Genomic DNA, 231,022 nt, shown 5'->3' on the forward strand with positions numbered 1-231,022 from the left:
GTCCACACACACAATTTCTTATTTACTCTTAAAGAATAATTTGTTAGGAAGTTTCTTTATTTGTAGTAATGAAATATGTCTAATCACCTCAAAAGCAGAATAATTGTTATAAGTGACAGTTATCTGACAAAAAGGATTAGGCCTTGAGAGAGAAAAAAGCTGAACTTAAATAGTTCATGACGGCCTGTTTTGCAAAGGAACACTGAATATATTGAAATATTTATGTGTATATGTGTGCACGTGTGTATGTGTACACATACCTACACATACATATATATGTATTATTGCTACTGTCTGCCGTCATTTCTGGCCACAATATCTGTGATTATGGTTTTGATATCACAGGCATGTATAAACATACTATGATAGTATTTTGTCATTTTTTCCATTGTGTAGAAGGGGTGTAACAAGGACGCCCTATGCAGCTAATAACTTCCAAGTATCTTAAGAAAACCATCACAACACTGAATTGCTCTTTCATTTTCTGTTTAAAGAGAGAGGAGAAAGAAGAAAGGACACATGAAATCTATCATCATGCCCTCTACGATTTACGTGAAACAGCTCAATACTGTTGTCACCTGAATAATGTATGACCCTCTATACCACTCTTAAAATAAGTCCATTTCTTGTACAGTTATTTCTATTCTGTGGTAACTTACCTATCATTCTTGAAAGAGTAGCAACAAGGATAAGTTTGGTTTTTAAGGCAACTCACATCTCTTTTTCTTTAAGTATGTTATTGAAGATGTTACTTACTAGATCAAACAGAATCCCCCTTATGAAAACATCTTAGAAAAATGTCTTTCAAGTCCTGTGCCAGTAAGAACAGCTTCTTATCAATAACTTATTTTCATCTCAAGAACCATGGTTGTATTGTAAATAAATGATTGTATTGCTCTTTGCCTTGTCTCGACACCAAATTCATGACCCACCTCTGACAAACTCTATTAGACCACACCTCACAGCTACTGTGAACAAAACATACATATGAATTCACTTTATTTTTCCTTTCTTTACTCTTATTTCCTTTTTAAAATTTTACTGAAAAAAATTGTAAGGTCTCAAATCCTTCATGACAATGCAGGATAGACATAAGTGGAACAGAACCAGTGAATACGTTACTAATATATTTCACTTGTGTATCTATATTGATTGAACATCTGTCTTTCCCAAATAACTATGAGAGATATGAAGATGAAATGAATATGACTCATGCCTCAGTTTTGTAAGGGACACATTTACATGAATAAGAAGAATATTAATGTGTAATAAGAATATAAGAATAGTAATACCTTGTTATAAAATTAAATGGGATAGTATACTTGGCATAGAATCTAGCATAAATGCTCAATATATTTTAGCTGAATTCAATAGAAATTAGAAATTGACTTTTTAAAAATTTTATTGAAGTATAGTTGATTTACCATGTTGTGTTAATTTCTGATGTACAACAAAGTGACTCAGTTATACATATATATATTCTTTTACATCTGGTTTATCACAGGATATTGAATATAATTCCCTGTACTATACAGTAGGACCTTGTTGTTTATCCATCCTATGTATACTAACTTTCATCTGCTAATCCCAAGCTCCCAACCCTTCCCTCTCCCAGCCCCCACCCCCTTGGCAACCACAAGTCTGTTCTCCGTGAGTCTGTTTCTGTTTCATAGATATGTTCATTTGTGTCATATATTAGATTCCACATATAAATGATATCATATGTTATTTGTTTTTCTCTTTCTGACTCACTTTGCTTAGTATGTTAATCTCTGGGTCCATCCATGTTGCTACAAATAGCATTATTTCCTTCTTTTTATGGCTAAGTAATATTCCATTGTGTGTATATATATATATATATATATATATATATATATATATATACACACACACCACATCTTCTTTATCCATTCATCTGTCTATGGACATTTAGGTTGTTTCCATGTCTTGGCTATTCATATTGCTGCTATGAACATAGGGGTGCATGTTTCTTTTTGAATTATAGTTTTGTCTGTGTATGTGCCCAAGAGTGGGATTGCTGGATCATATGGCATCTCTATTTTTAGTTTTTTAAGGAACCTCCATACTGTTTTCCATAGTGGCTGCACCAATTTACATTCCCACCAACAGGGTGAAAGGGTTCCCTTTTCTTCACACCCTCTCCAACATTTATTATTAGACTTTTTAATGATGGCCATTCTGACTGGTGTGAGGTGGTACCTCATTGTAGTTTTGATTTGTAAGAAATTGACTTTTATGGATAAGTATAATTTGGATATTTTGATATGGGAAGAAAAAATATCGAGCACTACAAAAAGTACACAGAGAAAAGGAACAGGGGAGGAAATCATTGTAATGCACAGGGAAGGATGTGTAGAAGAGTTTGACTAGATCCTATGGCACCCAAAGAAAGTCAGTTGGAAATAGATTTGGAGTGGTATGTCTTGATGAAAGAGTCGGATGACCAATAATGTCTTCAGGCCTTATTCAAAAACCATGGGGAATATTTTAAGGTAAAACCTTAAAACCTTGTTTAAAAAACAAGGACATGTAACCAAATTAATTGGTGGACAAATAAATTTTTAAACGAAAGTAAATAAAAGATGCCAAGTGAGATGACTAGTACAGTGTTCCAAGTAAGAGGTAATGAGATCTAAACTACAGTAGTTACAGAAGAAATAGACAGGAAAGAGCGACTGCAACATATTCACAGACTGTAGATACCTGAGAACTTGGCAACCTTTTAGCTTCGGTGGAAAAATAATGGGAGAGTCAAAGTCTGTGGCTTTGAATGTAGTTGATAATCAGCATTCAGTGTCATCAAAGGAGACAGATAGGAAATTAAGGAAAAAGAAAAGAGATGAAGGTGAATTGATCAATTCAGATTGGACTAGTGGTGTATGAGATACCAATAGGATATGAAAGCTGAGGTGCCAATGAAGTTGGAAATGGAAGCACTTAGAGGAGGGCTTAAAGTGCAGGTAAAGAATTGGTTGTCATTTGCATGGTTAAGCCATTAGATTAGGTGAGATTTATCATAGAGCAAATAATGAGAGATAAGAAAGGTAAGGATAGACCCTTCTGGCTGAAGGGCAGAACAGCACCATAAAGAGAGCAAAAGAGCACCAAAAAGGAGCAGTTGAAGTAGGAGGAAAACCAAAGGAATTTGGTGCAGCCCAAAAGATGAGAGCGCTCCATTCAAATGATACAATTTTCATTAATCTTTGGTTAGTTTTATTTTAATTAGAGCTTGATGTAATTGGGGTAAATTGATCTTCCAGAAATAATGTCATTGGAATTTTCCCTGAATATAATAATTATTATGTCCTGAGGTCGTTTGTTTTTCTCTCTTTTTTTTTTTCCAGCATGGAAAGTTCAACCGAAAGTATCTGACTCTCTAAAGTATGTTTCCGTTTCAGTAGTCATAAATAGTACTGCAATGGTGAATTAAATTTTTTTCAAGAGAAACTAAATTAAATCATGGCATATACAGTGTAACTTTTAAAAAACACAAGTTTTATGATATTATTTCCAAATATTATGATATTTATTACTCTCCCTCCACTAATTCATTCTCTAGATCATTTGTGACAAATAAATACATTTTACATTTTATCTGACTATTTTTGCTTTAGTTTGTACATTTTGGCTTCAGATCTTCTTCACTTCCGAAAATCTATTCTTATTGTTTAGCATTAGGTGAATCATTTTTATCAGTATCTTCCCTTTAAAAGTCTGTTTTTTCTTTCTTCGTATTTAACTTGTAGCAGACAGTTAAAAGAAAATTAAAAGGAGCATTGGTAGTAAATGATTAGTTATTACAGTAAGCTAAAATCTTTAGAATACACCAGCTAATGGGGACCAAGAAGTTCATGTAAATATTAAAACTGATTTCACTATCTACCTCTCCCAACCAAGTTCCCCACTGTTATTTTTGTTACTCTTTGTATACACTTGGGCTCATAAACAGCCCTCTCAAGTCCTTTCCCCCACTCTCTTCCATTGGCTGTAACTCTACTTTAGGGTCACACCTTTCTGTTGCCACTCTGTGAATGCCCTTCACTATATCAGAGCCTTCTGGTGCATGAATCTCAAGTTGTCAAAACAGGGGCATATTCCTTTCACTCATCAATGCACCAAAAATCAAATTATGTTCCACAGAAATGAGGAGAATGCCTATTGGGCTCACACGTAGTCCATTACACCCAGCTTGAGAATGGACAATATGTTCTCCCCATTTTTCACTTGAAGTGCTCTTTCCAAAATTCCTCATTATAACCTCTCTTCCTTCTAATTAAAATCAATCATCCAAATGTATGCTTATAATAACATCTTAAAGCTTATGATAAACATACCTTAAAGTCATAGTAATCAGATCAGAGGGAATTGACACAAAGAGATCAGTGAAAGAGAATAGAGTCCAAAAACAGACTCATTTGCATATGTAAATTACAGTAAATATGGTGTATCGATTCTCTAGAGAAGAGATTGGATTTGTTACTGTTTGAGGGGTTTTGTGTGTTTCGGGGATTTGGTGGGGGGGGGTGTGCTAGCATATATTAAGAAAGTCTTATAATAATCCAGGCATTATTCTAAGTGTTTTTCATGGAATAATTTATTTCATCTGTCTCGCAATCCTATGAAGTAGTCAAATTGTTATCCACATTTTGTGATGATGAAACAGGCACAGAGAGTCTAGTAATTTAGAACTACAAGCAAATAGCAGAGCTGGAAAATGAACCCACACATTTTTACTCCATATACCACCTAGGAAGATAGATCACATTCCTACCTACACCACAGCAAATAATAAGAGTTCAGATTCTGAGCCAAGCCAAAGTCAAACTATAAAGTATGAAAATAAAATAGAAAATATTCATACAATCATGGGGATAAGGAAAACCTTCATTAAAAGACACAAAACCCAGAAGCTAAAAGGAAAATGTTTTTACAGTCATTACATAAAAATAAAATCTCTTACCAAAAAGACACCAAAATAGATTAAATGATAAGCTGCAGACAGAGAAAAAATGTTTACAACTTATTTGTTTGTAACAAAGGATTAATGTCCATACCATAAAAGGGGCCCCAACAAGTCAGCAAGGAAATGATAAAGATAAATGATACATAGAACAAGAATTCCTGAAAGCCCATAAACACATAGAAAGTTCTTCAACATCAGTAGCAATCAAAGAAATGCAAATTAAAACAACAGTGGATTACAAGTGCTAAAAACTGAAGAATGACTCTAGGTTGGTGAGGATAAGGGAAATAAATACTTTCATAGATTATTTGTGGTAATCGAAATTGGAGAAGGATGTTTTGGAGCCTGGCCATATCTCCCAAATGTTAAATGTTAAGCTTTAGACCCAGTAGTTTTACTTGCTATGGGAAAAAAAGCAATTTGTAGAATATCATATACATTATATGTGTATAATGTAATGTAATATAATATAATATATACACAGACACATTTATATAAACATATATAAAAGAAAACTAAAATTTATGAGTATGATATTTGGTATCTCTACAGTATCAGTTGTTATTTCTCCTCTTTCACTTCTTATTTTATTTGGGTCCTCTGTCTTTTCTTCTTGGTGAGCCTGGTTAAAGATTTATCAATTTTGTTTACCTTTCCAAAAAACTAGTTCTTGGTTTCATTGTTATTTTCTATTTTTTATCTCTATTGTATTTATTTATCTCCTTTCTGATCTTTATTATCCTTCCTTCTGCTGACTTTGGGCTTTCTTCTTCTTTTTCAAATTTTTAGGTGGTAGGTTAGGTTGTTTATTTGCGATTTTTTTCTTGTTTCTTGAGGAAGGTGTGTATCACTATGGACTTCCCTCTTAGACCTGCTTTTGTTGCATTCCATAGGTTTTGGAAAGTTGTGTTTCCATTTTCATTTGTCTCGAGATATTTTCTGATTTCCTATTTGATTTAATCATTTACTCACTGGATTTTTAGTAGCATGTTGTTTAATCTCCACGTGTTTGTTCTGTTCCTGTTTTTCCTTCTGTAGTTGATTTCTGGTTTTATACCATTGTGGTCAGAAAAAAATGCTTGATATAACTTCTATCCTCTTTAATCTGTTGAAGCTTTTCTTGTGACCTAGTACATGATCGAGAACATTCCATGTGCACTTGAAAAGAATATGTATTCTCCTGTTTGGGGATGTAATGTCCTGTAGATATCAATCAAGTACAACAGGTCTATGTTTCATTTAAAGCCACTGTTGCTGTATTTATTTTCTGTCTGGATGACCTGTCCATTGATGTCTATAGGATGTTAAAGTCTCCTGCTATTAATGTATTATTGTCAATTTCTGCCTTTATGTCTCTTAGTGTTTCCTTTATATATTTAGGTGTGCCTCTCTTGGGTGCGTATATGTTAAAGTATGTAATATCTTCTTCTTGTATTGATCCCTTTATCATTACATAATATCATTACATAATTAATGTAATATAATTAATATCATTACATAATTTCTTTGTCTTTTGTTATAGCCTTTGTTTTAAAATCTATTTTGTCTGACATGAGTATTGCTATCTCCACTTTCTTGTTTCCATTTGCATGAAATATCTTTTTCCATCCCCTCACTTTCAATCTGCATGTGTCTTTAGCCCCGAAGTGAGTTTCTTGTAGGCAGCATATTGACCAATCAGTCACCCTATGTCTTTTGAATGGAACATTTAGTCCACTGACATTTAAAGTGACTTTTAATAAGTATGTACTCATTGACATTTTATTACTTGTTTTCCGGTTGTTTTTGTAGTTCTTCTCTGTTTATTTCTTTTTCTTTTTGTTTCTCCCATTGTGGTTTGATGATTTTCTTTTGTAATGTGCTTGAGTTCCTTTTTTATGTTTGGTTGTGTATCTAATGCAGGTTTTTGATTTGTGGTTACCATGGGATTCATATATGTTGACCCCTAATAATATCAACTTGATTTAAACTGACAGTTGTTTAAGTTCTAACACATTCTAAAAGATCTACATTTTTTACTCCCCTCCCCCACATTTTGTTTTTGATGTCATATATTACATCGTCATGCTTATCCCTTTACTGTTTATTGTAGTTATAGTTACTTTTAAATTTTTTGTCTTTTAATCTAAGTGATCTTAATTAAGTTATCTTCAATCCTTACTATATATTTGCTTTTCCTGTTGGGATTTTCCCTTTCCTGTATATTCTTACTTCTTTTCCATTTAGAGAAGATCCTTTAACATTTCTTATAGGGTAGGTTTAGTATTGATGAATTATTTTAGTTTTTGCTTGTCTGAGAAATTCTTTCTCTCTCCTTCTATTCTAAATGATTATCTTGCTGGGTAGAGTATCCTAGGTTGCAGATTTTCCCCTTTCAGAACTTTGAATAGATCATACCACTCTCTTATGGCCTGCAAAGTTTCTGCAAACAAATCAGCTGATAACCTTATGGAGATTCCCTTGTATAAGACTCTGTTTTTCTCTTGCTGTCTTTAGAATTTTCTCTTTATTTTTAACTTTTGCCATTTTAATTATGATATGTCTTGGTGTGGGATCGTTTGGGTTCATCTTGTTTGGAACCCTCTGTGCTCCTGTACCTGGATATCTGTTTCCCTCTTTAGGTCTGGGAAGTTTTTAGCCATAGTTTCTTAAAATACGTTTGTGATACCCTTCTCTCTCTTCTCCTTCCAGAACCCCTATAAAGTGAATGGTGGCATGTTTGATGTTATCCAAGAGATCTTGTACGTTGCATTCATATATACATTTTTTTTTCTTTAGTCTTTCTGTCTGCTGTTCTGATTGGGTGATTTCCATTATACTATCTTCCAGGTCACGTATGCATTCTTCTGTGTCACAGTCTGCTGTTCATTGCTTCTAGAGTGATTTTTATCTCAGATATTGAATTATGTATTTTTGATTCGATCTTCTTTATATTTTCTAGTTCCTTGTTAAACTGATTTGTGTTTGGATCAATTCTCTTCCCTAATTCGGTTAGCATTTTTATTACCAATGTTTTGAACTCTTTATCTGGTAGATTGGTGTTTCTGTTTCATTATTTATTTTCTCAGGGGTTTTCTTTTGCTCTTTCAATTGAGAGTAGTTCCTCTGCCTTTTTATTTCACTTAACTTTCTCTGTCTCTATGAATTTGGTTGAAACGGTTATCTACTGTGGTCTTGAAGGAGTGTTCTTATGTGGGAGCATCACTATGCAGACTGTGCATGCCCAGTGCCTTCAATGGGAGAGCCGGATTTGATATGGATGCCAGACACATCCTTCTTCAAGGTGTGCTGGCAGCTATCACCCTGGTAAGTGGTGTGGCTCGTAATGGAAGAGCTAAAGCCTGCACAGGGTGTGAGGCGTGACTTCCTCTCTGCTCAGTGGCCGTCACCACCCTCTCAGGCTCCAGGGATGGGCTCAAGCTGGGTCTGTTCTCTTTAAGTGTGTGTTTTTCCTCCTCCCTGCTCTGGGATCTTTGCCTCAAAGGAGGGGAGTGCTGAAGCAAGCGGGACTCCTGCACTTACACAGATCTGATGCTTCGCCTATGTAGGTGTCTGTGGCTCCACTCAGAAGCAGCCCATGGTTGCATCTTAACCCAGATCTAGTGCTAGGCTGTGGCATGGAGTAGGCAGGGCTGGAGTGTTCAATTAGCTGGGCCTGGGGAGCACAGCGAGGGAGTTTTGGGAATTCCAGCAGCTGTGCTACCATCAGAAGTCTGGGCTGCTTCTGTGATGCTGTTTGAGTCAGCGCCAACAATGGTTGCCACTGCTCCACCTGGGCTACACCCTGGGCCCCTGGGTTGCCTCTGTCCCTAGATTAAGTCTTTTCTCAGGTGCTGGCTGCCCCATGTCCAGTGCCAGGCTGTGGCATAGAGTGAGCAGGGCCAGCGTGTTTGCTCGGCTAGGGATGGGGAACACAACAAGGCAGCAGCCATTAGGGCAGGACTCTCTCTGCCCTGCCTGGTGGCAAGCCAGCACCCGAGTACACCTCATGAGTGGAGTCTAGGCTTCTCTAGCTTTTCTGTCTGTCCCAGCAGTTCTCCAAGCAGCCAAGGGTGCTTATCCCCTACACCTAGGACCCCAGGACTGGGATGCCCACTCTGTGGCTCAACCCACTTACTGCCCAGGTCGAGTGCTCACTTGTGTGATTTCTCTTTTCCTCTGATTCCCGTCCCGGGGCACAGGTCCCAACCTGATCGCTTTTCTTCCCTTCCTCCTCGATTACGTATGTAACTTTCTTACAGCCTTGGTTGTACAGGAATCCTTCTGCCAGTTTCCAGTTGGTTTTCCATGAGAATTGTTCCATACGTAGATGTATTTTTGATGTGTTCATGGGAGAGGTGAGCACCACGTCCTCTTACTGTGCCATCTTGATCTCACGTCTAAAATTTATGAGTATAAATGTAAAGTGAAGTGTTTTCTAATAAATGCACTAATATTTTAACAGTGGTTCCTGCTGGTGAAAGGAGAGGATTGTGGAGGAAGGGAAAGGGGGTTGTAATTTTTACCCTCTACACTTTAAATTATTTGAATTTTTCATAATGCATATGTGTTTATGTATCACTTGTGTTATTTAGATTTTTAAAGAATAAATCTTGGTTATTTAAGAAAATGTCAAAACTAGGTTCTCATGTTTGCAAATATAACTGTATTTCACAGTTTTGCCATTTGCTCTCTCAGTTTGCTTTCTCTGAGACTATTTACATAATCCAGACAGAGTTAATTTAATTTTTTCAGCCATATTTACAGTGGTCCACTTGGGTAGTACACTGTGGAGGAAGGTCAAGTCTAGCCCAACTTGTGAATAGTCAGAGGTTTTATTTTCACTCCTTTTCTCTTCAACCCTGTCTATAATTCTGGTATCTCTAGTGCTGTGCCTTTGGTTGCCAAGGCCTAGCTGTGAGTGCCAGGCCAGCTCCTAGCAACACCAAGGCCCATTGATAGCGCCAGGCCAGTTCCTCCCTGCCAAGGGCCCCTTTTCTCTCTCTCAGAGAGGACAGTGGGCTGGCATGCACCTTTTGCCCTCTTCTTTCCACTTGTTCCTGATGTAATGTAGGAGGTAGAAAAAATATCTTGAGGTCCCCAGGGAAAAAGCATGAGGACAAAAACTATATAGTATCCTATAATTCCTGGGAACGGATAAAAGACACCTATGTTCCTGATGGAATCATGGAGACACTGTACTGGCTGGCTTACCTCTGGCATTCTTATAATGTGAAACAAACAAAGACAAAAAAAACCCCTCCCTATTTAATTCATCCACAGTTAATGGTCTTTCTGTGATTTACAAACACCATCCTTACTTATATAGAGTTCCAAGTGGAAATTCAGGGAAATGAGGTGGAATTGGACCAGGCTGTGACAGCTACTCTCTGTCCACAAGGGTGGCTCCCCTATAAATCATGTGGCAGCCGCAGTTGGTTCAGGAGTTCTTCCTCCTCTCAGGGGAGAGCAAATGGAAATACCTGAGATTGTTTTACTGTCCTTCTGTTCTGCATTGTCCCTTAGAAAGGGCTACAAAAGGAGTCCCTACAGGAACGTATAATATACATATGCTTGTGCTATTTTGCCTGCCAAACCCAGTTTTCATTTGGTGAAATTCTCCTCCCACATAATTCCAGTGGTAATTCCACAATTCCTTCACCCCCTTGAAGTTCTACAAGGACCTACTCCAGACCCACATCACTGATTCAAGGTTGGGAACATGATGCAAGCCAAGCCGGCTGGTGTCAGATCTGGGACTTTTGCTAAACTGTTAGAAGAGATACTCTATTTGCATTGAGTTCGCTCAGGTGGTAGAACATAGGCAAGAATATCTGTTGACTATCTTTACCACCTCCTGGGTACCTGAAAAGGAAGTTAACACATAATAAGGCAGATTTGAAAGATGGAAATGATATTATGTGAGGTCCTAAACCCAACTGTACTCATTCTGGCCATAAGCTACTAAATTCTGTTTTTCTCAAACTAGTGCTATTTTCTTGAGTGTTTGAGTGATACTTACAACCCACAGAATCCTGATCACGCTGATATACCACAGAATAGCCTTTCCTTGACAATTAGAATTTCAGTAAACCATGAACAGGGAGGAATGGGTGAGAGGAGTTGTGTCAAGAAACAGAGTAAGACTCATCATAATTGAATATCGGGAGCTTTCACATCCAGCATACCTTGGAGATACTGCAGGTTCAGTTCCTGACCACTGCAATAAAGTGAATATTGTGATCAAGTGAGTCACATGAAGTTTTTGGTTTCCCAATGCATATAAAACTTACATTTATACTTTTCTGTAGTCTACATGTGCAATAGCATTATGTCTAGGAAAAAATGTATATACCTTAATTTAAAAATACTTTATTGCTAAAAAATGCAGACCATCGTCTGAGCCTTCAGCACATCATAATAATCTTTTTGCTGGTGGTGGGTCTTGCCTCGATGTTGATGCCTGCTGACTGATCGGGGTGGTGGTTGCTGAAGGTTGGAGTGGCTGTGGACATTTCTTCAAATTCTCAAAGTAAAATGGTCAGTGGTTGCCATGGATTCAGAGTGGGGGGAAAGGGAGAGAGAAATGAATAGGTGGTGCCCAGGGGATTTTTAGGATAATGAAACTATTCTGTATGATTTTTAGGATAGTGCAACTGTTCTGTAATAATGAATACATGTAATTACACATTTGTTAAAACGCATAGAGTGTACAACACAAAGAGGAACCCTAATGTAAACTATGGATTTTAGCTCATAATAATGTATTAATATTGGTTCATTAGTTGTAGAAAAAATTACCACACAAATGCAAGATATTATTAAAAGGAGAAACTGTTATGAGAATGGGGGAAGAGAGACATATGAGAACTCTGTACTATCTGCTCATTTTTCTGTAAACCTAAAACTGCTCTAAAAGATAGTCTGTTAAAAATAATAATTTTAATGTGGTTCATGAAATCATCTTTTCAGTAAATTCAAGTTTTGTTTTTTATTTAGTTGGCTTAATTTTTTGATTTTAAAGTATTTTTGTAATATTCTTATAAATTTAAAAGCAAAATTATATAGAGCAATGATTTTGCAGGCTTATGTATATCTTAGAATATTTTATAGAAACATTCCTAGTTAAGTAAACATTTGAATTTTAGCAATTTTTATTGTCTTTGTAATAGAATTTACTCAAGGTTTGATCTCTGTTGAAATACATTGGTGAATGAAATGGCAGATTTTACTTAAATCTATATTCATTGAATTTTTAAATGAATGAAAAAACCTGTAAATATAGTAATGGCTTCATAATGTCTGCTTTTTTTTTTGCCGTACTCGGGCCTCTCATTGTTGTGGCCTCTCCCGTTGCGGAGCACAGGCTCCGGACGCGCAGGCTCAGCGGCCATAGCTCACTGGCCCAGCCGCTCCGCGGCATGTGGGATCCTCCCGGACCGGGGCACGAACCCGTGTCCCCTGCATTGGCAGGCGGACTCTCAACCACTGCGCCACCAGGGAAGCCCATAATGTCTGCTTTTTAAAAATAATTCCTTTTTTCCTCCCTAGAGTTTCATCTCATTCATTTGTGACTACATGATCCACATTTTTCTATCAAGTCCAGAATCCTTACAGGCACTGAGATTGCCCACTCATCAAAGTCCACAGGATCAAAACCTTTTTGCCTTTTCCTTAGGTATCTTAATGTTTCCATTTACTATCCTTTTGTCATTGCCAAGTTCTTTAGTCCTTTAGGGGAAAAAAAATCTTCTTTGGAGACTGTAGATCTTTCTGAGAGCTAATGTAAGGATCTATTATTGCCCACAAGAGGTAGCCTAGCAAGACAAAAATATCAATGTGCAGGCAGGTTGCTAAAGATCTAGCTATTGCAGCATTTAAAGGAAACAAACATAGAATGAATCAGGGAAAAAAAAAATTGACTCTAGAGACAGGTAACATGTGAGAAATATGAGATATAAGGTTATAAACTACCCTTGATTGAAGGCAACTATGAAGAATTAATAGCTTATTGATATTTCCCTGATAGCTCTTCATTCATACATGCTCTACTTTAATTTTAAAAATTAATTAAATAACAACTGTTAAGGCAGATGAGTATGGTTGGTTTTGTATAGTTAATTTTGAGCTCAGTGGGCTTGAAGTTAAAATATTTATTTGGTGGTCTGCAGTTAGCTCCCTAGGTAAGGGAAGGTGCTGGCACCTTTTAAATATTATCATCACCGCAGTGTAGTCAGATTCTCTGGCTCCATCTAACCAGTAGGTTTAAGGTGGTTGCTAAACCAGGTCCAGCCCTCCTGACTCCAGCACTGCACCCTCTGCTGGACACTTGTTCTTCCATTTCTAAATCTGTTGGGACAGGAAATGAATGCAACCCACTCCTTGGAGTGGGGAGAAGAACACATAGCTTGTTGCCCTGAACCCCTCCACTTACCATTTCATTTATATCCTTCCAGTATACCCAGAAACAAAAATAGCAGATACAAGAGTTCTAAGCAAATACCTACAACTGTTTATCAACTTACCTTGAGTTTAAATACATGAAATCATCCTAGCCTTCTCTGGGGACACACCTGCACATGTGTTAAAATATGACATAACCAATTATGTTCAATGCCATACTTTTTTGCTCTACCTTGATTACATAGAGCTTTGAGACTTGTGACCAGCAAAAATTAATTCTTCTAAAAAACAACTTTTTTTTTCTATTTCTACTACACTCTGAGCGGTAACAAACCTGTCAAATGAAAAAAAAAAAAGTTTCACTTGAATGTTTCATAAGTTCTGTAAACTCACTGGTGTTTGAAATTTTTTTTGTCTTTTTTTAAGATAGTAGCTGTCTCATAGTACTAATTTTATTATTAAGTTTAAGTAATTTCCAAATGAACAATATTAACTTTATCAAAACCTAAAAAAAAGCTCATAAAACAACTTAATTAATGGCTATGTTTTAGTTTGCAGTAAAGAAAAACAAAGTCCTTTGTGGAACTTTTTTTGGGGGATTGTGAACATTGCCCTGTAATATTAGTTTCATATTTACATGTTGCATATAAACGTAAGCAGAAAAGCCCATCACTCCCTTTTCCCATGGTAGATCAAAGTGGTCAAAGATAGGGACTGGTAACTTAGGGGTTCCATTGCGAGGAAATTTTTGGTACTGAATTGCCAAAATACAAACAAACAAACAAAAACCCAGGTACTACTCCTCAGGAAACCAGGCAATCAACTCCAGTCCTAAGTAATCAGTTTCCCTTCACAGAAGCTAATAAGCACAGCCAAACAAACAATGAAAGTTTCCACTGCCCTTGCCCTCCTCCCATTCTTTCCTCCCTTCTTCTTCCTTTTCTGTTCTCCATCTTTATTCCAGCCCAACTTTTCCTTATTTTTCACAGACTGACTAATCTGAAATATGTCCCACTAAATACAGAATAACTATTAGTTATCACTTTATTAAAGACACATGTATACCTTCCCCCATTCTCTCAAAACTTTTTTATCACTGAATTCTCATTTCTTTTCTCACACTTTATTTTCACCTTCTATCTCACACTCATATATTTTTCTCTCTCTCTTCTCTAAGTCCTGGCTGTTGATGTGAACAAAATTTACATTCAAATAAAACAGAAAGATTTTTTTTCCAGATTTTCATACCAGCTGACTGAGGTTGTAAGCGTACCGCTTGGGAATTAAGATATACTTTCCTCGAGTTTTTAAAAAGCATATTGATTTCATGCCTTTACTCCCAGTATCCCTCCAGAGAGGAGGATGGACTTTTCGAAAATTGGTTTGGATTGATAAAGTACTTTGCCCTTATTTAAAGAGCTCATCTTAAATCAGCCTCTCTTTTCATTCACTAAACAGATTCTGCAGCCCTCCTAATCTGAGAGAATTAGGCCTCCCTTGTCTGCTTTGATCCAGAAAATCATGCTTTCATTAACACAAACATCTCCTGATCTCTGCCATGCACTTTAGATTTTCAAATTATGTATGTGCATCATTTATCAGAATGCTGTCAGGCCACAGGTCTGCCAGACATTCAAACTGGGAGATCCCATGGCATGTATGTGGATTCATTTTAAGGGAGGGGCGTGGTGATTGTAATCTTGGTCCCTAAAGTAGCTGTAGTTAGCTGCATATTCTTTATTTCAAGGAAAGAAATGTGGTAGTAAGTACCAAGGATGAGATCTCACATCTTAAAAAGCAAAATGCAGATTCCCGTCTACTCCTTTGAGCAATAGAAGAGATTAAAAACAGCATTTTGTATTGAGAAATGGTATGACTTTGGTGAGTAAGTTGTAAACAGAGTAGTGTTTTTAGTGATATTGTAAACATGCAGCAATATATCAGTAACAATTTTGATATTTGGGAAGTGGAAACACACAGGAAGTTCTTTAATCTTAATGGAAAATGCCCTGAGTCATTTGATCTGTGTACATGCCTTTCGACAAAATTTTTTTTCAAACTCAAGTCTTCAAAATTATCATCACTTCTGTTTTCTTTGTCCATTCTAACCTTTTCTGAAACAGAGAAAGATAAATACCACCATAAAAAGTAGCATTTAGACTGCCCAGAAACTGTATAATTACAGACTGTGTCCAGAATTTCAATTTTAAAATTCTGGAGAGTAAATAACAATATATAAAGCTAACAGATGACCCAGATACTGGAATTATCAGACATGGACTTTAAAGTAACTATATATTCATATTTCAGGAAAACAGATGACAGGAACCTATAAAAAAGAACCAAATAGAAACTCAAGGACTGAAAAAAATACAATTACTGAAACAAAGAACTCAGTAGATAGGTTTAACAACAAACGTGAAGACCATATATAGCTGAGGAAAGAATTAGTGAACTAGAAGTTAGGTAAGTATAAAATACTCTAATGGAAGCCTGAAGGGCAAAAAGAATAGAAAAATACATTTAAGAGTGAAAAGGACATATGGGATGCAACAAAAAGTTCTAACAAATGTATAGCATCATCTCCCTTCAGAAGGAGGCAAGAACAATATTTAAGAATAAATGTCAAAAAATTTCCAGTTGATGAAAGATATCAAGCCATAGATTCAGGAGATGCTGCAAACTCCAGTTGGGGTATTGAAAAGAAAACCACACCTACATACATCACAGTAAAAAAGCTGAAAACCAAAGACAGAGAAAATCACAAAAGTATCCAAAAAGAAGGGTACATTGTTTTTCAAGGAATAACCATGTGATTGAGAACTAACTCTTCAACAGAAAAGATGTAAGACAGAAGACAATGGAATGATATGAATATGGTGTGAAAAAAAATTTGGCAACCAATGAAAATATCTTTCAAATGTGAAGCAACATAGAAATTTCTGGATCATCAAAGACTAAGCACATTCATCAAGCAGCCTACATGAAAGGGAATGCTAAAAGTAGTTCTTCAGGCAGAAGGAAAATTATCCCAAAGGGAAACACAGCAATGCAGGAAAAAATTATGTATGCTAAATTTGGGGCAAATCTGAAAGGATACTGACTATACAAAATAACAATAGTATTTTAAGAGTATTAAAATATATGTAGAATTAAAATACATGACAATAATAACTAATGGCACCTGGAGGGTTGAGGACAGTTAATAGAGTTCAGTGTCCAAAAGTCTCAGCATTGACTGGAGTGTGGTAAGAGAACTAACTTATATTCATTCTAATGATACAAGAACACATGTTTACACTTTGTGGGAGTTACTAAAAGAATAGTGAAAGGATGTGTAACAAGCATGCCAATAGAGGAAAAATAAATGAAATGTTCCAGAATTTATTAATTCAAAATAAGGAAGGAGGAAAAAAAGGTATCATAAAGCAGTTGGGAAGTATCAAATTGAAAATAACAAATAATGTGGTAAATATTAAATTAGTTTATATTTTGTGCATTCATTGATTGTTCAGAAATAGCTGGGAAGTGTTATGGGCAAACAAAATCTAATTGACCTGAACTGAAAAATATACTGTTGCTAATTCACAAAATAATTTTTCTACAAGGAAAATTTTTTTTAAAAGTATCAATAGTTGATGATTTTTGCATGATTATGATGTGAGAAGCATTATGTTAATATATCCCATTTTATTCTTTTGAGTTTGTTTATAGGCCTATTATATATTTTTTTTCAAGTGAGTTTCAGGCAGGTTAAATACCAACTCACACTGAAAACAGCAGATCTGGGAACAGAAAACAATTTTTGTTTATTTTTATTGTTGTTTTATTTTACTCCAGAATTGATAACCCTTAATCATCACTATATATGTCAATTTTCTTGAAAAGAAAAACTTAATATTCCATGCATTTTTAAAATGCAGCCATAATGCAACATGGAGGCATCACAGCAAATGTGTGAAACAAACAAGTTTTCAAAGAGAAAAAGAAAAAGTATTATTTACATTGCTGGGGAGTTGGTCCTTTTTAAATTTCTTTTTCCAGGGGGAAGGAGGAGAGGAAGGAGGGAAATCAAAGATTCTGTCCCAGAGAGGGGGAAAGGTGAGATCTGAGAAGGGGCAGAAACAGGGAAGGAAAAGGTTGTACCTTCATAAGGTGGGGTGGTTTGGGGTCAGGCCCTAAACATCATCCTGCTTGAGAATCTGTCAGAGGAAAACAAGTCAAAGGGAGCAAAAGAAGGAGCCACTAGGGCCAGAGGCAGGACAAGAGATGGTATCTTAGGAGGCCACGGTAAATGGGGGAGATTCAGGAACTAGACATGCTTCCTAGGGGTCGGGGGAATGCAGCCACAGTGTCTCCCCCTTCCCTCTTCCACCCCAGCTCCAGCCCTGGCCTTTTCTTTTCATCCCTACCCCCACGACAGAAGTTGTGGCCCTGGCCATGTCATCGTGTTCCTGTGTCCCTGCATGTTCCCCACCCTTCACTCCCTCCTTTTGCACAGACCGCATTATAATAAATTTTAAATTAAAACCTGAAAAAAAAATCCCAATAATTAGTCTAAGGATCGGTTCATTGAACAAATGTTTAAGCATGTGCTAAGTGTCAGGCACATGCTAGGCCCTGATGACCTAATACAAAAACAGCAGAGATTTAGTCCCTGCTTCATGGGGCTAATAATAATATTAAATATAAATTAATGTACTTCCTTCATTAGATAATAATAAGAGAAGAAAAGGAAATAATCATAAATTTGCTATGTGCTATGAAGACCACAAAGAGATGCTCTGATAAAGAATTATCAGTGAGGGCTCTTTTAAGTGATACGATGAAGGAGGATTTCTCTGAGAATGTAACCTTTAAGCCAGCAGAGCTTTATAATTAGGGTAACTATATTTTATATTGCTCAGACTGGAACACTTTTGAGAATGAAAGGGGGCACTTCTGATAATTATGCAGGATGCCATGGCAAACCAGAATATGTATGTATGCACCCTCTTTCTAAACCAAAGAAAGAAGTATGGGTTATTTCCTAAATGCAACTGGAAGACACTAAAATGTCTTACCAAGGGAATATTGATTGTTTGAGTTACATTTTTAAAAGTCCTCTCTAGATGCCAGATGGAAAATTGATGGATTAAGGGGCACAAATGGAGGTAAAGAGACAAATTCTGAGAACATGGTACCCATCTAGGTAGGAGAGGGACAGTGGCTTGGATTGATAAAGCAGGAATATAGAGAGTAGTAGCAAATTGAAGATGAATTTTGCAGTGCATCAGCAGCTAAGGTGAAGTTATATAACATATTATATTTGCATTTTAATTCATATTTTAATAAACACAAGACATTTTAAATATGGTCAAGTGATGTGGAAACAGACTTTCTAACAGCACTGAGATATAAACATGAAAGAGAAATTGTTCACCTGTAGCAAAGAAAATCAAGTTTAAAAAAATCCGCTAAGCAGCTTCCCTTTATTCTCTATCAACTCCAGTTTTGAGTTTTTTGTGTAATTCATATCCATTTGTAAGTTTCTATACATTTGTTTATAAAGACTATTAATCATTTGTGCAGCAATATTTTTTCCAGCCTATTGTATGTATTTTCACTTTGTTTTGGGGGTCTTTTGTCATTTAAATTACTCATTTTCTTAATTTGTGTATAGGAAAAAACATCTAATTTTTTCCTTATAAAAGCTGAGTTTCCTAATTTAGAAAAGTTTGCCCCATACAAAACATTATATAAGTATATACAAAAATATAATTCTGTTATTTTATGTATTTGCTTATATATGTCATTTAAATCTTTAATTCATTTGAAATGTATTTTTGTATATGGTCTGAGAAATCTGGCATTATCCATCACATTAAAATGCATCATATTTTTCAATCTGAACTGAAATTCTACCTTGGTTTCTATATAAAGTCCTCATAGTCTTAAATCAATTTCTGCATGCTCTGATAACGCTCCATTATGTATCTGTTTCTGTGCCAAAATATTCTGCTTTCATTGGAATGACTTTAGAGCAAGTTTGGTAAAGGAAGTTCCGTGTACTCATCTTTTTCCCCCCTCTGGTCCTCTTGAAAAAACTTCTTCATTACACACAAACACACACACACACACACACACACACACACACACACAATTACCTGCTTCTTGTAAATAAATCACAGTACAAAATGTATGACACAAAATGTTATAATCCCCATTCTCTCTCAAATTCCTGCAGTTAACCACTATTAAAATGTTAGAGTAGGGCTTCCCTGGTGGCGCAGTGGTTGAGAGTCCATCTGCCAATGCTGGGGACGCGGGTTCATGCCCCGGTCCGGGAAGATCCCACATGCCGCGGAGCGGCTGGGCCCGTGAGCTATGGCCGCTGAGCCTGCGCGTCCGGAGCCTGAGCTCCGCAACGGGAGAGGCCACAACGGTGAGAGGCCCGCGTACAAAAAAAAAAAAAAAAAAAAAAAGAAATTAGATAGCCTGATAGATCATGAGACTCATCCAAAAATATTAGCTTTTTTTCCTGACCTGTATATTGGTCCCTTTTTAAACTTACCTCTTACTCCACGTATTGGGGTTCATTTTGTTTTGTTCCTTAACACTTTTTCCAATTTATTGTGAAAAGAACCAGCTAAACATTTTTAATATTTGCTCTTTTTTTTTCATTCTGAAAACTTGTTGAATTTGCATCCATACTTAAAAATGAAGCAAAATTTAAAGTACTGAAAGATTATGAAGACTCTCCATCTAGGAATAAAATTGAAAATAGTAATAAGTATGAAAATAACTAGATTTTGTTTGCTTTTATGATTATGTAACCAAACTCAAACATCGTTTTTTTTTTCTTCCCCAAATTAGGAGAATTTAAAATGAAAAAAAAAAATCTCTCCCCTTTCCCCTCTCTCCCTCTTCTCTCTCTCCTATTCACTAGAGACTGAGAAAGAAGAGATCTTATTCAGGTCTTTGCTACATTTCTGGTTCACATCCAGTGGACAAAGAGTAGAAAGGATTCATTCAACCAGTAATTACCAAGCGCCTATAAAATACCAGGAGCGCTTCCAAACCTTAGGGAAATTCTGGCCCCTGCTCTCAAGGAGCCTACCTTTCAGTGGGAAGCATAACTCTGCTGCAGCTACTGGGGCAGAGGTTGCTGCCTACCTGTGAATACACTTAGAGTTACAGAACAAACTGGAGGTAATCAGGACAACTTTCAGCCTAGTAGAAAAGTCTGTATACTTGAGCATCTTTACCAGTCTTTCATTCAGTCTTTTCTCAGATTCCTTCAGCAACAGGGAACTCAGTACTTCAACTTTTCCATTTTTAATAGGTTCAAACGTTAAAAATTCTTATATTTTTCTGGCTTTTCCAACATTTAAAGGCAGCTTTATACCTCTCTTTCAACTTTCACAGCCACACAGCTTCCCTAAACTGGGCTAAAAACACCCAATCTTTAAGTCATTCTAAATGTAATATCAGTGTTGCCAATATCCCCCCAAGATTCAGAGTTATTTAAAAGAGTTTTGGAACTTCCCTGGTGGTCCAGTGGTAAAGAATCCGCTTTACAATGCAGGGGATGCGGCTTCTATCCCTTGTCAGAGAACTAAAATCCCACATGCCGCGGGGGAACTAAGCCTTCACGCCACAATTCCTGAGCTCACGCCTCAACTAGAGAGCCCACGCGCCCTGGAGCCCGCGTGCCACAACTAGAGAAGAGAAAACCTGCACGGCACAACTAGAGAGAAGCCTGCATGCCACAGCTAAGACCCGATGCAGCCAAAAATAAATAAATAATAAACCTTTAAAAAAACAAAAGTAAAATAGTCTCTATATATAGACTGACCAGCTCAGAGTATAATGAACCATTCCTTCCTATTTTGTTCCAAGCATTTTAGGATTGAAATAGTGTAATCCTAAATGCCACGGTCACCCTAAGTGGTTGGCTCATATTAAACCTTTGGGTCTGTCAGGATATTTCTCGTCATTGTTACTCCATGGGCATACAGCCTAACCTTAGGGGTAGTGATATGTGGGGAAAGCAGGTAAGCAGGCAAGCCTGAGTGAAACTATATCAATTCTTGAGACTGAATACAGTCTATGTGACTTACTGATTATCATTTAAACTTATCAAAATTTAGCTGTCAACTAAGAACATCCTTCAGGCCCAGAGCCAAAAGCAGAGTTTCAAGCTTATAGGAAACCAGACAGTTCCGTAATTATTCAAATAAAATTACTGACACTGAGCTTCACGTGATCAAGGATATTATATTAATATATTATTATTATGCCACTTGAAATATGGATATTTGCTGGCAGATGGGTTACAGAAACATAAGATTATAGATAAGTATTTCGTGACTTCTTGAAAAATGCTGATTTCTTTAATTTAAATCCTGAATATTTATTTTACATAAATAGGTTCCATTCAGTTGAAATAATTTGAAAGTTAATAGAAACACTCAAGACTAGGTTTTTTAATTTTTAGGAAGATCCAAAATGTCCCAGATCACCACATTATAACCGATGATCAACATTTATTCCATTCTAAAATAGATACTTTGCACGACCATATATGTAATATACATACAGTTTTGAAAAAATAATGTAACATAATTGTCTTTATTTCAAATTAACAGTTTTTTCAAAAGTGTTCAGGAGAGATTAATAAATATGTGATATAGTTCTAAGCAAAAGTATGCTTGGTTAAACCCACAAAGCAAAGGATATATAAAAATATGTAGAAGGAGAAAAAAGTACTTTTAATATATATTTTGACTATCTTTTAAAATAATTACAGATATAATAGCAGTAAAAGGAAATTTCAGTGTTCAGTAAATGTTTAGAAATTTAGGACTTGATGAAAGAGTTAAAATTCTTGAACTTTGAAATTCCTCTTTAATGAGACATAGAAATCTAAAATAATGACAGCAATAATAATTATAATGTTTACAAAGGCTTTGGAATTTTCAATATTCCTGTGTCTCTGCTTGAAACACATAAAATTAAAATGATGTAGTCACAATTTGTTTCTTGACTATTTTATATTCAGTTATTTTTAATGAAGCAACTAAATTAGGCATAACTTAGTTCAGCTTTAATGTAGTTATGAATATATTTTACTTGATTAAAATGATAAAACTAGGGAGGCTTAAATATTATCTTAAAAGGTTAACTACTGTGTCAATTACAAAATCTAGGGGAAAGATATTTATAAGGGAATAACTATTCTGAAAAGTAACTTCCTTTTGTTCATTTCATTTCATTAAAGACTCAATCAACTTTCACTCTTAATACTAAAATTTTCCTAAATTACACATTGGCTTGCAAATGGAAGTGCATACAGCAAGGCTAAGTCAATTTAACACTAGTGAAGATTCAGAAAGTAATCCATTTTTATTTAATCGGGGTTGGGGGGGACTACTTGGCAGCGTAGGGTGATCTAATTAAATAATTGCCAATTCTACATTGCACTTTGTGTTACATGACGTAATATAAATAAATACCAGTAAAAATCAAATTATTCAGGTATCTAAACAATGATGAGGCCTGCTCTGCCAACAGGTATGCTATAGAGTAGAAGCCTCAATGCCTTAAGACTGAGTAGATTAGGCAAAATTTTTCACCTCTCTGTCTGTTAGGGTGACCAGTTAAAGTATTTACAAAGTTCCCTATGGGAAGTAAATGTGATCATCTATGTAGTATGTCCAATGAGAGGAGGAAACTTGAAAAGGAACAGTTTTGATGTATGCATTAGATTTTTAATCACAATACAAATAAACGGTCATAGATGACAGTTTTCACCTCAGGAACACAATAACTACCTACGTTTAAGTGCCAGACCCCTCTAAATAGACAAATGTCTTCTAGTAGCAACCAGAATAAACAGTTCCTCCCCGCTAAAGCCCTGAAACTTACTTCATCAATAGCACCACACAATCATACCTTGTAGCCTCAGCCAGCCCTTTACCTTGCATCACTAAGGTAGCCACACTGCCATTGGGGCTGTTATCACTGGGTCGTATGGCCCAACGCCAGTTTATTAGCAACTCCAAATGTTGATAAAATCAATTTCTTCGATAAAAGAAAGCATTAAAACTTTGTAAAATAATTTTTAAAAGCAAAAGAGATCTCATTGTTTTGTTTATTTTGTTTTTAGGACTGGGGCAGGAAGCATCTAAAAGATGGTTTTAAAGGAAGAGGACGGCTACTCGCATGGGACGGCATTTTAGTTGTGCTCAAAGTGATGAAAGTTGATTTGCATTATTCTGCCACTAAAACTGAAGCGTCCCGCCCGGGGAAAGCCCCGCCAGCCGCGCGAAGTTCTCCGAAAATGGACTCTGCGGAGAGCTGACATAAATTCACAACTAACTATTCGGGGCCCGCAGGTTTTGCGAGAGAGGGAAGCAACCAGGGACCCGGAGAGCCCCGCGTCCCTCCCTTCCAAGGACTCGTCAGTGCCCCCTCCCTCCTCCTGGAATGGGAAGTGAATGTCACCTGCAGATCTGCCCGACTCTATCGGTCCCTCTCCTCCTCCTCCGCCCAGTTCGGACAGTCTCTAATGCCCAGTTCCAGCCCCGGCCGCCTTCGGCTCCAGTGTCCTAATCCCCCGCCCTTCGCCTTCAAGCCTGTCCCCCGTGGTCCCAGCCCCTCCAAGAACTGCCAGGCGCTGATTGGCGGCGGCGCTGACAGGAGGCGGGGCCTGGAAGTCCCAGCCAAACCCGCCCTCACGTATAAGCCCCTTCTCGGCTCTCTCTCTCCATCTCTCTCCTCTCTCTTTCTCCCTCGCTCCCTTCCTCCCTGTAACTGAACAGTGAAAATTCACATTGTGGAGCCGCTAACAGGCACAGATGTCATGTGAAAACGCACATGCTCTGCCATCCACACCGCCTTTCTTCCTCTTCTTTCTGTTTCCTTTTTTTCCCCTTGCTCCTTCTCCCTCTTCTTTGTAACTAACAAAACCACCACCAACTCCTCCTCCTGCTGCTGCCCTTCCTCCTCCTCCTCAGTCCAAGTGATCACAAAAGAAACCTTCTGAGCCGGAGGCGGTGGCATTTTTAAAAAGCAAGTACATTGGAGAGAAAGAAAAACAAAAGCAAAACAAAACCCAGGCACCAGCCAGCCAGCACATTTTTTTCACCCCTCCTGAAAACAAACAAACAACCAAACAACCATCAAAACAGTCACCACCACCATCATCAAAACTGTTAACATAGCAGCGGCGGCAGCAAACATCACCCTCCGGCCACGGCGTCCACCTAAAGGGATGGTTTTCTCGGCAGAGCAGCTCTTCGCCGACTACCTTCCTCACTCGTGCTGAGCGGGATTTTTGGGCTCTCCGGGGTTCGGGCTGGGAGCAGCTTCATGACTACGCGGAGCGGGAGAGCGGCTACACCATGCGAGGTAAGCGAGCCCGCAGGCACCGTGTCTCCCCGGTCCGGCCAACTCCAGCCAGATGGGCGATGGGGGAGGGGAGCGCACCCAGCCGAAGAGGAAAGAGGTTGGCGGGGCGCAGTTACTGAGTTCGTGTTCGCAGTTGGGCTGCAAATGGCCTGGGCGTAGAAAGTTGTGGGAAGGTGTTGATGCCTCTCAGGAGTTCTGGAGGGACACGGGAGGGCGCTTTTTGGAGAGGGGGACGACGCTAGTTGCTTCTTCCCAGTCCTTGAGTTGTACTGTACCATTTTGGGGTGTCACTCTCGGGTGCGGATGCGAACGCCGGTTGGAGGGAGAGCCGGGAGAAGTATGCCTCTGGCTAGAAGCGCAGGGCGCGCGGCGGTCGCCAGCCCGGGTTAGGCGCGCGGGGCTCACGGGCAGGCGGCCAGGCGGGTACACACACTCTTCAGGTTACGAGGCCCACCGGCGTCCAGGTCAGCGGACAGTGTCCCTTCGTGGGAGTGGTAGGCAGAGGGGACGGTGTCGTGGGACTAGACACAGATTCCGGGTTCGTCCCCTGCGCGCGTACCTCGCGCCGGAGCTGCGCCCTGGCCAGGTCCGCGTGCCCGAGCCCGCGCGGCCCAGGGACGAGCGCCACCCTGAAAAAGTTGTGCGGAGAAAGTTCCAGAGGATAAAAGCCCGCGCTACCCGCGGCGGGGAAGGCTCCTTTGTCAAAGGGCCGCTGCGGGAGGTAGTACTGGGTGAACCTTCGGGCCAGGACCCCCAGCGGCGACTGCGGTGGCAGGTCTCCTGGGCTAACTGGCGGCGGTGGGGTGACGCGCCGGGGACAGGGGCAACACACTTGTTCCGGCTGCACTTTGGGTTGCCCGGGCGGATGGCCTGGCCCGCTTTAGGGAATCACTTGATCCGTCTCCTCCCCTGCGGTGCCAGGACCTTCACATTTCCTGCGCGCTGTGCCCAGAGCCGCTTTCCTCCACTGTCTGCTTGGCCACAACTTCACTCTTCTCTCGGAGAGCGGGCCGGGTGCCCGCGTGCCATGGGGATAAGTGCGAGCCTCGGAGCACCCGCCGCCTCACACTCCCCAGTGTTTCTTTCTAGCCATTCTGCGTTTCTTGCGGTGGAGCGGGGGCGGGGGCTCTCCTCTCCTCCTCCTCTGTCCCTCTGGGTCCTGGCAACAGAAAGGTGGAAACGGCCAGCTCCGGACCTTCCTACATCCCCGAGCCCGCGTGACAGGTGGACTGGCCAAGAAGAACTTGGGAGAGTTGGGCTGCAAACACTCATCGCCTTCCACTCGGCTGTGTTCACCTCCCATCCACATTCCCAGTACCTCTTGAGGAGCGTCGGGATGGGGTATCGGGCATGTTCCCCCTGCTCCGCTCGAAGTGAATCCCGAGCCTGGACGCTAGAGCAGAGACTGGGTTAGCCAGCTAGGCGCTGGGACGTGGCAAGAAAGGGAAGGGGGAAGAGGAACAGAGAGGCCGTCCATGGAGGTGGGTGGGAGGGAGGTAGCTGAAGCTAAGGGACAGAGACGTCCTGGTGAAATGGTCTTGATTGACCCGCATACTGGTAGTGGGGGCCCCGTGAGTGCGAGCTGGTTCCAGTTTAGTGTCCCGATTGGGGGATTGGTCACATGCTCCACTGCCCAGATTCTTTCAGGAAACTATACTTGGGTAATTGGCGAGTGCAGAACCTTTAAGTTAAGGACGCCCTAGTCTTTGTTTTTGTTTTTCTGTCCCGTCTCACCACCATCCTCTCTCCTTTCAGTTTCCCTTGCTCCTCTCTGGGGTAGCCAGTTCGTCCAACTCCTACTTCTCCCTTTCCAATCAATATTCCTCCCGTGGCTGAGTTCTTATGTTCTGAAGGTCTGAAACCATGCGCCACGTCAGTTCCAACCCGGCACTAGGGCCTGGGGCCAAAAGCCACTCACTCTCCCCTTAAATTGTAGAAAACAGACGAGTGTGGGACAAGAGTGGGTTGTAGCTTGATCGCACTGCTCCTGAAGGAGCAGTTTGCCAGCGACAGTCCAGATTCGCCAAGGCGCCCACTTCGGGGACTCGAGAAGCTTGACGCCAGGTGCTGCCTCTTACCTTGAGAAAGAAATGGAAGCTTACTTCCCCCCCCCCGCCCCCGCCCCGCCAACTCACCCCACAGCCCCAGAGGGTTCTAACTTAAGACAGCCTTCAGGGGGCCCGGGGGAACGCTCTGGAGAAAAATCAACCTTAAAAGGTGGTGGAGTCCTCTCTACCTCCTGGGCTCTCCGTTCTTGACCCTTTACTGTCCCTCCTCTGCCATCTCTGCGCGTTTCCTACAGACCGTGCCCTTCCGCGTCATCAGAGGTGATTGTATAAGGATGGAGAAAAGGTCCAGGCTACTCAGACGTCTTATGAGAGTCAGGGGTTGAACTTGAGTGTGAACTTGAGAAGTGAGAGCGGAAACGAATCAACTTTCTCTTGTGCCTGGGCTACTAAGCAGTCTATATCGGGGGAGGGGGCAGTTTTTGAACTCAGCTTTACAGTGCGCCCACTCCCTTTCCCCCTACACCACACACGCGCGCACGCACACACGCGCGCGCACACAAACACGTCCCCCATCCCCGGGTGGTCCCAGTCTGTTATTCAGCCTCGGCTCCACGGTTTGCATTTGGCAACTCTACTGGGTCAGGGCACTTGGCACAATGCAAAGTTGGTCCAGGATCGAGTGGTCGCCCTGGGGACCAACACAGTAAACCCACCCCCGACCGCCGGCCTCCACCCCGCCCCCGCCAGGTCTGGGATAGTTATGAGACTTTATCCCGAGGGAAGCTCTGGGGTGAGAAAGGGGTTAAGAGGCTCTGATCCTTAGGTCATTGTCCTACCCCACGGCTGCACTGAGTCGGTCCCCAGCGCTACGGCTTAGTCGGGGCTGGCCTGGGGCGGAGAAGGGTGTATTTGGTGGCGCACAAAGCCTTTCACCCTTTGTCTGCTACAGAGTACCTACCACATGAGGTCTAGAGATGCTACTTCGTAGATTGCATTATTGAAAAGGATAACTTATGAATGCGGGAGGACTTTTAATTGGATCCGTCCATAGGTGAGAAACAAGTGAGCCGAGGTGTGGATTTCATGACTCCTTCCTGGGAAGCCTGCTAGCTGTTTATTACACAGGAGCACCGAAATGGTCGGATTTTTCACCCTGCCTCCGCAGAAAACCCTGCTTCCAAAAACAGGGGCACAGATGTCGTCGCAATCAATAGGTGATTGTGGCTCCGGCGGATTAGAAATCTGGTTTTATCCTTGCTGTAAACAAGGAGGGGCTTGGCTTTTCTAAAGTCCGGTTTTCATCTATTATTTTCAGGTAGTTAATTTTTATGAACTGCTAACTTTAGAAAAGAAGCGGCTTGCTCTCAGAGGTATGGCAACCCTTGGGAAGTCTGGAGCTCTGAACGTCCTGATGGCCAGGCCTTTAAATTTCCTGAACCTGTTCTCAATCTTAATTTCTTCCAAAAATTCCAATTAAATATTTCTAACCAACATTCCACCTCCCACAACTAAAAAACATTTGTGGAAGGACCTCTCTGTCAGTAGTCATTAGTAATTGTTCATTAAGTAAGTATCAGTAAGCTGTCTTTATAATCCAAGAAAAGTAAACATTCAAACAATTCAAAGAAAAATCCTAAAGCTATATTTCAAGTATTGTTGAAAAAATATATAGCCAGAAAATTGTTTTTCTTAGGTGGTTACATCTTGGGACTCTCTCCTCCCCCATGCTCAACATCTTGAGTGAATTTGTAACAAGTATTTTAACACAGAAGGGCGTGACATCCTGGACTTCCGGTATACATATTAGTACCATTAAGGCTTTTAACTTTTCTATATTTTCAGATCATCAGGAATTGGGAAACCAGGATGGAAATAGAAAGGGAGAACTTTGAGCAGCAGGCTTCATAAACATGGGGGATACAAGATTAAAACTCCTTTGTAGCGTTCATTTAAAACTCACAAGTCCTGGATTTTCCATCAGCAGCAGTATAATTTGCTGTACTGTTTAGAAAAATCTTAAAGGATTTCTTGCATCATTATTAAAGAGGTTTATGTGAAGTTTAACTTTAACATAACTAACACATTTATTTTATATTCAATCAAAAGAAATGTCCACATTTAGTTAATTTGGTAACAATTTGTTAGACACTAAACTATTTACAACCATAAAAGCAACTATTCATGTGTGTATGCAATACAAATACACTGTATTTTAAATGTACATGTTTCATACTCATGAAGCCTAATTTTACAGCAGCAAAAATTTTCCAGCATGAAGAAAATATTAAGTTTCAGGGTTGGTCTTCGTGAACATGGCATTCCAGCTGTGTAACAATTCCTACTTTTTGTTCCCCCCTAAAAGTAGCATATGCAGAATTGTCACTAGGATTTTTAAATGATTCAATACAGGCAGTTTTCCTAGATAAAAAGACAAGTAAAACTTTTTTTCAGCTTTATGTAGTTTTTATACTTTTTGATACAATAGTGTTAAGAAGTAAAAGTGTGAATCACAAGGCATTAACTAGATTTTTTTCACTGCTATGAATAACATACCTCTTATTTAAAGTACATATTATAGCATTCAATTAATAGAGTTAAAAATATTCTAGTAAATTATTAAATTTTAAAATTCTTTATATGAGGGTCTGCCGGTGTTCTGCAAATTTGTAAATAAAGTGAGGTTTTAAACTGTGAACAGTAATATTAGTGCCACTGTACCTTGGAGAAATCTAAGCCTTACAGGTATATGAAGATATAGGAAAATTAATGCCAAAGTTAAAACCATCAAATTTTAGCCCGATTAAAACATATCAAAAATTATGAACACATACGTTATTAGTGCAAATTTATTAGTGATTGAGATGACTTAAATTATATATATTTTTATCATTCTAGTATTATGATGAGAATTTCTTAAGACTAAATCGTTTCTGTGTCTCTTCCATAAAGACAAAAACAGGCCTTAAATTATATTGCCATTAATTTTATGTAATTGACATTAACAAAGTATTTTATTGTGATGTTAAAATATACAGAAAAGTAAATATTAGGAATGGAAATTTTGCTTAATAATTAATATAAGGTTTTTAAAATTCTAGATATAGTTTTATTATTCCAACCATTCTTACATAAAGAACAGAAATTAAGTAGACAAATGAAATAAATCTTTTGTAATGTAATGCATAATGACCTTTGATAAAATGAGCACTCTACACATAAAGTATTATTTCTGTAACGTTGTAATCATCTTCCAATTACAGCTTCGTGCAAATATTTATCTTACTTTGACTAGAATCTGTGACTTAACAGAATCCCTAGCAGATAATAGCAGTCTTTGGAGGCGTCTGTTGATACACACTGATACACAATATGTATATGTATGTGCCTATAACCACCCACTCAGAGAAGAAGAATGAATATGTGAGAGAGAAAATCATTCTTATCTTTGCTTTCTCAATCCACACTTCCAAATTCAAACATATATAGAGAAACAGAAGCAACTTTCCAGAGCCTTCAAAAAGAATAAATGAATACATGTGGTACGTTAGTCACATTAAAACAAACAAACAAAAAACTCTTAATATTTATAAATAATCTACACAAAACTCCATTATACTACCTAATGATAATTAGAGGGAAAAGGAATCAAAGAATTTAGGACTGCCAAGTAAATAAAATATTCCCTCTCAAATTAGGCAACAAATTCATAGATAACAAGGCTTATGCCATGAATTTGAAGGATGTCTCCTTTGTAGCAAAAGACAAAGGGAGCATAGAGGAATAAATATTGATTGAACTAATCATCTGATGAATAGAAATGAGATTTACCAGTGCGCCAATATAATAGGCTATGTTAACTAGTTCTTTCATAGCGCATATGCTGCCCTTTCAACCCCTGACCCCATCCATTTCAGTTCTTAATGAGGGAAACCACAGGTGTTATAACGGCATTTATAGAGAATCAAGCTAAATATAATAACCATGTGGTTAACTAATGGCAGTGGGGAGTGGGTTCTTATGAAAGGAAATATTGAGATCGTAGCGTCACAAACAAAATTATTATGCATTGCAAAGCACTTAGAATTTTGGCTTCCTCTCTTCACCTTTAAAATTATGTGGCCATCAATATTTCAAGTCCTAGATTTGTTGTCTGCAACAAATAATAAGTGCGATTTCATTAATGGTTATCTGGGGAGTTAAAAATAATATTCAAAGTATATTTTATCTACATTGTGTAATATCTTGCATAGCAAGCATTTAAAACATTTAAAAATAACTCTTTAAAGGCATAGTGTTTTCTACTAAATGTAATATGCATTTTTCTTGGTTAGTCCTTATTTTATAACTATTAGAAATAGAATTTACTTTATGATAATTATTACAACGTTATGGTAAACTTTGTTTTAAAATTCAATTGGGATGTTCTTGGCTTAGGCATGTTCCTACAGAGGTCAAAATAAACATGTTACCTTTGCCAAAACATGAACCTAAAAACTCGTTCAAAAACCTGTTCTTATAAAAGAACATAGGTAATTTGCTTTGACTTAAGCGTGTTCACCTCTGCATGTGAAATTTTATTAACTGGGTGGGTATGCTGACTTTGTAAATGACTTAACTAAAAAGGGTATTTATTGGTGTCATTTTTTGTGTGTGATTAGTTTTCATATCATGTGGCCCTGGGTTATATTTCTCAAATTCAGAGGAATTACAGACATCAGCAAAAAAAAAAAAAAAAAAGACAGAGGTGGGGACAAATAATCTGGTTGATTACCGAATTATGTTTTTTGTTACTAGCCTGCTTATTGCTTTGTACTCATGTAAACCCAATATCCTGGTACCGTGGGACATATGAAAGATTTGGAATGCTTAAAGAAAACTTACATAGATTTTTATTTCATAGTAAAGCTTTTTTCCCAGTGAATGTTGTGACAAGTCAATTTTAAATTATATTTTTAAAAATTTTCATATGACTGTCCAATAAACCGTCCTTCTTTAAAGACTGTTACACCATTACCTGCATTTTATTAGGATTATATTGTAATCATGGGACAGTAGCAGATATACAGTATTTTAATATTGACTTAGAAGTACAGAAGGTCCTCGCTGAATTTGGGCACCAAGTTATCCTTTAAAAAAGAAACAGCAAAAGCTTTTTTAAAAGGCCTTGGCATTTTTAATCATTACTTAGCATGGAATAAATGAGTATTACTGGCTGCAATAAAAAGTAGAATATTATTTTATTTTAATCTTCTGACTAGTTTTTTTAAATATCATTTTTAAATACAAATTTCTCTCCCTATTTGGAACCAGCCAAGCTTGATTCTCCCCTGTTCTGAAAACTTTGTCAACCTCATTGATCATCTCATTTCTAGGAGTCCAAATTAAGATATCCTCTCAAGAATGGGAACAAGACCATCTTCCTGAATATTTCAATTTTCAGTTTTAATTTTAAAAGGGACAGACACAAAGATATACTAAGTATATACTAAGTATATATCTAGTATATACAGCCACGTATATACTAATAGAAATGTATGTGACTCACATTCATTTATCCATGATTTATTGAGCATCTAGTCAAAGTGAGGCGCAAAACTGAGCCCTAAGGATGCCCAAGTTGATAAAACATTAGACAACTGGTGAGGTCAAAGCTATGATCAAAGTGAGAGCAGAACAGAATACAGTAGGGATGCTATCAGAACATCAGAGTAGCTCTCACAGGGGAAGTGATGTTTGAGATGGGCCTCTAAGGATGCATAGAAATCTGTCTTTTGGTTAATTTATTCATCATAAATGAGATTTATTAAATTATTGTTTCTTGTATTTCACACTTGCCTTTTATAGTAGGTGCTAGGTGAAATTTAGTTTATGGAAGTAGAACTGTTCCAAAAAGATCATATCCTGATGTAGAATAACTAGTAGCATTGTTCCCAAATCAAACTTTACTAGTAAAATAATTTACAAGTGACAATTTAAAAAAGAAAACTCTAAAGTAACTCTTAAATTACAAAAAGAAAATGTACAGAATTAGACAAATATCAGAGTGGGGAAGAATGTAACTTGCAAAAAATGAATCACTAGGAAAAAAATACAATGTTCTTATACATTTGTTTTTATAAGAGAAATTCTTATCTTTGTAAAATAAGGAATAAGGACATGGCTGATATATATTGAGCTTCATTTTCTTTAACATTTAAGGCATTACCTGAAAATAGTGATATCTACTCTAGAGAGTATCTTAGATTACTAGATATCAGGAAGAATAAAATCCATTGAAGTAATAGGGCATGTCGGCAGTATCTGAGGGCAATAGTGATATTCCTCAAACTTTTCCATTTCAAGAACTTGGATGTAAGATTGAACTCTGAAAATTAAACTATAAAATCAACAGATAATAGTCTTGCTGACTTTTGAGTTATTCTCTCCCTTAAGCATATTTAAAGATGGAGAAATCCTGGACTCCTAGGCAGTAACAGAAATGTGAGTGTGAGAAACAACTATTGGCCATGTCCGTCCTAGCACTGTCTATCTATAGGTAGATCGCTGATGAAGCTTAAAAAAGTATCTACTGCAATTCACAAGTAGGCTCTTCACTTTGAAGTGATAATTTGACTTTCTGGTCTTATACATTAGCTCTTGTGAGCTTAGTTAACTTGAATCCTCGTACTAAGGTCTAATCTACTCTGAAACTCTGGTGAGATCAAGTTTCTGAGCCTACAAAACTGAAAACCGGACCCTAGACTGGGGAGAATTCACAAAGGTGAATGTCACCATTTGAGACTTCCAGGCAGCCAAATTGCCACTCTTGATCATAACCCTCCGCATTAGCATAAACCTCATCGTCAAATTTCTACACAGTGGGCAAGACCACATAGTCATACATTTTCAGTCTTGAAAAATAGATACTTTTTTAAAGTACAGATTATCAATTGGAATTTATTAGACTAAGGAATGGTACTTTTTTGTTGTTGCAACATATCCTGACAACATAATGGCTACTGTACTTAATCTATTTACTTCATGGAACTGGAAGAATTCAAGAAGTGGCTGACTGACCCCATTTTTTGAGGCTTTTCCAAAAAGGTGAAAGGTTGGAAGAGAGGGCACAGAACGGCCCCTCTAACTTTTAGGAGCTTTGACTGAACAGTTATTAAATAAGGCAAGTGGTTTTCTGGATACTCCCTCCCTCGCTTCTTTTTTTTTTTATATTTAAAATATTTTAATTTATCTGTACCGTTATATTTAGACATCACAATACAGTACTCAGCTTCAGACCGAGTTAGGTTATCAGGTTAAACTGAAAAGTATACTTGTTGACAGTGCTTTCTATTTCAAAAGGTGAATATAATACAAAACAAAAGAAAAACAAAACTAAGATTAGTATCAAGTAGAAGTATGAAATGGGAGTAATTTTTCTGAAAAATGGCATTGAAATGATATTACAATCTGTGATTCCATTCCTAACTCTGGAATAAAATCTGGCCTGTCATGTGATGGGTCACACCGTTTATCTGAGCTTAAAAACAAATTTCTGTAAGTTTAGGTGGTAATAAAAGGACAGTTGTGTAAAAGGACAGTGATATGATCAGATTGGTCAGAAACTGCAGTTAGTTAAAACACAAAAATCAACATCAAGAAAAAGCAGCCTTTAGAGAACTCTGAAAACCAAGAACATTTTAGCTTATATCTGCCTCCCTCACTTCTTACTGTGGTTCCTCTGGTGCTCATCTCTGGCATCGTATGTTATATGACAGTGGACACATATACCCACTTCATGTTATGCCTGGGCCAGTGTGCTTTTCTTGGTGGTAAATATAGATTGAACCTTTGGAGAACAGTAGTTTACTTGAATGCCATATGTAATATGAATCTAGATTTTTTTACTCTGGCTTTTATGGAAATATGTTTATTAAGTAAACACTAAACCACTATTTGATCTTTCCCTTAAAAAGGCTATTTAAAGACTGTCTTGTTAAATAGGATCAGAATGTGTTCTTGCCTATAATTGATTCTGAGGATATGAAATTCAAACAGTAGCACTATTTTTATTTGCCTGAATAGTGAAATGAAAATAATTGAAACTATTTATCAAACCACATTTAAAATATGTTTAATTTCACGTGTCCAAGGAATGGATCGCACAAGTGCTTCATATGGGTTCCGTAACACTGGATTAGCATAAAAACCCATATTCCAAGTTGCCCAAGTAAAAGTTTCATTATAGAGCTTGAGCCAGAATGAACACTCCAGTCATAGTTTACCATCCAGCAGCTGCTGGCTGCTAGATTCCAGAATCAAACAGTAATGTGCAAGCTTAAAGAACTCAGGCATGTTCAGTTTCTAATGAGTGATTGGCTATCCTTATCATTGTTGGGTCAAATAATAAAATTATTACATACAGCATTTCCTGTTAACTTGTACATAAGTTGTTCCTGGCACAAAGCAAAGGGATTAGACTTTTTTTCTTTTTAAGAAGAAACCTTGTTCCAAATTTCCACAGTTGTTGAATATGAGCAAATGCCACACAGTCTGATTTGAAAAGAGGAACATTTGTTCAGGAAAAATACATCGTATCATTAAGGTGCAGTGCTTCTTGATAATAATTGTTTTAATATTTTGGATAAATTCATTTAGAAATTTTTAGGGTCCTATACTATTCATCAGTTTGCTCTAAAATTAAATTTAAAACAAATGGCCCAATATTCTGGTTTTTTTCTTTTAAATCCTGACTACTTTTAAAAGGCAATCCTAAGCACTTTCACCCTTGCATGTATATTTTCATTCCTGTTATCTGAAAAAAAAAAAAAAAAGCTAAGTACCAAAGGAACAGGGCTTTTGGAGTATCTTTCCAAAGACAGCTCAGAAATATCAATAATAAGAATGCTAATAAGGTAGCCTTAATACCCTTCCAATTGTGTTTTTGTTTTATTTTGTTCTGTTAACTTAATATCACTAAAAGTCATTTCTGGTTGCCACCCGTGTCACAATAAATTAAAGTTTATTTGATTGGTTTTAGAAAGTGTTGTTTTGTATTGAAATAAATTAATTCTGAAATTTTTTCCACCGAAATTTCATTAATGATTTCTGAAAGGTTACCTAACATGGTTGACATGAGTGTTGATTTAGAGTCAGAGATAGACTTTCTTTTATCATAATACAATGACCAAAAAGTAAAAGAAAATATGACAGAGTTTTGGTGACACTCCCAATAGTGGATCAGGTTTAAATGTGATTCAACAAATCCTGATTATTGAGTACTTACAATGTATAAGAAGCAATGCCCTCTGAGATAACAGTCTCAGGCACAACAAAAGTGGTTTTCTTACAAAATTCCTAAAGAATTCCTTAGATAATCTTTGTTTCATTTGAATTTCTGAAATGTCCAGTGTTGCTTATACCCCTTTTTCTAAATGTGAAAATATATGATTTGTCCATAATTATTTGTTAAAAGAAGTTGAGACCAGAGTTTGACTTCAATCAAGGGCTTTTGACTCTGAGTCCAGTTCTATTTTCATTACTCTGTGCTTTCTCTCTTAGGCTGTGCTGTACTATTTTTTACCATCCCTGTACGCACAGCAGACATCACTCATCAATTATGGCATTAATACTTGCTAAGTCCAGATGCAACTTGTACTACCATTTGACCAGTATTGGCCCTCAAGATAAAACTTGGTACCCAAACTCTCATGAGTGTTTTGGCCATATAAAGAATACATATTAATATAGTAAAACTATATATTTCATCCAATCACAGGATCCTCTTGGACAAGCCGTAGTTCTCCACAGTTTTCACTCCTAAAATAATGATCATGACATTTACCAATCTCAGGAAAAATTAAAATAAGTATTATGGAAACATCTACAGATTCTGAATGGAAACTGTCCAGTAAAAATAATAGCAAAGTCAAAGTATATATAGTAAAAATTTTTGTGAACATAATTACTGCCTTGAAGATTCTGAAATTTAATTTCATAAATTTAAATTTATGAAATTTAAATTTCATAAATTGACAGAGATTTCATATTTTTAGTGAAATTACATATTTATAGATGTTTCCTCCACTAAGATCCTAACCTAGCTGCCTCTAATTTAATGAAAGAAACAACTTTATGGGTAGCTCTAAAGACTGTTTATGTCTAAATATGAAATTCCTCTTTATTCAGTAATCAAAATGCACTTGCCTAATAGTTTGTTAATTCACTCATTTGTCCCTCAGCTTGTCAGTTCTCTCCTCTGGTTTTTATGTTTGTTAAGAGGAGGGTTATTGGGCTTCCCTGGGGCGCAGTGGTTGAGAGTCCGCCTGCCGATGCAGGGGACACGGGTTCGTGCCCCCATCCTGGAGGATCCCACATGCCCCGGCTCTGCAACGGGAGAGGCCACAACAGTGAGAGGCCCACATACCGCAAAAAAAAAAAAAAGAGGAGGGTTATCTATCTTTGGCCATAAGCATTTCAAACACAGTAATGGGTTGAATAGCCAAGCATACCACTATTTATCTGAGTTTAATTAATTTTGTCTGATTGATTGGCTGGAATTGAAAGTCTCAGCAGCACACCATTTATATCAAAGCCCTGTTATCATCCTATCCAACTCTGTCTTGTACAAGCATAAAATATTTTCTTAAGGAAAAAACCTTGACAACATTAAGAGAGTGCCATGTGTAATTGTGCCCAGCAATATAAAGAAAAAAAAAATTAAATTTGACATTCATTCTGAATAAATGTAGAGTTCTGCTCCTCTGCAACAATATTGCAATTTAATGTGTTTTGCATTTTGGCTGAAACATAGTATCCCTTACATTGAGCTATCATTTATATGATTAATTTTTATGCTTTCACATTAAGCTCATTCACATTTCTTTAAAAGCATATTTATTAGTCCACTGTTACTGATTTTTCAGACCTCTTTTGTGTAAGCTGTGCTGTACAAACATAGCTTGAAACATCAACCCTACCCTGCCGTTTATTCTCCGGGACTCAAATTGATCTTATTATATAATGGTCCTGATTCCCACAACTCGACTAAATTTGACCACAGATACTATTAGAAAGAAAATGGACTGCATCAGAGTCTGCGCTGGGTTGTCTTCATCTTGCATCTAGTATCTAGTATGTTTGATAACATCACACTGGAAAAAACTGTAGGCTTATCTCAAGTGATTCTCTTTGTTTTACCTCATGTAAAATACTTTCTGTGCTTGCTCTTTTAGAAATAGTGGAATATTTCTCTATACTCATTAGTTCTGTCAGTCTTTGCACTGTAACTGCTCTTAAGGAATATTCTGAAAACATTTTTAAAGGGAATTCTGTAAACCTGGGAGGAGCTGACAGATGCAGTCTCATCTCTTTATAAATGTAATCGCAGGTAAAATTTATAATACTGTCTTGCCTGTGTTGAGTGCGCTATAGTTCTCAGCGAGTTTCTGTAGATACCGTCTGGGTGATGCACAAAGCATCTTGTGAGATAATGCAGGACAGGTATAAATAAGAATGTGCCCTGGTAGCTAAGCCAAAGAAAATCCAAAACAGAGTGCTTTTTTAACAGTTTAAAAATGCAGTTTCAACATCTTAAAAACAGCCCCACAAAACATAAACAATTGTTTTATAAAAAGAAGAAATATAAGTGGCTAACAAACAATTGGAAAGAAAGAGCTCAACTTCACTTATTAAAGAATTAAAACAATATTAGTGGCATCTTCACCTGTCAAATTGTAGAGGGTGTGATGAATTGGACACCCTCTTATTCTATAGTGGGTGTTTATATTGGTACAGTCATTGAGCCTAAACCCTTAAAATGATCATACTCTTTGGCCCAGTAATTCACTTTCTGGGAATTTTCCCAAAGGAAATAAAGTGTCAAAATAATTTATTCCTAAAGTCTTGTACCTAAAGATTTGTTATAGCCTCATTATGATATTTTCAACAATATAGGGAAACTTCTGTTGTAATGCTCTTTACCAGCACACTTTCATTTAGTATGTACTTATTCTTATACTAGTATGTAGTCACCGTGTTTAATATACTTCACTAGTATTAAATGTTTGTATGTATTCGACAATGTGTTTTAGGTTCTAGGGATAAAATGGTGAGCAAGAAAGACATCATCCCTGATATCACTGAACCTAAATACAAATAAAAAGTTAAAATGCAAAATTGTATATACTATGTGATCCAAATCATATAAAATGCACAAAAAAGAAATTAAAGCAAGTGTATAAAAATGTCCAAAGTTACCTTTCGATATTAAGTTATCAGGTAATTATTTTCTTATTGCTTTTTCTGGACTTTCAAAAACTTCCACACATTCTCTGTAGATTAGTCTGTAGATAAGTGTCACAGTGAATGCTCAATTACTCTGGCATAGCAGTAAGGCTGTCCTTTATCTACGAGTCATTGTATTTTAGCTCATGCATTTGCCTGAGGTCAGCTCGTATGATAATAGGGTTAAGGTTGAAAGTTTAATGGCTCACTGAGAAAATTAGCTTATTTAATACTTGTACAACTATTCACTCATTCATCACCAGACATTTATCAAGGGCCTATTATGCACCAGGCACTCTCCTAAGTGTTGAAGATACAAGGGTGATTAGAATTCAGTCCCTTCATCTGAAGAGCTTAGAGTCTAGTCTTCTTGAAAGCCATATGCTGTAATTTACAATAAGTACTGGAAATAATAATATGCAGTTAAAAACCTTTCTCCATCATTGGGAAACAAAGGGTTCTGCCTTATTAAATTCTTAAAAAGAATAGTATAACATTGCTTTTTTTGTCTCTGAAGGCTCATATTAATGTGAGAGATATATTACTTTAAATGTTGAAGGAAAGATCAGGATACTCATATTGAAAAATTAATCAACTTGCCTTATTTTACCTTCATTAAACTAACCCATATTTATCTCCTGACAACACTGGTGAGCTTTGTAATCCCTAGAGATGTTAAAGAACACCAACATAAATATACTCAAGTCTCAAAATATAAGCGCTGGAGGATGAATTCATACCTACTGGTGGGGCTGTGGGAAGATTTTTAAAATATTCCTATGTTCTGAGATAGACGAAGAATCTCCATTTGCCTTTAAGACTGTTGGGAACTCATTGGTACTTGTAGGGCAGAATTCAAGTATGATATACCCTGCTAAGGTAGTCTCATTTCATGTGTACTCATCCCCCTGGGTCAGTGGTTCAAAACAGGTGGAAATTTTGCCCCCAGGAGATATTTGGCTGTTTTTCGTTGTCACAATTGAAGAGGTGCTACTGGCCTCCAGTAGGTAAAGGTCAGGAACGCTGCTAAACATTCTACAATGTACTGGACAGCTCCCCAAAACAAAGAATTATTCTGCCAAAATGTCCATAGAGCTGATTGAGAAACACATGAAGGCTTTCTAACTGGAATCACTTTACAGATCCTCAGTTTTCCTACTGTATCCTCTGAGAAAGCTGGCTCTTCTTTTCCTCCTCTGCTTTCACAGTGATCTCACTTCCATTCCACAAAAGGAAGACTGAGCTCTCACTCATTTCAAATTGTATTATGTGCATGGTTCCCAAGATGGCAAAACTTGCATTGCACTACAACAAAGGAACAATTCGAAAGTTTGATTTTGATGCTGAGAAAATGAATAATTCTAATGAAAGGGCAAAACATCTTTTTACAAGTCAGGTAGTTTCTACTTCTTTACTTCCAACAAAATTGAAGGAAGACTTAACTAAATTGTCAGTTATAGATCATTAAAGATAGTTTTTGATGATAGAATGCTATGTGATTTGAGGCATAGATTTCAGGAGTTTAAATAAGTGATTAAACTGCTTTGGCAATATTTTTTCCACTTCCACCTACATATTTATGTGAATACGTTTTCAACACCTATTTCTAGAAACAAAAATAGGAATAGAAGTGATTCTAAACCCCATTACATTCTAGTAGTAAATAATAGACAAGCATAATTACCAGAAATAATTGGAAGGGAAAAAAAGCCTCATCTGGCTTATTAAGAGATGAATTTCCTTTAAATATTTAATTTTATGTTTAGTAAATATAAAATTTGTAATATAATTGTGTAATTTTTATTGACTGTGATTTAGCGACAATGATAACAATAAATCAATCCAGAAGGAAAGTTAAAACTCAGAACTTGTGTTCATAGAGGAAAAATGTGAAATTTAAACATATATATATTTTGTGTGTGTGTGTGTTGTTGTTGTTACAGAGGAGTATTATCAGGTGATTAATAAAACACTTTCAAGTATGAAAATTTTGACATTAGAATAAAATTCTATGGGGAGAGTGAAATGAAAGTGTGAATTTAAGAAGAAAAATATATATTGAAAAATTTCTAGGAAGAGCTTATTTATGATTTTCTTTTCAAATGTATGATACAGATATCAAAACATTTTGAGATTTATTAGATTCCATTAATATATTTAAAGAGCAATTCATCAGTTTCATTTTAAAATATAAAATCTAAAATGACTCAGAAATTACATCCCTTGCAGTGATATAGTATGTACTATATAGTCTACTTTTATAGTAATTCTAGGGTGAAGGGGAATGCTCCAGACCCTATGATTCCTAGTCTATGGTGCTCTGCCATGCTTTTTTTCAGGTCCATATTAACCTGGTATCATAATTGCTTAGGAACTTCATTAGATTGAGTACCTAGGCAACAACTATTTCAAACTCTAAGACGAACCAAGAACAATAACCTGTTCTCCATTAACTTTTTCTTAAATAACTAGGCACAATCATATCTGAGAGTCTTTGGACAGTAACCAACTATTTATTCCACCCAAGTTTCTGAAGTGCCAGTTTTCTGTAGAAGTTCTGGATGACCACTAACCTCAAAATCAATGACCATGAGATAGAAAGAATACCCTATTCAAAAAAGAGGTACTTCAGTGCATTCTACTAGACCAGGGGTCTGAAAAGTTTTTCTTTAAAGCCCCAGATAGTAAATATTTTAGACTTTATGGCCCACACAATCTCTGTCACAACTATTCATCTTTGACATTGAGGCACAAAAGCAGCCATAGTCAGTATATAAATGGATGATCGTGGCTGTGTTCCAATGAAGCTTTATTTACAAAAACAGGTGGTGGGCTAGATTTTCGTGGACAGTTGTTTTGCTGACCCCAACTCTGGACTCAAGTCCCTGAGGACAGGATCCATGTCTTATTGAACTTAGTATTCCCATCACCCAGCACAAAATCTGACATCCAATAAATGTTGATTAAATGAGTGAAAGTATTCAAGCCTTAAGGAGATAATAGTATATTAAAAATATGCTGAAATACAATGCAGTACCAGGCAGCTTGGCCACATTTTAATAGAATGAGTCTGTAGTACATTATTTATACACATTGCCAAATTGAATCATCAATTAATATTTAAGTATAACACCTTATATATTTATTTTCTCTATATTTTAACCCCTTGATGTCAGGCATCTTTGAATCCCCAACTCCAAACTCAATAATTTATCCATGAATAACAGGTAATTGAAACTTCAAATTAATTATGGATGAGGAAAGGTAACTCAAAAAATGACCAATTAACTAACTGATAAACCAATATGTTGCATATCTAGTATATTCTGAGAATTATGTAATTGTTGGAGGCAATCCAATGAAGAAAGTGTATTTATTTAAAAAATAAATACTATGTAGCACTTATTATGTGTCATGTTCCTGTCTAATTCCTAACAAATATTAACTTAGTTAATCCTCACAGCAACTTTATAATAAAATAGTGTTTATTATTTGGTTCTTTTGATAGGTGAGGAAACTGAGCTATAGAAAGGCTAAGTATTTGCCCAAGTCACACATCTAGTAAATGGCAAAACTGAGATTCAGACCCAAGCGGGCTACCTCCTGAGCCTGTGTTCTTAACCACTGCAAAATGCTGTCTCTTTTCTTGAGAAGTGAACCCCTGAGGTTTCAAAAGGGCAGATGTGAGTTGTTAACTAAGAATACAACAGTATGGCATTGCCAAAGGACCCCTGTAACAGGTGAAAGCCAGATGAGTTCAGAAGTGAGGTCAGTGTTACAGTGATTAGGATGAACTTTATGGGAAGTCACTGAACAGAACCTTCAAATTGCATAGAATTTTATCAGTAAGTAATCACAAGAAGCTTTTCCAGTATAAGGACAGAGTAGACTAAAGCTTGGGGATAGACTTGTAAGGCACAAATTGTGTGTGTCTACCACCCCAAATGAAACAGTGTAAGAGAAGAAACTAACATTTACTCTACTCTCACTATGTGTCAGATGCTGCCTTAGGTCCTTGACCTCACAGGGTGCAATTTACAATCCCAGGCATTAAAGTGGGACAATCAGGTTCCAGTCCAACCTCTACTACTTACTGTGTGGCCTTGGGCAAGTTACTTAACTTCTCTGAGCCTCACATTATTTTGTAAGATGAAGATGAATACCTACCTCTTGGGGTTATTGTAAGGGTTGAATTACATAAGTTAACATCATAAAGTACTTAGCATAGTGCCTTGGTATTTAGTCCTCATTGAGTGGTTTATTATTATCTTGAATTTTTATTGTCACCAAAATAGTGAAGTGCTGTTATGTCTATTTTGCAAATGAGAAAGCTGAGGCTCAGAGAATCTCAGATCAACATCTATAGAATATGTATAATTTTTCAAGTACAGCAGGCTTCCCAGAGAGTTTCCATTAGGAAGTAGAGATTTGGTTAGATAGAGGAAAGAATTGAGAGATGCTGAAATACCAAGTGAAGAGTTTTGTTGTACTAAGATGAGTTGAGAATGTTGCGGATCCATGTTTAAACATTTGGAAAACCCAAGTCTGTGACGAATCCTTGTTTCAAATGTATCTTTTGATGATTCAGGGGTCACTGGAGAAAAAGAGAAGTCAAGCAAAAAGCAGAGAGGCTGTCTGGAGACTTGGTCTGGCATATGCCAGGGTCAGCAGGCTTAGCTAACATCTCAGTTTCCCCCCTAAAACCTGCCTTATAGTCAGTTTCCTCACTCTCACCTAAGAGGTCCTAATACACCTGGTGAACATGATTTCAAAACATTAACTGAGCACAGCATTGCATCCAGTTGCAGAGAAGAAACTCAAAGATTGTTATGATGGTTTGATGGGGTTTTTTCCTTATGTTTATCTATATTTGTTTAGCACGATCTCATTGAAAAACTTAGACACAACAATTACCAGATACAAACTGCAATGTTTCCCCACATACCATCTTACTGAATGTTATTATATCTATGGTGCTTTTTTCATAGCTGTGGAGGGTTGATCTGTTCTTGGGGGGCTTTATGAAGGAGCTCACCACTTTTTAAATGGGAGCAGTCCAATATTTTGTTATATTTAACACGCAACCTTTAAAGATCCCACCAAGTATCTAAAATTGTTGGATCTTTCCTCTTCTTCCCAGTAAAAATTGTGCTTTCCATTAGAAAAAAACTCCTGAAAAATTGCATCTGAATCTACTTTCAAATACATGCCTGCAAAATGTATGTACAATCTTAAAAAAATAAAAAACTCAAATTCTCCATTATTTCATCTTAAAACAAATGAATGCTTGTACTCATCATTTCGTTTTTAAGATTCCCATTAGGGGAGTCATAATTTCAGTGATGTTTTCTGCCATACTGGAAGTTACTGACATCAAGAGATCTAAATTGTGAAACTTATGTAACTTGTACTATACTCAGCCCAACATCTTATGGTCTAATTAAATACAAACTGAGTCAGTTGGCAGAAAAGTACCGTGTTATGGTACAGATATTAGCACCTTGTTAGCAGTCCAAAACCTGCTTTTTCAGGCAGAACTTATTTCTGAATGCAAGGTTTTATACATACATATATAGATATAGATATAAGCTGTAATGTTTGAAAGGCATTTGATGAACTTACATTTGAATCCGGAAAAAAAGTATTTTCTTTCTGGACATTTTTAATTGCAAAAAAAAGCTAGCCTAGTACTCATAAAAACAGTGGGCAGTTTCCAAACCATTATTTTAAGATACGTGATTGTGTAACATGTATTATAAGTATGTTATAAGGCTCATGTTCCCCTGGCATTTATCTATATTTCTTCTTCATCGTCATCATCATAGCTAATTCTTATTGATCCTTTACTATGTGCCAGGAACTGTTGTGAGCACTTTATACTAATTACCTCACTTGCTCATCAGAATAAGTCCTTGAAATTAGTAGTAGTTTTTAATCCTCATTTCACAGATGAAGAAAATAGAGCATAGAAAGGTTAAATAACAAGGTCACCCAGTTAGCACCTGGAAGAGTGGGATTTGAATCCAGGTTTTAACAGCTGTGCTCTCCCTTCTCCCCCTCCCTCACTTATGGCCACAGGATGCTGCAAGCTGATTTCCTTCTCTTTGTCTGTCTTGTCTGTCTCAGAGGCCCTTCCTAGGGTGCACAACCTTCAGATGCCCCCCTGACCCTAGCCAACCCAAAGCGAGGTGAATGGTCTGGGGAAGTGATCTGGTTCATCTTCCTCTTACACAGTATCAAAACGTCTCTCCTCAGCACCATTACCAGAACATTGGGAATGAGAGGATGATCGTTCAAAATCACTTGAAAACATGTCTTTCTACTGTAAACATGCATTTTTTAAATGGCCACCAATAATCATACACCGCACCTAGCCGTGAAGCAACCTGTCTTAATTTGAGAACGTATGGCTCACACCCACGTGCAAGCAGTATCCAACACAATGACAATTTGCTCTTTCACAAAAGACAGCCTATCTTCTGGGGATTCAGTGCAAAGAGTTCTAGAATTTATCCAGGAGGCAGTTTGCTGCCCCTGACTGTGCACCCTTGGTAAGTCACTTCTTGGGCCCTGCCTCCTCATGTCTAAATAAGAGTGTCTCCAGGGTCCCTCCAGCTTTTAAAATCCATGGATAATACCTTGTTACATTGTTATCATTGTTGGTTCTCAGTTGTTTTATTTCTTGAGGGATCAGGGGCTTTTATAGATTAAGTAACCTTCCCTAAACCAAACACATATGAGGTATGCATGCTGGGATTCCACTTCAGGACCATGTGATCCAGAATCCTGAATTGGGATGTTCTTTGTGATTCTGAAATCCAACAGATCTGTCTCCTACCCTATGCCTGGTCTCCAGCTAATTAGAATTATAGTGAATTTTTACATGGTCCCATATCTTACACTGTACCAGTAATAACAATATTCAGCATGGTAAGGGTCACAAATAACAAAAGAAGAGTCTGATTGCTCTTGAAGTCTATTATAAGGTGTATACCACTGAGAAATTTAGCCTCAAGAACACTGGTATCCTGGTAAATGAGTTTACCAAATCCTTTTCTAAGAATAGGTTTTCATAGGGATTTAAGGAAAGACCTCAAGGGCCTGAAAACTTGAATGATCTCTCCATCCCCTCTAGATGGAGTCAAGATGGGGTGAGCACAGAAAAGTTGTGCTGAATTAAGATAAATATCCTACCTACTGCACAGTTTTGCTGAGGGCTAGTTGGAGTGTGTGCATGTGCGTGTGTGTGTGTGTGTGCACGCATGCGGGAAGTATTTAGAGAAGTCAGGGTGGGTAGCTTGTGTGGGAGACGGGGGAATTCAATGAAGGGAGATACTTTAGCCTTTCCTTCAAGTACATCTCCCTCCTGAGTACATTTACTTCCATCACAATGGACTAGAAGAGATCCTTGCTTAGTGGTGCAGAACCCTTGAGACCTAATTTAGCTTTTATAGAAAATTCAAAAAGAGAGAGACGGCACAAGAGCAAGAGAACAGAACAAAGATATGAGTTTGTACAGGGAATATTGATACTTCTGGACTGCCTCTGTAACTCTTTTAAAAGAAATTTTCTAAGTAAATGCTGACTTAGACTTTTCTGTTCGTGGAAAGCCTGAGAGCCTCCCGTGGAACAGTGTGCTGCCCGAATCATCTTTACGATTCCCCACAGTCCGCCGTCTCGGAAGCTCGGCTTCATTGGTTTCTGTGCTGTGAAGGTCAGCAAACATTTTGGAAAAGTAAATTTTCCTTTTTAATTTTTTAAATGTGTCCTCACAGGGATGCCCAGAAATAGGAAAGTTACATAAATGCAAATTAAAAACATGCCCGACAAGCTGTGCCTGTTTGTCCCGTTGATCATTTTTTGATTCACGTTTCTCAGAAATTTCCAAAAGCATCATCACATCCTTTGTTAACTACATATCAATTAAAATACCTCTGAGACGCAGGTACAATAGCACCCTACTTATTATCCTTCAACAGCGAAAGGCCTACTTATTATTAACTGCCACACATAGCACACAGAGACTTAGAAAGAGGGAGAGAGGGGAAAAAAAGCCTGCCCTTAAGCATTTCACAGAAGATGAAGAAAGACATTTTTTCCAATGCTGTAGAAAAAAAAAAGTCAGCCGCTTAACCAGGCAATCAGTGGGAGGATCAGACCAGAACCTAGACATTGTTATTCCTTCTCATCCACTACAGCCACAGCGTCTAATAAATTGTCGTTCACAAGCACTTTTGCTGCATAAACATAAAGTTATTAGTGCAAAGAGCCCAAATTACTTTTGTGGATGGCTGTAGCAGTGTAGTACTGGAAGGCAGACTGATTTTAAAAAGAAAAAGAAAAATTGTAAACATTGAGCTTTGAAATTAAGAGTCTTTCTGCCCTACTTATTTTCCCAGTCAACTGGGATTATTTTTCTGCCCCTCTGAGTCTCAATTTCCTCACCTGTCCAATAGAAGACTGAGACCTACTCAGTCTTCTATTGGATTGGATTAGGAACAAGAATTAAATGAGTCAATAAATATCAAATCTAGCAGGTACTTAATTAGCAGTATTATTATTATCTGACAGACAGCAATCATACACAATATTTGCACTTTAAAAAGTTGGTCCTAACTAGCTACATTCCATTTAATACGTTGCTCATATTTCTAGGGCTGGCTTGCTTTTCTGCATACTATGAACCTCTCTGTTCTGTTGATCTTGCGTCTTGTCTGATGACAAGCTAAAGCATGATCACTGACCCTAGAGTCTTTCACATTCTTTAGTCTATATACTAACTATAGCACCACACCATTTAGGCTTGTTGTATATGAATACAAAATATATGGTAAATTCTGTGTTTTAACAGCTTAATTAACCAGGTTGAGGTGTTAAATGAAAGCAATGACCTGTATGTGACCAACATATATTTAGTTTACTGGGCAACTGCATATGAAGTGGCATTTCCTACCAGCTAGAAAAATACATCAACATAAAAACTTCCCAGCTTCTAAATTCTGCCATTAACAAAAACTTGATTGTACCACTGCATTAATCACCAAGGTTGAGCTGAAACTCCTATTTTTATTCTGGGAAGATGATTTATTCAAAATAATGTTTCATTTAGGGGTCTGATCATAAGCCCAAGATGATTCAGATGGTAAAGTCCAGCTGTAACAGCAACAGTATCATCCAGAAAAATAACCACATGTATATTGAATCCCTTGAAAGTTTTCCATAACAGATCTAGGGATGATAAATCATGCAAACTCATTCTATAATTAACTAAAGTGTTCCTTTTCCTTTACTGTAATCCAAAAGGATTAGCCCATGGCCTTCTGTTGGATAAATCAGGGGGTCATAATTTACTCTGCTGTGCAAAATTAAATTCAGATTTTAAAATTTACTCCAAAAAAAATGCCAAACACACACAAAAGTGAGCCTTTTCAGAAACTTTAAAAGAAATCTTCACAGCAAATTGAAGTTTCACTAATGGACAATATTGTCATACTAAATAGCACAGGTTTCAATAGTCTATTTTAGAAATTTTTCATAGGAATCTCCTGAAACCTCATGATCATGTCATCCAATTATTGAGTCAGTAACATGGGTAAGCCAAGAGAGCCAGGTTTCTACAGTTTATCCCTAATCTTGGATTGTCACAAGGCTGATTTTTCACCGTTTTATCCCTATTGCAGAATATAGTATCTGACACAAATGTTGAATAAGTGCACCTAGGAAATGGAACCGTACCTCGTTTCCCTATCTGTAATAGTATTAAAGTACAGTTAACCCCCTTTGGATGGTTTACCATGAAATTATAAGGATGTTAAAGCGACATTGCTGCAATGCTCCAATCTTTCATAAATATGCTTCTTGTGTATTACCTCCTATATCTCCCAATTCCTGCTCCTGGCTGCAACAGACCTTGATTCTATTCCTGTCTGGCTTTTGTTTTCTGTTGTCACACCACTGATACATTCAATAAAAATTTATTGAGCAGTCACTTAAGACCATTTTGCCACAAAGCAGAAGATGGGAAAATGGGTAGATGGATGGATGGATGGATGGACAGATAACTTTCTTTTCAGAGAACATTTATAGTTGCTGAATTTTAGCAGCTTGCCTTCAATTTCAATTTTACATTTTCAGCTCTCTAAAAAATGGATAATCTTTCGAGAATTACATTGTGCTGAACTTATTGATTTCCACTGGGCATGTTGATTTCAACTGAGCCTGTTACTTGATACATCATTAATATAATAATTGAGATGAAGTATTTTTAGGTCCAAAGTAAATGACATCAAAATTTTACAAGCATTAAAGAATAGAACTTAGAATTCACATTCTCTCTAGGAAATACTGAGCAAACTGATTCTGTACAGTGATTTTATTGCATTATTTTCTGAGTTATCTGTACATAGGCCAAATAAAGGCTGAGGAATTTATTTCACATTATTAACTCAAGGGCTGATCACAAGCTGGTAATACAGCAGTGGACAGGTGTTTGCCTCAGTAAGGAGAAAGCCTAATTCTTTGATTTTGCTAAGATAAATCATTTAATGCAGTGCATTGTCTGTGACTTGCTTCCCTAGAGGATGGTGCTGATATTCAGTTCTTTAAACTGGTTACCAAAAAGAGAAGCGACATAAATCAGAATCTGTGTAGGCTATTCTTCACAAGGAACAACCTGTAAGCTGAAGTCATTGTTTGGCTTTCCACTGTACCCAGATAATAAACGAAAGAATGGAGGGAAATGTTTTGATGAATAGGGGCTTCACTGAAAATCACTATTAACCTAAAAAAAAGGGAGAATGCAAAATTCATGTGATACCTCTTTTCTGGCTTTCAGCTCTATCTCTAATCCTTATTAACCTAGCACATCATGCTGATTTATAGGGTAGGGATGATACCATTTAAGTTCAGGTGTTTAACAAGCAGTAAGCATTTGGTAGATACTTCTTGAGGTTTGACTCAGGTTGTTAGCTTTGATTCTCTCAAATTTTCTTCTCTATAATAATCTTTTAATTTGCTAAAGTCTTACGTTTTCCCTTTGCATTCTCTTACATATTTATATCTTTTTGCTCCCTGTCATTTCTCGGTTTTTTCATCATCTCATAGCTTGCGCCCTTGGGATTGATACCTTTTCTCTCTTTTGTCGTCGTTTTCGTCTTTTCTACCTCTACCTTTGGCAAAAGTTTATCACAAGTGCTATTGGACTAAGGGAGAAACGATCTCAATATCTCCCTCTCATACTTTAATAAACTGGGTCAGATGCAAAGTATGTTTGTCACACATCTGTGTTGTTTTACATATATAAACCTTGCACAACTAGAAAACTCTAGCCAGAGTGTTCAAAATAAAATCTTCAGCCTTATTGTTAGTGCCCCATAATCAAAAGTTAAAACAAAAAAATCACCTGTGATGTTTTCCAAACTAGCTTTCCAACTGGACTCTTTCTAGGAGACTGTTAAACCAAACACTTTTTAAACTTAGTTCTTTTAATAATAATAAGTAATCTTTTGTTTCCTGTTGAATCTTCCTTCTACAATCAGTATTAGTGTGGCAGAAAATTTTGATGAGTTGATTATGTAACTGAGGCTGCTTGGGTTTATACTCAGTCTTTAATTCCTGAGCTAAGAAAAACTCTTGAGAATAACTCAATGGTACTACACACCAGAGTTTTCAATTGACAGCATGGAAATTATTGTCATGATATCATTCATTGGGTCGACCACAAATTTTTTAGCAAATATTACATGCCAAGACCTGTGCTAGATTCTCAGGGAGAAAGAGGAATAAAGTAAAGATCATGTTATATGCAGAGAGTCAGAGATACGGCCAGCCAGTAATTACACTGCAGTGGGTATGCCATGGTGAGGTTTTACACATGGGGCTAAGAGGTCATAGGGGAAGGAACTTAATCTGCCTTGAGTCTGGAAAGGCCTGAAGAAAGATGGGATTCCTTCAGAGGGAGGAAGAGTTAAGACTCACCCCAAGCAAGAGCAATGTCTGAAAAGGGATTGAGTTTGACTAGATGTGGTGGATAACGAAATTGGGGAAACACTTGCTAGAAATAATTGATACCACAACTATATCATTATCATCTCCTAGATACTAAGTCTTAAGAGATCTTGAAGGAAATTTAAAGGTCTTGACTTCTGATGAAAAACAAATTAACTTTGTTTTTTGCTGACCTTTTTATTTCCTTCCCATAAGATCAGCTGGTGATTTGAATACATGCATGAAAACGTTCAACTAATTTATAGGAGAAGATGTTTCAATATTTATTCTACTGTTTGCTCAAACAACTCCTGTGGTCTCATCTCTACTTGCATAATGGAAATACTTTCTTTTAACCACTACTGATTCTTCCCTTGTCTGGTAATCGAAGCTTGGATCAACCATCATAGCTCAAATATGGAAAGCCAAATTCAAAAAATTATAATATTTGTCTTTATCTTACATTCAAACAATGGAAAAGAAAAAAATAGTATTATATATCCTGCAAAGATCACATCTAGAAACCTAATGATCTCTCAAAAATATTTTTTCTCGGAAAATATATCTTTGGTCCTGATTACATATAATAAAGAAGACTTTTAGAAAGAGAAATTATTACTTTTTACCTTGGATTTGCTGTAGTACAAAGCTAAAGGTATACAAGGTTTTCAAAAATTACTCACTAAGTTATATTTAATTTCACTTGAAGCTGAGTGTACTTAGTGATCTACATCCCAAATGCTGGTAAATAAACACAAAAGATAAACTCCTGATTTTCAGAAAACAAGCAATATTTCATTTTTGTCCACTGAGTGGAGAAAAAAGAGTGTACATATGTGCCATAATCCCTGCTGTGACTGATTAAATCCTTTGTAAGTAAAATGTAGAAGTTATCAAGAGTTGGAGGTTATATTGATTTTTTCATTACTAGCTAAAAGCTTGCATGCCATATGAAAGGAATTTTAACATCAAGGCAGGGAGAAGTCGTGTTTCTGAGATCCCTTTTTAGAAATCAGTAGGAAACCAAACAGCTGTATACTCTAGTTAATAAAGTCGGCTAATAGGGTGATAGAATTTTATTTTTATTCTTTCTTAGAGAAAGCTAGAGATTTATCTTTATAATTGGTCAAATAATCTTTAGTTTCCCATCTTGCATTTCACATCTTATTAAACCAGCCAGGATTTTCTTCCTGGGTCCCTCTTAAAAGGAAAAGAGGATACCATACCCACACATTAGAATGTTCACTCTCAACACAGCAAGTGAGCAGGTATGTGGGAACCCTGATTTCAGTTCGTATGTTCCCATGGCAAGATGAGCAAATTTGAAGAATACTTGTTTTCAGCTTTTATAATAAATATAGAATTCTACTGTTTTGCTTTCCATCCCCATTCTAGCAGCTTCCTGATGAATGATCACCTATGCTTCTTGAAATCTGCAACGAAATTAGAATCTCTTACTAAAAGTATCCCAGGTGATTCCAGTACAGACCTAGGGCTGAGAGACATTGAGAAAATAACTGCAAACAAATTGTAGTTGATCACTGAATTTTCAAAAGTAAAAGAAAAATATTTGCAAAAGAGCTAGTAAGAAAATACAAGATGTGGTACAGTGACTTTAAGAAAAAGTAGAGTTTGCTCCTATCTAATTTACAACTTCACACCTACTCATTTTCACAATAAGAAAACTAAAATGGACTATCATAGACTTGCCTAATTCTTGGACTCACTCCAGTTGTGTTCAGCTCCTAGCTTGCATCAGAACTACCAGGGAATTCATTTAAAGTGCAGATTACTGAATCAGAATCTCTAACTTAGGGGCCCAATATCTTGACAACAATCCACTTTACCAAAGATCCCAAATGATTCTTCACTATGGCTTGCAACTCATTACTTTAGTTAACTCACACACTTTCTCCTTAGGAAAACAAAGACCTTACTTTTAATTTCTCAGTTCAAGCAACCAAAGAGAAAAAGCATAAAGACTTATTCAGACTCAGTTGGACAGTCTGCCATGGTGATCCCTGCAGGGATCTCCAGTTTCTTCTGCATGGTGCATCTGCTTTCTCACCTCTGCAGACCAAGGCTGCCACAATTCCATGGGTCCTTTTCTTCCAACACTTGTTTCTCAGGATTTCTCATGACTTTTTCATACAGCTGAGGATGTACATGTGAGACATCCAATACATGTTTCCTGATGATTATCAAAAATTAAAGTCTGTGCCAGAAATTTGGGGAAGGTATATTTTCTTAGATGTGCAATGAGGTGGCAGCTATGATCTGTGGTCTTGCTGCCATGATTTCTGTTTTTTAAATTATGTAATTATAATTAATTTCAGAATTGCTATAATAAAAAAGAGACACTTAGGACGAAGATGGGAGATTCATGACTGATCAGAAGAAAAAGCAGGCAAATATATATATTTCAAAATATTTATTTCAGAAATGTATGCTTTAAAACCCCAAAATCAAACTGGACAGTAAACAACAACAAATACCAATCAACCCCCACCCTCAAATAAAAGACAAAGACAGTAAAGATTAAATGTTAGAGAGGAGACATTCTGTGACACTCTGGTAGAACCAGGGCTGATCAGCTGAAGTGCGTAGAAAGCAAATTTCCATTCGTAATAAGGAATAATGGTCTAAGAGAGTTGTGTTGGGCTCGTTCATTGACACGCTCAAGCAGAGCTTGGAATGGTTGACTTTCCGGGCAGTTTAAAAACGTAAGCCTCACTGAATGGAAGACTGGGATTAAAGATCTAAATTCCATTTCCATGTTGACATATTTACAGCTATTCACAAAACACAATTTGGAAAAGACACTCTAATTAATTAAAGCTAACCATAAAACTCAGGAGAGTTTGGACCTAGAAACCGTAAGCATAGCAGTTGACCATTATTTGTTGCTAGTAATACAGTATGAAAGGACTTTGAGTATTATTCAAATTTTAAATTAGAAATTTATTCTCAAGCATTTTTTAGATAGAAGGCAAGGAGTAACTTTGATTACAGTATGCTACTATGAAAAACAAGGTGCTAAATTATGAACAGTCATAAGGCTCATTCATTTCATAAGTATTTACTAAGCATCTATTATGTGCCAGTCATTGTTCCAAGATCTGGGAATACAGCAGTGAACAAAAGAGAGCAAAAATCCCTGCCCTAATGAAACCTACATTCCAGAAGAGAGAGACAGACAATTTTTTAAAGTAAAATCTATAGTATTTGTGATGGTAGTAATTTCTACAAAGAAAAATAAAGCAAGGAAGAGAGATAGAGGTGCTAGCATAAGAAATTGCAGAGAATCACTATTTTTCTGTCTATATAATGAAAGTATAGCCACATTTATTATTTCCAAGAATGATTTTAGAATTCACAAACTCAGTCATTTAGTTCAACCCCCTCCCCCCTGGTTTTGCAGAAGAGAGAACAGAGCCCGCAGAATCTCAAGCTTTGTCTAAGATTTCCAAGGCCTGAGTTCAAGTCTACTCATACAAATGCACAACGTATCATGTGCATTTTTTACGAGTTTAGAAATTGTCCTTCAAATCCATTTTGTCACTGCAAACGAGGCCAGACTTTGACTAAGAATATTTTCACTCTTCCAAAATATTTCTCTGTGTGTATATCTCCCCAGCAGCATGTTTATAGGGTAACTGGTCGACTTCATGCACTTGAAGATAGATAGCTGTTAACACCATGTTGTGAGTGATGACGTAATTTCACATGATTTCCAAATGGAGTTTCAGAGCTACTCTTCCAAGACTGAGATCTATGTAGACTATCAACAGATGACCATAAATATAGTTTGCTATAATATATTTTTAAACTATCTATCTGCTTTTAAAAGACACTCCAAATCTGTCACTTCCTTTTCCCTAAACTTCAGTGACATAAAACAAGAGATCATTTTTCTGTTGGGGCAAGTAACAGAGAGACCTTGAAGGAAAAGGTGAGCAGGAAATTACCCTGCTTGAGTAAAACTGTAATCTACATAAAGGGAGTGGGCTCTGTCCCTTATTGTCCAAGTGTTGAGAACACTTTTAAAGCACAGTTATTACTAGAAGTAACTGTGAAAATCCTATTCTCCTAGTGCAGCTGCTCCCTTCATATTTGTTTTACTGAAAAAAGAAAAATGTTTATTATGGTTAGTAATGCAGGCCTCAGGCATCAATGTCTCAAGTGTCTCCTAATCTCACCTTGCACAGATGTGTGTCTGGTAGTGGGGAAGCCGCAGCCCTAGATGTTTCAGTGCAGGATTTAGTGTGCCAGGCCAATGTCTTGTTACTCTTTCCACCTGTAAACTGTGAACAAATGAGAGAGCAAGACAGGGATTGGCTGTGGATACACCTGAAGCAGTTTTATACTCTGAGGGTATAATTAGGCTTTCAATACCTTTTAGGGACAAACTGAAAATTATTTCTTCTGAATGTAATATGTTCTTCTTATGTAGTATCACTAAAATTATTTTCTTCTTCATAGGTAATGCTGCATTCACATTGATCTAAGAGCTACTAGGTACTAGTTCTGTGTGCTTTGTTCTAGGTTTTGTTGCACTGGTGAGAATACTAACATTTGTTGTGTGCCTACTCTATCCCAGGCATTCTGCTAGGAGATTTACATTTATCTCCTTTCATCCTCACAACAGTCAGATGAAGTGGATACAGTTATTACTGCCATGTTTTAGGTGAGGCTATGAGTCTAAGAGAAGTTAAATAACATTCCCAAGGTTACCTACTTAGTGTGTTGGAGCTAGGATTTAGATCAGCAGTATTCAAATTCATGAAGCTTCTTTCATCAAAGTGTTGACTGAATTCTCTTTACGTGACTACTTTTTCCAGGGGAATTGCCATGTTTTCTATCCATGAAGATGGTTAAGAAACGGAGGAAGTATTTTTGCAAGTATCATATATTTAATAATTAAGAAAAAATTCTTCATGCTGTCATAGAATTTGAAATCATGGACTTTTACATGATAATATTTATTTTCTTCATAAAAGGAAGAAATATTGTAACCCAAGGACTTCTGAAAGTTGAGTTTTCTTATTGGAAAAATGAGGAAAAAAGGAAAGAAGGGTAGTTTGTAGTGGCAAGAGGATTGAACAGAAGAATAAAGAGATAAATAAGGAATAAATAAGCTGAGAATAGGTAATACAAAGCTAGAAAAAAATATAACACTAAGATCACATTTAACAGTTTAGTGGTTAACCATAAAAAACAAAAACCTCTCTTTTGTCTCTGCTCCTTGTAGAATCCCTGCATATTTCTCCAATATTTAAATCCTTGACGGTTAAGCCTTTCTTTGCCTCAACTTCTCATCTTTAAAATGGGCATAATAATATCACCTGGCTCAGTGCCTTATTGTGAGAATTAAAGTAGTAAACGCATTTAAAAGAGCTAATACGAAGTATTTTTTTAGTGTTTTGAATAGTGCCTAGTACATAGTGAGCACTCAATGTTGGATACTGTAAGTTTTATTATTACATTTCAGTATGTAGAAGAGCATGATTACCTAGAGGAATGAAAGCTAATTCCCTAGTTTCTATTTTAAATATGAGGATTTATTATTAAACTAGTATATCTTAATTTAGTAACACTTCAGAGCTGTATCAAATGAAAGTGTATGAGACTCATGGCATGCTTAGGCAACAGTTTAGTGTAAATATTCTGTCTCTCACCCCAAACTTACAGGCACTCCATGTTTCTTCTGAAAACTGATCTTCCCTTTCTGTTTCTACAAATCTCTAAGATATATCCAAATTCCAGCCCAAGTATGATGAAAGGTCATACACATAACCAAAATATTTTCCAAATAGAAGTAAAATCTTATCTTCATTAGATTTTAGTAGTTGGGGAAAAAAACATGATTCTATTCACTCCTTTTGAGAGTTGACTGTAAATTCTCCATCTTTACTTTGGGTTTAGCAAAATCAAAACTGTCACACTAGATATAGCCTGAATTTGAAGCCAACTAAAGCCCCAACAATTAAAGTGAACCCCATATCTTTAAAGGTAACACCAACCAAGTTGTGGATGCTGCTATGAAATCTCATAGCTTTCTGCAGGTAAAATTGGCCATATGGCCACCTGAAGAGGAAATTTGTTCTTTCTTATCATGTAGATCCAGGGACGCTGGACCAAGCAGAGGAGAAATTGTCAAACCATGCTATTTATGCTGGCAATCACAGTCAGACAGAAACACCGATGGCTTGTGGCCTGAAATCATTCATTTTCCTTTATCTCACTCCTCCCTGTAGGAAGACGTTAAGGCCGTCAGCCCTTCTTCCTGGTCTCAAGATGGCTTTATTTCTAATATGGACTAATTGTTCATTTCCCAGTGAATACTTGAGACATTTTTAAATGACACCTTCCTTCTTATCATCCCCATTTATTAAATGTGATTCTTAACCCAGAAGTCAATTTATTTATAACCTTTCCTTTTTCTTTGTTGTTTCTTAAGGTGCTAGATTATTCTACTGTTAATCTCAACATTTCTCCTGCAATATAAAAATAGTGCTCCCTTAAAGACACTATTTATCTCATGAAGAGACTCCCAGTACATGGGAACACTTTGCTGGGCAGGACGTTTACTTTGAATCAGAGTTGTCAGTCATCGTAAATGAGCTCACACTTTGTTGAAGGTATAAACTGACAGCCTAAACACTGGGATTTCACCGATTACTTAAATGACAATGACTGATCAAGGTTAAATGCTAGTTTCAAGCTTTCTGCTTTTTGAGATGTAGCCATAACCCTGAATCTGCCAGTTCTAATAGGTGCAGGACTCCACCTTCAGACTAGGGCCATATGCACAGTCAAATCAAAAATGTCCCCAAAGCTACCAGTTGTCTACGTATTACATCCAAATATAAAGTGAAGATCTGAAGGTACTGGGGAGACTGAATGTCTCTCCCTGAGTGAATGGTGTTCCCATTTCAGAAATACCAAGATTGTAGTTTTATGCCATTTTTATCCTCCTGTGAAATGCAGTTCTGTCATGAGATCAGTATATAGGGCTCAGACATCTTAGGTTGAGACATCCGAGCTACAGATATGTATAACCACTGCATAATTGCCTTCTTTAAATAGAATGACGATCAAGTTTCATTGTTATTTGGCTTCTTTAATATACAAAAGAAATAACAAGCCCTACATCTTTTATGGTATCTTTTTTTGAAAGATAAATAAATATAACTCAGAAATGCTTTTCTCTCTCCACCCTTCCCCACTAAAATTTGAATGTAAACATGATAAACCTTGCATGGGAATTTTTTATAAAAACTGCTAAGTCTTCTTGCACATGGGGTGCAGTTTATATGGAAGGGGTGATGAATTCGTCTTGAAATTCACGGTGTCAAAATTATTGCCATTTAAAGTCATGTCTTGAAAGTTTTTCATCGGAATTAATGCTATGTGATGTTTGAAGCCCATGAAAAACCTTCAGTGTTCCTTTTCATCTAAGCTGACACACTGTCACACTGAATAAAAATAAAAGAACATATAATGCTGCAGAATTGTTTGCAATCAGAAATTTTCTTTCAGCCTTACCTATCCTTGATCAGCTATCCATGACCTCTACAGTCAATATTAGTTTCTAAGAATCAAAACCTGAATATTTCTGTAATTCTTTCCTGTGCTTTTCTGCACATAAGGGAAATGAACAAATGTAAATGCAATCCTATTTCAACAGCAGTCACATTAGCTAGAAATGTATATCTGTGAAGATCACTCAAAAATCTAACCAGTTCTTCTCCCTCCCCCATTTTTTCCCTTTTTTTCGGTGATCATGTCTGATATTCTGCCCAAAACATCACTCTGAGCTTAGTTTTTATTTTCTCTCTCCAGTCTCATTCACTCCTCTCTGTCTTTACTCCTCAAAAAGTCTAATGAACTCATTATTACTAATTAGAAGGAAGAGTGCAATGTTATACTGTACTTTTCTGGGACTGTTGGAGGGCTGCTTTCATTACTTGGTTCCCCAGGTACACATCATACTCTTTAAGAGTAAAATTCTTGCCTTCAAGATATACAGTGTCCTTCAGAGCATCAATACCAAACTTTATATTCAGGAGACTCTCAATAAACATGGATAGCATGATAACAAACTCCATAAATACAAATGGCAGCTGGTGTGATGAATCTCACTGGGTGTTTGTTGTTGTTGTTAGTTTATGGTTTGGGCGCATTTTGAATAAACTGTCCTTATTTTAAAAACAGGAAACTTCTGAAAAATCCAGGTGTCCAGTTTCTCTTTTAAAAAGTCAGGAGCTCTGGGCCACCATTCTCACAGGGTGACCACTGGAACGGAGGAGTGGCTTCCCTCCTTAGATGGACGTTCACTCTCTATTCCTGGGGCCCTCTGCACTTGCCTCACTTATTGCACTACCTGCCTAGCCATTTGAGTTTGGTACCTCTGCTCTGCACACATGTTGTTCAGAGTCTTTCTAATCAACTTTATAGAATTATCTCACAAATGCAATTTCCCCGTGAGGCAAAATGATAGATGCTTTCCTCTGATAGGATCCAGTCGTTGTCAAAATCTTGTTCTTGTGGTTTTCCTCATATTTATGCAAAATTTTGCAGGACTCTTCTTTATCGTTCTACAGGAGTCCTTATTCAGCTGTTCACACTCTGGGAATATGATGAGATCTGCACTTTTGAAATGTTCTGTAAAATGTCCTGAAAAATTACTAACAGTGACTGTGACAGCAACATCTCCACCTGGAATAGTGCTAATGGCAATAAGATGTTAGTGGAGTCCTTTCAGCATCCCTGTTTTCATCACAGCACAGTTCTCCAAGGGTTAACAAGCTCTGATCCTTATTATTGTGTTGTTTTATTTTTTTAAAAAAATCCACCCCCTAACTTTCAAACAATTCATTTAATCTGCATGGGCCTGTCAAGCTTATTTAAATTGATTGCAGGGCTGAATGTCAGTCGGGAAGGTAATGGCACCAGCTCTTACAAGATTGGCTTTGTTATTATATCCATGAGCTACAGTGGTTATGATTCTTCAATTAGGAGGAACTTGGAGAAATGTTTTAAAAAATTTTAATGTGTGCATTGCGGCCAAAATATCAGACTTTTAAGAATACTGATTTTTGTTTTCTTACTAAAAAAATTAGAAGGTGATAACATTCTTGAAAAAAAATGTTGCCCAATGAGTTTGGCAGAGTGCCCATTAAAGATGGATGCTTTGCCATTGACTCATTGTTTTGTCCTGTAGTGGATAGAACACCAATCCATCCAAAAAGTCAGTGGCAACTATGGCACCCTCATTACTGATCTGTTGACAAAATTATTCATTTCTCCTCTGGGTGTTCTCCTGCAGACTGAATTTAAATGTGACTTTCCTGTTGAAGTTCCTCCTTCTATTTCATAAGTATTCCTTTCCTGCGTTTGCTGTTTTCTTCCTGTTGTTAAAATGGCCAGGTTCATAAAGGGATAAAGAATAAACAACATGCCTTTGAGCGCTCTCTTAGGGAGTGAAGAGCATTCTAAGAAAGAAGTTTCCCTCAGATTTGGAATGCTGAATAGAGGTTGATTGTCAAAGGGCACCAGTTAAATATGATTGAGAATGGCTTGATATTATTTCTTTGATCTTATTTCTTTTTCCTCTCTTTAATCCACATGAATAGTAATGAACACAGCTGAGTGAATGAACACAAAGGCAGATAAGCTACTGTGCACATTTTATACCCTCCAATCTAATGAGCACATTGTCTTTAACATCATTAATGAGTTTTGCAAAATCTGTCATATTTTCATAGCATACTATTACAGCTTGTGTAAGGGTCATTTGACCATATTTTGCCCTTGGCACCAGAGTGCTGGCTTAATTTTTAATTACAAATGCTGATTCTAATTAGCAGGCCTGGAAAAAGTCAGAATGAGTTCTGTGTGGCCCTGTCCACCCACTTCTACCCCAGATGCTAACTTGAACCCCAAAGCCCCAATATATGAACTCTCCCTGTGGTGCCTGAGAAAAAATGCTGAAGTAGCTGCTGCACCCCCTGGGGTGAATATGGAGTCAGAGAAGATTTTGATGTAATGATGACAATAATATTTTCACTCTGCTGTTACTGTACCCCATGGTGGCTATGTCAGGACATCATTTCTTCTTTTTCGGTTTTTTCAACCACAGAACCAGGCTCACAATTGGATTTGGCAGCTGCCGAGCTACCCTAATATAGCAGCAGACGAATCCAGGCAAAGAACAGATCTATCACTGTATCTGACTGATCTTTCTGCTTATACACGGTGACAAATTCTCACCTCTCCATATAGATCAGCAGGCTCTGTAACCAGTCAGTCACGCATAAGTTGCGACAGTGCATCACAAGATTGGCAATTCGGAGCCCTGGAGAACAAGGTGAAACATGCAGTTATTTTACACAAAAACGGCAGTCTTTCCCAAAGCAACATAGAAGTATGTGTGCGTGTGTGTACATCTTACAAAAACAGACATATTGTTCTCTTCACTTTATTAAAATACATAGAGAAAGGAGATGAAAAAACAAATCTTTGTGCTGCAGAAGAGGGATTTACATTGTCCGTTGGCTGAAGACTACCCAGATTTCTTTTCCCACCTGTTTCTAAGTTACTCAGAGTGGCTAAATCAAGGGAGCCTCTGGCTAATGAGGATCTGTGTTCACGTTGCTGGGATTCCAGTGCTGTGGTTAGGATGACGATGAAAAAATCTTGGGATAAAATTTCCAGTCTTTGCCCTCCTATTTCCAGTGAAATGTACTCTCCAGAGGCTTCTGTTTACTCTCATGAAATCAAAACCTCCTACTTTTATCTCTCCACTAATGAACTTTGAAAAGTGGCTTTCGTATTTACATGGATTTTAGAGAAATGCCCTTTGTTGTTTTATGGTAAACATATTCACAAAATTAAATGCCTGGCTGTGTCAGAAATGTTTCAGAGGATGAGGTGGAAATCATTCTCCTGAGCTGTCCAAATTCAGAAGGCAGTAACTTGCTAATAAAAGAAATCTATTAATAATGTGTGTATGTTGGAATTTATAGATAGGAGGTGCACGGATTAAATGTATTTTAACATTAGTCATTTATAAGCAACTAAATCTAAAAACAAATGACTTGATAAATAAATACTGTAAGATTTTAGGATTGTTGTTGATTATCTCAAAAGGAAGCAAAAAAGAAAACTATATCTAAAAAATAAATTTACTGCACCGTCTCATAAAATATAACACATTTCTCTGCTTACATAAAGTATTAAATTCTTCCATTAAATTTACTTCCACTATGAGAAGACAAGACCTTATTCAGGTTTATTCCAGTTTAGATGGTTAAAATAACACCTTGTCTTTAGGTTTAGAAAAAGGGGGGAGTCAGCTGTTACAGTTACTGTGCTTAAAAGGAACTAAGACACTACATTGAAACTGAGTAGGAATTCAGTATTTGATGACGGTGATGATGATGATGATGAAGGAGGAGGGGGAGAAAAGTAAGAGGAGGTAAAAGAGGAAGAGGCGATTAGGGAAATTATTTTAACTCTGACATATTTCTATAGGATAATATACAGAGAGGACACTATGTTAGCAGACTAATTCTTTGAGTTCATCTAAGTTCTTGAAAATACATAACCTGAAATCCTTCACCTCTTTGGGGTACATTAAAATACGATTTGTTCAAATGTTTGGTCAGTTAAGATTATAAACAACTCAAAATCTCCCTTTCTCTCACTTTCTGTAGCAAATCCAGTTGACTATCATTTCAATCCAGTTGCTCACTCTGATCATCCTGCAGTAGTAATAAGACTACATCAGTAACTTCAAGATTCCAAAAACGGATTGTGTAGCTGGAGTCATTTATAAAATTGTTCCCATAGCATGAAAAAGAAAAAAACCCTGAAATTCTTAAGATGTAAAAACTACAAAGACGAAATATCAGCTGACTAGCTAGCCCAAGGTCACCTGGTAAGACAGTGATAAAGATGGCAGTTTAATATCTGCCATTCAAAAAGCTTTTAACTTGCATAGAAAAAGAAGAATTTTTAAGTTTTCCTAAAATGTGTGAACATCCCCATGACCCACATAAGGAAGAATTCTCTGTTATATTGATATTGAACTTCTATCCTTTGTACATACAGTTTACTTATTTGAATTGATTCCCAGAAGCATTGGGAGATACAAGACAGGTAAAAGACCCATTTTACAAATAAGGAAACTGAGCCCCAGGAGGTTAAATGACTTAAGCTATAGAACCAGTTAGGAACAGAGGTGAAAGAAGAATGCAGATCTTTATTCTCCTAATCTATTCTATTGTTTTCTAGAACACCGCAATGCCTCCTTCATCATTACCTCTTCCGCATGCTTCCTGGCACAAAAATCTGTTTTTGCTTAGGGGATATGAAGAATAAAGACTTATGTAGTAAACAGAGGCGAATGAAGCATTAATGTTTTAAGCCTCTGAAATCACAGACTTTTTTCTGCACATGGCTTTCTAGTTCTTAAAGGGTTTATTTTTTTTCCTCTTACTTTTGTCTACGCAAAAGAATGTCCCCATAGAGTCTCCTAAAACTTGAAAAGGCTAATTTGTTTCCTCCACATGAAACCCTTGACTCTGGTTAAATATAAGAAACCTTCAAGCAGGTGTTTGTTTTCTTAAAAACAAGAATGACATTTTAACTTTATTCATCCTTCTTCAAAAGTAAGCATTTTATTCATTAGCTCAAAATGAAACATTTTCAAAGACCTTCACTGCTGACTAGTTTCATGCCATTTGAAGTTTTAAAAGTCATTTGATGAGTTTTAGCAGTACAGACATGGAAATAATAAGATTTTTGTTAACTAGTGAAACACACAATATTCTTGTTCTCAAGAAGAACACTTGGATAATTTTAATTAATGAAAAGAAATGTTATCACTGGAGAAATTTATCTGCATTTGCCCAGTGTTCACCCTCTCAATTAAAAAATTAAAGGTGAATAAAAGAAAACAAAACTCTAGGATTTGGAAAGCAGGGAAAACACTTTCAAGAGACCATCTATTTGGTATAATTTATTGTGAAAGTGCTTCCTCTGTTAGTGTTTGGCTTCAGCAATACTATTATAAATACTGTGTACTTCAATTATTTATTATTAATTATTCAATTAGTATGCAAATAAAATAGGACTTTCGGAGGCACTTATAAATGTATGTATGTATTTATTATGTGCAATGTACTTAATAAAATAATTTTTGAGTAGCTTACAATAGAAGACAAGGATGCAAACATAAAAAATAAACAGGGTTAAAAGGAAAAGTTAAATAGTAAAAGGGAAGTAATCCAGTCGTGATTAAGAGTATGGACTTTGGAGTCAGTCAAACTGCGTTTGAATCCCAGCTTGACTGATGACCTTGGACAATTTACCCAACCCTGATCCCCAACTCCTTAATCTATAAAGCAGAGATAATAATAACCACCTCAACGAAGATGATGGTGGCTGCTATTGTTTTTATTCCTGAACTGTCTTTACTAATGGATTGTATTGCAATAAAACACAAAAATAAAATTCTGAGCTACACTCTCATCCCCAACTCATGATTATATAGAAATATAAAAATAAATACTGAACTAAAATTACTTTTCCTGTGAGATGAGAAAGATCAAGTCAAATTGTACAACAAATTCTGTAGAATGGTATCCAGGAATACGTTTCATATGTTGTCAGTATCTATGAAAGTACGCAATCAATTAAGACCTACAGCAGAAAAATTTAAGCAAACATCACAGATAACCACATACATTTATTCTTTTTTTTTTTTTTTTTTTTTTTTTTTTTTTTGCGGTACGCGGGCCTCTCACTACTGTGGGCTCTCCCGTTGCGGACCACAGGCTCCGGACGCGCAGGCTCAGTGGCCATGGCTCACGGGCCCAGCCGCTCCGCGGCATGTGGGATCTTGCCGGACCGGGGCACAACCCCGTGTCCCCTGCATCGGGAGGCGGACTCTCAACCACTGCGCCACCAGGGAAGCCCACATCCATTGATTCTTAAAGTCCTAGTTTTGCATTAGATTTCATTTAGAGGTTGCTGGTTTCTCTTTGTAACACCCCTTGAAATGCAATGTCCTTAGAGAAACTAACTCCATAATGCCATGAAAACGAATGCGCAGCATTCCAAGATTGATTGTGTTTTGGATGAGAATAAAATAAACAGAAAACAATGTAAAAACAAAAAACAAAACAAAACCCTGCTTACTTTGAATGTATATATTTATATAGAGAGCTTAAACTGGGACTTTCTATTAATAACTTCAATAAATATTTATTGAAAGGGAGCCACTGTTTCTAAGTGTACTGGGCTACAGCATCAATAAGCCAGTCAAGGTCCTCACCCTCACAAAGCATGTTATTCATTAGTTCAGTAAGGGAGACAGACCGTGAACAAATAAACATGACAACCAAAATAATACAAATGGCGTTTATTGATAAATGCAATGAACTAAAATAAAGCAGGGTAAAGGAATAAAATAAAGCAGGGTAAAGGAAACCAGGGGTAGTGGGATGGAGCCACCTTTTACCATGAATTCCATGTGTGGGTTAAAATAATATACCATTTCAAGCACAATGCCAGAAAAATCTTAAGTTTTCTGGTTAAATAATCAGATCATCTATCCACCCAACCCCTCAAAAAAAAAAAAGTTTTTAACAAAAACAAAGTAACTTTGCTTCTTGTTTCAGCCCTTATATCATCTCCCAGACACAAAAGCAATCATCGTTTTCTAATTTAAAACGGTAAAGGAGGGACTTCCCTGGTGGTCCAGTGGTTAAGACTTCCCCTTCCAATGCAGGGGATGCAGGTTCGATCCCTGGTCAGGGATCTAAGATCCCACGTGCCTCTCGGCCAAAAAAACAAAACATAAAACAGAGGCAATATTGTAACAAATTCAATAAAGACTTTAAAAAAGATCCACATCAAAAAAAAGAAAAATCTTAAAAAAAATAAGATGGTAAAGGAAAGAGTGTTTTATTTAAATAAGAAGATTTTTTTCATCTGGGTGTCAGAAAGGGAAGGCTGGAATAAAAAGGATTTACAAACTACCCTTGGAACTTCTTCTTCCAGCAATATGGCAACTAAATACCTTCCACTGTAAACAACTAAAAATGTTGGATACTTTTAAAAATTATATCATTGTTTGTTTGAATATATAATTCGTCAACACAGTTTGAAAAAAATGTAAGAGGATACCCACTGAGACCTCTTTCTCCTGCCTCTGCCACATCTGCTCCCACTGTGCCCCATCCTGCCTCCTCCAGCTTATCATCTGCAGCTATTGTGTATCCTTCTATTTCCTAGCTATGTGATATTGGGCATGTTATTTAACCTCTCTATGTTTCAATTTCTTCATCTGCAAAAGTGGGGTTAGTAGTATCTGTCTAAAGGGTCTTAAATGAGGATGAATTGGTTTGATATTCTTAAAAATACCTAGAAGAGTTCCTGACAAATGAAAGTGTTAGGTGCATGTTTGTTAAGTAAATAAGTCAATACATACAGCAAATAAGAAAATATATTAGTAATTTCCTCCTTTACTGTACAAAAGGTAGAATGTAATATACACTATTTTGTAACTTAGCTTTTTTTCACTTAATATATCTTAAGGTATTTTGTGATTAGTACAGAGAACTTTCTCTATACTACCAGATCACTTATCTGTTCATTTTTACAGCTGCATAGTATTCCATTGAATAGATGTACCATACTTGGTTCAGTTATTCCTTCATTGATCATTTGAGATGCTTCCAGTCTTTTGCTTTTACAAACAATGCTCAATGAACAACCTCACAAATATATCATTTTGGAGGTGTTCTAGGAAAGGGGTTGTTATAATTTTGGAGTGTGTTTAAATTGTCAGAGAGATTTTCAAAGTTTAAATATAAAGTGTTGTGTGGAAAAATATGCTTTCCCTTCAGTAAACTTACAAACATACCTAATCAAGAACAAGAGAGGGAAGGAAGCATGTAAGTTGTCTTTCATCCGCAAGCCATCTGCCACCCTTCATAGGCTTCCATTTTGATGCCTATAAGGGGGTAGGTAGGTGGGGAGTTCAAAAGACAGTATCATGATCTTAGGACCTTCCCCAAATGGGGAGTCTAATGAGACCCCCACGTAAAATTAGGAAGAGCCAGGAATGCCTCAACCTTGACATTAGAGGCAAAAATATCTTTCTTGAGAATTAATAACCATAAAATAGTCCTCGTGTGGATTTGCAGCCCAAATTTATACTGCTTACATGGGGGTTGAAGGGAAGCCCAATCTAATCCAAAAATGTATTTTAAATAATTAGTAGTACCCTCAGGTACCTAATAGAAGCAAATGAAATCCTCTCTGGAAAATGAAACTTCAGTCCAGACCTCAAAGAATTCACACAAAGTTCTAAGGAATGTAAGTTAAAAATAAAAAATAACCAAAACGCTGAAGGAAATAAGATACTCTGACAGAAACCCTAGACAGAAAAACTATATTCACGGAGACTTCAGATATTGGAATTATAAGATCCAAAATATAAAATCAGTGTGTTAACTATATTTCAGAAAATAAAAAGTGATATATAATATGTGAGTAATCAATGAGAGACAATAAATAAGACTGAGCATATTTGAAAAAAAAACTTGTAGAGATAAAAAATATATTGATTCAGAAGTCCAAGGAATTTTAATTAAAAAATAAAAATCTTACATTGATGGAAGAGCAAGCCAAAGGAGTTGGAACTGTTGAAATAATGTATATATGTTCAAATAAAAACAAATCGAGTCTGTAGATAGTATCTCCCTAATCGCTTGTAAAGCAATTATACTTCAATAAAGATGTTAAAAAAATTAATTAATTAATTTTTTAAAAAGCTAATATAATCCTCTATCAATGATCTTTAAAAGAGAGTTGGGAGATGTTTTCCTTTGTAGTAATGCAAAGAAAATTAATATCACTTCATCAGAGCATGAAAGGAAATTACTGAGAAACACAGTCTCAGCTAAATGCCTATAATATGAAGCCTAGTTTCATCTATATGTATAAACTAGGATGTGATGTGAGCTTGCAATTGAATAGAGCACCTTGAAGCTAGACTCAAACTGCTAGAGGATTTTGTTGCCAATCCCTTGACCTAGGGCTTAAATTGGATGGAATCTTTAAGGATATTGTGCTAGTGTCTCTCTTTGGTGGAGAAGAGCCAGTGAAATGTACTGTCAGCGGACACAATACCTTTTCACTTTTCTTATTTTGTCTTCATTACTAGGCCGCTGCCCCCGCCTCCTCCAAACACTCTCAGGCTTGCCATTTACCTCGGTGCCTCTATTTGCTCCATTCTCTATCATTATCCTTCTGATTTGAGGACACAGCTATTGATGTTGATTGCTATCTGGTCACGTGAGGGAGGCTGAAAAGGCCCATACCTGTACAGCAAGCCCTTTTTTCTTCACACATACACACACAGACACACATAAAGACTGTTCTTCAGTTTCAGTCCTGTAAATTGTTAAAGCGAAAGATGGGGGAAGAGATGTGCTCCCTTGATTGCATTATAATTTTCTAATTTGCATACTGTGGGTCTAAATAAGTAAATAAATACAGACACTGTGGGAGTGGTCCTGACTTTGAGGCCTAGTTCTGGGGTAAATTACCACTCATCTTCAGGGCCCAAGCCTCTTCTCCCACCTCCCTCCGTGCTTACTCTGCTCCCTCCAGCCTCTGCCTCAACAAGCTCTCATGCAATACAGTAGCTCATGGAAGTCCTTGACTTGGGGCCATATCACCATCAGCCCTCCCCTGGGTTTTTTTTACCATACACATCTTGGCAGGAACAGGTACAGAGATGCCTCTCTCTTCAATGTGCACAGGGGTCCCAAGGGTGGAAGGCTCCCCCCACCCAGCCAGCTCCATCAGCTGAGTCCACCCCAGTCTGCAGAAGGATGGCAGACGGCACAGCGAGTTCCCCATCATTCAGAGGAATAAATATAAACTTTGAAAACAGATCTTTAGAAGTTGCATTCAGCATGGCCACTAACTAGTTGTATGCAATGGAGAGAGTGGAGGGTGGGCAGCATTTCACCCCTCAGAAACTTATTCACTTCATCTTGAAACTGGGATTAGCCGTACAGGAGATTGTGACACTTAAATGTGGAAATGTACTAAAAATTCTTTGGAAATTATGATGTACTCCACAAAATGTGAATTCTCCTCTTCTCCTTCTACTAGGAGTAATACTGTAGTGACTTTTGCACCCATCCAATCTCTCCATTATTTTACACAAAAAGGGAATCTAGCCCAGTGGACTCTTTGAAACAACCCAAGTCAATGTTCACAGTCAATATATCTAACATGATCATGACTAAGTCATTCTCTGTTCCAATAGATAGACAAATCCAATTCTCCAATTTAGGTGATCAGGAGAGGTTTTGTAAAATGATAATGTCTGAGAAAACCCTTTGAAAATCAGAGAAAGAGGTAAAGTACCCTTAAGAAGAGGAACAAGCTAGGGTAAAGGCAGAGAGATGAGAAGGTGGATGAGAAGTTGTAGAAAAATAGTCTGGTTAAGCTGGGCAGTTCCTCTAAAGAGAAGAAAGTTCCCAGCTCAAGTGTTTTGAAACACTTCATACATCCTTTTTGGAGAGTTACAATGAACATGAGAATAAACAACCTGCAATATGGAAATTAGAGTTTAGTTACTTGTATTTTACCTGAAAATCATTTTTTTTCAGGGGTTATATGTATATTATCATTAGCATGAACCAATGATAAATAGATTATCGGCAGAGCTTTAAATCAGGGAGATGGCAGATTCAATATTTTGTTTCAGACATATTCACCTAAGAGAATGTAAAGACATTAAAAAAAAGAGAGAGGAACTAGGAACAGAAAGATATTTACAGGTTGTTGTATTAATCTAGGAGAATGGTAGTAATGAGAATTTTCCTACTTATAGGAAAAACAAAGACATGGCAGAAGGAGAAAATGTGGCCTTTGGCCTCTGATTATTGGAGACGACCTGGATAGAGTAGTTTAAAAATGACTTATAAGTTTCAAACTGGGACTATGGAGAACAACAATGGGTTTGATTTTAGATATGGTAGATTTGATGTTACAGTGAGAAAATGGTAGAAAGTTGGGTTTACACCTAGAAGGCGAGATATGTGAGTCTGAGGAATCATATTCAGGGCAGTCATTGTTGAAATTGCTGAAGCAGCTGCTATTTCTGATAAAGGATACAGTGAGATAGGAGATGAAGGCCGAGGTAGGAACCGTGCAGGATTGTCTTCATTTAGGAGGCAGGAGGAAGAGGTGCTAACAAAGGATGCAGCAAGAAAGAAAAGAAATAGTGTAGTAGTCTGTCACAGAAGCAAGTGAAAAAAAAAGTGGGGGAGGGGTTAGAAAGAGGGCATAATCAGTGGCATCAAAAATTGATGCAAGTTTCAGGGAAGAAGAGAGCTGAGAAAAAACTACTGCCTTTAGTGATTAGAAGGTTAATCACTGACAAGCCTGGAGGGAAAGTATTCTGAGACACAACAGACAAACCGCTAGGAGCTGAGACAGTGGTTCTCAGCCCAGCTGTGCATTTGAATCACCTGTGGATTTGTTGATGGTGGTTGTTGTTTTCGTTTAATGCATGTAATCAGAACACACACCTAGAGATTCAGATTCAGATTCAGATGGTTTAGGATTGGACCTAAATCTCTTATGAGTGAATTAGTGGTGATAAAAATAGAGGAAAAGGCTATGTTCTGAGAATTTTGACAATGAGAGTAAGCAAAGAAGAATATCAGGATTAAAATTTGTTGGATAGTCTTGGTTTATTTTAAGAGGAGAGATCTATGTATGTGTGTATGTTGGTAGAAAGGATGAAAACCATAAGAAAATACGTATGAGAGGAGATCCCTGTGAGACATGGCCCAGAGGAAGGGAGGAAGAGATGGAATTTGAGCATGGGCATAGAGCATGCCTTTAAATAAGAAGTTTTTATCTTCCTTGGAAGAAAGAATAGAAAGAAGAAGAGTAGGTGAGGCATATTAAGATTTAGAGGTAACAGAGGCAAGAAGATAGGTTAGCTAAGCTTTAATAATTACAAATGTTGAAATAAATTTCTAGACCCAAGATGGAGCCGCTCATGCCAGGGGTACCAGGTCAGCAATCCAAAACCCTGATAACTTTCATGACCCTGTAAATGTTCCCCTTAACCAGAAACTCAGTATATCCAGTCAGCTAATCCCAAACACTCTGGGCTCTATACTTAGTTCCTTGTTCCTTCTCACCCCAAACGAGGTTGACTCTGAGGCCTCAGCCAATCAGATATTTTCTATTTTTCTCTTCCTTGTTCTTTATCCTATAAAAGCCTCCTGCCTTCTGCCCCATCTTGTAAATGGAGACCAAATGGAGACCATCCGCTTCATGAAGTATTAAGTAAAGTTTGTTTGTATCACCTAAATTGTCTTCTTTAATCATTTTTTAAACACAAACCTGTCAGTTAACAAAGGACAAAAGATCCTCTGCTGACAGTGAAGGAGATAAGATTAGGAGGGAAGAACCAAGTTTAGAAAAGGTTTGTCACAGCTGATGTGGGAAATTCTCATAGTAGACCCTAGAGGCTTGTGATTTTAAATAGGATGGTCAGGGAGGCCTCACTGAAATGGTGAAATTTGTGCCAAGATCTCCAGTTGGTGAGGGAGCGAGGGATGTGGATATCTGCTGAAAAACATCCCAGCAGAAAGAATAGCAAAAGCCCTGAGGTGAGAGAACACCTGATGTGTTAAATGAACAGCAGTGAGCAAGGAGATAAGGTCGCAGAATTAATAGGGGGAGGAGAGGCAGTGATTCCTATAATCCAGGATTACATAGGACTTTGTACACCATTGTACAGGACTTAGTTTTATCTTGTGTAAAATGGGAATCCATTCCAGGGTGGTGCAGAGAGTTGATATGATCTGACCTACATTTTAAAAGCATCCCTCTGGATGCTGAGAATAGGCTGAAAGAAGGCAAGTAAGGAAGCAGGGGGACCAGCTAGCAGGCTAGTTTAATAATCCAGGTTACAAAGTAGAGTGATTTGGACCAAAAATGTAGCTTTGAAAATGGCTTAATTTTTTTTTTAATGTTGAGTGTCCAATATACTTTTTAAAGAAAGAACCAAGAGAATTGCTGGTGAATTGCATGTAGGCTGTGAGAGATCAGGCAAGGATGACTCCTTATTTACTTAGCATGAACACCCAGGGCAATAGCATTACCAATAATGGGATGACCATGGTAGAGAGGGTTGGAGGAGGGGGCAATCAGCTGTTGTGTATGAGTTAGCTGTTGTTATTGTGACTTTTCTTGCCATCACCTCCTCGACTCCCAGACGTTACTTTTTGCACTAAATGGTATTACCTTTATGAAGATAACAGGTTAGTTTTGTCTTTTTGTATCTAGAAAGTATTTTCACAACTTCAACTTCACTGAAACAGCAATTTCTGTTGGCTGAGAAGTGTAAAAAATATGTAATTCCAGGATAACACAGGGAAACCATATACTGGAAATGAGCTTCCTGGTTAGAAAAGATTTTCCCACGGAATTCAGCATTTTTTGTCCAGATTAATTCTTTTTAGTGTTTCCTATTTTGCACTTTATTTTTTTTAGAATAAGTGGATTTACAACATAATCTGAGCTGCTGCTTACAGCTACACAAACGGTGCACTGCACCACTCTGGAGCTGCCATTGACACTGTGGCCCCCTGCTCCCTGGAGCGGCACATGGCAGCTACCCTGAAAGTAATGTCAACTTTAAAAGTAATAACTAGTCATTGCAGAGAATGTGGACAATGCAGAAACGTTCGAAGAAAAAATTAACAAAAATTAATGAACACCTTGGTGAATTTTATATTGGTGCAATTTCTTCCAGCCTTCTTTTCTATGCATATGTTATATACTTTGTTTTTTTAAACTTGAGATTATACTGTAAACAAATTTAGTATCCTATTCACTATCCTACTTTTCCATTTAAAATATTCTAAGGATTTTTTCCATGATCTTAGTTATTTTTCGTAAACTTGCATCATAGCCCATACTATGGATAATAGAGACATCATATTTGTTTAATAATTGTACCATTATTAAATATTCATGTTCTTTCAAATAAAATCTGTTGTTTATAGTGCTACACCAGTCCTTTATTTAAATCTCAAATTCTTTAAGTCTCTGACTACACCAAAATGGGAATACTGGACTAAATGGCTTCAGTATTTAAAGACTTTTGAAGTTGTGCATGTTCACATTCTCATCCGCATCCTTTAAGACTGTTTGTCTGATCCTCCACTGTAAGAGCATGTGCTGTTTCTAATTCCCTTCCCTTCTGGCCACACTAAGTAATTTCACCGATTTGTTATATAACCGCCAATTCAAAAAACACAGTTATCAATATTTTCTTAAGTATTTTGAAATATTTTATATCTTCCCACTGTTAATTCCTTTGATGTTTTAAAGGTAGAATTTGTTTTTGATCTTGAGTATTTTTTCCAAGTAGAAAAAAAATATATGCTTTTAAAACATGATAAAAAGAAAAGTACTCAGAATGACCCATCTAGATGGCAGTAAAGAACAGAACTCACTTTTGAGAAATATACCCTTTTCCAGCCCTAACCACTCCAGATCAGGGGTAGGGCTTGGGTAACTGTACATTTTGAAAGCTCCACCAGTGGTCTTTTTGCCTAGCCAGGGTTGAGAACTACTTTTCTACTAGTTTCTAATGGAAGAGAAGTAGTTTTTATTTCTGGCTCTCTGCAATTTCCTCTTAATTGGGCAATGCTAACTTTGGTCCCTTCCACCTTTCAATTACCACTTGATAGTGCATTTGATAGAAAAGGCTGTCACTTCAAATTGTTTTCTCTTCTCTTCTTATATAACTACTCTGGAAGAAAGCATTTGTCAGGGCAATCCCATATGCTGGTCATAAACAGCAAAATCTAAAGGGCAGCCTAAAGAATAAATACCTGTTAGACGTTATCTCTTCTATGAACATTTAGAGCTGCACTGTCCAACATGGCAGCCACCCCCACATGTGGCTGTTGAGCACTTAAATGTGGCTGGTACAAATTGACATGTTCTACACGTCTAAGATGCACATGGATTTTGAAGACTACCCCAAAAATGTAAATTATCTCATAAATAAATTCATTAATAAATTTCACGTTGCTTGCATGTTAAAATGATGCTATTTTGGCTATGTTGGGTGAAATTAAATATATTATTCAAATTTCACCTGTTTCCTTCTCCTTTTTTTTAAATGTGACTACTAGAAAATTTTGAATTACATGCGTGGCTTGTATACAATTCTGTTGTACAATGCTGATCTAGAGATAAAGCATGCCCACTGAGGCAAATTAAATTTATTTTCACATTGTTGAAACTTTCCACATCTAAAAGTATACAATGTAATTAGAGACTTAGAGTAGATAATTTAGTTTGGTTTACTCTTAGGAGTATCCATGGTGTATATAAATATCTCTCAGAGGAATTGCAACACAAAAAGTTTGTCCTGAAAAAAAGTGTTAGTGGTTACCTGTTGTTTGATTTTCAAAAGTTTACTGTGGAGTGCTTTTCACAACATGAATATTTTTTAATTGATTTGATAGAACTACCGAAGAGTTTTTCGTGCGCAGAACTTGGCTGTTTTTTTTTTTTTTGTTTCTTGAAGTACAGACTGGCCACGGGGGTGGCCCAGTTGTAGCCTAGGAAGATAGAATACTGTTAAAGGCATATTAAAGTACTGTTTTCCAGAATGGAATCTCTGGGAAGCCAGAGCAGGCAAACAAGCCAGCCTGGATGCAGTAAACCTGACAGGGTTGTTACAAAACAAACTTTGGATGAAGCACAAGCCTGACAATTGGAGTTAGCAGCAGACTCTGCGAGCAGCGACAGCATGGCAGTGTGGGCAGGCTGTCTGTTGGACGCTCCAGGGCACACAGCAACAATCATCATCAGTTTGATGTCCCCAAGCCCTGATTACTGTCTCAATCCACAGGATAATCCATGGTGCAACTCTGGAAGAAAGCAATTGTCTCTTTGAGGTATAAATCTCACAACCAAGTTCAGGGCTATGCAGTTTGTTTTCTTCACAGGTATCTTTCTCCAATGAAAGCAATGCCTTTCCTGTATAAGAACATTAACTTTTCAGTATCACATAAGGTTAGGCGACAGAATTATGTAGAACATTAGAACCGGAAGGGGCTTTACTAGATAACCCAAGGACATTGATTAGTGTCATGGAAAAAAAAAAAAAGTCCTGAGAAAAAAACAGGTTTAAATATTAAAAGAATAGGATTCTGTTCTTTGTGGGTCTTCTTAAATGGTAATATGCATTATGAATCTTCAAGTTGAGGGAATGGTATATGGCATTTTCCAAACCTTTATACTACACCCAGTGGAGCCATTGTTCTGAGCATCACAATTTGGAAAACTTGAGCTAGTTCCACCCACTTATTTTCCAGATGAGGTAACTAATGTGCAACAATTTGTCCACAATTACAAAGCAAGTGAACAGCAGAGTCCAGGGCTCATTCCTGCAAGATAAGCATGTGTAAGAACTATGCTCAGTAAGAGATTTTAGCATATTGGTAAATAATGTTGCTACATATCTAGAGCTGCCTTTTTAAACTTTTTTGACCAGGACCAACTGTTAAAAAATTTTTCCTCATGACCCAGTATACACACACACACACACACACACACACACACACACACACACCTATGCAAACAGATGAAACTGAAGTGTCATAAAATAGTGCTTACCTTTACTATGTGTGCTGTACTCTGATATTTTATTTTCAATTTTTTAAATGTTGGTTGTACAGAGAATATATTTGTGAGAACATTGGAAATTTGACTAATGACTGTGATGACACTGAGGCATTTATTTTTAGATTTGATAATAACTTTGTAGTTGTATAAATAAAGAGTGCTTATATTTTCTTATTTTTAGATGAAATTATATGATGCATGGAATTTGTTTCACAGTAATTCAGGAGGAGAGAGATTAGGTGAGGTATAAAATGAGATGAGATTGGCCATAAAATGATAATTGTTGAAGCTGGGTGGTATGCACATGTTGGTTCATTATGTTATTTTTGTCCACTATTCTATATTTTTGACATTCCTCATAATAAGTTTTTAACTTGAGACAAAACATATGATCCACTGAGAAGATTTTACAACCCTCTGATAGAATAGTGACCCATAGTTTGAGGCAACACTATTTTAGAAGAGGAAATCTTGTCATGTGAACCACTGTTCAATGACTAACTTGCTTGAGAAATTAATTTTACTTAAAAACTAAAGGATAGTCTTAACACAAAGTTATACAATAAAGAAAAGAGAATTTGCCACATTACAAAATAGAAATTTCAAGTGAATTAAAATTTTCAAATAAAAGTTGGAATCACTAAGTGTTTTGGCTATCAATGAAATTATTTTTTCTGTTAATCTCCATTTATAAATTCTGTTAATAACATTCATTAATGGAAGTATTAATAATGATGGAGAAACTTCGTTCACTCTTTTATGTTGACCAGACCATAAGGAAAATAGTGTATTCAATGCTGGGACCAAATTTTTAGAGGATATAAACTAGAAGAGCAACCAGTGTAGTAAAAGGGCCAAAGTCCCACTATGCAGGAGGCCATTGAAAGAACAAGGGATGGTCAGATTAGCAAAAAAAAGATTTGTGGAGGCAATGCTAAGTAGCTTCCAAAACTTGAAGGATTGCCATGTGGAAGAGAGATTAAACTTGCTCTATAGGCCTCAAGCAGTAGGACTGGGACCAAGGGCTGGAGGAAACATTGGGAGAAATTTGGGATCACAGAATAAGGCAGAAATCAGTGCTTTCAGTATGGGCTGATTCTGAAGTAGTGAGAATCTCATCAGTGGAAGTGATTAAGCATAAATGGGTTAGTCATTTGGCATGGATTTGAGGGGGCGTGGTGAGGGAGGAACTTATCTTAAGAGCCTCATCTTACTACCCATATCATAATGGTTAAGAGCACTTATTCTGAAAACAGACAACCTGGGTCTGAATCCTGACCACGTACTTACTGGCTTTCTGACTTTAAGCAAGTCGGTTAACTTCTCTCTGCTTCAATTTCCTCATTTGTAAAATGTGAAATATGATGATGTATTAATAAATAAGGCACTTAGAAAAGTGCCTAGTATGTAGTATATTCAATACACATGTTTAGCTAGGTTAATGTAGGCTCACGTTTCTATACAGAGCAAAAGAATTTCTCCTATATCATGTTTCTAATATCATTTATCCATGAATATATTGAGCATCTGTCATGCACCATGCACCCTGCTAGGCACTAAGGAGAGGGTGACCATTATAGAGAGAGGATTCCCACCATCACAGAACTTACATTTTCCAGAGGAGATGGTTACAGACACAGATAATGAAGATATAAATATCCAACAAGAAAAATAGCCAGTAACAAGTGCTGTACAGTTGATGTGAGATGATATGATTGTGCAGTCATGGACAGTCTCTCCAAAGATCTGAATCAAAGGAAGGACTCAACCCAGAGAGCATTTCGGACAGAAGGTGCTGTTGGTACAAAGGCCCTGAGGAGGAAACCAACTTGGCAAGTTCAAGGATCAGAAAGAAGGTCACCGTAGAGTTTAGGAAGCCATGGGAACACGATCTAAAGCAGATGGAGTTGGTGAAGGGTAGGAACCTATGGAATTTGGACTTTATTCTGAGAGAAGCAAGAAGCTGTTGGAGGATTTTACAGAGGGGTAGGGAGCAGAAGCAGAAGCAATTCTGGGTAGTCCTGGTGAGAGAAAATGGCTTAAACAATTATTTTTTTATCCCTGAATCTACAGCTACCAGATGGAACTTACGTAGTTTGTCTCTTTTTTCATTTATATTTCGGTTCTGAAACAGATATACATTTCATGTACTTACATATGTGGAAATCCAGAATCATAAACAAATATTGTTCATTCTAGGCAAGAATGTTCTTATTTGACAGATGAGAATTTTGAGACCCAGAGTAGTGAAATGACTTCTCTATGGTCACATTTTGTCAATAAGAGATCTAGAACCAGAATTAACGTCATATGATTTACCAGCAACTACACAGACCAGCACTTATTTACCAAGAACTAGAGTCCCATTCAACAGTGATTATCAAATTTATGTACCGAACATGATTTTATTTTATTATTATTTTATTATCTTTATCTTTTCCAGCTTTATTGAGATATAATTGACACTGGGCAAGTTTGTGCACAATTGTGCAACATCAGACAAATCAGCATGTTGATCTGATACACTTCTGTATCGTAAAATGATTACCACTATAGCACTAGCTAGCACCTGCATCACATCACTTAATCACTATTTTTCCATGGTGAGAATATTTAAGATCTACTCTCTTAGCAACTTCTTAGTATATAATGCAGTATTATTAACTATAATCACTATGTTGAAATGTCTGTAACAGACATGATTTTAAATGCAAGAAATAGATAAAAAGAGAGAGCACAGAGTCTATCAACATGAATTTATCAACAAATGAGTTTCCAGCTGTGTCTTTGCAAGTCAATTTGTACAGCTATGATAGATACATTGCCAATTTTTTTAAAACATTCATCTTGCACTTTCAAGGGGACACTTGTCATCACCTTCTGTTTTAATTATCAAGCAAATGATTTCAATGAAAACTGGAATCTTGTGATTTTCTACTAAAAGCACAGGAGGCTGAGTTATGACCACTCCTTAGTTCTCTTGACCCAGGCACAAACAACATGCAACTGCTTGGAGCTACCGTAAAATGATGTGTAGCCCTTCAGAACTTGCAGATCCTTTGGAATCATCTAGTTCAGTAGTTCTCAAGAGTGGTTCTCTGTCCCAAAACATTGGCATCACCTGGGAAATTGTTAGAAATGCAAATTCCCAGGCACACCCCCCCCAGCCCGAGACTTGCTGAATCAGAAACCTTGGAGATAAGGCCCAGCAATTTGTGCTTAATGTAAGACCTGTAGGTTATCCATCTTGACCTGTGCTTAAGTTTGAGAACTGCTGATCTGGATCAAGTTCTTTATTGCAAAAATGAGGCAAGTGAGAACCAGAGAAGTTAAGTGATTTGCTCGAGATGACCCAGCTTGTTAGCATCTAAACCAGCACTAGAACCTGGGCCTCCTGACGCCTCGTGCGGTGCATTTGCATTTTGAACTGGACTTCCTTCCTTTCTCTACAGTTGCAACCCAAGAAGCTCAGGTTGGGCCCAATCGTCATTGCTTTTTGTGTGTGTCCTCCTATCCTACATCAGGGAAAGGTATGTTTCACTGAAGCACCTGGGCTCTTTCATTTCTTTTTGGACAGTTGCAGGCATTTGTTGTTTGGAAGCTGCATAAATAATGAGCAGGCACAGCCAGCCCTGTTTAGCCTCGGCTAAACCTTAGAAGGGAGTGTAGAGCTACCTGAAGTCCAGCCTCTTCCAGATGCAATTTGAATAACTTTGAAAAAAAAAAAAAAAAAAAAAGAATAGTAATCCACTCTCTGTTTTCACAAGCATTTATCTGATCATAGCTTCAATACAAGCTTTCTGTTTGTTTGTTTGTTGAGGAATGAATTAATACAAAGGTCCCAGTAGAAGTGGAAAGATAGTTGAAATACTAGCCTGAAAATTCAGATGACCAGTGACTATTTGGTAGCACAAGGCCATAGCAGTGTACCCCCTGCTTTCTTTGCTAGTAAGATGGTATTACGAATTCAGTCCCCACTAAAAAGAGATCTTGTCATCCTAGAACTTTACCTGGCATCTCCTTTCTATAGTCGTTAATATAGCCAAATACGATACAGTTACCCCAGTGGTCGGGTGGTGTTTGTGGCAGGTGTGATAGCGAGTGTGTCTGTGTGCAAAAGAGGTGAGCAAAGACGGAGTTTGACAGAAAAATGGGCAAAGGAGCAAATTGACATTGGGAATTGGCTATCTGAGGAAATCAGTCATTAAAACTAGGCACATGCTAATTGTACAGCTTGGTCCCCACTCGTCCTCCCTCATGGCCTCTTCCCAATCCAGTTTATTCTCCTAAGCACTGAGGCTACAGCCTCGCTGGCCTCTTATGTAAGTTTGAAATCAGATCTGGCGTGTGGTTTGTTTTAGCCTGTCACAGACGCAGGGCACTGTGTTGCCCTGACAAGGCTGTTCAGCATAGCATATGACTGTAAATCTTCTTTTTTATACACCACAGTGGGGACCTTTGTCCTAGCAGTGATTTAGCGGCTTTTATTAGCCTGAGAAGCAGCCAGTAATCAGGAAACGTTTAAAGTGGGAGCTTGCTCATGGAGACGAATCCAGAAACCAACGGCTTTTTAAAAATTACTTTTGATCGAAGAGAAATAAAACCTTAATAAATACAAGTATATTATACGTTTCCATTTTAAATCTGTTATTGCTTAAAAAGATCCACACATGATTTAGCAAAGACGAACTCACAACTGTTAAAATTTCTTTAAAACTCTGTGTGTCAAGTCATGAAGCAGGGGGTTGTTATTTAACTTTGAGTTTCTAGAAGTATGTATTTTGAAAGAATTTGGGTCTTGGATGGCAGCTCTGTGTATGTTATTCAGGTCCTGGAGTGGACACAGCTTTCAAATTCACTGTAATTCCAATTAGAGCTTGGGCTCAGGGGTTGGCAGCAACTGCAAATAAGAACTAATAATGTTTCATTCCACTACTTATGTATTCTGCAAATGTGTTCTTGACATGGTAGTTTGCATATGATGTCAGCGTGGGAAAATAAGAAGGTATTAGCATCTGTAAGCCCAGCAGAAATTTCTCAAGAGAAGTCACCACACAAGCTCTTACACCTGATTCCACAATTTAGGCATTGTGTGTTTGCATTTTTTTAATGTATTCGGTGATTTTTTTTTTATTAGTTGAGTCATAAAATGTCAATGGCTCTCTATTTGTGTGTATTTGCAAGTTTTTAATTCACTTTCATTGAGATCAGGTTTTCCATTACAAATTGGTGGTCTTATTACTTTCTGCCCTTGTAATTTTTATACAGATAAAAACTAATTATTCTTAGAAATTTAAACATATATGTAGAGTCATCAATGTGAAGGCTTTTGTTGAAATGATTTCTGTAAGTTCCTGAAACTATTTGTGGGAAGACAGAAACATTATATGAATTCAATTCACTTATATCTTATACTTATTTTATTGGTATATGCTATTGTAGAAACACAAGGGCCTCTGCTGTAGGTCTTAGGACCCTCTGGGTTATTAAAAGAGTGTCATATAGCACTAAAAGAGTAAAATGAGCCTTTCAAAAGGAACTCTTGCTTTTAAAATGTGGCATAAATGATCTTATCTCCACAGCAAGGAGTTTGATCCTGATTCACAAAGAGCTGGAGTTACGTAGCCTAAGAAAAGTGGAGGCCTGTCCATTTATTTGAGGATTTGGGGAACATCACGGTGACCAGGCAGGTTGTTCAGGAAACAAAGCCCACCCTTCCCTGCATTATCTGATGGCATAGATGGTCTTATATTTCCCAGATAATTGCACCACACACTGTTTTGCTTTGCTGGGTCATAGCAATTGGCTGATCTGCCATGAGATAAATGGGAAAAAAATCACCAGGAAAGTCATTCCGTTAAAAGTATTTACCTATATGCTGTAGTGGGTGCTTTGTGTGGTGGAGAGCATGCGGCCAGGATGGGGGAAGGGAGGGAATCAGAATGAGTAACAATCTGATAATGGAGCTGAATGGGGCCGTAGAAATATTTTTGCAACAGATTGCTATTGCTACAATAGCTGAAACCCAGAAATTCTGTGACTTTCTTCCAGTCAGATGGTTTGTTAATGCCAAAACCTGGAATGGATTTTAGGGAGCTCTGACTCATATCTTGATTTTTTTTTTCTACCATGACTATACTACCATGTAGTAGATACTGTTCCTTGCCTACCCATTGCCCCCTTTTCTTCTGTCTGCTAGAACCCCGGCCTACTCTCCTTTTTTCCCCCCCCTAGGGACAAACTCTTACCCCATTAGTACAGAAGACTCAAGCATAGTTGATCTTATTCGCATCCAGAGTCTAAATCAATCAAACAAACCCCTCCCCTTTGCCCGAGTTTGGCCCCAGAAACTAGGCTTAAGCAATCATCACAGGGCACTCTCTAACATCATTACTGGCCCAAATAAACTGATAGGAAGGACTTTTATCCCATACATGGGGGAGAGGTTCTCTTGTCCTTCCCCAGACATGAGTAAGGAGGCAGGTGGCCCCAGTTGCTGCTGGCAGCCATCTTGAAACCATTCGGATCACCAACTTGAGAAACAAGCCTTCCACACAGAGGAGGCCAATGCCAAGAGAACAGCCTCAATCCTCATGGTATTGTGCCTTGCACTTGGCTTGCCTTTGGATGTTTTAAGTGACTTAGTTAAATTTTTAACTGTTTCAGCCAATTTAAGACAAGGTTTCTGTAACTTGCCGTTGAAAACATCCCATCTAATATACACTAATGTTTTCAGATATATGAATACACCCGATATACGTGATTTGTACTAAGGAAAGGATTGTGCTTTGACAGAAGGTCCCACTATCATTGTTAAGACAGCCTTCTAGAACTTTGTCCTTAATTGTGGTAATGCAAGAGAACTCTTTGTGACATCCCTCACGACTCAAGTAGCTTTAGTGTACAAATTGCAACACAGACGCATAGAGACCAGAATTCGCTCTTGCTTCGTATTTTTAGTTTTGGTGTTGATTTATCAGCAAGAAGAAAACACCATGCTTGATATCTTTCAGATTACTCATATTAGGGACATTTATTGGTGCATGTTATACTTTCCTATAAACTTTAAGTTTCTAGAACTTAATATGTGATAACCATTATACAAAGTTTTAAAAATATTAAAACTCAAACAAAATAAAAATGATCTATCTTCACCTCGTTTCACCCTCCAGAGCAAACCATTGTTGGCAGATGATCAGACATGCTTCTACTCTTTTATCAAGGGGTACATATTTTTCTTAATATTTACATAATTGCTATTTTTAACTAGTTTATTTTTCATATAATGTGGACATCTTGATTAATGTTATATTCCCTTTGAGTTATAACATCCCACAAAGCTACCTTTTCTTTTGTGGCCGCTCCTCAGGTAGCTGCATCCAGTTTGTGTGCCTACATACAGATTCAAAGGATATCCAGTTGAGCCTAAGCAGGAGCAGGTGACTGTGAGAGCTGGGAAGTGCTATTCAGCATTGATAAGAAGATTCACTTTTTATCATAAGCTGCCTTCATCCCTCACTCAGTACGCCCTCGTATGGAGTAAATGGATAGGCATACATGACCTCCAGGGTTCCCAGTCTACGGAGGGAGATAGACTGTGAAAATACCATGGCAATACAATTGAAGTAGGTAAGAACGTAGTGCTGAAAAGTAATAGAAGGGCAAACAACTAGAATCTGCAAGCCACACTTCTCTTCAGGAGCTGTGCAAGTTTGAGTTGTAATGTAGTTTTACGTAAGGCTTAAGACTGGTACTTGCCAGTTATCCAGGGAGTTGAGCTCTAGAAAGATAGAGACAGACAAATACCATATGATCTCACTTGTATGTGGAATCTAAAGCAAAATGAAACAAACAGACAAAAAAACAAACTCATAGGTACAGCGGACAGAGTGATGGTGGCCAGAGGTAGGGTGTGGAGGCAGGCAAAATGGGTGAAGGGGGTCAAAAGGTACAAACTTCCAGTTATGTTATGCATTGTGTTATGCACCTGAAACTAATATAATGCTATGTGTCAACTGTACTCCACCAGAAAACAAAGACTTGTTACTTGCCAGTTATTCTGAGACTTTAGCTCTAGAAAGGATCTGAGCACTTGTCTGCTGTCCCCTTGGAGGAAGTTCACTAAAAGCAGACACATGTAAGTGGTCATTATTAGTAACAATTATTAAAAGAAAATTTGGGGGAGAGTGTGACTGACCCATTTAATTAAGACTTCACCTTCTTGAATTGGACCATGGTTGTCAACTTTAAAATGTAATATTTGGTAGTCATATTTTCCAAATCCAGGGCATGGGATTTGATAACCACCATGGGCTAGTGGGTCAGAATATATGAAATTACTACTATGTTGAAAAGCACAAGGCACAGGATCTCTATAAACCATATTTTCTGTATATCTGTATATTTTGAACAAACCATTTTATTTACCTTCTATACCAGAACACCAAGTAGTGGCTTCTAAAACCCTGAAAGAGACAGCATAAGTCTTCAGACATGGGTTCCCCAGATCCAAGGTGCAGAAATTAATGATAGGCAGACACTTCAAAGCTGCTCCTGCCAGAATGTGAAAATGATGCTGGTATTGTGTGGAGTCACTGGGTGCCAGCCCGCCTACCTGTGGCCCATGAAACCCATTCCCAATATCCTTGGCCACCATCTTTCCTTGGCTCCTTTTCTCTCTGTGAGTTAATTTTTTTTTATTTTTAGTATAGCCACAGTTTCACCTTTGACTTTGCACATTATTGATAGAGTAGAAAGTTGTTAAAATTTAAAAACAAATCTAGATCTTTCAGATTGGAGTTATATATACAAAGACAGGACCTTTGGGCTAAAGTTTGCTCAGGCTAGATGGGATAATAATAGTAATATTCTGGTTTTCTGTGTCATTTTCCCACTAAAGAGATTAATGCACCTTGATAGCAATATTGAAATATTCATAACATTTCCATAAAGTGGTTGTAATACTATTATCTTACCTTGTTTATGAGGAAACCAAGACCTGCTTCTTTAGAGGCATTGTTCAAGATCGTACAGAAAGCGGCTAAGTTGGGACTTTCAGGGACACTAAGGAAAGATTTAAGAATTCCATGTAAATTACATACAACCACATTGCAAACCATTCACAAAATCCCATTTGAATGTATTAATATTGGATTGTCATATGGAGTGAATCCTTCTCGAAATTCACGTATCTCAAAGAAAATTATAGCAAAAGTATTTGAAAAATGTTAAGAGAATTGGAGCATTCGTTTCCTCTACAGTTCACCCATTTCTATTCACTATTCTTCACTGACATATGGGAACCTCATGGTGTGTCATTTAAGAGTAAAAATCTATCTCTAGAGGTATCCTTTGGCTATTTCCCTTACAGGCTAGTCTACCAAGTTCAAATTCTACCAACTTCAAGTGCAAGATACTGTTAATCTATTGTGTACTTGTGAGTATGGTAATGAAAGCACTCAGAATCCAAGGTACAGTGTAAAGGATTGTGACACAATCCCTTAAATTTTCTAGCAACATAAGAATGTTATCCTATACAAAGCATGTCAAAGAACACTGTGGCTCCACATATTAACAATATTAACAATTGCTATGCCTTGATCACAGTCAACTCCAAAGCAGTTTATTGAACTGAAAATATGAGGGGGGAAATTATGATTAGGATTGTTTATTCATAGATTTAAGAATATATATATATATGTATATATAGATATAGATATGCAAATCTTAAAGTAGATTCAAAAGATCTTGGTCATATTTTTGAAATGTGTCTAATAATATGTGAATTTAACCTAAATACGTTTCAATATTGCTAAGATGGTATCAATGATTACCAAAACTCACCTATAATTTTTAAATTACTTGCCCCACTAAAAATCAAAAGTAAGACACATAAATGATTCCTTCCTACATGCAGTCTTCAGTTTCTCTTACATGATCCTCTCAGAGCCATGGAAATGTGCACCGTTTGCCATGATGCTGTCTGAAAATACATCTGTTATCAGGATTAGGCCTGAAATCCAGTATGAGGCAATGGTCTTAGCTTTCAACCTGTGGAGCAGATATATGAAGCTATTATACGTCAGCCCCTGAGTCAAATTAAAGACGATGTTGCCTACAATAGATGCAATTTCCTTTCCATTCTTGTCTAAGAGAATAAACCATGCTCTTCTACATACTTCCGACGGATGGAACCAGAAGAAGAAACACTAGAATCAAATTACGGAAGTGGAAATCTCCAACTGCCTGGGATGCCTTCATTGAGTCTTTTCCAGAAATGTGAGAAATAGACTAATTTTGCTCAAATTACCCCTCCCAGCATTGTATGTCTTTCTATCTCTTGTTCTAAATGGCAATCAAAAAGAGGAATGAAATATCAGGTGAAACAGTGAATAAAGTACCACATTCCCTTGAGAGGTACTAAAAGTAAATATCTTATTTTCACATGAATACTATGAGCCTAAAGAATCATGCTTTGACTTCCGTCTGTAACAACCAACTAAATGAGTATGAGTTTAAAATCTGAAACCTTTTATGTCTGGTATAAAATAATATTTTAGACTTAACGTGCCATGTTTGTGCACAAAATTGGAAACACTCAAGATAGAATTGTAATAGTTTTATTAAGAAGAATGAATTCCTGGTACTATTTTCTTTTCTATTTTTAAATCATTTTAGACTTACAGAAAGGTGCAAAAATAATACAGAAAGTTCACATACACCCTTTACCCAACTCCCTCTAATGTTAACAATTTATATAAGTACAGTATTGTGATCAAAACCAGGAAATTAACATTGATACAATACTATTAACTACATTACAGACCTTATTCAAATTTCACAGACTTTTCCTCTATTGTCCTTTTTCTCTTCCAGGATCCTATCCAGAATCCCACATTTCATTTTGTTGATGTGCTTCTATTCTGTGATAGTATCTTAGTCTTTCTTGTCGTTTGTGACCTTAACACTTTTGATGATTGCTGGTCAGGTATTATGTAGAATGTCACTCAACTTGGGTTTACTGATGCTTCTTCATCAGTAGATTGATGATATGCATTTTTGGCTAGAATATCACAAAAGTGATATTGTGTCATCATCAGTTTATTACACCAGAGGCTGGTGCATGATGTCAATATGTCATATTGCTGATTATATTCTCCTGGATCATTTGGTTAAGGCGACGTCTTCCAAATCACTAGTAATCTTGACTCTGCTATCCTTGAGCCAGTGAAACCTACCGTACCCAAACTGTTTCATATTCTAATCTGCAATCCTGTTGTACACCCAATTATATGTTAGATATGACTCCATATCTTATCTATAAGGATTTGCTAAAATATTACTCTTGGTATCTCAAAGTTAGATCCAGTGGAGTAGGAACTTAAGCGAAAGACTTCATTATGCTGTGCTGTGACCCCTGCAATCTTTTATGTGTGTGTGTGAATAAATTTTTATGTGCGTAATACGTGACATCACATGATACACTTTATGCCATGAATATCAAGAAATTTTTAGATTTCCATTTGCTTGTGAATCCTATCTGAGAGCAGAGATAGGGCTCTGAATGCTTTGGGAAGTACCTCGACCACTCTCCTTCTGGTTTACCCCCTCTTAGACCTGATGAGCTAGGTGGCCATCTTTTCTTCTCACCACCCCTTCACCATGATGCTCATGTGGCTCTGAAGCAATGAAAGGTTGAACGGTGGGATCATCATTTCTCAGTAGACAGCAGTTAACATGGAGATTAGAATCCTTATCAGTGAGGGTCCTGGAAGGAATGAGAATGTACACTCAGCTAGAATTCTTGAAATGAAAGCTGATTTTAAACGTTATTTTTTATTTTGAAAAAAATTCTGATTTACAGAAAAGTTGCAAGAATAGTACAAAATACTCCTAATGTACACTTCATCCAGATTTCCCAGTGAACACTTCATCACATTTGCTTTTCTATCCTCTCTCTCTCTCTCTCTCTCTCTCTCTCTGTGTATATATATATGTATATATATACATATGCATTACTGATTTTCCCTATTCCATTTGAAAGTCAGGTGAAAACATAATGTTCCTCTACTTCCCTAAATATTTCAATGTGCATTTACTAACAATAAATACATTATCTCATATAACCACAGTAAACTCATCAAAATCAAGAAATTAACAATGATAGATTACCATTACCTAATGCACAGACCTTATTTATATTTCACCTATTTTCCCAGTAATGTTCTTATGGCAAAAAAAATAAAAATCTCCTCTGGAGTCCCACCCAGGATCACACAGTGCATTTAGTTGTCATGTCTCTTTAGTCTCCTTTAATCGTGAATACTTCCCCCAATCTGCTTTTTTTTTCTTTCGCGGCGTTGACATTTTGAAGTGTAAAGGCCAGTTATTTCGTAGAAGGTCCCTCAATTTGGTTTTGTCAGATGTTTCCTCATGATTAGATTGAAGTCATGCATTTTTGACAGTGATGTGTCTTGAAGTAATGAAGAGACAATGTACACAGGTAAGGGCAGGGTTAACGAAACCAGCAAGGGGTGCAGAGGCATTTACAACTAGCAAGAGAGGAAGTGGTTATGCCCCTGGGGGAGTCTTTTATGAGCTACGGCTAGAACTTGTGGGGATTGGAGTGGAGTGGGAGGCACTTGAGAAAAGCAGTCATCGTAGAGGAAGAGAGACACTGCCAAAGCTGTGCCAGAGCAAGGTGCCTCCCAATGGCTGAATACAAGGAGAAGACAGAAGATGAGGAAGACTGGTGATGTAGTTCATAAATGCCAGCCCTGCTGTGTCCCAAACAAGGCAAAGACAAGCAGAGAAATGGATCTGATAGGCAAATAGAGAATAGCCACTCCAGAATTTAAAACTCCTATTTCTCATTCTTCCTCATAATCAACACAGACCATAAAGCTACAGTGCATCATGTTCTGTGCAATAAAATACAAAGAATTCTAATCTATGAATCAGAAAACCTGTACTCAATTGCGAGCATAACCTCTTTCTGGCCGTGTCATCTCAGGCCAAATGCTTAGCCCCTCTGAGTCTCTGTAAAGTCAGCATCTTAGCATCTGTCCCTCTCCTTCACGGTGTAGTTGCAAAGGTGATTATCATGCTGTATGGTAGGTGTAGGACTATGAAGTTAGCCGCAATTAGTTAACTTAGAGCAAAATAAATGAAGCATAATAATCTGTGTTTATGCCTCGTGTTCAGTGACATTGCCTGTGCCTCTTTATTAGAATTGTTTTCCAAAGAAACCATTTTCTCATGTAGTGTGTCTTTCTTGCATCTACCATATTACTACTTCTGAGTTGCACAAATCATAAATAGCTATAACTTGCAAGCCCACCATTTTCTCTCATTTAGGGATACTACTGAAAAGAACTGAACTCTTTTAGATTGGTTTGTCTCTTGTTTTCTCTGTTTTCCTTGCCATTTTGCATTTCTGTTGTCATTACTTTGTATAGTTGACTACAGTTCTTTTAACAGTCAGTAGATATTTGGTTGGTGAAAGGCAGATAGAATGAATGTAAACATGGTTTTTATGTATCATTTCTCTTTAAAAAATAGCATCCACCAGGATTCAATAGGAGGACTTAGAAATGGAAAGAAGATTTTTAAAAATTGGGTGAGACAAAGCGCTGATATGTGGCAATTAAAAGGACCTCAATCTCAGTTCTAGTGCCTTTTTTTTTTTTTTTTTTTTGTGGTACCCCGGCCTCTCACTGTTGTGGCCTCTCCTGTTGCGGAGCACAGGCTCCGGACGCGCAGGCTCAGCGGCCATGGCTTACGGGCCCAGCCGCTCCGCGGCACGTGGGATCTTCCCGGACCGGGGCATGACCCCGTGTCCCTTGCATTGGCAGGCGGACTCACAACCACTGCACCACCAGGGAAGCCCACCTTTTTTTTTTAAGAGTGTAAAGATACCAGGAGCTTAGGCTTGGATTGGTGGCTTTATGGTTGGCAGCAAACGTTCAGGACATCTTTCTACTTACATCTTCTCAGTGTGTTAACATTGGTTCACTAGCATCTTCAAGCAGTGGTGATTCTCATAAAGCATGTATCTTTAACGTAATGGGCACTTACCAGATACAGGGCAAGAAAATAAAACAACTCTTTAAAATTTCCTATGTTACTGATAAATCTCTTTCCATAGTGGTTCCTATTTTGTGTTACTTGAATCAGGTATCCAGGACCTAATGACATAAATACCAGATATCAGCATAACTCTCAGCTGAAAACACCCACCATTTGCAAAGACACTACAATATATTCACTCAGAAGAGAGCTTCCCCTGCAAAATCCATTTATTCAAGAAGTTGTATAGGGCTTCCCTGGTGGCACAGTGGTTGGGAGTCCGCCTGCCGATGCAGGAGACACGGGTTCATGCCCCGGTCCGGGAAGATCCCACATGCCGCGGAGCGGCTGGGCCTGTGCCTCCGGAGCCTGTGCTCCACAACGGGAGAGGCCACAACAGTGAGAGGCCCGCGTACCGGAAAAAAAAAAAAAAAAAAAAAAGTTGTACAAATAAAATTACTACTTGAGAAGTACTAGAGAAAACCAACAGGTTTCCCTTAACTGTTCCTTCTTTGGTTTAACATTTAGCAACCTTGGGTGGGAGAAGAATGAATTGTTGAGACATATCCACAACAAAATCAAAATATTGATTAAAATCACATAAATGATGAATTTGGTCACTGTTCATTGCCCAGTTTTCACTTTAGCAGGCTAATATCAGCATCAGACTTCATCATAAGCAATCTGTATCTCTGAGATCAGTGTGATTTTGTTTATTTTAAGACACTCCACTTTGTGGGCATTCACATGACTTCTAAACAGTTAAATTTAGAGAATGTGAAGTCAAGTAAGATGAAGATTACATTTCTTCAATAAGTGGCATGTGAAAACTTGTCTTAATATCTTTAAACATGACTTTCCTTAAAAAGCATCGTCTTTTTCATATTTTTAAAATTTATTCTCATTGTTGAAAACTCAAACGTTTCGTTGCAGTGTTTTTTTTAATATAAATTTATTTTATTTTTGGCTGCGTTGGGTCTTCATTGCTGCACGTGGGCTTTCTCTAGTTGCGGTGCACGGGCTTCTCGTTGCGGTGCGTTCTCTTGTTGCAGAGCACAGGCTCTAGGTGCAGGCTTCGGTAGTTGTGACTCACAGGTTCTAGAGCGCAGGCTCAGTAGTTGTGGCGCACAGGCTTAGTTGCTCGGCGGCATGTGGGATCTTCCAGGACCAGGGCTCGAACCCGTGTCCCCTGCATTGGCAGGCTGATTCTTAACCACTGTGCCACCAGGGAAGCCCTTTCATAATTTGCATTTGAGCTTTTCTGCTTGCATGTTGGCCAAATAAGTCTCTTTGAGGTTATATATGATTGACCTGCAGACATTCTATCTGGGAGGTCTCCTAGTTTTATCCTTTATACTTAGACATAAGTCACAGTCCCCTACATGATGTTCTCTTACACGAATATCAGAATTGCTTAATTTGAATGAAAGTTCCCTGATTACTAACAAGTGCTCTTTGAATAAAATGTTCTGATGATCTCCAATCCTAAAATTCCCTGTTAAAAAAGTTCTGTAAAAATACTTCATGTGTCGTAATCTTGCTCTCAAGCACTGATAAGCATTAATGAAAGACCGTAGCCATCTGTGTATTTATCTGTTGAGGAAGGTGGAGTAGTATCCTACCCTGGGGTAAATCTGCATCCCTTCTTTTCTGTCCTTTACCAACCCCTATCACTTCAAACATTGAAGAGTGAGGAAATGGTAAAATTCAAGACCAGGGAAATGCATTAACCAAAATATTCTCTTCATTAATGTCTTTCATCAAAAGCTTTTATGGCTCTTCAACTTTTCCCACCTTTATGAAATCTAAGCTTTTTAAGTTAGAATCTCAAAATAATCCTACTTCATACAGCTCTTGCTAGGCATGTGCATTTCTTGTCATGTGTTAAGAATATTTTACGTCATTTTCCATTATTTTATTAGTAGTATTAGTTTTGCTATCTTCTCTATACTATCAACAGTTTTATATCTCTACCATCGTTCCTTGTAACCCCCCCCCCTCAAATCTTCATCTTCTATAAGTCTTTAAGGCTTCCTAAGTTAACTGGAGGAAGTGGGGAAGATACAAGGTTAACAACCCCAATGAAATCAGAGAAGTCATTAGTATTTCAGTAATTCATCCATATTGATGTTGTCACTTGATATGAATTATCTTTCTATGTGGAACCCAAAATAATCCAGAAGTTTCTGCTTGAAGGGGTGAGTCTGTGGGTTACTTTTGGTTTTCCAAAAGCTGTTACTTACCTGCCTCATTTGGGACAAGGGATTTCCTTTATTTGAGGAGACCCTCAAGTCCCAGGAAAGCTGGGTAGGTTCCAAAGCAGAGATTAGTCTGAAACAAAATTGAATTGGACCCTAACATTTTCTTAGTAACTGAGCTGTCATAACCAAGAGGTTAAAAGGGGAAGAAGTCAGAGCAGGTAATAGCAAGGAATGAAAAGTAGATTTCCCCAATATGTTGGCTCTCAGGAACAGGAACGTGAGAAATGTGGGGGGGAAATGATGATGAAGGTCTCCACAGAAAATAGTTTTGATGTGTACCATCTTTTCCAAAGCAGTGACACATATCCAATTTAATTCAGTACCATAACTCCCCCTCTTTCTGAAAGTTTGCTGCCAGTCTTAAAGAAAACAACACCTCTCATAAAATATAAAGACTCAGCAGTCCTATTTTCAATACTCTGAAACAGCATATCCCTGTCCTTGAGTGAATGGGTGCTTTTATTCAAACGTATTGCAAGTATCTGTGCTTCTTTTGGAATGGAGTGTCATGAAAGAAAACACATTTTGGCCAATTACAGAACAAATATCAAGAACTGTCAGATGACTTGTCATAAAGCTTTTAAGCTTAGTGTAATTTTATTTTTACAACCCAGGGTCTTAACAACGCAGAAGCTTTCTATGCGTTCATTAACCATAAATCTATACTTTAAAGGTACAAATTCTCCTGTTTAATAATCTAACACATAATTTCCATTAAGTATTTTCCATTTCTTCCTGCTCTCAATACTCCAAATAGAGTCCAGCTATTCCAAACTCATATGACACTTTTCACATATTAAAAGTCTGCAGTTTTGCTGAATAAAACAAAATAAAATAAAATTCAGCACTGGACAGCACTGCCCAAAGCTGCTTGATTCAGGCGAAAAGTATTCTGTTTCCATATTGGCCTGTAGCATGTATTTATGTAAATTTTCTGCAAATAGGAGCCCAACAAAATTATTGTGATTTTGTTTTTAGGTCATTACATTGGGGCTAGAGAGACATCACTTAATAATGGTAAAAATTAGCAAAATAAATATGACTGTGAGTAGCAATCACTTATTTAAAAAAAAACAGCAACTGGAAAGTTGTGTTTAAAATGTTAGAGTGATTTGAATTAGCATTTTCACCTAGAGTGCATGAACACCTAAAATCTATATCTAAAATCATATTTCTAGATCTAAATATATATGTAAATAATTTGCAGTTTCCTCTGGATATTTATAGTATTGCAGTTCTCCAGCTATGAAAACCCCTCATCTTTTACCAAATAGTGAAAAAAAGAAATACTCTTCTAAGAACACATCAGAGATATACCCCCAGCTAGAGACATTCTATTGGATGTACCAATGTTAAAGATTTTTGTTAGCTGAAGACATTCTTAGAATGAATATAAACTACTGAGATGTTATTGTATGAATAAAGCACACATAAATCTACTTCAGTCACAACACACAAGTGGAAAAAAAGTTAATGGACCACAATAAAGTGAAATTATTATTATTGTCCAGTTTTTCTTGGTTTTATTAATGAATACAATGACATATTTGCCATTATTTCAAGCATTGGCTTATAAAGTTCATATTTATTTTTCTTAGTTTTTATAAGTATATGAAATTAATTTTTTTATTTTGTTGTTAAAAGGACTGTATTCGAAGGTGTTAGGAATGTGTATATGGAGTAGTCATAGTCAAGGTTTATTAGAAATTTTGGTGCTGATTTTGCTGAAGTTTATTATGATAGTTTTAAAAATAGGGCCAATTGGAGAGTGTTTATTGCACAGAAAAAAAAGGTAATAACTACCTATAGTTTATGGTGTCTGGGGATAAGATTATTTCATAAATTTGATGTGTTGCATTGAAATAGCATGGAGAGACCAGTCACCACAGATACTTTACCTCAATGGTAAAACGTGTGCTGTTTTTGTGAGCCTCCACTCATCCTGGAAACAACCTGCAGGCCTCAAAAATGATGTACAAAATTAAGAAATGTTGACATTTTTGTTTATAAATAATTTTTAAATACCTCAGGAAACAGATAAAAAAGAAAACTATATACTACATTTTGCACAAATATAGCTCTTTGACAACTATAATACAAATGCATATTTCTCTTTTTTTGGATGCATATAAATAAAGCCAAACCTCCAGCATATTTGATCAAAAATTCAGCTATATGTCTTCTCTGCCAAATATTTGGAAACATTTGAAATTTTTATTCCTTTCTCAGATCTCATTAAAGTATTTGATTAAGATTATCTTTTTTTATTCTCCCTCCCTCTCCCCCACACCTTAAAAGGCAGCGGCGTATACATTCCAATAATATAAAACTTCAGTTGATATTTTTTAGCTAATAATAAATACTATGTCAATCTTATACACTAAAATCCTTTCTTCCCTGGAATATTTTTTGGTAATGACATAGCGAATAATCAACAAAATAAATATAATTCCTTAGAAATTAGGGTTATTTCTAATAAAAAGAATTTCTACATGAGCTTCTGTCAAATAGCTTTGCTCCACACTTTCTCACTTCTTAATGTGTCATTACATGCCATTATTTGTTAAATTAATAGAATTCTGCATACAGGCCTATATGTGCTGAATGTGGAAATGAATATGTATTTGTCATCGTTAATGTATTTGAATTTGGCTGATATGCCCATAAAAAAGCCTCCAGCATATTTGCATAATTAATCATAATATTATGATAAACTATTTCAAGGAAAAAGTTGGTCTTACCAACACAATATGTTTATTTTTTTAACCTTGTATATTCAGAATACGTTTGTGAAAAGAACTGGAGGTAAAAAAGACTGACTTGTCTTCATGAACAGAGGTGAAATGTTATTTTATGTTGTTTTAAATGTTGTTTTAACATTTAAAACACTTTAACCTGGTGTTTTGCCAAAAAAGAGTATTTATGTAATAAACATTAAATATGACTGGTACAATTTTGAGGGGCAAGAGTATCCTATCCTTTCTAACTTTCACATAACAGATTTATAGAAGGCAGTATTAATTGGGTCTACAGTGTACTATACATAGCCCATGTATTGTGTGTGTGTGTTGTAAATGTGCCTATTTCTGTAACTCACCAAAGTGTTAATAAATAGTGTTCAATATATATTCTTTGCTTAACTCTTATTCTCCCTTCGAATTACATCACCATAACATATGTGAAGGTTAATAAGTAAATGGATCTTTGGAAAGAATATTTTAAATCTTTTACTAATATTTTAAAAATAAACTTAGAAATGTGTACATGCTGGAAATCATACTATAGGTATAAATGAATAATAAATAATAATATAATAATAAAGTAATAATAAATTTTTTAAGATTGATGGATAGAAAGAAAATTCATGAACAAAATAGAAAATAATTTAACCTATAGGGAAATGCATGCATTAAAGTTCTTCCCCAAGGCAAGTCAGTACAGTACTGTAGTTACTGGTGACATCGTGTGGTTGATCTTGGTATCGACAGCAAAATTAGAATTTCCTAAAAACAGTTAAATTACTTAGCAAATTTCATGTTGTACACTTTACAATTTTATTCATCAGTTAAACTTCAGTAGAGCTGGAAAAAACTACTTTTCAGCAAAATAAAAGACTTTAAACATATATAGCCTAAATGAAATTTGAAACAAAGTACTTCACCTATATCATGACTAATAATCTGTCTCTTAGATTATGCACTTCTTTTAGAATAACGTGGTATGCAAATAACTGTGAGAACTGATGAGTTACAGTACCACGTGCAGAGTACACTGGGGCAATATTTCTTTACTACGCATTTGCTCCTTTCCATTAAAAAAAAAACTGACATTTTTAATTACTGGAGTGGAGGAATAGTTGTTCTCTTAAAAAAAGGGTAGAATTCTTTAGTCACTGTCTCACATTTTTACTTGAAAAAAATGCCACCATTATTAAAAGCATTAGAAAACTAAATTTGTATCTTTTTTTGCTTAAATTACCTATGATATTTTAGTTGAATATTATTGTTTGTGTAGAGCACCTATCATCTCCCAAAGTTTAGAAGTGTTTTGTCATAATTCCCTTTTCAGTTCCTAATAGAAAAAAAGTGATTTTTGTTTAAACTTTGAACTTAAAAATTCCTTAAATGAGAGTGCTGGTCTCTACCTTTCAGTGTCATGCTCCTGTAGTTTGATGCAATGGGAGGTTGCAGACATTGTTGTAGCCCTCTGTTCTCCTGGAGGAAAGGCAAGGCTGAAGCCCAGCCCCCTGTCGCACAGGTGTAGTAAGTACTCACTGAGCCATCTTTCTCCAGCAGAGCTAAGAAGTGATGGTTCCTTTAGTCAACATTCACAGTCGTCCCCAGCTCTGTACCTCTCCCTCCCACCTGTGGCTCTTACCTGGTTCCCACCTACCAGTATGTTGCACAATACAGAGCCCTCTGGGGATCCTTCTCTCCCTACCTGGGGAAGGATCTCTAAGTTCTACCATATCTCCATCAGAGGTATCAATTTGCAACTTTTGCCAGGGTTCAATGAAAGCAGGTTCCCTGGAGGAACTCTTATTGTGCTATACGATCCTAAATGAAAAACTCCCTTTCTCTCTCTCTCTCTCTCTTTTTAAAATTCAAGCCGCTAAATTCAACGGGATGGGGAAGCACAGATAATATTTACTTATATAGGTGATTGTCGCCGGTTTTAAAGGAAAATGGGAGTGATGAGCGCCGGTATTAAAGAAAGTGTTAATGTCAGTTGTGTCTCAAGACCAAAGTCGCGGGAAATGCAATCTTTAGTTGACCACAAAAGTGTCTTAAAGAAAGCACAGGGATGAAAAGTCTTTTTCCTGAGCCTAGATGACTGAGGAAATCTAGGATGTGCCAGGGACTGCAATGCAGGCTATTTTTGGAGAGAGCCAAGACGTGTAGTTGCCGCTCATCAAGAAAGATGCCCTACAGTGATAGCCGGTTATTGAACTAGTGGCATTGGCAATTGATGAGGCGATGGTATCATCCTTTAAGCGCAGGTCACAGGAGGAAAAAAGGGTGATCTTGAGGGCAATGAGATACAAAACCAACAGAATCACACTGCCATTGCCCAGAGCTAAATTAAAACCAGTAAGGAAAAACCCCTTGGAATATTTTTCCTTCTGCACTTGGGGCCAATCTTGGGACTAATTAGCTAAATTCAGCTGAAATCCTCTTTTTTCTCAGTAGGTTTCACTTAATTACCTCATATGTTTTCTCATCCAGGTGTGACATGACAATGTTAAGTTCAAAAAAGTTCCAGTGCCACTTTCTAAAATACATTCTCAATTTTCCCATTCATGTACGTGGCACAAAGGACAAGAACTTCTAGAATGTGAGGAAACTGCTTATCAAATGACTATTCAAAAATTAGCAAATTGTAGCTGAATTCGAAGGAGTAATTTTCACGCTTCAGAATCTTTTGATTGTAGGTTACCAAGATCTCACCTCTTTGGTATTAAATTATTTTGGTAATTCAGTCAGAAGCCCCACTTTCCCAACCTGTAAAACATATAACGTGAAATAAATGTTACGAAAGTTTCACATGTATTTCGGTTGCTGAAAAGATTGGCAAGTTTTTAAATGTGCTTTTTCCACAGCTTAACTCTATTGGTCTTACTTTTTTGAAGAGAGTATGTAGTGCTATTTTGGACATTTAATTAACTGGTACATCTTGTAAAGAATTCAAGCGTGATCTGTAACTGTTTTAAAGGGGTCCCACGTCAGACACCGACGAGGGGCCAGTCAGCCACTTGTGAGTGTCATTTGTACAAGTAGATTTTCCCATTCAATTTTGGTTCCACTCTAAATGATGACTTCCGCGCTTGAATTTATTCCACGGAAGGCCAGGAAAACACTGTATTCTCTGAGCTTCATGTGACAACCTTCAACCAAAGGCTGAGCTTTTGTTGTGAGAAAAACTGGGCCTAATGATTGCAGCAAACAGGGTTGGGATTTTATTGGTGTACTGTATGTGACTGTGACAGTGTTGACATTAAATCAAATTCAATTAGCATGGGCTTGCTAATGACTCACACCACCTCAGAAAGTAGCAAGGACAAAGCACTTGGCAAAAAATTTCCAGGTTACAGTCGAGTTTCCAACTCCTTTTGGTGGCTTTTCAGCACCACAGCTAACTGTCAGCTTGTCTCCATAGATGAATGTTAGAGAACTTCACTAATGAACCCCCTGACACTATCTGTGTGTGATGAGAGGGAAGGGTTAGGGAGGGCAGGGGGACATCTGTCCTCAGGTGCTCTCAAAGCAATTTCGAAAACCACTGTGGCGCGAATCGAAAGAAACAGCGACTGCGTCCCTAGAGGATAAGTTGGCTGGACAGGGTATCAAAGCTGCAAGGGGAAATAAGGTCTGTGGTCAGGATAGGGTTTCAGTAAAGCTAGAGGCACCCTCTCGGAATGCGTGGGAGGCCAGGCCATTATCTGAGCAGCATTTTAAAGGAACAGAGGAGCCATTATGATACCTGCACCACCCCAGCAAGACGAAGACGATGTCCATTCTAGATAGCCATGGCTTTGATTGACTGCCTCCCCATTGTTTCTTCCCTGATCGTCTGGCAAGCTCATTTCATACGTACCCCCTCCCCCAGAAGGGGGCAGGCGGTATACACCTCCTGCTTTGCTATCAGCAAATGGTCCTAGCATTGAGCCAGGTTTAGGAGTCCTCTGTAAACACAATGTTGGATAAATAAAGTATGATCTTAATGTAGAGAATGAGTTTATGAGAGAAGAAGCCAATATCCTGCCGTATTGTTATCTCATTTTAATACTTCAAGGTGGTTTCCTTGAATGTTTAACCTCAAATTATCTTCTCCCTTTTATCTCATAGATATGTTCTGCTAATATCGTTTTTTCTATTCATTTAAATATACTGTTAATAACAACTGCATAAAGTAGCATTAAAGAGCTCCAAAAAGGAAATACACTAAAGCATGATCTCTGGTGAGAACATCCATGTTTGTTTAGTCTTTAGGCATATAGCATGGTCCACGTGATAGTGCAACTAGATTATTGTAAAAGAACAAAGCCTTACAAAGTCAGAATTGGGCAAAAGCTTAAGCCTTCCTGGATCGTCTACACTGATAGATAAACTTACCATGTAAAACTGGAACTTGGAAACACCACAAAAAAGCCCCAAAGTAGCCATACAGTTGAGAATCCAAGCCACTGTACAGTGAGGTGATTCTGACATTATCAAGAAAAGAAGAAATCTTCCAATTCTAGTGACTTTTGGGATTATAAACAAAGAAAAAGATAGGGAGCAGTGCTCTAGAAAGGAGTTTTCATGTTAGGGAGAATTCCCCTCATATACTGGTGCCAATCACGCTTAGTATTAAGCTCATCCAGGACTGAAGCCTGGCACGAGTTGGGGGGCAAAGGAGTATTTGTTCAGAAGGAATACCAAGTAAAGAACTGAAACAAATTCAAATTACTCTGTGTCCTGATCCTTGTGGAAGTTGACTGAACCCTATGGAAAATGGTGTTGACACCTCAAATATCTGGACTGGTGCAGAAGTGCCTCTCTCTTAATAACTGCAAGATCACCTTCTTTATGCCTCTTCTCTAAAACAATCACCTTGTTCGCTCTTTAAAATTACCCTGTAAAATAGGTATTATTCCCCTCATTTTACTAACGATCCCGAGGCTCAGTGGCAGTTCTAGAATTTCTCAGTGGACACGTCCCCCTGGAAGAGGCAGTTGAAGGACTTGTCGGGCTATTTTCTTAGCAGGCACACTCCTTTACCTTGAACGGATTGTATATTCACATGACACTTGCTTAGCACTGCTACTGCCTTAACCAGAGAAGGTGAGAAACTTTTTCAAAGTCCACAGGGTAGTATCATAAGTAGTAGAGCCAGGATGATTTGAATCCATCTGCCTGACACCAAAGTCTGTGCTCTTACAGATGGCTTGCAAAATGTGCCATCAATGGTAACTTTATTCACTGTTCCAGGCTTCCAAACCCGTTGTACATGTCTGGACATTCACCCAGGAATAGGCTAACTGTTCCAAAAGGCCCGGTTTTTAAAGATCTGACTGCCCCAGCTCACAAGGCAGTTGACACAGAAAAAAAGTTACACAGTTTCCTCTCTTAAAATTTGGGATGTGCAGCCTGAAGTCTTGCACACATTAAAAGTCAGAAGGGGGAGGCATAAAGAGCAGTCTCCCTTCAGAGTGGTATAGGGAACATTATATTCCACAGAGTAGGAAGGACAAATTGGACACAGACTTTTGTGAGAATCAAATGAGATAATGTATGTGAAAGCACTTTGTAAATGAAAAGACACTGTGAAATGTAAGCTTGTGTTATTAATAATAATATGATTTCTCTGCCTCCATTCTTAATGAAATAATGGTCTACTTCAAGGTCCCTAAAAGGGAAACCAAAGGAGTGTGTTTCCAGAGAAACAAAATGTAAAGGTAATTGTGGATGTTTGATAAATATTAAACAGCCTCACGATTTGTGGGAAGCTTCAAGTATGTGATTAAGTTGCAGGTGATAGTAAAGGAAACCAGCATGATCTTTAATTATAAACTACTTGTTAAGTTTGATTCCAGTAAAATGCAATTACCTTGAGACTTCTGGTTATATCTCACAAGAGGTTATGTTCTCAAGATGAAAGCTCTTGTGGATGCATGTTAGACTCCATTGTTTGGGACCATCTACACCGGTCTCGGCTCCTGTCTGTAACAACTAATCACCATTAACTTGGCGAGCCTCACAGGAATTCCCAGTTGTATGCCATCCAGTCTGTGGCCCGCCCTGAAGTATGGAAACATCGTAGAAGTGGGGATAAGGGCAACAGTGGCAGACCAGAGCATTAGCCAAGCTTAAGCAGAAAGGGACTTACAGGGAATTCAAGATTTCATAGTGGACAAAAGAAAGCTCAGTAGGAGGGAGAAAATGGAATTGTCCTTGTATGTGTCACCATATTATAATACAAACATATTTTTTTAAGTCTAGCAAGGAAACCTCTGGATTTCGTCTTGGAAAACTGCCCATCTGTCTGTGTAGCTTCATTTTAAATTGAAAATGTTAATCAGTGTCTATTTTTTTGAACCTGCCAGTGGAAGCAATTGACAGGCTGAGGAAATGTTTTTTTCAAAGCCTGTTTTTAGTTTCATACTGTTAGGGTTCCAAAAGCCTTTTAATAAGAACATTCGTGTATAATAATAATAGCTAACATTTAACTAGTGCTTACTACATGCCTTGTACTAGCAAGTGCTTTATATGTCTTAATACTCATAACCAACCCCTGGGGAAACTGAGGCACACTAAAGCTATGTGATTAGTTTCACTAATGTGATCGTCTCTGGTCACATAGCCTATAATGCGAGAAGTCAGTTTCTATGTCCAGGTGGTCTAGGTGCAGAATCTATGCTCTTATCAACCACATCGTACCACCTCCCAGGCTAGTGCCACAGACGTTTCTGGTGCATACATGTTACAAGGAAGGCTACGTGTATGTGTGTCTCTGTGGTCTGTGTATGTTATGTACTGAAATAATTGAATTTTGCTGGTTTGTTTCTGTGTTCTTCAGTTTTATTCCTGTACAATTGACTCCATCAACTGGATTTAGTTTCTTCACTAATGTCACAATGGTTCTGTAGAAGAGTCCCATCTCCTTTTTAAATGGATTTGTGTCTTTTCCCTTGCCTTCAAAATTATTACTGCCTTAAATTAGAATCGGGAGCTTAGATGCAGGGTGACCATCAGCCTGCTTTTAGGAAACCTCCTGGGTTTTTTTTTTTCTCCTCATCCTACATTTGCTTTAGAGAGTAATAGCAGGCTTCACAGGGCGTGAGTCTTCACGTGAACATGCAAGTCAATAGGCAGAGTAGTTTGTTTCTGTTTTAGAGAACCAAGAGCAAACACTTCCTCAGGGGAAGTTATTAGAGGGTGATAACCCGTTCTGGATACGAAGTGAAATTGAGCAGACTCATTAACCAGACAACCTGGTTTAAGTTCCAGCTCTCCTACTTTCCAGTTATTTAGCCTTGCTGGTCGCCAGTTTCCAACTCTGTAAAATGAGAGTCATAACACTGTAGGTTTGCTGTGAGAACTGAATGAGAACCTGCATCAAGTGCCTGTCACTTGGTAGCTGATTAATTAATTTATAGCGACAAGCAATAATTTATTTCTCTTCAATTTGGTCCCTGGACTAAAGGGAACCTAGTAACCCTCCTTGGGGATGGCTCCACAGCTCCCCAGACTCCAAAGAATCTTAGAAATCCCCAAATATTATCTGGCCTGGCCAGAGAAGGTATTAATCCATACCCACTCTCCCATCATACAGATAAGGAAATTCAGGACCTGGGAGGGTATATGGCTTGTTTAAGATCAATACATCTACAAGTGATGAAGATAAAATTGGAACCAAATACTCTGCCTTCCTTCCGGGGGCATTTTTTAAAAATACACTTGTTGTTTTTTCTGTACTGAAAGTCTAGGCCAGTAGGGGTCAGCCAAGAGCAATTCTCTTTCTAAATGTTTAGCTTTGATTCCCGTGACCACCAAGATCATAAGATAAAAATAGGGGTCCTAGGAAAAACAGGAAAAGTGTAGGTTATAAATAGGCCATCAGATGCTCACATGAGAAAGAGAACAGTAACAGTTTACAGAGAGTACAATTAAGACCCAAACTGAACGTATTCTTTGGGGATGATCCTTTCGCCACATTATGTGGTTCAGTGAAGTATGTTCAGGTCCAGGGCATGAAGGACACCGGGAAGTAAGCCGGTTATGAGAATCAGGTGATACAGGTGTCTTGCGAATGGATTCTTAAAATTGTTTGTGCCATAAAGTGCAGTAAAAAGATTTAATTTTGAATATTAAAAGTTTACTTAAAGTAGTAGATTCTCTTAAAGATACCATATTAATGCCATATACCATTGACTTAGCTGAAATGGGACAAGCCCTTAGTCCTTCTACACTATTTCCATGTGAACAGTATTATGGTTAAAATCACAACTGGGGTTGTCTCTTTCCTATAAGGCCACCTAACTCATTTGCACAAGTTCTGATCGCCAGTCAGGTCCCGGGCCAGTTGATGTTGTGTTTGAGCATGTCCTCCTCCCTTTCCTTCTGCCTGCCCTGCCCAGCTTCAGCTCAGCAGTCAGTGATTATCTGCATGTGAAAACAGAGCAATCCCTGACCTTGATTTTATATATATGAGAAGATGAATACCTCTTCCCAACAAGCCAGTTTATACACTGTGTTCATTTTCTATATATAAATATATACATGTTATATAGAATATGAATATTTTTAGCTGATCGAGTTATCTTTTTGTAATTTTTCTAATGTTTATTGCACTATTTCCTCACTAGATTAAGAAACAACAATTTACATTTAGTACATAATACTCTAGTTTTATAAGGAATTTTCTATTTTGACTTTTAGCAAATCAAGCATGGAACTTAAAACTAAATAGCTGTAAAATGTTGAGCACTAGCAAAACTACTGTTTATTTATTTAAACATTAAAATAATGATTTACACATGGCAGAGTATTCTTTACCTTTTTTCTTCTCTAGTTTCTTTCTTCCTTTGGTTTGTCTGTTTTAGGCTGCTGCCAGCATCTTTTAGCATTGTTAAAGGGTTGAATTTCCAAGGGCTTTCCTCCCTAAATCACAGCACAGCTAACTGAACTCTGAGGGGTGGGCCACTTCTTTTCTTATTAAAAGCTATAATGTGGCCATGTACAAGGGTTGAATTAAGGCACAAGATTAGAATGTTGATGGTAAATGGGAGATAGAAAAGTAGATTCGTTTGCCTGAGAATGTAAATTGCAATCCTGAACTTGAGAAGCACTTTTCCTAACATGTCACATTCACTGAAGTGGAAAAGAGTATTTTATAAGACACCACCTGTAAGAATTTGAAAATGCTAGATTTTGATTTCAACTTGTGTCAGTCAGCCCTGGCTCGCTTCTGTCCGTTGGCAGTCCCTTTGGGTAGACTCATATGCCCGAGGAACATTGGAAGGCATTTCAGAATAACCTTAAAAGGCTTTTATTTAGGAAGTGAAATTTGGAAATGGCACAGATGTAGTAAGCCTCAACAAGAGTGTAACCGAAGGGATAAGGAAATCATCAATTTAAGATAAACTTCCCTGTGACACAAAAGAGTCTCCAAAAAATGCATGAAATACACGTGAATTTTTTCTATGCTAATTTGCTAAGCCAGTGTCACGTGTTGCCAAGATTTGCATGAATATTCAAAAAAGTGAAATTATTCTGGTGATCTTGCTTCTTTTTCCTCCCAGTTTTGAGATATAAGTGACGCATATCATTGTGCAGGTTTAAGGTGTACAGTGTGGTGATTTCATACACATATAAATTGTAAAATTATTACAATAAGGTTAGTTAACACATCCTTTACCTCACATAATTACTATTTTGTTGTTGTTATGGTGAGACTGTTTAAGATCTATTCTGTTAGCAACTTTCGAGTATACGATACAGTATTATTAATTATAGCCATCACGCTGTGCATTACATCCCCAGAACTTATGCATCTTAGAACTAGAAGTTTGTGTACCCTTTGAGCAACATCTCCTGCATGTCTCCAACTCCCCAGCCACTGACAGCCACCATTCTACTCTGCTCCTATGAGCTCGGCTTTTTTAGATTCCATATGTAAGTGAGATCATACGGTATTTGTCTTTTTCTGACTTATTTCACTGATCTTGCCCCTTGGTTGGGATCCAGAATCATCTTTCCAAGAATTATTGCCTAGAATACAGTGTAAAACCAGCACTGAAGTCTAATGCATGGTGGCTATGGGGAGATTAGAAAGGGAATGTCACGTGTCTTACCTGTTACTGCTGCTCCTCCAAAAGAATTCTATAATAATTTTTAAGGAATATACTATTTTTCCAAGAAAGGAATTAAAGCCACCAAAATGTATCCATCACGGATGGTAAATCAAGCAGCTGGTTATATCCTCTGGGGAGCCAAGGAAACTGCTGGTCCCAGACGGTTCCCAGAATCAGCTCAGGAAGGTGGCAAGAACACTCTAGGTACCAGTGATTTATAAGGATATCACATTACCTTGGGGAAGTCACTGAAATAAATCATGCCTCAGTTACTTTGACTGCATAATGGGAATTTCTATGATAGCAAAATTAGTAGAGAGGAAAATTCCTTTAGTAAGTCCACAGATAAGTAGGGAAAGTCATGGCTCTTTCAGAATCAAATACTCCATTGACTCTCCAGATGTGAATGAAGTTTTGCTCCATCAGGCTGTGGAAAGGAGCCAGATGTTCAGGTAGCTGAACATCTCACTCCTTCCCTCTAGCCTAAAGGCTCAAGTCCCTGACCTTGGTAGCACAGAACCCCAGAGAACCTACATAACTCCTCTGGGCCCCTAAGTGGAAGTAAGGATGTATTATTAGCTTCTGTCTTCCCTCATGAAAATTCACCAGCATCTTAAGAACTTCAGCTCATTCCTTCTTAAAGATCCAGAGTAAAGGCTTATGCAGTCTCAGGCATTTAAAATGTTACCATGCCATATAAATCAACTATACTTCAATCAAAAAAAAATGGATCATGGCCAAAGGTGGGGACAATGCAATAGGATCCAGGAGGTCTACTCTTTCTTGAGCTGTAAACAAACATTTTCTATGTGCTCCACTCCATCATCTGATTAATAAAACTAAGACTAGTTTCAAGATAGAGCTGAGAAGAGGTGATTTACTAGGGAAACCAGATTTGTTTTCTTATATCTTATCCCAGGAACTTAAGATCAAAGGAAGGTTCCTATTAGCAAGTGAGGTTTGCCGGCAATAAATTGATTGCCTTTACAACGTCACCAGAATGACAAGAAATATCTCCATCTACTTGAAAGGGAAAAGTTTGCAGACCTCAAGCCAAAGTGCAAAGGAGCAAGAGGCATTAACAATACAATATGAGCTCACATACTACTCTTCAAATATTCCACTCTCCCTTTTTTTTTTTTTTTTTTTTTTTTTTTTTTGCGGTACGCGGGCCTCTCACTATTGTGGCCTCTCCCATTGTGGAGCACAGGCTCCGGACGCGCAGGCTCAGCGGCCATGGCTCACGGGCCCAGCCGCTCCGCGGCATGCGGGATCTTTCCGGATCAGGGCACGAACCCGTGTCCCCTGCATCGGCAGGCGGACTCTCAACCACTGCGCCACCAGGGAAGCCCCCACTCTCCCTTAAAGTGCATCTCTATTCATCTATTCAAAGGCCCCAGTCTGTGTAACTCGCAGCGAAATTCTCTGAATGAAGTGATGCCCCCAAGAGACAAACATCATTTGATACTGAATTCATGGCTACTGGTACGCATTAGAACATGGGACATTCCTCTGATGGACTATTTGATTATATATTTTATGCCAGTATTTCTCTAAAGCTTTAAAGACTCAAAGACGCCTGCTATACACTTTACACATGGGTAGAGTGTTATTTTACATTTTAAAAAATAGCATTGTTATTTTAGTTCTTAAAGTCTGTACTCATGAAGTGAAACAAAGAATTCTCACCCATAGCAATCAGTTCAAAGAAAAAAATCGGATTCCTTGGATTTGTGGTGACAATATAAATATTCTATCATCTATTCAGTGTCTATTTATATCTCCCCTTGAACTTCCCAGCACGGATGAAATATAGCATTCTGTCCGAAGAAGTAACACCCAAAATAGCATTACATTTTAAGTAGAATGGGAAAAGTTTATGACTGGTTTGCTTAGGTTGTTAGGCCATGACATTAATACGACCAGGATTTAGGGTTAAAATTGTGAGCCTGTTAGCCATCTGGGTTAATTTACTCCCTACTTGTTTTCTAAAATCAGTTTCCAGCTGGGTTTGTTATGTGTACAAAAAAGAACTTAGCCAAAAGGGTAAATGGACCAGTGGAAGTTGTCACTGATATTAGAAAAATGGCTCAGAGCCCATGCCCTAATAATGGCAGGTAAGGAATGCCAGTGCCGCTTGAAAATGTGAGCAAATTATTAAATTGAAGAGAACCCTACAAAGGTTACAAATTGGCAGTCTGCTTGACAGATACCCCCAACAATATTGTTCTGTTTCACCCCTATAGTGGTTTTAGAAAACCTGAATCAGTTACCAACATTCAAAAATTAGAAGGTATCACACAGAATCCTGGGTTGCCTCTTGTGTCTACCCAGCAACAGTCAGCAGCAGCTGCTTCTTTGGACAGAGCATGTACTTACTAGTTCACCACAGTCCCCACCACGCCCTACTGTCTTGTGCTCATTTCCCTTTAACCATGTGTGTTACCTACCCAAGCCTCAGATGGTACTTGAGCTTGTAATCTCCTGAGGTCCTTATATACATAATACAGTATAAACAGTTGTAGGACCTGAGTAGTTCATCTTTGGGGGAAAAAAAGAAAGAACCACTCATTTAGTACGTGTCAACATTTGCTTTGAAATTATAGAAAAATGAGAGCTGCTATATCTTCAAGAGAAGACTCAAGACCTTGTACTACTATGGCTTTCTTGCTTATATCTCTGCCTGGGTTTGTATGTCCTAAGGGCTCTATTCATGCATAAACAGCTGTGTGACACATGGCTGGGCCCTAATGTGCACAAATGAGGGGTAGAGAATGCATCTCTAGCTCCCTCTACCCATCCTCTTTCCCCAAAAGTCTGCAAGGCTTACCACTTCAAGAACAGACACAAACCTACTTTCCAATCCATAGATGTGCATCTAGGGCTCGTGCCAATGTTTCTCTTTAGAAATTTACTGTTACCTCAGTAGATGGCTAATAAAGCAGCTTATGGACTAAAGAACTAGCTTGCACCCATGCAGGCAATTCCCAAAGCTGCACATGCCCCAACTGTCTTCCCCGAACATCCTGACAGTCTCTGTGGATCTATTCATGTTTTCTGTACAGAGTCCTGGAATTGCTTATATTTCCAAATATTTATTATCTATTTTATTCGATTTACTAATTCTACAGATAATCACTTATCTGCCAAATAATTGTTTTGTCTAGTCAAATAGAATTCCAAAATTTACCCCCAGGTTAATGATCTGTCAGTTACAGAAGACGAGCAATTCAAACCACACCAGCTTCATCCTTCCTGGATGTGAGGACACTGGCCTATGGCTGAGGTATAACATCTAAGGAGCAAATACTGTTTAGCTCTAAACCTCTCTGCTTTTTGAGACTCTGATGGCCGAATCGAAATATGCTCTATGTTAGTTCTGGTGAGCAGTCTACAAGTTAAAGATGTCACTTCCTTCGGTGAGGCAGAATTTAGCATTTGCCCAGCCAGAAAATAAACTCACTAGGAAACGGGTTGAGAACTTTGATGACACTGCTCAAGTTTGATGGCATTGCAAATGTTGTCTTTGTGGAGAGCTGATTCAAATTGAAACTTACCTGTGAGGACTCTTATGATGGTGAGGAGGCGTTTTGGAGGACTTAGCTTGTGCTGTCCCTCTTTGTGCCAGTCTCGATGGCCATAAACACTCTCTCCAACCTTGAGACTCTGGCTGGGCAGGCGAAGAGTTATAAACCACTAATAGCATTAAATGAGCTATTACTGGTAGGCTCAGTGTAGTGAATCATACAGAAGTTTATTCCCATCTTCTGTGCAATCTTACTATTTATATAAGTTTTGTCTTACTTTTAAAAAAATACTGCTGTGTCATTTCGGCAGCCCTATAGACAGTATGATGGAGTGGTGGAGAGTTTCTCTGGAGTCAGTCTGCCTGGGGTTGTACTGGCTATGTGATCTTAGGCAAGATATTTCTCTTCTCTATGCCTCAGAGTCCTCATGCAAAATAGGTTTAGGGAAATATAACCACTTAAAGGGTTATTGTGAGGATTAAATGAGATAATAAATGAAACAATGACTTACTTGGTACAATGACTGGCATATAGTAAGCACTCACTTAAATGTTGATTTCTTATTATTTCTCTGGGAAGCATAGTGTGCTAGGATCTAAAGAGAGCAGCCTGGGACTTTCACGGTGCCATTCATTGCATTGGAAAGGTTTTCTATTGATTCAAGAGTCTACTGTTCTTCATGTCAGCTCAGTATCACAGAGGACAGACGCCATTAAGGACACACTCAGCTAGACATTAGTTTATTCCGTTTAAAGTCATTGTTCCTTGGTAATGGAGACACGTGCTCTGCAGCAGTTCTAATGCTCTCTTCAGTGACTGTTGTCACAGACCTTCAAAATAATGGAGGTTTAAGCAGAAGGGAAGCAGAAGCAGAATTAGTCTGGGGGCTGTCTTCAAAGTGAGATTGCCAGAAAGCTGCTTTCACTGGGACTGGCTATCAATGGATATGAAGCTAGGTTGTTGCATATGAAACAGCCATGCATAAAGTGTTTCATGTTGAAAATGACGATACACCCAGGGCTCTGGTGGACTAGGTTCCTATTCCCCTTTCAATCTCAGTACTAATGCAATGGCCCAATCAGAGATCCTCAGGGTAAGAATGGCAGTCACCCAACCTGTATATGCACAAAGTGTTACCTGAAGACTGAATAAATATTATCTTGTACAGATAAATGTAGACGCTTTATTCAGTGCACTGTAGCTGTGAATCCTCCCTATCAACAGATTCCAAAAGTACAACTTAGGATGGATCTGAAAACCTGCCTACCCTAAGCATGTCTTTTTATTCCAGATTTTGGAAACCACTTTCCTTAGCCTAATTTCAAAAAATACCAGGAACCAAAAGAGTAATATATGAAAATACAAAAGTGAATGGCATTCTCCAAAGGTTGAATAACCATATTCTATACAGAGCTTTTATAAAGACTATAAGCAAGTGTCTGCTCTAGGATTTTTTCAACCAGATCATAAAGCATTTGGGGTTCATCACACTGAAGATCTCTTGCCTTTCAGTAATGTTGGTAAGCCTCTTTGCTCTCTCTGAACTCTAAGTGTTAGAGGGAATGCCGCTGACAGCTACAGACTACCCTTTGCTTGTCCTAACCATGAGACTATGAAGAATCGCCTCATGAGTACTATACCGTCAGTTAGTGCTTTCTTCTTCCAGCCCCACCCCCTTAAGAAGCTATTCACGTTCAGCTTTCAACTAATACTTTTAGGTTTGTGCATATTATCACTCTATGGAAGTTTGTGAGCATTCGACTTTCAAAAAAAAAATCTACACATTACTCTTTATTTTAAAAAAAACTATTTTTAGAACACTTTTAGGTTTATAATAAAATTGAAAGGAAGGTACAGAGATTCCCCAAACACCCTCTTCCCACACACATGCCTAGCCTCCCCCGTTACCATCATCACTCCCCAGAATGTTACATGTTTTACCAAGGAAGAACCTACACTGACACATCATAATCACCCAAAGTCCATAGATTACCTTAGGGTTCACTCTTGGTGTTGTACACTCTATGAGTTTGGACAAATGTATAATGACATGTATTCATCACTATAATGCCATACAGCGTATTTTCACTGCCCTAAAAATCCTCATTCCCTCCCCGCCCTACAGACACAGCACACTTTTTCACAGAGGATATTACCACCGAAGAGGTCTGTAATTTACCAAAGTGTCAATGATACACAGATGCCAATGGCATATGAAATTCTAGAACTAACAAGATAATTTATATTGTAGAGAAATATATTTCACTTATTTTTATTTGTATTAGTGATTCAGGGAAAATAAAATTGTATGTGTATGAGTGTGTGTGTTTGTGTGATACGTTTGCATTTTCCTAATATTTTATTTTAGAAATAATTATTCCTGCTTCTGTGTTATACCACTTCACATGGACAAATTTGGAATCTTTTATCTGTATCTGGCAAACGTTTTTATTTATGTTTTGCGACGTACTCAAATTTAGAGCAGAGATTGTGAGAGAAACTCTAATAATGTGTACTAACGTCACTCAGGAGATTGGTCAGAATAAACAAAATTTTTAACTTTGGATTAAGCATGGAATTAACAACATAACCCTCTCCTACCTACGTCAGTGAAGATGCATTATTCTGTTTCTTTATCTATTGCTCTGTATTAAAAGTCTTATCTAGCATCCAGTGGGCTTCTAACCAATGTGTCCATTTTCTTGGTACCAACATTAGCTGCTAATACCTTGAGGAGCAGATTGTTTAACTTTGGGTTTCACATTCCCCATCAATAAACTTATCAACCACTTCATCTAAGCTGACAGTGGTGTGATAAATGATAGGAATACTTTTAAATTAATAAAGATAAAATCGTTGAAGGAGTTTAGCCTCGGTTGATTCGCGGTGCTCTGAATGGATGGTTTCAGGATTTGAGTTTGCACTGGTCAGAGCTTTAATGCCCAAATCAGATCAAACTCATATCAGCTGTCTCCTGACCACTTCCCAGTGGGATAGACCAAATTCTATATTAAAAGTTACTGTTATATGATAACTTCTATCACCTCTGAAAATGAGAGAATTTGAATGGTTTTCATTTTTGGAATGATTCAAGAATTGCCAGACTACATGGATGAACTTGGAATGAGCCACTTGCCTACTTTATGTGTTATTGTTGCTTTCTGTGCTTTTCAGTCATATATGCTTTAACTCCATCATAATAGATAACTGAGTGTGTCAGTTAGCCTTACTGCCCATTCCGTGGGTCAGCTGGGTGGTTGTTATTGTCCGAGCCAGTTTAGCTGATCTCTAAAGTCAGATGACAATTCAACTGGGAATGACTGGTTCTGGAGAGCCTTACATGTCTGGCATTTGGGAAGATGGGCGGTCAAAGGGGCCTCAGCTGTCGTGATTCATCCTCCAGTATAGGCTAGCCCAGGCTCCTTCACCTGTGGTCTTAGGGTTCCAAAATTCAGCAATAGAGAGCAAGTCCCAACACATGTCAAGCCTCTGCTTCTGTCAGATTTGCTCTTGTCCCATTGGCCAAAGCAAGTGACATGGGCAAGACTAGAGTCATTGTGGGAGACACTCCCCAAATGTGTGGATATAGAGAGATGTGAAACTTTGGGTACCATTGCTGCTAACATTATAATTCTGTTCAATCACTGGGCCTTTTCTTTTGAAAAATTATTCTAGTATAATTCTGCATAAGTTGTCACTAGTTCTTATCATTTGTCCCCTTTCACGCAGGGCTCTTAGGTTACAGGATTCTATGTTGCTCATAGAAATTTTATTGAAAATAAGGCTTCTTTGGATTTAGAAGACAACTTTCAAAATATTCAAGGAAAGCAGGAGGATACAGTGGCAAAAATATGGGACTAGATCTAAGTAGGCATGCTTTTTCACCAGCATGATGTGGGGTGAGTGAGATAATTAGGACAAATCCCTCCCTTTCAGTAAGAATCAATTTCTTCACCTGGAAAATGAGGGATTTGGGCTAAGCTTCCTCCTGACTCTGATATTCTACAACTATAAGGCATGCAGATATGTATAACAGTACAAAAATTGATGCCGTGCTTCAATAAACATATAGATATATTGCTCTATAAGGAAAATATTGACCTTGGCAAACTCATGTTAATAAATTTTGATATTTACCTCAAAAGAAATCAATACCTACTTTTTATCTACACATAAAATAATGCTTTTAAGATCCAAGGCTAGTGGTGGAAATGAGTTCACCTCTAATCCTAATGAGTGCATTCTAAACAATGTAATATTATTATAGATCATCATTCATTATGGTTGGACATTCTTTGATTTAGAACAAGGGTATTATACTCTTAATTCATCATTCAGTTAACTTTTCTTCTGAAGGAAAGATAAAAAACATTTCTCATTCTTTTTGGGCCATTAGTACATGAAATAGTATATTCATTACATAAGAACACTCAGAGCTTTTAAGCTATCAATGGAATCTTGTTTAGTCAGCTAAAGTACATGTATTACCTTGTTGTATGGGTACAGAGTGATTCAAAGCAAGATATCTTTTAATCCTCTGAGGAAAACAGTTGTATATTTCTCTGGCCTGCTTTCACTGTTAACGTTTCTTATTTCTTCTTGTTTTCCTTTGGATTTGGCACTGACCATTAGATGAGATTTTTTTTTTTTCTAAACAAGGAACCCAGAATGAAATGAAGGCATTATGTGCCTGCTTGGCAAATGAATTATTCTACATATAATTTTTCTTTAAAATGAAATACAGTGTTAACATTCACAGAGTAGTTCAGGCAGGACTCATTGGACATCTCATTATAGAGCATCTTAAAAAAACATCCCTTTTAAAAATTATCCATGTTTGAGGTCAGAATATTCCTTGGAATCATTTGTCCACAGTTAGATTCAATATAAGGATTTAGTAATTTTGCAAATAGACAGGAAGGGCAGAAATTGAAATTAAGGAAGTGGGGGATTTTAGTAGTCGGATGAATTTGTGATCCTAATTTTAACTGGGTTTTTGTGTCTCTCTACTGTTTCTTCCATTACTGGAACATAACTACACAGGTCCCCTCTTACCCCATGACTTATAATTTTCTCTTCAAAACAGGGTCCCACACTCAGTAATAAAACCCAGATGAGGACTGGATTCAAAACCTAATTTGGGGCTTCCCTGGTGGCGCAGCGGTTGAGAGTCCACCTGCCGATGCAGGGGACATGGGTTCGTGCCCCGGTCCGGGAAGATCCCACATGCCGTGGAGCGGCTGGGCCCGTGAGCCATGGCCTCTGAGCCTGCGCGTCCGGAGCCTGTGCTCCACAACAGTGAGAGGCCTGCGTACCACAAAAAAAAAAAAAAACCTCATTTTGTCACTTACTAGCTCTGGGACTTTGGACAATCACTTTGTGAGCCTCAATTTCTTTATTCTTAAAATGGTGTCAAGACCTATCACACAGGACATTTGTGAGAATTAAAAATCATTTGTTGTATGGACTGCATCTAGCAAAGTGCCTAGTACTCAGTAAATATTAGTTTTCTTTCCCATGCTTTCCTTCTATATCTCCACGTCCATGAAACCAAATTTTAAAGGAAAAGAAGAAACCATAGGACAAGGGCATCAGAGGGGCTTCTCACACGCCCTCCTACATATCCCACTCTCTCCTCTCTCAGGGACCTGCTGAGCGGGCACTCTCTGCAAGTATTTTCTAGCCCACAGACCAGAGTGGGTCTCCAGGTATGCACTCCCTGTTCTTCTTGGCTGTATTTTGCACACTTGCTATTCATTCATTCATTATAACGATTGGGTTTCTCTGGTGGCTAAGAACATGGACTTTGGTGTCAGACTGCCTAGATCCAAATTCCACCTCCTCCACTTACTTGATCTTGGGCAAGTTACCTAATATTTCTGTACCTCGGCTTCCTCATCTGTAACTTGAAGCTGACAGTATTACCTGCCTCAACGAGGCAATAAAGTGAGAGCACTTAAGATCCTGCCTGGGACATGGTAAGCTCCAAGTAGTGGTAGCAGTGATAGTAGTAGAAGTAGTAGTACTAGCACTAGTACTAGTTCTAAGAGTACTAAGGAGTCCTAGTACTAGGAGTCCCTGCTGGACTGGAACAAACATCTCTTTTATTCACCACTCTATCCTCAGCGCCTAGGTTTCTCTCTGGCACATAGTAGGCACTCAAGTACGTTTGTTGACAACTGATTACTTTGGAATCAATTACGAGTCCTTCTAAAATGTAATATTAATTATTTTATCAGTTACATATAACAGTATTTGCTACTAGTCTAGGAGTTGTAATGCTTGAACCTCAGCTAGATCTTAGTTCAAGTCCTGATTCTACCACTTACATGTTACGTGACTCTGGGAAATTTTCTTAGCCTCCATAATCTTCTATCTCCTCACCTATAAATGCTAATCACACTGACTTGGCACACAGTAAGCTCTGTCCGTGGTTTGCTGTCATGTTGTGTGAGACCTCTGGCCCATCCAGCTCTGTATTCTGTCCCTCACAAGACACCAAAGGGTATTTTGGAGAGTACAGTATTGCTCTTCGGGAGTTACTTGTAATTTCACTTTAGAAAGCTTCCTATTTGGAGAGATTTGGGTATTTTATTTTATTTTATTTTATTTTTTGCGGTACGCGGGCCTCTCACTGTTGTGGCCTCTCCCGTTGCGGAGCACAGGCTCCGGACGCGCAGGCTCAGCGGCCACGGCTCACGGGCCCAGCCGCTCCGCGGCATGTGGGACCTTCCCGGATCGGGGCACGAACCCGCGTCCCCTGCATCAGCAGGCGGACTCTCAACCACTGCGCCACCAGGGAAGCCCAAGATTTGGGTATTTTAAAGGAAATTCCAAAGCCAACTGAATGGCAGTGAAACAGGGAAACAATTAAGACACCTTCCAGCAAACACTAGAAAGCACTGAAATTTCTAGCTGGATCCAGTTCTGGTAAAATGGACTTTAATGTAGACTGAACTTCTAAAATTCAACTACCCTTATATTGCCTTTAAAAAAATGGCCCAGTCTTCACCTGGGACGATCTTATTTACAAAGCATAAATAAGAGACACAGACGTAGAGAACAAACGTATGGATACCAAAAGGGAAAGGTGGGGAGGATGAATTGGGAGATTGGGATTGACATATATACACTATTGATACTGTGTGTAAAATAGATAACTAATGAGAACCTACTGTATAGCACAGGGAACTCTACTCAATGCTCTTTGGTGAGCTAAATGAGAAGGAAATCCAAAAAGGGGGATATATGTATACGTATAGCTGATTCACCTTGCTGTACAGTGTAAACTAACACAATATTGTAAAGCAAATATACTCCAATAAAAAAAATATATCTACCATAAAAAAAATGGTCCCAATCTTCAACTGGGACCATGATATTGTAGGCATGTGAATAAATGGCTTTCCATTGTGTATCAATGTTTATTGAACAGGCAAAACATCATGCCCTTCTTTTTGCTTTCATATTTGTTTATTTATTTTATTTTATTTGGTTGTGCCGTGTCTTAGTTGTGGCAGGCGGGCTCCTTAGTGGCAACTCGCCAGCTCCTTAGTTGCGACAGGTGGGCTCCTTAGTTGCGGCATGCATGTGGGATCTAGTTCCCTGACCAAGAATCGAACCTGGGCCCCCTGCATTGGGAGCACGGAGTCTTGACCACTGGACCACCAGGGAAGTCCCCACGCCCTTCTTATTAATTTTCTCTTTAAGATGAAGAAGTCCCTTAGCTTTAAAAATGTTTAAGAGAACACAAAAATTATACACACTCTAGTTACAAAGAAAATGAAACTTCAGGTTTATGGCAAATAATGTAAAATCAAGCCCTAAAATTCTAATTTAATGTGGATTGGTGATATTAAATGGACTTAGATCATAAATTCTTGACGGCTAGTCTGATTATTCATTTTACTGCCCAAAAGTGTGATGGTTGAGATAATAAATAGTTGCTCTCATGGAATTTTAAAGTGTTTTTCATATAAAGCATGTTTTTCTCAAAGCTGGATTTACCAAAATTCACTGACAGCTGGAAGCCAAATGTATTCACATTAAATTGTTTACATCACAGAATTCCAGTAGATAAAATACATTTCATTTATTAATGTAGAAGAGACCCTAAGTCCTGTATTTAAGCAAATATGTTTCTCATCATTTCTAATGCTTAGAGAGGCTGTGTGTGTGTGTGTGTGATGTAAGATGATAGTTGATTTTTTTCTTTTGACAGTGTATCATTTTTTAGGTTTGTTTTCTGTTTGGTTTTGGAAAATAGGAAGTGGATTACTATCTACAATGGCCCAGATTTTGATAGCTCAGAAAGTGACCATAGCCATATATTCACTTTCCCTGGACCCTTCCATCTCCTGCTTCAGCGTTCACGCGTCCCTGGAAAATAAAGAGTAGGAATGCAAAACTTGAGGAATGATAGGGCGAGGATTCATTTTCTTGCTAGAGAGAGTATAGTACCTAGAGTAGAAGTGATTAGAGATGCAGACTCTCAAGCCCCATCCCAGACCTACTGAACCAGAATCTTCATCTTAAAACGTGATTTGTGTGAACATTAAAGCTTAGGAAGCCCTGTCCTAGGAGGTCCCCACACTGTGGCCACCTCCAACCCCCAGGATCTTTGGAGTATCCCTGTGACATTACAGTAGAATTTGTAGAATTGGAGAGTAAGAAACAACCAAGGGTGTCTAGAAAACGTTCGTCTTTCACTACTCATTGCCTGAACAAATTTCCTAGGGATAGGTGACTTAAGGGCTAGTGAAAGTGTGAAAGGGGAGGGCCCCAAGGGGGAAAGAAGATACTACCTGTTTGTAATCTGAGAAACCAGACCAAGGCTGGATAGTAATGGTCAGGAACATGTCTCGAAACCTGCAAGGGATGACGGGAGGCACTGCAAGACTATCAAGGATGTTCCAAAATACACAATTCAGGGGTGAAGAGAGAGAGGAAACTGGGGGATGCTGTAGTGACAAGTCTGTGAGGTGCTTGCTGAACCTGAGGAAGGTTTCTCTTGTGTCTGTAGGCTGTTGCTTGAACTGATGACAGTCACAGCAGTTTTCTATCTCTGGTACCTTTAAAGGTCCACCCAGCTTCTTACAGTGACCAAGTATAACCCTTTGTCCATCCATAACTCAACTATCTGGCAATGTCATTTTCCCTGATATACATCAGAAATTTAGCTTAATCCAATCCAACACATGTTTATAGATTGCATGTTTTAGGCACATAACTATGACTCAATTTTTTTTAATTAAAAGAAAAGAACCTCCAAATAATCAAAATAGGTGACCAAGTTTATTACTAAAGCTCATAATTCTTCCATGTAGAACCAGGATAAGCCTAATTCTGAGCCTATTTTTATTTATCTATTTTATTCTACTGTACACACAATTCCAGCAAGTTTGGTTATCTGATTTCCAAGTCCTCCACAGAAGGAGTGAAGGGACAGGGCAGTCAATGCTGTTCCTACAGGAAAATGCACTGATCCAGCCAAAAGAGCAATAGAGACGTATTAAATAGAAGACCCAGAGCTCAGAAAGCACAGCCCTCTGGAGCCATTTTTGTGTAGATACAACATTTCCATGCACCTTGTAAGACCTGGGCCTTGAAATGTTCCACCAGTGCAATGGACCCTTAAAAGGGAGCTGAGTCTTCACAGAAAGTTACATCATGTTCAGAACACTATTTTAAAGAAAAATGAAGGAAATTCCCTGGCGGTTCAGCGGTTAGGACTCCACGCTCTCACTGCCGAGGGCCTGGGTTTAATCTCTGGTTGGGGAACTAAGATCCCACAAGACGTGCGGCATGGCAGGAAAAAAAAAAAGAAAGAAAGGAAAATGAAAATTATGTAACATATTTTAGAAAGTTCTCCATGCAAAGGGTCTCCAGTAGAAAAATCATGGTGCTTGAAAGAGTAACCCAGCACTTTAGGGGAATTTGCAAAGGCTCAAGCTATAAAATTCTGGATATGTGAGGCTTTAGTATGTTTTTAAAAGGATAAAATTTACTTGGTGTAATAACAACACATTGAAGTAAGGAACATTGTGTCTGATGGACCCTAATTTCTACTCTCTACCTTTTGCATGAATGAGACTTTTACACCAGTTGTACATTTGTGTACATCACATAGCATTTGCCCGTCACATCTGAGGATCCAGAGCTGTCAGCACACTCTTCTGATATTTCAACCCTTATTTCTAAGTTCTTGAGTGTTATTTCAATTAAGCCGCCAAGAATCTCAAACAAAAGGACCATGACCCTTATTTGTCTGCTCCTTAAGGAATATTCAAAAATAGAGATAATCTAGGGGAAAATCTACTTGAGGTGAACAAAATATGAAACTATTAATTCTCACAGAAAAAAAATAGGGATATCTGAGTGTATATATATATATATATTTTTTTTTTGCGGTATGTGGGCCTCTCACTGTTGTGGCCTCTCCCGTTGCGGAGCACAGGCTCCGGACGTGCAGGCTCAGCAGCCATGGCTCACGGGCCCAGCCACTCCACAGCATGTGGGATCTTCCCAGACCAGGGATCGAACCTGTGTCGTCTGCATTGGAAGGCGGACTCTCAACCACTGCACCACCAGGGAAGCCCTCTGAGTGTAAAGTATCATGGAAATTATATATACAATCAACACATAGTATGTATATTGATTTGGTGTATTTAATACAAATATATATATATATACACATATAATATCATGTTGTTATACCCACATACTAGAGAAACAGAGAACTGGGAAAATGTCAGGAAAAAGTCCATAAAAAATGCACTAAGTATTTAATAGTGTTTTTTCTCTGCGAAATAGAATTACTTGCATCTTTACTTTCTTCTTTACGTCTCTGCATTCTGTGAAGTTTTTGCAAAGAACACGAACATGCACACATACACACACATATGTACAAAATACTAGCATTTCCATTTGGAAAGAAAGGAAGAAAAGGCAAGAAACAGGGAGGGAGGAAGGAAGAAAAGAAATAAGGAAGAAAGGGAGGGAGGGATGGAGGACTTGGAGATTGAGGGAAACTGATCCATCGATCCCCCAAGTGCCACTTAGCCTCTCAGCTTCGCTTCATCCTTCTCAATACCAGGATGTCCTGCCCTTTTATTTATGAGGCTTCCCTGTCATTGCTATTGGTTATTCTACACACCAGTCTCTGAGACTGTTCCTTTTTGGTAGCTGATAAAACCCAGGTACTGAGAATAAAAACCAGCCTAAAGCCACAAAGCCAGCCTTGGGTACAGCCAGAGGCTGAGGAACCTTCACCAGCTGGGTCATTCTCCCAGCAACACAAGGTTCTCTGGGACTCTGTTCTGTTCCATATGTAGTCAGGTTGTTTTCCTATTTAGAAACACACCTGTGAACCAAAAAACAATCCCTGGCTCATACTGATGGTCACCCTGTCATGGGTTGGTGCAAATGAGGACAGGCTGGAGAAAGAGAAGCCTTGGGTGCAGGCAGCCTCTCGTTTGAAAAAACTGCCCTGAAGCCCATTCATTGCTCACCAAAATAAGCAGGGCATTAGTCATCTAAAGAGGTAGTTTTATTTTTTCTCTTCTAAACATACTCTTTCTTTATATGCTGTTTAAGATTAAACAGTATAAAATGGGATTGACATTATGTAATTACTTGCCTTTTACACTGTGCTAACTTAATTTGCTTTTCATTCTCAGGTATTTAAGAGACCATTATTTTCCCAGCAGACTTTACTGTCTGTCAATTAAAGCGTTAGATGGATGAGGTAGAGAGGGAATATTGTTTGGAAAGGTTTCAGGTAGACATATTGAAAACAGCTTTATACCACTTTCCTTTCATCAAAGTCAGAATTTTTTTTTGCCAGTTTACCAGTTTATGTGGTACCCTCTGTGCATAATATGTTGTTTTTTGGTTCCACTTACAAATAAAAATGGCATGGTCATTATATAAGTCCTAGCATTTACAACTACGTACAAAGTAAGTCTCCTCTCTATGGGAAGAGTAAGCAGATGGGGATCAGGTTTAGCACCTGGGGTTGTTTTAAGGTCACACTTAGGTTCTTGGTGCACCTAAATTACAAAGCATGTTCTGATGGGGACCACTGGGCTGTGCTGTCCCTCTGTTTTGCCAGGTAAATTTCATCAGGTGCCACATCCCACCTCCACAGAGCCCATTTCAATCACATGATCAAAGATGATTCATGTCCAGGGAAACATGGGTTTTGAGTTGCTTTAAGTAAGGTGTAATGACCAGAACAAAAAATGCAAGTCACTTTTCTTCTTATCCGCTCTCATTTTACGTAATAGGAGTCATGACACTGAGTTTTTCCACCTCGTACCTTGAAACCCAGTCATTTTCTTTTTCTCTGTGTCATTATGGAAAACCTCTGTACTTTTAAAGTACAAGGAAATCATAGTAATTTGCTCAAGAACTGTGGAAAGAGAAAGGATCCAGGACAAAAGTAGAGACATTTGTCAGTTCCAGAAAGCATTTTTCAGAAAAGAGAACTAACAAACCAAAAAGGTCACGATAAGCACAGCCAGATAGCCTGCACCATTAAAAAATTAATAGACTGTCAGTAATGATAACTCAGGGGCCAAAGCAAGAGAACAGCTTGTGCAGTTGTTAATTGCAAAATATGATTATTGTGTGTCATGGCCTGCTTGTCAGAATTCATGGTTCTACTTCTGACCTGGAAAAGTAAGTCCCTGGGTCTTGAGCAGGCAGTAGGCTACAGGTTGTTTCAATTACCCTAATCCTGGGCTTAAAGCACACAGCGGTTCAGTGAATCCGTCTCCTCTCTGTTCTGAGAGAGTAGCCCTGGAGAAGACAGGACTGTCGCCTATCAGATTCTACCTCCAGGTTAACGCTGAGCTCACTCCAGATTCGGATCAACAGTCCCTGCACAGTTACAGAGCCCCATGCCTGTTTGTAAGAGAGGCGTGTGAGATAACCACATGTGGCTGTGTGCATTTAAAGGTAAGGTAACTAAAGAGAATTTAAAACTTAATTCCTTATTTGCATTAATCACATTTCAAGCCCATATTGTACGGTACGGATATAGAATATTTCCATTGTCACAGAACGTTCTACTGGACAGCACTATAAAATTAGAAACTCTTTTTTTTTTTAAACATGTTTATTGGGGTATAATTGCTTTACAATGGTGTGTTAGTTTCTGCTTTATAACAAAGTGAATCAGTTATACATATTCATATGTTCCCATATCTCTTCCCTCTTGCATCTCCCTTCCTCCCATCCTCCCTATCCCACCCCTCCAGGCGGTCACAAAGTAAAATTTGAAACTCTTGCCCTCTTAGCATCCCCCCCAACCCAAGGAAAAGCTGAGGAAAATGGGATTCCTTTAGACCCCATAGCATTAGTTTTCAAACTTCAGCATGCATCAGAACCACTTGGAGAGCTTGTTAAAATGCAGTTTGCTGGGCCTTACCCCCAGGGTTTCTGACTCAGTAGATCTACGAAGGGTCCCTCAGATTTGCATTTCTAACAAGTTCCAGGTGATGACAGATGCTCCAGTCATGGGTCCACACTTTTGAAAACCACTGGTCTATAAGAAGTAGGAGTAGGGCTTCCCTGGTGGCGCAGTGGTTGAGAGTCTGCCTGCCGATGCAGGGGACACGGGTTCGTGCCCCGGTCCGGGAAGATCCCACATGCCGCAGAGCGGCTGGGCCCGTGAGCCATGGCCGCTGAGCCTGCGCGTCTGGAGCCTGTGCTCTACAACGGGAGAAGCCACAGCAGTGAGAGGCCCGCATACCGCAAAAAAAAAAGAAGTAGGAGTAATACCAGGAGGGTAACTGGCATGCAAAATGTACTTGACTAATAAATTAGAGTACTCAAATCTGTCTCAGTTTAGTCAACACACATTTACTGAGTACCTCCTATATGCCAGGTACCAGGTTAATTACAGAACTACAAATATCAAGCCTGATTCTATAATGGAAAAGTATTACCTAGAACTGCACTGTCCAATACAGTAGCCACTGCATGTGGCTGGTAAGCACTAGAATTATGAACCTAACAAACGGAATATTTAATTTTTATTCATTATAATTTAAGTTTAAATGTTAAAGCACTGTAAAATATTTTTCCATTAATCACAGCTATATAGTTTTGGCAGGACTATATTTTACTTGAACCATTGAAAATTTGACATCCAAATTGACACGTAGGCGTTCAAAGATTTACTATGGATAAAAAGGTTAAATATCTCATTAGTAATTTTTATGTTGATTACGTATGATAATATTGGGGACATAGTAGGTTAAATAAAACATTTTTTGAAGTAGTTTTCACCTGTTTCTTGTTACTTTTTCAATGGGGCTACTAGAGAAACGTTACATCACACGTGTGGTTTGCATTATATTTTTACTGGACTGTGCTGATTTAGAACTTAACTTCAGTCTCTTGGACTATTAATTGCCTATCAATCAATTGGGATCCTGGGTTAGAGGAGAGTGTGGTAGGTTAGTGATCTCTAAAAGCCTTGTAAGGCTCCAAAATCTGCGGTTCTTGGAAGACTAACTGCTAGGAGATAATCTTTCTTCTCTGCTTGTCCTCCAACATTGGGCAAACCTGCCAAATATCTCCCTTTGAATGCAATGACAGCCCACTCTCCATCTGCAGTTCAGAGAAAAAGATGATGATTGAATCTCCTTAAGCCACAGAGGACTACATGTCAGGCCCACATACCAATACAATATACTTTCTAACCGGGCTGCACTTCTTCAACATATCCCTGCAAAACCAAGTGAGAAGAGGCTTGTTTTTGTTGTATATAGCAAAGCGCTGGCCTCCCTCCCAACTCTAAGCATCCTTTCTATCAGACACAAAAATGCCATGAATTGAAATGCCAACTATTTATTAAATGGCCTCCAAGGTCAAAAACATGGATTTGCTTTTGCCATGTACAAATGAAATTTTTAAAAATTAAAACAATATACCCATGTTCATTGTAGCATTATTCACAATAGCCAAAATGTGGAAACAATGCAAGTGTCCATCTATGGATGAATGGATAAACAAAGTGTGGTATATACATACAGTGGAATATATTCAACTTTAAAAAAAGAAGGAGGGCTTCCCTGGTGGCGCAGTGATTGAGAGTCCGCCTGCCGATGCAGGGGACATGGGTTCGTGCCCCGGTCCGGGAGGATCCCACATGCCGCGGAGCGGCTGGGCCCGTGAGCCATGGCCGCTGAGCCTGCGCGTCCGGAGCCTGTGCTCCACAACGGGAGAGGCCACAACAGTGAGAGGCCTGCATACAGAAAAAAATAAAAATAAAAAAAGAAGGAAATTCTGACACATGCTACAGCATGAATGGATCTTGAAAACGTTTTGCTGAGTGAAATAAGCCAGTCACAAAAGGACAAATGGTGTATGATTCTACTTGTATAAGGTTGTCAATTGTTTTAAATAGATCTTTATTGGAGTCTAATTGCTTCACAATACTGTGTTAGTTTCTGTTGTACAACAAAGCAAATCAGCCATATGCATACATATATCCGCATATCCCCTCCCTCTTGAGCCTCCCTCCCACCCTCCCTATCCCACCCCTCTAGGTCATTGCAAAGCCCCAAGCTGGTCTCCCTGTGCTATGCTGCTGTTTCCCACTAGCAAACTATTTTACGTTTGGTAGTGTATATATGTCGATGCTACTCTCACTTCGCCCCAGCTTCCCCCTTCCCCACCGTGTCCTCAAGTCCATTCTCTATGTCTACGTCTTTATTCCTGCCCTGCCACTAGGTTCATCAGTACCATTTATTTTTTTTTAGATTCCACATATATGTGTTAGCATAGCGTATTTGTTTTTCTCTTTCTGACTTACTTCACTCTGTCTGACAGACTCTAGGTCCATCTACCTCACTACAAATAACTCAATTTCATTTCTTTTTATGGCTGAGTAATATTCTATTGTATATATGTGCCACATTTTCTTTATCCATTCATCTGTCGATGGACATTTAGGTTGCTTCCATGTCCTGGCTATTGTAAATAGTGTTGCAATGAACATTGTAATACATGTCTCTTTTTGAATTATGGTTTTCTCAGGGTATATCACCAGTAGTGGGATTGCTGGGTAAAATTTATGGAGATAAAGAGAATGATTTCCAGAGACTAGAGGGAGGGAGGAATGGGGAGTTAGTGTTTAATGGGTACAGAGCTTCAGTATGGGAAAAAGAAAAAGTTCTAGAGATGAATGGTGGTGATGGTTCCAGAACAAGGTAAATGTACTTAATACCACAGAATTTTACACTTAAAAATAATATGTTATTGGGACTTCCCTGGTGGCACAGTGGTTAAGAATCCGCCTGCCAGTGCAGGGGACATGAGTTCGATCCCTGGTCCGGGAAGAACCCACATGCCACGGAGCAACTAAGCCCGTGCATCACAACTACTGAGCCTGTGCTCTAGAGCCCATGAGCCACAACTGCTGAGCCCACGTGCCACAACTACTGAAGCCTGCATGCCTAGAGCCCATGCTCCACAGCAAGAGAAGCCACCGCAATGCATTGAAAAGCCTGTGCACCGCAACGAAGGGTAGCCCTCACTCACCACAACTAGAGAAAGCCCGTGTGCAGCAACACAGACCCAATGCAGCCAAAAATAAATCAATAAATTTGTTAAAAATAATAATATGTTATGTATATGTCACCACAATCGAAAGAAAAAATAAAAACAACCCATTGTCTAACATTATGAACCTATCTTCCATCTCTTTCCCTCTGCCCCTGAAGTTTGCAAAATCTTAGCAAATTGTTAATAATAATAGTGAAACTAACAATAATACTCATTCTGTAGTTCTAGAGGATTTTAGCATTTTTAATACACTTTAAAATATATGATTTCACTTAAGTAACAATCCACTGCCAATTGTTTTATAAGTACTATAACTAACTATGCTGAGGATTAAGATTCAATGACATGCCCAAGGTCATTAGGCTGAGTTGTAGCAGAGCCAGGACTCTGTCTCCATGCTCTGGCTCTGCATCATATCCGATCTTCATCTTGGGTCCTAACGACTGAGCCAGACCATGGGGTAAACTTCAAACACCCCAGAAACCCAAGCTATTTTAGAAACAGCTAGCTATAGAACTGTTTTGAACCAACTAAGGACAAGGACCAGCCCCAGACAAATTGTGGAGGGGTTGAACATTTTATTTAGCAAATTTCTAACTTCCCTTCTTATCCTGCCATCTTCTGCCTGGTCTTATGTCATCTCCTAAGATAGCCAACAATTTGCCACTGCTTCAAAAAGACTGCTTTCCAGTAATGGCACTCAGGGCAGCTCTAGACATATCCCTCTCCCCTTCTCCATTAAAACTTACCCATCCCATGTCTCCTTCACTTATTACAGCTTTGCTAAACTTCTGACCTCTGAACAACTAACTCACATTCAGAAGAGCAGTGGTCCCCTAGAGATGGTTTTATTCTTAAAAGTAATTCCTTAAAGATAGCAATGTCTTAAAGGAGTAAATGATCAAAGGGGAAATTTCAGATTCAGGGCAGATCAGAAATGAGATAGTTTCAGACTTCTTGTCTTTAGTCAAATTATGAGAACAACTGTCTGTTCATCTATAGGTGAAGGTCATATTCAAAGTGAATAAAAGGAAACATTAATTTCACCACTGAGATGCTTTGGCCACAGTGCTGAAACTTATGATGTAGAAACCTTCACAAAGTCCCTTCTGAGGGCAGTGGGTATCCCTCGGATCACTAATGGGCCACATGGCCTGTCATCTGTAGTCACCATTTCAGGTAATCCTCTGAGCCACCGCTGGTCCCAGACCTGTCATTTGGTGCAATATGAAGTGAACCGAGTTGAGGGTCTTATGCTGGCTTTGGTACAGTTTTCTTACTGAAATAGAGTCAGATATCAAGATAGTAAAAGATTTTCAAGATGAATTTCAGAACTAGAAACATTAATAAATTGAAATCATTTTTAATATAAATTTATTTATTTATTTATTGGTTGTGTTGGGTCTTCGTTGCTGCGTACGGGCTTTCTCTAGTTGCTGCGAGCGGGGACTACTCTGCATTGCGGTGCGCGGGCTTCTCATTGCGGTGGCTTCTCTTGTTGCAGAGCATGGGCTCTAGGTGCGTGGGCTTCAGTAGTTGTGGCATGCAGGCTCAGCAGTTGTGGCTCATGGGCTCTAGAGCGCAGGCTCGGTAGTTTTGGCACACGGGCTTAGCTGCTCTGCAGCATATGGGATCTTCCCGAACCAGGGCTTGAACCCATGTCCCCTGCATTGGCAGGTGGATTCTTAACCACTGCACCACTAGGGAAGCCTGAAGTCTTATATTGAAGTACAAATCCTATTTTATATAAAATATCTTCTGCATTGACCGTAACTCTATCGTCCATCCAGTACAGAATTAAAATAGTGCAGATTTTACCAAAATCATGGGAAACCCTAAAGACTATTTCTACCTAGGGTTGAGCAGATTTCCCTTCAAAATTATAATTTTCTTAGAGTAATGCTTTTGGTAATTTTCATTCTGCAGATACAAAACAAATAAGGGCTAAAAATTCATGTTAAGTGGCAGGTAGAAGCCAATGTGGTTTAAGTATGTTATTGTATTATAACATAGAGGTATCAAGAGGCCATTTTTTACTTAGCTTTTGCTATTTTGAGAAAATAATAATAATCAGTGTCAGAAAGAGTATAATGAGATAGGCATGCTCATAACATGTCAGTGTTTCGAAGAACCTTTAAAATAATTACACCCTTTTTCTTAGCTATATCTTTTGTAGGAATCTAAGAGAAGTAAACAGATGTGCATTTTATAATAGAGAAAAGAATGTTAGAAACAACTTAAATATACACTTATGATGAAATTGAATATATTAAGGCAAACCACTTGAGGAAGTATTACATATCCGCTAAAAGTAATGTTTCTTTGTGAAAATTTTAACAACTTTTTTTTTAATTTAATTTAATTTTGCATAGAGAATATTTGAATAATACATATATAATACTTTAATGGTTCAAAAAGTATTCAGTTAAATGTCCCCTTCTCACCTCTAATCATCTCCTTAGAGATAAACAGTATTATATTACCAGTTTCTTGTTTATCATGCCAGAGATATTTTATATATATACAAGTTCTAACGTATGTGGATAAAATGTTTGTTTTCCCTTGAGGGCACTCATATTAAATTTGTACCTTTAAAAGAAAGTACCACTCAACTCCAAGTATCTCAGTTCTTACAATAAAGCTTCCTATGAGATTTCCAAAATTTTCATTGTAGAAGAAGGTCTTAATACCATGTGACATTGCTAGCAATCCTATTTGCCCACCTGTCTTTAGAAACATTCTGATTAAGAGCAAAAGAAGAAAGGAATTGTAGTTATGCAGGCACTTTCCCTCCAAACTCCTAATAACCTGTTATAGTTTGGTGGGTGAATGGGAATGAATTAGTTTTCTTCTCTCTCAGCCTAGACTATAGCCACTAGAAAACTATACTTCTGGTATAAATGTTCAGAACAAGCAAAGTAACCCTCCAGTCTTGGCACAGTGACAAGGAAGAACCATATTCTCGTCTTAAAAGCAAGACTAGATCTTGAGCTTAGCTCATGGTCAGCAGAACTGTCTGCTGGCCACCCCAGCACCAACTATTCCCGCTCTCCATCATGCTGGGCCAGAGGTCCAGCTAGCCCATCACAGGGCATCCAACTTCCATCCTGGCCCTCCATCAGCACCACTACCCTCCATGTGCTTAGAGGAAGCTTCACAAGCCCTGGAGAGCAACCTTCACCCACTGTCCCCCCAGACAGACTAAAATGTCTTACACTATGGCTTTTTGGTTGAGATTTTGTACTTTTTCCTCAGATAAAAATCATAAAATGTAAAACTTGTTATATAAACTATTTATCGAGTTTCTGGATCCAGCACGTATTAAGCACTCAATAATTTTTCAAAGAGCTGCCTAAATGAATGAATTTTGTATTGTTTCAAAGGCTATTTTTTAAAGATGTATGAATGATGCCTTTTGGCACTGCATATTATATTAAATAAAAACAGCACAGGTGCAAGTTCTTGTGGTGCGAAGAGAATTTGTGGAGTGGTGCTTAAGAAAGGTTTGATGCAGCATTTGGTTCTAAAGCATTAATGATGACAGGATACAGATCATGCCAAGTGGTGGTCTATCCTTTGCGACTGACCTTACTAGCAGACTGTTATGTCTCTAAGCCATTTTTTCTGAACTGAACCAGACATGCAGGGTGGAAAAAAAATTAATGATGCTTGAATTACATAGCACCTTTTTTTTTTTCCTGAAAAACCCCAGTGTTTAGCCAGCAATTCCTTTCCTTGTATCTGGTTATTTAATACCTTTCCTTCTGTTTTATTAAGAAATTCTTCACTATGTAAATTGGTTTCATTTATAAATGGTGAACATTTTCAAATTTTAAACTGTGCATGGTAATGTACATAAAAATGTGTCATATAAAGTATTATTATTTATGATTATTATTGCTGTTATAATTACTATAAAAATGACAATGTTTATAACGATCTCCCGAAATAACAGGCAACTTGTTAGCTGGATAACTATGAGTGTAAATGAGCAGTGGCCTGGGCAGTGAGTGTGCATTTGATAAGAATTTATTGCTGAATTAATTGGTAGGTGTAATTTTCCCTGTCACAGAATCATAGGGAATAAGTGAGAACCAGCTTGGGAGATGAGGTCCCTTGTGCAAGTAAGAATGCATGCTCTGTGGGACAGCTCTTCTTGACATATGTGCCAAGTCATAAGAGTTTCAGTACTGAGCCCCAAAACATATATGTGGGTCTCTGGGAGGACTCTCAACCTCTAGTAATGAGGACAATGCAGGTACACAGCATGCCTGGGTTTGTGGCTCTTTTCTGACTCGGGGGCAGCAACCTCAGCTATGCGATAGGCAGTTGTCATGCTTCATAATGACCACCATTTGCTGACCACTTTTTATGTGCCAAGCATGGGCCAATTACCATACAACAGAATTTCATTGTATTCTTTCAGCAACACTATGAGGAATCATCACACTCGTTTGATATATGGGGAAACTTAGATGCAGACAGGTGTATCATCTTGACCAAGTATGCATCTCTTAAGTGGACTAGAGCATGAGTACAGGTCTAAAGCCCATGCCACAAACCGGTATTTCTCAAAGTGTGATGCTCAGTCCACTGAGAGGGCCATCAATTCCTCCAGATCAGCCTTGAAATAAACATGACATGCCCTTTTTTACAGTGCTTGTAATAGGCAAATGACAATTCCACACAGTTTCATTTTTACATAAGACTAAGGACAAAGTTCGCTAGTAACTTACTTGGTGGGTTACAAGGAGTTATTAAAGTGTTGATATTCAGCAACTAAAATTAACATGTTATTATGTAGTTTACAGATGGCTCTAGTTTATTATTCTATATTTTCATAAGATTTCAGACTAAGATCAGATGGTAAATTTGCTACTTTATGTATATTAGTCAGGGTTCTCCAAAGACACAGGACCAATTGGATATATAAAGAGGAGATTTATTATAGGAATTGGCTCACACTGTCATGGAGTCTGAGAAGTCCCACAGCGTGCCATCTGTAAGCTGGAGAATCAGGCAAGCCTGTGGTATAATTCAGTCCAAGGCCAAAGGCCAGAGAACCGGGGCAGCCAATGGCATAACTCCCACTCTGAGGCCGAAGGCCTGAGAACTGGAGGGCCAGTGGTGTAAGTCCTGGAATCCAAAGCCTAAAAACCAAGAGCTCTGCTGTGAGAGGCGGGAGAAGATGAATGTCCCAGCTCAAGAAGAGAGAGGGTATTCGCCCTTACTTGCCTTTTGTTCTATTCAGGCCCCCAACAGATTGGATGATTCCTGCTCACATTGGTGATAGCATATCCTATTTACTTAGTCTACTAAATCAAATGCTAATCTTCCAGAAACACCCTCAAAAACACACTCAGACACAATGTTTTACCAGCTGTCTGGGCATCTTTTAGCCCAGGGAAGTTGACACATGAAATCAACCATCACAATATGTAATCACACAGATAATTGGAAATCCACTAGAAAGTGGGAACAGGTCAGGTGAGAGCACTGCGAGGTCTTTGCCTTGCTGAAGCGTGCTACAATAAAAAAACGTTGAGTACTGCTGTTTCAACCATTATGCTAAATGGAAGGGGAGAGAGGAGTGTCCTAGTCCATTTGGGCTACTATAACAAAATACCATACCCTGAGTGGTTTAAAAACAACAGAAATTTATTTCTCACAGTTCTCGAGGCTGGGACTTTGAGATCAAGGCACCAGCATTATTGGGTGAGGGCGCTCTTCTGGGCTGCGGACTGCCAGCTTCTCACTGTATCTTCACGGGGTAGAAAAAAAGAGCTAGCTAGCCCTCTGGTCTCTTCTTATAAGGGCACTAATCTCACTCAGGAGGGCTCCACTCTCAAGACCTAATTACCTCCTGAAGACCCCACCTCCTAATACTATCACATCAGGGGTTAGGATTTCAACATATGAATTTTAGGGAGACACAAACATTCATTCCACTGCAAAGAGTTTATTCGTTTGCATATGAACTGCAGAGCATGCTGGTATTATTTTCCTATACGTGGAATGGGAGCTTAAGAACAAAATGTTATTTTGTTTTTCTCATATTCCTATAATTTACATAAGATCCTTTCTTAAAAAATGCCCTATTGTTATTTTCTGAACTTATGATCTAGAATCTCCAGTAAGGCAGGACACATCCAATGCAGATGATTAGCTGTGTTTTCATTTTCACATTGATTCATTTTGTGAGTAAATATTATTTGAATCCTTTCCTGTTTTAATGTATCCTAATCATTCTGTCTTTTTCATACCCTAAGCAATATAAACTTCTCAGCAAAGTCATTTAATCTCTCTTCAGAAAATCAGAATAAGCACTTTTCTGAAACCTACCCAAGGCGGCTGCTACTCCAACACATCACCCATCAACTGCCTTTAGCAAACAAAAGATAATTTTTAGATTGCAAGCATTAACTATTCTTGGACCCATTAGCTGCAAGGGCATAGACAAATTGGGTTATTCAGTCTCTAAGCATTTCTGTCACAGAGTCAAAGATATATATTATTGTCCTTTATTTATTGAAATATTCCCGCAGCATTCATACCATACTCATCTGAAAACTTCTTCAGCCCATGGGATACAGTTCTTAATTTTCAACCATACGACAATAATTCAATGTTGATTCCTTCAGATCATCCAGTTATTATCTATTAGTAAGTGTGGTGGTACGAAGTAGCAATTATTTCTACTTGGCAATTTTATCTCAGCCCAAGAAAAAAAAATTGCTCAAATAGGGTAACAAAAGAAGTCTTTTAAGTCTTTGATATGACATTTATTACTGAAAATTCCCCGGGTTTTGTTGACCTCCATAGCAGCAATATTTTGATAATGCTTTTCAAGCAGTTTGAAAATAACTTTAATTTACCACTTAATAGTGCTTAAGACAGCAATTTGAACACCTGATAAGTATTAAGGATAAAAAAACAAAATATAAATAAGATGGAAGGGCAGATGCTACTACATTCGCTAAATTGTATCCACATTCAGTATCTTACCCTTTGTTCTGACAAAATAGGGTAAACCTCCAAGTTTTATACAGTAACCCTTTAATCCTAGGAAGCAAAGGGAGAGATCATCATAAACATGCATTTCTCTTTGTTCCTTTTTTCTTTCTTCAGGGAGACTGGAGTTTAAATCTTTCATTCACTCCTGAAGTAACAGTCAGCATGAAGCACAGCAAAAGTACTAATGATACTGAGTAAAAATAGTAATGATGAAATGCCAACCCAGCCTAATGTCATGATGAAAAGGCAGAAAGAGAAAATCAGTGACAGTTCTTTTCTCATTCAGACACACAGATTTATCACAGGTAATCAAATGTCATGAGGATTAAGAGGATTGTAGATAGGCCTTAGAACCAAAATCTTATGGTACTACTGGTCAGTGACCTCCTGTGGACCAAGTCTCACCCCTAAAAAACATTCTCAGGAAATTTAATCCCAGCAACAGTGACATGCTCTATTTTCCACGGTATAGGCAGTATGTCCACCATGGCGATCACCGGAATGCCCCTAGCAAGGAGATAACCCAGTGTCAGTCAGCTCCTTAGAAATGAGAGGGAAAGGCTTGTGTAACATGCAGTTCGTCATTGATTTGCAGTGATCATGTGCTGAAACTACCAGGTCTGGAAACCTAGGCCTTCAGGACTTCTTCAAATAGACAAAACAAGCAAAACTTAATATAACAGTAAAAAGTACGGCTTTCTTGAAGTGCTCCTAAATATCACTCACCATTGTGGACAAGCCTACATAATGTGTATGTCATTTAGAGGATGGGCTTAAATGCCAAAACAGATGTGGATCCACCATTATTAAACTAGGTGATCTAAGCCTTTATTCTCAGGCTTTAGCAGTCATTAGAATCAACTGGAGGGCTTTTTTTTTTTTTTTTTGCGGTACGCGGGCCTCTCCAGACGCACAGGCTCAGCGGCCATGGCTCACGGGCCCAGCGGCTCCGCGGCATGTGGGATCCTCCCGGACCGGGGCACGAACCCGTGTCCCCTGCATCGGCAGGCGGACTCAACCACTGCGCCACCAGGGAAGCCCTGGAGGGCTTCTTAAAACACAGATTGGTATAATGTTCACTCTCAGAGTCTCTGGACCACACCTCAGTAGATCTGAGGTGGGCCAGAGAATTTGAATATCTAACAAGGACAGCGAAGTCAGAGATGATGCCGATGCTGCTCTTACTGAGACCACCACTGCGAGGTTCCATTCCTCCTCCCAGTTGTGCCTCCGTTTCTTAACCAGTTAACTCGAGAATATTAACACCTACCTCCCAGAGTTGTTGTGATCAATAAATGATGTATTGAAAGCTCTTAACGTGGTGCCTGGCACACATGAAGTTCTCAATCCGTGCTAGCTGTTATTACTGTTTAATTCTATGGACCCTGAAGGATCCCAAAAATGAAAACAATGAATGGCTTGTTGCGTTTACTTTGGTTGCTTCTCTGGATTTTCTGCTTTTAACTTCTGATCAGAGTAAACGCCTGTTTTCAATTTTGAGTTAGAAATGAAAGATTTTTGTTCTTCAAGGATGCTAAATCCACACTCAGTTTGGCTGCGTGATCTGTATATGTGGTTTTACATTCTTCATTTGTTTCTCACTCTATGCAGTAAAATATTCATGATTTTGGTTGGCTGTACGGTGCCGTAAGATGTCCCGGGGGAGTGAGGGAAAAGAACCGCGCACGGTTCTACCTTGTAAGATACGTCAGGGACAAATTTCCTTCTGCCAATGCAAACTTGGACTGCACACAGAGATAATGCTACCATTTTTGGACTTTCCACATTTTTAAGTTAATTGACTGTCTCTGGTAGTTAAGTTGTCTCTTGGTAAAGATGTGCCTTAGAAGATACAAGATGAGAAACTCAACTCTGTTGCTGACTTTGGAGCAAAACTGAGTTGGGTTAGCATTAATGACTATATGTGAATTCTTTCTGACAGAATTGCCTGGTTCTTATGTAAATTGGTATATGTTGTTGGTGCCTGTGTACAGAATAGAATCTAAGCCATAGCAATGAATGACAGAACCTAGAGATCTAGGGTTAAAAATCACTGATGGTTATAAAAGGAAGAAATTATTCTTTTTACTTGATGACCACAATGGAGGAAGACAAGACTTTTGAGTGGTGGGAATGGTTTTGCTAGAAGACTCTGAGCTAGCATGGGTGAAGCTCACGCGGGAGTATAGAGCGATGTGGGTCTCAGGTGCAGCATCCTATAGCCTTGTGCCCTGGATTAAAACAATCAAAGTTCACCATGTGGTGTTGCATATTCAGCACCATGCAAAATTACTGCTGTCTCCCATGGCACCAGATAACAGTAGTCTTCATCATATATGGGCTTATGAGGGAGCTTATCGGAAGTAAACTTCCAAGTTAAGATACCTTGGGAAGCATTCTTATGGTATCGATTTCTTTGCATATTTTTAAGACTGGTGCTTCCACCACTCAGGAGAAATACTTTCATACCATAAGGTAGAACAAGAGTCATTAAGGCAGAATTGAAGTTCACCACTGAATAGGGGGTACAAGGTGAAGCTTGCCACTTTAAGTAATTGCGGAGGTCTCCAGATGAATGATATATTGCAGATAACAGATGTGTTTCTTCTTTGATGATTCCTGGTGAACTGGAAAGCTTCCAGAAGATTAGAAATAAGTAAAATACCCCACATTGAAAAGCAGGCAGAGAAATATAAATTATATATAGACAAGTATTTATACTAGATAAATATACTAGATAAATATACGTATGTATATAAATATATATATGCATATTTCTAACAGCAAGACCTTAGAACAAATTATAGACTAGAGTCATGGGACCAGGGAGGTAAGGTTGTGTCACTGGCAGTCATCTTGTGCACATCAGATAATAAACAGTGACAAACTAACCTCATAGCACTTTTTGATAGTGTATAATATACTGATAACTCCAATGGAACAACACAGACATCCTATTTTTATTTCAGCAAGGCTTGTGGGCATACCACAGATATGGAGGAAATCATAATCGATTGATCAGGAGGAGAATGCAATAGTGAAATTGGCTGTCTTGCAAAGTGCTGAACCTCCCATCATTGAATGTAACCAAACAGATGCTAAATGAGAACGAGGGAAATGTCTTACTCTTCCTGTGTAGTGAGCTTTCGTACTGGAAGTTCCATAAAGGAAGGTATTTAACTAAGTTACTAGAATAGTTTGTGCACTCAACAAACATATTTGCTGAATAAACGAACATCAAGATTCAAGAAGGAATTGGATTTCAGCCTTTCCTAATGTTCAGATCTCAACTCTTAAATAGCTTTGATTTCTATTGAATTAGATATTGTTTGCTTAATGTAAAAAATATTAAAGGCAAGATAATGGAGACAATAAAAAGATTAGTGGTTGCTGAGAGAAGTGGAAGTGTGGGAGATGAATACACAGAGCACAGAGGATTTTAGGGCAGTGAAAATATTCTGTATGAGATTATAATGATAAGTACCTGTCATTACGCATTTGTGCAAACCTATAGAACCTACGACACCAAGAGTGAACCCTAACGTAAACTATGGACTTTGGGTGATTGTGGCGTGTCAATATAGGTTCATCCTTGTTAAAAAAAAAAAAAAATGTACCATTCTGGTGAGTGGTGTTGATAATGGGAGAGGCTACACATACGTGTGAGCAGGCTGTATATGGAAAATTTCTAGCTTCCTCTCAATTTTGTTGTAAACTTAAAACTAATTTAAAAATATAAAGTCTTTTGAAAAATATTCCGCATTTTTAATGAATATAATTACTTGTTCCCCAAAGTCTACCTTACATATTTTATCAATATAATAACCATGTAATGAAAGGAATCTAATTTTACTTGATACTGGGAAGTTTTGGTTTTAATTTTCTTAACGTTTAAAACCTGATGTGTTGGAAGGAAGCTTAGGAATGTATTAGTAAATGAGCAACCAGGGCTCAGGATTTCTGCCATTTGAATTTGGGGTTCTATTACTAATGTCATCCAATAAGAGTATTGCTAGTCTCAAGGTTATATTGCCTATATAACCTTCCCTTGAATGGAAAATAAGTAAGAGCACTGAGGAGAAAATGCTTGGAAATGTAAATGGTTTTTATAATATGGCTTTGAACCAAAGTTAAAATGTTTGCAAGCTCAGTTAGCAGAATAATTTAGCTACTGATTAAGGCACTAATTACTACTCTATACTGCACCAATATTAAATGGCTAAAGTTTCTTAACTGGATTATACAAGATAAGTACCCCCCAGGGAATATTTGACAATATCTGGAAACCTTTTTGGTTGTCACGATTAGGGGGTGATGGTGGCATCTAATGGGTAGAGGCCAAGGATGTTTACAATTTTGCTGTTGAGCAATAGCATAAATGATGCATTTACAAAACCATCAGTAGATTAATTCGTTCAGCCTTCTGAAGAATGTATAGTTTTGACTAAATGAAAATATTTATTTAGGGACTTTCCTGGCAGTCCAGTGGTTAAGACTCCATGCTTCAACTGCAGGGGGTGCGGGTTCGATCCCTGTTTGGGGGACCAAGGTCCTACATGCCACAGCAAGGCCAAAAAAAAAACCAAAATTAAAGATTAAAATATATATTTAATTTTACTAAGTACCCCTCAGAAACCTGAAGCAAATGCAATTTTTACAGAACAAAATGTTAACATGACTGGAGAAACCCTTTTCACTGCTCATGAATTTCGATAAAATGATGCCATTCAAAGTCCACAGCCATGAAGATAGGGATTCCACCTTGCTTGCTACTATGCTCTCACCAGCTGTGATTTTAAAGGAATTAAATGTTTATTAAGTGCCTTCTGTATACCAAGATGCTGGCTTATATGCTCTCCCATATGTTATCTAATATAATTTTTACAACAAATACATGAAATAGTAATTATTTTCCCTGCTTTATAAATGAGGAAACAGTGGCGCTGAGAGATTAAGCCACTCCCTAAAAGTGCATCACTAGAAAAGGGTGGAAATAGAACCCTGTTCTGATGATCCCGACACACCCTGCTCCTCTGCCTCTACACCCACTGTAGACCCTAAGATGTATATGAGTATTTAGTCATTCTGATTCATTACTCAGAGGATAAACTGATGAATGGATACACAAAGTCTATGCAAAGACTTTAGCAGAAGAGTTTTCCGAGTGGTTTGGAATCAAGATAAGACTATATATATATATACATGATAGCTGATACTTACTGAATATGTATTGTTTTACTCTGTTCAGGCTGCTGTAACAAAGTACCATAGACTGATTGACCAGGTGGATGATAAACAACAGAAATTTGTTTCTCTAGAAGTTCTAGAAGCTGAAGTCTAAGATCAGATTGGGTTCCCTCTTCCATGTTCCAGACTGCCAACTTCCCATAGTATCCTCACATGGTGAAAAGAGAGTGAAAGAACTCTCTGGGAATTTTTTATAATGGCACTAATCCCATTGATGAGGGCTCCATCCTCATAACTTAATCACCCCCAAAGGCCCCACCTCTTAATACCATCATATTGAGAGATAGGGTCTCAACATATGAATTTGGGAAGACACGAACATTCAGTCCATAGCACTTACCATGCTTCAGATACTGTTCTCGGTGCTTTCTATGCATTTTCTCTTTTATTTTTCAAACAGCATAACAGAACTCACGAGGTGGATACTATTATTACCTCCATTTCGCAGGAGTGTAAACCGAGACTCAGAGGGGTTAAATACCTTGCTCTAATCAGATAGCTGTTAAATGGTAAAGCCTAGATTTGTATCCGGACACTGAAACTCTAAAACAACTACAGTTGTCAACTGGGGGCTATTTTGTCCCCAGGAGATAGTTGGCAATATTTGGAAACCTTTTTGGTTGTCACAGCTATAGGGTGATACTGGCTTCTAGTGGATAGAGGCCAAGGATGTTTACAGTGCACAGAACAGCTCCCAGAAAGAGAAATTATCCAGCCCCAAATGTCAATAATGGCAAGGCTGGGAACCCTGCTGTAGGACCTACCTTCAGCATTTCTTTGTACTTTTCTGCCATTGAATTGGGGCAGAATCATGGAAATAATGAATATGACATCTGACATTACTGATGATTAATTCTTACCTGTATTTAATCTTACACCACTTTTTCATGGCAATGTTGATTTTAATATATAACAGCATTATGTTATCTAAATTACATCAAAATTATCTTGGCATCTTCTATAAAAGAAAAATGTCTCGTCTCACATCCAAAACTTCCTACTAAATTGGTCTGCAGTAAATCTCCTGAGAATCAGATTTTTTTTAAAGTTCCTCAAATGATTTTTAACATGCAGCCAAGTTGTTTTGAGAAACGTATAAAGAAAAATAGCAGAGATATTTAAAGTATGGAACACTTTCTAGTCTCCACTAAAGTAATACAGTAATGGCCCACAGTCACTGAGTGCTTATTTTGTGCCCAGGACAGAGCTGAATACTTTACAGGAATGATCGTACTTTAAATTCTTCAGTACTTCTATCAGGTAGATGTTCTTACGGCCATTTTTACAAATGATGAAACTGAGGCGTCAGAGTATTAACTAACTTGTCCAGAGCACACCACCAGTATGTGACAGAGCTGCCAGTTGACTCTGGCTCCTCCTGATTGGAAAACCCACGCTGTAAACCCGTGGCTCTGAAACACGAGTGTGATCAGAGCCACCTGTAGGGCCGTGAGGACACAGATGGCTGGACCCCCTCCCACACACCCACATCAGAGGTTCTGAGTCAATACGTCTTGGGTGGGGTCTGAGAATTTGCATTTCTAACAAGTTCCCAGGTGATGCTGCTAATCTTGATGTTCTGGGGAACTATAATTTGAGAACCCCAGTGCTAAAGAGGGACAGTTTTTTATAAAATCAAGCTCGCTCTCTTTTATGGCACATCTTTTGTTTAAGAAGCTTCATCTCTCATTTTCCCCCTGAATCTTAGGGGATTTTTTTTTTTAAAGTACTTTTCTGTCCCACTAGCTTAATGTCTTTTCATACCAGGGACAGTCTAAGTACCACATTGGTATGACAAGCGTATAAATAGTTGCTGCCTACAGTGGAGTGGGGTGAAGGGAGAGCCATCCAGGGGGAGAGATCAACACCCTCTTGCCTCCAGTGATAATACCCCTAACCAGAGAAAAAGAAATCCAAACAGGACAAAGAAGGGACCTAAACCAATGGGAGAAAACTCCAAAGTGGTAATTAAATGCCTGACATAGGGGATGAAGGGAAAGGTAGCAGATTAGAGGAGAACAGGAAATCAAGAGAAGTTTTTTGGTCCAACCTCCTTGTTCCTACACTAAGAACCAATTCTGATTAAATAAAGGGCAAAAAGAGGTAAGAGATTTTTTTCTTAACCTGCTCTCATCTCTGCTAAGTAGCAGCAAGCAAATAAGTCAACATGCCCCAAAGATGAGCCATCAAAGTGAAACATGAGTTAAAGGCAATGGTGGGAGTAGGCGGTGAGAATTATATCTGGTCCCCCAGTGCCACAGTCAGTCAGCAGCAATACACTCACCCACCAACCGACTCCATACATTTTATTGAATCTCTACGAGACGTTGAGAGAAACACAAAGAGAGGGTTTTATCCCTAAGGAGCTTACAGTCAAGGTGAAAGGTGAGCATATAAACAGGATTAATGAAGAACACCGGGACCAAATGAGCGGCAGAGACATAGGAGCCTAGGGTAATCACCATGATTGGAGTGGGCAGGGGATGCTTTGCAGAGGTGATGGGCATTGAGCTGAGTCTTCAAGAATAGGTCAGATGTGGGTAGTTGGAGCACAGTAGAGAGAGGCCCTCAGCAGGGTCGAGGAGGAGAGAGGAGCATCATGGGAAAGGCAGAGAAGCGAGGAATTTGGGGCCGACTTTCAAGGTAGATGGATGGATTTGGCCCTGGATCATAGGGTAAGTACCTGAAGACAGGGCTGACCCAGGCTGCAAAAAGCCAGACCAAAGAGGAGAATGGGTTTGTCTTGTGGACCCTGGAGGGCTGGAAAGTTTTTGATAAGGAGAGCGTTGTGATAACACTATAACTCTAGGTAAATTCCAACCATTTCTTCCTTTCCTTCCTGACCATACACCCCGTATTCAGGCTGGATTCCCCCCTCATGCACATGCTTCTATCTCCAATCCTGCCCTTTGTTTGTGGGGCACAGGCATGCTCTGTGCATCAAGGTTCCATTGAGTCTGTTTCGGTACCAATTTCCTGGCTTGCCAGAGCAGGAGCTGGATTTTTTTTCAAGGCTCAGGAGGCATGAGGAGGTATAAGTTTCTAACCCAGGATTTGGCTTCCAGCATCATACGAATTGTGCCTATAAATTTCGTTCCACGCAAGGTAGCGTTTACTAACCTTTAAGTAGTTCACAGAGAACAATTCAGCCTCCCCATTCAAATGGTAACACATGAAACATTTGGTATCCCCCAAGTCTGTTTACTTTCTGACTTTAAAAAAAATGGTTTTAAATAGCTTTCTTACCTATCCTCATTACCAACAGGTCTTCTAAAAGTATTATTCCTGCCATTATATAGAAAATGACAATTATAATGGAAGAATTTAAATAGGATTAAATCCAAGGTTGTTTTTTGTTGTTGTTCTTTCCTTTCTCTTTTTTTTTTTTGGCCACACCGTGTGGCATGTGGGATCTTAGTTTCCCACCAGGGATCAAACCCGTGCCTGCTCCACTGGGAGCGCGGAGTCTTAACCACTGGACCGCCAGGGAAGACCCTAAATTCATAGGTTTTAAATACACACTGGAGTGCGAATTCTATCTTATTTGTTTCCCAGTGTCTAGTACAAATAATATTAATTATTAATTAATATGTATTGGCTAAATGAACAAATAATAACCAGAGTCAACAGCCAAAATGCATGTCTCGGAGATAAGCAAAGACAAGAAGATTCATTTTCAAGTATATTTGCTGAATTTCCAATATGTACCAGACACGGTGCTAAGGGCTTTCACATTTCCTCCTCATACAACTCAAGTGGGCAGACGTTATGATCTTATGTTAGAGATATGTAACCTGAGGCACAGAAAAAGTTTAGTAACTTACCCAAGATTCCCAAACCAGGTGTTCTAATTCAAATCTAATTCAAACTCCAAGCTTCTGTCCTTGAGTTTTTCCCAAATTTATCTAATTATAGCAAATACCTGAGTGCTTATTACTCTAGCTTCTCACTTCAAGCTCTCCTCAGAAGATTCTGACTCAGTAGTTGGTGGGGGTCAGGAATCTATGGCTCTGGTGATTCTGAGAAACATTTCAGGGGTCTTCAGTCCCAGCTGCCCATTGGAATCATGTTGGCAACGTTTAAAAACTCCACATGCCTTGGCCCTGCTCTAAACAAATCAACGGGAAGTAAGAGAGAAATCTCTAGGCCTCGATATTTTTTAATTCTCCAGATCATTCCAGTGGGCATCCAGAGCTGAGAACCACTGGGCTCAGCTCTACTATACTGACAATAATATTTAAGGGGTTTACCCAGCCTCCTCTAAGCACCTCTCCACCCCTTTCCTTTCTTCCCGTACAGTGTGGGCCAGGAAAAAGCCAAGATACTTAAATGAAAAGAGGAACAGAAGGGAAGGAGATCAAGAAACCATTTGTGACAAGTGATTAGGGAAAAAAAATGAGAGCTGTCGAAAGTGGTAGGGGGAGGTGAGGGGTGAAGAGAAAGGTTTGAGATTCATCACTGAAACAATTTACTAACTCTAAGTGGAAGGTACATAAAGCTGACACTCATGTGAGCATATTGCTCTCAAGTAAAGATCATGCACTTTTCTGTGGAAGTCAAAGCAATTTTTACAAACTCATATATTTATCCTTCCTTGTGACAAGGCTTGAAGATCAGAAATTCTGTCTGGGGACTTCCCTGGTGGCGCAGTCATTAAGAATCCTCCTGCCAATGCAGGGGACACGGGTTCGATCCCTGGCCCGGGAAGATCCCACATGCTGCGGAGCAACTAAGCCTGTGCACTACAACTACTGAGCCTGTGCTCTAGAGCCCGCAAGCCACAACTACTGAGCCCATGCACCACAACTATGGAAGCCCACGCACTGTAGGTCCTGTGTGCCGCAACTACTGAGCCTGCATGCTGCAGCTACTGAAGCCTGTGCACCTAGAGCCCGCTCGCCACAACTAGAGAAAGCCCATGCGCAGCCAAAAAGAAAAGTTAAAAAAATATAAAGAAATTCTGTCTGTGTCTTTATCGTTCTTATTTTACAAGTGGGAGTACTGAGGCATGCTGGGAGAATGAAGTCCCCAAACTGGTTCCCAGGCTTTGTTGCCACCTCTGCTGTAAGGGGTGCATATTTTCTCTGCCTGTAAAATACTCATGGGCATAGACAACCACAGTGCGATATCTGGGAAAACAGAAATATGGAATACCTTTATGCCATCCTTCCTCCCAAACAACTGGAGGGTCCAAAACAATTGGAGCAAGTTAATATGATGGAAATTTATGTTATACTTTGATAATCAGAAATAACTTCAGTTACGTGGCATACGCCTATTGGATCTGTTTCCAAAGGGATGAAAACAAAGGAGAAGTGAAGTGCAGAAATTGTAGGTATCTATACACTTCTGGTGGGAGAAAATGACGTTTTAAAACTGCTGATTGTGATCTAGCAAGTGCTGCATTCCTTTGTATCAAAAAGAAAAACCAGGGCTTCCCTGGTGGCGCAGTGGTTGAGAGTCCGCCTGCCGATGCAGGGGCCACGGGTTCGTGCCCCGGTCCGGGAAGATCCCACATGCCACGGAGCGGCTGGACCCGTGAGCCATGGCCGCTGAGCCTGCGCGTCTGGAGCCTGTGCTCCGCAACGCGAGAGGCCACAACAGTGAGAGGCCCGCGTACCGCAAAAAAAAAAAAAAAGAAAGAAAGAAAGAAAAGAAAAACCAGTGTTCTCCCTCCTGCCTTCCTCGCCTGGGCAGTCCTTCACCCTCACTTAATGAAACGGAACAGGTGATGGCTTTAACGCCTCTTTCATTTAATCTCATTAATGCAGTCTGTTGGGATTCTCATTGTAGGGTAACATAGGGACAGTCGCGTTAGACCTCTAATGAAAAGTGCAATATTTTTCGATTAGACTTTTAATTGCTACGTGAAAATGTGTGAGGATGAGCTCAAAACCAAAGCTGAGGCCACTGGTGAGTTTTGCATTTTCTTCTTTCTTCTGACACTTAGCTGTACGAACTCTCCTTCAGGCAAGACAGTAAGCGTTTATAAGCTCTCGGCAAAATAAAGTGATGGCTAAGTGGGGGAACAATAAAATATTTTCTGACTTGAGCATTTATGTAATAAATAAGTCACTCAGGCTTTATTTTACACTGGAGAACGTATTTACGTATAAATATTACTATATCCTAGAGCAAATTACCAAACACATAAGTTTTGAGACTGAATTCATGTGGTCATCTGCCCATTACACTAACATGAGGTTAACAGTGTGAACATCCATGTCACAATTTTGTCGCTTTGATTTTAGCCATTGTCATTACTATTGTTAAGATCACTTTACTTTTCTAATTTTTTAAAATTTTTTTTTAAATTGGTTTATCAATATATTATGGCAGGTACTTTCTCATGTGTAAGAAATCTGTTTTTCAAAAAAAATTCTATTTGGTTGAATGATTATTAACAGGTGAATTATGTTTGAGTTTTTCTTCTAAATTTTTTGTAAGTAAAGTAGTACATAGTTCCCTAAACACACATTATCTCATAGCATAGAGAGATTTTTGAGCATTCACTTTAAAAATATTTCAGGTCAAGATGGTGCATGATTTGTTGCCATTTTTTTTGTTAGTACTAGAACAACAGTTGGAAATATTAACATGTAAATTGATATAATTGTTCGTTTCAAATCATATAAGCCTAAAAATTGTTCAAAAAAAGTTACTAAGCAAATTAAAACTCCTAAAATATTATATTAACTCAGAAGTACATTTTTCCACAATGCTAGAGCTTCCTAGTGCCTGTATTTTTAGAAAAGAATAGCTATTGTTTCAAGGCAATTATTCACTGATTCCAGAATATATATATTTAAAGACTTTATTCATGAAATAAGCCATTACCAGCAGATTGCAGTTCTGACATCAATGGAATCTTTAAACAACGATTTATCCTTCCTATTGACAGTTTACTCAGGATATTGTTGTATTGTTGTTTAGAAATTAATAACACTGGACGTATTAATGTCTATGTACTTAATCCTCTTTGGGTCTGAATTACAATTAGCACAGGCTGACAGGTAAACTTACATGTTCCTTTCTCCCTTGATTTGGTGTTAAAAAAAACAAACAAACATGAATTTGTCTTCTATTGTAAAGTTACATAGAACACTTTAATTTTAGGAGCTTATACGTGTGTGTGTGCATACACACACACACACACACCTCATTTTTTAAATGAACTGTATGAACAAATGTGCCTTGACATTTTAAAGACAACCAGATATTTTACTTTCCTCTTAAATTTTAGTGGAATTAAAAGGAATATTCCAGATTAAAGCTGCAGCTTTTTTTCAAGTTACCACGGTAGAAATTTCAGTGTTGTGCTTCGCAACTGGTTTTCACCAGTCTTTTTCCTCTATTAGTTCCCCCAAAATAAACATTTCTGCTGCTTTGAAGTAATTCAAGCCTCTAAAGAAAATACTCAGAAAAGCTCCACTTTTTCCTACCAATTTAGACCACCTGGTAGCATCAAAATGCCTTTGGTAGAAACTAATGTATAAGAAACACAGCTAATGAATGGAGCAGCCATAAACATCTCCATGCAAATGTTGTTATAAACTATCAAGCAATGATTATGAATTTGCTGCTTGTAGAAAAACAGTTCAGATGAAACTTGTGAAAATGAAATTTGAAAATCAGGGTATCTGTTCTTAGTACTTGGTCATCGTTGTTCACAGAACTCCCTCACCAGCTTACGTAAACACTGAATAAAGCTGTTAGGGATTACTTGCAGCATGATGGATCTGATGAGCTCAAAAATAAGATAGCTTGGGTCCTATAATATTTAGGATTATGCTGGTAATCTCTTTAGGGAAAGTGTGCAGTATCAGCAGAAAGGCACTTTAGTCTTCAAGGGAGCTAGGCACTCATAATTCTATATTTGTTGAGTGGCTAAGCCTTTGCCTACCTTGATATAGGGTCTGTGTGATGTTTGGAATAGGGTGAAATTATAAGAAGGGGCTTACTGGAGTGACATCCCAAGTTATCATTTTACCCCTAAAATAATTTCTGGTGCTGCATACAGGTGAGAATACATTCGTTTAAATTCTAAGTGTCTCCTTTTTTGAAAAAGGCTGTCTATATAAGGATGAACTAAACCCAAACGTGTCTTTCTCCAACCTCTGAACTTGTTCTTGTCTCTAGAGATGAAATAAGAATTACGATTGTTTTTTCAATTCTATAATTTCTTTTCAAAGTTCAATTCAGAAACAATGGAGACTGAGTTGCAAGTTTGCTAGAACATAAATGATATAGAAATGTAATTCTCAATGCAGAAACTTACAATATATTTTTCTATGGTAGCATTGTCTATGTTAAAAACAAAATCAAATCTCTTGCAGTTAATCCAAAAAATGAGTTCCTAAAATCTGAGTTCTTATAGAATGATCACTGGTATCCAGGTGTTCTCCCATAAGTGAAAGATCCCTCATGTCATGTTGGAGTGCCCATTCAAATGAATTTTTCCCTACGTCAACCCTCTGATGGCAAAGAAAGTCTTTGGGGCTAATGGTAGTGACTGTTCTTTTTCCATTTCATTCTCTCTCTCTCTCTCTCTCTGACACACACAAAACTGGTGTAAATATCTCACCTATGTTCTAAAGTTTGTTTATGTAGTTATTTGCTGCATCCATGGCTAAGGGCATGTTTTTTTTAAAAAAAAAACAACAGAAGTGTTTGTAAATATGTAAGAGGGATAAATTATAATACTGTTCAGTTCATCCAAGCAGACTGTAGGACATTATGAGCCAGTTAAATCAAGCTCTTATTACATTAGGAAGAAAAATGTTAATATGGTGCCAACATTCTGATCTTATATGGACGTTGTCCTCATGTGGGACAAGAATCCACCAAGTATCTCATGCAAAGATGAGATGCCACGTTTATTTCACAAGGTTTCTCTTTTCAAGAGCGAAGGCATTGAAATTGGATTCTGATTACTGTATTTTAGACTATGTCCTCACCTTTGCCCCTGTAGTCTTGGTTTGTCTCTTTTTTAACACACTTCAAGAGATTTGGTCTTTCTTTACCACTAAGCAGGAAGAGACTTTTTTTTTTTTTTTCTTATTTTCAAGTTCTCTGAAAAACTTCTGAGAACTTCAGGAATGGTCTCTACCACATCTGTCAATGGAAAGAGTGAGAAATAGTACTGTGTCCTTTCCACCCCACACTTCAGTTGCTTAGGGTTTTCTTGGTGTGTATGGGGGACGGGGGAGTGTTAATTAGTTTTCCTGTTTCAACCTTTGAATTGTTTACCTTCAAATATATAATTTAGTGGCTTTATTTTTATATTTCTCAACCATGTCCCTGTTAATTGGCCTTTTCAAGTATTCTTGAAAAGAATGTAATATAGGAACCACTTCTTAGAGCACAGTGAACAGTGAAACTGGGTTGAACCACATGACATCACCAATGTTGACTATCTCCTTGCACAAAAGAGTGGCAGATTCATATGGTTCAATATGACATATGTGACTACAGATAAAAGCATGATTGTTTGATAACTCAAAGAATTCTGCTACTATTTATTTTTCATTTAACCCCATTAACTACCCTGTTTACTTTCTAAGACCCAGCTCAAAAGCCACCTCATCCATCAAATCTTGCCAGCTTTCCCTAGTTGAAATCAATGTACTTCTTCCAGGTTTAGTTTAGCATTCATCCCAGTCTGCCCTGTGTCGACGTTATGTATACCTGTGTGGGGTTGTACAATCATTGTATTCACTTTGGAGACAGAAACTTGGTTTTGCATATATCTGTGGCCTAAAAGAAACAAATGCTTGCTCCATTGCCTTTGCTGGGGCTGTCTCAGAGGATTTTCACTACCTCCATCAAAAGAAGCACTTTGAGTAATTCAATTATTTCTAATAGTTAATAGAATTTTTAGTACAGTGTTAGATTTACAGAGTAATTGAGCAGAGTTCCATATATCCACCCACCCTCTCACATACAATTTCCTCTATTATTAATAGCTTGCATTAGTGTGATATATTAGTGAACCAATACTGACACATTATTATTTACTATAGTCCATAGTTTACATTAAGGTTCACTCTTTGTGTGGTACTGCTCTGTGGATTTCTGAGTTTCGACAAATGCATAGACATGTGTCCATCATTACAGTATCATACAGCACAGTTTCACTACCCTAACAATTCTCTGTGTTTCACCTATTTATCCCCCAAACCTGGGCCAACCACTGTTTTTTTGTTGTTTTTTTTTTACTGACTCCAGAGTTTTGCCGTTTCCAGACTGTGCTATAGTTGGAATCATACCGTGTGTAGACTGTTCAGACTGTCTTCTTACACTTAGCAACATATATATAAGGTTCCTCCATATCTTGTCATGGCTTGATAGCCCATTTCTTTTCAGCACTGAATAATATCCCATTGTCTGGATGTGCCATAGTGGGTTTAGCCACTCACTTATTGAAGGATGTCTTGTTTGTTTCCAGTTTGGGGTGATTATGAATAAACTTGCCATAAACATCCATTTGCAGGTTTTTGTGTAGACATAAGTTTTCAGCTCACTTGGTAAATACGTAGCAGCACAATTGCCGAGTCATATGGTAACACCATGTGGCTGTGTAAGAAACTGCTAAACTGTCTTCCAAAGGGGCTGTACTATTTTGCATTCCCACCAGCAACGAATTCCCTTTGTTCTGCATCCTCGCCAGCATTTGGTATTGTCAGTTTTTTTTAGATTTCAGTCATTCTAACAAGTGTGTTGTTTTAATTTGTAATTCCCTAATATAATATGACATTGAGCATCTTTTCATATACTTATTTTCTGTCCGTATATCTTCTCTGGTGAGGTGTCAGTTTTGATCTTTCGCCCAGTTTTTGAAGTCTAAGAGCTCTTTGAATATTTTGCATAGAAGTCCTTTATCAGATACGTGTTTTACAATATTTTCTCTCAGTCTGTGACTTGTCTCTTCATTCTCTTAATGCAATTAGATTTTTAACAGAAAAGCTGTATTTTTTCATCTTCTAAAAAGAGGCTTTTTTGCTCTTTTGATTTTTTCTCCAGAGAATTAACTCTGCCTGGTCACTCTGAATCATCTGTGTGACCTGGTGTGTGGAGTTTCTCCATCCCTGCCCTCCTTCGGTGAAGGTGGTGCTGCATAAACTTGAATTTCCTATTGAAGTTTTCAGCTAAATGGAGACTAGAGAAAGGGGTTCAGAAACAAATTAAGGAACTAAAGAGAGACAAGTTTTTTCACTGCAGCACAACTGCTGTTTTCTTCTTTTTATAACTGGAAGAATTAGCTATCAAAGAGGATGCATATCTTTTTTTCTTATACAAAGTTGTCTTCACAGAGAGTTGGAGCTTGAGGGCAGATACCCTGAGAGTTAAATTGGAGAAGGTCTTCCCTTTCTCTCTTCCAGAACTTCTCAAATTTTACTCTGCATCACAGAGGTTCTCTTACAGTGCAGGTCCTGACTATGTTGGTCTCGGGTAGGACCTAAGTGCCCACATTTCTATCAAGCACCCAAGCCATGTCAGTGCTGCTGGTCAGGGACCACACTTTGAGTAGCAGATCTCAAGACAGCACTATGATAGAGGAGAGGAATGTGATGAGTATCCATCATGACTATTGAACTCTATGTTAACTAATCGGCTTCCGTGAGATGGGGCAGCATTCCAAATGTTTCATTTCCAGAATTACCATGGCTAGCTGAAATGAGTTCATTTCTGTTTCAAACACTGTTTGACCTTCTTCGATTTAACAAAAGAAGAAAACTTGGTGCAATTCCATTTCTAAAACAGAAAAACTGTTTTTTAATCTTCTCAAGAGAGGCTTTTTCACACTGAGGATCCAGAGAGTGAGCTAGCATCCAGAACCCCAAGAGGGAGTCCACAGAAGAGGGGGGACACACTGCCATGCAGTGTTGTAACATGAAGAAGATGTAGGCACAGCTGACAGCCATTAAATCTGCAAAGGAAACCGGTACACTGGATGTTCATTACAGTAACGCAAGATGTTTCTGGGAATACCCTGGCTTCTCTTTCTTCTGCCTTGGCAATTAATGACCAGAGTTTTTTTATAACTAACCCTTCAATTGTCTTACTGCCTTTTGAACAAAAGAGAAATGCCTAAAAGACAATAGCAGAATCTGCTTTTCCAGAATCCTGTAAAGTTTATTTCCCGTAATGCCAGCGAAATTTAAAATTCCATCAATTCTCATAGTAGCTAAAACTGTAATTACCTGGACATCATAGAACATTTCTTATCAAATTTGAATACTGCCCTGGGAGCTTGTTACAAAGCAAATTCTGATGCAGTTGGCTTGGGCAAGTCTTGATAGTCTGCATTTCTAACATGCTCACAGGTCCTGCCGATGCAACTGGTCTACAGACCACACTGTGAGTGCTCATGGGAGACATTAACTGCTTTCAACCTGAACGATGTCAGGTCCTACACACACATTATCTCATTATAATTAACACTTTGACAGGACAAGATGTACTTAATGGGAATTAATTCAAAAATTATGAGTTTAAAACCACCACGACTTACAAAAGTGATTTGCTTTGCTTCCAAGGGAGATATTTAACTTATTATCAGTAATGCTATTAATGATAATACTAATTTCTGTCATTGTTCTCTGTTGGTCTTTGTTGGTCTCATTCTCTGTTGTTTCACTCTTCTGGGGAGTCAGAGTAAGCAAGCAGCTCTTTAGGGGTAAATGCTAATATGCAAAAGATAAATCAGCTCCCTTCATGATCCTACAAATTATGCCTTTGGAAAAAATCATTTTTTGCCATTATCTTATGATAGTAATTTTTTTTTCTTACTGTAGTTTCCAACAATATACAGTGTAGGGAATTATAGTGATATAAAAATAAGTGGTATCTTTAGATCATTCAGAAGCTGTCTATCAACTGAATAGAACAGAAAGTTCACACAGACCACCACCCTGAATACTACAGAGAAGAGCTTGAGAAGAAAGAGTGACCCCAAATACTGATAGATGTGAGGGCATTCCAGTAGGAATTAGAGTACACTGAATTTCATGCACTATATTTGGTATTTAAGCAGGATGCTGGGATTAAGATACTCTGTGCCCTGATGAGATAAACGAGAACACAAACCTGATCCAATATCTGGAATCTTTTCAAATTAACCACATAACATGGTACAAGGGCAAAGGCTCAAAGACTTTTACTTTTTTCCTGATGGTCTCATTTTTCCACACTTTCATCCCACCCCAATCTTGGAGCTATTTTCTGATAAATCAAAGTTACAGTGGAACCAGATTTCAGGAATACCTGCTTCATCTTTTGGGGCTGTTGCTATGTGATATCATAAAGTTTTGTACCTAATAGAGGTAGATACTTAATCTGCCAATGAGAGAGGAAAAGAGTACAAACAGGGATTTTAATTCAGATTTGCCACAAATGATACATGAGATACAATCTAAGTAGGAGATACAACTTGGGCTACTGAGACCATCTGCAAAAAGATTTTTAACCAAAATAGTCATCTGTATTGGAAACTTTTACATATGCAAATTGTGCTTCACTCAGACATTAAGAGTTCTTCCCGCACTGCCCACTTTTAGCATAACTAAAATTCTGGGAAGGAGGAACTGGCAGGCAAACCCAGTGTCCAGGAATGGGAGTTATCCTGGTTATGGGTAGATGCTTCATATTTCCCTTAAGAAAATAAAAGATGCTGCAAGTATAGCCCCCAAACAAAAGCCAGGAAATATAGAGAGAACTACTGGTCACTCCTTAGTATTTTCAGATTCTGGCCTTATCCCAGGATCTTATTTCCTTTGCAGGTGGCTTATGTGCTACAGAGAATTCCTTGTTAATAATTTGATTCATTTAATTCTCAATGGGAGCCTTTTATCATATCAGGATCACCAGGGGGCCTTTTTCAAAATACATATCCACTCCAGTCTTGAGATTTTGATTTCTTCTCCTCACCCCAAATATGGAAAATCAGTATTACTTAAAGCCTCTTTCATAAAAGGGAGTGTCAAATCTTTTGGTTTTACTGAAAGAAAAAAAATTAGGACTATTGCTTTAAGGAGTTATAAGAATTCTCTTTCAGGCTCCATAGAAAATATTTTAAAACAAGTATGGCCTGGACTCTGTCCTCAATGGATTTAAAATGGCCAGGATATAAAAATGGCCGGGTTGAGTATAAGAGTTGGAATGGTAAGAAAAGAGAGCCATAGGAGCTCACACAGTAAAAAATGTTTCCACCAACCAGAAAGTACGTAAAAGGTCCATTATTACTACCATTCCTTACGGATGCTTTTAACAGTTAAGGTATTTTGATGAATCAAAGTGATTCATTTTCTAGTTAACGCATTAGCCCGGATTAGTTTATTTAACCTTGATACCTGGTGTCACAGCTGGGGCTTCTGAAGGAGTAGAACTAAAGATATGTATATTTTGAGAAGCAGGGAGAATGAAAAGCATGGTGGCTTTGTGTGATGCTGTGTTAAGGGCCCCTCAGCAAGGAAGGGCCTTCAGGAGTACTCCAGGGTGAGAACTGCCATCTTCAAAGAGGGAGACAAATTTGGATTACTACTCTGCAATCGTTGAATAGGACCTGCCTGCCAAATCAGGGGATATTTAGTTGTGCTTCATGAATTATTCTAATATGAAGTAAAACATCAAATTATTTTAAATCTTCCCTGACACTCTTTGATGCTATAAGAATATCATTTCCAAATAAACAATATATGATTGCTTTTGTAAACAAAAAGATTTAATTGGTAAATAAAAATTAACTACAGTCTCCACAGAGGCTTACCAATAGAAAAATGTAAGAGAAAGGACGATACAAGAAATTGAAAACCTGATAAGTGAGCACATCTCAAGCCATCTCTCAGGGCACTGCAGCCCATTTAAATTCGTCTCACAGAGGCTATTGTTGAATTAATCTATGAGTCCAGAAAAAGTATGGAAGTTGAACTCCCTCCTCAGCCTCTATCACCTTCATTGTCACAGCTGGTGAGGTCCAAGCCACCAAATCCTCCCTAGATGTTCAGTTTGAACCACAATAAATAGCTTGTCTCTAGATCTGCAGTCACCGAAAGACAGTCGCACAGGAAACAATGACTGGTGTAATGGCAAGACATTTAGAAATGGCAAACATTGGAGCAATAATGTGATGTGTTGTCGTAATTAGTGTCTGAAATACCCTGCCTTGAAGATGTGCTTTATAAAATACATAGTGTGAACTGTGAATCTGTAGCTCAGAAGCAGTTTATTTCAAATGAGAGAAAAGGAAAAGGATTCGTACTTTAAATTATTTAAATTTATATTCACCTATAATAAACCTCAGATGATCTATTCTGCCATAGTAGGTAAAAATGGTCATAGATTTTCCAAACTGATAACCCCTTCCCACACAACAGGCTTACACATACACACTTTTAAGTGACTTCTTTCTCTTTAAAGATACCGTTAAAATGTTTATGGTTCTTCAGGATTACATGTTGAGCTAGAATTATAAATATGTATAAATATGCAGATGCTCTATCGAATCATTTCTTATCCCATTTGTATTTCCGAAGTTGTGTAAGATAACCTTTGTAGCTTTCCAGAACATCTTCTCACACCCCAGGGGGCAAATTACCTCTATTTTCATTTCCTTTAGACTTAGATCATTTTATAATTAAGAACTTATTGAAGCAGATTCTCCCCATGTGTAAGTTACTCCCTGGGGAGTAATTTATGCAAAGAGCACCTCTGACTTAATATCATATAAACCTAACAACTGTACAATGGATACCTGGGATTTTTAGTCAATTTTGCAATCATTGTAAAAAATCCACAGTTGGAAAGGTTACACTGGAAAAAAAAAAAAAAAAGACAAAACCTGGTACAAAAAGCTTATAGTGTCATTTGTTTGGGTTTTTTAATGATTAGATTTTTTTAATAAAGGAATAATAATGTGGCTTGTCTCGTCATATTTTTTGTCCAGAAACATCAGAAATAATGATGTTTTTGATGGTGATGATGAAGATTGACATTTTGTAGCTCTTTACTCTTTGCAGGGTACTTCCACATAAAATATCTCATTTAATCCTCACACCTCTATGAAGTTTGTCAGCTAAGGTTTACAAACCAGAAAACAAGATCAGAGATGTATTTTCTTGGTCATGGGCCCAGTCATTAACAGATTAGGTACTAGAATCCAGGGGGACAGAACAGAATAGAGTGACATCAAATCTCACATTTTTTTCATATCCCACAATTCTGAAGACAAATCCTAGTTCATATATAAAATCAGAAGCAAATAGAAACACTTAGTCTAATAAGTATTTTAGTTGAATTTGTCTCTTCTCCTGATATTTTTATCATTATCTCTTTAACTGGTGCTATTGGAATAATATAGGAATTCAAAATTGTATTTGTATTTTATCTTTGTGAGAAGCAGAGAAACGGTTACTGAATGAAATTTCAGGAAAATCAGCTAATTTCCCGTCATCATTTCCCGAGTCACCTCAAAGGCGTCATTAACCACCTGTATCCTCAGTTTTCTCATATGAAAAATAGGGACATAACTGAATTTTTTGCTTATAAAGATGATTTGAACTTACTGCGAAATATTTAATTTAAACAAAATTTAATGTGCTCCCCTAAAGCTAAGTATTATTTTTTTAATGAAAACAATAAAAAGAGGGTTATGTCTTACATTTATTTGTTTTGTATATTCAAGGGTGAGAAACTGTAGAAAAGCATCCAAGTGGCAGATTGATGTATAAAGCATTTTGAAGCATATTTTGCATAATTATTTTAAATTGGGAGAAGGAATAGCAGATCTTCCTACTGTGTATAATTTTAACAACACTGAGAATACTATCAGTGACGTAGGAATTACTACATTCTAAATAAAGTTTATATCATGGATTCATCCATAACCTCAAAGCTTATGGCTTAAAATCATTATTCCAACAGATTCTATACACGGGTGTCTACAAGACATGACACCAAATTGCACACATGCAAAATGGAAATCCCGTGCCTCACCATATTCCACAAAGGAATTAGCTTACCAACCAACCATGTATGTCAAACCTACTATTTAATCTTACACCCAAGGCTAGGAAGCTAGAAGTCACCTTTGATTCTTCATCAATTTCCACCTCTGTATCCTTTCTTTCTTTTACCTTCTCACTTCTTCCATTGAGCTGTCTTTCTGTTTGCTTCTTCCTGTCCATTTATCCTGCCACCGATGTAATTCACGCCTTCAGCTCCTAACACCCAGGTTAGGAACAGTCTTTTAGTTAGTCTTCCATTTGTGTCTGGTTAACCTGCCAAACTCACCTTTCTAAAGTACCCAAACCATCACTTTCATCATTTCTTCATTCACTTCTTTGATTCCTTATGGCCAGTGATGTCAGGTGAAAATTCCTCTGCCTAACTCCCAAGAGCTTGATAATCTGACATCATTCCCTCTATCCAACCATATGGCCCAAGTTTCCATTAGAACCAAGTTGCTTGTCTCAGTGATCACAAGCCACAATCATTCGCGGCCTCCTTCATTCCATTCTGCTTGCAGAAATGCCTTTTGCCTTGTACTTCCTACACAATCTTCAAAATCAGAATGTCTTCATCTCCAATGAAATTATTTCAGTTCCTATTGAAGTAATAGTACCCATATGCTTTATTATTTTTTCCCCTGATATCGCCATGTATTCATTTTGTTTTATTGATTAAATTATTAGTGTCATTAGTATATCTTATCTTGTGTCAACAACCTTTATTATTTTAGTGGATATATAGATGCTTAATAAATATTGAACTGATTCATCATTGGCATTTTCACAAGTAATCATCCAACCACTTAATGTATAAAGTCACCTCCGCCCCTTCCAGTTTCCCTTATTTACTTATGTAAAATAATATTGAAATAAGGCAATGTGATCATTCTCAGTGACTTAATGTTTGAAGTGCAAAATAAGAAAACCAAAGCCACAGGTTCAAGGGATTTTTAAGTCACACTACATGAAGGTCAAGTTCAAAAAAAGGAGAAAACAGTGAAAGCAAAAGTTTAGAAAGCTTCTGGTCCCTGGTTATATTTTTTAGTTTGAGGAAAACAAAACAAACAATGGTAAATGGATGCCCTTTACTTAGAAGAAGCAGCTGGGGGCCGTTCAAATAGAACTGGGTGATCTCACAGCCCCACCCCCATCCTAGTGTCTTCAAACACTGAGCCATGGCGGGGAGAGGTGGGAAGGGAGATCGGAGGGCGAAAAGAAAACAACTCCGTAAGCTCAAAAATGTCTGTTTTCCCCTTTCAGCACAAATTGAAGTGATACCATGCAAAATTTGTGGCGATAAATCCTCTGGGATCCACTACGGAGTCATCACGTGTGAAGGCTGCAAGGTATGGGACTTTAACTCGGTACTGCCAACAGCATCCGCGTTTGCCTCAGGCATCTGTGTACTTCACAGTGCAAGAGGTGACACCTTTTGAAAGGCCTGCTAAAGGATTCTTGTGCCTGCTGCTGACACTCAGGAATTCTTGCTTGGTGGGTGGGTGGGTTGATTTTCTGTTCTTTGGCCTTTTACATTTTTGTCATTGTCTAACTCATTAGCAGGTGCTTAAAAATGGATTAACATTTAAAAGCTTCAATTATTCACATTTACAGAAATATAAATACTGATTTGCTGTTTTAACAGTTTTGTGTCCATATCACGTTTATATCAATATGAAAGGTTAAAATATTATAAGCTAATGGCCATGTGTTTATTTATCTGCTTGAGAAAGCCGTCGAGATAGCAGTTGCAATATGCATGTGATCATCCTTTATTCTCATGTTCCAGAAAAATAAAAGAAAACTGGAAGCATGGAATGTTAAAAGTGGAGCAGATAATCTCTGATCAGTTAAAAATCATCTGCCCCAACTTCATCAATGAGATCTGAGGTCTAAAGAAGATTATGTCATATGGCCAATGTCACTAATCTAGTTAGTGAGAGAACATGGCCAAAAGCATGTTTCTTTCTTTGTTTTTCATTCTCAGTCTAGTGTTCTCCTCCACAACAAATCCAACCAATTCTTCCAAAGACAAACTAATTCCTATGAGCAAGTTGATTTTTAAAACACAAAGCTGGAGGAATAGCAGTTAACATAGACTTAATCAGAAATAAGAGAAATGTGAAACTTAAGAGTAAATGTTTAAATTTAATCCTTAGAAGGAAAGAAAGGGTGAGAGACTAAATATCAAGGGAGAAATGAAAACAGTTCTGCAATTTTAAAGGGCAGTATGTAACCAGAACAAATGAAATGCAGCCATAGTCCAGGAGGGGAAAGTGATAGACTGGCAAAGTTATTGGCAAAAGCAATTATATTTTTGATCAAAGATGCAAGTAGAGTGAATCATTAATTTAAGGTCAGTAAACTGAAGGAGATGCGGCACAATCAAAAATTCTAAGAACCAACTTTAATCTTATAAGACATTCAGATATAAATGAAACAAAACGTACTGTAACTCAAATAGTCATGCTATGTGAAAAATTGGCAGTGTCTTCATAATAGTCTCAAAAATTATGATTCCTGGAATTGAAACTGGAGGGAAGAAAAGAAAAAGGACTAAATGAGAATAAAGTAGGGGAGGGATGCAGAGGGGGCAGAATAACATGAAATGTCCTAACCCATCAACATACTGACTGGCTTTAGAGGTGATTAGCAGTAATCCCATCTTTGAACATCATGAGATGTGCCTTGGGTTCTGTTCTTCTGCAGACCTATAATTAAGAATTGCATGTTATTCACCTTAATGCAATTTTTTCAACTTATCACAAGACACGTTAAAGCAAAATTACGAATCAGCAATTTTTTACCCTTCTAGAATAAGTTATTACTTCCTCTGGGCAGATAGACAGACAGTTTTCTTCATAAACACTAATAATTTTGTTATCTTTTTCTTAACTTATTTTTTTGGCCATGCCACGTGGCGTGCAGGATTTATTCCCCCAAACAGGGATTGAACCCATGCCCCCTGCAGTGGAAACACAGAGTCTTTAACAACTGGACCATCAGGGAATTCCCCTAAATACTAATAATTTTGGAATCAGACACATCTCCAGTGAAATCACTTCCACCGTGTTGGTTTATTATGCAATTTTAAGAGCTCTGGTCTAGTTTACACAGTACCCATGAAAAAATGTTTTGTAGCTCAATGTCAAAGTGGAAGTGTTTTGTGTTTCATTGTATAAAGCTGTATTTAGAAAATGTCTGCTTTCAAAATATGAGGCTATGGTCATGTTAAGGAACTAGACATTTTAAGCAGTGATTTCCAAAAAAGATTTAACTACTGAACAAATATATTCCAACAGGTCAATAGCCAAGAACGAGTATTTAGGCTCCTGTCATCTTTTCTATTTAAAGAAGGAATCCAGGATCAAAGAACTTATGCTGTTATTTTGAAGCATATTCTGAGGTTTTAGTCAAAATGATACTGTACACCACACAACTTTTTTTTATTTCATGGAAAAACCCACATTTGTAAATATGCTACATTTTTCTCCAAATAGCAAACTCAAGAAATTCCGCTCAGAATAAGATATCAATGTCAGCACATTTAGTATCAACCTCTGAATTTTCATAATACTGTTTTCAGATCCACATAAACCACCCATTTTAAGTAACATCATTTCCGCTTGTACACTTATTCAAGTTCCTTTTCATCCAATAAAAATTTAAAACAAAATCTCTTTTTCATGCTAGAAACCTCGTTTGCAGTAATGAGCAACAGATAAGCAAGAAATGTCTCACAATTAATGTCAAATTGGCCTTAAATTAGGGCTGTAGCTGTGACTTCAAAAAAGTCTCTTCTGTCAACTCCTTTGCTAAGTGGCACTTAAGAGTATCCATAGGTAAAAACCACACAATTCTTTTGTAAAATGTAAATTCCAAGTCATCTTCAATCAAGACTGATGAGCTGAGGTTACGCCTTCTGACAGCTTTCACAGTATATGAAGTACATAATTTCAACCTCTGGGGGCTTGGATGTGATCTCTTGTTTAAGGGCTCCATGAGTTCATGCAAACTGGCCAATTGGATATCTTATTTTGCCACCACTGGTTCATTAAATAAATAATACGCATGGATCTGTGGGGGCAAAACTAGCTCTTGTTGAATGGCTTGAGGATTACAACCACAAAACCAATTGGCACTCCTCTCTAAGGAGGTACTTGGCCACTCATCCTTTTCTGAGGCTTTTCATAAGGTTGGCCAAGCTCTCTGTTACAGTGCCTTGCCAAGCCATATGGAAGCCTGAGGCAAAAGGAAAATTGATAATTTTAATTCTGTTTTTATGTAAACTTTTGGGGAGTTTGCATTAATGTTGATTTGTAACATGTAAAATCAGTGTTAAAATGTTTATCCTGAGTACCACATCTTTTGGCAACCCTTAAATGTGTGACCAAGAGTCCCAGCCCTGCACTATCCTCCCATTGAAAGTTGAGGAAACTGATTGACAGAAGTCAAGTGACCTCTTCCAGGCCTCTCAGCGAGATGGGCATTGCGTGACCATCCTGGACCTTTTCTAGGCTTCCTCCTTCCGAGAGATGATAGTACAGGATATCTTTTCCTAAAATTTCTCTTGGTAAATCTATTTGTAGATCACTGCTTTGTTTGTAGCACTTTGCACTTTTGCTTTATTGTAGTTCAAGGACAAGGAGTGATGAGGGAAACTAATTAAATAAGTGAATGAATGGGTGAAGGATACTTTCATATCTCTGGAGAAAATGTTTATTTACCCCAGTAGGATTTTTGGTAAGAGAACTAAGGTGGGTGGTATCCAAAGAATTAAAAAAATAATAGACTTAGCTGTGGGTTTATTTATAAGGGTGATCTATGGTCCAAGGCAGTTCGTTTTGTACCAGAAGGACCTAAATGTACTTGCATGAAGACCTCCTAGATTGCTACAGCCTGAGGCCAAGCAGAGAGCATTCATTCAGCTTTTACTTATTGTCTGTTTTCTACTGAGCAGTTTTTATACCATATTTCCTTTATTCAAAGATGTGGTTGACTCTAAGGTACATCACTGCTTAGAAAAACAACCTTCCAGATACATTCTGGCCAAATACAAAAATTTCCAAATGGATAAAAATGCATCTTAGAAACTAGGAAGATAGTGGCGCATATTGAACCCACACTACTCAGTACCCAGAGTTCCTCACTCCAACAGCACTTGACACACTCCTGTGTTATTGTCCCCATGAAGTTCTGTCATACGTGACACTCCCCTCTGCCACTCCCTTCCCACTGCTCTCTGGGGGCAGGAACTCTGTTTTACTGTGCATAGAACAGCACGGATGTCTTTAGTACACATTGATTGAATGAATGAATGAATGATACCTTCATATCTCTGCAGAGAGTCCAAATTTTCCCCAGTAGAAACATCTGTAAGCAGTCCAAGGAGAGGTAGCCAAAGAATTTTAAAAAGTGAACTCAGTTAACGACGTTCACTGTAGAAAATGTAGCTATCATCTCTGTTAATGGTCGCTTCTTATAAATTTATCTCCCTCCCATTCTCTTTCTCCCTCTAGGGATTCTTTAGAAGGAGCCAGCAGAACAATGCCTCTTACTCCTGCCCGAGGCAGAGAAACTGTTTAATTGACAGAACCAACAGAAACCGTTGCCAACACTGCCGACTGCAGAAGTGTCTTGCCCTAGGAATGTCGAGAGATGGTAAGGCTTCGCCTTCCTACTTCTTACTTAAAGGCTTTCAAAACAGAGAGCTAGTGGGAAGCAGCCGCATAGCACGGGGAGATCAGCTCAGTGCTTTGTGACCACCTAGAGGGGTGGGATAGGGAGGGTGGGAGGGAGATGCAAGAGGGAGGAGATATGAGGATATATGTATACATACAGCTGATTCATTTTGTTATAAAGCAGAAACTAACACAGCATTGTAAAGCAATTATACTCCAGTAAAGATGTAAAAGAAAAAAGAAGGCTTTCAAATGTATGCTTTTCTTCTTTTCATTCAAAATTATTTAAATACAAGGCTGGATAACTGAAAAATAATTTTCCATTAAAAACAATTTCAGAGCCAGAAAGTATAAATAATATACTGGCTAACACGTATATGTCACTCTAGGGCAGTGACATGATTAAACAGAAATGGCTTGAATCTTATGGATGCATCAAATGGATGCTTTGCTGGAGTCTGTTTAAGCTGCTGGAAGAATTCTAGACAAAGGGATAAGAAGAAAAGAAAACCACTTGCTGGCAGTGTATTAAGAGGAAAAGTAAGAGCAAATAAATATGTAGTATTGCCTATAACATAGGAAGAAAGGAAAGACTTTTCTGTAGCTCACGGAGCAACCTGTGCTAACTAGGTTAGGTGAAAGCCACGTAGTCCTAGATCTAAAGGTTACCACTTGTCCAAGTTTGCCTGTGAATGAGGGACTTCCTGGGATGTGAGATTTTCTGAGCTAAAACTGGAAAGTCCCAGGCAGACCTGGACCACTTGGTCACTGGGTAAGTCTGACTGGTGCACAAGTTGCTTGGTATGTGGAGATGCTAAGGAACAGACCTTGCTTCTGTAGGAAGCCCAGAAGCTCCATTAATGGATGTGGACTATTCAGAGGCATGATGAAGATCAGAAAGGCTGTAGCAGAGCTCCACATCTTAGAAGGGTTCTGTAGATGGTTTCACGCCCAATCCAAATGGGTGGCTTGGCACCCCAACTGAACTTCTTAGATTAATGAAAGAGGACAAATAAACTCACACAAAGAATTTCATCTAGCTTTGTGTCCATTTTTAAGTTTTCATCTAAACGAATTCTTTCCCCACTGACGTTGGCTGTAGCACTCCTGTACTGGGTTATGAGCAGCCCTGTGTCCTGGGGCCATTTCTGTCTTGTTCCCACTGTACCCTCAGGGTCTGGTTAAAAGGAGGCACCTAAGTGTTTGTTGAATGAATCATGGAATTCTCTTTTACCCAGAGCCTGAGACACAGACAAAGCCCCTGATACTCATTCTCTTTACGTGGATCACTGTGGATTCTGTGTCTCTGGTCACACTCCCTGGAATGAAGTTCAAGGCAGTGTGGACCAAAAAAGAAAAAAAAAAAAAAAAAAAGAAATACTTCTAGATTTTAAAGAAATATAGATAATTGGCATGCACTATCTCTTGGTATAAAGGGATTTTATGAGTTATTGAATTAAATGTGGGCCTTTTAGTCATTTGAATAAATTTAACTCTGCATAGATGGTACCTAAACGTATACACTGTTTACTTCTTAGCTTGCGTTCTCCAGATAGTTGCATCTTGAATTTTTGTTTACCATTTCTCTAATTTCCAACCCATATAAACTTGTCTTACACAAAAGTATACCAATGAGATATATTTAACCCCCAAAATAAAAAGAATCTGACGTTGAGCCTTCCAGTTTATAGGTAGCTTCTAAAGCTACAAGATGTAGGTTTCCAAAACTTTTCTATGTATTAGCTGATTTTGTTTGTTTTGTTTTTCTAGATTTGCTAATCACATACATTTACTCGTAGGGTAAATTTGTAGCCCTGTGTACTTGCACATAACTAAAGTGAAGAAAGTGGAGGGTGGAGGTTAAATGGTTTTCAGAATTTCTTTAGTGAAGTTCTGTGGGAATTCGAGTTGATAATTTTGCACTTCATTTCTGTAATATGGAGTCAGCATAATAATTGACAGTATCTGAAGAGTTTCACTAATAATTCTACAGAGAGACTAAGCCATTGAGTATTTGCCTTTGTTGCTTCTTCCTACAATAAAAGGAAGTATCTATTTGGAAAGAGAGATCATGTGGGTCTGTGCTGGTGAACAGTCATGAGCAAGGGATGGGCATATGGTCCAAGGCAGATTCAGTGACGTCAGCCCACAAAATCTAAGAGGTTGTCTGAATCTCATGACATAAAAGAAATATATTGTAGGGGTGGGGGTGGGGACGTGGGGATCGTTTATGGATAGAGCCGCAGTCTATTCTCAAGGGGGAGGAAATTTACTACAGCATAAACTTCTGTGCAAGAAAAAGCAAGATAGTATCTAAGGATGCTGAGGATTAAGGATAATGATCCATCTTAATTTTAGGTCCAGAGACAATCTTGAGGCTTCCGGGGACATCTTTCAAAATGCCCCCTAAGCATGGCTTGTGTCAGATTAATGGTGAGGAGAAATGCTCAGGAGTGATAGTAGTAGCTGGGAATGAGGAGAAGAGGCTTCAGCAGAAGAAAAACATGATTCTGTCTATGGGAAAACAAATTCTTCTTTACTGTTTATATAGAGGAAGTTTGTTATAGGCCTTGAATATATAGGGTACTTTAAACTAAATAAGTCACACTAATACCTGGGAAGCTAAACAGGTTTTATCTTCTATTGATAAGTAATGCCTAGTATGTGGTATCAAAGGATTATGAAGCCCTGAGGTTATGGTTAATTAGCTATGTCTAGTAAGGGCTCAAGAGTAAGAGGTAGTATGTGTCCTGCCACTAATTTATTATACCTACCTTCTACTGACGAAGCAGATATTTTCAAAGTGCTTTAGCAGTAGTACCAGTAGCCAAGGTAAGATGCCCTCACACCTAACTTCTATATACACACCACCCAGCTTCCCTCAGACATAAAGTAGCATCTTCATTTTAATATTTGCATTTGTTTTCTGTCAGTTATGCCTGGGTCCAAGAATATTTACTTCACCATACCTGGTCACTAAAACAATGAGACTGCTAGCTAGTAGATGGCTTGATATAACTGTTGACTCCGCTGGACTTTCATTCTCTCCTGAATTTCAGCTTCTATAGTGGCGTATTAGTCATGGGAGAGAATGAGTAGACAACAAACTCAGCAGTAACAAATTTGTTCGAATTTAGCATTGGCAAAGAATCAAAAGTCAAATCCACTTGGAATACATACACATGTGTTTATGTGTATAAAAAGGTGAAGGTATTGCATGTATACGTGTGTGTGAAGTGACGGCATACGTATGTGCACTGAATCTTCTCCACCATTGTATTTATTTCTTTTTTTAACTGGACCCTTCACAAATGTTAGTTGCCGGAATCTTCAGTGTGAGGTGTAGTAGCACTACCAAAAAAAAACACAGAAAATATTTTGGCATCAATAGGAAGATATTGCACCCCAAAAAACGCATTATACTCACCTTGCAATAATGAAGTATGTGTCCTCCTAAGTGACATGCCTCTATGAAAAAATGGAAGCTGCCCTACACGGGCAGGTGTCACAGATTTAGCTTCTTGTTATCCAGAATGGTATGGTCCAGTATGGTATCCACGTGTTGCTATTTAAATTTCAGTTTAGATTTATTACAATTAAATAAAATTTAAAGTTTAGTTCTTCAGTCACACTAGCTATATTTCAAGTGCTCAAAGCCACATGTGCCTTGTGGCTACCATATTGGAAAGTGCAGGGAACATTCCATAATCACAGGAAGTTCTGTTGGAGAAGTGAAGGGGAAGAGAGAGAATGTTTTAAAATTATGAATAGGGTTGGGTAGACTGAATCCGATTTTTTTCTACAAATCTTAAAGCACTATAAAAAGGCATAGCCTTGAAATTTTAAAGTTAAATTAAGACTAGTTTCCTTGATAAGTAGTGAGATATAAACATAAAGCATTTCACAGCCAAAGATAGTAAGATAAAATAATTTCCAAAAGGCCTATGGAAAGTCATAGATGATAGTTCTACAACGGGGTTCCTCTTGATACCAAAAACATGTGTCTAGTTGTCATGTGGTAGGAAGCAGAAATCTTTGAAGAAGCATCATCTTTGTTGTATAGTTACTCCAAAAACTTCCATTCCATTTAGAATCCCACAATTCAAATAGATATGAAAAGATTTCCAATACTTTTGCGTAAAATGGTTCTTTGCTAGTGTGGGATCAAAATGAGGGTTGAGAGCATATCATGAGCAAATACTATCATCACTGAATATTTATAAAGCACTTGCAATGTATACAAATTGTGCCAGTTTCTTTGAGAGCTAGCAGTTTAACAAGAGGCTGTCTCCATACTCAAGTGAATCTCATTAACAGAATAATTCAAGTTTGAGAGGGTCAAACACGTAAACTATGTGCCATTCTGATTAATGGGTAGTGGTAAGAAGAATGCAAATACTTGAAAATATAATAGAAATATAGCCTTTGTTAAAATAGGCCCATGAAGTCATTTGTAGAGACGTGGATGGACCTAGAGACTGTCATACAGAGTGAAGTTAAGTCAGAAAGAGAAAAACAACTATCATATATTAACGCATATATGTGGAATCTAGAAAAATGGTACAGATGAACCGGTTTGCAAGGTAGAAATAGAGACACAGATGTAGAGAACAAACGCGTGGACACCAAGGGGGGAAAGCGGGGGTGGGGGGTGGGATGAATTGGGAGATTGGGATTGACATATATACACTAATATGTGTAAAATAGATAAGTAATAAGAACCTGCTGTATAATAAACAAATGAAATTGAAAACAGGCCCATGAATACAATAAATGTATTTACAAATAATGACAAGAAATTATTTTTATATCAGGAAAGTTCAGAAACTTTATTTTGCCAAGTACTATAATTATTTCCCAAATATGTCACCACTTTTATTACAGGAAGGGGCATAAAACTGAAACACTGGCTCACCAGTGTTTCTGAAATGAACGGAAAATTGATTCTAAAATAGTATTATAGTCATTGTCGGCAAAGTCCTTGATTTAGGATGAAGCCTGATAATTCCAAAATGTTGTGGAGCTTTAAGTTTTTTCTTTGAAAATATTTAAATTGCTCAGTGACTTGATAAGTCAGTTTTTTTTGGAAGAGGCATAACTATTCACCATTGAGTGGGTTTTCGGGTGTTTACAGGGCAAAGAGCTTGGCAGCATACTTATTTGACACTGTTAGCTTTGATTGTGAGGTCTTATGGTTAACAGCAGAATTCTGAACCTAAAATTGTTCAGTATAGGGTCTTGACTGGGCTCGTTTCCGTATCTGCTGTCAGCTACAGGTCAGTTCTACAGCTCTCCTGTTTGTAGTTGGCCTTGCCTGAGATGGTTCTGCTCTGTTTCACATATCTTATCCTTCAGCAAACTAGTGTAGGCATGTCCTTTTCATGGTGGAGCACTCAATCACACAAGCACTTTTTAAGCCTCTGTTTGTGTCACATTTGTCAATATCCCATTGCTCCAGAGCAGATCACATGACCCTGAGTCAAGGGGATGGAGCAGGATGCCTGCACAGAATGAAAGGGCACTGCAAATTTACATGGGGTAGAGCAGGCAAATAGGCAAGAAGCATCAGGGTTACTGACGCAGTCAACCTACTACAATGTGTATTTCACCTAAAGTGTATAGAAATCTAAAGCAAAGTTTAGGTTTGGAAAAAGGTTTAAAAAGAGCGACTACATTTTTGTCTCCATGTCAGAAGAGTTCCTCGTTCTTAATTTTTTCTCCCTATAAATTTTAAATGAATAAATGCAAAACTATTCTACTAAAGTAAGTCAGAAAGTAGGTCTACTCCAGCCAAAACAAAAATCTTAACCTACAGCAGTAGACATAAATTTTGGATTCACCTCTCTATCTCTGTCACAAAGAGCTGTTCCGAATCTACAGGAATGCACATGACAGGGGGTGAGCGAATGGAGAAGCATGAGACATTTCTTGGGGGGAAAAAGTTTTTTCTGAATCAAAACTTACCATGATTTATTTTTTCGTATACTAAAAGGGTTTTTTTTTCCCCCCTAGAGAATGATATAGAGTAAATTATTTGGAATGATAAAGATAGAAAGCTTTCTCTAAAAGCAACTACAGAATTCTGTCCGTGGACAAGCTGAAAATACCACTACAGTTAGGAAGCAGATATATTTGTCTCTGAGAAACAGAATTTAATGCCCTGTCTCTACAAAGTTAAACACAGTGATTCAAAACCCTATAAATTCCATACATATTTGTTAGCATAGGTATTTGTTTTTCTCTTTCTGACTTACTTCACTCTGTATGACAGACTCTATGTCCATCTACCTCACTACACATAACTCAATTTCATTTCTTTTTATAGCTGAGTTATATTCCATTCTATATATGTGCCACATCTTCTTTATCCATAGCCACATAGCACAGGGAGATCAGCTCGGTGCTTTGTGTCCACCTAGAGGGGTGGGATAGGGAGGGTGGGAGGCAGACACAAGAGGGAAAAGATATGGGTATGTATGTATATGTATAGCTGATTCACTTTGTTATAAAGCAGAAACTGACACACCATTGTAAAGCAATTATACTCCAATAAAGATGTTAAAAAAATAGAAAAAAAAAGAAAGGAACAAAATCATTAAAAAAATACCTATAAAAATGACAGCTGAGGTGGCATGGGGAGTTTGATCTGGATTAACCCGATTACTTGTCTTTATTCAGAAAAATTAGTGGATAATTGCCGCTTGGTTTTCCTACTTAGGCAGTGTCAGAAAGCCAGAACACAGGTTTTTCAAGATTAAGGAGATAGGAAGAGTTTGGGCTGCTCTAAATCCATCCCTCACATCCACAATCCAGCAGGCAGAAAGGAGGAGAATGGCGAGCCTCAGGACACACCTGCATGCAGCGCTTCCATTTACTCCCTGTTATCCAGAACTTCATCACAGAGACACACCTGGCAGTGAGGGAGGTTGGGAAGTGTGGTCTCCATTCCGAACAGCCTATGCTCAGATAAACTTTGGTAGCTCTATAACCACTGGAAAGAGAAAATGAATATTGGGGGGTAATATGGCAGCTGTTTCACAACAGGAATCTCTTCTGTGGCCCCTTGGTGCTGGAGAGTTCTTAAGCACTTCACCATTTAGTCATTCTCAAAAGTTATTCTCATCAACTCTACTGACTGAATCCAGAAATTGGACCTATTTCTACTCTCCATTCTCTTCTTCCCACATTCTCTGAGCTCCCACCACCAGCCGGTGCCGGGAACAGTGTCACAAAAGAAAAGAAAGCAGAGTCTCAAAAGGGAACCTCTAAGTTTACCATAGTCCCTACCATTAACATGAGCCGAACGACATGCTTGATGATTCAGATAAGGTGGCCCCTCGACTCCGGACGTACAGCCTTAAATGGGAGTTGATAGCATGTGAGGAAAAATGTCTCGATCCACAACAGTTCAGGAAGTTAAGCTCTAAAAGAAACAATGAATTCAGATCAAAGCATCTTTGTACTACTCTTTGACCACTGCCAGAGCCTCTTTCTCCTTCTTCCTCAGGATGGCTAAGGATTTTTCCAGAAGAGAGGGGCAGTACAAAACTTGGGGACGGTAGAATAAGAAAGGAAGGGTTACCGTCGTCTCACTTGCTGGGTATCGTATTCACAAAATTGCTATTTTCCAAAGATTGTTTTCATTTGATCCCCAAATCCAATCGAAGGCAAATGATGTGGTTTCCTTGAAATTGTGTTTCTCACCCTGCTTCACATCCTTGGTCTTACCCAACGTGCTGTTTAGAAAATAGTGAAATAATAGGGTCCTATCTGGCAATCTAGAAACCGTAACGCTCAGGTGGGAAGCTAATAATGAGTGTTGGTCTACATTTGAATAGGTACTATGTGGTAGTTTTGGGTTTTCGTGAATTCTTTTTTTTCCCCCGCAAGTAAGAAAGAACGAGGAGATATGCCTTCTAACTTCGTGTCAATGAGAAATACATCTATAAGTTTGTACCTTTCTTCCTAGCTTAGATTTAGTTCTCACTATGCACATAAACCAGTACAGACACCCGTGAATATAACCTTTTATCAAATGTGGAGTGCAAGCGAATGGACTCTTGGGCTGTGGTACTGGGACTTGGTGCATTTTATGTTGAGGGGACAGCCATCCATGAGCCCTTGGACTTGAGGTGGTTAATGCGAGTGAGAACGTCAAGTGCTGTTTTCCGCTTTTGTCTCCCACCCAGCGGTGAAGTTTGGGAGGATGTCCAAGAAGCAGAGGGACAGCCTGTATGCTGAGGTGCAGAAGCACCAGCAGCGGCTGCAGGAGCAGCGGCAGCAGCAGAGTGGGGAGGCGGAAGCCCTCGCCAGGGTGTACAGCAGCAGCATCAGCAATGGCCTCAGCAACCTGAGCAACGAGGCCAGTGGCACTTACGCCAACGGACACGTCATGGACCTGCCCAAGTCCGAGGGTTATTACAACGTGGATTCCGGCCAGCCGTCCCCTGATCAGTCAGGACTTGACGTGACTGGAATCAAACAGATAAAGCAAGAACCTATCTATGACCTCACATCCGTACCCAACTTGTTTACCTATAGTTCTTTCAACAACGGGCAGTTAGCACCAGGGATAACCATGACTGAAATCGGTAAGTGGAAATCTCCTTCCGGCTCATTTTTGGAAATTCTACTTTGAAATCGCCTTGGTCCTGTTTAGTAAGATCATTTTCTTAGGTCTAAGTTGAATTACTTGCATTTATGGCTTCTAGTGAGGAAACTGATTGATTTTAAAATATAGTCTAATAACTGTCACTGTTCCCATGGCCCATAAAAGTTTATTTCAAGCAAAGGAAGAAAGAAAAAAATCATAAATAGAAAGATGCTATCTGTAAGGAACAGATGCTATCTGTTGAATTTGGGTTCATCACTGAAGGAAAAATGTTATTGGTATAAACAAGAAAATTCCCGCAAGTGTTCACAGTGATGCTATTAAAAGTGAAATAGCTAAGGGATATAGAAGCAGTATGTAGTAACTGAATGAACAGGGCTCCAACTCTCCATCTAAGATAACTGGGGACAAACCTCAGTTTCCTTCTGTGTAAAGGCAGAGGGGTAGACCAGAAGACCTCTAAGCCTCTTGTAAATCTGAATTCAAGAATTCTACGTGGGAATAGAGTCTGAATTACTGGCAATAAGATAAGTGTAGTCTGGAATATTACAGAAGGGCAACAAATAAGCCCTCCTGAGCAGGGCAAGTCCCAGGCACAGTTGCTTCGGTTGCAGACCCTCCTGCTTCTGCAACATCCTTCTTAAGGAGTGGTCTTCAAGAGTGCACTCTCTCTTCTGACCTGTCGCCGCTTTGTTTTACCCTGTTAAGCTTAGGAGTCTGTTAACCGTCTAATCAGTTGATTTTATTAACTAATTGTCATAAAAATATGGATGTAGGTTTAACACATTACCCTCCTGGGTAACAGAGCTGTCTGTTAACAGTAGCCCGGAGGAGCTAGCAGGCAGTGGCTACAGCAGGCTTCACGCAGTACTTAGTGCACAGGGAAAGCAGTGTGGAGCTCGGGAGTCTTTGAGACTGCCATCTTGCCCTGAGAGGTGGCAGAAAAGAGTGGTTAAGAGCCAGGCTACCTGAATTCAAATCCTGGATCCGTCGCCTGTTATTTGAGCTGAAGCAAGTCTCTCAATCCTGGTTTGCTCATCCTGTTTTTTGGGGGGGCTTTTTCTCAAAAAAATGTTAGCTCACAGATCACACCGTTGTTGTAAGAATTAAATGAGTCAATACTTGTAAAACAGAGCCATGTTTGGCACTCCGCAAGTGCTCAGTAACTCTGAGCTGTTCTCACTTGCCCACCACGTGTTCAATCACCTTCTCTGTCTAAACTGTGAGTAGGAGCCTAAAGCCTACGAGTGTTTTAAATAAAGTTGATGTGAACACATAACGAAGGACACGCCATATGTATCTTGGCTACTTCTACCATCTGGTTGAGGAAGAAGTGACGTGACACAGTTATAAAACCTGAAACGCTATTTTTCTCTCTTAGCAATTCAGCCTGTGGCAGGGAGTAAAGAAGTGGTTGACATAGCACCTGTGACGACATCCACAACTGAGAGACGTAGAAAACTACACATCAGCTCTAATAACAAAAATATTCATTATGTTGCTCTCCTTAACCTGTGACTATGTCGCAGGCACTTCACACACATTTAATTTTCACAAGCATCTTATATGATAAGTAAGACTATTACTCCCATTTTACAGATGTGGAAACAGAGGCTCAGAGATGTCTCATGACCTGCCCAGGGTCCTTTGGTTACTAAATGATAGAGGCAACTTCCATTCCAGGCTGTCTGATTCTGGAGTCCTTGTGCTTATCCATTATCCTGCTACTTGCTGTGGGCTTAATATTCACAAACTGCATTGTCAATCAATAGGGGACAATCTGTTTAAGTGAAGTCACTAGGTCTTTCCAAAAGGACATGTTAAAAGGAAAAGGAAATATGCACCATTTTTTGCTTTTATCCTACTTAGTATCTAAGTTCCTGAGTTTGCTTTTGATTGGGAACACATGTTTAAAACATACTGCAACAAAAACAATCGTTGGATGATCTGATCCATACCCAAAAAGGAAAGACTTCTAAGAATGCAGAAATCACAATTTCTTTGTGATTTAGAATCAGTAGGAGGTATTACAGAGAGAACACTACAGCCAGAAACATGAAGTTCAAGTAACCCTACCCAGGTCATTCTCCTCCTGGCCTTGAGTCTATTCCTCTATGAACTAGAGAAACTCCAAATTCATCCAGATTTTCTACACAGACACTGACCCCAAAATGAACTAGCATTTATTTTTCTTACTTATTTCAAGATACTATTAGTCTTTAGAGATCTCTAGATCTGCCTTAAATTTTGGAGATTTCTTCCATCAGACTTTTAGGGATGCAATTAGGTTGTTCTCCTAGTGCTCTCAAATTTAGCAGGCTCCTGAGCCTAAGTGTTGCCTTGGTTCCCATTTCGTTAAAACGGCAATGCCATCTAGTGGACACAAACTCCTTCGAGTGTCGAATGGAGGTACTTATAAGAGCCACAATGTGATGCACTATGCTTTCCTGCACGATCCAAAAAACTGCCACTCATTTCACTAAAGCACTGAGTCCATAACAGTCTAATTGGGCAGGAGGGCATCAGTGGAGTAGTACAGCAGTTAAGAACTTTGGTTCTGGAGTCGGACTGCCTGAGTTCAAAACCTCATTGTTCCTTTTCCCTCAGGCAGTTTACCCAACCTGAGTCTCAGTTGTAAACCTGAGATAATAATAATCCCTACCTGTGTGTGTGGATTAAATGAGTTAATATTTGAAAATTCTTAGAACAGCTTCTGTCATGCATAAGCCTCATCATTATTATTATTATCAATATAATTTATCTTATAATGGTATTAATCTCATTATTACTTAATAACATTCTTGGTCATTACCTAATTACCTGTTATTGAGCCCCTAATGGTGCCTAGCAATATTCAACTCTTATAACAACCCTATTATGCCTGTTATGTAATTATTCGTATATCCATTTTACAGATGAAAACATTGAGACTCAGAAGTTACAAAACTTGTTAAAAGCAAAGTAAGCATGTGAACCCAGGTCAAAGTAACATCAAAACTATATTAGTTAAAATAGTTAAAAACTATTTTAACTATGTTTCTTCCCATCAAACAAAGGGAGCCCCTCCCAAGTTAATGGCATTCCCACAACAAGACTTGCTTGGTGTTTGCTGCCTAACTGACGTCCTACTGGGCGCTACAAAGGAGCTTACAGAGGGTGCACGCTGACATTTTGACTTGAGTTGATTAACAAGGATCTATACTAATCTGGCTGGTGACAAGTTGTCATAGAAAGAAGCCTGTGCTGACAAATATAGAAAATGTGGGGAATTCCCTGGCAGTCAGTGGTTAGCACTTGGTGCTTTCTCTGCCAGAGCCCAGGTTCAATCCCTGGTCAGGGAACTAAGATCCCGCAAGCCACACTGTGTGACCAAAAAATAAAATAAAACCTTCTAAAAAAGAAAATGTGATTTTAGCCACATTCTGACTGCGTGAATTGAGGCTATATCACACGAGAGAATTTTTTAACATCACTCTTGGCTGCTAGAAGTACTGATCTGCTTCCTCTCATTTCTGAGAGAACAATGAAATTGTACAACCAGATCATGATTCTGATTGGGCCATTGTAAAAGCAGATTAAAAAAAAAACACAGTTTTTGGATTAGCCCATACAGAATACAGTCTTACAGTTTTGAAATTTTAATAAAAATGCATGTTTAAGAACCATAAAACAATACTAGCAACAGTATGCAGATCCCAAAAAGTCAATTAGTTGAGCGTTATGAGTCAGGAATATTCCTCCTGAAAAACCATTGTCTTTCTAAAAGTGCACCAAAGGAACTACAGACTTCTAGGTTCAGGAACCCTAATAATAATACCTTATGGATAGACAGAAACAGAAAATGCCTTCATGCACATTAGCCAATTTAAGCCTCCTACCAGTGCCTTCAGGTGGGAAGTGAAGAAATCATCCCATTGCACAGATGAAGAAATTAAGGGTCAGGAAGAGGGAGTGATTTTCCCAGGCACAGAGTTAGTTATGTGGTAAAGCTTAAGTTCTTATGTAGCTCATTCTGCTACTCTACACTTCCAGGCGTTCTTTCAAAAACATATTCTTTTTTTTTTTTTAACATGTTTATTGGAGTATAATTGCTTTACAATGGTGTGTTAGTTTCTGCTTTGTAACAAAGTGAATCAGCTATACGTATACATATATCCCCATATCTCCTCCCTCTTGCGTCTCCCTCCCACCCTCCCTATCCCACCCCTCTAGGTGGTCACAAAGCACCGAGCTGACCTCCCTGTGCTATGCGGCTGCTTCCCACTAGCTGGCTATTTTACGTTTGGTAGTGTGTGCCAGGCACTCAAGGCAAGGAGAACACGGTTCCTGTCCTCACCGTCTAGGAGGCAGGCATGAAAATAAATAACTGCAGTTCAACGCCATGTATTCTAAATCCCGAGCATGACGATACCACAAACTCTCCTGCAGGTGAAGAAGATGGGGGGTATTGCTTACTCTGTGCCACAGCTCTTTTCAGGAATGTTTTATTCCCATAGTCTTGGGACTTGAAAAGAAAATGTGGGTAAGCAAGGAGGAAAGCATGAAACATTTCCAGAATAATATGCTTGGGTTTCTCAAAATCCCATAGGACTAAACACAATAAAATAAGAGAAGGGCAAAAGTAAGCTGCAAATTAATATTTAGGCATCAGGTTTAACTGGGTTTAGCAGGAATTTTACTTCAAGCTGGCATGGTGGAGGTGTTATATCTTTGCAAATAAAATTTTGCAGTGGTTGGTGGCAGGGAAGGGAAGCTGGCTATAGGAAGACTGGCAAACAAGCAGAGAGAGAAAATGGAAGGTCGTGTTTTTGCTCCACCACTATAGCCCTCAGATGGGTTGGAGGATTCTGCAGGACTAATACTCTTAATGAAAGCTCATTTAAGCTCAAAGATGATTGACAGTGTATCCATGAGGTACCAGACAACACGACAATTCAAACAGCCAAACAACATGCTTTTAAAAACAGGGGAAAAATCCATCAAATTAGTTTCAGTGCTAAGGGGATAGATTGCCTTTTACAAACATTATCTGAGTTTGCTGTTCAGTAATTTTCTCTCCAGATAAAGACAATGAAATCAATGAATTCATTGATCCCTCCTGTGTAATCTTCAATGTAGATTTACTTTCATATTCCTTTTGTGGTCTATTTATGGAGCCTGGAATTTTAAACATCAAAAATAGAAATAAACCTCTTTCTTTTTTTTTAGCAAATTCATCTATTACAGAAGCTGAGTATTAATAGAGGAGATTACAAAAAGGGATTGGCCTAAAGGTGATCTAATCCCTGTAATGTACTATTTTTTTCATCAAGGCTACATGGACACATAGAAGGTATTTCTAGTGATGTTTTATTGGGGGAAATTCTGTAAAAGTTGCTGGTGTTTCAGTTGTTATTTTTTAAGAACCCCAAGCAGGTGCTATGGTCATAAGACAGCAGCTTCAATGATATAGGCTTTTACAGGTAAATATTTTACAACTGCCTAAACCTATTAAGCATATTCAACTACTCATTCAGAAATGGTACAGAGAATAGAATTTAATTCCAGCTATGTATTTCCTATGTCCTCTGGTGGCACCTTTATCAAATACAGGTAGGCATTCAATTTAGGAGCAAGTACCTAGTAAGTCATTAAAATGAACGAAAGTAGACTAAACTAATGAGAAAAAGCATTCAAGCAGTAAGGGACATGAAAATCCAGTGTCTTAGTTCTTTCTTTCTTGCCTTGAGGGAAGACATCTTGTGAACTTCCATTGTCATCTAACACCCCTGTCACCTTCACCCAAACACAGGTCCTATGCAGGCAGTTTAGGGAAGGGACATTGAAATTGGGACTCCTGATGGCTAGTTCACATACTAGCCATGTGAACTTGTTCAAAATTAGTTCAGCTTTCTGGAGCTCTGTCTCTTCATCTGAAAAATAAGGCAGATGGGCTCAGTGACTTTGAAGGATTATGGTTCTCCCAACTGCTGGTGGGAGCTTTGGCCATGTGCTCAAATATTCCCTTTGTTCCAGCCACTTCCCAAGGAGAAGGGTAGGGTAGTGGAGAGGAGGGGAGGGGACTTAGAGGCAACTAGGCAATCCTGACCGATGCCGAAACAGCTGTCTCAAGGAGTAGGACCACACTCGGGAATTTCCATGGGGTGGAATGACCCTGTCAACTATAAAGTTAATAACCACAGTCACATCAGAAGTGTGCACCAGCCTCTTCATCCACACTCCTAAAAAAAAAAAAAAAAAAATGAACATCAAGGACAGCCAGGAGCTGATCAATGAGAGGCTGGTGGCCAATCTCAAACCATCCCTAGTTCATGTACAAAGTAAAGAGTGAGCCGCTGTATGGATACTTCAGGGCAAATCGACCTGTCCTCTCTGGCCCACTTCAACCTGACCACCTCCCCAAACCCCTCTTGAAAGAAAAAGGGGGACAAAACAATAAAGATATGGTCTTGACTGAGCCCCAGGTTTACCCACATCACCTTGATCACTTGAGAGGGATTTACTTGACTCCTCTGAAATTTTCATACTACCTTGTTCAATGCTTTCCATAGACTACATCCCAAGAGGCTGCTTATTTCCAGAATCCTGTCGTCTGTCTCAAAAAAAAAAAGATCTTTACCATGGTCACAACTATAGTATTAACTAGTCCATGGCCATGAATTATTCTGGAGCATCCTGGGACAGAGGACACTATAGTTCTTCCCTAGAGTCATTCAAATCTGTATCTTTCTAGATATCCTTTAACAACCTGAAAAAGATGTCTTAACTCACCTAGTAATATGTTGTAGTCACTCTACTGTCGTGCTCAGTGCAGTGATTCTCCACAACTGGAATAAATGGCATAATGTATACAAAAGTACTTTGTGACCAGCAAGGCTTGATACATATATAAACATGATTTACACTATAAGTAATACACACATATATGCTCAGCTGAAGTACTTATAAACCTGCATATCTATTTATAGTACCTGTATGCAGATTAACCACTATATGCTTGTACCTCTGTCAGTACAGCTTTCCTTATGTGCTAGCATTCACTGGATTAGGTAAATCTTTTAAATCACCTTTTCTATTTTGAGTTGAAATTATGCAAAACTGATCTTCCTCAGTAGACTTCCCCTGGAGATACTAGTTTGGGATTAATTTTTGACTCAGAATTCAGAACTTCCTAAGAAGATTCTAAAATCCACCAACCAAAAAAAAAAAAAAATGCTATTGGGAAGCTATTGGAAAACCAATTCCAATTTATGCACTCAGTTTCAAAAGCCATAGTAGATACGAAATATTCTGCAGTAAGGAAGAGGGAAGGAGATTTCATGAGGTTCTACCTATGACTTATTGAAGGAAGGAATGTTTATGCTTATAAGACAATCTCTGAAACAGCCCCACTGTTGACTAGTATTTCCCGCATTGCAAGCTTGACACTTAACTCTTAGAAAGAGCTCTGAATCACTTTTCCCCTGCCTGGGGTGAATAGGTACTGCTTTAGCCACATTTTCAAGCACCTATTTTGGGAAGAGCTGGGTGGGGTTAAAATGCCACATAGGCTATGGGACACAGAAATGTCAATTGATGGCCAGGTTGATGGAGCTTGATACACTTTGGTTTTCATTACCATGGTATACAACCAACTTAACAGGCTCTCTCTGCCAACCAGTACAGGATTTATTTCTGTGATATTTACAAATGTGGGGAAACCTGTTGGAAGTGTTTCTAGCTGGCAAGACTTTTTGTTTATTTTATTTTAGGATGTAAGCTATAGATAAGGATATATGACGATATACCCTTACTACTGAGAAGAAATTTATTATTTCAATCTGAGCCCTATTTATGCAGACTATTGTGGAACTGCTGTTTGGTTTTCAGACAGGTTTGCTCCAGGAACATTTGGTGCTAGACTATTTAGAAAACACTTATTTTAAAGCATTAGTCAATTAAATGTATTATTTAAGCAATCATTACTTTTAAAAATTTAGATTAAATGTTTGAAAATGTAAAAATTGCCTCCAAAGATTTCTCCTGAATTAGTTCTTCCTAAAGGTCAGAATTATATTGGCTACATTTCCAAAGGGGGGTAAGGTTGGGGAGGGATTGCTTCTGTTTAAATTAACGGTCAATCCATATGTCAACAAAATCCAAATAGTAAAGGTCAGTCCTAATGATGGCCGTGAGCAATTTCCGTAATTAGGTTTTCATGATCTGTGACCCGCTAAGTGTCCTTTGAGTAATGTGTGGAGGTGTACTTTTTATTTTATTTTATTTTATTTATTTATTTTTTGCGGTACGCGGGCCTCTCACTGTTGTGGCCTCTCCCGTTGCGGAGCACAGGCTCCGGACGCGCAGGCTCAGCGGCCATGGCTCACGGCCCCAGCAGCTCCGCGGCATGTGGGATCTTCCCCGACCGGGGCACGAACCCGTGTCCCCTGCATCGGCGGGCGGACTCTCAACCACTGCGCCACCAGGGAAGCCCAAGGAGGTGCACTTTTTAAAAGAGAGTAGGGAAATATTTTCATGGGCTCTAGATTATCTTGTTTTTGTTTGTTCTAAGACACTTCAAGTACTTTTAAGACTGTGAGCTGTACTCCCACCTTCTGTAACTCTGCAAGACTTCTCCCTTGTGAGTCAAAAGAAAGAGAAATTCCTATTTAGCCCCTTAGACTCAAGTCGCCATGCTTTTACACAGCCCTTAGAAAATATCACTGCTGCCAAATCTTTCTATGGATAGAAAATCAAACCCAAAGAAACTAAGACTTTAAAATGTTAAGTGACTTCCCAAAGGGCGTGAAATAAAAGGCTCAATGGATTCATATTGGCTTCCTCCATCCTACAAGCTGCTTTCCTTAAAACTCACCAATTCTAGGGCATTGAAGTATGTTGATCTTTTCTGATTGTTCTGTGAAGGAGGTCTTTTACTATGAAAGTTAGCTTCAAAAGGTAATGTTTTTATACTATATTCTTAATTTTCTTAGCTAGTTTGAAGAAAGGGAACTGTAATTTCCCCAAAACTAGACATGCACTATTGCAATGAAACAAAACACTTGTGATCCAAGACAGCTTTCCATTATTAAATTATTAAGAAGGCACCCTCGTAGATAGTTAATTTGTTTTGCTGTGTATGATGTTTTTTCCTTTGGATATACTCTGCTTAAATACAAATGCCCTATGGATTCTTTCAGTTTTTCTTTCTGCTTTAGTTTCAGTTTTCTTACTTCCTATTACAGTACTCTCACCTGAACTTCCTGAAATTTGATAAAATTTTAACCATTTTATTTATTAATCTGTTCATTCAGTCCTTTCCCAGATATTATTACTTGTAGTATTAATCTGATTTTTTTCACTGTTTTTCTCTGTGTTCATATTTTATTGAGTTGTGTTTTATCACATTTTCATCATTTTTATAGTTAGTAACAATCTTATATTTTGTTAATATATTTTTCTGAAGCACTTTAACAACATTTTGGTTCAGATCTACATGAAGTAAAACTCAGTTATGCCATTCTCTGATGTAATAATTGGCAATAGAATTTGTTTGAAAAGGAGACCAGAAGCTTTCCTAATTCACTGGTAAAAGAGTAATGAGTGGTTGGACATTGAAACTGAGCCAACAAATAAGTTACGGGTTATTTATGCCCCTAAATTCTTCTTTAAAAAATTTGAAGAACTTAAATGCTGAAAATATTACCTCCCTATTGAGGCTATGGATAACTGATGGCTGTTTTAAGCTTAAATATTGATGTTTTCATGCTGGTAGCACAATTCTATTTATGCCCCCAAAATCATCATCTCTAAATAGAGATTAGAAAAATCAGAAAGGTCTCGAAAGTAACATTGTCCTCTCTGACAGTCATCTGTTACACGCTAACCAGCAGACTTGTTCTATTTAAGGACCAAAAACGTATAAAACTGATAGTGTGTTGTCAAAAAGACAAAATGCACACTTGGTTAAATGTTTCACCTTTAAACCAATTGTTCTAATATATCAGAGTTACTGCCTCAGAGTGTGGATTCTGAGGAATCTTGATATTCTGAAAACCTAATGCAGGCACTTAAAACTTGCCTTGAGCAAGTCCATAGAGATATCCTGCCATTAATTCAAAGCGAATCCCCTAAGAATTTCCCTTTCACACTAGTAGTATAAACTAAACAGAGAATTGAGCAGTTCTCTAGATCCTTAAGGCAAGTGATAAATTAAAAATTCATTAATCATTTTGATTGAGGCTGAGATATAGTATTATAAGAAGAATACTTCCAAGTATAAAAAAAAAATCCCTTATGGAGGAAAATGAATAGGGGGTATAGTTCACCAAGAAGAAACCGTCCTTTCTAGTGAAGAAAAAAAAAAAAAAGGAGGGGGAGGAGAAAGAATTAGGGACTTCAGATGCAGCCCCCTCTAGTGCTATATATAGCTTTGAGTCTCAGCTTTCTCGCCTTGATACAGTTGGGCCACGGGTGCTCTTGGTAATAACACTGAAAGCAGCAGTTTTTAAAGATATACTCAACTTTCCCCGCTCCCAGGATGTGGGATTCTAATGAAACCACCCGTGCAATCCGTGTCTGAGACACTGTAGCCTTTGGAGAGCGCCATTTGCTGAAATGTCTAGTGAGAGCTAAAATAAGCCCCTTTGGTGGAAAAAACCCGCTGAGTGGTTGAAATCAGAGCTGCAGAAGGTCACTTGCTATTTTAGTAGCTGCAAGCTGGTCCACATTTTATAACATTACAGTTATAAACAAGAAATTGTCACCTTACTTGTCAGTTTACTTACTTTTCACCAAAATAAGCAGATGTAGCCTTTTTTCTACATAGTACTAGGCAATTTAGATGACTCCTTTCCAGACTTTGCTTTTCTATATGAATTAATACTTAACAAAATTTATTTTTCATATATTTCTTTAATATTACTTCAAAATATTATTTTTACACAATTAATTTACACAAAATATTATTAATATTTACACATATCATGCACATCTCAACCACCTGTAAATACCTTAAGGAGGGACTTCCTTCCTACTTCTTTGATTTATTCCACAGATCACAGTGATGATTGATGAATCACAGTGTGGGGAGGGAGCCAAAGTTGCAGAGAGAGACAGGAGACCCAACTAATTTCTGGAATTATTTAGATACAGTCCATTTGGAAATGAAGGAAGGAGGTTAGTTCCAGCCCCAGGGTTCTACAATTTTTGCTCACACTATTGAGAATTACCATCAATTTTATTCTAGTTTTCCCTTCAAAAATTTAATTCCTCTCTTCTTATTGCCTGTCATAAGTGGATTTAAGACTACCCCTAAAGCTTCTAGGGAAGTGTAACAATTTTAACAATATTTTCCAATATTTTTCATCAAAAATGATAAAGTATATTTGCCTATATCAATTATTTTTTAAACCTCTTTATTGAGATATAATCGACATACAAAAATCTGTCTGTATTTAATGTCTACAACTTAATGGGTTTGGAGATAAGTATACACTCATGAAACCATCACCACAACCTATGCCAAAAACATATCTCTATATCAATTATTTTAAAGATTTCTAGGATTATTCTTTCATTTGAATCACATGTTGTCATTTCTATCTCATAAAGTTACTTAATACATGAAGTTACAAATTCTGTTAATTAGTTATAAGTCTTGGGCTCCAATAAGCCTTCCTTCAAGAATAGTATAAGGGTCAAAGTCTAAAAATAAAACAGCAATTTTATGGGGAAAAAAAGAGATGCAAGACAAAGTGAGAGCAGGATATTTTTCATGAAATTAACAAATAGAAAATGAGGATCATGGACTTACTCTTAACCTATAATTACACACCCAGTTTTCCCTTGCCAGCATCAGTGTTTACATTTCCCCTCATCATGACTGAAAAGGAATGACTGGACTGAGCATATAAAATTGTTCTTCTCATTCCTTGTTGTTGTTTTATTAACTATCAAGCAGCCCACATACTCTTAGTGAAATGGACAAAGCTCTGTCTCACTGATACATACGGAATCTTAACTACTGAGAAGATAATAGCTGCATTTTCAGGTCCACTTAAGAAATCTCTAGCCTCATCCCTGGTCTCAGGAAAAGGAGAGTGTAGAGTCCATGGGCGTCACCTCTGAAGGTGGTAGAATCTCCCATCATTCAGTCATTATTCAGCCATATTTCTGTTGCACCCATTATCCCAGCACAGTGCGTGCTGACTCCTTCTTCAACATGTGCTTTCTGCAGCCCAAGCTGGTTAAAGGATCCGAAACTGGGCTCTGAGAAGCAACAGCAATCCAAATCAGGGAAACGGATGAAGGGTGTGCGATTGCCCAGAAAGATTCCAGATCCCCTGCTCTTTTACCTCAGTCTTTTTGTCTGGACTTTCTCATGTGGTTGGTCCCTAGAGATGACAGCGTTTACTATTACCTTTTCTATTTTTCCAGGCAAGGACTCTTGAAAGTTCCTTTGGCTCCCAGCAGGAACTCTGCATACTGTATTCATTGTCTCTCCCTTTTGTCCCTTCTTTTTAAATCCTTCTCCCCTTTTCACAACTGCAGACTCTCAGTCCAAGCAGACCATCTCCTCTGATGTTCATGCATCTTTCTAATCGACAGAATGAGCCTTCAGGCCTCGCTCCCGAGGGACCAAGTCTAGCTTTACCGTGTGGTTTATTGACCCCACCCCCACCCCCGGCCTGAGCCTTGAGAGGGTCAAGCCGGTTTTTGCACGTGGCTCACCTTTGCACTGCAGACCCGTGAAAGGAAGTGGAGAAGGATCGCTCCTGCTACTGCTGCGGCTGTGTCTTAGCTTTCATTGATATATGTCTTATGTCAAAAAGAGATTTGCCTTTTACTTCTCACCACAAGGGTATGGGAAATAATTGCCCATGTTTAATGTTAAAGCCATCATGAGTGCTTAGGCTTTAAGATCATCAAACAAAGGGTCAGTCTTAGCTTTCTAAAATCCTTTGTCAAATAAAGCAGAAAACGAGGGGACGAATGGATGGATGGATATTTTCAACATTATCTTTACTAACTCAACATTGGCTGAGTACCTACTATATTTAATTCTCTCTCTCTCTCTCTCTCTCACACACACACACACACACACACACACACACACACACACACACACACACACACACACACACACACACACACACACACACACACACCCTGCTGGTCCTATGCATCCTCCTTCAGAATTGTCCTGAATCTAGCCTCTCCACTCTGACTCTGTCATTCTCACCTGTTCTAGAAGCTCCTCATATCTTGTCTGTATTTTTCACGACAGCCTGATTAATCTCACTTACTCCTTAATGCCATCTCATCTTCTTTGCCATGGCCAGTATCACCCTTTTAAAACAAAAAATTGACCACGTCACTCTCCTGCTTCGCGGCTTCCACTAGCTCTTAATCGCCTACAAGGTAAAATCCAAACTCCATGGCCATGCTTATGCAGCTGTTCCATCTCCAGTCACAGTGTCTATCCCTAGTCTCTTTGTCCCCATCTCTTCAATGCACTCTGTATTGCAAACACTACAGACTTTTTGCTGGGAAAGACAGAGCTGATTTCAACGCCATTTATTAGCTCTGTAAAAATGGGTCTAAAGTCACTCACCCTTTCTGAACCTCACTTTTTTCCTCAAAGGGAAATTGTTTGTAAAAGGTAAGGATTGTAAAGATGTACAGTTTAATGTCAGCAGTTATCTAGCTCAGAGCTAGTTTTCTCTGTGCCTTTCCATCATCCCCTCTACCTGATGTCCGTCTTTCTCTTCATGTGACAAATTCCTGCTCAGACCCAGGTCAACAGGTATCTTCTCTGTGGATAGTTTTCTGCCTCCCTCTGACTGAGTTAGTTACTTTCTTCTTTGGGCTTCCACAATAACTCAGGGCATTTGTTACGTCATGATATGACATGATATTGTTATAAGATCCTGTTAAAAAAAGAAAATGTCCTTTTTTAAACTCTGTACCTTAACTTGGTATATAATAGCTTCTCAAAAAGTATTTGTGAACATGTGAATGAATATATGAAGGCACTGTGCTGGGTTCTGCAGTCCATCTCTTGAAGAACTCACAATCTTGAAGGGTATAGAAACATCCATGCAAATAAGCACAGTGGGAGTCTGACTGGAATAAAGGTTCAGCTGGGGGGTGGAATTAAAGTGTAATGGCAGCTGGCCCTTCTACGTGGGACACTGGGAAGCAGGGAAACCTTCTCGAGGAATGGCCATCTGAGCTGAGTCCTAAAGCATCCATGTGGATTTAACTTTCAATTTTGCTTAATCTGCCCACATGTTTATTATGCCCACTCCTCATACCCCAAAGAACGCTAAACTTTGGTGGCAGAAGGCCAGGGAATTCTTAAACCTTGGCCAGCAATTTTCAGGAGATATTGTAAAGGAACAGATAAAAAGTTTTTCATAGTGCAATTTTGAGTGCAATTATAATTTTGCTTATAAACCCTGAAGCCTGTAAATTACTGACAAATCGGTATATCTTTGAAAATGAAAACAGACTACACCAAGAAGATAAATGTTTGAAAACTATAGAACCATAAAAATCTTATGTTTTCATTATATACCTACTGAGGAATAGATATGTTCTTTTAAGAGTCTAAGTAATTAGACTGCCCAAATGAAATTGAAAAATGATGAACCATGACATACCAATCTATTTTAATATGATGTATAGAATATTTCCTGCCCTTTTTTACAACATAGGAGGACGTTCAATAAATTTTTGAATATAGGATTTTTTAAAGAAAGGATTTTTATAGCATGATAAGCAATGAAAGTCTAGAAATGCTCAATGCTGAATCCAATAGAGCATAGCCATAATCATAAGTTAGCATTTTGTAGCATCTTCTACATCCATCAGTTTATAGTTCTGATTGAACAACTTTAATAAATATCGAAATATCTTCCTTCAGTAGCACTGATTCCAAAATTAAATAGCTCCGTTTCATCTCCACTGGGTGGTCAGATTCCTTCCCTGATGAAAAACTATGTAGAATGTCCTAATAATGACAATCGTGACTACCATTTATTCAGTGTTTACAATGTTCCAGGCAATGGATATACGAGATTTTTTTATTTCGAAGGTGCATTAGAAGCTTAAGCTTACATTTTTTATTCTCTACGTTACTAAAACTCAATTTATTTCACTCCATATATACCAGAAGCTTAGCAAGGTAAAAAAAGAAAACGGTACCTGAGTACTGCTTTGAGAATTATCCTGGAGAAATGAAATATTGCTATTTGGAAAGAACAGAAATTGCATTTAAAATGGCACCACCTGAAACACAAGAAAAACTCCATTTCTATATGAGCCAAGAACAGTTACCAGGCAGAAAATTTGGTCATCTTCATTCTACTCATATCCCACTTACAGAATTCCTAAGTACAGAATTCCAAGATGTCACCTTCACATGTTCAAATAGCAGAGGGGGGATTATGAGGGGACCTTCTGCCAGCTCTATCCAACTTCGGGGGACTCCCTGCAGGTTGTTAAGGAGAGCTCTTATGTCTGGTTCTATTACTCAACTTCCATACCTCGAAACCCCAAATAATCGATATTTAAGATACAATACTAAATACAACCCATTTGGGATAAATGGCCCCCCAAAATTGATTGTATTTATTTCTACTTTTTTTAATGAATAAAACCATTTCCTCTTTTTTAACTTTTTCAGGGAAAAATTTTATCTTATGAAAAATTTGAAAGAAGAATATAAGGGCCCTCATGACCCAGCTTCAAAATTATCACCTCATGAGTCCATATCATTTCATCTCCCTCTCACAGTATTTATGGAAGATATCTACGTGGTTCCAAAGTAACATCTACAAAAATAATACCATCAGAGAAGTCTGGCTTCTATCCCTGTGCCCCCATTCTCTTCTCTTTCCACTATAGAAAACTATTTTTTTAGATTATTGTTTAATCCTCCCTTTTTAAAATATACGCAAAACATTTATATTTCAATTCCTCCTTTCTGAGATAAACACTGGGGATCTAGTGATTTTCCAAATATTTTAAAGTTTTTGGAGTTTACACTGACTGTTACGGTGTGACAAGTGTTACAAGACTGTGAGTGGACTTTCAGGCCAAAAATCAAGAAACATGGTACATGGTAATTTGTATTTATTTAAAAAATAAATATCTATTTGAACACTTTACAACGTTAAGACCCCAGTTTTGTGACCAAAATGAGGAGGAAAAGGCAGTTAATTTTGATAAAAAGACTGAAAATTGAAAAAAAGCAGTAAAGAGTTTGTCTGGAGATTTTTAAATAGATAGTAATGTTAAAGACATGCTCATACAATTGGAGTATCTCCAAAAGGCATTCCTACAGGAAACACATTAACAGCAGGTTTCTTTCCGCAGAGTGGGATTTTATTCACAAACCCTCAAACTGATATTCTTTCTCATAGATCGAATTGCGCAGAACATCATTAAGTCCCATCTGGAGACATGTCAGTACACCATGGAGGAGCTACACCAGCTGGCATGGCAGATCCACACATATGAAGAAATTAAAGCGTATCAAAGCAAGGTACTCTGGGAAACTACAGGAAAGTTTTTCTGTGATTTCTCTGTTTCTGGCTTTTTCAACCTCTGCACTGTTGACATTTCAGACTGGACGATTCTTTGCTGTAAGGACTGTCCTGCACATTGTAGGATGTTTAGCATCATCCTTGGTCTCTACCCACTAGGTGCCAGTAGCATCCCCTCACCCGTAGTTGTGACAACCCAAATGTCTCCAGATGTTGCCAAATGTTCCCTGGGGGGCAAAACGACCCCGATTGAAAACCACTGCCCTATTTGAGTGACTGGGGAGACTGTGCCCACATCAGACTGTGATTTTAGGACATCTCATAGTGGTTTCTTGCAGCCAGGCAAGGAATAGGAGCAATTGAAAAAGTCATAGCAGGAATAATAGCTGCAAACTTACACTACAAAGATATGCAACAAAGCATTCTGAATGTTTCTTCTTGCCCTACATGTTTAAAAAGGACCAGAGGAAAAAGGGACAACTCACCCTACATTTTTACTGTTATTATTATTATTTTGATTATTTTTGTGTCCATTAGAGAAGGCTTTAAGAGAAGAAATTTGTTGCTGTTTTTGTTGTTGTTGTTTTGACTCACATAAATTTTCTACAGGATTGAGATCCACAATCACAAAACCTACTGGTAAATGAAATTTTAATAAAATATATAAATGTGTCTATATATAAATATATGACTACAACATACTGATTTTTCTCCAGTGGAATAATTAAATCTTACCACTTTTATACAAATAAGGAGACAAAAGCATAGGTATTGTTATGGTCAATAAAAAACAGAATTAACACATAACTTGGATTTATGTTTCCCATTCCAAAGAAAATAACCCAAGGATCAAAATACATTTCCGGAGTTCTATATTACTTAAGAGAGTGATTTGATTTGATGTCTTTTCCCTTGAATTTTTTTTTTTTTTTTTTTTTTTTGCGGTACACAGGCCTCTCACTGCTGTGGCCTCTCCCGTTGCGGAGCACAGGCTCCGGACGCGCAGGCTCCGGATGCGCAGGCTCGGCGGCCATGGCTCTCGGGCCCAGCCGCTCCGCGGCATGTGGGATCTTCCCGGACCGGGGCACGAACCCGCATCCCCTGCATCGGCAGGCGGACTCTCAACCACTGCGCCACCAGGGAAGCCCCCTTGAATTTTTTTTGTACCAAAAAGCAGTCTCCATAAGTTCTGGGAAAAGAACACAACATAAAAATATTACAGACTTAGTGTCTGTCAGGTACACGTGGAAATAGTTTTTTGGAAGCCTGTGAATGAAATTGCTATTCCTCAGTGTAAGAGTTTGACTTTACAAAATAGACTAAGAGCTTGAGTTTGTTTAGGTGAGGAGGAGGCAAAAGAATAAAGAAACTATAAATGCCTATCTTTTTGTACTATTGCAATATTTCCATTATTTTAGCCTCATTACTTTGATAATTGTGGTGTATCAAGGTTCAAAGAGGTCAAAGCAATATCTTAGAAAATATTGCCTCTCTTCTAAAGGTGGGTAAATTCCTACCATGGACCCCAAGTGACAGGTAAGCGCCAGTTAGGGCAACCTTGAGTATTTCACTGAGTCTCCAAGTTGTTCTTTGCTCCATGTACATTCTGTGTTTTCTCTCTTGAAGTCCAGGGAAGCACTGTGGCAGCAATGTGCCATCCAGATCACTCACGCCATCCAATATGTGGTAGAGTTTGCAAAGCGAATAACAGGCTTCATGGAACTCTGTCAAAATGATCAAATCCTACTTCTGAAGTCAGGTAAGCAAGAAAATTCACGGGGGGCGTATTTTAGACCCGGAGGTGGTTGACCCTTAGCTTGCTGTTAGTTCTAGAAAATCCTCCATCCGACGTGTAGCTCATTTTTACCACCCACGCTGTCAGCCAACTCCCAAAGGAAACTCTCAATAATAAAAATGCCCTGATAGTCATTCAGTTCCCCTTTGAAGTCAAATACAATTTTGCTTATTGAAAGCGGAGCTATTAATTGTGGAGGTTGAGGTACCCAGCTTGACAGGCAGTGCTAGTAATTAGCGTGTCATGGTGGCTGAATTGCTGAGCTGGCTCTAAAATGTACTACTTGCCTCCTGTTGGGGGGGAAAATCCAGGCTAGCTGAGCTCTGCCCCTGTGGTCATTTCCAGTCATTTTAATGAGGATAGCCTGCAGCCAGAATACACCGGGAGAAACTCACTCTGCTCTAATCCTTCCTCCCACTTCTCCCTCACACTCTCTGACACACACACACTGTCACTTAGGAAGCAACTCAGGAAACTTTGCACATGATTGACTTTGCAGCTGCCATTATCCAAACAGGAAAAAAAATGTATTTGTCTTTTTTGGCCCCCTTTGAAAATAGAAAATAAGAACCACTATGGTGTTCATGTGAACCTTCATGGTCCTGGGCTATAGCAAATAATAATAACATAATTTATATATATGCAATAACATATATATATATGTGTTTATGTTTACCTGTGACATCTCTTTTAATCTCGTGTGCTCAGTAATTATTTCCATCGTATAGAAGAGGAAGCAAAGATTCAGGGAAGTGAAGGGCTGTGTTCAATACCACATAGCCAGTATCTGGCAAAGCTGGCTTATTTTTTTAAAATTAATTTTTATTGGAGTATAGTTGCTTTACAATGTTGTGTTAGTCTCTACTGTACAAAAAGAGGTGTGGAGAAAAGCTGCCTTTTGAACTTGAGCCGAACAAAAGAATTATTCTAAGTTGCTGCTGCTTCGTTACCAAATGATTAAGGTTGGTGCAAATCTTGACTCAAACATGAACCTGCTGTATTAGCTGCTGGATAAAAACAATCCCAAAACTTAGTTCACACAACGATAATCATTTATTTTGCTTCCAAAGCTACAGGTTGAGCGGGGCTTAGCAAGGGACGGCTTGTGGCGTTCCCTGAGGCAGCCTGACTGCGGGCAGGAGGACCCACTTGCGCACTGGCTCGTGTTCACAGCTGGCAGTTCGTGCTGGTTGACAGCCCGGAGTTCAGACAAGGCTTTGGGCTCAGGGGGGCCTCAGTTCCTACCCTGCACAGACTGCTTGGACGTTCTCACAGCATGGTGGCTAGGTTTCGAAAGTTAGCATTTCAAGAGAGCAAGGCAGAAGTGTGTAGCGTTTTTCTGACTTAGCTTCAGAAGTCCCATAGGGTTACTTCCACTGCACCTGTTAGTCAAGGCAGTCATGTAGGCCCACCTGGGTTTAAGGGTAGGAGACATGGAATGTAGAAGAATGTAAGGGGTCAAGGGACGTGCCTTCCATATTGTAGATAGTGAATAAATGGTACCTATTATTTTCTCAGAAAAGCATTATTTCAATTAATATTTGCAGATTCCTTCTTAGCGTAAGCCTCTATGCTAAGGTGACATATGAGGGAAAGCAGATACATCAGCAGAACAAAGAAATAAAACACAGACATAAATATACATGGCAGCATTAAGAAAGGCACCAGGGGTACAGTTGGGTACAACATGGGTGTAGCCAAACCATCCATATGATGTTCTCATGCAAATTTCTGACTTCTGAGCCTGGGTGTCACCTTCCAACACACTGTGGGGCAAAAGCCTATTTCTCCAAAATGTGGAGAAACTTACTTTGCAGTACTTGCTCAGGATGTCAGTAAATGTTCAGAGGGAAAAACAAAGGTAGTGAACTAATTCATTTAATAAATATTTATTAAGCACCCACTATGTGCCAGGGACTCTTCTAGGTGATGGAGATATAACAGTGAATACAATAACCACAGTTGCCTATGGCTGCAGACGAAGGTCCTGGCACCACTGGGCTAACAGAGAACTCAGAAATGCTAGGTCCATCAGGGTTGAACAAACTCCTTCATGTTGGGACTTCAACAGCCTTTGACCTGTGAATGTTGCTTATAACTCCCTGGAGTGGATAATGTTCAGCCTTTTGCCAAAACTTATTTGACCAAGAAACCCTCATTTCAAAGATACCAGGACATAAATGGTACCCTCAAGATACATCCTGAAGGTGTCCCTATTGAAGTCATCGTATGCAGAAATATACATGGAGTGTGTTAAAAACTGAAGCAGAGAACAGGTTTCCCCAACAGCAAAACTTCTACAGAAGTTAACAGACTGAACTTGCCTGCTGCAAATCTCCTTTCTGGGCCACTTACGATCACCGGTGAATTCAAGAGTTGCAACTAACTTCATTATCAGTCAAAAACAGGGGGGAAAATGTATGCTTCTGAAGAAAATGTTTTTGCCCTTCATTTTAGTCACCTTTAAAGTGTATTTTATCTTTAATCCCTCACATAGACTTCAAGAGAGCTTTATTTCTAACATAGTTCTTTATTACCTGGGAAGGACTCTTGAGGTGTTTCTCCATGTGTGTGTCTATGTGTCTATGTGTGTGTTTTAAAGTTTTTTAAAGTCTCTTGACCTATATGCAGTAGTAGCCTCTTTATATACATATACACATTTGAAATTTTTTTCTCATAGGTTGCTTGGAAGTGGTTTTAGTGAGAATGTGCCGTGCCTTCAACCCATTAAACAACACTGTTCTGTTTGAAGGAAAATATGGAGGAATGCAAATGTTCAAGGCCTTAGGTGAGTTCACCTTTGATGATGACACAATTCTATTAACTACCACCAGTTTCTCCACTAAAAGAAATGCCTTGATTCTCTAACATGACTTAGTATCTCATTATTCAATAAGGGCTGGACTAGGGGAGCCTGCAGTGTTTCATCTAACTCCTCTGATTTTACAGTTGTGCCTCCAAATGTAAAAGGAAGGAAAGAAACGTGGACCCTGTTGACACGAACATGCTTCATTCAGAAATCAACAAAAACTGATTGTAAAGAACTGGGATGCATTCTAGGCATTCTTTGTAGGATCAGCTTTTCTTTCACCTTCTAGCTTACTGCTTCACAAAGAATATTATGTAGACCACTGGTGGTCCATGGGTGACCTCTTAAGTGTCTCATGCAAATTTATAATCATTAGTTAAGATGCTTAAAAGAGGAGCTCTTTCACTTGTTTCGAACCCAGGGTAGTGACTTTCTCCCTGTTAATTCATGAAGTTCTGGGAGCACAGATAGCGTGGCTGCCAACCAGCCCAAAATGATCCCCAGACCATTCTTGTGGGAGGGCAGGACAGAGCCAGTCTCTGCAAGTGTGTCATTCACATCCAGTCATCAGTGCACGGCATGGATAAGAACGTTAGCAAAGATGGGCTGGTGCCAGGAAAGGTTTTAACAATTGACAGTGCCATTTGTTCCATATCCTGCCCACGGACATCAAAGAAGGCCACTGCCCTTTCACCTTTTGTGCTGTCAGTTGATATGGTAGCCAATGGCAAATCCATCGGGGCTGGCAGTGTTTCCCTTCTGCAGCTGATATACATCCATGGCATCTCCAAGGCTAGATTTTCAAGAAAGGAGGGAAAACCTTGGCAAGCAACTTGGGTATATTTCCAGCTTCATAAAATAAACATTTACCAAGGATCCGTGTAGGGATGAAGCATTATTTTGCCAGAATTCACAATGGCTAAGCAACTGACCTGCGAGTCATTCATTAGAAGGTAAACATAAATGAATGTTTGCTTCTCAATCGAATTTCCAGGAAATTGAAAGTCACTTCATCTCCATTCGCTTAGCTTGAGGCCCCTGGACATCCTACATTGCCAGTGACATCCTATAAGTGCCACTAAGACTGACAGCCCCTTGGCCCATTATACATGTTTTAGGTTTTCTATGAATGCTATGTCTGTGCTAAAGGATCCCCAAATCACTAATTTAAAATTTTTTAGTTGGAGCTAATTTCAAACTTACAAGATTAGATTGGGGTTATATATTCCCAGTTGGGTATTACAATGGGTGCAAACCATTTCTATCTGCCCCTCATTGGTAATGTTGACTTTCATTACCTGGTCAAGATGTTGCCCAATTTTCTCATTCTATAATTACCACTAAATCATTTGTTATGGTCAGGAACTTAGAAATATTTTTTCTGTGTGCCTAGTATGCAACTCCTTGAATAACTTCTTGATTATGGGACTTTTCTTACTATTGTCCCATTCTGTTCAAGTATTTTCATTTAATTTGCCTTCTTTTATAGGTTCTGATGACCTAGTGAATGAAGCATTTGACTTTGCAAAGAATTTGTGTTCCTTGCAGCTGACTGAAGAAGAGATTGCTTTGTTCTCATCTGCTGTTCTGATATCTCCAGGTAGGGAGGTCTGAGGTCCTTACCTTTTTTTAAAAAAAAAAAAAAACTGTTTTGCTATCTTTAACATGAATTGCATCTACCTAAGCCAAGGTGCTCTGAAGAAACTTTAAAAGAACTATATTTTCTTTAGCAAGCTTGTGATATTTTTGGACAATTCAAAGAAAAGTAGCCTCAGGTTAATTTAAATATCAGTTTTGTCCCAAATGCAAGAGTAGGATGTGTGGTAAGGGTGACTCCAGATTCAGAAAAGCATGATCATTTCTTAACAGATAAATGAAGACAAATAGTGGCCTGAGTTATAACTAAGTTCTATTTTGATTTTAAGAATAAAGGACATAGACAAAAATGTCCAGTTAGGCGAGACTTAGTAGAAATATACCTGAATGAACAAGCCAGCATAGAGACTAAAAAAAAGTAAAACATACATTTTCTCCTCTTTAAATATCTCTTTCGTCGGTTTTTCTATCCAAATTAATGTTGGCGTTCTCACTTCAGGCAAATGCCTCTTCTTTTTTTATGCAATATTAGAAGCTTTAAAAGGAGGTAAGGACAGCAGAGGAAAAAAATGGCTCTTACTAAAGACTGGTAAAGGAAGAATCTCCGATGTGGTGGTAGACATTCTAGGACAGGCTCTGTCACCAGGTATGTGTGTGACCTTAAACATTTGACCCCTCAGAGCCTCAGTTTCCTCACCTGTAAAGTAAGAGGGTTGAGCTTCATAATAATAAACACCTCGTCTAGCTCTGAAATGCAGTAAACAGCAAATAGTTTTCAAAGAAGGTATGGTATGACATTTATAGATCAAATAGCACTATAGCCATTAAAATTCTTTTTAAAAGTATATGCTGGCTTGAAAATGTATGGAATCCTAATAAATGCATGGCTCAACCAGAATGAAAAGTCAGAGTTGCTCATTCAGTCATCTGTTCAGTTAGATTTGGGGGTCAAGGAATAGCAGTTTTATTGACAGTTCTCTATGAAAAGAAAGACACATTCCTGGTCATTTTTATGGTCAAGAGACTCATTCCTTCTATAACCCGTTTATCTCTAGAGACTTGATCTTTTCTTATACCTAACATATTTTTCAGTGAGGCTGGAAGAAATTAATCTTCCCTGTGATGGGCCCTGTTGACATGTCACTCTAGCTATGTCTACCCATAATACGGCCTTTACACTTTGTATCTGTTAGGCTTTATTTACTTATTTTATGGGGATTTTTAAAATCTGCTTCTGTTTTTTATTTAACTACTTTATCAAAAATGGAAATTAGTTATCAACTGGCATATCATTACTAACAGTTTCTTTTGTGGCTCTGTCTAAAATCAAGCTGTTCCTCCAGGCTTTTTCCTTTTTCTTTTCTTTTTTTTTTTTTTTAAACCCTAGAAAGTTTCCCAGACTTGGCAGCACAAAGATAAATGGAAGAAGTGACAAGCAATATTTATTTCTGGTAGCAACCACTTGCCAAATAATCTTCCTCCTACCGTTTTCTCATTGCATTTGATTGCTCCCATTGATTATAGTTCAGGTGAAGATCAGTTCTAAGCCTTTGAGTCCATGATGAGGGAGCTGGTTTCACTCTGGTTCCTGCTTAATCAAAGGAAGCATTACAAAAGTCACTGTCCTCGTAGGTATGCGTGTGACAAGTCAGTAAATTCCCAGCAGCAAATATTTAAGACATGGCATATCAAATCTAAACAATCCATGAAGATAACTGCCCCAGTTGGAAGGCAAGCCTGCTGCTTATGAGTTAGAAATCAGCTGAACTATGAGCCTTTTTCTAGGAAGAAATGCTAAAGCCATCAAACTCCACGGAGTTTGGAAGCATGTTATTTAGCTTATTCTACCCAGTGGGGAATCTTCCAGCCCCGGTCACAGACCCACACTCAGAGGCTTCTGCAACTCCAAGATACCTTGTTTGCCACCCTGGCCTAGTGCCATATTCAAAAAGGGAGGAAAGACAGTATTCCAGCCTGTGTAGGCTCCATCGCATGCCAGACCCCACCCTTCCGCCCAAGTTCTTGCCATAATAGTTACTGTCTATTCAGCTCCAGATAGTTTAGGGAAGGGAGAGGCAGGGGAACTTAATGTATTCTGATTGACAATTGTCACTGAAGGCTTTTGTGCTCACTTACGTAAGGGTTTGCTTAACTGTTGGCTAGACTTGTCCTGGCCCTGTCTAGGATTACAGAATCGAGTTTCTCACCTGACCTGAACTGTGTTCAGAAGGATCATGTCCAAGTTCTTTTCCATGAGTATTTGTTCAGAATTTGGAGACTCTAGGTGTCTCTTCATTGAAGTTTCAACCTTAGGCGTTGACACTGGGCTGAATTTTGTCACCATGGTATAAAGCGTCTAGGAAGAAAGGAAGGACGGAAGCAGGGGACAAAAGAGAGGGAGGGAGGGAGGAAAGAAAAAAGAAAGTGGGAAAGGCTAAAGGAAAGGAGGGATTATCCTATCTATTAAATTCAATATAGAAAAAGAGGACTCAGGATTAAATTTTTTAATTGACTCATGTTGATGCTATATAAATTATAACTTAGCTTATAAAAGGAAAGGGAGATTCTGAATTCCAAAAACACTCCTTTACAATAGGTTTTCTTCACTTCTATAATTCATTTCTTCACAAATCATTAACATAAAATTTGAAAGAAAATCTAAGCGTATGTCCAGAGAAAGAGTAAGAGATGTAAATTTTCACAGACAATAAGACACATGGAGTTTCTCTGAACCATTGTGTCTTTACCTCCACCCTGATTCTGTATGTCAATGTATTATACATTACTGTCATCATAGAACTGCTTATAAAATATTTGTTCTAGAAAAATAATGACATGTCTTCAGAAGCAATTTGGAACTAACTTGAAATGGGTCTGGTACTCAGCACTTATATGTATGTAGGTGAAATACAACAAAGCTTACGTTCTGTCCGCTCCTTACCCATTCTTTCCCTTTGTCAGACCGAGCCTGGCTGATAGAACCAAGGAAGGTCCAGAAGCTTCAGGAAAAAATTTATTTTGCACTTCAACATGTGATTCAGAAGAATCACCTGGATGATGAGACCTTGGCAAAGGTAGGTCCTCAGACCCAATGTCACTGAAACAGCCCGGTGAGCTGAAGAGGCCTAGTCACATAAAGCAGGGGACATTTCTCAGCAGCAGCAATTTCTGAAGATTACCAAAGGTTGCATAAATTTTGAGGTGCACATTTTAAAAGGGAGACTGGGAAATTATAATAGATTGAAAGGACAGTGACTTTCGTAGGGAAGGACGATACTGATGGATGTGAACCACAGGTAGAGGAAGACAAATCAAAGGACAAATCAAAGACAAATCTTTTGTTTGGAAGAACAAAAGCCTGAAGCAAGGAAACAAGTCCTCAAAAATCATATATGAAGAAAGAGGAGACTTTGCGTCACTTGGGAGTCAGGTCCAGGCAAAAGAATGGGTAGATTTTTATTCAAAATGAGGAAGAACTATAAAGTGACGAGAATTGGGGAACAGAGGGTAGACCACTGTGTGAAGGAGTGAGGTCCCTAATCATTGGTCGTATTCTTATAGATACTGCCTGGTTTCCTTTCAGGTATGTTGTAAATGACAGTCCTACCCAGAATCAAAGATCAGACTGATGTCTTGTAAATTTCCCTTCAACTCTAATCTCTTCAACTCTACTCTAGGATTCTTTCAAAATGAAGTATCTCAGGGGCAAAATGCATGTACCATGCTATCCACTTTGTGATTCAACTTAATTAAAAATAGTGATCTTTAAGAAGAATACTGAGAAAAGTTGTTTACCAAAGTAAAATCATCAGAAGAGGATAAAGGAATTTTCTAATGATATTCAGTGTTATTTTAGATTCTAAAGTATCTTAAATTTCTTAAGAATTGGAATTTTTTTAGAGGTTAAACAACTAGGAAATGGAGCCTATCCTTAGTTAAAGATGATAGGAATCCTACTCTTTATATTTTTATCATTAAAACCCTCCCACTCTGCTCTTGAAGTTCTTTATTTTAAAAAAGGGGGGAAGACTCTGTTAGAGATACTATCAGATTTTACTTTGCACATACAGAGTACTGCTATAAAAAAACCTCCATGAGTTAAATATGCTGCTTCATTATGGTAACATTTTGTTAAAATTAACACATCACTAGGAAGAACATTTCTACACTGTAGAGTGATAGTTCTTTTTGGTGCAACTTTTCGCTTATCATGTGGGCAAGGACAAATCTCCTGCTCTTCACACCTCAGTTTTCTCCCAGGTAAGAGCAAAACTTCTACATACAAGTAAAACTTCAGATACACTGGGCAGAAAAGACAGTAATGTGGATACACGCATCTGTCTCTGTAATGGCTCCATAGCATATATGCATAAATACATCTGGTTAGTTAATGTGGGCAGGGAGGATGTTTCCTGCATTTGGGATCTCCCAAAGACTTTGGTCCCCATATTTACCACCCTAAAATTAAGAACTTAATAAAATCCAGAGTTAGACAAAAGTTGTTGCTATTCTGCTTAAGGGGATCATCTTCTTGTCAGAAAACCGTGGTTTCATCATCTCTAAAATGAAGATCATAATTTCTTACTGCTATAGAGATGTGTAGGTTCAAATGAAATATTTCCACTGCATAAATTCTAACACACTGTGACATGGTGATTATTACTTCCCAAGAGAGCAACCCTCATGCTTATACCATTTTCTACCACCTGGTATCCTGGTGGTGGTCTGAGGTATTTGGGGTAAAAGGAGACAGAGAAATTGAAGATGAAAGATATTTAATAGCAAGAAAAAAAATTAAAACACCAAGTGAAGTCAGCTTAACTCTCTTTTCTCCATCCTTAGTGGGAAAAGTATACAATTATTTTAAGGTTTTTTTTAAGTATAATTAACATACAACATTATATTAGCCTTAGGTGTACAGCATAATGATTCAATATTTGTATATATTGTGAAATGAACACCACAGTAAGTCTAGTTAACATCCATTCAATTCTTTTCTTATAGAAAGAGAATGTTGCAAAGCTGGGAATCAGAGAAAGCATTAGAGAGGATTATTTCTTACATAAAATTCACTGGAGCCAGATGACAAAGCATTGCTTCCACTGATCAAGTGTGGATATTGAGTTTTTGTGGGGACCCTTCGCTGTAACAGTCATCATTTTGATAGGATGTTCTGTGAACTAATGTGGAGGGACCATGAAAAGGAATGAGAACTGGATTCTCATTTATCCCAGCTCTGGACCGTGTGGTTTTGCATAAGTCACTCCATTTGTCTAAGTCTCAGATTCAACTGTCGTGTCCTGGGGAAGGGAAGAGGGTGAGACAAGTCTCCTGAGTTCTGACTGCTTTAATACTTTAAGGACAGTGGTGCCATTGACATATAGGGACACCCTCTCATCAAACCCACACTCCCCAGAAGGAATAAATAGCTTTATTTAAACCTAAGAAGAACTATTCTACCCTCCCACAGATTCTTCTCATCTTTTCAGAAATTTCTTCTTTTCCTTCATAGTCATGGAGCTCTTCTGCCTCCACAACACCTCTAAAACAGTGACCCCTCTGGGGAATCTGGCGAACATCATGAAACTTATCTCTAGAAAAATGTGCACATACCCAACTGTTGTATTCAAGTCCAGCGGTTCAGGTTACATCCCCAGTACGTGGGGTAGATCTGCCTTCTGTGCAGTGTGCAAAGACTGTTTATGCCACCGACCAGTTTCACCCTGAACAGGTGGAGCAGACTTAGGTGAGGTGCAGGGTTCAGACACAGTCATTAGATTTCATCCTAAAAAAACTGTCTCCCGTACACTTTCTGCATGCCCACTTCCTGAAATTAAAGTTCAAATAGCAATGCCTTATACTTTTGACCAAACCTGGACCTAGGGAAGATTTGAAATTCAGGAATTCTTATCCATTAACTAGAAGGAAGGTCTCAACCCCCTATATGTTAATCAGTTTGTTTGTTTGTTTGGGGTAAAAAAAAAAAAAACCCTATTAAAGAGTCTAGTTTCCTCTCCTCATGACCATAATAATAACATGTAGCGTATTTATAATAAACCATCAGAACCACTGGCTGCTCAGTCACCTTGGACAAGGGACTTAACCTCTCTGTGCCTCAGTTTCCTCATTTGTAAAATGTGATAAAAGATAGTATCAATGTCACATGGTTATTTTAAGGACTAAATGAGATCAACTATAAGCAAGCTGCATGGTTCACAGATAGTATGTAAGTGCTGTCGTAGTTGCTGTGGACAGAAGTTTTGTTTCGGCAGGGAAATGTTTATCCAAGAAATGGGTATATTTGAGCTAATCAACTGATGAATGATAACTATTTCAAAAGATGGAAGTTAGGGGTTTAGGGAGGTGGAGTATGACATTCCAAGAGATGGGAGCAATGATATAGACGTAAGAAAGTATAAGGTATACGCAGGCTATGAATAATAGTTAGCTTTGGCTGGATCCTGGATTTGAGAAGTGAGGAAATGAGGTCACACTGGTCACTTTCACTAAAGCTCGTGGAAAAAAATACATATACATGTAATATGTATAGAATGTATGTGTATATGTATATGCATGTATACATATATATTTTTAAGCCATATGACTGGGGGAGGCAGCCCATCTGTTTTCTGGGCTTCAGTTTTCTTGTCTCTGAAATGAGGAGGTGGGACTGGCTGGTCGTTAAGTTCCCTTCAGTATAATATTCTTTGACTCTAAAAGAGAAAAACAAAGGTTCCTTCTGATGTCTTCTGCCTTCCATTGCTCTGTCCCGTGCAACAGTTTTAAGGACTCTTTAGATGTTCTGCCGCTACTCTAAGTGAATAAATAGACGGATTTCTACAAGTCTTGCAGATTCAATAAGTTCTATGGTAATTAAATTTAGGGTGATATTCCAGTCCCAAAGCTGTGAAGCATACACTGTTTAGAAAGCCTGCATCCAGGGGTCAGCATTCCCATCAGGCTTTCCGTTTCTAGCATAACAATAACAAAACTGCATCATCAACAAGGGGAATTTGTCTTTCTACTGTAACAGTACCAGGTTACTAAATAAAAGCTTAGAAGAGGGGGCTTCCCTGGTGGTGCAGTGGTTGAGAGTCCACCTGCCGATGCAGGGCACATGGGTTCGTGCCCCGGTCCGGGAAGATCCCACATGCCGCGGAGCGGCTGGGCTCGTGAGCCATGGCCGCTGAGCCTGGCGCGTCCGGAGCCTGTGCTCCGCAACGGGAGGGGCCGCAGCAGTGAGGGGCCCGCATAAGGCCAAAAAAAAAAAAAAGCTTAGAAGAGGGAAGGCTTACACAGGCCTATTTTACACGTTAATAATTGAAATATTACCTGAAAGAAGTCACTCCTGGTCACTCTCACTTTACTAGTGCTATTAAGATACAGATTTAGGAAAAAGAAAAAACCAGCCATGTTGACTCATAGATAGGGTCTATGGAGCACAAGCACTGATTGAGAGATTAGTGAAAACTGCCAAGGGTCATTTACATTGATTTTCATTGTTTGCTCACTGAAATCTAAAGAGACTGTGTCATGATTAATGATGGGATGTTTATGCCTGAAGCCTGCTTATTCTTCGTTCAGGACACTAGGTGTCACATTAGAATTCCTAGTAGGTGGGCCTAGGGATTCATCAGTTTAATCTTAAACAACACAGTCTGTCCAGTCAGGACTTAAGGGGTCCTAGTTCAGATGATGTGGCCATGTGGTCTGAGCCTCCTTGTTCCCCTTCATATTTGGTTAGGAATTTGTTTTATATTTAAATTTTCTATACTTTCTTAAAGTATAACATACATGCTGGGAGTTCTTAAATCGTAAGTGTTTAGTTCAGTGAATCATCACAAAGTTAACATACCTGTGTAACCACTGCCCATGTAAAACTTGGCACTCCCGGAGCCCTGCTCAGGTTTCCTCACATGGTATATACACTGTAAAATAATGCAAGAGTCAAAATTATAAAAAACGGTTCAATAGATCATCCAAGTGTTTAAATTCCAAATCGATACTCAAGAAACATAGCTTTCTCATGGAATAGTTTTGTACTTCAACCTACATGTATATTGAGTATGTACTGTATGCCAGATGCAAAGAAGGGAAAGGCAAATAACACATGGTCTTGGCCCTTTAGCAAGCAGTTTCCTTGCGGGATTCCTGTGAGAGACCAGATTATTGCAATCCATTTTAGCCATTTATAGTTTGCTGGCATACACTACAGGTCCAACACCCAGAAATTTCAAGGATTGTCCATCGGACTAATGGTCTATAATAAGAAGAGAGGTTTTGATGTTTCTCCTCACTCATCAAGTTGCAAGTCGATGTATTAGTTAGGACTCTTGGGTTACACATAACAGGAACCAACTCACACCAGGTAAAGCAAAAAGAAAATAATAAAATAAACTAATGGAGAGAAATCTCATCTAAGGTAAAAAATTCAGCCCCCATTCAGGAAACACTAGGACAAGGAATTAGGAAGCCTTCAGAATTCTCCATCTCACAAGTTTATCTCTCTTTATGGATCTACTTTATTCTTCTCCCTCTCTGAACACCAGTTTTCTCTGCTTCCCTGAAATATGGGTAGCTCTTAGCTCCTTAGGTCACTCATAGTTTATGCTACATTTAGAAAGTAACTTGCTGGCTCCCCGTCTGATTCCAAATTCCAACCCCAGTTAAACCAAATGTCCACTTCCACTTTAGTCAGCCATTCCCTGAGAAAACATGCCATACAGCGTGGATGCCAGCATGGAGTAAGGATGGTGAGAGAGGGCTGTGACCTGAACGGATATCTCCACTTCAGTATTAGAAATCTAGGCCAAGTGTCTAGGTTTAGCTGAACAAAAACCCAAAAAAGAAGTGAGTGGGGAATTTCCTGGCGGTCCAGTGGTTAGGACTCTGTGCTTCCACTGCAGGGGTCACGGGTTCGACCCCTGGTCAGGGAGCTAAAATCCCGCATGCCGCACAGCCAAAAACAAACAAAGAAGTGAGTGGACAAGAGAAATAGATGTATGTAACCTCACTTAATGTGTCCTGTCTTTATCAGTGCTTCTGAAGTTTCTTCCACTTTGATCAAGCCATTGTTCACTTCCTGCTTCAGGTTGGAGGGCACCTTGATGGCCTGGAAGCCCACATGAACACAATCCTTAGTTTTCACCTCTGCATGTTCCATTCTTCCAACATCAAATGTACCAGCTATAAAATTGTGGATTTTCTCATAAAACGACCCTCTGGAAAGAAGCATAGGATTATTATCTCTTCTCCAACAGCTGCTTTTTAGTCTTGTAAGACCCCTGTAGGTATAAGCTAAAGCTTCCTTCTTGCGAGAAATGTTTATCGTAAGAGAGAGATGAGTGTGAAAATGCCTTTTTATAGACCGTCTGTCTACTCCTGCTATGGAGATTATTTAAACATGAAGAAATTTCATGATGATTTGAAATCGACTACCCACTCCATCTCCAAGTGCTTCTGGATCACCACCCCAGCTGTTTAAAAAGTTGTTGAGCCATTAACTGCTGCTGAGGTGAGCTCCCTTTGACTTGGGGGTCCTCCACCTGCAGTACGTAATATTAATGAGCAGTAAGTGACTGCCTGATGCTCCCTCCAAGAGGCCCTTCTGGGCTCTGACAAGTGCTGCCGCTGCTTCCTCATGGCCTCCTGGCCCATGGTGCCTCCAGAGTGCTGGATGCCCCTGTCAGCACTTCTATTCCCACAGCTAATTGGATGCCTTGAAATCAGCCCCTCCTGAGAGCACAGAGGTTGGCGAAGCTCTTCTGTCTTTTTCGGTGTTCTTTGCTCAAGTGGTCCCAATGCTCTATAAGAAAAAGCATTGGTCACCATTCAACCCAGTCTACAGATGAGCAACAGGGACAGGACTGAAATCCCCTAAAAGAGGGAACTAGATCCTGAACCAGACTTCCTTAAACCTAGTTTGGGGAAGGAAAGAAGCAGGAGTCCATATTTACTTTCCCAAACCAAACCCGTGGTTAAATATTTCCAATAAATGAACTATGGAATGATTTTGGCCATCCTCATACATTTAATTTTTCAACCACCCATTCTCTAAAGGAGCAGAAAACTGCTTTAAGAATTGTAATACATAGAATTCTACTTTATGAATCACAGTTTACTAAATGAGCAACTTACTTTAATTGCTACAAGAAAATGAAAATCGATAATGATGTTGCTTTTCATTTCAATAAAAGTAAATGGCTGATTTTCCCCATGCATTAACCCGCAATACACAGAGACTCAATTTTGGGTGCTTGGTTAGCGGCTAAGCTGGTTTCTTGCCCTCCATGTTATTTGGCTGAACAAGCAGGACCTTGACTGTTTCTCTCCTTGAGGGAAGCATTATGTGGGAATGATACATGACATCTAACACAGATATTGCCAGGATGGGCCAGGCACTCCATAGATAGTGTTGACTCATCTAACCCTTACAACAACCCTCTGAGATAGGGACTATCATAATTGACATATGACAGATAAGGAAGCTGAGAGGTTAAGTGACTTGCCCAAGATCACACAGCTGTAAATAGCAAGTCTGGGAGTCAGACCCAGACAGGCTTGAAAGCCCATATTTTTATCACTAGACTAATTCTCTTTATATAGTATTTGTGTCTCATAGGGAACTCAGGAAATTTCATTATTTGTCTCTCACCAAACTAACAGAACCAAGCAAATGAAACCTTCCCTCTCTTGATATGATAACTTTTTTTTTTTTTTGCGGTACGCAGGCCTCTCACTGTTGCGGCCTCTCCCGTTGCGGAGCACAGGCTCCAGACGCGCAGGCTCAGCGGCCACGGCTCACGGGCCCAGCCGCTCCGCGGCATGTGGGATCTTCCCAAACCGGGGCACGAACCCGTGTCCCCTGCATCGGCAGGCGGACTTTCAACCACTGCGCCACCAGGGAAGCCTATGATAACTTTTTTATCGGCCTCCTGAAAAGAAGCTAACTTGACACCCCGTTACCGGGACTATTTCTAATATGATAAAGAATTTACTCGTCAAAGAATTTACTTTGAAAAACAGTTGTAAATTTATGAGATTCGAACCTCTTAAATGGTGTTTCTCAAAGTCTGTTCTATGGACCCAGTGCACCAGCATCCTCAGGATATTTGTTTCAAACATGAAATCTGAGCCCCACACCTAGATTTCGTGAAACAGAATCCCTAGGAATGGATCCCGTAATCTGCATTTTTAGGAAGCACTCCAATAGTCCTGTGCACACCAAAGACTGACAAGCATTACAGAGCTGCATCTGGATGTTTTAGGAGCTCCACACATCATCAATTCAACTGCAGATGATGAGAGAAAGCTTTCAAAGTCTCTCTGCATTCAGTAGCTATTTCAGGGAGAATTGTAATGTGCAAGAAGTGTTCCGAAATTGTTGCAGTCTCCTTCTGTGTGAACCAGCTGGTTAAGAAAGCTTGAATAATTTCCCAAGGGACTCTAGTTAAAGTGGACACTTGTACACTCTTTACCTATGAAAATATAGAAAAGACACGGCTTTCCACCCTGGACTCAAAGAGAATCTTTCAGAATGGGATTCTGATAATTTTTCTCAAAACCCTACGAAAGACCTTAGCAGAGACTATGAGACCTAGCATAATCTGACCAAGCAGCCTCCCCAGCTTTATCCTTGAACATGCTCACCCACGGCTCCAGCGACAATGAACTTCCTTCAGTTCTAATAGCACCGATGATCCTGGAACATATTATGTACCCCCAGCCCCAGCGTCTAGTTAGCTCTCCCTCTCCCTTCAGAGCCCAGCTTAAATGGTCCTTTCTCAGAAGTGCCTGCCTTGAAGCAGTCAGAGCATTCTATTATCTACCACTTGTCCTAGCATCATTCCTCCATGGCACTCACCAGTTTTTCGGTCTCCTTTTGACTGTGTGGTCACTTTATTCATCTGTCTTCTCCCATAGTTCATAAGCAACAACAGTACTGTTTTGTGAATTCTGGTGTCTAGTAGAAGTGTCTGCTACCAGTTTAAATACCTCATAATGTTGGAGAGAAAGTCTTGATTCTCAGTCTAAAATTTAACATCCATTCTATAAAGATTTCATGATTTTGTTTTCATTTCTATCCCTATCATTAAATAGCAGTGGAACTAGAAAGTCTGAACCCCAGACTTATGTGTTCTAGATCCCTTTAATGAATATGTCAACAAGTCAAATCCTTATGGTATTTTTGAAGTTGCTTATAGTGTGGTTATATAGTCATTAGTTGTTAAAAGGAAAGTTAATAAAAGAGTGGAAATTTCTGATTTTGAAAAGCCACAAAGTAACTAATTATCTATTTCCTCCTTTACTTCAAAGGCTGAAATGGTTTCTTATTATTGAATAGGGTAGGGAGCGCAGTGAGCCTAATTGGTGATTAGATGGGTTTTACTTAATTTTATCATCACTTTCAAGTGTACCCTTGGTCAGCTGTATGAACTATCAAGCTTATCGTTTGTAAAAGTATTATCTATATGAGAACATTTCTTATTCCCACAGTAATTTGATCACAATGACATTTGGTTTCAAGCAATTTTGACACTAAATGATGGATTCTAAGTGTTCCAAAATTATAAGTGTGTCAAAAGCTAGAACTGTTCAGAACCTAAGACCTAATAGCATTTAACAAACTGTGGATATTTTAAATTATTAAAACACTGTCTTCTGGGTATTTAAACTCAAAAAATTACATTCTACATGATACTTATATATCAAAACCTAACAATTATAAGTGGATATTCTCCCATGAGTTTTTGAAACACCTCCTTAAGGAAGCTGAGTGCCAGTGACTTCCCAAATTCTCCCTTGATTAAATATAGGTTTCATTTTACTCATTACGGTGGGAAAGGATTAGAGAGCTACCGGCAAGCTAGTGACCTTGACAGAAAAGCCGTCCACATCGTTGTGAATTACACCTCACATGATTTAGGTTACACCTTCCTAACACTGTCACCTTCCAAAACTAAAAATTCTGATATTCACATCATAAAAAATCTATGGGAAATGATAGATAATAATATTAGCTAACAATTGTATTTCATGCCTACAGTATTCTTAACACTTCCATACAAATTTCCTCACTCAGTTTACACAACAACGCAATGAAGTACGTGCTATGAGTAAGCCCATTTTACAAATGAGAAAACTGAGACATAGAGGATGGCACAGCCACACGGCCATTTAGCTATTTTAGAACCAGGATTCCGACTCAGTCAGCCTGCCGAGAGAGCACCCCTCCTAACGATTAAACTAAACTACCTCCCATACCTACTTTATATAAGAACAGTGAATTAGGAAGCTTGGTCCTGCTTTCTTTCCTTCTCTTTATTTTCTCGTTAGAGAGTCAGGGAGGGAGGTGTTTTGTTTTGTTGTGTTCTAAAGGAGAAGCTGAAAGTGAGCCTTCTTTCTTTTTGAACATCTTTTTCCAAAGCCAGTTCCCTTCATCTGAGGCCAGGAAGGACACTGATTCAGGAGACAGAGCACTAATGAGCTTCCCCCTTTGTCTCCTTCCCTGTCTCTCCACTCTGCAGTTAATAGCCAAGATACCAACCATCACGGCAGTTTGCAACTTGCACGGGGAGAAACTGCAGGTATTTAAGCAATCGCATCCAGACATAGTGAATACACTCTTTCCTCCGTTATACAAGGAGCTCTTTAATCCTGACTGTGCCACCGTCTGCAAGTGAAGGTGACGAGCGAACTGTCTCATAGTCATGGAATGCAGCACCATTAAGACAAAAGCAATGTGTTCATGAAGACTTAAGGAAAATGTCACTACTGCAACATTAGGAATGTCCTGCACTTAATACAATTATTTTTCACCGCTACAGTTTGAAGAATGTAAATATGCACCTGAGTGGGGCTCTTTTATTTGTTTGTTTGTTTTTGAAATGACCATAAATATACAAATATAGGACACTGGGTGTTATCTTTTTTTTAATTTTATTCAGGTATGTTTGGGGAGACAACTGTTTATAGAATTTTATTGTAGATATATACAAGAACAGAGCAGTACTTTACATGATTACTTTTCCTGTTGATTGTTCAAATATAATTTAAGAAAATTCCACTTAATAGGCTTAACGATTTCTATGTTTTTAGATAGTTGATGCATGTATAAATTTGTAGCTGTCTTGGAAAGCACTGTGCATGTATGTAATGAGTATATAATATCTGAGAATATTATATATGACTATTACTTATACATGCACATGCACTGTGGCTTAAAATACCATACCTACTAGCAAAGGAGGTTCAGTCAGGCACTATTATGTTATTTACCTTGTGTTATATGTTACCTTTATGTTAGACAATCAGGATTTTGTTTTCCCAGCCAGAGTTTTCATCTATAGTTAATAGCAGAATGGTACCAATTCAGAAATGTCTACAAAGGAATAAATATAATGCATGACCTCTGTATAAAAACTCTGTTTCGATCAATGACATCAAAGCCTTGTCAAGATGGTACATATTGGAAAAAAAAAATAAGTATTTGGAGCCATTTTCCTGTTTTAAGAATTAGGCCACAGATAACATTGTGGAGTCCAGGGCTTTTTTGACCAAACAATAGATATTTCCACCAGGACACATAAAACAGTTTTTTTTTCTTTGGATTTCAAGTTGTGAAAGAACCTTCATTTTGGTGCTTATTGTATCTTTAACAGAGAAATACAGTCTGTAGATTATGACCACCAGCAATTTTTGCTAATAAAATTAGAGGAAAAGAGTAGGTCAGAGCCCAGGGTCCTAATGCCATTTCATGTAAACATTTTTCTCTCTAACCATTTTTTTTTTCAAAGAAGAGGAAGAAAGAGAATATACAAAGTAAAGAAGTAGCTCTTTATGTTCATTCTCTTGAATAAGAAGTTTGTTAGAAAATGCAGCAATAAAGGGGGAGGCAGGACTTTCTACATCCCTCTAGTCTGGGGTCTCTAATTTTTTCAACTCCAAAATGCTGTATTATAAAAATATAGCAAAACCTTGATAGATTAGAATAAAAGATCTGGGTTATTCTACAGAACTAATACACCTCAAAGCCAAAACTCTTTCCTGTGCTGTTTGAAATTGCATCATCCATCTAGCCGGGGATTATTTTTTTAGCAACTTTTAAAAGTACAGAATGCAAGAGGTGAGATCACGATTAGACAATTTGGATTTCCTAGTACTTCCTCACTTCTCCACTTGCTGACCAATCAAAGCAATCACCAGAAAAGCATAAATTCCAGGGAGTTTGTTCTGCCTGTGTTCTGGAGGCCTTATGCCTTTGGTCTCATTTGATCCAAAATAAGATTTTTTAAAAGGGAGCTAGAGAAGAGCTTAGTGTATAAGACACTGAAAATTATGATCTCCTATAAGTGTAGCCTGGCCATCAACTCATGAAGACCTGCCCTTTTCTCCTTGTCCAACACACACACACACACACAAATGCACACCTGCTTTGTGAAGTTTCCATCAGTGGAAACTTTGATTTTTTTTTTTTTTTAATCTCTTATGCTTTCCTGAAGTTAGATGGTTGAGAGCCATCTCCATGATGCCACAGAACTGCAAACTGATGATCAAACAGTAGTGTTAGTCTTTGCTTTTAGCAAACAGAGTCTTTGCCCACATCATGATTGATGAATTCCTAACCAATAGGGAAAAACAGAAAGGCTTTAAAATAATGAATCTCTTTCTCAACTACCGTTATATTCAATTAATTTAACTACATTGAACCAAATTACCTTCAGTGTCTAAGAAGACAGCTGTAGACTGCTTATTATGCTGCTACAGGGACTCAATTCTTTTTGGTGTAAATGTCACTCCTGCTAGCTCTTTGTATAAAGAATTAATTCCAAGAGTCATATTTCCTTCTAATGGAAAGATTACTTTACTGATTGCTAGGAAAACAGGGTAATGGAAGGCACTCAATTCAACCAAACCGTTTCCAAATGCAATGTATGTTTTATGATTGGCTTGTGATAGGCGATGCTTAATGTGTCTACTTGGTGTTTCCCTTTGAGCTTTGAACTTATGTCAAACTTTGTTTTCATTGTTCTGTTGGCTTAGTGTTTCCAATTGTCAGCCTGTAATTCCTGCTCAGTTGCAAAGGGAACCATTTGTTTCCTCCAGTTTACCTTAGAGGATTTAAATTGGCTCAATTGATGAAGTGGCTGAGAATTTCTCCTCCCCTGTCCCATGGGTGATATAGGAAAAAGATTGTTCCCCACATTTGCCTCAGGAGGTACTGGATTTGAATTTGTGTCGTTTCCACTAGTGCAAGCATTTCACTGGGACGGCATGAACCTTTTGAAGCTAGGGGACAGGAAACAGCTAGCAACTGAACCAGAACAAAATAGTGGAAACCAGTACACACTCAGCCCCGTTCAGTTGAGAAAAGAGATTTCCATTTTTCGCCACAGTTGCCAAATCTGTCCCTTGAAAGAGAGCCAAGTCATGTTTTCAGTGGTAACAAAGCACCTTTAAAAGCTGCCCTTTGAACATCTCCTGTGACTGCATCTCGAGGTATGTTGAAATTTCAGTTAAGAACAACTTTCTTTACCACACGCAGTCTTTGTCCCTGCCCCATGAAGACTCATGAGTGGTTGCAACACATTCATGATAAAATGTGCACTGGAAGAAAGGACCCAGGATCTGGACTTTTCACTTCAGACTTCGTAAATGACAATCACTGCTCGATGCAGATGTTGCACTGTATTCACTCAGGGATGTTTTGTTTTTTTTAAAAAAAAAAAAAAGAAGAAAAAAAAAGTACACCAAGAAGGAAGGAAAAAAAAAAAACAAAACAGGAAAATGACAGCAAAATGTAAATGGCATAAATTAAATATGCCAGTGAGAGAACCTCTCTGACAAGGCTTTCAGACCAACGAGCAGTAACTTCATGTTGTAAGCTGAATTTACTTTCACTGTTTGGACTTGCTGAAAAGTTGCTCATGAGCAGGAATAATGTAGTCTCATTTTCTAAAATCTGCTGAGAGCCCAATGATCCAGCTGCCCCATCTACAGGAATAGGTAGCTCCCAGAGAACCCAAGCTTCCTATGCAAGTCCTGAGCAAGCCATCTCAGCAGCATTCGATGAACCTGACAACGGAGGTGACCTGTGGTCCGTAAAAAGAAAGGCACATTTTGGAGGCAATATAGGAGAATAAGGGATTCCACATCTGGCTTAACATCTCACATCTGCCCCAACTCTCCATGACTCAGGTCCTCTTTGTATTCCTTTTTCTGCAGCTCTTTTATCCCCAAAGACTGAAAGCTGAGGGTGGAGATGTATTCGACAAACATACCCTTTCTGGATTTTCCTTGTTTAAATACTGTCTTCAGGGCTCTGGACTAAAGGACCACTGAGTAGGTGAAAACAGAGAATATAGTGGTCTCTTGGGTAGACTTCTTTGATAGAATCTATGAGACTCTGGATATTAACAGTAGGTGCCAGGGAGGCATCAGTTCATTTCCTATCGTAGCTGCCTGTTCAACACATAACTTCATAGCAGTCAAGCTCAACTGCTTGGAGGAAACCTCGCACATGGATAGTCAACTCAGGCTCACTTTCTACAGTCCCATGGGTACCAGACTTGACTGCAAAAGCAATTCTTGTGTCCCAAGGACGCAACTTAACAGCTTTTTTCAAAAACATCAGTCAGCTGCAAATGATGTCAGTTTTGTTCCATGTTCTTTGTTTCCATTTATTATAGAAGCAAGGAAGAATTCTACTGCTATTGGAAATTAGAAGAAATAACTTTTTCACGATTCTTTTTTCTCTGTAAACTTTAGTTTCCAGTGGGTTACGACGATTGACAGGAAATTCAGGCAAGGATGTCTGTGCCCAGACAGAACCACCGTTCAAGAGAACAGCAATAACTTTGAAGTGTGCATCTGTAGTCAAATTTTGTACAAAGTCCCTCTAAACAGACAGAAAGGCTCACCATCTGCTTTAGGTGAAGTGGTATTTGATTTTCTGCCCCCAACTACTAGTGCAAGCTGCCACCTGATATGGGAAACCACGTGGGTCTTTAGACAAGAGTTGACAACCATTTGGGGTTGGTAGTAGGGGAGTGTCTCAGGACACCAGAGGTACATGTTCATTTAAAGCAAAGGTTAAAAATTCCAAAGTCTAAAAGGGCCAGGGAGTTGATACAAATGAGCTTGCCACTAGCAGACCGGTGGCAAGCTAGCAAGGAAATGCCCCAATGAAAAGAGGCATCCAACAGTCAATTAAAGCTGAAGTATTGCTAAAGTTTCTAAATCTTATGCAGTCTCTTGAGTTGTAAATGTCAGTTGATTCAGAGCTTAGTGCAGACCAAACAAATATGTCTCCGGGCAGAAGGCGGTCCACGATTTGCAACCCCTGGTTTAAAGCAAAATCCAATCTAGGGGCCTGTTTGGCTGGAGCAAGTCTGTCCAGATACAACTCTGGATGATATCAGTCGGGGGTTAGGGGTCAGCAGATCTTGCTCTTCTGATTCTCAATTTCGTTTTCATATTTGACTATCACTGCTAGAATATATAGTAAGAGGTCAGCTTTAAAAATGGCAAACAGTCTAAAAATGAAAATAATTTAATGATGGCTTATAAAAGACACTTCCATCCGTTTTGCCCAAACTCCCAGCTTCATAGAACCAGGTGGTCAGATTTCTTGCCACTTTTCTTCTGAAAGTCCAATGCACAATTTTTATGCTTTTGAGTCTCAGTGTGTTTCTTTAGATGTGTGGCTTCATTATCTACGAGTTCTTACTTTTCCCTTGGTTGTAGCTAAAGAATTCATTCAATAATCACAATAGCATAGTCCTCCATTGTTATGAAGTGCGGGACCATGGACCCCTTTGCAGTGGATGGGGGTTGTCTGTTGGTGCACTTTTTTCCCAAGCTGCTGAAATTCCTCCAAAGTGAACCGGCCATAGTAATCTTTGCCTCCTGCATGACTGTCAGCACAACCTCCAGTGGATCAGACAGAGCAGCTCAGTGATTGTTCTTATGGCCAAAAATAAAGCACACGTTTACCGGCATTGAATAAGCCCAGCTGAGGGAAGCCAGGGAATGTGCATCCCTGCTGGGCAGCATGATCCTTCTATTAAACCATGCTCTTTGGGCAGCGGCTGGAGGGCATTTGCCCGCCTGGGTCACGACCAGATGCAGACATACACTAGGTATGTCTGAGAAGCTCCAGATCCCATCTCCAAGCACAGTACTGTCTGCTTCATCTGATTAACACACACACACACACACAGGAATGAAAACTACACCTATAGAAAACTGAGTATGTATTGTAGAAATGTAGAGGAAAAATAAAAATATTTTTTCAAATGTAATTACTTTTAATATATGCTTGTGGAAGGTCTAATACAATGTATGCTGTCTCTGTAATTTTTTCTGTAAATAACAAGAGACAGTGAATACACTGATTTTTCTATGTCTCTGTTTAAGCATAAGACTTTGTAACGATTTTTTTAGAGGGGGAAAAACCAACAAAGAGCGAATATGTACTTGCTTCCTTTCTGCGTGTTACGTACTTCTCAGAAACTGGTTGTAACAGTTTAAGCATCTTGACTGGTCATTGGTGTTAAGTGTACACTTCTTTTTATAAGACAGCTGAGAAAGGGACAGGGCTGTCAATTAAATCTGCTCCAAAGAATCTGTATTGAAGATTGGCCTAAGACCTGCAAACTCTATCTGAACTAGACAACATGAAAAAGGAAAGTTTAAAAAAAAATGTTGCCTAAGTCCTCTTTCCTCGTAGCAAATGGCTTAGTCCATATCCTTTCTGCATGGAATAGCTTAAGGAAAACAAACTCTGCTTTCTGATGAACAAAATATTTTTGTACACATTTATTTCGTATTAATAACCCCAAGGTCAGACCACTCATTCGCTGAAGCCATAACTGACCTTTACCAAATAAATGTTGTCAAGAACCTGGGGGAGGGTTGGGGAGAGACTGAGAGGGAGGAGAACTGAAGGTGTCATGAGCTGTGACAACACAGGCAGGAGCAAGTCTGATGGACCTGATGCTTTTCCTGCATCCCAAATACGAGTTTAAAAGGCTAGTATTTTATGATGACCGATTTATAATTTAAAAAAAAGATATTTAGATTTAAATGAGACTTTCCAGTATTTTTGAAATCCCTGACAATAATTCCTTGCTTTTAGGGTTGAGAGAAATGATTTTCATATACTTCCAACATTCAGAGATTTAATGTTTTTACCTTAGCTCCAGCTTATGCGTGTAAAGTGGAGAGCAGCGCTGCATCCTCCAGCGCTGAAACCATGTGCTGTTTGGGGCTTAGCTGTACCTACCGACCACTACTGCACCTTGAATGTGCAGCCTGTGTCTCTTACTAGCATGCACGTCGTTGCTGGCAACGCGCACCAGGTGCATTGCCAGACGTATGTAAAATAAAAGTATGCACTCTAAAAAGCATAATAATTATTCTTTTTTAAAGGAATAATGCCTCCTATAGTCTTTGATTTTTCTGGAGCTTAATTACATTATTACATGTATTATTATTGGCCTATAGAGGCAAAAGGCAAACTACAAATAAACCCAGTGACATATATAGTTTTAAAATCTACAATTTTCTGATCTCTCTCTCCTTGTTTAACATGTAAGGCCTAATTTCTGTGTACGTGAGTAAAACTGCAGCCTGAGTCATTTAGGAAGTAAGCATTGAGTTTTTTTATTATAAATATGCTAGAATAAAACAGCACTCCCTAACAATTAAAAACAGAGTTTTATATTACTTTAGAATGTAATAGGTTTTTGTCCTTATTTTATGTCCTGTAAATTATTAGTTGAATACTGTTAGCATTCCCTGATAATGCACACATGATTTCTGAATGTTTTCTGTAAATGACAATCAATGTTTATGAAGTTCCCTCCTTTAATGCTGAACAAAATTAAAAGAAGGAAAAGAAAAAGTCTTGCCTCGTTTTCTTTTTCTTACACAGGAAACAAGGAGGCTGTGAAGAAGATAGATTTGGCTTTGAAAACATTATTCCGTGGGTTCCAACTTACAGAGTTGCCCTTTTTCTAGTAAATACTGGGTAATTTTTTTCTGGAAATTCTTGTGTCCTCATGCACTTGGCCTGAGTTAGAAATGCTCACTGAGAAAAGACCCAGGCTTCATTCTAGCCAAAGAGCTTACCAAGTTGCAATTAAAATGAGAGCAACACTCTCAAAGATAATAAGTAAAATAAAGCTAATAGCCCTCCTTTCCTAGAACTTTCACAAAACAAAGCCCCTGCTAGCAGAATCATAAACAACTCCTCTGCTGTTGAAGTAAGTTACAGCAGGTTTGAAATACATGAAAGTTTTCAGATAATAATTCATGATTAAGTCTCTAGATCTGATTTTTTTTTAAAACAAATCATCACCAAGCTGCTCCAACACCAAAATCAATGCTCACCAACATATGAATGGTCTGAGTCTTATTTGAGCTGTAGTCAGAAGCAACTGAAGATAATCACAGACTCACAGTGATGTTTTTAAAAAAAGTTCTAAGAGGTGATGGCAATTTTTCAGGTGCTTGGTAGTTGTTGCAGGTTGGGGTCCCTAGAGCTGAGATGTTCTAAGAAAAGTAGTTTAAAGCAAGATTTAATGATTTTAAAACTAAAACCACTGGCCCATATGACAGGATGAGCATCAGAAAGCTTTCTGTAGAGTCTCTCCCAACTTTAGTCTTTGGAACCAGTAGAAACTCTTGCAGTACATATGTTTCAAGCAACTTCTCAGCTCAAAACATCCAGATCCCCTGTGGACCTGAAACAGAACTGCACTGATGTTTCTGTTAGAGCACCACTTGTGTCCCTTGGTCTCTAAGATGGTCTTCAAGTGACCAGAGACATCAAGTACATCAACACAACCTATCCCAGGCTCATGTCAATTGTCACCAAAAGGTCATAGAACTCTTTACTATAAAATCATCTAAACTTTTTTCAGAAACCTAGATTTAAGCAGCACTGAAACTCAAGATGAAATTTACCATTTTTTACATTTAGGTTGAACCACATAAGATGACAATTACTAACCTTTGACAGTGCTACCAAAATTACGAATTAAGCCCTTTTTGTGCACAACGCCTTGTTTCATTCATAGATCCTCTTCTTTATTTAAGAGTAAGAACTGGTAACATGTTCACATAATCACACTAGGCTCATGTGCATGAGGCATTTCAGGTATCAAAGGAGTAGCCAGGGTTTAGCCTCATACTCCAGTGGCAGCAGCTCCTTGACCAAAATAAAGATGAGGTAGAAGTGAAGCAAACCCTCTAATGCCATCTTGGTAGGAAGGTGCCTCAGATTACCAAGCCACCATACTGTCAAAGTTTTCTCTGTTTTCCAAACTTGAACTTGCTAAGCTTAAGTGGTTGAATAAAGATTATTCTAAGAGACTACAGAATTCTTGATGGCTATGCCTCACAGATCTTAAATCTCCCAAGTTCGTGGAGTAGGGCATGGCACAGTGCAAGCATTCAACAAATGTGGCAACTATGTATTGGGGTCCATTCTCCTTTTGTAATTTTAGCTTCCCTACTATCTATTCCCTGTCATCTTACTGGTTTTGCCCTTGAGCAAATCATCCTCCAGCAGAGGCACCAGATATAGACATGCTTTTTACCGTAAGAAATGAGAGGGGAAATGGTAGCCCACTGGCAAAGGGCATTGGAAAAATGCTCTTTCCCTTCCTTTCTCCAAAGATTTAACCAAAAGCAGTAAGAGAAGGAGCCTGAGTGGCTAAAAAGCCTGGACTTGCCATGTCCCTCTCAAATCTCCCAGTCTGGTTACATCAGATGACAAAGTCTCAGTCAAAAAGAAGAGATCTGGAGAACTGATTAATTCTTGAGCTATATCACTGCACAAGTAAGAAATTTTAGAGAAGGTACTACTTTTTAAGAGATGGAACCCATTATATCTGTGACCATGTGTTCCTGTTGCCGCAGTCATAACAGTGGGCCAGATGTCATCTTAGTCACTGGATACTTTGCATGTGGCCAGAGATGAGGGAAACAAGAGAGAGCTTGCAGGATTACACAGTAGATTTGGATGGGCCAGGCCTACCCACATTCCATGAGTCGGAATTAATCCCACAGAACCACATAACAGTAAAGGTTATGGGAAATGTAGTCCACTTGCGTGCCCATGGGAAAGGGAAACCAGGTTGGGAAACACTTAGCAGTCCTGACACAAATGTGAAAGGAGTCCAAGAAAATCTCTAATCTGATTTCCTATCAGATACTGCAACAAACATTTATCAACAGATACTTATTTCCACTAATATATGCCAGACACTATGTACTGGGAATACAGTTGTGAAGTGGGACAGATATAGACTCTGCCCTTACAGAGTCTATGCTCTAGGTCCAAGAAAGATGGGTATACAAAAGGGTGAAAACTAATACAAATAACTAGAAAAGATCAACTTTATGACAACTGTTACACTAGCTACAAAAAAAATTACATGGTGTTCATACAGGTGGTCACTTATTCTCTATTTAATTCTACTCTTGAACTCATTATCACCCATCATAGCCCATCCTGGTGTTTTTTGTTTTCTTTTTTACAATGTTAATTATTTTATTAACTTCTTAATGGTGAGACAAAAATCTTCCTTCTCTTATCTTTTATCCCCAATTATAGCTAGCTCTGCTCATTAAGACTAAACAGAGCAAGTGTATGTCTAGACCTATTTTGGCACATCAACACCTTAAATAAAACAGATATATCGTTCACTCCTCACTCCCAGGCTTCTTTTTTGCACATCGAAAATTATCTGTTACCCAGACATTCCCCACAATGTAATCCGCTCATAAAGACAAGTGTTGTTCACTTGAAGAACCTCATCGGAACAACCAAAAACACAAATCAGTGACAAGAGAATCAATCGGACATCCTGCATATATCAGTGATGTCAGTCATATCTGCATTTAGAGCATGGCTTTTACAGACACTTATGTTTTAACATGTAGGGGTTTTAATTATTATTCCTATTCCTATTACAACTACTACTACCACCACTATGATGATGACGATGATGCAGGTATGGTGAAGCAGGTTTGTTACTGACAGTTCCCAATTAGAGAAAAAAGAATGCACAAATAGACACACCTCCTCCTCTTATATAGTGTGCATTCCAGTGATATTTTGTAATTTCCCACCTATTCAATGAGATGATGACACTAAATTGATTTCAGGAAAATGAAGGTATTCCTCGAACATCTGTATTTATGAAGACAAGTCACACAATTTGTTCCTAATGCAAAGAAAAGGGGTCAAAGTAGCATCAGAAAATAACAGGGCACAGAGAAGAGAGAAAGTCATTTGAAGAAAGCTGTAAGAGGCATCTGAGAGGTAAATGGATTAAGTGGGAATTCTGGGATTCAAATGCGGCTGCAATCCCAAACATACCTTCATCCTTCCATGCACTTTTCCCAGGGTCCAATGACCCACTTATGTATTAAACATGAAATAAGAGAATTTACAACACGTTCTCATAGCCAGCTAAAAATATTTAACCAGGAGGATGGAGAATAGAATTAATAATCACTTTATAGCTCCAAGTAGCAGCAGAAGGGATTTGCCAAATGGCAGGGAAGTTTTACTGGAGCTATGATCCATACCAAGCTGCCATGTAGTATCACTGAGAATTTGTTAACAACTTCTTTCTGCGTACTTCCCATCCTTGCCACACTTTACAAACAAACCTAAAGCCCTGCAGTTCTCTAATGTGTTCAGGTAAAATGCCATGTGCCCTTTCCCCTTTGGAAAGATAAAACATTTTAAGGTGGGATGGAGCTGATTAAGTGTTAGGGGTAGGTTAGTGGGGAAAGCAAAGTCGGGAACGACTTTCCCCAAATAAATAGTAACTCTGACGACCTTCAGTCTGCAGAAACTTCAAATCCCACATCCACATTATTGGTCAGGGAATTCTTGCTCATTATGCAGTGAAATTCCCTGTGCACAACCAGACAGATGATTAGATAAAAACATGACATGTGTAGAAACTTGATTTTTTTTTTTGGGGGGGGGAGGGGTGTCTGGTGCTTAAAGCCATTGAGCCCTAGGTGTTTCTAGTTTTTGGAAGAAAATTTCATAAAAAAAGATTAGCTATTAAAATAATTCCCTCCCCCCAAATAACCTTTTGGCACACATCTTAATTCTACATCATCCAACTGAAAGAAAATCTTCATCTTTATTGATTTTTTAAGTTAAAACTAATCGTTTCAGGATAATAAAAAAAGGGGAGGTCTCTCTAAATTCTCCTTTCCAAAGCACTGTTCCTCCCTGAAATTAGGAATTAAATTCTTAAAAGTAATTTTATGTGAACTTGTGGAGACTCAACTCTCAGGTAGCTAAATGGCACCATTCTGTGGGAAATAGTCTTGTATTCCTTAGCAAAATTTAAAGCTCTTATCTGGACAGGTTCAAGGTAGCAGTCAGATTGCTCTTTCTAATTCCCATTCTAGAGAGGAGTCCCAGATGCTATCTAGACAGTTCCATCCAACTTCCAGCTTTTACCTCACTCACACCTTCACCTGCTCGCCCAACTGCCCTCAATTAACTGTTCAGTAAAACACATTTTAAAAATAGACTCTTCAAAGAAAGAGCCCAGATGTTTGCTTAAAACAACCAGGAAATTTTTTCACACTAGTTTTTTTCATTAGTTTTTCACAAAGATTGTATTAGCTACTTTTCTGTTTGTCCCCAAAGGTCAGGGATAACAACTTCTAAAGGCAAGGGATTGTGATCAAGTGTAAAAGAAAAATCTGAGAGGGAAAGCAGAAAGGAGAGCTGAGCTCAGGCCCCACATCCCAAAATCATGTCTCTTTCCCTCATCCATTCAACAAACATTAATACTTATGTGCTAAGTATTATACCAGATCCAAAGGATAAAAAGATGGCTAACATGGTCCCTGTCCCTGAGGTTTTCCATAGTGTAGCAAGGGTGGCAGACCAGCAAACAAAGGCAGTGACACACATCACAAGAGGTGTTTAGAGAGAGGATTCTGGTACCTGTAAAGGGGGTGCAATTAAATCTACTTGGAAATAGCTGTGGGAGCAAAATGGGGAAACTTAGAGAAACAGTGCCATTTGAAATGAGTCCTGAAGGATGACAAGATGTTCTTCCTAATAAAGAGTATTTCTAGTAGTGGAAGAAGCATATACAGAGAGAGAGAGAGAGGGAGAGAGAGAGAGAGAAGGCTAGAATATGAAGCAACTGGCAGCTGCATTCCAAATATTACCCTCAGACATGTTTTGTTTGGCTTATACTTAATTAGGAAATTCCATATAAAATTGGACTCTCCAGATTCTTTTATTTAAAAAAAATAGAAGATCTGGCAATAATATTCCCACATTCTCATATGGAGAAATTGTGCCTTTTAGGACATGTTTTCTCCAGTTTTGCTCTTTACTCATATTTTACCAGCCTGGCTCCTTCGATGACTGAGTACATGGTGAACAATAATGAAAGATCAATGGAGAAAGGGTAAAAGTAGGCTAGTTATGAAGGCTCTGGAGTCCTGCCTGAAAAGCTTTCTGAAAAGCATATCTTTAACTCGGTGTTGCTATGACTATGCCCTCATAGAACTGGTCATCCACAAGCTGGGTTTTCCTTATAAGTCTTTTTTAAACATTGGGACTGGTTGCCACTCATCTACATTGATGTACTAGGAAAAAAAATGTTATTTATTATAATCGCAACTACCTGCTCTGGAAGACAATTTCTGTTAAGTAGAAAACTCTCCATTCTATTGACACGTAAGAGTTTTGGATTTACAAGTTTTGGAGAAGAATTCAAAGTTCCGAAGGCTCTCCAAGAGGAAGGAAATATATGGGGAAACAAGGGGAGAAGACACCAAGAAAGGAGCCAATGAGATTATGAAACTTAGGTACAGATGGGCCAAAGGATCCATGAGAAAGTCTCAGTGGCAGGATTTTAAGAACAGGGATGGTAAATGTATGGTTTTCGATTGTTTTCTGCTTGGTGAACAATATGGCACCACCACCTCCACCATGACCCCCACCACCCACAGACTCCTCATTTTCAGTAAAGTCAACCTCAAAATGGTTTATGTGACCTTGAGGATTCAAATACCCAGAAACTCACAGAAAAATTCAGATGATGCTTAGATTTCTTTAGCTACATGTTAGATGGAGCATGGAATTGCATGCTTAATCTAGATCTCATAAAACAAGAAAGCCCTACCCAATATTAAGTTTATACTGGAACTTAATAACTGATGAAATAATATTTAAAAGAAAATTTGCTTATTAAATTATGACTAATCTTAGTATCTGATAATAATGTATTCTTTTTCTGTAAGGAGCAACATGACTCCCAGGAGCTCTGACACCTGAACACACGCGATGAGCATGAAGCAGGAGACTTTCTGAGGCTCTCCACGTCCCTAACTGGGAAATGATCCATGGAACTCAACCCAGGAGGAACCAGAGGGTACTTCCTCCAAGCCTCCCCCTGCCTTGTGGGGAGCTCTATACTAGCTTGCCTGACTGCCCTTTGTTAATGAGCACAGCTTTACCTGCAATGGAACTGAATTGCAAGGTCTCACCAGCTGGTGAAACAGCTTTGGTCTATAATTCACCTCCTGGCTCCTGGTTCTTATGTCTGATGAATGCAAATCCCCAAGCTTCTCATTCTGAATGGTGCCTATAGTAAAGCTTGGGTCTCACAGTAAATCATCAACTCATAATCCTGCCTTCAGCTGGAATTAAATGTGCCCCTCAGATTTCCCAGTCTGGAGACTCTTGCCAAGACAACAAAGGAAGCATCTGCTCAGCTTCGTGTTTGACCAAAATGACCACTGGGACACATGTGAACCAAACCTTATGAAGCTGACAACCTAATTGGGGTAGGGGTGGGGAGAAGACAATAATCCAATAAAGCAAAGAACTGTATCTTATAACTAGAATCAGCACAATAAATATTTACTGAATTGATTAATTAATCCAAGAAGATAAAACAATGCACCTTCGAGACACAGAAATTACATTGACTTTTGCAACCATCAGTGCTAGAGGACAATAAAATGCTATTTACCAGTGTTCAGGGAAAAAATTTTTAATTTATTATCCAAGAATCCTACACTCCACCAATTTCTTGTTCCTATGTGAAGATGCAGAAAAATCATATTCAAATATGCAAAATTACAAGAGAATAGTATCTATATACCTTTCCTGGATAAAGAAGAAGAGACTTTTCTAAGACGTTTACCAAAACACTGAAAGATGAGCCAAACACAAAAAAAGAAAATAGTAAGAGTTAATAGTGCTTACTATATGCTAGGCACTCTCCTGGGTGCTTATAGTAGTTCATTTAAATCTTTTTGTGAAAATGAAGTTACTACTATTATTATTCCCCATTTCCAGTGAGGAAGATGAGACGTAGAGAAGTTCACTTTCCTGCTCAAAACTGTACAGCCAACAAGAGGTGGCACCAGAATTTGAACCCAGGCATTCTGGCTCCAAATTTCACACTCTTAGCCTTTACACTATACTGCTTTTTATTTTTATTTTTTAAACATCTTTTTTGGTGTATAACTGCTTTACAATGGTGTGTTAGTTTCTGCTTTATAACAAAGTGGATCAGTTATACATATACATATGTTCCCATATCACTTCCCTCTTGTGTCTCCCTCCCTCCTCCCACCCTCCGTACCCTACCCCTCTAGGCGGTCACAAACCACCTAGCTAATCTCCCTGTGCTATGCGGCTACTTCCCACTAGCTATCTATTTTACGTTTGGTAGTGTATATATGTCCATGACACTCTCTCACTTTGTCACAGCTTACCCTTCCCCCTCCCCATATCCTCAAGTCCATGCTCTAGTAGGTCTATGTCTTTATTCCCATCTAACCCCTAGGTTCTTCATGACATTTTTTGTTGTTGTTGTTTTTTCTTAGATTCCATATATATGTGCTAGCATATGGTATTTCTTTTTCTCTTTCTGACTTACTTCACTCTGTATGACAGACTCTAGGTCCATCCACCTCACTACAAATAACTCAATTTCGTTTCTTTTTATGGCTGAGTAATATTCCATTGTATATATGTGCCACATCTTCTTTATCCATTCATCTGTCGATGGACACTTAGGTTGCTTCCATGTCCTGGCTATTGTAAATAGAGCTGCAATGAAAATTTTGGTACATGACTCTTTTTGAATTATGGTTTTCTCAGGGTATATGCCCAGTAGTGGGATTGCAATCCAAAAATGGGCAGAAGACCTAAATAGACATTTCTCCAAAGAAGATATACATATTGTCAACAAACACATGAAAGAATGCTCAACATCATTAATCATTAGAGAAATGAAAATCAAAAGTACAATGAGATATCATCTCACACCGGTCAGAATGGCCATCATCAAAAAATCTAGAAACAATAAATGCTGGAGATGGTGTGGGGAAAAGGGAACACTCTTGTACTGTTGGTGGGAAGGTAAATTGATACAGCCACTATGGAGAATAGTATGGAGGTTCCTTAAAAAAGCTATACGGCTTTTAATAAACCTTTAAACATAATTACAAAAGTTAATTGATAAATTTAAATAATCACTTATTATTACAAAATTAACACTAAAACAACAGAGTTTTTGTTTCAAATAATACAATGCAGAACCCGAGAAATAATAAATGATGATTAAAATGTAGAGAATACATCTTTAAAGCAAAAATACTAAACTCATTGCCTATAAAGCAGAATCGAAATTAACTGTTTTGATTTTGATATGATGATTAGATATATAGGCTTAAGAGTGTTCTTTAAAAAGAGCTTTAATGTAACCACTAATAAAATATTTCAAAGAATGTTTAGCTTTGAGTCAAATCAAACTTCCACGGAAGGCATCTAAAAATGTTAGATAGCTGGCAGGGCAGGAGCCTCAGGGCAGCAGAAGCAGCCCCTTGGCCCAAGACACCTGGAACACCAGCCTGTCCTGCCTGTCCCCTTCCCTGGCCTCTAGTGAAGTAGAAAAGACTCATAAAAACAAATCACTTGGAGTTCTGGTCCAAGATGGTGATATAGGAGGCTACTGAACTCCCTTCCTCCCATGGACATACCAAATGTACAGTTACATGTGGAGCAATTCCCTCTAAGATAAATCCATAAACTAGCTGAGCAACACCTACACATCGGGCAAATGAGAAAATACCCACATCAAAACTGGGGCTGACCATCATCCTCCCTGGGGACCAGGGAATCCAGAGGATGCCTCCTCCACTTTCTCCTCTAGCCCACCACAAATCACCAGTATCCTTCCTGGAAGGAGCTTGAACTCACACCTGTGCTCCAGTTTTTGCAGCTGCCATTCAAGAGATGGGCCCCTGGATCTTCTGCCTCTGATAGCCAACAGGGCTTGCATTTAAGAATCCCACAGGATGGTAGAAAACAAAGAAGCAGTTCTTAACAGATGCAGAATCACCCCCCACACACAGCTATACACCCAAGCCAAGTACAGAGGGCACAGGCAAAACTGAACACCTCCCGGTTTCTCTCTGGAATGTGCTCAACTTCATACTTCCCAGATGCTACCTGAGGGCCCAGCTGCCAATCAACTTGCATGTAGGTGCTGACTGCCAACCTCCCCCGTAGGACACTGACAGGTCTTGGCACACCCTCAACTACTGGGAGGAACCAAGAACAAAGAAGGTGGCTTGGACACTCACAAAGCTTTGAGAGACAGCTAAGCACTCAGGCCAGGCTGATTGACAAGGTTCATCTCCTACATGAGATCACTCTTTCAAGACTGGGAGAGGGCATATAATCAGAGAAAATCATAATTCAAAAAGACACAGTGAACACCCCAATGTTCACTGCAACACTATTTACAATAGCCAGGTCATGGAAGCAACCTAAATGCCCATCGACAGACGAATGGATAAAGAAGATGTGGTATATATGTACAATGGAATGTTATTCAGCCATAAAAAGGAACGAAATTGGGTCATTTGTAGAGATGTGGATGGACCCAGAGACTGTCATACAGAGTGAAGTAAGTCAGAAAGAGAAAAACAAGTATCATATATTAACGCATATATGTGGAACCTAGAAAAATGGTACAGATGAACCAGTCTGCAGGGCAGAAATAGAGACACAGATGTAGAGAACAAACGTATGGACACCAAGGGGAGAAGCAGGGGGTGGGTGGTGGTGGGATGAATTGGGAGATTGGGATTGACATGTATACACCAATACGTATAAAATAAATAACTAATAAGAACCTGCTATATAAAAATAAATAAATAAATAAAAACAAAACAAACAAAAAGACTGGGAGAGGTGGCTGCTTTATGTAATGCATAGAAACAAATACAGAAGAAAATGAAGAAACAGACGGATATAAATAACAAGATAAAATTCCAGAAACAGACCTTAATGAAATAGAGATAAGTGGTTAACCTGATACAGAGTTCAAAATAATGGTCATTAAGATGCTCAGAGGTCAGAAGAACAATACATGAACAAAGTGAGAATTTCATTGAGGAGAAAATATTTTTAAAGTACCAAACAGAGGGAATTCCCTGGTGATCTAGTGGTTAGGACTTCGCACTTTCAACTGCTGAGGGCCTGGATTGGATCCCTGGTCGGGGAAGTAGGATTCCCACAAGCCACGTAGCAAGGCCAAAAAAAACCCCAGTACCAAACAGAAATCACAGAGTTGAAGAATACAATAATCGAACTGAAAAATTCAATAGAGGGGTTCAACAACAGTTCAAGCTGAAGAAAGGATCAGGAAACTCAAAGACAGGACATTGAAATTCATCCACTCAGAAGAGAAAAAAAAAAAAAAAAAGAGTGAAGATAGCTTAAAGGATTTATGGGACCATAAATTTGATCAATATACACATTATAGGAACCCAGAAAGAAAAGAGAGAAAGGAGTAGAAAACTTATTCAGAAAAATAAACAGATATCTAGATCCAGGAATCTCAGAGTTCCAAATAATATGAATCCAAAGAGACCCACTCTGAGACACATTATAATTACATTGTTAAAAATTAAAGACAAGGAATCTCAAAAGCAGCAACAGAAAAGCAACTTGTTATATACAAGGGAACCCCTCATAAGACTATCAGAATATTTTTCAGCAGAAATTTTGCAAGCCAGAAGGGGAGTGGCATGATATATTCAAAGTGCTGAAAGGAAAAACTGCCTACCAAAAAATTCTAGCCAGCAAAGTTGTCCTACAGAATTGAAGGAGAGATAAAGAGTCTTCCAGACAAGTGAAAATGCTAGATAAAAGATGTAAGATGTTTATTCCTAGGTATTTTATTCTTTTTGTTGCAATAGTAAATGGGAGTGTTTCCTTAATTTCTCTTTCAGATTTTTCATCATTAGTGTATAGGAATGCAGCATTAGAGATTTCTGTTCATTAATTTTGTATCCTGCTACTTTACCAAATTCATTGATTAGCTCTAGTAGTTTTCTGGTAGAGTATTTAGGATTCTCTACGTATACTATCATGTCATCTGCTACCTAAGGAGACAAAAGACCTGTATGCAGAAAACTAAAAGACACTGATTCAAGAAATTAAAGATTATACAAACAGATGGAGAGATATACCATGTTTTTGGATTGGAAGAATCAACATTGTGAAAATGACTATACTACCCAAAGCAATCTACAGATTCAATGCAATCCTGATGCAACTATCAATGGCATTTTTCACAGAACTAGAACAAAAATTTTCACAATCTGTATGGAAACACAAAAAACCCCGAATAGCCAAAGCAATCTTGAGAAAGAAAAATGGAGCTGGAGGAATCAGGCTCCCGGACTTCAGACTATACTACAAAGCTACAGTAATCAAGACAGTATGGTAGTGGCACAAAAACAGAAATATATATCAATGGAACAGGACAGAAAACCCAAAGGAAAATCCACATACATATGGTCACATTTTTTTGTGTGTGTGTGGTACACAGGCCTCTCACTGTTGTGGCCTCTCCCATCGCGGAGCACAGGCTCCGGACGCACAGGCTCAGTGGCCATGGCTCATGGGCCCAGCCACTCCGTGGCATGTGGGATCCTCCCAGACTGGGGCACGAACCCGCGTCCCCTGCACTGACCTATATACGCCATCAAATGTCAAATAGCTAGCGAGTGGGAAGCAGCCACATAGCACAGGGAGATCAGCTCCGTGCTTTGTGACCACCTAGAGGGGTGGGATAAGGAGGATGGGAGGGAGACACAAGAGGGAGGAGATATGGGGATATATGTATATGTATATGTATATGTATAGCTGGTTCACTTTGTTATACAGCAGCAACTAACACAACATTGTAAAGCAATTATACTCCAATAAAGATGTTAAAAAACAAAAAGATGTAAGATGAAATACAAGAATATCTAGCTAACAAATTCTGGCTCAAGATAAATAGGAACAAAAGACAGCTATATCGAATGACATAGAAAGAAAATATAAAATTATAGAAATCATTCAACATAACAATTTTTTGTGGCAATAAATATAACGAGTTTAAATTCCCCCATCAAGAGTCACCACACACTGAGTTTTTAAAAACATCCCCCCCACCACCAAAGATGGGCTTAAAAATAGAAGAAGAATGGAAGTAGATATTTAGGGAAAACACAAATAAAAAGAAGTGCAATCCTTATGAGTCAAAATATTCAGTAACGACAAAACGTTAGCAAAATAAAATTAGAGATGAGGCATCTAATTCAGTCTTATTTGGGGAAGCCGGTAAAGTTTCCCAAAGAAAGTCATGATGTTTATTTTGTTTGCTCACCCACTACCTCAATTCGTTTTCCATCCTTCACTGTGCTCAGTGAGTGCCTCCATTAATTGAAGTTTAAATCAATTGCTTTCAAACTCTCTTCACAGGTGATACCGCTACCAATACACACACACTCTCGCACACATGCTCATACAAATAACTGAAAAAAAGTTTCACAAAACGATGCTTATCTTTACCATGTGTGAATCTCTCTGACAGTTTCTAATATAATTTATCCTATTTCTTCTTTTTCCTTTTTTTCCTAAGATATCTAACATTATTAGGCACCAGGGAAATACAAATTGAAACTATGAGATACCACTACATACACCATTCATGTCTAGTAATAAAAAGAATGAAATCCTTATACACACAATCACATGGATAAATCTCAAACACATGTTAAGCAAAACAAGTCAGACACAAAAGGGTGATTCCATTTATAAAAAATTCAAGAACAGGCAAAAGATAATCTACAGTTATAGAAATCAGTATCTTGGTAATGGCTGGAGAATGACTGGAAAGAAGCATGAGAAAACTTTCTGGGATGACGGAAATGTTCTCTATCATGATCTAGATGATGTTTGTATGTGTATGTGTATTTGTCAAAATTTATCAGTCTGTATGATTAATATTTGTGCATTTGACTACACATAAATTATACATCAATAAAGGAATATTAGCATTTTTAAGAGGCTAAATAAGATTTAGTCATCAAAGAGAAAGTGGGGTAAAAAGACTCCAAGCACAAGTGGCAGCACAGCAAAAGGCAAGATGAAATATAAGGCAAAGAATACCATGACCTACGTCTGGAGAGGTAGAGGGCACGTGTACGCCACACTTGGAAGTTTGGACATTATTATATGTGCCATGGAAACCCTCCCGTGGAAGAATGACGTTAATAATATTGTCAGATTTGCATACATGACGTCAATCTTCTATCAATGTGAAAGATGCAGACAGGCACCAGGGAGGCCATCTGGGTGTCTTAAATATGTGCTTGTTGGAGGAGGTAAGGAGGGTGGGTTTGGGAAAGACTGGCTATTTACTGTAGCTGAAGCATGGGATACTTAGTGAGGAGGTAGAGGTGTCTAGCTTAAAGAAGATGGGTCACAACTGTAGAGGCCTTATATGCCACAGGAAGGAGTTTGACATTATCCCAGCTGAATGAATGAGAGGAATCACGAAAATGAACAGTTACAGAGCACATACTGTGTACCAGACTGTTGCTAGTTACTTAGTGTGAATTCTCTTCATCTGCATGAGAGACCCAGGATGTAGACATCATTAGCCCACTTTACAGATGAAGAACCAAGAGACTCAGAAAGAAAGAATGAATTTTCTAAGGCCACACAGCTAGTAACCATCACAACTATAATGCAAACCAAGGACTATCTAGATTTAAATATCTGCTCTTTCCAAAATACCTCACTGTCACCATAGTTTTGAAAAACATAAAAGCATATGACAATCCTAAAATGTAGATTTTCATCCAAATTGCATGCAGGAGTCAGGAGGACCAATATGAAGGTTACTGCAATGATCCAGGCGAGCAACAATGGTACTAAAGATGGTGAGATGTGATCCTGTTCTGAGTATATTTTGTAGGTAGAGCTGAGAGGATTTGTGAATAAATTGGATATGGGGTGAAAGAAACAAGAACAATCAAGGATGGCTCCAAAACCGGGGGCCTTAGCAACCAAAAGTTTGTACTGCATTAACTGAGATGGGAGAGATTGTGGGAGAAGTAGATTTGGGGGGACATCAGGTGCTCAGGTATTAAATCAACTAAGATGTCTGCTAGACTTCAAGTCTACCGGTCAATGCCAAACAAGCATGTGGACATAAGGAACTGATACTCCAGAGAGTTTCTGTTTAAATGTGTGTGTGTGTGTGTGTGTGTGTGTGTGTGTGTGTGTGTGTGTATGTGTTTTCCGTTCATATAAATGGGATCACACTTCACATACTGTCTTAACAACACAGATTTGCTTATAGATAGAAAATGAATGAAGCAATCAATCAGTGTACACTTACAAAGAGAGATGTCTGGATAAAGTTTTAATAATAGGGATCTCTAAGTGGTAAGATGGTGTGTGGCATGTACTTTGGGTTCTTCACCGCATTTTTTGATTTTTTTACAGTGAACATTGGATTGTCCTTCCAAATACAGTAACACGATTTTCAAAGGATGTTAGAGGAAATTTATTTTACATATAATAAATCCCAAAAGTGAGTATGTCCTCCAACACAGAAAGTATACAATAACTACACCTTAGCACTTGTCTTCTGTTTCACACAAAGAGCTAAAATGTGTATGTACTGACATGAGTTTTAAACATTATGAATAACTCAATTTCACGTCATTTTGACGGGACCAGATGCCCTTTTGTATATTGACGATACTAGCTGAGCTCGAGCCTGTCTGTGGAGTAGGAGTATATGTGTATTTTATATGTAAGCTTATACAAATATGTGTGTCTGCGATCTGTATTAGGACTTGGCAGGTGCCTTCCTCACCAGTGCTATAAGACTCCTTGCAAAAGAACCCTGCCTTTTAATGAGTTTACCATTAAAAAAAAAAACGGGACACTGCCTGGTTCCACAGTGTTAAATGAAAATAACATTCAGAGTTGAGTTAATCTGATTGCCTAGGATCTATTTTCCCCCTTGCTGCAAATCAGAGCAGTTTTCAGCTAACAAGAATGGGTGCCCTACTTGAACGGGCAGGGGTACTGCTGCTAGTCAGAGCAGCATTTAGCATGGCATTGCCATCATTACATCCCCAGGTTCGAGGCAATGAAACTCCAGGAGCGGCAAAGTCAAATCAGTTCAATTGTCTGATTGTTCATACTCATAAAGTGGGGAAGCTGGCAGGGGTCCGGCATAAAACTTGGAGTTCTGCACTGGAGCTCCTTTAAGGTAATTCATTGCCCTCTGCAGTAGCTTAAATCAGAAGGGCCAGCACAGTCACAGTAAATGCAGTTCCCCACACTGCTTGAGAGCAATATCGCAGATAGCCGGCTGCTATGCCAGATGTCAAAGGTGCACTAAAAGCACTTGTTTTTGATCTACCCCATTCCCGAGAAGTACAATGGATGGGCCTTTAAGCACTGCCATAAAAAAAGATTGTGATTAATGAAGCAGCACAACTTAATAAACCAAGTTGACTCCCGCTTCCTTCTCCTAGGCATTTTCACTGTCCACAAAGCCGTTCTTTTACTTAGCAGCAGGGACATGTAAAATGTTAATCATCAATCTGTGGGCCATTAAAGAAGTTGCTTTCCCTTTCTCAACTTGAAAACCAAGGGGGAATGATAATAGGTTTGGTTAACAGAGCCATTCACATAATGGAGATGTGTGGAGGAAAGCTTTGATAGAGTCAGCGTGGGAGCCTTGAGCACTAATCCATCCTGCTCTCTGGGACCAGGAGTTCAGAGCCTAGCTGAGGCTGGGAGGCTCAGGATGGAGACTGGGGGGAATGTCTTGATCTGGCTGGACCAACAGGAGGTTACTGCACCTGAGTGAGGCCCAAAATAAGACGAGAAGGCATGGAAGCTTTCTGTGCCAGAAGAGCTGGACAAGGGCTGTAGGTATTGCCTGACCTTATCTGGCCTTTTTCCTCACAGAACAGAGGACCACAGCAGCCTTCCCAGGTAGGCAATGGCTGTGTTCCCTCCACCAGGTAAACTCTGGGTCATCCTCCGTGACCAACAGAACCGTCCCTTGCCCAGAGAGCAACAGAGTTTTCAGCAAATTCACCAAAACCCAGTGAAATACTTTCTTTGCTGGAGTCAAAGGTATATCAGTCAGAGATACACAACTTAAAATTTTACTCATGGTTTAGGAATTGCTTTGGCAGGGGCAGGAGTCAGAGACACAGGGATCGGGCACATGGTCCACAAATGTTTGATATAGTCAATCAGTTAATTTTGGCAGGAAAAAGAAAAACTACTGGAAGACGGTATCAGGACATTTTGAAATGTCCATGGTTAGGAAAGGTGATGCTAAAATTAAGAACAGTTCACTGCATCTCTTTTCACTCCTTTAGGGAAACTCTTGGTCTTGTCTTGCCTTGATAAAGAAAGCTTAGACTGCAAGCATGAGGAGATGCCTCCAGCTCCTAGAGAGAGTCTGTGTCTGATGACCCCAATGAGAGGAGGGCCGAGAGCCCATGGCATTTTGAGAAACTCTATCTGGTCAGCAAAGTGCTATTTCCCTGCTAGAACCTTTACCTTTCAGATTGAGAAAACTTCCATCAGCCGTATCACAGATAATAATGATATTATTGGTGATATGAAGTGAATCTGGAAGGTATGAACAGTTAGAGCCCTTCCCAAAAAACCCTGAGAGCCAATTCTACTGACTGTAATCACTCACTGAACTCTTAAGTTCCTGTGGGCAGTGTCTACATCACAGTCAGTGTTCGAAGGCCAAGCAGGTTATACTCAGTGGATGATTAATAAATGTCTGCTGAATTAATTAATTAACCCAGAATTGATTATGTTTAAAGCATTTCCTAACTTCCCTCGCCTGCATAATAAAACTCATTTGCTAAAATTACATGAAAGGCTTTTATCAAATTTACCCATTTTTCTCAGCTTTATCTCATGCTACCTCCTACTATATCCCAATATGTACCTAGTTTCTAGGTATCCCAATACCTAGAGACTAGCTATACAACTATTCACCATTCCCCAAACATCTCTCCCAGCTGCTGTTCCCTCCACCAGGTAAACTCTGTGTCATTCTCTGTGAAGCCTTCCCTTCCCTCTTGAGAAAGGGAGTCCCTCTTTCACTGGAATTCAAAAGCATTTTGCAAATGCCCCAAGTTTAGCTTCTGGTGCAGTGAGGTTGTTTTACATGTCTGCCTTCTCACAGACCTGTGAGTACCCACCTTCCCAGTCATGGCAAACACTAGGCACTTAGTGAGTCTTAGTTAAGTCAATAAATCAATGACTGAACCAGTAAAGTAACGGAGCAGACACTGGGGATTTACCCCAAAATCACATGTTCTGTCTAGTCCACCTATGCTCTGTCAGCCATGGCTCTAGGGGACTGAGAAATGAACAGATCATAAATTTTCACAATAGTACTCTAAAAATGTCCTCAATTTTAAAATTTGATAAAGTGAAATGTTTCATGAAAATGTTTCAATTCCCCACCCACTGCCCTTCAAGAAATGGTCCAAGATGACTCTTAAAAATCATTTTCAAGCTTATGAACCCAAGCTTTAAAGTCAGAGCAATGCTTAAGTTCTTCTACTTTGTGGGAAAAGTATATGATAATTAACTCTCTTCATAAAATTTAGTTAATTTCCCATCTCTTATGTATATCCAAGTTTTCCACCTCCATCTTAGCTCTTGCCACAGTGAAAATTTACCGTGATCATGGCCATTCAGTGTAGGAAATTAATTAACATTCTCCACAGGACCCTCATTTGTATAGTATATTAATAGGCTCCTTATGTAAATTTCTACTCTCACCTCACTGCTTATATGCCTGCTAGCTGGTTGTATGCGATTTAGAAATGAGGGCAAGAAAGTTTTGATTTCACGTGATGCCGCTTAGAGGGATGGTGAGAAGGGAAATGGATGGAGGTCAAGCAGTGAGAGGAAAGTCACAATGGACATATTTTACAGCTGTCACTAAACTAACAGTGCTCAATAAAGCCAACTCTCATTCCAAGTAGATTTTACTTTTTGTGTCGATTTTACTTTTTGTGTCGATTTTGCCATTATAAGTAAATTATAGGAAAACAAAAAGGAATATACCTGATGATATTGTGAAGATGCCTGGTGCAAGAAGATATGGAGTGTTAGTCAAAAGTGTTCCATGACCTAAATAAGGAGAACTTTGTATTAAACATTTCTGTAGAAAGAAAAAACCCCACTCTCCAAAGCCCTACCAAAGAACACCCACCTTCCAGAGCCACACTCAATCAAG

The 231,022-nt window shown here is 38.4% G+C and overlaps 1 protein-coding gene across 1 annotated transcript; it reads left to right on the top strand.

The window, feature by feature from the left end:
• The first annotated feature begins 24,394 nt into the window (after positions 1 to 24,394).
• Positions 24,395 to 205,711, top strand: RORB (RAR related orphan receptor B). The gene is made up of 10 exons (XM_065878359.1): positions 24,395 to 24,760; positions 155,579 to 155,664; positions 159,835 to 159,976; positions 168,186 to 168,587; positions 185,017 to 185,138; positions 186,766 to 186,898; positions 189,615 to 189,722; positions 191,233 to 191,343; positions 194,301 to 194,413; positions 204,866 to 205,711. The coding sequence occupies exons 1-10, from the start codon at positions 24,754 to 24,756 to the stop codon at positions 205,019 to 205,021; spliced, it is 1,380 nt and encodes a 459-aa protein (XP_065734431.1). The 5' UTR covers positions 24,395 to 24,753; the 3' UTR covers positions 205,022 to 205,711.
• Positions 205,712 to 231,022: the final 25,311 nt, after the last annotated feature.

Source organism: Phocoena phocoena, chromosome 6 (assembly GCF_963924675.1).
Source record: "Phocoena phocoena chromosome 6, mPhoPho1.1, whole genome shotgun sequence".
NCBI classification, from domain to species: Eukaryota; Metazoa; Chordata; class Mammalia; order Artiodactyla; family Phocoenidae; genus Phocoena; species Phocoena phocoena.

Excerpts from the sequence above, each read along its gene's own strand:
- RORB (XM_065878359.1), top strand. Across the intron at positions 189,723-191,232 it reads GCAAATGTTCAAGGCCTTAG|GTTCTGATGACCTAGTGAAT; the intron begins GTGAGTTCACCT and ends CTTCTTTTATAG. Across the intron at positions 191,344-194,300 it reads TGCTGTTCTGATATCTCCAG|ACCGAGCCTGGCTGATAGAA; the intron begins GTAGGGAGGTCT and ends TCCCTTTGTCAG.